The sequence below is a fragment of the Phaethon aethereus genome (assembly GCF_964289735.1).
Source record: "Phaethon aethereus genome assembly, chromosome: 1".
NCBI classification, from domain to species: Eukaryota; Metazoa; Chordata; class Aves; order Phaethontiformes; family Phaethontidae; genus Phaethon; species Phaethon aethereus.
Genome location: NC_138575.1, coordinates 204,418,918 through 204,707,275, shown reverse-complemented (window position 1 = coordinate 204,707,275; position 288,358 = coordinate 204,418,918). Strand labels below are relative to the sequence as shown.

Here is a 288,358-nt window from a genome sequence, read left to right as displayed (position 1 = left end):
TCGGGGCAGCATGACACCAGGACCCTTCACCAGAGGCCGTTCGGATGCGGTTGCCCTGTTTCAAGAGGGAAGGGAGCTTAGCCGTCTGCGTGGCAGGCGGGCCATGCCTCCTGCTCTCGGAGCAGAGGGCTGCTCCGGCCCCTTTTACCTAGTAGCACAGCCACAGCCAGGCAGGGCTAACACCGTGCCAGGCCGGGTAGCCTCGGCGTAGCCTGACCTGCCCCCGCTCCTCTTCCCTGCCCAGCTCCCCAGGCCTCCTCCCCTGGTAGACCCTGCTGGACCTTTATTTGGGTGCTTTCAGGCTGAGATACAGAGCGAGGTGTTAAATTGTGCCCGGGGGAGCAGCAGCAGCTCTGCACGTTGGTGATGCAGGAGAGGAGCAGGGCTGGGGCGGCCGCAGTGGCACAGCGGGGAGCAGGACTCCCGGCAGAGGGGATCCGCGCTGCTCACGGTGTCGCGAAGGAACAGCTATTCCACTTACAGTCCATGAAAGATTTATGAAATGAACTTCTGGAACACGATAAGGACCGTTAGTAGGATGTCACCTTCTGGGATTAATGAAGCACTAGAAGAACCATAAGGTCACAGTCCTGCGGCAAAGAGCGGCTCTGGAGGAAAGCACACCGCTCTCTTCCGCTGCTTTGATTTGTGGTACACAGGCATGTGGTCAAGAAGCCCTTCGTGCCAGTGCTGTTCAGAGAGAGGATTAGCAATGACCACCTGCTCAGACCTGGGGAAGTAGGTGCCGAACCCGACCAGGTCTCACCGCTCACTCTATAGGACAGATGGAGGCTTGTCCTCGCTGGGGAAATCGTTAGGGACTTCAGCGCTCCTGACTTTTGTACATCTGTGCAGGCTACAAGAGCATTCCCTCTCCTAAGCTGGACTGTGGATTTGTCCATCCTCCCATGTTGATGGATGTTTAATATCCACTTCCCAGGGGAGGAAGAGAAAAGACTCATGGTGGGGGCAGCCTGAGCAGCACAAGATGGAGCATGTCACGGCTCTGGCATCCTCCCAGCCAGCGCTGCTGCAGCACGTGACAGGAAAGCAACACCACTGGGCTGAGCACGGAGAGAGGACCGTCGCGCCGACGCCAGCGCTCATGCTACCGACACACCGCCCCAGCAGGGGAAGGTGTCCAGTAATTCCAACGTCGTGGCAATGCCCTTCGGGAGCAGCGTGCAAGTGGGACCCTGGAGAATTGCCCAGTACCCGAGGAGCCTCTGCGATGATTTCATGGTGATGTAAAAGTCAAAACCTAGTTAGGTAAGTTCAGGCAGCCAAACTATGGGAATCTTGTGGCATTTGCCTGCTTGCAATGCAGATACACTAATCAATGCATATACAAGGAGGGAAATCATTCACAGCTCCTCTCCTGATTTCAAGTGTTTATAAAGGGTAGCATGTTACACAGGTGGAAATTTGTGGTAGGAGGCACACAGATTTTGCACCACGGGAATATCCTGGCTTCTGCCACAGAAAGTTGACGCAAGCAGTGATGACCCCTACTTTGTGAACCAAAAAGCCAATTCCCACCAGCCATTCAGCCTACCTAGTACATTACAACCTAAAACCCGCCTGGTGCCAGCAAGGCAGTAAGAGGAGGCAGGTCCATCTGCTTGCATGGCTTTCACCTGGCTATGGTACATCCCAGATTTCCTCATTCTGCATAATCCCAGCTACCAGAAAATGTCAGGAGTATTAAATTGGCTGCACTGGGGCTTGGATGCACCATTTTCCATCGGGAACATTCTCTCCAAACCTTTGGTAAAGACTTTTTTTTTAACACTTTTATTTTGCTAAAAACCGTTTCAGCTAAGAAAGCCCTGGAGAAAATCACCGACACCTTGAGTGAGATTTTAAAATGTCTCTTCTCCTATTTCCCTCTTGGTAGGACTGGGGAGGAATTATTCACAGTTTATTTCTCACTACATTTCATGAGAACTGTTCACTGAGGTGATGAACATTTACATAAATTCATCTGATCTGTAAATACTGTACCGTTTTTTATTTTTACTAGAATATATTAATGGGAAAATGTGAAAATTTCAGTACAGAAGCAGTTAATGTTTGCTGCAAATTGTAGCTGCAGTGTGCTCAGGAAGAAAAAGCACAGCTGGCAAAATAACCTCCCTCCAGGGTCTGATTTAAACCCCAGGAAAGCCAGAGAGATTCTTCCGTGCTTTTTAGTTCAAGCAATACTTTTTCCGACCATCTCTTGGACCTCTTATACTCTTGTAAAAATTAGATGGACCTGCAGGCCAAGACACCGCAAAAAATGGAAAGCATTTTTAGGTCTACTTATTTCATTTGGACAAAAAAATCTTTGAAATAGGGTGTTGGATGTTTTATTGTAAAGAGACAGAAAGAGGAAAGCTTGGGACAATTACTTCTACCCAAAAGAATTATTTTTTTTTTCCATTCAAAAGCCTGTTATTTATTTACTTTATATACAGCAAGTTCTTTTCTTTGAATTTCAAAGCTTCTGAGTGTCACTAAAGACCAAGCTGTATTTTTTCCATTTGATAAAGGGCATCCTGGAAAGCTGTTTGCTATAAATAGTTCATGGGCAATGAAACTGTTGCATTGGCTCTTCTTTATTCCTAGATAATTCCAGAGGAGTGGGGGAAAAAAAGATGAGAAAGACGTATACAGAAAACTGGCGTGATATTTTCTTTGCTCACCTGTCTGTATGACTAAGACTTAGGGGTATACAGCCAAAGCGCATCTTCAGCCTAACAAGGCCAATCTTTCTGAGATCCCCCAGCAGTCAGTGGAGAAAGAAGTCTAACACAGCCCCTTTGGAGACCCCCTCCACGGGGTCTCGGTCGGTGCAGGCCACCACGGACAGGGTGGTGGGCAGAGGGGTGGTGCTAGGGCAGAGGTCCGCTTGGTCCCAACCACCCCTCATTGGGAGGGCCTAACCTGCAGCTCCTCAGAAATGGGGATGGGGTTTCTCGAGTGCACCTCATCGGATCCGGTGCTTGCCCAAGCCCTTCGCAGGGGCACGAGGCTCCCTGCATGCCCGGCACTTTCAAGGAAGGAAGAGTCTTGCTGCAGTTCGGCTCTACACAGGGCTGGGAAAGATTTGGTGAAGTCTGCAGAGGCCAGAAAACCCAAGAAGAAATACCTGAGAGTGCTGAAGGGCTGGGGCAGCTTTTCCTTAATACAGTTTGAGTTCTCCACTTTCACAGGCCATCTGCTTCAGTCTCAGGTGGAGATGAATAGAAAATGGGCAGCGGTGTAGCATGCTTGTATGAGCATAAGACATTCACATTTCTGGCTGCCATAGTCCAAATAGATAGAAAAGTAGCTTTTCTTGCTGCTCTTGGAGATGGAGAAGAACCAGAAGGAATATTTTCATAACTGGACACCATTAAGGACGCCAAAATACCTCTCAGCTGCCTGTTATAAGCATTTTATTCCAATATAAAGTTGCTCCTTGAGCACAGAAAGACCACAGCCATGGAGTAAGATGCTCTCAGCAAGGAGGAAAGGAGGTCTAGATATGAAGCCTGTGACTTCATGCAGGATTCACCACTAACCCTTTTGTTGTGACTGAAACCCCTTTGTTGTGACTGAAATAAATTTGCTTTAAAATTGCAATCCAAAACCAGCAGGCATCAGTCTCACTTGTTAAAGTTATATGTTACAAAATACTTGTATTGTGCATACCCTTTCTGTACTGTAAATATCTTCTGTAACAATCTAATAGAGCTTTTTTAAAAAGTTTATTTCAAAAATTATTTTTTTAAAAAGAAACATATCATCTGCAAATTCCCTGCCCTTGCTCTAGGTAGCAACTTTAATTTCCCTATTGGTACTGTGGCTCTTTTATGATTGTGAATATGAGTCTTTTACCAGAGCTTTGGAGCTTGTCACAGGCTGTGGGTAGATAATCTGATGTTTTCAGAGTGGTAAAGGACAGTCACCAATAATTTATAGAGGGGTGAAAGCTAATCTTCAGAGACGCAGATTCCAGGGAGAGTTTGGCTTTTCAATCATTAGTCCTTGCTAGAGCCGCATCTAAAGTATTCTTTACCACTTGCAGTTATATATATTCACACCAGCCCTGTTCCAAGATAGGCTTGAGGCTTGGGAGGTTTCCCAGGCAGCAGTTGTGCGGTCTCAAACAACCGAGGTACAACGTACAGCCAGAGCCCACTGTTGACAACGTGGCCAGGGCAGCGTCGTGCCACCACTGCCATGGGGTCTGGGGCTTTGAAATTCTCTCCATAGCCACCCGTGGCATGTGCATCCATCGGTGCCACAGGACACCTGTCAGGTCTCGCTTCAAAATCTCATTAAGGACCGGCTGGGCATTATCTGATCCCAGAAGGACTTGTTTGGATCAACTATTTCTACCATGAGAATCCTGCAGTATAATGTTTCAGCTAAAGTTTGGTACCCTTACTCTTCCAGGCATGGAAAGCAAGAGAAAACATCAGGAAGGATTAGGAAGATTAGATGACTCTTCACTGAGAGAACTGGTTAAATAATCCACTGTCATGATCAGGTGAAGAAAGCCCTTGCCTGGCTACCAAGAGGCAATTCCAAAATGGACACAACTGATGAAATTGGACTAAACAACAAAAAATAACACCATAAGTGGTCTGGGCCTGAAAAAATATCTCTTCACATAGAAGCAAAAGTGCTTTAAGACACTTTAAAAGTGCCTTAATTATTCAATGGATGGAATGTGGATGTGCAACTTGCCAGGTGCTTGCAGCCAAGCAGACACTAAGGATTGCATTTAAATGCCTCACAGGAGGGCATTTTCCCTTGTGTGTCTTCTGAGGGCTGCACACCTATTTGAAGTTGGAGGAGCTGGGACAAGAGAAGGAAAGCTCACCAGTGCCAGTGGCTTTTAGATCCTAACCTCTTTTCTGCCTAATGGCAAAAAATAAATAGTAAAATAAATGTACAACTCTGAGGGGGTGGCCGTTCCCTGCATCCTGGCTGGGTGCCGAGCTGCCCAGAGGCGAGGAGCCACGCTGCAGCATCCCATCAAGTGTTTAAGTGCATTTTTAGCTGTACATGAGTCAGCTGTTGATTTCAGAATAGCTCTTCTCACTTAAGAGTTGAATGCACTTGAGGAGCTTTGCTGAATCAGGTCACCGGCAAATTGTCATGTGGACATGTTATATTCAAATAGTGACCTTCTGAATGAAAAGATGGACCTAATCTTATTCTAGCCATTTGAGATCTTGCCACTGACCAATAGAGGGGCTCTCTGTAGTCCAAGAAATGTCAGGGAAATGCAAATACAGCTAAAGTGTAACCAGTTTCAACATTTTAAAAGCTCTTTCCATTTCATTAGCCAGAAGCCACATGTATAGGCACTACATGAAAGGTAATGACGAGTAGGTAACCCTTGCTCTGTGCATAGCAGAGTGACACCATGCAGCGTGGTTCCCAGAGCCAAAGAGAGGGAGCATGACCCTGTGTTTCAGCAGTCTGGTGTCACGTTCTGTCAGATACTTAGCCAAGCCAGGTTAAGGACACTTCATTACTCAGTTACTGTCCTGACCTCCTGCTAGTCCCTACCATCCCATGAGCCTTGAATGCCTGATTTTACAGTGCTGGGTGAAAAATGGCCCCCATAAGCAGTGTTGGGAGATGCAAGTCTGGTCTTCCCTAGGCTGAGGGAACCAAATCCAGATCTTTCATTTCCCAGGGAAATGCTGTAGACATTTCTCATTACACTCCAGGCAGATGGCCACACAGCAGCCACCCATGCCACCACCCAATTTAGCGAGGAACCTGCTCCCAGAAGTGCGGGATACAGGTGCAGAGACCAATGTATGGGTCCCAAAGGAAGCAGGTGGGACCTCTGGACACCTCCAAGTGAGATGCCGTACCAGCCCATGCTCCCTGTTCAGACCCTGGAGCCAAACACGGTGGTGCATGGTGAGCATAGGCAACGTGTAGGCACTTACTCTTCCATGGTTTGGATCATTTGGAGGGACACCTTGGGCCTGTGGTGTCTCAGTTCTGCCTTAGTCCTTCTTCAGATCCCAATGATCATTACGGCAGCTAGCCTGCAAGCTTTAGTTTTGGGATCGCTGACCATTTTCCCACAGGCTTTCAATGTCATTCTTTGTTCAGAGAGTCTTGTTCTGGCAGTGGGTCACTAAAGGAAGCTGTTGTCATTTGGACCACTGCTTTGTCAGTTGTAGCACTGGTACCTGCTGGAAACCTCCAGGAGGATGTCAAAAGTCAAAGAGCTCTCTCTGAGGGCAAAGTGCTCCAGAAAGGCATATAGAGAAAAGGCTCCCAGGAGTCCTCATTGAGCCTCAAAAGTCCTGCAGCCATGCTGGCCTCGCCAGAAGCAGAAGGTTGAACTTGCTACCTAAAAAGTCTGATCATGGTTTCTAGTTGATTTAATCCCTGATAAGTTTTTTGCTGATCTAGTTCTTTGGATTCTGTTTTGGTTTTTACTGCTGTAATGTCTACTTCAGTGTCATGTTCTTTAACACGAAGTTGCATGTTCTTGCAGATGGAGTATTGGTTGTGTTTTTCCATATCAGTGCAGTGTAGCCAAAACAGGGGCCTGACACCTATAGAAGTGCACTAATCAGGGTATCATCAATATTAACTTGCCTTCAACCTGGATGCTAAAGTAGCGTAATTAACAGCATGCAAGTATTTTATAACACTGTGATGGCATAGCCAGGTGCAATTTTTCAAAACTATGTAAGCAAAGTGATCACCAAAGGGGCAAAGACAGCTGTAGTTGCACACTGGAGGCATCCAAGCAGCAAAAGTTGACAGAGAGAGGACAAGAGAAGTGCAGGGGCCCAGGAGTAGGTGGAACAAGAAGGACTGATGGCAAGACAAAAAGAAAATAAGTGGTATCAGGAGCAGAGAAGACCTTCTGCCCCTTTTTGGAGGGGGACAGTGGCATGAAAACTTTAGGCATAAACAAGGAAAATCAGAGAAGAAAGAAGACCACTTGGGCTCTGAGTTCTCTTACTGAGGAACTCTCAGGACCTCAGTGATTACGAAAGACCAAGACCACAGCCAGCAGTGCAAACTATCAGCTCCATGGTATCATGTACTCACAGCTAATTTAGAGTACGACTCTTAGGGACAGAGTTTTCTCTATAAAGTCACAATGCTTAATAACGCGTAAGAATTACCCATTAGCAAGTGTGTTGCTAATGAACTTATTTAGGAGACAATTTAGTTTTAGAGTTTAAAATCAGTATGATTTGCCAGTCTTCCAAACACTCCCATCTGTAGTCTTTAGTAGCCTAGTTGATATAATGAAATATATATTCAGTTACATAGGCAGGACCTTCCCAAGCTGCAACTGTATCTTGTGTCAGCTATATATAAATACAGTTTTATTCCCACATTAAAAGCTGCAGTATAGCCAATGGCTACTTATGAACTTAACAATGATATTATTGCTGCCCTTTGATTTAGGACCTGGAAAGCAGAAAATTCACTTCAAAGGTGAAACACAAATTGCTGGGGTAGGAGGTCATTTGCCTGATGGTTTTGCACCTCAGGAGTCCTATTTTCAAACTCTTCTAAATACAGTAGATGTACATTCGCGTTTCAGTTGGAGTAGTCTTGTCTGCTAAAATGCTTCCAGGTGCTGGAGCTGCAAGGAGGAATTCAAAGATACTGTGAAAATTATTATAAATCACAAGACTTGGCAAGCTTATCCCAATTAAAAACCCAAGTTCTTAAAGATTTAACCTGGCATTTGACCGATAATGGGATCCCAACCATGTCAGTATTTTTTAATCTGTTATAACAAGGGCAAGGAACTAAAACAGTACACTGATTCGGTCGCCGTTTCAAGGAAAGGGCTCAGACTCATGATTAAGACAACCCTCTCTCATTTCATACTCAGCTAAGCCTCAGCCTTTTATGCAGAGAGCTCATGGATCAGAGTCCTCATGTTGCCCTGCCTACCAGGCTTATTTGGAAACCTCCTTTTGGTGTACTCTTTCCTTCTCATCCTCTGCAATGAAGCGCAGAAGTTTTTCTCATGATCAGAATGAGCTCAATGCTGCTAAAGATGTTTTGGTCTCGGTTCCTCCATTAAGGTGGCTGTAAACTGTAGCAGACCTGCCTTTGTAATGAAAAAGAAGGAGAGGAACGTTATTGGAAAAGATACTATGCCTTTTTAAAAGGCCAGCTCGAGCTATAATTAGGCAGTGCTCAACTGGATGGTGAGGAGGTCCCTGAGCTGTAACGTAATACATGTGCAGAATAGAGTAGAAACAAATTTATAATGCCAGCCCCAAAAAAGCAGATAAAATGTGGAATAAAATTGGGCAGTAAAAAAAATGCAGGATTAAAATCTGCACTGGATTTACTACCCCACATTTTACTCCAAACCTTCTTTTTATCCTACAGACAAACCCCCTCCATGATTGAATGTTTCCATCCCAGGAAGGGAGAGAGGCAAGAGCAGAAACAGAGGAGAGACCAGTGGCTGTGAGGAAGCCAGGACCCTGCTGATGTGTCCGGCAGAATCGCAGACGCTGGTGGAGGCACAGCCATCCTCGGTAGGAGGCAGGAGCCTTGCACAGCCCTCTCAGAGAGGCAGCACCCTGTGGGGCCACCTCGGCTGCCTGGCCCCATCCACTTCTGCTGCTCCTCGTCTCTCCTTTCCAGCCAGCAGCGCTACAAAAGCAACCCACTGCTGCTTGGTGTGGTGTCAACCACACATGAGTAGCTCCAAAACTCAAATGGGGGTTCAGAGAAGACCAGGAATGATAATTTCTCTAGGGCACCTTGGGGAAGCCCCACCCCAGGCGCCTCTGCCTCCGGTTGCTGTTGATGCTCCAATCCCCGGGAAGCCCATGGTGCAGCCAGTGAAGAATGTGACCTGAAATCTGTGCTCAGCCAACATGGCCTGGAGGCGGTCACTCCGACCTGCTTCCAGGGCCTGTGGGAAGCTGGTGCTGGCCGGGAACAGGCATGAGCAGAGCTACACTTCCAGGAGTCAGGTACCGGGTGGACTGGCACAACCTGGGCATCCACCTCAGCTCTGGCAGACGAGACGGTAGCACTATGACTGGAGTCACTCCGCTCACACATACGGTGTGTTTTATTAGCAAGCGCTAAGCACTTATCAAGTTGCAACTTCCTTTTTAGTCTCATTAACTATTTAGCTTTACGTCGGGATGTGTAAATAAAAAGGCATCCCTAAACCCTACCACTGCCTTATTTCCGCCAGACCTTCAGGAGGGCTCTGGTACCTCCCCCAGCGGAGAGAAGTCTCCAACCACTGACACAATACGGAGCAAAATGCATTTGGTAAAAATGGAGATGAACCAAAAGAGAGGTATTTGGAGACTAAATCAACCCCAACTGTTTCATCTCTCTGATTCAGCATACTACAAATTTCTGACCTCGTACCAATTTCTGATTTTAGTGGGGATGGTGTTTACACAAACCAATTGTAACTCAACCTACTTACACTTTCTTGGTCTAAGAATAGCGTGTTTGGGCTGCCGCTGCCTGCCAGGACTGGCAGCTGTTTCTGAGATCACTATCAGACATACTTTAAAGGGTGTTTTCCACTTAAGGAGATATACAAGATGCCTTTTGCCTTTTTTAGGCTTCACTTATTGATGGGAAAAAATATTAATTTCAAAGTAATTGTGACCTAAAAACAGCCTTGCAAAAAGCTGCCTGCCCTCTCCCGGCAGCTCTCAGCCCACCATTTCGTGGTGCTCAGGATTCAGCTCTTGCTGTTTCACCACGGGCTGCATCAGGCCCTAATTTTACACCTGTCTTTCTGTTATCGTTTTCCGCGTTTTCCACTTCATCCTAATGTACTTTTTCCAGAGATCAAGTACACTCAAGGGGTTTCTGGTGACAACTAAATATCTTTGATTTTTTTTCCTTTTATTTCTAAACTTCAATTTTTTCCTACCTTTGGGAATATACAGCACCTTCTAGGACAGAGCTGTCAGATTTCTCTCCCTGAGAAACACTTGTGTTTTGCAAAAAACTGAGACTGAAAAATAACTGATTGCAAGAATTGGGAGTTGCGGGGAGGCAGAGAGGACAAAGTATAAGATTTGAATTCATATTTTAAAGAAACCAAAGGAGGAACTGCAGCTCCTTCTTGGTCGAAGGGTGGTGAAGTCGGTGCAAGTGCCTCAGTGCATTTCCCAGGAGGTACAAGGGAGGCCAAAAGCAGCATCCGGCACGCCCCTGGCTCTGTGCCCTGCCACGCCGGGCAGGCTGCGGTGCTGCCCCGGCTTCTGCTGCGACTGCAGCCCCCAGGCTGTGCGGCCGGTTGGACTCCGGCCGAGCCGCCCGGCCTTGGCGTGCCCTCTCCACAGCACCACGGACGCCACGGGCACCTCGGCTCTCCCCATGCACCGCAGGGCTGGCGCTGCCCGGGGAGCTGAGCAGGAATGGCAGCAGCCGGGGCTGCTGGAGACTAATCCCTTGGAAGATTTATCACCAGGGTTTGCAAGGTGCAGACAGCCTGCGTGCAAGTGTTAAGCTGCAGCCGTTTGAGGCAGAGCTACGAGCCCCAGCAAGGGCAAGGTCAGGTATGAGGGTCGCAGCAGTAAGTGGGCAGCAGCCCCTCGGCCATGCGCAGGACTCCCCCAGCGCCCACAGCATCCCCACAGCATCCCACCCAGCGCCAGAGCCACTGCCAAGGGCTGCCCTTTGGTGCTTCTTGAATACCGAGTGCTAGTTATGTTGCACATTCCTCCTCACTGAGAGCAGCTGACGGGTCTGGGGGAGAAGATGTGTACTTCAGTGCTGCTGTTGAAGACCCAGATGGTCTCTTTCCCCAGGGAGCATTGGGGATTAACGGGACTTTCACCCAGCGGGATTTTCACTGGGGCAAGCCTGGGCCCCCAGATAGTCAAATCTTGTTTTGATCGCCATTGGCCAGCTTTTCACCATGGACCGTGGCTCTGAGGCACCCTCTACCTTGCAGTCCCTGAGCTGCATACCAAGCCCTTTCCCTCCTGGCCACCCAAATCACTACCCCACCATGCAACAGTTTACACCAAATGTCTAATGGAAAGCTAGAGCCAACCTCTCCATTCCCCAAACCTTTGGAGACTGAGAATATGGTTTATCCAACCCCATGCAGACATGTCCTGAAGGCAGGAGCTAGATCGTCGGGCTCCACTAGCTTTTTCTTCTTGCTTATACGGCTGTTGTGGAGACTATGGGTGGCCAAGGACACACCTTGGTAGGCCATGGGCAAAAACTGATCCTGACTGAGAGGGAGAAACTAAAATTGTTTAAGATCTATACACTCTCAGTCTTTGAGACAATGGCAAGAAAGACAGACTGTATTTAAAATATGAAAAGCTCCTCAGCAGAATGTGTTATTTATTAATGTGATATTTATTTGCATGAAACCAGAGATATTTATTAATACTTGTCACTTATAATGGACATGTTTTGCAGAAACACATCTTGATCCATCATTCTTTGTCACCTGATTGCTGTTACTAACTGCTGTGGCTTCATGATTTGCTGCTTTTGGATAGCATAGATCACTTGAATCACACATGTTTGTCATCTTCTTGGCTGAGCACTGTAGATTTTATGAACAGGAATCCCCTTATCTCCTCAAGAAGATAAGTTCAAATTTTTAATGACTACCTCTAATTTATAGTCTCTTAACCATTTGGTAAATAAAAGTTCTTCACAACACCCAAAAAAAAAGTTCAGCAAGTGCCCTCCCAAAGACATTATTATCATCATTATATTTTATTACTACAATGGTAGTGTCTAAAGACCAGAATACCACCAGAAAGCACTGAGCAGTTAAATAACAATATCCCTACCTTAAAGAACTTACATCTATGCACAACAGTATAAAAAGGGCTAGTTAAACATAAAGATTTTATTTGCATTTCATGCAAATAAATGCATGAAGAAACACAAGAAGACTAATGATGCTACTGGTTGAGGGAGTGGTGAAAAAATATTTCCACCGACACAATCAAATACATTGTGCTTCATTCAAATTATCCAGCAGAGAAAACTTGCACATTCAAACACGTGGAAAACTGTGACTCACTTGACGTGTACTGCTAATAATAGCCTCCATGTTGTTTTTGTTTGGCTCTATTTACCCAGTCCTCATCTTCAGGACAACTTGCTTCGTCCCACCCCAGCAACAGAGCACTCACCACCCTGCCACAGTGATGCACAAGGAAATCAGGGCTGTGGACTGTAGCTTGTCTGAATTGGCTAGATAATTGTTTCTTTTGACCCAAGGAATTAAACAAAATTGCAAACTGTTTCTATAAGGAAGAAAAATTGAGGGGTATGTTATTTTCCAAGTATGTAAAGCTTTTTTTTTTCCCCTGAGTGTAGTAAGAGACCACCAGGAACACACATTGTCTCTGGCCATGTCTCCTTCCACCCAAATTTTCATGCTTTGTGCTTTTTTTTCTTGTGGTTTCACAGAAATTACCTCTCTGGTTGTCTACAGAGCTGATCCTTGGTGGTTTCCCTCCTTCTCTCACAAATATGCAGCAGTTACCACACCTTTCCTTCCTCTTGAGGTTATTTCCATCAGAGCATTAGGAAACACCTTGGACCCCAGGGTCCAAACTCATCACTTTATCATAGAATCATAGAATGGTTTGGACTGGAAGGGACCTTCAAAGATCTAGTCCAAGCCCCCAACCATGGGTTTGGACATTTTTCAGTAGATCAGGTTGCTCAAAGCCTTGTCCAACCTGACTTTGAACACTTCCAATGATAGGGCATCCCCTGTTCCGGTGTCCCACCACCCTCACCACCTCGTCCACATGCAGTGGTTTTCCACTATGTCTAATCAAGGGGGGCATTCAGTCTTCCCTTGTTCCTCACAAGTGAAGGCAGCTGCCATGGTGTTGTGGCATAACCTGGCAGGCAGCTAAACACCACACAGCTGTGTGCTCACTCCCCCCTCAGTGGGACTGGGGAGAGAATCAGAAAAAAGGTAAAACTCATGGGTTGAGATAAAGACAATTTAATAGGACAGGAAAGGAAGGGAAAATAATAATAATGATAAAAGACTATACAAAACAAGTGATGCACAATGCAGTTGCTCACCACCTGCTGACCAATGCCCAGCCAGTCTCCAAGCAGTGGCTGCCACCTCCCAGTCAATTACCCCCAGTTTTGTTGTTCAGCATGGCACCATATGATAAAGAATATCCCTTTGGCCAGTTTGGGTCAGCTGTCCTGGCTGTGTCCCCTCTCAGCTTCCCATGCACCCCCAGCCTCCCTTCTCAGCATGAGAAGCTGAAAAGTCTTTGACTTAGTGTCAGCACTGCTCAGCAACAGCTAAAACTTCAGTGTGTTATCAACATTATTCTCATCCCAAATCCAAAACACAGCAATACACCAGCTACTAGGAAGAAAATTAACTCTATCCCAGCTGAAACCAGGACACATGGCCAAAAGCTTCTGCATGTTGATACAACTGCTCAACCACCAGGACACCAACAATTTATTCATTCTCCTTCTCTTTGGTGGTGTTTTGAATGCATGAAGTCAAAACACACAGAACAGGCACACATCCAGGCTTTGGGTAAGGCATTGGTCCCTCAGAGCAGACTGTATGGGGGACCAAAAAAATTAAACATTATCTTTATTACTTCTGCCACATCAGTTTTGACCTGGCTGGAAGCTACTTTGGTCCCAGAACAAAACAGAGCCAACTCAGTGTAAGGGAATGGATAACCTGGCCTTTAAGCTTTATATAGGCACTAAATAGCATGGTAACCAGAGGACTATCTCACAGGCTGCACACCCTCTGTGTCCACTCTACAATGACAGAGTCATCTGAGCTATCGATCATCTTTGATAGGATGGAGATCTGCACTGAGGTGTATCTGAATGTAAGCTACCAAATTGTGCTTTGCTTTGAGCTTCTTCCTTCAAAAAGACAGAGGAGTCCCTTAAAATTAAAACTCTTCCTCTATTTTTTATTAGCAATTAATATGGAGCTCACTGAATTAAAACAACATTGGAAAATGAAGAAAATGCTTCATAGAATTACATTATGCAAATTGTTTTAATGGAAAAACATGCTTGCTTTATTACAGCCCATATTGCCGGCTCTGCAGTCATGTTCTTAATCAGACTAATTGCTCTTGTTTCTGCAGTTTAGAGGAAAGGCAGGGATGCACGCAATTGTCAATGTAGATTAAAACTCATTTACAACCTCAAAATCTGCACCATGTTCTGCAGCAGCTCAGCCGAGCCACAGACACCCTCCCCTCCTCCTCTGTCCGAGCTTGACGACATTGAGAGAGGCAAGTTTCTTGCAGGAGTGCTGAAGTGTCGTTGTCCTAATGTTCTTGCTCTCTTTTTAATATAACCAGGCTATCTCTCACAAGATGGCAAGTAAGCACCCCAGGAATTGAGGTGGATGTGCATGGACAACTACTGGGTTCACAGTGGCAATACTGGTCTAAAAACTTGTCCCCTAGATGATAAAGGCCTTTGGAGCAAATTCACACATACAGAAGAATTGCTGTATATATGCACGTTGTGCATTTGACCTTCCTTGTACTTGTCTGTATGGGAAAGGCGATTTTTATTTGGGAATATAGTGATGACACAGAGTACTGCTCTGGATAGCTTATTTGCCTAGAGCAGTAGTAGTCAGTTTGTCATACAGGACAAAAGCACCCAAGAGCTTGCATGCTCTGCCTGAAGGAAAGACTTCCCTAACAATGCCACTCTCCATATAGGTTTTGCACACCTGACAGAAAAGCCTGCTCAACAAGCTTGGATCTTGCCATGCCTCAATATGATACTATACTGACTTTTTATGCAGTAATAATTTAAATGGTACACATTTCTGGTAGCACCAAAACAAGGTATCTGCAAAATGACAAATGATTGCCCTTCCTTCTACTCTCTTGGGCTGAAAACAATGTGAGAAACTTCCCACTTCCTACCTACAAAGTAGATTTATTGCTAGAAGGGCTGGGTTTCAATTTGAAACATGAATAAAACCTTCAGATCCTCAAGTCCAGCTCTCTGATCTTGCAGGATTTTACCTGAAGCAGGGATCCAAGCTCGTTAAATCAACGCACAATTGGATTTGGAGCTTGGCTTTACTTTTCCTCTTGTTCTGGTTTCAGAACACCAAAGGTCAAAGGTGTGCCATTACTGTGAATTATTGCACAAATAGGGAAGACTCAGGTCCCTGTGTGTTGTCAGCACCATGATTACTTTGTGAAGATCCTGTCGAAGTTTTAAGTGGAGAAACAAAGAGTTGGGTTACTACTGCCAGCTTCAAATACCTAAATATCATGAGATTCCCCCAAATCCAAACAAATAATTTTCTTTAAATAGCAGCAGCTAAGGAGCTCTCTTGACTTAAGACATTATTATTCCTTTGGATCACATTTGCTCTGCAAGCACAAGGGCAAGTAACTTACTTTTTATAAAAGACAAGACCCACACCTCATCTCAGATTTCCAGGACCCACAGGTCTAAAACCTCTTCAGGTGACTAAAAAAATCACAGGCATCGTGCTAAATAAACCTGCCTCCAAATGCTGGTTTGGTTTCCAAGCACATTGAATTGGCACCTGGGTAAGCATTGGGTTTCTTTTATTCAGCGCTCTTCTGTTTCACATTCAGGGGAAAAAACAGTGCTTTTTCAGAGGGTGGTGTGATAACATCCTTGCAAGTAGGTCCAGAGTCTCTTTTTCCCCTTTGAAGTGCCTTAGATTATGAGATATTTTCAAAATGAAAAATTGCCAGGGAAGGAAATTTCTTTAGAAGTGTCCTTTGAGTCAAGATAAAAGTGATGCCCAGCAGGTATAGGCTAGCAGTAGTCAAAGAAAAGATGAACTCCCAGCAGAAGCTGTGAAATTCACTCCCTCTAGTTCTGCTACTGTATAAGACTACACCATTCTCTATTCCTAATCTTTTTTTTTTTTTCCTGTCCACTGGCTGTACCAACAGATGTGCAATAAATCTGCCTGTGAATCTGCATTTCTAACCTAATTATCCTGCAGTTTATGATGTTTTCCCTGAGAACGGGGCTTAGACCACCAAACATTTCATGCAGTGACCCAAGCTCCAGCAAGAGGTGACACATCTAGACACATCTGCATCAGGCAGAACACAACCCAGGCCTGTGGGAGCGGGCACCAGCGTGGACCTCAGGAAGGCGATTTTCAACTTCCAGATTTAAGCAATGATCTTCTGATACATCAGCGAGCATTTAACATCTTCTGCCTTGGTAAATCTGAGATCCTGGGAAAGTTCATTGATATTCTGTGGAATTATACATTTGGATGCAATGCTATGAATGCAGGAAATGTTAAGATACTTTTGCAGAAGGGGAGAAGTTAACCTGGAAAGGCAGGGTAAGCATCCAAACCAGGTACCAGGAGAAAGGCTGGTGGTGGGAGGAGTGTTTCTGAAAACAAATGCATTTATGTCCTGCAAATCTGTGTTACCATTTCAGCCCACATTCATTTGCCCTCATGCCAACCATGTTAGTTCTCACTCTAATTTAAACCTGGGGCAAGCCAAGGAGAGAAGCTCAGCCTCAGGTCCATGTCCTCAACTCTCTAACGCCACCTCCAGCTTCCCCAAGAAAGCCAGGTATGCCGAGGACAGTGACCCAGAGCCACCTGTTCTGGTAGGGCAAATTATAACGCCGGATTCATTGGTGCTACAACGTAAAACCAATGTTGCACATTAAAGGGTGCTTTAATGGACATCAGGAAGGAAATGTCATACTTGTCTGGCTAGACAAATTCACTTTTAGAAATTAACTACATGCCTAGCACATCTCTAACTCACAGTCCTTTAAGATTGTTGAGTAGCAGACAACTCATAAGCTACTTCTCATCTCTAACTCCAGAAGCATTTACAAAGGAAGCTGGTGCCTGCCTGTTCCCCGCTAATACCTGGGAAACTTGAGTTTGGAAGATCAAATGACTTTCCCCAGCCACCTAAGCCACCTGAGTCTCCTGGCTCAGCTCCTGAGGTCCCAGCTATCAGCACAGCTGCTCAGACCATGGCAGTTTCATTGTGTTATCTGAGAAACTGTAATAAAATAGCTTATTTCCGTGCTTTCTAAGTAATCTGTACTTCATGCACCCCCATTGTGCCGGTATTGCAGGCAGAAACCCAATAAGCCTGTGCTGACTCCTGCATACCCAAACAGCAACCAAACAATACCGTAACCCCAGTATGCAAAGTGGCTTTAACACACTTCTTCTAAGTTAACTAAATGTTGCTGATGTTCTCTGATAAATAAAAGCCCTATAAACTGTTCCCAGCGGTACAGTACTGATCAGGGAGAAGTGTATCTCAAGGCAACTCCTTTACACTGAAGTTTTATATCAAGAATATGCTGAAGCTTCACCATAAATAATTAAATCTTTCTAAAATATTAATGCAGTTTGTTGATGGCTTCTGTTTTGCTTATGGTGTTTCAAAGATGTTTTCTGTAGGCAAGTGTATCTTATCTCTGATGAAAAATAGCTTTGAAAATAGTCTAACATCTTTGCAGTTGAAAGCCTTTCTCCAGACAGGGATTTTTAACTGAAGTGTGCTGTCTGCAGAGCAGCACTCCTAAGGAGAAAGATCTAAAGATCAAAACAGAGCACAGTAAAGTCACTGCAAACACATCTATGTGGTGTTTGACCAACTAATGTCAGCCACTTACAAATGACAGAAGTTTGACTCCATAAAGCCACTTCCAGAAATATGCTAGTCTAGATAGAGATGGTCTGAAGCGGTAATTGACATTATTTCCAAACTAACTAATACTAAAAGTGGTTGTTCAAGGCACTTCAGTGCTGAGAAATCGGATAACAGACTGTAGTACATCACTTTCCTTATTATAGTTCCCCTCCATTTAGGAAGAGCTTATGGGTATCATGGCTGATGGTATCTAACAAATGAGTACTATCCCAGTTTCTGGAGCCAATCATAATGTTGCAGATAATTAGAACTGCATTTTTAAACTTGGAGAAATGTGACAAAGCTTTTCCAATTATTTTTATGTTGGGAAAGATTTGAGGTTTCCAATCAGCTGATTGAGGGGGCACAGAGAGGAATCTGGAGTACTCCAGTCCGGACCCTCCGCCAAGCAGAAGGCACAAATGCCACAGCTCTGGTGCCAGCTTTATGAGTTAAATACCTGTCTAAGCTCACTGTCCTAAGAATGATCCCACTTGGCCATGAGCAGCTTTCGTTGTGAGCTGCGTGCCCTCTGCTCTCAACAGCTCCAAGCTGATCCATCACTAATGTTTCTTTGCTGTTTGTTGATGATGGCAGCCTGGTAAGAGCAAGTGTCCCAGTGGCTTGTGCTGAACGCTAGGGATTTCACGTCAAGAAAAGAAGGTTTGTATTAAAGGAAACAGAAAATGAAGTACAGAATCAAAAAATCTTCTGCTAGCTTCTAAGTAGAGTCCCAGATGTGGAAAAGCACCCCCACATCTTTGCCTCTGTGGCAACACAGTAAAAGGTTTCTCCAAAACCATTTTCAAAATATCAAAATTAAATCACCTCCTGTTACTGCGGTAAACCCGCAGAAGAGCATTGCTAATCTGTCATGCCGCACGCAGGAAGCTGTTGTTTGTGCTATTATCTGCCGAGCACAGATTCCAGCGCTGCACACAACTGCAGGGCATCGGTACGCTGGTGCTCGCCTGCTCCGCTGTTTGTTAAATGGCTTCACGTAAGTACCAGTGTAAATGGTCAAATTCATTATTCCCTCCTAGGAATGTGCTCTCTCCATTTCAAAATGAGAAGGAAGTGCTTCTGTTGACTCCCGCGGCTTTGTCAGAAACCCAGAGCAAGGTTTGCCTGCAGACCCGTCACTGCAACATGACCTCGAGTCAATTAGGCCATTAAAAAAAAAGAGAATATTGAATGTCACTGGCAGACGGTGAAGCTCTGTGCTAAGTAGATAAAGTACATATACATTTTCGCAGAACATGAATGAAAAGAACCAGCAGATAAAACTGAAATATTGCTAAAGCTTGGAGCAGAAATGCGGTTTTCTGGAGCATGTTCTGCCTCAGCCGCGCAGGGAGAGCAGAGCAAGGAGCAGTGGTGTCAGAGGGGGTGTTCTCCTGCAGCCTGCCCTGAGTTGTGGTCCTGCCCGCACCACTGTGATTCCCAGCAGCCTCCACTCATGACAGAGCCTAAACAGAATAATCAAAGTCTTAAGTGCTTCGTAGCTCAACCCATTGACCTGTATAAAGAAGGACGTGCACGGCTTCCTCCACTCCTCGTACAGCACCCGCAAGCCTTCCTTTCAGTTGTGTCATGTCGGGGCACAGACCTTTTCTGAGTGCCTCGTCTATCTTCCAAAAAGGGCACTTTCAAAACTACCAAAGTACCTTCAAATTGCTTTTGTATAATAATATTGATCTCGATTCTTATCTTAGCAACTTAGCACCAAAATGTCACCGCCTGATCAAAGCGCTGGAATTCACACTGCTTTCCCTCTTTGCTTGAAGAAGTAAAATTATTAACGAGGTTATTAGAATAAAAACTTAACACTGTGTGTATTCACAATATTTTGCTCCCACTAATTAATTGCTGACTGAATATCCTGCCAGAGCACCAGCTTACTACTGAGATAGAGGTCACAGCACACAGAAGCTTAATTGGATGGGAAGAAATCCCAGAAGGACACAACTCCGCTGCATCTCGATGCTGTGCCGGATCAAAAGATGCCGTGGGCCGGGCAAAGCTGGAACCGCATGAGCTTGTGCAAACACAGTTGTGAAGCTTTGCTGGCGGTGGGGCTCTCATTGCAAGTATCAGAGCATGCACAGGAGTCGGGTGCGGAGGGGTTTTAATCAGCTTTGCATCACCGAAGCAGGCAGGACTACACCTCAGCGACATGACCCCAGGGCTGGCTGCTGTCAGTCTTGCTCGGGTGACTCTGAATTGCCCCATCACACCACGGCATCCTCGTAAACAGCCCTTGTCTCTGCTCCCTCTCAGCAGCAGAGAGGGAAGGCAGTGAGGCTGGGGGTGGGCAACATGCCCATGACCCTCATTCCTGGGGCCCACAGGGCCACTCAGGACTGCATCCCACCTGCCAAACCATCCTGCCAGGAGCCACTGCGGAGGGACGTGCCCTTAGCTGGGCAGCACTAACCTTGCTATGGTTGATCACAGAAAGGGGAGACCAACGCATACAAGTTCATTTTAGCCAGCATTAGTCAATCAAAGCAGGAATGTGACCAAAATTCATCCAGCAAAAGCATCCATAGGACAATCCTTTACTGGGAGAAATTGGACTGGCATCTGTTGTCTGCTCTCTCTTTCATTTTTGAAGGGAAGAGCATGAATGATTTAGTCCAGCACCTGTCCATCACTGACCTTCAAGGCCACGACCAGTCTTGGTTTTGGTACGTGGTCATGTTCGGGGAACATGAACGAAAAGAATAAGCAGCTAAAACTAAAATATTGCTAAAGCTTGGAGTAGAAATGCAGTTTTCTGAGGCATGTTATGTCTCAGCCAGCAGGAAGAGCAGAGCAAGGTCCATGTACTTCATGGACATGAATCCATCAGCTTTGTCTGGAGGACGTGGGGCACAATCCTCAGAGGAGCTCTTCCTTGAGGCTAAAGGTTGATCCAGTAATGAGTAACTCAACATGCAGCATCCCCAAATGATAATCAAAACTGAATATTGGATCATTTTAATGAAATTTCTCTGATTCATCACTTCTGCTAACGGAATGGTGGTTAAACGATCTGGGGTAAATTAAGACAGTCCCTGTGGAAAACTTCATATTGGTACCAGCAAATTAAAAGCAAAATGCAGGTCTTCTTTAAAGCACTCTTTATTCAGTTTGTTACAAACTTGACTCTGAGTTTTGTCAGCAGCCTGATAATGCTACTAAAAGACAGTTGTACTCTTTTGCAGAAAGAAAGGGCAGTAGTTCTTCAATTCTCCTCGTTCAATACTGAGATGAAAACTCCTTTTCTTTACAAAAAAGTTGTTAGCTCTCAGTAGACCATAATCTTCACATTGGAGCCTTAACGTAACAGCCTGGGCTGGGACATTTGTCTTTTGAAATGTCTTTCATGCTTGGATAAATCATTCCCTTCTCTCAATACAGTACCTTTTTTCCTAGCAGTCATTCAAAAACCATCAAAACATCTGTGGAGGAACCGTAGATGAGAGACAACAGACACCTCGAAATTACAAGGAGTTTTGAAAACACCTACAGAAAACCCAGATGGGTGTTGGATACGACATCTTATGTTTTATCAGCAACAGTCATAGCAGCTCACTGGAGCCTCTGAAGTGCCTCACTCCTCTGGGTGACTCGTTTCTCCCTCATCCCAAACACTGCAGCCCATCGCGGTGGACAATACTGACGTTGCAGAGCAGCATTAAGGGATGAAGAGTCTGTGCTCTATAAATTCATGGGCTGCCCTGTAACAGAAATAGACCTAGCTGAAGGAAAGCAGATCCCAGGCATGCGCATGGGCTTGACATTTAAGAAACTGTCATCACACCAGCATTAATGAAGTTTGCACTAACGCTTGTCACTGGTTGTTCCTGGGTGAAGTACGTGCAGATTCCTGGCACCCCAACGATTCGTTGCAGAAAGCACGCAGCAAAAGGGAGCAAGGGACGTTATAAATGGAACCTGGAGCGTGAGTGGGGTGGGCTTGGTACATTTACCCCTGCTCAATTTCCTCAAACAGTGTCAAAACAGGATCATGTTGCACATCCAGACCTGGGGACGTGGGAGAATTGCTGGGTCCTCCCCTACTGACATCGCCTGAACTATGCAGCGGTGCAGCTAACTTCTGCCACAGCTTTCACTGGATGAAACATAGAAAATAAAACAAAAGCTGGCAAATCGTAGCCTGTGCTGGCTGGGCTTTCCCAGACAAATTCAGGGAAGATCATCACAGACCAGCAGCTCATCCTGGAAGGCAGATCCATGAAGCCCCAGCTTTAAGGAAGGGAGGGTAGGTGAAAACCCAAAAATAATAACCAACATCTTAGAGCCAGCAGGAATTTCCACAAAGCTGAGGGAAGACGAGGGATGAGTACTATGCTAAGAGGATGCAGCCACTCGCTGTCGGCACAGCCAGCCCGGCGTGGTGTGGCCGTGGATGCCTTCTGCTGTGCCCAAATGGCTGAAGGGCTCACCCAACGCAGTCTCTCCTCCAACTGCTGCAATTCTTGTTCAGGCAGCTGCTTTTCTCAAGCTTTGCTGAACGCCCAGGGTCGTACAGCTGCCCTCGCAGCACCCTGCCTTGGGAAGGCTCTGCTCGAGCAGAGCTCCCCTCCGCACCGCCCCGGGAGACCCGCGCTTAAGCACCAGCCAAATTACATGATGTTTCACAGTTTCTCAGAAAAACAGTTAGTGCAAGTCTGTGGGTGAGGAAGTGCACCTCGGTGGGGGGCTCCTCTTGGTCCTGCTCCCTTCTCCTTTCTGCTAGACCAACCTGCCAAAGAATCTGATTTTTATATTACTGGGGCAAGAAAAGCAGAGAAATATATTTACAGCAAGCAAAACAGAAAAAAAAAAGAGCAAGTACAAGGCAGAGGTTAAATTTGATGTTTTTCTGGTGACTCTCAGAGCCCTCTACATATTAGTTGTGGTGAAGCTGGGAATGCCCTCCTCTTTTGCAGAAGCAAAACCTCAGCTGTGGTTAAAGCTGCAGCCACCACCTGTACCACTGTGCCTTTGGCTTAGGGGCCAGAAAACAGCCTCTTTATTTACTGGTACAGAGGCAGCCGTAAGGTTGTGCCAGTGCCCTGGCTCTGCAAGAACATTTCTCATACAGTGTTTTGCATCCTGAGTCGACGCCTCCCCAACAGAAGCCCGTCTGTCAATCTTACGTAGCCACCCCACACCTTGCATCTGTACAAGGTCCTCACCAGGATGGTGGCTGCAAACCCTGACACCTTTTTTTTCACCCCCTGCTGCAAATACCTTCACCCCGTGGTCACAAGTACAGACCAATGCTGCTGGAGAGCCCATGACAGCCCATTGCCAGGGCGGATGGTCTTCGCAGACCGCAGGACACCTACCTTTGGCAAGGAACCAAGATCCTGAGAAAACCACCCTGGCCAGAGCGCATCCCAGCTGGGGCTGGGGAGCCCGAGGGGCCGAGGACCGGGCTCTGGCAGGGCCTCCCCACTACCCCAGGGGAAGCCCCATGGCAGCTCCTGCAAGGTTTAGGGGTGGGTCAGAGGTGCCCGGCACCCTGCCCTGCCAAATGCTGCCCTTGGACTAAGGAAAACAACCAGAATAAGAGCAAAATCTCTCTGCCAGAGCGCAGCGTGTGTCGCCATCCAGGAGCTGGTGCAACGCAGATATGAGATGGCATCTCACATCTGCATGCATGAAATCCATAGGTAGTCCTCAGATGGTTATCTAGCCAATGCAGACATTTCTCATGTTAGCGTGACTAGACAAACACTGTAGGAAAGAAGGAACAACATTTTTGTGCACGCTGATTCCTATTTGACTGAATTCATAACCTTAGAATCACATTAACACAGCATGTGCATTTATGCTGTAATTGCACTCCAGCTGCCTGAATGTTCTTCTTAATTTACTCATGCTACTTTAGCATTGTTGGGAGTTATAAATCACTCTTGCTCTCAAGAAACAAATTAATTTATAGATGTTACAAGAGATAGGATTACCCAGCAGGATTTTTTTTAACACATGCAATGTATAAACTTTGTTAAATTAAAGTAATTTCTTCAGGGAAGTCCAACAGGCACTTGCACTAGTGGCAGAGGGAGACTGATTACAAAGATTTTTGAGCTTCAAGGAGCATCGCAGTCTCCTCACAACAGATTTGAAGGAGCTCTGCTGTGAACAATACAGCAAAGCAAGAACACCAGTATTATCCTGCACCTGTAGAGGTTTTAAGTACTCACTGATTTTTCCAGGGCACAAATATTATGCACACACACATATTATCAGCAGAGTATGAAGCAGTGGCTTGTTTGAGGTTGGTCACATCTTTCCACTCTGAGCAAGATTTTTCAGTTTGAAGTTTTGTCATGGTTTTCGTTAATTTTTCAAGGAGAGGGTTTTTTAGTGTCTCGGTAGTTTGAGGCTAAAACCTAAAATGTTCTCCACTTTGTTACAAAGATCTGTGTTTGGATGAGCTAAATGGTTTATTAAATAATAATAATAATGAGTTAAAGCAAAAACAACCTTTTCTGGACTACTGGCAAGGAGTCATACTCTTGTGCAGTCCTCCTTTTGCCCCATTTACCGTATTTCCAACCACCCTCTTGGTCATGCATTTACTGAGTTACGTTGTTGTGTTGTGGAAGGTGCACTGTTGCCTATCAGAGCGCTGCTTCTAATTAAAATAATTAGATACGGTGTCAATAGATGGTGCCAAAGAGCAGCAACATCATCCTGGACTGCTGTAGCATCAAGAATGTTCCTAAAGAATTGCAACTGCTGTCACTAGCTGCTATTTACATAAACTTTCAGTGACCTGTATTTCTGGAGATACTGCACTGTTTCCAGCCATCAGTACATAATAAACTTTGGTATTTCTATAAAAACATCTTAACATTCTTAAATAAACATGAAAACTTCATTTTGTGCAATAGTAATACACCTCCATCATTTTTTTAAGCTATCTTCTCTAATGCCTTCTTCGGAAGTTGTCTATGATGTGGTTTCAGTATGTATAGTCTGCTCTTCAGAGTCTGGACACTCTGACACTGCAATTTATAAGAACAAAACACACCTTCCAGCTGTAGTCCCAGTGATCCTTCTGCCTTGCTGGGCAAGCTCTGCTCATGATACTGACGGCTAGGGAGACCGGCTGGAGATGAGCCGGTGAAATAAAGTTTATTTTGCATAGGGTGATGTCATAGGTTTGAGTTTGGTGATACTGACCCGAGGCCATAGATTTAAGATGAAAATATCACAACTGTTCCCAGTTGGCAGCTTAACAAAAATACATCAATCTTGAAGGGCATGGGAACCTGCTCTTGGAGGCTGCTTACTCTCCGAGAGCTCTGAGAACTATAACTTTCTCTTTTCGCTCTTTATATGTCCAAGAGCCGGCTCATGAAAAAAAATAATACTCCTACTTCCAGAAAAGATGAATTTGATATTACTTTGGGAATTTAATATCAAGATTTTAAAGAGATGCTGCAACCTAACTAAAACCTACACATTTGATTCTGAACAATCGGATGCAATATGTTGGCCTGTGTTGTACAAGAAATCAGATTTTTCCTGTTGGTTCTTTTCTATAAAATCTGTAACTTGCAGTCTTGAATGTTCCTATATGACAGAAAAATTAAATTGTATCTGGAGAAGAGTTTAGGATGCACACTTTGGATACCACTGCACACAGATCTTGTTGAACCTGCCATGGGCTTCCCATATCTGCTAAGCAAATCTCTGCACCTCTTTTATCTCTCGCATAAAACTTCCAGCTTAGATAGCCCCTTCCTACAGACACCAATCCCTGTAAGAATGGGGTATTGAGCTTGGCTGGGGCCTCCAGACCTGGCTTGGTTCCACCTCAGTCTAGGCACCCAAAACAAGAAATCTCAATAAATCAATATTGGCATCTCTAAGGGAGAGCTGAACTGCTCCCTCCAAGGACTGCAGGAAGAGCTCAGGAGGGCGAGACTCCAACACCTCGGATGCTGCTTGTTTGATGAATGTGGGTTTAGGTGTAGCCCCAAATTAAAAATTAATGCTATGACATCACACCTCATCAGATTCTCATCAGGTCTAACACTTAAATTGACAAGAGATTTTATAGGCCATATTTTTGTGAAAGACAGTCCCAGGATCCTTCACTCTGAATTTTTAGGAATCTCTGTCTCCATGCTCAAAATTGTTCATGATTGGTCATGTAGCTTGTGCAGCTTCTCCCTGTCAAACTTCCTAAATTGATTGAAATAATAGATATTTACAAGATAGATATGTATAACATGATGAAATACCCCACAATACATAAAGTGTGAGTGAATGGTGCTGACAAGAACCAACAGGCTTGTCCCAGACATCATGTCATATAGAACTGAGTATGTGCGACTTAGGAAAGGTCAAAAATCTTAAAATAGCTGATGTCCAAAAGTTCATCCTCTCCCTCAAACTGTAGAACAGATAATGTCACCACTCCATTACTGCCACACTAGTTTTTTTCTTTTTCCAACACACCATGACAATTTTTCATGTCTTATAACCAAACCTTGGAGAGAGGCTGGATGTCACACATTTTTATTTGGATACTTGGGTTTAATGCAAGTGACAGTTGTATTTTTTCTCCAGCTTATTCCAACATTAAAAAGAAACATGTTAAAGATGCATCCGTGCACCTTGTCTCAGAGGTACCAGATGACCTGGCATATGTGATTCATTAACTGAACATTTGGCTCCCCGGGAGCAATACATGTGTCACTTTTGCTCTGAAGCGATGCATGTTTCTTAAAGAATCTGCACCTACTTCCTTCCAATTTGTGGGACAGACAGCGAGTAGGGGTGATACACCGGTCCCCCATCCCACGCAGAGCAGGTCTGGGGTCCTTGACTTTGCAAGGCCAGGCTTCAGGTACCTCTTCTGTCCAGAGCCTGGACTGCACCGTGGTGCCAGTTTGTGATGCAGAGCCCTTCTGCAAGTCAGCTTTGCCTCCTCTTCGCCCAGGGAGCCGCTCCACAGGTACAGCAGTAGGAATTTAGGATGAATAAGGGTAAGGACACCAGGCATGCACAACCATCGGCATGCAGCTGGCCACCCTCCCGGGCTGCCAGAGGAGCCCCCGACATCTAGTGGGGTCACAAGGAGAGAAACTAGAGCCTTGCATCATGGGGATGGCAAGGGCACGGGGTCATTGACAGAAGGATTGACAAAAAAGATCAACCTTGTCCTTGCTGAAAGCTAAAAAGACCTTCCAGAGCTTCTTTGTGGCATTAATACACACTTAATGTTAGCTACCAACAATGTGGCACGAAAATCTTTTGTATGAAGTTCAATCACAGCGTATGAAGTTAAATCACAGCCTGTACCTGTGAAACAGAGTTTTAAAGTTTTCAGTTCAGAATATAAGCCAGCCAAATCACTAAGCTGTCCCAGTGTAAGTGATGGGGAATCTGAGCTGGCATGCTGCTCCACACTGCTGCCCTCTCCTTGCGGCTCAGCAGAAGTCCTGTCCAGCCCAGTTTGCTTGAAACAAATTACAATCTACTATTATAGTCATATTTTAAAAGCCTTGGAAGAATAAATCCGTAGTTAATGGGCTGTGCTTGTAATCTCACATGTGTTTTACACAATTTTGATCTCAGTGGTCTATATATTGAGATTAGTTACTGCCTGTGCATTCACACCACGCCACAAGATGGTCCTGCGTTTTGAAGAGCAGCCAAAATCTGAGTCAATACACGCTTCTATGTACTTTCAGATAAACATTATATTGCCACTGACTATATTATTAATTATAGGGAATAAAATACCATCCCTCCTCAAAGGGAGCATTCTACATGGGAGGGGACTGAGCATCCCAATTAAAATTAAAATTAATACAGACCTGGATACAATACCATGTTTAGAAACATAACATACTACACTGCCACAAGCATGATCTTTGTCCTGTCGTAGTGACAGCATGGAATAACTACCTAATTAAAAAATTTTTGTGGTTGCACTACAAATATAATGGCACCCAGACTTCAATAATCAAATGTAGGTGTTTCATCTTTGATTCTACTGCAATGGAGAGTTAACAGTCTTCAAGCATAGCCTGTTGATGCTGATGGGTTTAAGAAGCACAAAACTTTCAGTGAACTGTTCACAGAATCATTAAGGTTGGAAAGGACCTTTAAGATCATAAAATCCAACCATCAACCCAACACCACCATGCCCACTAAACCATGTCCTGAAGTGCCACGTCTACACGTTTTTTGAACACTTCCAGTGATGGTGACTCCACCACCTCCCTGGGCAGCCTGTTCCAGTGTTTGACCACTTAGAACAAAAAGATCTGAGAGGTGATCAATTTCCTTTCACGACCCTTCAAAAATGTAACCCCTAAATAATATATCTACAAATTCACAAAAGGTATTGTCAAGGATAGACTATTTCTTAACACGTAACCAAAATCTAATCCTTACTTCAGCTCAGATTTGTATGGTGGGTAACTGCCATTCCTCAAGTCTGAACAGCCGTACCATTTTCTGCCCCAGACAAACAGGTAACAGTTAGTGGTTACCTAATTTAGCAAGATTATTGCCCAATCAAAGCAATCCTGTAGGTTTAAACTAGGCGCGCTTTTATTTTTTGGCACAGAAAAGCTTGCAAGTTCTCCTGATGTTTTCCAATATGTGTTCTACCATTTCATTCATTGCTCATTGGAAGTGAGTGAAGCAACCCCACCACAACTCAGCAATGAGAAAAAGACCAGCAAACTGGGCCAAAGCCATCCCAAATTGGCAAACATGATTTCTACTTCTCATGTGGAAATTTCACTTTAAAATGTTCTTGGGTTAGGTAATCTCTCTGAAGGTAGCTGTAAACCTCCCTGAAGACCTTCCTGTGAGTAGGGCAGGGGCAGGCTCCACTCCAGATGCCTGGGAGTGATGCTCAGGTCCAGGGGAGAGCGGGTATAGGCAGGGGAGGCACGGCCCCACAGTGGGACCTGCCGGGGAACATGGCAGCTGGAAGGGCCCCGGTGGGAAGCAAAGGATCCACCATTTTCAGGACTCGGTGCCTTCTTCATCAATAAACAGGATTTCCCCAAAGCTTCCCACTCACATCAGCAGCTTCTCCTCAAAACAAACTCAGCTCATGGGTAGAAGCCATGGGATGGCCTTTCTTTTTAGCTGTTTCTTTCAGTTGCTCGCTGACTCCAGTCCCTGCCTTCGGCATGGTCCGTTCTGCCCCTTCCAAAAGCCTTTCAGCTGTCACCTCTTCCCTTGTCCAGGCACAGGTCACTCCAGATCCACACCACTGCAGATGCCTCACCCCACTTGGTCCACCCCAAACACACCCTAAGAGCTTGGTACTAATGGAAACCTCCAGGGTTGTCCCTGGGGAAGCTGCCATGTCCCCTCCTGTTCACACCAGCACTAGGGGACACCAGCCAAGCATCATCCTCTGGTGGAGCTGCTACAACATTAGCAAGCTGGTGGGCCAAGTGTCCCTTTATTCCTTGGTTTGGCACAAAGGAAAAACCATCCCCTGCTTTTCTCTCAATGGGAACTATCAGAAGGGATGCTGTGAACTTGGGAGCTAACTTATCTTTACTTTTTCCATTTGCCAAAGTAATGCTTTCACCCGCTGATGCCAGCCTTCGATTGACCACATTTTACATTGTGTTTCTATTATAACTCCAGCTGCTGCCTGGAGCTTTCTCTTCTTTGCACAGCAATTCAGTCGCTCTGCTATTTTTCCTGAGGTGCATAAAATGAGACCGATTTTCATGCTGCACTGCATAGGGGATGTGCAGGCACACCAAAGTGCTTTCTCCACCACTGGACACACACAGCTGTCTTAGCAAACACCACAGAGATGCTGAAATGCCACCCAGCGACCATAGAAAGAACATGCTGCAGGTTGGGCCGTAAGCTTCACTCCGGATTCATCTCGCCCAGTTTTAGCTGTGTAAAGGTTACGCATCTAAAGCAATCACATATGGCCCCGCGCCATCATCAAGGAAGTGTCGAGTGTCTCAACCATAGGCTGCAGTGTCATTTCAGAGATCACGGGGCACCTCATCCGGTCTCCACAATCTGCTCCAGGTCACAGGTCTCCTCTGGATCCTAGGCCCTACCTGCCAGCCTCTGGAGATGCCACAGACTCCACAGGGTGTCTCAGTAGATAATGAGGCAGCTGAATCATGCCCCACAGAGAGGCACTTTAGACAGGACCTGAGCAACTTTTTTGCAGAAAATACGTAACTACCTACATTTAGGAGCCAAATGCCGTTGCGCGCCAATAGCTGCAGAGTTCTAGAACAGTCACCTACAGATCTACAGGTTTTCTTGATGGTTGCTTCATTACTGCATGTAGTTAACTAATCACACAGGTAACAGTGGGTGGGACTTGGCTCCAGTTTGTAGACAACTAAAATTTAGTATGGAGAACTACAACTTCATCCAGATGGCCTCTCAGCTATCTACTGCCACCAGACTTCCTTACCCTGCCTGGTCTCCAGCTGCTTGTTCAGCTTTAGATGTATAGATGCCTACAGATGCACAATTTTAGGCATCTTAATCCATGGCCTGAATCTTACTCCAGTGGTAAAGCAAAAGATAACTGGGCTCAAATGCTTTTCATAAAACATCAGCACCTCTTCACTCTTCTGTGAATGAACTATTAAGTGAAAAGGCAACGTTCACTGCTGTAGTATCTGCTGAACAATTGTTTTGCCATCGCTAAATAAAACCAGGTAAGATTTCTGATGAATTATTTTGCTTGAATAAACTACACCAGAAGTACATAAAACCAGCCTGTGTCGTTTGATCACCAGTATCTTCAGAAAATGTCGTATTTACTTCTTACGGCAAAGCTCAGCCATTAAAAGAATCATTTGGTCAGTAAAATCAATTAATATAATTTTGAGGAATAAAGACATTCTAGCTTAAAAAATAAACAAACCAATAGCCAATTCTTCAACTGCTGAAAACTTTATTCTTATTACTTCACACACCTGAGATATGAAGGCTTGTACAAAAAAATAAAATAAAATCCCAGTATGGTTTTACTGATGTTAAAACTGCAGCCTTGTATTTTTTAATCATTTACTGTAAATATGAAGAGGGGGAGGAAAACTGCCAATGAATCCACTGAAAGCACTTAACCTTTTGGAGATGTCATTATTGTTGCAATGAGGATTGGCTAGGATGCTTCATTTAAGAAATGCCAATTTTATTCCTATCTTTCTGCAGAAATGTGTCCCATTTCAGGGAGAAATTAACTGAGAACTGAACTTCAGTTCAAACCCTTTGCTGCCTCATCCAGAAAAAAAACATTCTGTTCTTACTGAACAGACGAACAGCCTGACTTTGCCTCCTCCACCTAGTGGGAATGGACCAAACAGCCCACTGAGAGAGAAAAAAAAGGGACTATAAAAACACATATTCAACCTTCCCTTAGTAGCAAAATTCAAAATAAAATACTTGCAGCAGTCCCAGCTGCAACAGGGAGTGTAGCAACACGAAGAGATGAATATTTGGGTGGAATGTAAGAAGCAAATCATCCAGCAGAGGAATGAAGTCCGTCAGCACGTGGAAGGTGTATGTATGTAATACGGCTTGCAGAACGAGATCTGTGAGAAGCTGGGTGGTTTTGCAAGATGCTATTTGAAGGTACCTGGCACTGAGGTGTGGAAACCATGAAGCCCCCAGATAGCATCTTGAAGATTTAAGTCCCTAATGCGATATAAAACACACTTGCTCCAGTTAGTGACCTGAGAGCTTGCTTTGGCTTAGTTCTTCCTCCAAGCATTTGCTGTTAAGTTAATTAAGCACTTAAAAATAACAGTCTCACTTTTCAGAGACTACACATAAATACTACTCTCTCTTCTTCTACGGGCCAGATTTTCTGCAAGGGTAAATCAATACAGTTTCACTGATTGAGGATCTGGCCTTAAAAGTCTATCCAGCGCATTAAAACCAGGGCAGCATGACATATGCCTTGGCAGTAGAACAATTCTCCAGATTAATATTTGAGGGAAATTTGGCAGTGAAAAAAAAAAGCTCTATTTTGAAATGTTGCCATTTCTTTAATCAGTGCTGACCACCACAGTTTCTCCTCTTGTGAACTGTACAGTTATGGCCGGAGTTTCACTGTCATTCTCCTCGAGCTTTAGTGCAGCGTTGTCCAAGCCAGTGCTGCCAGGCTGTGGCAAGGCGGTGGGTTCTGCTGTCCGAGTTGGAGTGGAGCAATACAAGATGAAGCCCACCATGATGATAACGAAGGACAGGATATAAAGACCTGAAAACTGGCAGAGGAGAGAAAGAGATACATTAAGTCTTGTCTGATGTAAAAACATGTAAATGCTGCCTTGCTTTAAGAATGTGAAAGCTACCCTTTCTTGTAAAAAATATTTAATGAGAATTATCACCACGATCTGTATTCAGGTCTGAAAATCAAAATTCAACAGCTCCATTCGCTGATAAACTCAAGCTGCTGGCTGGTTTTCTCTGCATCTCGCCTTCAACACTGTTGGATGGGGGCGTTCCTTAGGTCTACATACAAGAATCTTAACAGAACGATCAAATGGCTGTAAATATGGTGATAGTGAAGGATAGTTGTTTACACACGTGAATGCTGAAACCCTGTACTCCCACGAGAATTTTGTTTCAGCACAGCCAAATATTTCAGGTCCTGGCAAGAGATGAATCTCTCCAGCCTACTGCAAGTCACCACAGCAGCTGGTTTATGCACAGCTCTCTACCATCTGCAGGGCTAGATAAATGTTATTACTGGAACAAAACCAGTTTGCTCTCTACACCCAGCAAGTCCTTGTAGAGAGGGAGACTGGGGCTCCTTTTACAAGATCAGCATTTGTGCTCTGTTAAGATTGGTACGAGGTAAGAGTATGAACTGCCGAGATACACCAGGCATTTGATTCACTATTGTTCACTTGCCTGTTAAAAGACCAATTGCCAAGATTCATCCATCTTGATAGAAAAATAAATGCTTACTTTGTAACACCAGATTCAATAATAGAAAGTGTTCGAGTTATCCACAGCCAGGAACACTGTTTCAGCAGGTTTGTTAAAATCCTCTGTATTGCCTTTGCCAAACCACACTGATTAAATGGCGGGATGAAGGACATAGCACATCCTACATCCCACCGTCAATATTCCCCAACCTCCTTAGCTTCCTTAGACGTGCTTGAAAAATATGTTCTAGTTTATCAAGCAGCAGAGCTGGATGAAATGAACGGTAGGACCTGGACAGTGGACTCTGATCCAAAAAAGACTGAGGCGTCTACAATTAAGGCATTGCAATTCCTAGCTGGTAGTCACTTGGCTTGGATGGCACCATGCAAAAGGAAAAGCAGACTGAAATACGCTGGCCTTGTGATACATGCCCGTGTTCATCTTGCTGGCTGTTTGCCTGGAGGAGCTTGGACTCAAGCCTTCACTGTGCACAGGAGGAAGTGCCAAGCTCTCCAGATGTCCTAATGGAGGCGGCAGCAGCGTCCGTGGTTCTACCCATGACTGACCCGTTCCCATCAAATGGGTAGAGCTTGAGTCTGTATCAAGGCAACTGCACACCTTCTCTGGAGTGCAATCTAAGGCCACGAGTGAACATGTGCTTGTATGCTAGGACATGCCGCTGGCCGGCGAGACCGGGCAGTCACGGTAACTGCTGGATCCCCTCCTGTAGTGCGTACAAGGCAGTAGGTGTCTCCGACGCTGCTCAGAACTAATTCTTCTGTGAGTTCACACACACACACACCATGCCAGGGTGCCAAAGCTGTCGCAGCGTTGCTGTGATTCAAGGCCTGCCTATCTGTTTTTAGCTGTTGACACAGGTGAACCTTAATCATATTGCTCCAACAGGCCTCTGTTCTTTTGTTTTTTTCTTTTGATTTTGGAGAGGGCTCAGTGGTCTTTTCTTGGTTTTTTTTTTTCAATTTCAAATATTACAGCATCTTCGTTGCTTCAGATACTGATTTCAGTCGTACCTGCGCAGCTTCTATCTCCCTACTCACTATCAAGCCTAAAGACTACTTTAAATGTTACTGGAGGACTGTAACTCCATCTAGTGTCTGTATTTGCAGTATACTCCCTTCCATAGGGGTTTATACAACAAAAGCATTTGCAGAACTTTTTTAATATCTCTTGAGGGATTACAGGTATCTATATAATGAGCTCACTAGGAACAAGCACAGCAAAGATTCATTATTGAGTAAATGAAAAAAAAAGAGCTCATCAAAACAGGTATGCAAAGTTTGTATTTCACCTTAAACAGACACAGTTGGGGCTGAGAAATTGAGTTCATTAGCAAAACACTGTGCACAAGTCAAAACCTCATAAATTTCTGGGCCCGGTCCCTGCTGCAGCCACTGTTTGGTTGTGCTGCTGCCGTTTCATAGCAGGCTGAGGCCACAGCAATCCAGAGCTCCCCAGGGCTCGCGCCGCCCTGCAGCCCAGCCAAGCCTTCAGTGGCTTGCTGTGTAATATCACAGAACCACCACCAAGGTTGGAAAGGACCTTCAAGATCATCAAGTCCAACCATCAATCCAGCGCCACCATGTCCCCTAAACCATGTCCTGAAGTGCCACATCCACACGTTTTTTGAACACTTCCAGAGATGGCGACTCCACCACCTCCCTGGGCAGTCTGTTCCAATGCTTGACCACTCTCTCGGTGAAGAAATTCTTCCTAATATCCAATCTAAACCTCCCCTGGCGCAACTTGAGGCCATTTCCTCTTGTCCTAGCTCTAGTTACCTGGGAGAAGAGACCAACACCCACGTTGCCATAATCCCCTTTCAGGTAGTTGTAGAGAGCGATAAGGTCTCTCTCAGCCTCCTCTTCTCCAGACTAAACAACCCCAGTTCCCTCAGCCGCTCCTCATAAGACTTGTGCTCCAGACCCCTCACCAGCTTCGTTGCCCTTCTCTGGACACGCTCCAGCACCTCAACATCCTTCTTGTAGTGAGGGGCCCAAAACTGAACACAGTATTCGAGGTGCAGCCTCACCAGTGCAGAGTACAGGGGCACAATCACTTCCCTACTCCTGATGGCCACACTATTCCTGATACAGGCCAGGACGCTGTTGGCCTTCTTGGCCACCTGGGCACACTGCCGGCTCATATTCAGCCGGCTGCCAACCAGCACCCACAGGTCCCTTTCCGCTAGGCAGCTCTCCAGCCACTCCTCCCCAAGCCTGTAGTGTTGCACGGGGTTGTTGTGGCCAAAGTGCAGGACCCGGCACTTGGCCTTATTAAATCTCATACAGTTAACCTCAGACCATCGATCCAGCCTGCCCAGATCCCTCTGCAGAGCCCTCCTACCCTCCAGCAGATCAACGCTCCCACCCAACTTGGTGTCATCTGCAAACTTACTGAGGGAGCACTCGATCCCCTCATCCAGGTCATCAATAAAGACATTGAACAAGACCGGCCATAGAACCGAGCCCTGGGGAACACCGCTTGTGACCGGCCGCCAGCCGGATTTAACGCCATTTACCACAACTCTCTGGGCTCGGCCATCCAGCCAGTTCCTCACCCAGCGAAGAGGACACCTGTCTAGGCCACGAGCCACCAGTTTCTCCAGGAGAATGCTGTGGGAGATGCTGTCAAAGGCTTTACTAAAGTCTGGGTAGACAATGTCCACAGCCTTTCCCTCACCCACTAGGCGGGTCACCTGGTCATAGAAGGCGATCAGGTTGGTCAAGCAGGAGTAATCCATCACCTGGTAATGGGGAATACAGAGCAATTCCTTGCATTTTTGTCTGTAGATTCCTGTGTCCAGGGTGCTTTTTGATCCAGGAAATGTCCTGCCTGGTCTCTTTGCCCCATAGGTAAAGAAGCTATATGGTTAACTTGGCAATAAGATTTTCTACTGCTAAGCATTATGTTAAAAGCCATGTTAAAATGTGGCATTATTATTGCTCCCCTTTTTGCTACTTCATTGTTTCTAACCACAGATGCAAGTTCCTATTTCAATAAATATCAAGTTCTTCTCTAACTCATTTTTCCTTTTTGCTACCAGAATACGCCACAGTTAGTAATTATGGGATGATCTGCTCCCAGAAAAACCTCTTCCCAAAACAGGCTAAAAATTCTCAAGAATAAAAGTTTATTATGTCCCTTCCAAAGTTCTTGCTTACTTCTTCCTCTTTACTATTATGAACATAAATTTATAATCACTTCTTGAGTTAGGCTATGTGGTTGCCAAAATACGTGTTTGGAAGTGACTCAGAAAGGATTTTTTTAATTGTTAGAATGTAAGTATGGTTGGCTTCCTACATTCATTTTTAATGGATGCTTTGTAGCTTGGAGCAAATTTTGGAACCCAAAACAGGGAGAAAAGCTGAGCTAAGACACTCTTGAAAAGGAAATCTAGCTGCTGTCGGACCCTACCATTACCAGACTTGCATGCTGTAAAATAAATTGGCCTTCATTTTCAGAAACATATCTGACCTAAAAGCTTCTGGCCCTCCATAAGGCTGAAGAGAAAGCAACCACATGGCATAATACAAATTAAGTTCTTAACTGAAGTTCACATGCTTCTCACTAAGCCCCTCCAGTCACCGAGAGATTGATTCAATTACTCCAAGTGCTATAACAAGCTAGGTTCCCACAAGTGATTCGGGATGAAAAGCGTAAGGTGGCATGAAATCCTTTTAGCACTGTCATTTAGCTTGAACAGACACTACCAAAAATATTTGAGAGAGCAATAAAAGTAATTGCCTTTTGGAGAGTGTACAGAATAATATATTTATCTGCATTTTTTTCCGTTCCTTTAGTCTCTCCTTAGCAGTAGCACTGACAATGCTTGATTCTTATCCCAAGATGCTGGTAACGAACACATTAAATTTCTAAAAGAAAATATTAATTCCTGGAAACCAAGCCAAACTGCTCCTCTCTCAGACACCAAATGCCTTTCAGGACAGGGAGCTTCAAACCCTCTCTTTGGACACTTGGAGAAATGAACCAAATCTAGCATACAGCTCCCCATAGGGCAAGAACTCTATCATTTGAACACCTTGGGAAATTATTTACTATCTCTTAACATTAACTCTAACATATTCCATCAGGCGTGAAATTGTTTGAAAATCGCTGTCTGCCTAAACGGTGCGATGCCATGTAATTAACTAAGTATGACTCCTCCTGATTGACATCTGCCAACAATGAACGATACAAGCTGCAGAAATGTACAAGTGCAAGCGACTGTTTGGGGGCTTTTAAGAACATTATGCTTTATTTATCATTTTGAAGTAAAAACGCAACTGAAATTATAGTGAAAGAATGAAGGCACTTACCTTATAGAAAAAGAGGAAGAGCCCAAAGAACAGACTGTAGAGATCCGCAGTCAGAATACCCAGGTTGACCGAGGTTGCGCTGGTAACTTTGATCACTACTGGCATGAAGCTATACAGCCCAAACATACACAGGGCAAAGACTATGAACAGTAATGCTGTAAAACAAGATGATAATTTACTCATAAGGCACAGAATAATGATTTTAAATAACACCGATAGTCTTCAGACGCTTTCAAACTACGCATTTTTATCTTTTTGGATAAGGTCTTCTAAAAGATAGGGGGATGTAAATTTAAGAAAAGCATGCCAGAATACTTCTTTTCCAAGACTGCCCTGTATTGCAAAAATTACTCTATCTATGCGAGAAAGTTCTCGTTCTTTCCTAGTTAACTTAAAAGCTCAATGAAGAAATTGAGAGCCACATTTATTAATAACATACAGCTCTGTTGAGGTCAAAATGTGTCAAAAAATCCATTTTCCAGTATTTTATTTAGGAAGGACAACAGAAAAATGTTTTTGTGATGTTCCAACACCAAACATGTCTGTAATTAAACAGGTTTAATTTTTACTTATTTCAATTTATTTTGAAAAATTATTTCATGTTATACGTATAATGCGAAAGCTGAGCTCAAAGGTTAAAACCTGCAAAATGTTCAGTCCTGCAAACCTCAGCAATCTCTTTGCTGAGCTGCAAAGTTTGCAGAAAATAAATTTGTGACAATATAATATGAATTATGCTTAATATCCAGAGAAAGAAAATTAAAACACCAGCATTCAAAGTCTAAATGATTATAGTTTTCCAGTGTTCTGTAAAAATGCACATCGTTTCGTCATACACATACCAATTTTCCAGTTCCATTGAATTCTCATTATCTCCCTATGCTCCACAATGGCTCTAGAGTTAGAGAAAAGATATAATACAGTAAAAGAGAAATAAAAATCATATTCAAATAGAGAATTTAATTACCAAAATGTACAAGAAACATTTTGATTTACCATCCTTTCATTTTTTGTTTGAAATTTTATTGAATGACACTAACTCCAACATCTAACAAGCATGAAAAAAAACTTGAAAATTAAAGTGCCTGAAAGTCAAGAGCACTTCTGTTTAATTCATATGCCTCCTTCCCAGGCTTTTTCATCCTACAGAGATTCACTTTTATTTGATATACCATTTGAGGAAATTACTAACTATAATCATGAGAAATGAGAAACATAAAATTAATTAGACAGACTTAAGTGCATGTTGTCTGTTACTCTAACGTGGTTATTTGTAAGAGTACACATGGCTTCATTTCAAACTGAAGTTTAATATGGAAGACCTCCTGCTAACAATTATCTCCTAAACTTTTCCACAGAGAAAATCCATTAAGAAACACACTCCTGTGAACAGTCCTCAGCATACTGAGTGTCCTCATGAAGAGCAACAAAATCAAAAATACAGCCAAGTATCCTATGTGTTCAGTTGCAGAATTTCAGCTTTAGAATTGCTGTAATAGGAGTACTGCAAATAAAAAGGATATAAAACGGATGCTGATCGGCAACAAAAATAAAATTCAAGTGGAAGGACTCCCATATAGGCCAAAGGCAGACATAACAAAGAATTAATTTAATAACAACAACATCATTTCATGGTAGACAAGCAATCATCTGTAGAATATTCTTAATTAGTTTTAAAATAAATATTAGATCCTTACAGCTGTAGACCGCTGATAATAGTCCCAAACAAGCCCACCATTCCTAGAAACTCCACTCTGCTCAGATTTTTCACAATGTATTCCTCACTCACATTAGAAATGGCATACAAAGAAGCACCAAGAAGCACTAAGACATCTCCAATCACCACGTCACTACCTGTACAGAAATATTAATCCACAATAAGGGTAATGCTGCAAACACTTTTTAACTTTCCTTAAAAAGACAAGCAAATTTATCTCTAACATCTCTATCTTCCTAGCACCTTCCAGGGTAAGGGGAAAGGAAACACCTCCTTGTGTGTCCAGATGAGTGGCAAGGGGTCTGAGCACAGACTCTGCTACCTGCTCACATCACCCTGCCCAGTCTGGAATAATCTGAATAAACCCAGCATTTAAATCTCATCCTGCCCAAGCCACTGCTGTATAGTCTGGTCCAGTCCTACTTCTGCTAACCTTAGGTACTGTAGAGACTTGAGAAAATTCCTGGTTAGAGATGCTCTCTGTCTTTCTGAATATTGCCCCTGCTTTTGCAGTAAGGCCTGATTCAAGTCTGGCCTAAAATCAGTCTATTGATTTCAGTGGGACCTGGACTCAGCTTCAAGTTTATGACGGGTCTTAAGTGGGCACTGCAAGTGGGCGGCATCATGTGTCCTGCTTCGATTTATTTATACTGTGCAAATGGGACTCCCTGTGATACAATTGCTCATCACGTAAATGCCGTTATGCATCAGCTAAATAGCAAGAAGATCGGTGTTGTTTAAATCCTTGAATTGATTTAAAATGTCCTTCCCCGAGTCAGTTGGCAATCACTAAGAAGGTATGTCTGAAATATGAGGGTAAGCAGTAGTAAGGAGACCCAGGTCAGCAAACAAAGCACAATTGTCCTAAAGTCTCAGGGAAAGAAGATTTTTCTCCCTTAGGACTGAGATACTTGGACCACATAGCACTAAAGCTAAACCTCCATTTGTCTTGATGTCTTACCTATAGTAAGGCCCAAAATAATGCCAAACAGGCTTACCCCTTATGCTGCCTGATGAAGGCAACGCCCCACTCCTCACCCCCTGAAATTTACCTTGCCTCATACCCGCTGGCTCTTAAAATTCAAAATTCTTATATGAAATAAGATCACTATGATATGCGTTGATTTAAGCATCTGTCATGGAGAAGATGAGACCTGCCCTCATCTGCGCCCGCCTGGATCCTGGTCCCCAGAGCCCAGCCTCCCTCCCGGAGGTCCCAGGAATCCCGGCACCCTGCCCACGTCTCCTCCCGCTCTCCATCGTAAGCCCCTGCTTTCCCGGCTGTGGCCTGTGGGCCACTTCTGTTGGGTCTGCCAAAGACAGCTCGGAGAAGTCAGCCTGCTCTTAAGTAACTTTTGATTTTCTATTTGTGCTCATCAAAAACTGCAAATCAGAGAAGTCTGGCTGCCAGCAGGCTGATACAGCATAAGCAAGACAAGGTCTGCAGGGAGTGGCAGCATCTTTTATTAGACCATCTCACATGATTAGTAAAAGTGAACAAGCTTTCACGAATGAGGCTTTTCATCAGGTCAGATAAAGAGCAGTGAAATTTAAGCTTAACACAAGTGTTTCTCTTTCAAGGTGGAAGAAATAATCCAAATCTACAAGCAAACAAATTTCACAGCTCCCTATAAAATCAACATCTCCTCAGCCGCTATCTTCTTGGACAAGAAATACAAACAGTAGCGTGTCTTCTCCTGTTCTCTCCTAAAATAAAACTATATCCACTCCCCCTCCATTTGCTCCTCTTCCTCCTTTGCAAGTTAGCCCACCATGGGAATTGTCTCTCCGCTCTTCCCCGCCACGAGAAAGGATTCCTTACCTTCGCTGTCCTGCCTCCCTGCCACAATGTCTGCACCCACCATTGTTCCTACACCCAGCAAACAGACGGCAACAGCAATAAAATGGATCAGCCTGTATCTTGCGCGGAGAATGAACCACGACAAAGCCATCAGCACAGGAATCCCGAAACAGTCCAGCAGCTGTGTGTACAGAGAAATGGTTTGAATTAGAAACCCATCCCAAATCTGGATTGCACTACCCTGAAGACAAATATACAGGACTTTCTTTCCATCGCTATTAGATGGCACCGAAAGCTGCAAAAGAACCCCAGTGGGTTCATTCAAAAGGGAGGTCAGACCCACATTTTACCATGAAAAGCATTTTGCAAGTAAAGGAGGAGCTGGGGCAGGGCATCCACTCTCTCCTGGTAGGAAGGCACTGATCTTGAAACTCTTCTACTCATGGATCTAACCAATCTTTGCAGCTTCACAAATGAATGCTAGGATGTTGCTCTGAAACCACGTTGCTCCCCGTGACACCAATACAAGGAGGTGGTTCACTGACATCTCCTTTTCTCCCCAGCAGATTTTGTCTGGCTCATCATTTCACTCCTCCTCAAACCTGTAACTAGAATTTAGGGCTCCGTATACACAAAGTAAAAATCTGGAACTATTAAAGGACACAAGAGACCTGATTTTACATTGAAGTGAACAGGGCAAGAATCTGCCCCTGCAATTTTGGTTTTGATTTTTTTCCCCCCAACTGGATCCTATTGAAAAAACGAAATGGTAAATGTGCTGGAAGCCATGTGCAAAATTGGTAGAAAGAAGATAGGAAGAGAAGAACAGCTTTCCTAAAGTCACCTTCCCCATCTTCCAGCTTCCCACAAAAGCATGTATGAACCACTGATGCATTTTCATTACTCTGTTAGAGCTCTCAATTAGTCAAAAGCAGGTAAACCACTCTAATTCACCCGTTCTCCAGCAGCAGAGACACACAAGACAGCTGGAGTTTCGAAGCACATCATATGTGTTTGCAGACACTGCCCTGAGCAGACTTAATAGCTAAGGTTCAAGGATGTCTGCACTCCCTGACAAGCAGTGACTTACCTTTCCTTTCTTCATTATCCCCTCTCTGTGTGTTCCTAAAATCCTACATACCTTTGCCTTGCTGTTAGACCCACCCATCCTTTACCTATTCTCCTTTATTACAGGAAATATCGAGTTAGCTGTGTACTTAACACAGACAAATATGCTGCAGCATAAATGGGCATATGTTCTAGAATAACCAAATAATACCAAGAACATTGAGCTAACTGTAATTGGTTTAATATTTAATCCAATAAAATACTTTGTTTCTGAATTTGTCTGGAGGAAAAAAGGGTGTATCTTCCGACCTGCCTCAGCAGTGTCATGAAACTATATAAGGGAACAGCCTACAGCAGAACATATAGTCAAGCCTTCCAAAGATTGCTCACAAATTACTCTTAAATGTCAGCCCTTAAAACCTGGCCTCTTGGAAGTCCCTTTAGGTCCAGGTCAATAGGACTGGGGCACAATCACTACAATCAAGAGCCCTTAGTCCTCAAATGTTCATAGCCGACTTCTGCCTGCCTAAGTGCACCCACCGCAGTCGTCTTCTGTGCTGGCTTCCGTTAGTTCAGCCATCATCCCCAAGAGTTTTAACCAAACTCGTAAGACTTACATGATACATTGGTGGTTGGACTTAATGATCTTAAAGGTCTTTTCCAACCTTAATGATTCTGTCTGGTTTTACTTGTTCATAACTAGACATATTAAAGTCTTACCAGCACAGCATTAAGGGGAGTTATTACAGATTAAATCCTAACTGATGCTCTCTTTCTTCCACCTATTTGTCTTCGCTCCTTGGATTGCCTCCAGCTTGTCCAGTCTGAGGAGTCTTTGCAAAAGCACTTGCCTAGGCTGTATATGAAACATTAGAACCACGTAAGTCCTAACGTGTGCTACTATGTATTTCAATACAACTTTTGCTCCATCAAAGAAGTATCATGCTGTGAGTTTCTATCTAGTCCCAGGCCTTTTTCGCTATCCTACCTTTTGACTAGGTTCAAAAAAACCTTCTAAGACTTCCTCTGAATGTGACTGTTTTGACTAGTATCAAAAAACAAGTATCATTTACCTATTTCTGCAAAACGTGCCATTTAGCTTGTATAACTCTGTTTTTCCACCTTTGATCTGAACCAGTTCTGTCCTGAATATGGAAATGTATTTGATCCCTCTGGTGTGAAGTTGCAATCATAGAAATTAAGAAATAGTACAAAAATTAGAAAGCAAAAATTTTACCCTCCTGGTAGTAGACTTCTATTAATACACAAGCTTTCACTTCCCTGTTTATTGAGATGTTACCATGTAGCTTTCCAACTTCCCAAGCAATTTTTCAACCCAAACAGAAAGAGTGGAACAAAAACCCTTTAAAAAAAACAACCTTCATTAGGATGTAGATAATGAGCCACAAGCTCTTTTAGTAATGCCAGATGGGGAATTGCTGCATCCAGACCAATAACATGCTGTAGGGCTACAGCATCCTGGTTACAGGACTTGCAGACAGGACATACAGGCACCAAATGATGAAGAATACACACTGGTAATCTGTTCCAGGGGACATTTAACCTCAGTTACAGACAGAAGAAATCAGATTTCTAACTACTGGATCTTGCCTTTGCTTAATCTACTACATTACAGTGTCCTTTGGTGGAAAATGCTTTCTTCTGTACAGGATCAAGATCAAAGACCTGCAAAGCAGATGTAGTATCGCACTGAATTGTGTCAATAGAACCATTTAAAAGAATACAGTTTATTTATTCAGGTTTTATGACATTTACAGCAGTACTGTGGTACTGATTGCTCTTGCCATTAGAGTCTCAGTGAACTCTCATTCAATTCTAGCCTATAATTTTACAACGAAAAAAAAAACAGATAACCTGTTGATATGATTAATAATGTTTTCACTCAGGCCAGGCTTTGGCCACACTGTTCATAGGAGGTTTTAAAGATAGGGTGAGTAAATTATTAAAAGATGTTTTAATACATGGTTAATAAATTATCACAGACTGTCAGAGGTCATTGCTTTGCTTATATTTGCCAGCTCTAGACAGCTTTGTGAGCAAGAAAGCTCAACAGCTCATCCTGCTCACTTCCCCACACGGCTTCTTTGGGCAGCCTCCAGCTGAGCTCCAGGGGCTCATCCTCCATTTTCTCCTGCTGAGGTTAACACTCTTCCATCAGCTGATATTCTGTCAACAGTTGCCTATAAAATGCCTCCACTCAAATTACCTATGGAGCAAATGCTAGTTGTGCCTAAAAACACACTGACAACATGAAACCACAGCTACACTGCTTATTTTTTGCTATGAAATAACATGGTCATACAGTAGCACAGCCAAGTCCTGCCACAAGACAGAAGGACACTGGCAGCAAGAAGTCTCACTGGCACTGATGAAGCCACAGCCAAAAAGAAAGAGTGGCAGTTTTGGACCAAAGTATTTGTCTTTATTTACAGAAAAATGAGAGCTGCCATCCTCATGTTATCTGCTTAAAAATCTTCCAACCCCTTCCGTGCAATGCTATTACTTGATAACTAAAGGAAAATCAGTTTTGCTTTTGTGTGCATGTGTGAGAAAATACATGGAAGTTCCTTGCTGAGCTGAGGAAACTTACCTTTGAAGATAAGTTTCATAAGCCTGAGATGAAGCTCCAGCCAGTCAGCATTTTACCAGTGATTGCCCTGTATTCGGGAAGGTGCCGTATACTCCCGCATTGCTCTTACGCTCCCTGGGCATCCACTCACAGCCAGTACCGCAGAGGGGCCATCAGGCTGGGTGCTCTGAACCACAGGTTCTGATGTGACTGCAGAACTGCTTGCTGCTTGTACTGGAGTAAATCACAGGCTTTTTTTGTCCTGCCCTTTTTTTGTCACCTCTGACAGGTGAGAAACTGGTAACTTCTGAGAATGTGCAAGAAACCCCAATGAAACAGGCAGTTACAACAAATTTGCAATTACTGAACTGATGCTGAAAGAAGCATCAGTCTGAAGGTTACGACATGGGAAGAAAGTTCAGCAACTGTTCAAGTTTCGCAACTGGATAGGACAACCTACTCTATCTACTCTTTCTTAATTTCTATGAAAGAAATCATGGGAATAGCTTTACAACTTCTGAGAACTTGGATCAAAGTCCTGGCTCTTTCAGATGTAAAGTATATGATCAAACAGTGTCTTGATTATCAGCTTAACTTGATCTTGAGACTTGAAAGTGTCACTCTTAAAGCTTTGATTTCTTAGGCATTATTTGTAAGGGAATTAAAGGCCTAAGGAGTCATAACACATAAGTATGAAGTGGAAATGTGGCAATAATAAACCATCAGGCTGGTCTTTAAATAGTGCAAGGAAAAGTTACTGCATCTCTAAAAGGAGCCAAGACCACAGTAGTTTATAGCTTTACAGGCTTTTAAATATTAACCCTTGTTACATTGACTCTGTAAACACTGACACCTAACCACTCCTTCCCAACTAACAGCCAATTCTGTACAGTACATTATTTTTTTATTCAGGTAAGTGGGGCCATGACCCCAGCCACAGATCCACAGATCCACCATCGGTAAGAGCGGGCATAGGCTGAAATGGCCCTGGACACACTCACTCCTTGCTTTTGTACCGTCTCCTCCCTTGTTCCAGCAGCAGCAGCAGCTGTGGAGCCCCACAGGGAGCTAACTCGGGGCCTGAAACAGCGTGCCAATAGTCCAGCAAAAGACAGGGTTTACTCTGACTCTGCTCAGTGCCCTGAGACAGTTTGCTCACGAGATTTGGCCATGCAAGCTCAGGAGCATGGAGGAATTAGAGGCAGGAGGAAGGCACTAAGTCTTCCAGCATCTTATGTCTGTGTAGGGTGACAAGGAAACCCTAGCCTTAACCCCCCTGCTCGCAGAGAAGAACACAGGACTTATCCTGGCAAAGCGATGCAGCACCAAGCACTGGTGTTGCAGAGGATGTTACTGTTTAATGGCACTTCACGAGCTTGGCACGCTAACCTCCCTTCCACCTCTTCCAGAAAGGGGCCTGAAGTGCCACAGCCAAAAGCCATAGGGCTGGTCCCTCACTGCACGGTCAGCAACACCAGCTAACTATCAGTATGTCCTCACATGTGGGGTTACATCTCACAACACCTCCCACAGCTTCTAGGACTAAGCAAGAGATCTACCTTGCCCTCATCAGCAAGAACATGCACTGAGTGTTATCCCATCATAAATCTTTATTTTGTGTCAGAAGAAAAACCTGAGTGGCTGTCAGCAAACTCTTAGAAGTGTTTTCTATCAAAATAATTAAAGTTCAACTCAAGAGCTGGCACTGGATAATACCACCCAATTTTCTCTGCGTCCTGGAAATGTTATCCATGATGCAGGATGCTCTTCTCTGTACTGCAGAGAGAAAATAGACACTGGAAAGCTTTTTCAGGCTTAAATAGCTTCCATGTCTATCCTATGAATCTCATTTCAGAAACCATTCCAAAACTGTAACAAAAGCAACAGTTCAAAAAGAGAGATCGGTCCTTACCTGCACGCTTGTGAGGGTGGTGTATTGGTAGGCTTTTACAATCATGTAATTGGCTTCTACATCAGCCAGTCCCAAAAAAATATACTTCCACCACCTCTGTTTCAAAATTTGCCACAGACTGTCACTGCCTGTTTAAAAGAAAGCAGCAATCAATATGTGTTTCTTTCCAACCAAACGTTGCACAGGAATCTTGCTTTTTAGAAGTATAAATAACACTGAGATGTTTGATTTTGGTTGCCCCTGCTTAAGAAGGACACAGTAACAGCAGAATGCAGCCTGGGAGGAGGCAATGAAAATGCTGAAAGGCACAGAATTCTTCCACACGGGGAAAAAACCCACAAAACTAGAGTTGTTTAAAGAGTAAATTAGTAAGAACAGGAGGAAAATTAAATAGCCTCTGGCAAAGAAGTTTGTTACAACAAAGCTTATTTTCTCTAATATAATATAGGATTTGAAACCAAAGAGTACATAATTTTAAACATATATGAAATGAAATCAAGTTAAATGCACGTTTAACCTGTGAAATTCATTTCCATGTGTTATTACAGGGCAGGAATTTCAGCAGGAACTTAAAAAAGTATTAAGTTCTTTAGTTTCAAAATCTGAAAGGAAAACAAAGAAAAAAAAAATTATGAACCAGAATCTCCCATCCATATTTCACATACCAGTCCTAAACGCCAGCATTGTTGTGTAAACTAGAAGAAGAAAAGAATAGTTGATAAAACTTTGAAACATTGGAGTATTCACTTGGTATTGTTCTGCTAGGTACTGGCTTGTAACAGCAGTCCCACAGATAAACAAGGAGAGCATCTGGCCCAGAATTATTGTTTTCAAAATATGCCTGTGAATATAAAAAACAACACAGTAAGCATAGAAGTAAACATTTAAGGGGTTTTTTTTTATTTGCTAGTTACAGGGAAAATGACATTTCTTAGGTTGACACTTTCTTCTTTTTCCAGTCCCTATCAGGGTTGTTCTGATTTACCAGTAAGCAGAGTTTCGTCTACACCGAACACCTAGTCCAATCTCATGACAGCCATATAATAAGCAAGACCAGTTGAAACCACCAGTGATGGTGGAATTTGCAGTGAACTTCAAGCAGCTCACCTGGGCAGGCTCAAACCACTGGCAGGACCTATTTTCATCAAGAAAGGTTTTGATACACACAGCCCGAGTTAAATCCTACATGCTCCACTGAGTCCCGTTCTGACTTTGGTCAACAGGAATCTGCAACATGGCAATAAGGCACAACCGCCTTCAGGCTCTTCCAAGACCCGAGTCTTTAAAAGTGAGCTGAGACCCTACGCTGAGCAGTGCTAAGGAAATACAAAAGCATTAACAACAGAATCGCAGAACAGCCCATGTCAGAAGGACCTTGAAAGAACATCTGGTCCAACCTTTTGTGGGAAAGGGAGCCTGGATGAGATTATCTAGCACCCTGTCCAGTCACGTCTTGAAAACCTCTAGCGATAGGGACTCCACAATATGCCTGGGGAGGCTGTTCCAGTGATGGATTGTTCTCACTGTAAAAAAATTCTTTCTTATAATAAGAATTGTTATAATGAATACTTATTGTGGATTTTTTCTGCTATATTCCATCACATCCTGCTGTAATTGAGGATGGAGTTAAGAGCATATTTTGGCCAGTGATGATGTAGGGTTTACTGCTTCTTTTAAGTCCAACCCCCAACTAGGGAGAAAAAAAAAGCTCATGCTCTTTTAGTAGCAATTCTTCACATAATATGAAGTGAACTATTTCAGATGCTCCTAGGCAAACAGGAATATGCACAGATTGCTGGGTATCTTTTGGCTTGCTGGTTTTCCTGCCAGTGGAGCTATGCAGATTTGTACCACCCCAAACCCTGTCTGCATACGCAAAATATACAGCGAGGAGGGTCAGTGCTGTGATGCCTGTACAGGTCTAAAAAGTTCACATCTAATTTGTTTACTCTGAAGACTACTGATGAGAATTTAACTGTCTGCATAAGTGATTCATTTGTTCCTACTCAAAGTAATCAAGCAAGGGAAAAAGCATCCCTTTAGGATTCTGCGCCTACCCTGTGCCCACCTCTCTCCTTCATGATTTCTGGCAGGGGACCCACGTGCCAGGCACGCCACGTGACTGTAACACCAGTTGTTTTTCCAAGGTGGGTGACTTAAAGGTAGTACATACCAGCTCACCCAGTTATGCTGTGCAATCCAGCTGTCTGGAATGAGAAGGGTGTGTTTAGGGGTGCTAAAGCCAACTACAATCATACAGTCAATCCCTCCTTTGGAAGGAAAATATCTTCTTTGCATGGATTCTAAGTCAGCTGAATGAATCTCATTTTCAGTTCAGCCTGACATCAAAGCCCTCCTGACTTTAAAAATGTTGCCAGGCACATTTTTATCTCCAAGTCCATTTTGATGAGACAGCAAATCTCTGCAAAGTCCAGCCCTGCTGCACCCATTCTGCATCCGAGAGATTTGAGCCGCACGTTTTGCGACAGCTTGCCTTGCCAATCCCAGCAACGGTGCACATCCACATTATAGCATTCATGTATCACGTGACAATCTTGTAAGGTCCTGTCCAGCCTCGTGTGAATAACACCTTCTGGCACATGAAAGAAAGAACATTCACATTTCTAGCATTTTGAACGTTGAAGTAAGCAACAGAGCCCATATTTCAGCAAGAAATTTATCACGGCTACTTTGTAGCACAGCATTGACTGTAAACAGTGCTGTAAAATACATTATCTGTATTTTTAATACATGTATTTGTATGCAAAAAAAAAAAACAACCTTTGAAGCTACCTCACTTCTGTTATATTAAACTTGTTTTTATTCCAGTCAAAGATCTGTTCACCAAATAGTGCAATCAAATCAGCAACAATTGTGACACATTCTGGCTAATCATTCTGTCCGACGCAGAAATGTCTTTTTACATTAATCTAAAGAATTAATTTAATCAGGTGTCATTAAGAAGAATGTAATGTAGGTTAGCTAAAATTTCCAGGATGAGGCTACCTCTTCTCTTGAGCAGGCATGCACGATGGTTCCAGCTCACCCTTTGCCAACCCTGTGAACTCTGGCTTCTTCGCAGGAGGCAAGATGACAGAAGATCCATTGAAATTTCAAGGAAGAAATAATGTGGTGAACACCACACAATAAACATGGTTTCAGGCATTTAAAAAATACACATATATTTTTTATTATTTGAATAAAGACTTTCTTGGTCCAAACTAGTACAAAATACTTCTTTACCCTCAGTGCAGGAGGCACAGAGCAAGCCTTCAGCAATTTATTGGACTAAACTTACCCGGTGCTTGGACTAGCTGGGACAAGAGCATGGAGGTGGGGATCAAACCCGAGCAGGGGTGTGACTGGGCAAAACCCCTGCAATTTTACTGGAGCAAAGCTCTGAAGCCTGCGTAGTCCACAAAATGAATTGCGCTCATCAATACGTAACCAGGAGAGGTTGAAGTTGCCTGGGCTGGTAGAAGCCCTGCTCTCCTGGATGCAAACTTCCCTCCACCCATCTCCTAGGTAGTGCCACAGAGACGGGCAGAAGCACAGGCATTACTACCCCGCAAGCATCTGGTCTGTTTAACGTGGACTTCTGTGGAGCAAGGTTTTAAGCATTTTCCCTCGGGATATGACATGCAAGGGGTAGCTTTGCTTCTCCTGAACCATGGCACCCTCTCTATAGCAGAGGCCGGAACTCTACATGCAGAGTGTTTTAGCAAACTGAACATTTACCACGTTCCAGTGAGAGGGTAAAAGGTGGAAAATCCACTGCCATTCAAACTTGTTAACGCTTGATCGGCTTCAACCATCATCTATTAAAAACAAGAAAGGCTTCGCTGCCCTCTTGCAATGGAGTAACTCCACTAAGCTGATCCTCAGCTTGTTGAATACCTAAGTTTCCCCAGTTTAAAGTACCTAGGGAATTATCTCCTTGCATTTTTGCATATGGGAAGAGACACAGGTCCAGAATCTACAGACTTGTTTGCTTAGTGGTTACTGCACCAGCAATCATTGCTATTTAGTTAATGTATATCTAGGCAGTTCTACAGCATTTACTCCTATGCAAAGGCATCTGACAAAGCAAGCAGTCAGTCTTCATCCTACCTCATTCCCTTCCCTATTTTTCTATATTTTAATTCAGGGGATTTTTTTTTTCCCTTCCCTCTGATGAAGAGACTCAAAATGTTAACATCAAAAAAAGCCAAATAAAGACACTGTTCACTGACAGTGGAAAGTTGCCCTCAAAAATGTCCTCTGTGAATCCCAAAACACTACATTTTTGGCAACTTTCTTAGCTGCGTGTAAAATAACAGCCTCTTGCCCTGACGCCCTGGCCAACACCAGGTGCAAGGCTCAGCAGGAAGCACCAATGATTTCCCTTCACACCATTTGCCAAGGTGTTAAAATGAGTTTCTTCAAATGGCAAAGGCAATGCCATATTCCTAGTGCAATGCGCTGTGCTCAAGGCGGTTTGAACAGAGTATTCCCCTAGCAAATTTTAAAAAGTGCTTGATCCTCTGTAAAACTTGAGAGCAAACTTTGTAACCTATTGGTTTCATTTTGCAAGACAATTTTGCATAAGAAAAATGCTTCGAAGACATGAGTTTCCATTCATTCTGGTATTGACATGAGTATCGATAACCATGATCTTCTTATTAATAATTTATCATAATTTTTGAAATGTATTAATTATTAATTTTTCCATCCCAGAACTTGATTCTCTCTGCTCTTTTTATTTTTTAATGCATTGGTAAGGACGAATTCACTTTCAACTCTCAGATGACACAAGGTAAGTGGTCTGGAACAGTCGTTTTGTAGTTTGGAGGGTTGTGGTGGTGTTCTTTTTTACTGCTTGGTAGTTGGCTACTAAGTAATGCTCTTGCCACTACATCTTAGCTAGCTATATCTACAGCTATGAGCCAAGCTCAGAGTCACTTTGGGATTTTTAGAACATGAAAGTTTGCCACCAATTGGTCTGAAGCTAACAATATGCAGTTCTTGACACCATTAGAAAGTCAGACTGGCTTTCTTCGGCTCCATATGAAACACAAAAGAAAAATAGCCCAAGATATTAAAATATCATCAGTCTATGTCTGAGAAAGTTAAAGAAAAATCTAATAAGCCCACAGTTAACAATTTTATTGGCTGTTTAATAAATCCTATAATTTTAATGTGTTTTTTCATGAAAATAAATACAGCTTTTCCAAAAATAAATATATTTATGACACCAGTTAAACACTAACACGCAAAGCCAGGCAACACTGTCCATGTTGCACTTCAGCATTAACTACTGAAGCCTTCCTGAATGGGGAGGAAGAGTGGCAGAGAGAGCATTTGATTTTAATAATCCCACTCTTAATTTACTAATCTCATTTTAATAATCTCTTTGAATTTATTAATCTCATTTTAAAATATCTTAAATAATTTTTAAAACCTCTAATAATTTTCATGCAAGTAGTTAAAGGAAAGATGCAGGTTCAGACTGAAGCCATATTCCAACACAACTAAGCTCAGGACAACAAAAAGAACTAACATTTTCAGAAGTTAGTGTTTCAGTGTTCTGCTTTGAGACTGAGGGCAATTTAAATTGTAAAAGGTAAGAGAGAAGAAAAATTTTTGTTTCAAGAACCAGAAAGCATACTTTCTACTGGTTTTACTCAAAAAAAAGATCTAGTTTATTACACACAATGATTAAGCCTTCCTATGACTCAGAAAGGCCTCTAAGAAAATTGAAGTGGCTGAGCCTCTGGCCACCTGGGGGAAAAAAAAGGGGGGAAAAAAATCAATTCAGCATCTCAGACAGGACTTTGCAAAAGTCAGTGAGAGCTCTTTATTTTCTTTCAACTACCATCAATAGACTCACGTCGTGCAGCCCTCTGGCGACATTTTGGCAAAACTGCTAGCACAGGTGAGGTTACTGAACAGCAGTCCTCACCAGGAACTCAATAAGGTCCTATCTTGCCTTTTGAGGCATTCCTGACAGGCAGGAGAAATGAAGAAGAGAGAAAGGAAAAAAAACCACAAACTTATAACCAGAAGAGACAGGCAGGCTTTGCCCTCTGGAATAAGGCTCCGCTTGGCCAGCGCATACCTCCACGCAGCCCTGTCGCCAGACTGCAGCTCATGAGTGCGAGGCCGGCAGGAGAGTCAGCACCTATTTGTCAGCCGAGGATCTCTGATGCAATAGTTATTAGAGACCAAACCTAGAGTCCCAAAAAGCCTCTTAAACAGGGATTTTTTTTTTTCGCCCCAAGTGTGAGAGGTAGCTCTTGCAGGCTGGAAGTTGGAGGAGGTAGTTCTGCTCTCTCTAAAAGCAGCGCTTGGCAAGTACCAGCTTTGGGACACCTGCCATGCCTACAAAACCTGGCAATTTTTTTTTTCCTCGAGTTTCCCATGCCTAACCAGTGCTCGCATTTTAAGTGATATACCTGAACCACTCTCCATCTTAACCTGATTCAAGGAAGGAGGGAAAGGTCTTTCTGGAACTGGTCTTTCTGGACTCCACACCTCATCTCAGCTTTTTTGTTCCGTTTACTTCTCTGCCCCCCATGACCTGTTCTTCACAACAGCGTTGATAAAAGAGTACAGAACAGATAAAAGTACAGAAAATAATAAATAGGTAAAAGTACAGGAAAAATAATAAGACAGAAAAATCTTAAATCGGAATTGCTAAAAAAAAAAAAAAATCAAGAACATGTGCTCATACGCAAAATTACACTCAGTTTAATAAAATCACAGAATCACTAGGCTGGAAAGGACCTTCAAGATCATCAAGTCCAACCATTAATCCAGCGCCATCATGTTCCCTAAACCATGTCTTGAAGTGCCACATCCACACGTTTTTTGAACACTTCCAGAGATGGCAACTCCACCACCTCCCTGGGCAGCCTGTTCTAATGCCTGACCACCCTATCAGTGAAGAAATTTTTCCTAATATCCAATCTAAACCTCCCCTGGCGCAACTTGAGGCCATTTCCTCTTGTCCTATCACTAGTTACTTGGGAGAAGAGGCCAACACCCTCGTCGCCACAACCCCCTTTCAGGTAGTTGTAGAGAGCGATAAGGTCTCCCCTCAGCCTCCTCTTCTCCAGACTAAACAACCCCAGTTCCCTCAGCCGCTCCTCATAAGACTTGTGCTCCAGACCCCTCACCAGCTTTGTTGCCCTTCTCTGGACACGCTCCAGCACCTCAACATCCTTCTTGTAGTGAGGGGCCCAAAACTGAACACAGTATTCGAGGTGCAGCCTCACCAATGCAGAGTACAGGGGCACAATCACTTCCCTACTCCTGATGGCCACACTCTTTCTGATATAGGCCAGGACGCTGTTGGCCTTCTTGGCCACCTGGGCACACTGCCGGCTCATGTTCAGCCGGCTGCCAACCAGCACCCACAGGTCCCTTTCCGCCGGGCAGCTCTCCAGCCACTCCTCCCCAAGCCTGTAGCATTACATGGGGCTGTTCTGACCCAAGTGCAGGACCCGGCACTTGGCCTTATTAAACCTCATACAGTTGACCTCAGACCATCGATCCAGCCTGCCCAGAAACCCCTGCAGAGCCCTCCTACCCTCCAGCAGATCAACGCTCCCACCCAACTTGGTGTCATCTGCAAACTTACTGACGGAGCACTCAATTCCCTCATCCAGATCATCTATAAAGCTATTGAACAAGACCGGCCCCAGAACCAAGCCCTGGGGAACACCACTTGTGACTGGCCGCCAGCCGGATTTAACGCCATTCACCACAACTCTCTGGGCTCGGCCATCCAGCCAGCTCCTCACCCAGCAAAGAGTAAACCTGTCTAAGCCACGAGCCGCCAGTTTCTCCAGGAGAACGCTGTGGGAGACGCTGTCAAAGGCTTTACTAAAGTCCAGGTAGACAACGTCCACAGCCTTTCCCTCACCCACTAGGCGGGTCACCTGGTCATAGAAGGAGATCAGGTTGGTCAAGCAGGACCTGCCTTTCATGAACCCATGCTGGCTGGGCCTGATCCCTTGGTTGTCCTGCAGATGCCCTGTGAGCACTCTCAAGACCAACTGCTCCATAATCTTGCCCAGTACAGAGGTCAGGCTGACAGGCCTGTAGTTCCCGGGATCCTCCTTCCGTCCTTTCTTGTAGACGGGTGTCACATTGGCAAGCCTCCAGTCTTGTGGGACCTCCCCTGTTAACCACGATTGCTCTGATAAATGATGCTCATGAGCAAGAATCCTTTTGCCCCTTGGAGTCAGTTGCACTCCATCTGCTGCGAGGAGGCCCGGTGCCGTGTAAACCGCCCCGTGGTCAAAAAACCCAAAATTCTGACGACGGCACCAGCCCTTGAGCCAATTCGACGCTCGTCTGGGCCGAAGGGGCTCTTCGCCTCGCACAGCAGCAGGCGCGGGCTGCGGCTCGGCGGTGCTCCCGCGGCGGCCCCGGTGTGAAACGCCCCGTCCGCCCAGCCCTCCATCAGCGGGAGCCACAGCCCTCCCGGCTGCCGGTGTCCCCCCTGCCGGGGCGAGGGCCGCCCGGAGCTGGGGCCGCCCCGCGGGGACGCAGGCCCGCACGTCCCCCCGCGGCGGCGCCGGCTCCGGGCCAGGCACGGCGCGCCTTCTCCCGGCGGCTCAGATAAGCCACCGCATCCCGACCGCGTTTATCGGCCAACGCGCCAAGCGCAGAAAGGTTTTATTTCCCCCTTCCCTCCCTCCAGCGGTCCGGGGGCAGCGACCCGGTCCGGGCAAGCCAGCTCGGGTACACCCCCCCGGCCGCGGGCGAGCAGGGAGGCCGGCGCTGCCCGGCTCCACGTGGAGGCCGTAGCGGGCCGTAGCCGCGGACTCACCAGGTGCAGAGCTTAGCCCCGAGCAGCGCCAGCAGCCGGCGCAGAGGGCGGGCGGCGGTGGTCCCAGCCGGTGTCTCGGCCCCGTGCGCGGCGGCCGCCGCAGCACCGGGCGGCGGCGCCCCGGCAGCCGCTGCCTCCATGGCGCGGCGCTGCCCCGACCCCGCACCCGCCGAGAGGAAGGCGGGCAGGCGGAGAGTGCTGCGGAGGCGGTGCTCCGCGGGAGGGAGAGAAGGAGGAGTGGCGGCACCAGGACGGCGCAACAGAGCTCCGCTACCGGCGGATGAGCCGAGCTTTGTGCTCGCCGAGGGGCCGCCCCCAGGAGGGGCACGGCTCGTCCTGGGGCGTAGGGACGGGGCTACGCGGCGGGATGTTCGTCGTTCGTCCTTCCCCCTAGTGAGCCGCAGCCCCGCGCCACCGGCGTCCTTCCACCCGTGGGGCGCAGGCGAGAGCGGAGCAGAGGAGCAGCCCTGCTCCAGAAGCGCCAACGCGAAGTTCCTGTTCCTTCTCTCCGGCTCAAGGGCTCCCGGCAGCCGCCCCGGCACGCTGCCCTGCTGCCGGGCCTGGCAGGACCACCCTGGGCCCAGCCTCGCTGCAGGCTTCGACCCCCAGGATGCACAGAGGCCCAACTGCGGCTGGCCCCGCGTCCAGGCCGCTCCGGTCTCACCTGGCTTCCAGTTACATGAGTCAAAGTTACTCTAAAGCCTTACATTTTATTTCTCCCAGCTTATGTGCACAGCCTTGAGCCTCTCCATTCCTTAGGCCTCAACTCCCACCTTTCCACTGGCAGTTCCCATGCCTAACAATTTATCTCATCCTGTTTGTCTTCGCCCACCTCTCAGCCAAACTGACCTGGAGAACCTGGTGTTTTTTTCTCAATGACTCTTGCGTGTAATGATGCTCCATATGTGTTGCAGGGGATGGAATCAAACCCCAGAGCTGCCTTCAGGAAGAGCAATCTCCTGCCCTCGTTGGAGCAAATGTCTGCTGCTGTCCTGGCCGTGCCAGCATCTTTTCGGCCACAAGACACTGCTTCGCTCTGCCCTCACCTATTCCCTGCAGAGCACCATGGTTCGATCCTTGTCCCCCTCAACACCACAGGCCTTTTTTCAGACATGTTTTCCCCTATCACAGTTCTCTCATTCAAGCTGTGTTTATCTCCTTTTGCAACTGCCCAGATCATCATCCTACAAGGTGATTTACGAGTGTAAAAGAAGCATTCCTCTGCCATTTTCAGGTCATCTTTATAACTTCATGTGCCTGCCAGTCCCTTTTCAGCAGAAAAGTGAATTTTGGTCTCCCACTTCCCAAGAGCCAGGCCCTAACCACTAAGGTATTAGTTACATGGGAGAGGATTGGTCCTCAAATCCCCTGATCATGTAATATTAAAGCTGTGGGTCAATATGAGAGAAAAGCTGTATAATTACATGTCTTAAAAGAACATTCATAAATATACTGCTATATTCATATATTTACATACCCATCTCTATATTATATTGAGATTTTATGTATTTTTCCTTCACTTGTATAACAGAATAGTTTATGGATTTTTCAATTTTGAATTCCTAATCCAATAAAAATCCTACTGTGATCAAACATCAGTCTGTCAAGATTAGTTTCAGTGTTATGATAGTTATGAGTCAGGTCATGCTGGTCACAAATTTCCATAATCTACAATAAAAACAAGATTTTTTAAAAAAAGGAGAACTGTCAGACCTTGCACATTTCATCGTATCTGAGCTCCACAACTGTGGTACTATTATCTTCACCTTTAATTTTATTCATCCTATACCTGCAATCTGCTGCTGATTCTCCAATGTGTCTTTGGTGCTTTTTGTCTCCACTTAAGCTCAGCTCTTGGAATTCCTTGCTACAGGTAGGCTGCAAGCAGCCTCACACCTGAAAACCACTGCTAGGCTGGGGCTTTACACCGGAGCTGCTCAGCTGCAGAAGGATTGCAGTCCCAGAGGGGCATCTATGTACTGCTAAAATAGGAAACAATGGAATAAGTTTAAACAGGCAGCCTAAACCTCTTTTTAATTTAATTTATTGAACAAAAAAAATTAAAGATAAAAAAAGCAAAAATTATTTTAAAAGGTGATGATATCTTTGCTAAACTTTGGGGACTAAGTTCAATTCTGAGTACGATAAACTTTGCTATCTTGGGAAATTTTTATGGCTTGTGGACAACCATGGCCATGAATGCAGAGATATCTGAGACATCTAAACATGACCTTGTGTTCAGCTACTCCTACTCCAGACTTCTGCTTTTACTACGCTCAGGATTCACCTCAAGCGTGACCATGGCTCTGTGTTTCTAGATTTTTGTCAGCCCCTGAGTTTGCCTTGTGCCACAGTGAAGTGACATGGCTGCCTGGCTCTGGAGACGCACTCTATTCAGCCCAGAACTGGTGTCACCGCTCCCCTGTGCCATCTCACCAGTGGAAATTTGGGAGTGCAGGCATCTAAGGCTGTGCATCCTCTTTCAGACATAGAAACCCTGTTGGTGGTGCTCTACAAAAGTAACTAGTTTCACTGTAACATGGTTTACTGTGTCTTTCCCAGGGTGAGTGAAGTCCTTGGGAGTGGCTGTAAGTTTATCCGCATGCAGGATGTATTTGCATGCTTAACAGGCCTCTAGACTAGCAGACATACATCTCTTTTTTTGACTTAGAAAAACTGTTGAGAAAGAACTATTAGCAATACATTTCTAGAATTCTTTAAAAATTAAACCTTTCTACTCAAAACTTGCATCTAAATTTCAAACTGTTTTGAAGTGTGGTTGAAAGGAAACAAGAATCTAAGTATTTCTTATAGATAAAAATCTAAATATTTCTTATTTCTTATAGAACAAATAAAAAAATTAGCATAGCCATAACAAATGAGACAGACATAGCTCTCATATCTTCATCTGATTTCAACTCCTTTTTGTTAAACAGTTTTATTTCAGTGTGTCCTGTCCGGCTGTTCCTCCTGCTAAGAAAATCGTAAGTCTGAGTAGGTGATAACATAAGGTAAAAATTATAACAAGTAAAAACACAGAACATAATTTTCAAATGACCGCATCTGCTTTAAGTTTCAGGGAACTTAAAGTGCAATGCCATTGTTTGCCTAGATACTTTACTGTATATTACTATAACAAAATTACATTTTCTGCATTTACGTTATTGACAAAAGGAAGGACAAAAAAAATCATACAAATTGAACTTAGAATCAGAAACTGCAGAAGTGATTCCTTGCAAAATGATGAGCAAGCATAATTTTAGGCTTTTTTTAAGTGGAGGTATTTATGCCACTAGAGGTCCTTCATGGTCAGATTATGATTTCCTCCGCAGTGGTTTGGTTTTTTTTCCTATTTCTTTATCCATGCTACATACAACAATTACTGTCTCTACAGAAATGTATTTTGGTTAATGTAATACATTCTTAGAATAATAGAGTGATTTTTTCCTTGATTAAGCTTTTTCTGGGAAAATATCAATATGAGGATTTTTCAAATAGAATTTATTTAATAAAAGCTCCTGTTTTATTATGAAATAAAATGTTATTTATTTTTTAATTGAACAATTGCACATTTTCACATTTCCAATTTTTCATCATCTTACACTCCTCTGCAACATAACCATTTTTCTTTTAGAAAAATAAAGAAGGAAGCAAAAGTCAAACTAATGAGCAAAATTAGGATAAACAACTGGAACAATAAAACAATATGTAAGGTAGTTTTTCTCTCCTGCTTCATTATTTTATTATTTTTCATGGTTAGAAACTGATTAAAAATGTTTGAAAACTATTTGGAAGAACTGTGCATCCTCGGGAACTTGAATGATAGGACCGAGATTAAATTTACCACTACAGAACACAATGTCATTTATTGTGAAACTAGTAACAAAGATTTGTAGCATAAGCTCATCCTTTGGAAATGATTAGGAACTAAGTCAAAGAAATATTTGCTGTTCCCAGGCTGGCCATTAGCTGAAAAGGCCTAACAGCTGCACAAAGGGCAAATGTCATCCTAGGATGCATCAGCTGGACTCAAGACGGAGATGTGTTAGACTATACAAAGTCCTGGGGAGACTTCTTCTGAAATATGGTGTATGCGCTGGTTACTCCTCTTCAAGAAAAATGTGCAGAAAGATGCAGAACAATCTGCAGGAGACCACAGGAGCTTGGCTTGCTAGTCTAGCAAAGGACACTGAGATGGGATGGGACCACTGTCAAAAACGTACTGAGAAAAAGAAAGAAACTTCTCCAAATTAAAGACAATGTTAGCACAAGAACAAACACGTACATGTGAAATATTATTAGGTTTAATCTGAAAATACAGAAGAAGACAGTTCCTTACGAATATTTGCGATACAGCTGTCTCTAAAACCATCAGGGCCTGGAACAGATTTTCCATAGGAGTAGCAGAAACAAGAAAATAACTACCTGGCAGCACGGCATTAGACGTGGTAGCCAAGATATTCCTTCCCATTCTGTATGTGTAGAAAAAAAGGATTTGCACATGAAGGAAATCACAATTTTAATATTAAAATATACTAATATTCTCTAAAATTAGCCATAAAGGAATTAATCTGAGCAATATCACAAAAAGCTACTCAGTGCAAAAACACACCTTATGGCTATACTGACATACGGTGTGGTGCAGTGGTGCGTCTGCTGACTCTACCAATATGAAGCAGAATGCATTTCCACATCACAATGTCAAAAAAGGTATTAACTAAGCAAAAGCAACTGAAGAAAGAAGGGTGTGAATTTCAATGTATGGAGAGTTTTACTTAAGATAAAAATTCAAGAATGGAATTTAGGTACTCTGTTGTTGAAAATCACCAGAGCCCACAGAAATGGTAAGACAGAGGGTGGGATTAGGGCAGTGGTTAATATGAAGTCACACGAGTCTTTATGCATCACTAATTCTGGTCTCACACACCATCCTCCCTTCCCGTTCATGTGAGATGTGACCTCCTGCTTGGAACTGTACCCAAGAAAACAACTGTGGTTTTGTTGCAAATGTAGTGCCCCTGAGGCCTAAGTAAACTGATTTCAGTAATAACTAGTAAAATCTCAAAGGACCCTGGCTTCACACCCAGTCCAAACACAGTTCCTTCAAATCTTTAGTCTTCCAGTGCTGACACCAACATAAATTATATTGAAAGAGCTAATGGGAAAACTGGAGATTACAGCTTCAAACCATGAGCTATGACTCAGAAAGGCAGACATAATAAAGCCCAAGGACCATCAAAATTTGAATCTACTTAGCACGCGTTGATAGCATGATTCTTTTTTTCCAGACTGTGTCCCTGAAATGAAGGAAATTGTTCTTCAACTCTCTGACAGATTTTTTTCTCTTAAGAGAATTGTATTCTCCTGGTGGTTTCATAGAATAGCATGTAACACCCCTGACTGTACAGCCACAGCCTACAATAAGACCTCTTCAACAGGCATCTTCTGTTCTTTGGACTAAACAGAATAGTTTTGATTTTTTTTTAGTTGATCACTCTGATGATTATGAAAATAATATTTGAAAAGACACAGCAAATTGCCTACAGAATCTTTTAGGTTGGAAGGGATCTTTGGAGGCCATCTGGCCCAATCCCCTGCTCAAAGCAGGGTCAGCTAGAGCAGGTGGTTCAGGGCCATGTCCGGTTAAGCTTGAATATCTCCGAGGTTGGAGATTCCACAATGCTCTAGGTCCCTGTTCAGGGTTTAAGTACTCTCGTTGTAAAAAAAATCTTTCTATCTAGTCAGAAATTCCTTTGTGGCAAATTGAGATTGTCGTCCTTTGTCCTTTTGCTGCATGCCTCCAAGAAAAGTCAGGCTGTCTTCTCTATGTCCTCCCATCAGGAAGATGAAGACTGCACAATGATGCCCCTTCTCCTTCTCTTCTCCAGGTTCCCTCGGCTTTTCCTTGGATGTCATATGCTGCAGACCCCGACCACCTTGGTGGTCTCCGCTGGACAGCCTCCTATATGCTGTTTTCTTTCTTGTACTGGAGAGCCCAAACCCAAACAAAGTAATGCTTATTAAGGTGATCTTGCAGGGTAGTTTCAGTAGTTTTTAACAGAAGCACGGTTTCTTCCAGTTCCTTTCTGAAGTCTTACATTGTCTTACCTATTTTTTCTTCGTTCTTTTTGCTGTTTGTATCTCTATTCAAAGAAGTGTTACTTATTCTTAGGAAGAACATTATTCTTAAAATCAAAACATGCCTTCTGACATTTTAAACCATACTTGGAGGAAAAGCACTCTGTGGAAGCATATTAGGTGTTACACAAGAAAAAACAGAAATTGAGCATCAACTTCAATGTGGAACTGAGGTCAAATTATTTTTTCTTCATTTTAGCTTTTGTCAATATCAACAAAACATGGGTAACACCAGACATTTGAATGGTGTAAAACAGAACTATTCTACATATAAAAAGATACTGTAGAAAACAGATACTGTAAGGTTATACAAATAATGCAGAAGTAAACAGCTTTAAATTCTTTTTGCTAAAATTCCTACATATACAAAAGCCATTTCATTAAAATTTCCTGCTTGAAGAAATTTTAGTTAAATAACACGCACATGTTTCATATCAATTCTTCCTTAGAAAAATAACTACCTTTTCTCAAGAACATTCTATTTCAGTATTAAGTATTTACAGATTTTTTTTAAATATGCCCCTTCTTTTATCAATGTTGGAGTTTAGGTCTTGGTATTTTTACTCTGAATAGTTCCTGAACACCTTCTTTAAGTTAGGAGAGAGAGGAAAATGTTTTGTAAAAGTAGAATAAAAGTTAAGGAGGTTAGGTGTCAACCAGACCTGTGGAACAGCATTCCTCTCTCTGTTTTAATCCTGGCAAGACAGACCACTAATAAGTAAATGATGCAAGCTGCGCCTTTAACATATGTCGTGGTTCAGCCCCAGCCGGCAACTAAGCACCACCCAGCCGCTCACTCACTCCCCCTCCCGCAGTGGGACGGGGGAGAGAATTAGGAAAAACCAGCACAAGAAGCTGGACTGTCCTTGACGGCTCAGCAACAACCCAAAACATCAGCACATTTTCAACAGTTCCTCATCCCAAATCCAAAACACAGTCTCACACTAGCTTCTGTGAAGAAAACCAGCTCTATCCTGGCTGAAACCAGGACAACATAGCATTACGTTAGTTGAACTTTCACCACGTGGGAAGATATTGGAAGACATTTTGAACCTGCAGTTTAATAGACATTCAAAGGGAAATTGTTTAGTTGTTCTCATAAATGAATACAAAATAAGCAATGTTAATTCACCTTTTTTTGGTCAATATGAGTGTCAGAAAATATTAGTCTTCCAGACACTTGCAGAGCTTAGTCACCAGGTTAGGAAAATGTTAAGTACCCACTTAACTTCATGTGTTGAAATGTTTTCCTAAACAATTTCACTAAGAAATATAACCACATAGTTTTAGCTATTCCTATTCCTATTCCTATTATGACACCATTAGGACTAAGATTGATCACAGAATTCTCTTTATCTGACAGCCTTAATATGTATGGAACCTCAGTAAAATCAATGGTATGTTGAAAAATAAGTTAATGATAGAGGAATTAGTCTTGGAGTTTTGTTGGGGAAGGGTTTACAAAAATAAAACATATGAAATCTTAGCTGTTTCATGGTCAAGTGTTCTCTACATTTCAGAATTTTATCTCATTTGTAACAGTGTAAGGTAGCAATAAGTCTATGAAATTTGCTGGTCTTATCCAAAGATATGCAACTTATAACGCTGACCAGAATTTAATTTGGTTTTTTTCTTACAACTTTTACTTACCTGGCCTTCAGTTCTAGAAACTACAAGTTAGGTCCTTCCACAGGAAATACACAGGCAAAGAGTTGGTATCCAAGACTGAATGACCGTGTAGGAGAGTACTGTGATTATTGCTTTGTCATTCTGTTTGGGCATGATAATTGTAATATCCCATGTTAGAAAACTACTTACTGTTACATCTGTGAAAGAAGAAAAAGAGTGGTTAGACTGATCTACAGAAATCACTTGCATGATTTTATTACAAAGTCACTGTTTTAAGAAAACTGTAATTTTTGTCATGTGTCCTGTTTCTTTTGTTTACATTTTCTTTCTGTATGACACAAATTTTTCAGGTACCCCCCCACAACAACCACTTGATCCACCAATATCCTGTAGTCCACTACCACTCAGCCCAGGTATACCACCAAGCCCCTTGCCACCATTACCCAGCCCACCAAACCAGACAGTGATATCAGCCACAAATTCAGCAGTCACATCATGAACACCTTAGTGTTACGATGATCACTTCCAAGACACCTTCCATTTCTATAAGCGGCATGTAGAAATCAATGGTTGTTCAATTCTCTCAGCATGCTAAGGTATGCTCTCTTGTTATCTGCAACAGTGAGTTAAAACTTTTTCAAAGAGCTCTAATTACTTTTGCATTATGAAAAGACCACTATGCTTCCTGGATTTGTACACAGTACAATATATTAGACAATGCATATTAGAGAAAAAGAACACTCTTAAAAGCACTTGGGTAATTGCCTTCCAAACTCTTTTATAGTCTCATATGGACAACTGCTTGTACTAAAAAACATTCATTGTGGTGTTTGGTAGGGCAGTAAGCATTCTGCTGTCATGGAGGAGTCTTCAGAGAAGACAGTGGGGGAAACACATCTTAACCTCAGAAACTGGACTTTATTTCTGGAAAAAGTGTCTTTTATAAAAACGGTCCATCTAATAAACCTGGCTGTGTGTCTGATCCTGAAAACCACTGAGAATCCCCTCAGCACCAAGGCTTTTCCACATTGGCTTCAGCAAAAAATACTTGTCACAGTATTAAAATGCCATTAAGTCACAAACAGACAGACAGGTCTCCAGCACAGCACACCACTAGCACAACACCTCATCGCAATTTCTTACCAAGTTTAATTATTGCTAATGCAGCCACATAAACCTACTGTGTTCCGCAAGACAAAATGGGCTAAACATAACATGCGTTTAAGGCAAGATACAGATTTTGGCAGGTGAAATATGGACTTTTTCTATAATTCCATGTTAAAATCTTTATTTTTAAAAAGCTGTACTTGAACTTTATTACGGGTTTCCAGAGCTCCAGCTCCTATTCCTCCACCTAGGCCCTCTGCTATCAACGGCGGAAGCTGCGAGCTCCCCTCACCACAGCGACAGGCGCCACCTCGCGCTAAGATGGCGCCTCTGCCGGCTGAGGGCGGGGCGAGAGCGCGCGGACGCAGCCCGCCCTTCGCGCTCGGCTGGCCGCGAGAGGTGGGCGCATGCGCGCTCCTCGCGCCGGTTGAATCGTAGTGCCGCCCCGCTTGCACCGCCCCGCCGGGGCTATGGGCGGGAGGAGCGCGTGCGCGGCCGTTGGGTGCGGGGCGGGGGGGCCTTAGCGCCGGCAGCCTGCTCGTCTGGGCTGTGCGGGCAGGAGGCGTACCCCTGCGGCTGTAGGCCCGACCTCAGCTGGGCTCTCTGGGGCCTATTGTCCTCTGTGTCCGTGTCTGAGGAGGGCTTGGTTCAGTGGGCAGCCTGGGGTGCTGCTCTGTCCTGTTGGGGTACCCCTGCATAGGGTGACACAGAGGTTGCCCAGAGAGGTAGTAGATGCCCCATCCCTGGAAACATTCAGGGTCAGGTTGGACGGGGCTCTGAGCAACCTGCTGTAGTTGAAGATGTCCCTGCACATTGCAGGGGGATTGGACTAGATGACCTTAAAAGGTCCCTTCCAACCCAAACTATTCTGTGATTCTATAAACTTCAAAACTTTCTTCAATTAATATTTTTAATACATTCTACACTAATGGTTAGTTCTTTTTAGGTATCGGTATACTATGTTGTAAAACTGTTACTGTATTGTAAGCATGGATGACTGCAGTCATTGATGGTCTTGGTCACCAAGGAGGAAGCAATTAGGTTCAAGAGCTCTCTAATGAGAAATGCTGAAACCAAAGTGGGCTTCATCTTCTCACCTCCTAGCAAATTTGGGATCACGTACTTTTATAAGATTGAACTTCTAGACAGTGCCACATTTCTCTGCTTTGGCTACACTAGCAGCCCTATTGGACTGTGGTATGTGTAGAGAAAGGCCACTCAGATTCAAAGGGAAAAAGGAAAAACATTGGGTATTTTAACTGCTTGTGGTTTGAATTCTTTTTCTCTGGCAATAAGACAACTTTAAGCCAGCAGTGAAATAAGCACTGACCCAACTATGAATTGCAAAGGTCCTTAAGAGTTTCAAAGAAACCACCTTTCCTCCCAAGCAAGAAAGATGATAAGCATGGCAACTTAAGTGATAATTAAGAAGATAAAAGCCCAAAAGTTCCTATAACAATCATTATGAAAACAGAGAAGGGGAAAAAAATACAAGCAAATGCTCTTCTGTTAAAAAGCTCTCTATATAGTTCTGATATTCTGTCTAAATAATGATAAATACTAACTATTTCATTTGAATGTTTGATTTTTTTAAAGAGTAAAGAGCAATTTCCTCAGTATATATCATGCTTGTTTAGCATGCCAGGTCATAACATATGTTTTGAGGAAGGAAAAGTAGTTTCATTGTTTGCTTATCCAGGAAAATCTTTAACATTCATTGTCATACTCTAAATGTTAAAATGTGAATTCTGCCAAATCAATAATACACACACACAGAAGGCGCACACGGAAACATTACAGGTACACAGATGTTATTGTTTTATGTATATATAAAAATATATATATTTTAAGAACTGTGAGGATGTTGGACATACTCCAAAGATCTTTCTTTAATTTCTGAAGTTAGCTAAAATTACAGCTTCTGTCCCTGCACTTCGACACTACAAATAAATGTTGCGAGTTGAAGTTTCGGCACTATTCTGCTGCACTGCATTCATAGTGACCTTTTGTTGGTGGATTAAGTGCCTATTGCACATGCAATCCGGCCAAATACTCATCTGAATAGAAGCTTGGGTGCACCCAATTCTAGCACTGATACTCGTGAAACTTTGCATGGCTTGCTTCCAATGCTGCCTATTTTATCCCTCTCTCTGCCTTCCTACATTCCTCTCTTCAGACTCGCACTGTACTTTTCATATGGCTGAGAAGGGAACTCGGAGATCTGCCTAGTCAGTCCTAGCTCACGTGTGGTCTGTGCTGTTTCCCCACTGGGGCAAGCAGCTCCTCACCCCCTTTTAGACTTGGCAGGGGAACAGGTTTTGCAGAGAACACAATAGTGCTGCTGTTGTCCACTGCAGCCTCTCTGGGGCTTGGAAATGAAAATGTGCTTTTCTTCCACTCTTGTTCTTCCTCAGGCTTTGTAGAGCAAGCTCCCACCAACAGCCAGGCAGGCCAGAAACCAGAGTCAGGTCACCCAGCAATGACCCAAGGCTGCTGTTGTGAACTTAAATAAAACTGGCAGTAGCAAACAGAAGCACTGTAGAGAAGTACACTTTGGAATCATCTGCCCACCTTGTGGTCTTAAATCATTAAGATAAACAGTCCCCTGCATCTCTCCCGTCCCCATAGAGATGTAGTTCTAATGCATTACAGGAACAGCCTGTTCTCTACCAGCACAGCATCCCTGCCTCAGCCAAGGGCTCGTCCAGCCTTCTTCTGGACTGGCAATGCATTATAATCCAACTTGTTCACTGCACTGGCCCAGTGGTAATGCAGGTGGCCCACTGCCCAGAACTGGTTGCTGTTTTCTTGCCCATTTGACTTTTTGATTCCCCATGTTTCAGGGAGAAGTGTTCTTTGATGACCTCTGATTATTGTAAGTAGTTGATAGGTTTGGCCAGTGGTCGCAGAGAACCTGAGCTCCTGCTGCCTGCCACACAATGAGATGCTCATCTGCCTTCTGTAACAGATGCGTCAAATCCTAGGCAGGAATGGTCATGTCTTCCCTGTTTTACTGGGCAGCATATCACCTGGGAAAGCTTGAAGACCTCTGTTGGGCTTGGAGGTTTTGGGAAGGGTGTGGTGTGAATGGTGTACTTTGTGCAGAGTCACTCATCTGCAAATGCTGGAGCTTCTTTCTATGACAGAAACTCATTGGCTTGAAGTTTGCCAAATCTGGTAGCCCAACAGAGGCAAGGCTGCCACAGCTCCATGTTGCCAGATGCAGTCAGTAGTGAGGCGGCCTATTGCACATATTCCCAACAGATCCACAGATGCTGTATGCTGTATATATACACATGCACACACATATGTGTATGTGGCTTTGGCACATGGTGGGTTGGTGTTGTCCATTGACAAGACAGCTGGAACTGGCTGTGACTGAAGGGCAGTCCATGACCTTCTCCTACACAGGTCACCCATGTAGCCCCACTGCTACTAAAACTCTGCCAGTTATGCCCAGTGTACCATTTTCTTTCAGTCTTGGGAATTCGGGATCTTTCCAATTAGGTGCCATGTTTAGGCAGAAGCATTTTCCAGTCTTGCTCAGATTTCCCCAGCCTTTCACTGCCCTCCGGTGGACAGTGCTGCTTGGCAGCTTCGTCTAGCATGGCACATAAGGCAGCTTTAAGGAGCTTCCTTTCCTTCAATGCTGTATCCATCAGCAGATAAAAAAGAGAACAACATACCCACTAGCATCAATATATTGATTCAAATGAGTTGTAGCATGTGAGTAGCAGCATTCCAGGATTTGAACATTGACAATCCCTAAACATCTTTGATTCCTACAAAACCAGGGAGCTTTCCTTTTGAACCCAGACACATTCCGGGGTGTAAGAGCTGAAGAGCTGAAAGCAAAGATGCTCAAATGGACTTTGAGAAATCTCAGACAGGTGTTAGGGTGGGGGTTTGACCTGTTGATAATTGTTTTTTCATTCCTGGGGTCGTTCAGAAGAACTGCTGAGTTCTGTTTCAATTCTAAGTATGTTTTAGCTGGGATCAGGAACAAGACTTCACCGGTGGAAGGCTTGTCTGTATTTCTTTCTAAACCAGAACAGTCTAGTTTGGAGGGACAGTAATATCCCTGACAGTAACACAGAATGACTCAGAAGGGCTAGTGGAAGTGAAACCTTCTTGGGAGGGAGTTTAGAGAGCTGGTTCTTTAATGTAGTGCAAACAAACGCTCATAAAAAACACTGCTTCTTCCGTCTGCATGCCTCTCCCCCCTCTTTCTGTTCTCCTGTCTCCTTGCCACCGATACACTCAGTCCCTTTGGTGAGGCAATGGCCAGTGCAAGAGATTGGGATCTGCGTGGTGGTTCCTCCATCAGTAGCTGTCCCTTTAGAGTCACGCCTCGCGGGCCCTGCTCGGGCGGCTCTGTGGCTCTGGCCCCTGCTCAGGCATGTTTTTCTCTTTCCTCCTCCTCCAACTTCATCATTTTTTCTTTTGTACTGGTGCTTTCTGTCCTTTCTTAAAGGAATCTTTTTTTCAGAGGTGCTACAAACCCACCTGATTGTCTGAGAGGTACCACCAGTTTGGCTGATGTGCTCAGCTGTGGCCTGCGCTGGATCAGGTAGAGCTGTTGTGAACCGGTTGTGTCCAGTGTGGCTGTGACCTTCCCACAGAGCTCACCCCTACAGCCCCCTCCCAACCTGCCAATTGTACTTAATACACAGATATATGAAATTTTACAAATTACATGACTTCCCTGTGCCGTGGGAGAGATGGTGCCGTGAGGGAGAGAAGTTGGGTAGGCTGGTGTTGTGGTTTCTTTCACAAGCTCCTCATTCTGCGGGAGAAATGGTGCAATCTTGGAGGAAGGTTGGGTGGGTCAGTGTGGTGGTTCCTGCCATGCTTTTGAGGTGAAAGACCATGGGACCTACTTCCAGTTACAAAGCCTAAGACAAGCCTTTGCACCAGAAGTAGGGGTGCAGGGAAGCTGTCACTTTTTTGGAATGAAAGTTGTCTCTAATCTACACCATGCATCCCATGGTCATGGGGAGATTGGGTGGTGTGATACTGTACTCGGTGATACACAGTCTCATATTTATTTGCCTGAGAGGATGGGTAAGTGGATAATGATTCCTGTTCTGCAAACACATCACACACAGATCACAGCTTCAGCCCCACCAGTCTAGTTTAGACCAGTCCTATACCAGTAACCCCATAGGAATAGGTCACTCATTCTGACTGGTTGACATACTGGATGTATGGGTGACAGCTTAGTTTCTATGTGTTACAGTTCTTGGGCTTAAGCTTCCATGTGGTGGGTGCCGCCAAAGAGCTATCATTTTAACTATTTATTGACTTTTATATTAGATCATTGATATAAGCTGGCAATGGCTCTGCTAATCACGTGGCCTGAGGCCAAATCTCTTTGAAGTCCTCCATCCCTGAGGCCAATTAGTAGTTGCCACCACAGTTTCTAGAACACTCCAGCCTCCCACCCAAGTAATTCACAAGAAAAGAAACATTACCTGTGTTACCAGCTCATACTGTATTAAGGTAGTCAGTTCAAGCTTGGCAGATATAATCACAGCTTATTTGTCTGGGAAATTCTTCCAGGCGGGCTAAACTCGGTGGCATCTGCTATACATGGAAGTTCTTAATTTAATTTTTGAAAACAGTGCAGGGAGATTTATCTGCCCATCCTGAATTAGCTCAGCAATTACATTTATGTATCAGTGTCTTCTTTTTGAGGCCTGCAACGGTATAAAGCATGAGGAGAGTTGCAGGCACTGGATAGGACAGAGACAGTAGGAAGACCATTAGAAATAATACTCCTCTTAAGAAATTATCAGAGAATGTGTCTGGAGCAAAGTGGGAATCTGGGAAATACAGATGAGCATGATGGCGGGCAATGAATTGTAGGGTTCCTTCAGAGCACAAAGCTCAAAGAGCGTTCTTTATTAGTGGAAATCTATATCATTTCACGCATTTCCCAAACAGAAAAGAAATGCAGGAGATGGATTTCATCAGAGCAAAGAATACACAGAATCCTAGAAGGAGTCATTCCAAATGACAAATGGAAGAGTGAGGTGTAAGACTGATAAACAACAAAAAGGAAGGCATGAGAACACATACTGCACTTTTTTTACAGAGTAGAATAAATTGCCATTTGGGGTTTGGTTCTTAATTTCACCTAAAGGCAATCTTAATCCCACCTAAAGACAGATTCTTATGTAGTTTAGGCATTAACTCTGAAATGTCAATGTTCATGAATTCAGTTCAGTATTTTAGTGGAGCAGGTTGCATGTTCCTGTATTTTCCTGACACTTTACTGAGTCAGATGTGCTTCTGTAACTGTGGCTATCTAAGATGCCATCTTTGATGTTTAAGGCAGCAAGTTTTGCAGAGATAGATACCATCTATTACATTTGGAGTAAATTGATGTTTGGAAGGGAAATACAATTCTTGTTGTACGTCTGATCTAGACATAGCAAACATCAAGCTGGGAGTGATTGCTCTGAATATAACATAACATTACTTAACATTTTGAGGGAGGAAATAGTTGGCAAAGAGGAGCGAGAGAATGATGTGCTTGTAGATCAGATAGATACTGTTTACTTGTGTGGAACAGGGACAGCTTAACAGTTGGTGAGATGTGAGGAAAAGTATAAAAATATTTAATGGTTATAAAACATTTATTGAGTAAATACTCAGTCCTTGGTTTTTAATATTGTGAAAAATTATGACTTTTACTTCCCAGGCTTGTCTTTGAAGTTATGTTATAGGTTCCTCTGGAAGATCAGGTCTGAGGAGTTAGGAGAAGTTTTCCTTGTCCCGCTGGGTGTTTCTGTTCTTCACTGACTGCCTCTGTGAGTTCATTCTGCTGTGGAGTAGTTTCACTTGCATCATCTCCACAGAGACATTTTAACATCTCATGAACAAAGTGGATCTGCATGTAGATATTTAGTTAGTTAGTTAGTTAGTTAGTTAGTTAGCTATCTATAAGTCCATCCATGGATTCTGATTGACCCAGTTGTGCAGCTTTTTTTTTCCCCCAATGTTTATACTGATGCTTTACCATGCACATAACTATCTCAACAACATAAGGAACACCCTCATCAAACAAGGGCATCCTCTAAGAGGTCAAAGCGACCACATTACCACACAGAGACTTAGAACACTATAAGTATACCCTTACCAACCATTTATTTGTTGAAATCTATACAGGAAATCATTAATAATACTATAAACTGAAAGAGGCTTACAACCCCTAACCATGTTTTCCTAGAATATTCCTTTCTCCTTCACCTGTGAAGAGCTCCAGTTGTTCCAGACACAGTATCAGAAATAAACTTCCAGCGACAAGTAACAAATGCAAAAAGGTGATGCTAAGCAATAAACACAAAACTTGTCAACACATTTCCCTTTACTCAGGGTTTTTTTCAGCATCTTGCCAGGTGACTATTCTCCCTGCACTTCTTTGCTATCCCATCTGGCATAGTGAGATGAGCCCCAGCATAACGTGGAGCTGTTAACCACAGTGAGCACAGAGGTGAACCCTAGCACCTGGGTGTGAGATCAAGAAGTTGAACCAGGGCAGATGGAACACCCCATTGCTCCTGTTGGTACTGGCGAGGATTTCTGTGGACCACAAGGTTAGCAGGCCTGTTGTCCTGCAGGTTTCCTGTCCTACCCAATTGCCTTTGGTGTTTGAGGAGATATGAGCACTCTTGGAAACTTTCAGAAGGGAAGGCTGACACCAGGAGTGGTGTTAAAATCTTGGCCTCAACCTGCCGTTCCTGCTGCCCCTGCTTCGGCTCTCCCAGCCAGCAGTGGGAACATTAGCTTCAGCAAGAGTTGGAGTGACTCACTAATTAACACCACAGGAGGAAGTGTAAAACCCATCAAATACTATGAACTGCAAAAAGTAAGAAGGACAGTAGATTTGTTCTCATACCACTTACAAGATTTTAGGGCAGACTGATCATTTCAACGGAGTGCTGTTCTACTACTTGGATACTAAATTTATACACATGCATCAAAGAAGTCTGTGGAAGAAACATTACCAGAATGTTGTGGTGTAAGAAATATCCTTTCCACCATCAGGTGAAACCTCCCTGGCTTGATGACATCTTAAAGGAAGGAGAGTCATTGCTCATTAGTAGGGCATATCCCACCTCCAGTACTGCTCTATCAAAAGAAGAGATAGCTGGCAGCATCTTCCAACGGCTCATCTATTGAAAGTATCTCTGTGATAAAATGAGCAGCTGTATCAGTCTCCAGATCAATAGCCTAGGCAATTAAAACAGGCATGGATGGCATTTTGCTTCCAGACTGGTCCCTTTTAGGTTCTTAGACAGCAGAAAGCATAGTTTCTAAGTCTCAGGTTGACTTGGATTAAAAATCAATTACTTTTGTCCGTGCTTCTTTAAACTTCCATGTAATCATGTGTTCACATTCTTCAGGAGCACTGTGATCTATGTAACCCCTGATGATCTACCCACTTACCAAAGGTTGAGAAAAATCCAAGCCAAGTCAAAAATGTGAAAAGAAATGAGGAATTTTTAGATTGCAAAGTCTTGGGTTTATGGCTTAGTGCAGTCATCTAGATAATAATGCAGTAGATTTGGAGATTTAGGTTTGTTTGGGGTTTTTATTATTTCCCAGAATTTAGGTTTAATTCACCCTTCCTGAGAAGAGCAGATTCAAGCTGCCAATGCCCAGGTGGTGGAAACTGTTTGAAGGAAAGTCAGGTTCATGTTGCTGCTTTAACCTTCTGTTTTAACCATTCCAGCTCCTCAAAGCATACTCATTTTTGATCGCTTTTTCTGACTTCTGGTCAGATATCTTTGTGATGGACTGCGTGCTGTCAGGACCTCTGTACTCACTGGTAAACTAACAAAAACTGAATGACTTGGAGATAAAATTCACCCACCTTGTGCACTCCACAGCAGATATGAGAAATTCAGGTTCCCTAGGTAGCATTTCACATATGACGCTCAAAAGTTCCAAATGAAGGTGTGAGGTTGTGCTTTGGATATATGTGAATTTATATACCATTGTCTTTCTACAATGACAAGCTTAGCTAGATAGACCAGACTCTGGAAGCCTGAAAATATTTGCAAACATATTTAGCTCAACTGTAAACGCTGTAGGCAAATTGACTTCGCTCACCTGTTAGGAATGGAATGAGCTGTCTAACTCATTAGTGTGAGGTTCTTCCAGCCCAGATATGCAAAGGACAGGAATCTGCTGGGCATCTAAGTTAGAAAGCACATACCTGAGGCTTTGAAGACCTATGTTGTTAGCCAGGGTGGTGATCCATACAGGATCTAGCTCTTATATAATGAGTAAAGTCCACTTAAAATTTTGTCCTATTCACATTTGACAAGTATCAGAGCTACCAATACCACATACCTCATATCTCTGTTTCACATGCAAATACTTCTTGTATGTAAGTGCCACATTTGTCGGGACACTTAGAAAAGATCCCTAGGAATCACCTGTAATCATGTCCCATGTAGAACTGCAGGAACTGGACTGATTTTACTCTTCTGAAGGTTCATTTCTCTGAGCTAACATTGTTTTATTTTAATTGTTACTCAAAGGAGCAAAAAGTACAAGCTATGTTCAATTTATTTTTTACAAGAATAGCTGGTGAAAGTACAGGGGAGAAATGTGCAGGGTTCAGGGGGAAAAACACTTGAAGTCACACAGAAACACACAATCACTAGGTTCTGGGGACTGACTGGCCAGCCAAAAAGGTCCTGGAAGAGTCTGGGTTCTTAGAGCTGGTGGCACCCTGCAGCTTCAGCTTGGCATGCACAGCCAGATAGATCCCTCTGGCAGTTCTGGCTGTGCCTTTATTACAGATTCTGGGCTGCTCAGGCCAAGCCTCTGCTGGAAGCTTCTGCGGTTACTCGGCTGAGTGTCCCAGGGCCAGCCAAGCTTGCACAACCCAGCCAGACTCATTTTGGGGTTGGAGGACATGATCTCCCAAGCGGTGCATGCAAACCCCTCTTCTGACTTCACCCTGCCCTTGGTCAGATGAAGGGCCGAGATGTCCTCAGTCTCACTCATCCACGCTGTGGAGCTGCAAGATCTACCTAAGCCTATGAGGGGAGACATACTTGTCTAACACTGGTGGCCATGTAACACATCAGAATGACAAAAAGAGACTCAGGCAATGAGAATACTCATCATAACAAACTGCCCCCCAGAGTTACAAAAGAAATGTAGTTTCACGTATGCCCCCAACCAGCCACAGGCAGTTATGGTTTAGCTGCATCTGTGCCTGACATTAACAGAGGAAAACAGCAGGCTGTGTAAAAAAAAAAATGTCGCTCGTCTCCTCTCCCTGTCCTTTTCACTGTTGAAGTGCTTATTCATAGGAGTATCCACTTGCTGCTGACCTTCTGCCAGCAGCAACCTACTTCCCAGCTCACCCAGCCTACTCCACTCAGTCCTTGGGCTCTCTGCACCCAGCTCCCTCACCCCAGCCCAAGCTGCAGAAGCAGCTGCTGCAAACCTCTTTACCAGAAGCCCTAGGACTTCTGCTTATTTGTTTCGAATGCCCTTACCAGCCATCTGAGGCCTGTTAGTGTTTGTTATCCCATGTGGTTCTGAGACTTTAAAAGAAACCTGAGGAATCAATTGCTCAGCAGATTTATCATAACATGATACTTAGCTGAAGATCCCAGGGGGGCAAGGAAATCTCTCCAGCAGGCATCTCTGCTGACAGAATTTTCTATTGCCATAGGTAAGGGGACTTTCACAAAGGCCCAATACATGCAGTTTGTTCCACCGGGAAATTAAGAGTGTATTTCCCTGCCATTTCCAGTATTATGCCTTTTCTCAAGACAGTTTGCATGGTCTCTCTGGGAATATCCAGACCACTAACTCTCCTTTTCCCTTTCACCACTTGCCCAGCCCATGTTTACCACTTGGCACTTGTTCCTCTGCGTGTTCTGTCTCCGTTCCCGCTCACACTCCCCGGCCAGCCCCTGCCCAGCTCCCACGCCGCTGGACGCCTTTCAGCTCCCTGACCCCTTTTCACCTCCTGACCTGCTTCCTCCGCTCCTTCCCCGGCATTTCCTTTCTGCTCCCGCTTTTCTTTGCAAACCTCACGCTCTAACAGCCAGTCTCTCTCTCTCAGATGATTTTCCAGGCCGGCCTGGTTACACGTCCCCCGAGCCTCCCCCCTCTCCCGGCCCACCCCTCCGCTTGTTGCCCACGGAAGAGGCTGCTGTGCTGGGGGAGCCGGGCTCTGGGCACAGGCAGAGTCTCCGCCACCGCCCCCCTCCGCGGAGCCGCCGTGGCGCGGGCCCGCCCTGCCCGCTGCGGGGGAGGGCCCGACTCGCCGCGCACACGACGAGGAGCGGGCAGGGGAGGAGGGCCTCAGCGCGCACCCGCGGCGGGAGGGCCCGGGGCCGCCGGGGCGGGGGCGCGCAGCCGGGGTCCGAGGGCCGGCGGCGGGCGCAGCGCGGTGCTGAAGGGACAGCGCCCGCGGGCACCGCCCGCCCCGCCCCGCCCCGCCCGGGCAGCCCCGGGAGCCCAGCGCGGCGCCCCGGGAACGGGGCGGGGGGACCCGGCCGCCGCCCTGCCCGGCGCGGCCGGCACGGGCGCCCCGTCCTGCACCCGCGGGAGCGGCTCCCCGGGCTCCGCGCACCCCCCGCCGCCGCCCGCCTGCTGCGCCGATGCCGGGCGTTGGGGCGGTGGGAGCGCGGTGCAGGCACCGGCCGCGCAGGAGCCCCAGGAAGAGCCCCAAGGCGGAGCCGGGCCAGGCCGGGGCCGCCATGGACGCGGCCATCTGGATCTACCAGTTCCGGCTGATCGTGCTGGGCGATTCCACCGTGGGCAAGTCCTGCCTCCTGCACCGCTTCACCGAGGGCCGCTTCCCGGGGCCGCTGCACTCCGACCCCACCGTGGGGGTGGACTTCTTCTCCCGGCTGGTGGAGATCGAGCCCGGCAAGAGGGTCAAGCTGCAGCTCTGGGACACGGCGGGGCAGGAGCGGTTCAGGTACAGGACCCGGGGTTTGCCCCCGTACCCCTCCCCTCCGCCCCCCCAGACCTGCCGGCCCCCCAGCACAGGCAGCCCTGGCCCCCGCCGCCCTCCCGCACCGTACCCTCACCGTCCGACACGTCTCCTGCCCCAGGGACTTTGCCCTGCCCCCCGGCACGTCTCTGCACCCACCTGCCTGCTCTGCCCCACACAGCCTGCCACCCCACTGCCGTCCCGCCTCAGCACCGTCGCCTCTCCGTGCCCCCCACCCCGTTGCCCACTGTCCCTCTCACCCCACCGCCCTCCAGTTCCCCCTCAGGAGCCTCCTCCTTCCCCACCCTTTCCCTGAACGCTCACCGGGGAACGGCTCCCCTTCCCCTCCCGGCTCTCACCAGGGGTAACAAGTGGCCTTGCCGTGTTTCTCCTTTCCTCCCCATCTTTGCCCAGAAGCCCTGGACCTAGGGTAGCAATCCCTCCTCCACGGTTTTTTCCTTCTTTGCAGCAGGAGGCCCCTGCTTCACTCTGCATTTCTTACTTTGTCATCACCTCAGAACTCATCCACCTCTGCAGTATTTTCCTCTGCCATAACTCTCCCTCCCGTGCAATCTGGAGAGACCAGGCCACCTCCCTGCTCTTCCTCCTTCCAGCATGGCAGCACTGCGAGCACCGGTGCAGCCTTGGCAGCGTGGAAGCCATCGGGCAGCCAGCTACTGTCCCTTTCTGGTGCTTTATCTGCCTCCTGCACCTGCTCTGCACTGATGGTTGCCAGGAGCCTTCACTAATACTACTATCATTTGTACTGCAGCTAAACTAGCTCAAATCCCGCACTATTACATCCTCTCTGTTCTCTCTGTCACAAACAGGTAGCAAAAGCACCCCCTTTTCCTGCCCTGAAAGAGTCAGGGTCATTCCCCAACGTACAAACTGGTACTATCATTCACTCTTGTGGCTCTGTTGTGTCTGTAGTGCTTGCCACTTCAGGCAAGTTGTGTAGGGATTTTAGTTTGGACTTGGGGTTCAGTAGGTATGAACTCAGGTGGGTGGCTAATGCCCATCCACGTGGTACCTGACCCACATACTGGTTGTTACTGGGATACTAGCAGTAGGGTTGAAATGAGTCACCTCACTGGCCAGAATCAATTCTTTTATGTTCCCTGTCTTCTGCTGCAACAGTTGTGCAGATTCTCACACGCAGCTGGAGAGGTGGGATTTCACTGACTTCCCAGGGGACATCAATCCCTTTTTTCAATAACATGCATTACAGTGAAATAACAAAAAAACTTTCCTGGGCTTGCATGAGTCATGACTTTACATGTCTTTTTGCAGGCAGGCCTCTGAGGGGTTAGCAAAGAAATTAACAGTGATAATAGCAAGCTCTTAGCATTTTTCATCTTCCTTGTGCTTTCCAGCAAAGAACATGAAATACTTGTAAACAAGTGACTAAGAATGTATAATCTCTCTATTTTGAATTTGCTGACAAATAGGCAGGATGCCCAATGACAAGGCACTTGACTGAAAGGAATGCAAATGCAGAGAGTTTTTGCATACATTTTAAATCAAATGATAGCCATCCTTTAACCTGGGAATGCTCAGGGGATATACAATGATGAGTCATGCAGTCAAGTTGCTTTTAAATTTACAACTAGTATACATCTGTGTTTTTTCTAATACCCAGAAGATAAAAACTGAAGGAAGTAGTTTTAAACATTTGTGGGGTTTTTTCTGCTATGAGTTTCTTGTCAGTTGGTGTAGCAAACATCATAGAGTTTATTGTATAGTCTGTTTTACACTTACTCAAGTAAATTACAAATATTTTACTAAGTCATACGCTACAGGTTAAAATCTTGCACATCTTGCTCTCTGCTAATGGAGAAGACTACAGATGACAGGCAAAGATGGTCTTGGGGAAGAACTAATTATCCCAATAAGTAATCTAATTTTGTGGAATGCCAAGCAGTTTGCAGTTCTGATTCCCAATTCTGCTCTGGTTCACTTGCACTGAGACTTTAGAGGAGGTAAAACCTGGCTTTAAAGCTCCCTGGGGAGTTCCCTACGTGCAGGGCAAACTACTGGCTGCATAATAACCCCCTTCTTTTGGTCCCAGGCATTAGGGACATTCCCAGGGGAAAAGTAAGGTGTGACACACCTGCCATCATGCTCGCTTGAAAGACAGCTCTTATTTGCTTGCTGAAATTGTTTTGGAAAAATTCTTGCATGTGTCTAGTTCATTGATGCTGCTGTATTTGAACTGGATTTCATGCATGGTCTTAGAAATCATCTTTAATATGCAGTGTTTGCATTACTTCTCAAATAAAGGAATTCTCACCACTTCCACAAGAAGGGTGAGCAAGCTGCAAACAAACACTGCTGCTGGACCGTTTACTTATTTTGAGCTCAGGCAGGGCAGTTACTGACTATATTTTCTTTGACATCAGTAAGGCTTCACAAAGCAGAATCTCCCATGGTGCTAGGTGCCATACGGACAACAACAACAACATAATCAATAACTTTAACACCTTACTAGAACAAGAACCTATAGACTTGCCTAGTATAGACTCAGTAATGCAGATAAAGGTGAATGAGGGGGACACCCTAGGTCTCTCTCTGTCTTGAGATTAGTTGCCATTTAGAGCAATCTGCTGCTTTGGCTGTGTTTCATATCATCTACTTTGCTGTGCTGTGATTTTTTTGTTTGTTTAATCTTCTTGTATTTAAATCCAACAATATATTTAAAACATGAAAGTGCCAAGGCTATAAAGTGCTCGGCAGTGGTGCTAAGACTCAGAATTCATTTTAAGAACGTAGGGGCAAAATATTGTGGGGATGCCTGAATTACATTATCCCACTTTTTAGTAGACTATGATGTTATATGCATTCTGTTTCTAACACATGGCTTGAAAATAAAACACTATCCTTATTCTTCTTTTCGAGTAAGCTATACATGTTTTCAAAATTAATACCATTAAAATGTAGTCTTAAATCATAGTACAAAAATAAGTCTTCAAAATTAGATAAAGCTTTTAGTGAAAGTTTGGTTCATCTAGTAAAGATCAGTAAGATCATAACAAGAAAGAAACACTGTGACTGATTTAAAGTCACTGTAAAGCCATAGTCTAATGTGATGAATACATCTTCTGATTCATTTTCAGAAACAATTATTTGGTGGCCATCATCTTACCAAGGCTTTTCTTGAGAGTATTAATTAGGGTCTTACATCTTGAACCCAATATTTAGATTAAGCTAAGAGAACGACTTCTGTTTCTAGACAGTGTTTTCCCCTTCCATAATGGTAGTTTAGGCAGAATTAATTAGTGGAACTAACAGATACTCTACATGGGAAGTCATAATTTACAAAAGAATTTAGGATCTGCATTTAACAAATATTCTCAATTAAAACTAAAGACTTCAAAGTTATCCTTTGGAAAAACATCCTAATGTATCATTATAGTACATCACAACATACAACTTCTTGAGGAGCAGTCTCACCTCCAGCAATTTCAAATACAGAACCACCTGGAGGAACATTGCAGCATTCAATATCAGTGTTGTGGTTCCCTCAATACTTAGTGCAGCCGTACCTTTTTAGCATGTTCTAATAGGGAAAAACTTATTTTCTCCAACTCTTTATCTGTATTTACCTTTCTTTTATTATGAATGCCAAGCATTATATGAAATGAGAAAAAATACTATTCATACAAGTATTCTTGCTTAAAATAAAAACTTAGGATGGTCTTGAGAATGCTAGTACGGTCCATATTTAACAACAGCATAGATAAGGAGCTTTGTAGTCTCTGTTTTATTTATATGGAGTGGGGGAGAAAACAAGAATTACCTTTTCAATAATGCTTACATCATTTTTTGTAAGTCTGAGGCAAAGATGGCATTTATTGGCATATGTAGTGTGGAATGAGCGGAGGCTGTAGCACGCCCATCATGAGTGGCTGGCATGACATGCACACTCCAGCCTGAAATAGGAGGAGCTGCATAGCCACGCAGGCCTCCGGTCACCAAGGGGTTACAGTCACCTCTATTAAGTAGGAGGATTTTTTCCTTTCATTTAGTGTAGCCAAAGGAAGCAGGAAGACTCCCTCCTGAAATATCAGCTTGCACCTTGAACAAAGACCCAGGCAGGCACATTGGTTTGGGCACTTCCATTAGCTAGCGCTTTGAGAAGGGTTCAGAGTCTTCTGTGAAAGAGAAGCTGAGAGAGGAGGCAGCAAGGAAGCACTGGCACAAAGGGATAGAAGCAAAACAAAGTCTTTTAGGTAGAGAGATAAGACAGGTGAAGAAAGACAGATGCAGGGATGGATTTAAGGGTTCAGTCCCCTTTCATTCAGAGTCACAGGCACATGTTCCAGATTCGAAATCTGAATGAAGTTCTGCTTCCCGGTTCCAACCAGAACATCCTCTGAATGGTTTCCTGGAAGGAGATGGCAGGCTTCATTGCTGTCTCCCCAATTTTAGAAGAAAGGCTGCCCTTTGACCATAACTTTTTCACCCTAATCCCACCCTGTCCCTAATGTAAGGCTTTCCCTCTACCAACGGAAGTGCTCCCCTCTCCCTCCTTCCCCGCAGAAAATTAATTATGGTGCTGCAAGTAACACATTCCTTTCCATAATGCTAGATTAATGACATTAATTAGCTGAACCAAAGTTTACAGAAGAAGCCATCATTTGAACAAGAATTTAGGATCTGCATGGGGATAATTTGAGAAATGGAAATTTGAACATCCTTTATGAATAAGTTGGACTACATCAGACCTGACCTGTCACCAGTTCATCATCCTGACTTGAAAAGCTTGCAGGACCCTAGGGGTTTTTTCCTTCTGTTCAAAAAGTGACAATAAGGTAGTTAAAAATGTCATTTTGCTTTTAGAGTCTGATCTTGCAGCACTTACCAAAGTGTGTATAATCATGTAAGTGGATTCCCTGCTTGTGAAAGAACACAAGAAAGGCCAGTCTGATTTTGTCTATGGTCCATACTCAGATACCTTGTCTCTGATAGAGTCTTTGAATTCTGCTGAGTACTCTGCTATCCTCTACTTTCAACTTGAGGTACTTCTGCAGACTGGCATGGTTTGTCTATTTGCTAAAGCTCACTCAGTCTCTTGCTCAGGACTTGTTCCATCTTCCATGGAATACAGATAAACTCTTTGCATTCATAACATCTTTCCCAAGTCTACAAGCTGTTGCACGAGAGCCTTTTACTGTCAGCCCTCCTTACCTTTTGTTGGCTACCATGTACTCTCATCATCAAGCTTTTTCTGTGAAGACATATGCAGTACATTGTCATGGCTTGCAAAGTCTATAAAGCTATACATCTTCTGAGCAAAACCTCTCGAGAGGCTTCTGTACCATGGGCTCTGTGAACACTGACCTGTGCCTTGTGAAGTAGCACACGAGGAATCTGTGTGAAAAAGATAGGCACCTCCACTGTGCTAAAAGAAAGTTCCTCTGCATCTTCTGAGGAGCTTGAACCCCTCTGAGGGCGTTAACGTGCATGTTGATGTGCCCTTGGGAAGCCCTCCCAAGGAGAGCCCTTCCAGGCACTCACCTGGAGCAATGGTTTGTTTCCAGCCCAGAGGGAGGGCAAGGCTGTCCCCGCTGAGCGGCTCGCTGCCTGCGCAGAGGCAGGGCGCTTGGCTCCCCGGGGAACCGTGGTTAGATATGCAGCTGAGTGCAGCACAACCTTAGATGTTGGTGTTGCAGTTCTGCCTATGCCTTGCTGAAGGCACTTAGAAGTCCTATAATCTTTAGAGGTAATATTAATGAGAGGCAAAAATTGCCCTTGCACTTAGCTTTACAGAGAAAAAAACAAGCCAAAAAAAAAGCATGTGTCTAATACTTAATCTACTCTGTCATATTTAAGTCAAATACTTTGCATCTGTAAGATGTTTCAGAACCTGTTGAACAACCTACCACACTCACATGCCCAGGCATTTTTCCCAGTTGATAGCCTAAACCTTCTGCTTCAAAATTTTGTTTTATTTGTCAGGAATACTTTCTTTTGAAACATAACTGCAAATAATAACTCACCTTAATAGTAAAACTATTAAAATATCCGTCAACCATATTTTAACAAACATCATCCTTTTCTCAGATGTTAGACAATCACATAACATGATATCATATGTATCATATGTATCTTTAAAACATTTTATATTACTTTTTTTCTTTTGTTACTGTTTTCTAAAGCCTCTCTAATATATCAACCTTTTTTTGGTAATGAGAAAACTAATTTCAAATTATACATACCAAAAATATAGAAAAAATGACTGCTGTCTCTCCCATATATTTACCTAGTTTTGCTTAAGAAAACGTGAAACAGATCTTTATGGCACCTTTATTTAATACTTCACAAAATGTGACACCCCTCATTTATGGTCTTAAATAATTTTGCAAAACCGTGTCTCATTTTTCATATCGAGGCTACTTGAATTAACCTGAGGGTAAGATCCTGTTGTCTTCTCATACAAACTGTTCAGAGAGACACTCCATGGACTGTATTACTGGGAACATAGAAAAGATCTTTCTAAACATTAGGGCAAACAATCCCTCCCTGTTATCTAAATAAAACCATTTCAAATGCCATTTGCTGTGGCTAAATGAATTTAGATATGCCAAGAAATCTAAGCCTTATCTAGCTGTGCACTTACCTATCTGTGATATGACTGCTGCTGCTAGGTCATTATACCTCTAGGTTCAGATTGTTATAAAACACTATAAAAAATGGCATGAACTGAAAATCAGAGGGAGCTAATGTTATGGAAAGACATGTTACTCTGTACAATTCATCCTGATTCCAAAAGTTTTGAGGCTGCATCCTCTTCATAATCATAAGATAAAATGGAATTAATCCTTGGCTAAATTATGATTTCAAATAATGACTGTTAATAGAGATTGCGCATCTCTTTTCAGTTGGAGAATAGGTATATATACACTAGCTATATATTTATGCTTCGTAATAAGCGCTTGCAGACACTCCTTGGTAGGCTGTCACTTCCTTTAAAATGTCTCTTCCACCTTCTCCATCCTCCCCTATTGCTCATGATTAGAGACTTTAAATAATTTTTTAGTCCCTATATCCTTCTCTCTATATACATTCTAACACACATTGTTATTTATTCTAGAGCGTATTAAAAATCGTTTCAACCAGAGGAAGGGTTTCCTTCTTCCAAAATTCCTTCCAGTGGATGTTCTGGAACGTAGAGGGCTCAAAAGTAGAAAATATCTGTTGCCAGTCTGGGAAGTCTCATGCCAAAACAGAGTAAACGCAATAATAAAGAGCTTTTGAACCTTTGTGTGAGAGAGATGCTGGAGGTAGAAGTGTTCTTGCCAAGGCTGTAACAAGTGTGTGTTTGCTCAGCTCAGTTACTTTTGGACAGTTTTGTTTAGGGAGTTCCTTTTCTTAGTCTGTTACCTGTTGACTTCTGCAAGCACAGAGAATTATGATTATCTGTACAAACTTTTCTATCAAAGAATTTTTCTGCAAGGAATGCAAAAGGATACGCTTGTACATTGGCAAGCTTAGGCTCCAGGTATCTTGACATCTGCCTACATCTTTCAGTTTGAAATAATTGAGTAGAACAAAGTGAAGTGCGTGTTTGTGTAAAACTGAAGGACTCGGACTTTAACATCAAGAAGTATTTGAGAGAGAGATATATATTTTATGCTGTGGACATGTGCCACAGTTTCCTAATAAAGAGTAGTTTGCAGAATAACTCAGCATTCAAAATTCACACTAGAAATGTTGGCTTCAAGAAAGTTTAGAAAGTGACTTTTGAATGTAAGAAAAAAACAGACTGTAAAGAAAAAAACATTTTTGTGTGTAGAAGGTAAATTAGTAAACTCCAATTTGTTTTAAAAAAGATATTTCATAACACTTACAGTAGATAAAAACACATCGCCACATGGAGAAGTAATCAATTTACAAATAAAGTGAAAATGTATTTTAATTTTCCTTTTTCTTTTGTTTTCCTTCACAGATCAATAACACGCTCTTATTATCGCAATTCTGTGGGTGGCTTACTGGTGTTTGACATCACAAATCGACGATCTTTTGAACATGTGAAAGACTGGCTAGAAGAAGCAAAAATGCATGTGCAGCCCTTTCAGATTGTGTTCCTGTTAGTAGGACATAAATGTGACTTAGTGTCACAGCGTGAGGTTACAAGAGAAGAAGCTGAAAAACTGTCATCGGACTGTGGTATGAAATATATAGAAACTTCAGCAAAAGATGCCACGAATGTTGAAGAGTCCTTTACAATTCTTACACGAGACATCTATGAACTTGTAAAAAAAGGAGAAATCTCAATACAGGATGGATGGGAAGGTGTCAAAAGCGGCTTTGTTCCAAATGTTGTACATTCATCAGAAGAAGCTGTGAAGCCCAGAAGACAGTGCATCTGCTGAATTTCTAGCATGCCAAAGAACACATCGGGTGTTCAGAAGATGATGCCAACTAAATAACAGAATAATAATTTTGAAACAATATTAGATCATGACATAGCTGAACAGCTGAAATGGTAATTTGGTTTTGTATGCTTCTGTCTAGGTCATAACTTCATAAAACTTTAAGTGCTTTTTTTCTTCTCCAAGTACAATAACTTTGTGTGGTCTTCAGGAAAAGAAATTACATATTGCTAAAGGAAAAACTAATCCTATAGCAAGACATTCAGAAAGCGCAATAATCATCGTGACAACATCCTCTCTTGGGCTTTGTATTTTGAATACTGTTTAAAATCAAGGCTGGCTAGGTGAGGATCAGATGAGCTCATTCCTTTTGTTCATCCTGCCTTAGTTTTGGATGAGAAAATATTATACCTTATACTTTTTTAATGTGATTCTTTAGTCAAGTGCAGGGTTGCTAATGACCATTAAAGTTTAGAATGCTGTAGAATTTAATAATAAAGATAACTCTAAAAGAAAGCAAGCTGAAAGATTGCTCCAATAGCAAACACTTTTGATATGACTATGAATACAAGCCTTACTAAAGAAAAAGAATGTTTTAGAAAAGATGATTTATTTGTATACGAAAATAGGGAATAGAAGCAATGATATTTATTATTAAATATTTTCTGAATTGCCAATGAAACTAAATGTAACATCACATATGATCCAGCTTTTATTTGACTTGTATACAGAACAGATTTCCCAGCCACTGGAGTTACATTTCTGTGGGCAGATCCTCTGCTGGCTAATTACCATAGCCACACAGATGCCTAGGGAATTATGTTAATTTACACAAACAAATTCCATATTAGCTTTAAAAAATAAATCTACTTCTAACTAGAAGTAAAAATAAGTTGAAAAGTGCTGCAACCCATGGGGACCCAGGCCTTAAATTTGAATAGATAGATCAAGGATTGTTTTATTCTCAGCCAGCAAATGTTAAACTGTTGTCTAAAAAATGAAGGTTTTAAACCAAAAACTATTATTAATAGAGTGTTTGTAGAGGGGAGAATTTCTAAAATAATGCTTGGCTACAGAGAGCAAAGTTGGAGAACCCCTATTCTAAGAAAGCAACACATAATAGCTTTTAATAACAATAATAATAATAGGAGAAATCTGTGATCATGTAGCATTTTACTGAGCTTGAGGTCATCTTCCTACTCCTCTGAATATGACAGTAGCTTTATGCAAACTATGCCCTATAAGTCTAGCACTTAAATACCAAATAAGTCTATTTCTCTTTTACTATAGCAGTATAACAAGATGACTTGATCTCCAGAGTTGATAAGCATTTACAATTTACCTGGGCATACTCATAACCACTGAACATCAAGCCAGTTACCTTCATGTAAAGGTGTGTTATCTTGTTACAATCCTCCATTTTCAAAACTAGGCAGCAAGTCTATCTATCTCTCTCATCTATTTTTTTTTCTTCAACAAACATATAATTGGTTTTTCCTCAGGTTACTTCTAGGTCCTTTTACAATCTTTTTGTAATGATTCCATAGTATGGAGACAGGTTGTTTGGTTCCAGTTATTTTATTCATTTAGGGGCACTAAAATTATTGACTTCAAAGGGAACTGAAAGATTTATTTTTTCAATAGCCTGAGGCTCACTTGCACTGAGGCACAGTTACACTGTCATAGAAGGATACAGAGGCCTTAAGAGAAACAGGAATCAGCCTTAATTCATTAGCAATTAAAACAGTTAGTTAATTCTAGACTCAGCATGCCACAAAGTAATTGCTGTGCACCTGATTCTCTATTAAACTAAATATAGTAGGCGTCTACATCAAATCAATTTTGATTTGAGGGCATTTTAGGCCCTCTGTACAAGGTAAATGTGACTACACACGCCGAAAGGTCGTGCAGAATCAGGCTGTGTGCATTGGACGCTGATTCCCCTCTGATACTAGGCCCATGTTGTGTATCTCAGAAGATCTTCTCTTAGTTGTTCTAAGAGGACAGAGTGGGCCAACGAATAAATCGGTGGCTGGGGAGTCAACAGACCAAAAGTCTACCACTGGTTCACTGTGTGTTTCTGAGCAAGGCATTTATTTTTTCTGTGCCTCACCTTCTGTATCTCAGAAATAGAGATGATTGTTCTTCCTTGAATTCACAAAGACTGCTGAGACCCAGTCTGACTGTATGATCTTCAGTCTGGACTCTTTTCTCTGTGTGCTACCTGTTGTAGAGTGTTTAACACCATGGGATGTGGATACTGGTTTCTTCTGCCGTACCAAAAAAAAAAAAAAATTAAAAATATGAAAACAGCTTTAAAGTACCAGGTATTGCCATTACTATGACTCTACATTTCATTACATATTTCATTACTTTTAGGTTAAAATCTTTTATCTTAAACTTTTCTTCCTGAATACTCTGGAGCCAATAAGCTTTTCATTCTGTATGAAAAAAATAGGGTGTGTTGGGGGGGGAAGGGGTGGGGAATGGAGGGGAGGTATGCACAGAGAAATAAACAATCATCAGAACAGAGCCTTAATGATCTCTGTTGTCAATGTTGTACCTGTAGTGTCACATTTATTACACTGGGAATAGAGCTTTTAACCAGATTCAACTGTGTAAGGAACTGGTATTGTCAATGCAACTAGAAGACAAGTTCACTGCATTTTAAAGTACTGTGCACATAGTTGTCTTATTTGTATTTCCTAAAAATGTAGATTAACATGTACATTCAAACATTGTCTATCTTGATGATATATTAAACCAGTACTTGTACCTTCTCACTACACACTTGCAGTTAATAGAAATTTCTGATAAATAGATGATTTGCTGAAATACATCATTTTGTTTTCAGGTGCTTTGCAGTACAGTCTATAAGTAACAGCTTGAGCAGGCTGTAAAATGGATTATAGGTCAGTGCATGTTTATTCTTTTTTTCCCCCCCAAGGAAGGGCAAATATTGATACCAGAATGAAATTTCCAGAAATTACAGAAATTAGAGAAATCTCATTTGGCAGACAAATGAATAAGAAATTATTTATTAAGAAAACATCACAGCTTTGCAAATTAAAGTTTGGTAAATCCCAGTTAGGAAAAGGAAAAACCTGTTGAAAAAGTAAACAGTTCGTATTTGGATTCATTGGCCTGTCAAATGAATGGATAGAAAGTATTGGTTTGGACTCCTAAAATGTTTAAACTTCCATTGCTTTTATTTTAAGTTTGATAAAGAAGAATAAATATCTTCTTCTACTCATTTAAATATTTTACACATGAATTCTTCAGATATTTTGGCTTGCTTATAATTGCAGCTGGCCCGTGTAAGAAGCAGAACCTAGCTGCACACCTAAGGAAAAAATTTTGAGGTAGCATATGTTCATATTATTCATTTATGCCTTTGGTATGGACTAGACTTATTTAGCCATCCAACTGCAAGCCGGTGACTGTCCTGTGGTCACAGAAAATAACACAGGCTTGACCGAGCACCCAAGTACACTGCCACTGCTCTGTGCTGGGATCCCTTCCGCCACAGCCAAACTGCTACTGGTGACCAAGCTGCCTAACTTAAACCAAAGACAGATGGATGCACAGTGCTCACAGATATTTCAGTCTCAGTGTTTCAGGTCCTCTATAGAATACATGCTTCATTGCCCTCTTTCTACATAATTAACATCCCGGCAGAGCGCTCTCCCCCAGCTGCAGACCCCAGCACATGATATCAGCTCCACCAAGACCTCCCTTTGCCTTTCACCCAGAGCTGGCACAGCAATCTCAGCAGCCTCTCTTCAGCCTTGGAGAGAAAGAAGGAGGGCTGAGGGTTTATTCTCTACATGGGCATGGAACCACACCCTAAACATGCTGGACTTCTTAAGAAATTAAATATAAAAACACAGTTGTCAATAGCAAACATTTGCATTGCTCATTTCTCAGAGTCCAAAGACAATCTTTTAAATAAGTGAGTGAAATGAAAATGCTAAAAGAGGAATTGGTACAATATAAATATCTAAAAAGCCTAATGGATAGGATTGCACAACAAACTAAACAGACTCTAAAAAAAAATGAAGTCCAAGCATTCAGGTCCTTTGCTCTAGTCCTTAACTGTATGCGGTAGCACCTACGATGCCTAGGAGTCTTAAGGATGGTAATGGTATCAATGAATGTGTTTAAAACTAGAAGAATTCAAGCAAAAATTCATCTGCCTGATCCTCAGAGAAAAAAAATGACAGTATCTCATGAATGCATATGTACTTACTTCCCAGCTCACTTCTAGTACTAATTCAGTGTGTAGATTTAGTGCTACATTCCATGAGGCCATCCTCTGAAAGCTGACTACCTACATATGCTGTCATTTTACTTAGCAACATTTTCTCCTCTGTGAAGTGAAAACAGCTGTGGAAAAGCTGAATTTTACTTTCGAGCATGGAAGAATTGTTTATCGCATTTCAATGAATGTGTAAATCTAAAGAAAATAATGCGATTGAAGACATGCCAGTTGAGCATAATATAAAAACAATGAGGTTGTACAGGTTCCTGAAGACAATTTGCCTTGCATAATACTTAATTAGAGGGAGTGTAGCATACGTGTGAAGAAAAATAAGTTGGTTCTGCGAACCCAAAAATATTTTGCTAAGCAGCCCTCTCTAGCGTGGAAGAGCCAGCTCTAGAGGCGCAGGACTCCACAGAGCAATCGTTTTTCTTCACGGAGTTGCTTCTCCCACAAGCAGCCAGTGGAACAGCAAACACACGGCTAAAACACATCCAGGAAAAGAACTTGATAGCACAAATCCCCCAAAATATAATATACACACGGTGGGCTTTTTACCCCGGGAGAGACAGGGAACAGTTGTTTGGCAGCAAACTCCACCACAGCACTTGCATGGCATCTCCTCCCATGACGGCCCATCGCCCACAGAGGCCAGACAGGAATGGGGCGTAGCAGGCTCTTTATGTAGGGGTGGGTAAATCTTCACTTAAACTGAAAATCCAAAATCCCAATCCCGAGGTGCTAGAACGGATCACTATCTTTGGACGTATTTCATTCACTCATTTCTCGGAGAAAGTCACATTTTAGGCTAGGCCTGAGCTGCTCGGGGTTGGACACTCAGTGTGTAATCTGCTGAGAGACCACTACTCCATGGGAGCAGTGCTGTGAACCGGCTGACACCAACCTTCAGCAGCCTCACGGGCTACAAGGGCAAAGTAAGAATAACCCTGATTACCTTCACTGGCTACTAAAGGCCCACCTTGCAGCTAAAGAGCTTCTACAGAAACATAAGAGTAGAAGTAACAAAAAAATTCCATGCATCATAAATAAAATCAGTGCTTAGGTAACCAAGCTGAAGTTCCAGCTATAGTTCAATTACGGCGATTCCTCGGTGCCGTGGCTTCAAATCTGCTTGTGTGGGGATTGATTTTTCCTGCTCCGTGAAAACTGTGGAGGGACAAACTGAGCCTCCTGTAGCAATCAACTCAGTCACCAGGGAAATGAGTGCACAAGACAAGGATGGAAAGGAAGACGCAGATCATTTCTTCTGTCCCTGCACAGCCCCGGTGGAGCAGCGAGACTAAGCACTGCCAGAGCCCGTAAGACCCTACAGAAATTTCCATCACTGTTATGGGACTTGTTGGGATGAAGGAAAGCACCAAGGACCCGGAGTCAGCACGGAGAGGCTATCGATTCCCAACTCCAGCGGCCCCCTAAGGATCGGTTAATTCTGTGGGACAGCTGCAGGAGAGGAACGGTTGGGTATAACTCTACGCCGGCGCTACACCTACGTTGCAGGCTGCTTCCCCTTTCACCATCTCCCCTGCGTGGTTTCTTTGCAGGAAGGGACTGCCAGAAGGCATATTTGGCACCAAGGTCTGACAGTGAGTTGGGTGATAATTTAAAATGTTAGTGGTAGTTGCTAAGTACTAAGCTACTAAAACTGAGGCGAGGAATTCTGGAAAATATTTCAGTCATAATCTTAGTAATAAAAACCTTGCAGGGCTGGCACTGATCTGTAGCACTTTTGAGAATTGTCTGTTTTGGTTAAGTTTTCAATGCCAAGCAAATAGTTTAGCTATTTAGTCATAATTTATATTAATTTGCTATTTTAAAATCATTACTGCTTATTATTCGGGGAAAAAAGCCTCCTCTGTACAGATCATTTTTCTCATTTCCCTGACATATAGCCGGTGTTATACGCAATAAAAGAGCAAGCTATGCCAGGACATGAGTTTAGAAGATATAAGTCTCAATTCTGGCCAGTCTGACCATTGAAATTCACAGTAACACTGTTCATTTTATTGTGATTATTCTGTGCCCAGTTCTCTGCGGAAAACAGTGTGATTCTCAGAGAAACTTTTAAAACAAAAGAGAGACAAAGCTTGCTGAGCACCGGAAAAGAGCTGTGTATGTGAACACGTGTCAGAAAAGCAGCACGTGAAATTATAATTTTTGATGTATCCTCTTTCACTCTACCATGCTTCGCAGACCAACTATAACTCCCTGAGTACATAGAGCAAACGAAACAGTAAATTTCTAGCTGTCCGAAAAAGGCCAGGAGAGGAAAAATTAGATCAGATGTAATTCCCCACAGCGGTTTTCTGCAACTCTGCCTGGGCATGGAACAATGGCCACATTTTGCCTAATGCATGCCACGCACTTTTCCATGTCCCAGGAAGAATTCGGCTTCATCAAAAAAGGTTCTGCCTGCAAACAGTTGCTCTGCACCATCCCATGTCATCCTCAGCGTAACTTAGGGCAAAAAGTGCAAAGTTTTCCAGCAAGGAAACTGCGAGGGAATAGCACTGTTATCTAAAAATACTTCAGAGAAGAATAAACACCAGGGAGAGAGAACGTGTTTAAGCTAAAGGATGTTGGCGTAAGAACAAACAGGTCATCCCGAGATGCACAGGATAGGTGGTTCTGGTGATGCTAAGATACCAAAATCTTAAACAACTTTAAGTGAAAGCAACAGTAACCTTTCCTGTCACACACCGGCAGTTTCTCCAGAATACTATTGTTATTAACTGAAAGGGTGATGTAAAGTCCAGATAGTAAACACGGAAATAAAAGTGCTTGATTTCTTTTTGGAATAGAAACAAACATAGAAGAAGTTGTTTCATGTCAAAAGTTTGGTCACTGACAGTGCTTCTTTTTTCAGCTACAGATACGTGTCCATGTGTTCTTGCCCTTTTAAAAGGATTGTCTTCAGAGACTCTCATGGCACTGTGCACAGGGTCATCATGACTGTCCACAGCAGTGATAAACGAGGCTTTCCCACTGAAGGAAAAAACATAAGTTTTAGTATCCCTACTGAATATATTTAGTTTGACTGTAGAGGAGTCTAAAACTGACTAATGAACCATCAAATGCTTTTTTCCATCATGGACTAAGTGAAGACTAGAAGAAACTATGTACGTCTTATTTGTACCATGTGTTTCAGGCACTAAAAGAGAACATAGCAGCGCATATTTCTCTCTGCTGCAACTCATTCAAAGCCAACAGACTGGTGCCTGGAATCAATTCATGCTGGGACATCTAGGATAATTTCACTGACCATCTAAATCTTAATAAGCTGTTGCTTGCAAATCACTTTGAACCCAAGGACAGCTCTGCGATTAAGTCTCATTCATGCTGTCTTTTATAATCCAGGCAAAGGATGTAAAACTGTAAGCCAATGTAGCACCATATACTAATCAATAATTAATATCTTCATTACCATCATAATTTAGTAGTATTCCATTTGCAGTAGAATTAAAGCAAGTAAAACCAGATTATGTAACATGGTGTACTTTCAAAGCACCCTGAAGCGGTACTAAAATACCACAAAACCTGGAGGCTCATAGATGTCTTTACTTCTCAGAAAATTAATGCACAGATCATTAAAAAATTACGGTCATTATGTAAGCCATGCAAAATGAGATGCATATTATTTTTAATATCAGTAAAAAGTACCACTGTTTCCTTGTCTCACTGCTTCTCAGTTGTTCAAGTTCTCTTTATTCCTTGCCTAGCACTCATAACCACTCATAACTACTGCACAAGAGCATATTTGGGCAGGATGCAAGAACTCTTAGGCTCAGTACTTTCATTGCTGAGCCTTTCGGGCCAACCCCATAAATGTTACAGCAATGGCTGTTGGGTCCCTAAGGATGCTTAGAACAGACAAGACCATGAAAGGAACTCGGATACTGCTGCGCCCTGCGTACTCTTACATTTTTGTGGCAACATTTGGTAGGTTTGCATGAAAAGTGCAAATATAGAGAAATCCATCATTTCAAAACACAGCCCAACTTCATTTAGCTTAAAATGCTGGCTAAGCAAAATTTGCAATTATAAGACCTTACTGATTTGCATTGTGAGTTTGTACTCTAAGCTTTGCATCAAAGGGAACTGAGATGAAGTTCTTTATAGTTAGTTTATTTTCTGGCTGAATTATGTCTACATTATTTCTCAAAAGCAGTTTAAAAACATCACTGAATTGTGTCATTAATAGCAAGCATGTATTAAAAAAATTAATAGATGCAATGGAAATTGAAAAGAACAAAAAATCTCAAGTAATTGGAAATAATCACATTTTAACAGGGTTTGGGGAAAAGAGGATAAATCAGTTTGAGTAGTGGCTCCCAGAAATGACTGACTCCGTATCATAGTCTACAGAATATTTGCCTGTATCTCAGCTTCTCTGGTACTTACATACCTGTAACCTAATACGCAGACTGTGGAGTGGCTGATGCACAAGTATACAATGCACACATTTTTCTAACCCTGCTGGAGGCCTCATAATTTCAGCGCTGTTGTAGAATGTAATATATGCAATGGACAGTGTGTGACACAATTGGATCTATATTGCATAATTATATACTATACATACAACCTGAGCAACCTGCTCTGGTTGAAGATGTCCCTCCTCATTGCAGGGGTGTTAGACTAGATGAGCTTTAAAGGTCCCTTCCAATCCAAACTATTCTATGATTCTATGATTCTATACAATGAGATAACTGCATGCATGTTATGTGCTTCATGTGCACATGTATGTGCTTATGATAACTGTATGTGCAATGAATACTGCATACTTTAATATTTATAGTATACACAATATATAGTAATAGCAAAGAAAAGAATTAAAGACTAAGTGAAGCATTCAGAAGCTGGAAACGTTGTTAAACCAGGACATTATACAGCACCTCCTTCTCAATTCTCACTTAAGAGAAGGCCTTAACATGGCTATCTTAATTTATTCCATTAATAAGGCTGCAGGCCATATTTAGTCAGCATTATCAAAACTTCCAATAGTGTGCAGATTTGTTGACTATTTTATTACAGCTTTTCTAACACTTCAAGGTCACAATGCTCTATAACAGAAATTTATCTCCAAACAACGTCCCGTGCCGTAGGCCCCGGCAGAGGCAGCACTGTCATCCCCAGCGCTGGCAGCGTGGCCGTCCACGCAGGCGACGTGCAGCAGGCCAGGCTGAACGGACCGCATCAGCTCGCCCATTTCCCAACCTGTAAGAAAGGCTCTCTGAAATTTTCAAGATACATTTTAGATGAAGGCTAAGCGTTTCAATAGGAAAGTAGAATTCTACTTTCTGCAAATAAAACCTGAAAGTTTCCAAATCCCTCCTAAAAGGTACCTAAGCATAAACTTTTCTTACTAAATAGAAAACTCGTGAAGTGAAAAAGAGTTCGGCAGCGAGATCGGAGCTCAGGGAAGCGGCCTGGCTTGGCGAAATACGCGTTTGTGCCGGTAGCGGAGCGGCGCTTTCTGCCGTGAGCGCTCCCGCAGCCGGGCCGACGGGCCGGGCTGAGGGCCGGCGCTCGCCAACCTCCGCCGAGTAAGAAACGGATTTATTTCTATGCGTATCAACCCCGGTGTTCAGCCGTCTTGAATTTGCTCCGTCGTTTACGTGGCTCAGCCTCACGGCGGGGTTTGCCAGGGCGAAGGTGTGGGGGATCGGCAAGGAGAGGGAGGGGTTTGGGCGGGGGGTGGCTCTGAGGCGGGGAGGGCAGCGGGGCCGCGAGGGAGAGCCGCCGCGCACCACCGCCGCCCGCTGGCTTCCCGGGAACTGCCCAGCGGCCGTCCCTGCCGAGGGGGCTTCCTGCCCGGGTCCGTCCCCGCGGGGCCGTGCAGGCGAAGGCCTCCCCGCGGCGAGCGGCGGCGGGGCAGAGCTCGGCAGCCCGCGGCAGCGCGGGGCGGGGCGGCGGGGGCTCCCCGCGCGGCGCAGCGGCGGCGGCGGGTCGCCAGGGGGCGCTGCAGGCGGAGCCCGCAGCCTCGAGCGCCCGCGCTTGGTGGCGGGGCCGGCTTCTCACCGCCGCATCATGTGGGCCGGCCCCTTCCATGGAGCCGGGGCTGCTGCCGAGCGCCTCCTGGGCGGACGCCGCCATGAGGCTCTGAGGGGCGGCTGCGTGCGGAGGACCCAGCCGGTCGCGCTGCGGAGCGCCCCGAGCCTGGCGCCGGCCTCGCCCCCGGGCAGGGGAGCCCAGCGCTGCGGCCGCTGCTACTGCCGCCGCCGCGGGTCCGGCTGGGCGGGCGGGCGGCCCGGGGCCATGTAAAGCGGCAGCGGCCGGGGGGAGCCGAGACGAGCTCGGGGAGAGGAGCCGCCGCTGCCGCCGGCCGGGGAGGTCCCGCGGGGGGGATCATGGCGACGTCTAATCTCTTAAAGGTGAGAGCGGGGCCTGGCCGGGCCTTGCGTGAGGAGAGAGGTGGCGGGGGCAGGGCGGCCCGGGCTGCCCCGCCGCCGGCTGGGCCCTGCGGGTGGCTGGGGCGGCCGGGCCGGGTCGGGCGGCCGGCAGGGCAGGCCGCGGGCGCCGCTCCTCGAAGTCGCCGTTCCCCAGGCGCGGGGGCCGGGCGGCCCTCCCTCAGGTGAACGGCCTTGGCGCCGCGCCCGCGTTGGGTGTCCTCTGGGCTGCCAGCACCCCCCTCCCCCGGCTCTCCCGTCCCGAACGCCCGTCGTTGGCAAACAGCGTTGCGTCGTGCTGTTGGTCAGGGCCCGGTGTCGTCCCTTTGTTTATTTAAGAAGACCTAGGTGTACGGAAAACGAGTTTTAAGTTGAACAAAGAGTTGAAAAATGCCTTCGCCGTGGGCAGGTGTCACGACTTGGGTTGCCACCATATTCTAGCTTTTTTGTTAACTATGGTTTTTCTGCAAAGAAGAACTCGTGGAGGTCTTTCGCAGCTTTGCTTTTTAAGCAGCTTTGGTTTTGTAGTTGGATGTTTTCAAGCACCTTCCCGGCATTTGATGACAGCTGTCAGTCACCCCAAGCTGCTGCAGATTCGAACAGAAGTTTTCAGTATGACAGTCCAGTATTTGAGCTCAGGACTGTCTGTCCTGATATTTGCGGCATGTGTGTGGAGAAGACTGTATGTGGCCTTTGAGGCCATGCCAGCACATGGAAGATGGGCCTACTTTAAACAACTGTTACTAATGCCTCCAGTAAGTGTTTCTACAACATCAGTGTAGTTAGGGTGAAAGGCCTTGGGAAGGCTGTCTGCTTAATTTTATCAGTAAGCAATTTAAAATATATGTAAATACAGAAGTAGACATGTGTTCAGCACCATGTATTGTAGTTAAATGTGCTTCTGAAGAAGTGCTGCTTATGTTTTAGCCATCTGACCTATTTTGGATGTATAGATTTGGCCTGAAACTGCTGGTTGTATTACTCTGAGACACTCAGTGTGAAGAAAAGGGAAATAATCGATAGCCTTGTTTGTTCTTGGTATCCAAAAAAGGGTTTTAGTATTTAAAAAGATAACAAAAAAAATTATTGAAATGCCAATGTAATTGAAATGAATTTTAATTCATTTCTCTATATTTTTTATGCCTGAGTGTGTGGTTAGATTTTTAAGCAGATAAGACTTAAAAATCTAAAAATGCAGAATCTGAGAACATCTGTGAAAAAAATAATGTCTCATAAGAAGAAGTGTGGAAGAACATGGTTTTAGAGCAGGGCTCAGACAGTTTATCTACTTGTTAATGTTGTAGTCCATCTCTTTGCTGTATGTTTAAGGATCTCTGGAAAGACTGATGTGTGATTTGATGAGACACATGGTTGTATAGCCCATAGTAAGTAGAAGAAACATGCGCCTATGAGATTTGTCAGCATTCCACTTCAGCTGTTTTGAAAGAATAATAGTTGTACGGTAAGTGAAAATAGAGTCAAAGGCCTTGATTCTGCAAGATGACTCTTGCCGAGCCTTTGTGTTGGCTAGTCATGTTTTTGCAACTGGCCTTTGAATCATTAATGCTTCATGTTGACAACAGGATATATATACACGGTGTGTTTTAGGAAAAATGCTACAGAGATACCTATTCTAAAATAGGCCTTTCTGGTGATTTGGAGTGTTTTTAAGCACTATAACTTACTAATTAGTGAGTTTTCTAAAGACAATAAAATGAGTCCTGCATTACAAAAGGAAAGATTATCCAGTGATTTGACTTTGTTTATAATGATGCAATAAACCAATGCAAGAATGAGAACTAGATAAGGTATTTCATTCCCCAGTTCTGTTCATCAGAGTGCTCTCAGAGAAGCAAACTGTTGATTCCAGGTTAATATTGATTGGCAGTGTCTCGTGCCATTTGAGGCAGTGAAATTTACTTCTGCTTTAATGTTTAGGGGAGAAAAAAGCAATGTCTCGGCACAGTAAAAATCCCTGGGTAAGAAAGGAGAGGTGTTAAAATCTGTATGTTTTCCATATCTTTTCCAAAGCCTGCATAATCAAAGCTAAGTTGGGTTTAGACAGATCTTGTTTTTGCTAGGAGAAAGAGGAACTAAGAGTTTTCTCTGGTTTTCCCCATCCTCGTTCAACTTTCTACATACTGAGAAAATAAAGTGAAGTATTCTTTTCTTATTCTAGTAACAGATACTAGCTGAATCCAAATACGATAGGTTGACATAATTTTCAAGGGCCTTGTTTAAACTCCACTAGTGTGTAATTTTCCTAGTTGTAATTTTTTTTTTTTTCTGAGAAGCATATTCTCAGAGAGCCTTTAAATTAGCCCGCAAAATTAGAATGACCGATCCTAGTTTCCGATCCTATGTTGAATCCTGGTGAGATACAATAAATTGTAACGTGATGAAAATATTGAAGTACTTCATAAGAGCTAGCCATTACACGGTAAGCCTGTGCGTGCCCTACCTGTAGCAGAACTGCTCTCCCACTTTGAGGCCGTGGCTTTCCTGTAGGTGACTGAGCCATTAGTGAGTGAGTCCCCTGGAGTGTTTTCTCTCAACATATGTGTGACTCTGGCAGTTCTAAAGTGGGGTGCGTTGTTTCAGGGGGTGTGTTGGACTTGTAACCTGTTCCCTTTGCAGTGACAAGGTAGTCTAAACCAATTCACTCACACAACATGAAGATACATGAGTTTTTCTGCAGTTTCTGGAACAGAAAGCCCCTCGGTTTATTGCAGCACAAAGACGACCTGTTGCTGTGTTCATGCTAGCAGATCTTGACACTTACGTAGAGCTTTACTGGAGCTGCCAGCAAATGCAAGAGTCTGTCCTTGCAAGATGAACTGCAGCTTGAGCCTGATGTTAGGAGGGAAGAGGCAAAGCAAGCAGCAGATTTTCCATAGACTTAAGTGAAATGAGAACCATTATTTACCTTTGCATGGTTTTGGCTGGTTTTTTTGATCTCACACCTCTGTTGCTGACAACTGGAAACATACCTGAAGTTTTTGAATTCTTCGAATTAAAGTACATATTTCCACATCTGTATTTTAGGTTCGTCTGTTTCTTCCTGGTTATTTCCAATTAGGAATATTGGAAATATTAAGAGTATCAGGAATGTTGCACACCAATTAGTTACATAGCAAAGCTTTCCCTGTGGCTAACTTTTCTGCTTTGTGTAGTAACTTCTCTACAATTGTTGCACTGATTTTTTAGAGCAGTAGATTGGTCTTTGTTAGCAGAGATTAATCAGACAATGAATTTTAATCTGCAATTCAAAAATTAGTAAAACCAACTTCCTCAAAGGTTTTTTTGGAGTGAAATTCCAGAGTAGAACCCATAAGTTTTCTGGAAGAGGTAAAAAGCTTGTTCTGCAATTTTGGAGAAGTGCAATTCAGCCCTTTGCTGAAAACAGCTGAAGATAGAAACTGAATGCTCTATCTTTGTGAATAAGACTAGTTTCACCGTAAAACATGGTGCTTATTTCAGTCTAGAACTTCATATTTCCTATTTCATCCCTCTGTGAACTAGCCTTAGTATCTATAGTGTCTGAAAACAGTGAAGTAGTAAAGGTGAAGATGTTACTCATATGTAGATGACATGTACAGTAAGATGTAGAGGATGTTGCTTTTTTACAATACTGGCTAGAGCATGTGACGGAGATCAGGGCTGAATTTGCATGTGGCCTGAAATACAGAGAGTACTCAGTAGAGAGAGCTGAATGTCCAAATAGATGTTTCAAGGTTCACAGAGACAGTAGCGTGGAGGTCTTGTTATATTGCCTTGCCTTGTTATACCATACCATGTGCCTGCTTCTGCTGCGCTACTCTTAAACTTGCTTACAGTTAAGGAGAGGAACTTTGTGTTATGTGATAATATCCAAATCAGGAAAACTGGTTAGTGGAACAATTCCACTTGCACCATTGTACTAATTCTATGTAATATCCACCAACATCATCTGGGAGGTTTTTTACCTGCTATCCTAAAATAGTATGTTTAGGTGCTTATGCACAGAAGTGAAGAACAGGAAAAAGTGAGTTTGAAGAGTAAGGTTATAATATATATTTCAATATAGTGTGTGAAGTAGTGTATATTTCAAGTAAAGTTTAGTGTTAAAATGGAACTTTAAATCTCTGTGAATAAATTTACTGAAGTGACTTTTGAAACATAAAATACTTCAGAAGTAGAGTTATATTTCAAAGCCTTAAATTTTAAACGCCTGGAATGGTTACTTAGCCAGGGTATGGCTATCAATTGTAATCCATGTTTTCAGAGAAGATTTGGTAAGAGGAGAAATTTTATTTTGTCAAAGGCCTGACTTGCCTTCCTGCTTACCTTCCCTTGGGAACAGTGGTTTGAAGCAACAAGCTGAGAAAGAAAAGTTACCCAGGAAATACTGCTCAGAAATTGCATAGGTTTGTGGGTGGCTCAACAAAGTTGGAAATGGGTTCCTTGTGTTGTCTGGGTCACTGCTGGATGTGTGACTTTGGTAACAACTAAGAATGACCACTGTTTGACCTCCTCTTCTATTATAAAATTTGGTTTTCTTGTGCACTAATAGGAATAGAATTAATGAATGTGAATGACACACAAGTAGGTGGTGTTATGTGCCTTCTTGTAATTTCAGTACAAGAGTTTAAGATTAATGGTAATGGAAGCCCAAATCTATCTATAAGATGTCGAATTGTTTATTGAAATTAAAGAATAGTTCAGTTGAGTGGGATTTTTAATCCATTGATTTTATTTCCTTTTCTGCTTAGTTTAGGAATAAAGGAGGAACTGGAAAAAAAAAAAAAAAAGTTTTACTTCTGTGTATAGCAGACAAAGTTCTAAACTTCCCTAATGGCATTTTCTGCCAAGCTTTATTTGTGGAATTCTTTTTTAGTAGGTACATGTTCGTTACAAGTGGACATGCAGTTTTTACAACTGAAATGGAGTTTTCTGTGTTCTGCTTAGCATGAACTAGGTAATCACAATCTAAATCATATAAACTCTGGTGTTTGCAGTTCCTCCACCACCGTGTTCTACAGTGAAACTAGTCTTATTCACAAAGATAGAGCACTTAGTTTTTATCTTCAGCTGTTTTCAGCAAAGGGCTGAATTGCACTTCTCCAGAATTACAGAACAGGCTTTTTACCTCTTCCAGAAAACTTATGGGTTCTACTCTGAAGTTTCACTCCAGAGGAAAACTTTTACTTATTTTGTAATGCCTTTTCTGGAACTTCGAACTGTTCAGCAGCTGGTCTTTCAAGTTCATTATCCTGCAAAGAGGGACTGGGAGCAGAAGTATCTGGAGATAGAAAGTAGTCATTTTCACAGGAATAGGAAAGATTAGAGCAACTCATCAAAGTTTAGGGAATAATTGTAAAGCTAGCTGTATGTAGGGGAAGCATGTAGTTGATGGTTTTCAAAGGTGATGCATTCAAATTTTTTTTTTTTTTTTTTTTTTTTACAGTGGAAGAGAACAGGCAAAACTTTCTCTCTGAATTGGAAAGGAATTTCTATTTTTTTTAACATTGAAAGAATGCTAAACTTTATTGAACAGGGGCTGCTTCTGTGGGACTCACATTTGGTACCTACCACCATGGTTTGATAATACTGTGAGGACTCCAGGTGCTGTTGCTGTAAAAATAGTTACTGTGATGCCTGTTGCGTCTTTATAACTTGAAGATGAGACATCTTTGCACTTAAGAGCAGCAGGGGATACAGTTTCCAAACCGTTCTTATTCTGAATATTAAATAACAGATTTAGTTGCAAATTTCCATGTAGAAATTAATCAGAAGGAGACGGCTGAGAGAACATGGTGTGCTGCTTGTGCTTCTTTATCTGGAGAGATGTTAGTGGCAGAACAGTGCACTTGTCAGAATTTCAAGTAGTTAGACTGTATTATTTGCTGTATTTGAAGTGAATTGTGTCAAATGTATTATTAATAGATGAGAAAATGGTCAGTTTAAAAGTTAGCAGTGCATTGGAAGATAATGCTGCAGCTAATTCAGCCAGTAGTATTTTGCCACAGAACGCTCAAAACAACATTTCTTTTAGTTACAGATTTTTCTTTAAAAGGTGGAGCTCTAACCAAATAGGATTACAGCATATGCAATAGCACTATTGTTTTTCTCTTTAAGGTTTGTTGTTTTTTTTTTTTTTAAATAATGGAAGTCAGCCTGTATACTACAGTGAGATTTTTCAGAATAATCAGAATGATATGGGAGCACGTAGTTTCTTCAGCTTTTCTCTTAATTTGTATCATAAATTTGAAAAAAATCACCTTGGATTAGGTTTTTCAGCATGGTGTAAGTAATTTTTATCTGCACCAACTGTAGTCTTGGCTGTCAAACTGCCTATGGCCAGTTAACCCACAGGAAGAGAGTGTGATACAACAGCTCCTACGTTATTCTGCTTCCTTCCTCCCTATTTGCTGCTGATGCCAAATGCACAGTGGAGAAAAAAGGGTACATGGCAGCATCCACAGGTTTTACTTGTGATTCCTGGCTGCCATTTTGGTAATGGTAATTTATTCCAGATGGGTTTGCAACTCTGCCTCATGACTTTCGTTGCATGTATCTTGTCTGGGGCAATGAAGCTGATCGAGTATCCTTCATGTTGTCCATGTACAACTCCATTAACAAGTGAGGAACACTTGCTAGAACTTGTTGCATTGTAGCTAACACAGTGAATAAAAGAAGTTGTCAATCTGCTTCTCTAAGAAACAAATAATGGCTTGGTCACTTTTTAAAATAATACTGTGAAAAGTGTTGTTCAGCTGTGGTGGTGTATCTCAAATTCTAGCCTATGAGAGACACCTCTGAGAAGAAGATATTTTTACATTAACCACAGAAACTGCAATCCTTAAAGATAACTTTAAATAAGAAACTGTTTTATTAACAGTAATTTTTTTGTTCCTTTTAGAATAAAGGTTCACTTCAGTTTGAAGACAAATGGGATTTCATGCGCCCTATTGTTCTGAAACTTCTTCGTCAGGAGTCTGTCACAAAACAGCAATGGTTTGATCTCTTTTCGTAAGTAGTTTTTTGGTACCTTACATCCTTCTACATAATGGGAATACAGTTATGGTTCTACTTCCAATACAGAAGTCATGTATGATATGGACTGTGTGGGAACACACAGAACAACAGTAGTAGTTTAAGTTTTATTAAGTGGTAAGTGTGCCTTCATCACTGTAAATATGCAAAAGTAGAGTTTTGCTGAGATTCAGGTCTTTGCAGATAGGATGGAGAAAGAACAGCAGAGCTTTTGATTTCACCTGATCATAGGAAACAAGTTTTGTACCTGCCCACAAAGCTTTTCTTAGGAACTTGAGAAAGAAAATCTTGTTTACTTGCTTTGGCAGTAAGTTCATTTAAAAGCAGTTTGCTGAATGCTACGTTGTTCTGATTTGAATGGCTTTCTTCTAAAATAACTTAAGAATGCTACTGAAGTAATGGGGTAATGCAGTCTAACTGGTATAATTTGAATATTTTTATACCCTAAGAATAATATATATATACTATTTTTCAGACAGTGTTTGCATTATTGTACTTTCTAAAAACCCTGCCATTTTCCTCCTTCCAAAAAAACAGAAGTTGCTTCATGTTAGGTGATGATTTTTTTCTTAAAATACATTGTGTGACCTTTGCCAACATAATATCGAAAGTATATCTAAAATAATCTTTGTCTCAACATAGTTATTTTCCCTCAAATACAGTTGTAGCTTAAATCTGCAGTCTCTCTTGCTGTTTTTTAAAATCTGTCACAAAAGTTTTTTATTTAAACGCAGTCTTGTTGCAGTGTATATCTTTATTGCTCTTTTTGATGAGGATGATGCAGTGATTCTTTTTACACCCATCTTACTGCACCTGTCACACTTTTCTGCCAACCATAAGGAAAGGTAGTTTATCATGTAATGAGTTTTAATATCTTATGAGGTCACAGCTATAGTAGTTGCCAGAAATGGGGTATAGTTAGGGTACAAATTCAGTTCTGAGTCATTGCTTTCATTTTTAATAACTAGTTCAGTAATTCTGTACTGGTATTGACATTTTCCGTTTATTATTTTTCTTGTAGCTGAATTATTGAATAGAACTTGAGTAACTTTATGGCTAAGTTAAGGATATTGAGGGAAAGGATCTTCTCTTTGTTAAGCTCTTTAATATAATTTCAAAATCTGTAGGTATCTTCTACCTGCCCAGTTATCCAGTATTGCTTTTTTTCACTGCTGTCGGGAAACGGTGGCATTTTAGATGCAGTAACACCTTTTCTGCATGTGAAAGTTGCATAAGTCTCACAAGTTAGGTAGACCTCTGTAAATCCTGGGCCAGCACATTTGATCTGTGTCAAAAGAACTTTTTACCTTGTAAGTTTAGTCTTTTCAGTTCAACTAAAAAAGATGCTTTTGGATTGAAATAACTGTATTGATTTAATAGCAACAAAGTCATACCTTTAGATTATATAGCTACTTTCCTGTAAAGATGTGGCCTTATTTTAGAAAGGAGGAAGAAGAACCAGGGGAAGGTAATGAGTCAAAAAAAGGCTTGCTAGGCCACATTATATACGATGTATGGTTAGGAGCTTAACTTGCTTTATTTAGTCTCTAGTATGGAAAGAAAATAAAAATTCAGTCACACTAGCTGGGCTGTCAGCTAGGAAAAACAGGAATTTATTTGAACGTTGATTAAAACTCAAATAGAATTTTGCTTTGCGATGCTGTTCAGTAGCTTTTCTGCAGTAGGGTTTCACTTCAGAATGCTGCCACTGTCATGAAACGTTTAAGTGATCTTATTAAACTAATTAAAATATCTTTTAGATTACTTGATGCCCCTGAGTTCAAATTTCTCACAAGGAAGGTCTGTTTTCTTTGTAGTACAAGGATGTTGTAGCACTTGGGTTCTGCAACTGAGAGTGAAGGCTGCATGTTAATGAGGGTATTTTAAAATAATATGGGTTGAGTAGTAATGTTTCTACTGGCAAGCGATTTCTGTCTTTGACAAAAAAAAGCTTTAAAAATTGTCCTTAATGCAATAAGGATTCTTGAATAGATACTGAAAACAGAATTAGCTTCTACATTTCCTTCTTGACCATAGCCTTTTCCTAGCTAGGTTGCTGTTACTTGCTTCCAAGAGTTTCTAAGAGAATCATAGAATCTTGGGTTGGAAGGGACCTTTAAACGTCATCTAGTCCAACCCTCCTGCAGTGAGCAGGGACATCTTCAACTAGAGTAGGTTGCTCAGAGCCACGTCCAGCCTGACCTTGAATGTTTCCAGGGATGGGGCATCTACCACCTCTCTGGGCAGCCCATGCCAGTGTTTCACCACCCTCATTGTGAAAAATTTCTTCATTATGTCTAGTTTAAATCTGCCCTTGTTTAGTTTAAAACCATTGCTCCTTGTCCTGTTGCAACAGGCCCTGCTATAAAGTCTGTCCCCATCATACTTACAAGGCCCCTTTAAGTACTGGAAGGCTGCAATAAGGTCTCCCCGGAGCCTTCTCCGGGCTCAACAATCCCAGCGCTCTCAGCCTGTCCTCAGAGGAGAGGTGTTCCATCCCTCTGAGCATTTTTGTGGCCCTCCTCTGGACCCGCTCCAACAGGTCCATGTCTTTCCTGTGCTGAGGGCTCCAGAGCTGAATGCAGCACTGCAGGTGGGGTCTCCCCAGAGTGGAGTAGAGGGGCACAGTCACCTCCCTCGACCTGCTGGCCACGCTGCTTTGGATGCAGCCCAGGATACAGTTGGCTTGCTGGACTGTGAGCACACATTGCCAGCTCACATCCATCTTTTTATGCACCAGTACACCCAAGTCCTTCTCAGCAGGGCTGCTCTGGATGCCTTCATCCCCCTACCTATATTGATACTGGGGGTTGCCCCGACCCAGGTGCAGGACCCTGCCCTTGGCCTTGTAGAACCTCATGAAGTTCACACACACCCATTCCTCGAGCTTGTCCAGGTCCCTCTGGATGGCATCCCATCCCTTAGGCATGTCAACTGCACCATTCAGCTTGGTGTTTTCTGCAGACTTGGTGCCCTTGATCCCACTGTCTATGTCACGTATGAAGATATTGAACAGTACTGGTCCCTGTATGGACCACTGAGGGACACTGCTCATCGCCGATCTCCATCTGGTCATTGAGCCGTTGACCACTACCCTGTGGATGCGACCATCCAACCAATTCCTCATCCACCCAACAGTCCACCCATGAAATGCCTATCTCCAGTTTAGAGAGAAGGATGTTGTGGGGGACCGTGTCGAAGGCCTTACACAAGTCCAGATAGATGACATCCTTTTCTCTTCCCTTGTCCACTGTTGTAGGCACTCCATCATAGAAGGCCACTAGGTTGGTCAGGCAGGACTTGCCCTTGGTGAAGCCATGCTGGCTGTCTCGAATCACCTCCCTGTCCTGCATGTGCCTTAGCATAGCTTCTAGGAGGATCTGCTCCATGATCTTCCCAGGCATAGCAGTGAGGCTGACAGGTCGGTAGTTCCCAGGATCCTCCTTTCAACCCTTTTTTAAAATGGGTGCGATGTTTCACTTTTTGCAGTCTCCAGGCCCTTAGCCTGACTGTCAGGACTTTTCAAATCTCATGAAGAGTGGCTTGGCAACTGCATCAGGCCATCCCTCAGGACTCTGGGATGCATCTCATCAGGTCCCATAGACTTGTGCATGTTTAGGTTCCTCACGTGGTCTTGAACCTGATCTCTTCTTACAGTGGGAGGAACTTTGCTCCTCCAGTCCTCTTGCAGTTCATCCACTCGAGAGGTGTGGGAAGAGAGACCGCTAGTGAAGACTGAGGCAGAGAAGTTGCTGAGTACCTCGGCCTTCTCTTTTGTTGTTACTGATTAGCCAGCCTTGCTCACTGTGGGGGGTACACTTTTTGATCTTCCTTTTCTGGATGACATACCTGCAGAAGCCCTTCTAATTATTCTCTGCATCCCTTGCCAAGTCCAGCTCCAGCCATGCCTTGGCCTTCCTGATCCCATCCCTACAGAACTCTTCCCAGGATACCTGTCCCTGCTTCCACTGCCTGTGCCTTTCCTTCTTACTCTTTAGTTTGCCTGGGAGCTCTCAACTCAGCCATGCTGGCCTCTTGCCTTCCTTTCCTGATTTCTTACATCTGGAGATAGAGAGCTCTTGTGCTCTTACGGAAAGTGTCCTTGAAGATCTGCCAGCTCAGTCTCTTCTCCAAACATGTTTTGCTGCATGTGTCACTGTGATCTAACTGTGAATTGTTTGACAATGATAGATAAAAAGTGTATTGATTTCTTAGACATACTTAAATTACGACTGTTTAAGCTTCATAGATTACAGCATTAAAATTTGAGTAGCTGTTACTAAGAAGTTGATGAATTAATGTTTTTCTAGAGATGTACATGCAGTTTGCTTGTGGGATGATAAAGGTCCAGCAAAAATCCATCAGGCTCTGAAGGAAGACATCCTTGATTTTATTAAACAGGCACAAGCAGTAAGTTCTTAACGTTTCATAACTTCTATTCATATCGTTAGAAGAATAACAAAATAGTTCTTTCATTGAATCTAAATGCATTGGTTTTTTGTTTGAAATTCTGTGATGTTCTGGAGATGATAATTACCCTGCGAACCTCTATTGACAAAAAGAGAACTTAGCCTTGAGCGTTTGACTTGCCTCATTGTTTTCCCACAGTCCTGAAACTGGGGTGGGCAATGATTTTTGTGTTACAGTAAAAAAAAACCCAAAACACAGCATTATTTTTCTTTATCCAACAGTACTTATGGAATCTTTTTCCACTTGAAAACGTCTTGAGGCAAAATTTTCTATAAGAAATTACCAATTACTGTTTGGAAAAAAAAAAAATTGTCTAGCTTCAGTGCTATGCTGAGGTGTTTATGGATGGCTTTAAAATAAGCCATATGTATGGTGTACTACAAATATCTGTGCTATCGACTCAGCAAGCTTAGCTGTCCTGTTTTATGGGATTTCCCCAAAATGATTGAAATCATCAGTAGATTCAAAGGAAATTTTTGTGTTTGTAAAATGTATAGCAAAATATGTTTTCTGTAATAAGGGATTTAAAGGAGGAGGTTGCTGTGAGATTAAAAAAAAAATTAAAAATCCCATGACAAAGGTTTGGAAAGGAGAATATGAAAGTCTATAAAATCTTTCTTTATTGAAGAGATTTATATGACTCAGACTTTGCTTAAAGAAAAATAGTTTCTTTTATAGGCTTTCATATAACTAGGCATATCAGTGTTGATTAACTTCCATCAGCTTGCTCACTTACATGCATAAATGCTGTACTGAACTGGGGCCTTTGATATGGTCTGCATTGGCTGTTGTTTGAAGGGCATCTTTTCAGGCACTATGATAGCCATTGTATGATGTAGTTGTAGTTGCCAGGCATTGATAAAATATACATGTTAACTAGCTGTCTGGGTCTAATGAACGTTAGTTCTGCCATTGAATTAAACTTCTCACTGTGTAGAATATAACATAGTCTGTATGGGTTTGTTTATTATTTTTTTTAGATATGGTTCTACCAGTACATGCTTTTGATCTTTTTGACTTGCAGGTGGCTTAAAAGAAAGAAAAAAAAAAATTATTTGGAAAACGTAAACTTACTGACTACTTGTTTGCTGTTACCTTTCTTTTCGCTTTAGAAATGGTCCATATGCTATGGGTTGATAACTACTGCCCTAAATGAAATGGCACTTAAATATGTAGACTTTCGTATTCTGATATATCTGTATGTTTGAATTATTTGGGTTATTTTTAGTATAAGCAAAGGCAATCCATATTTTGTGCAGAAAATTGTTTATGAATTACCTCTTCTTCTCTGCCCTCCCCCTCCAGAGAGTCCTGAGTCATCAAGATGATACAGCTTTACTAAAAGCGTATATAGTGGAGTGGCGCAAGTTCTTCACACAGTGTGATATTTTGCCCAAGCCATTTTGTCAATTAGAGATTACTTTAATGGGCAAGCAGGGCAGCAACAAGAAGTCTAATGTAGAAGACAGTATTGTTCGAAAGGTAAGTGATAGGTATTACGAGTTTCGTTGCACGCTGTTCTGCCTACAGTAATAGTACAGAAGCTGAAGGTGAAATTGCACCGATCATGTAATAAGATGCATCACTTTCCTTCAGTGTGAGAGTCAGAACAACCCTGCAACTTTTTTTTCTCTCCACAATAATTTCACTCTGTTTCTCCAGTTGGCTATTAGAAGTTTTGTTCAGGTGATGAAAACACTTCTTTGTTGGGCTTTGGGTTGGTTTGGGTTTTTGGGGTGGTTTTGTGTCTTTAATTATGACGAATGCTGGGGTCGGAGGCAGTTGTAAATTCACCTACTGTTTCTGCACTTGTGAGTAGAAGGTGTACTTAAGTGAGTAGTTTTTCTACTCCTAGTTTATTTCCCTAGCCCAAGATACTAACTGGGGCACATCTCTGCATTTTATAAACGACCAATTAAGTACTATCATCTCAAGATAAATATGGCTATTGATCTCCTAATTTTCCAGTTTTCCTCCAAACTGTCAGTCATATCAATGAAAACATTGGACATGTAGAATCTTGTGAATATGATCTTTTTTACTATTTCATGTCAAACACCTAAAGGAAATCTAGGGTTTTGAGTATGGAGTGCTCAGTGTTCTGAGTCCCATGAATAATGGTCCTTGAAATTGCTTTAGTTTTTTATTACAAGAAAAACTGAGCATATCAGTTGTAAAGTGTTAAGTCCTTTAGTTTAACGTCATTCATTATCCCTTTTCATTGCAGAAAATATCTGTAGGGAAATGAAATTTCTTTAGCGTTTGTTACTGAAGATGGTTTTAACTGTCCTCCTATCTCCAGGATGGGAAGAATGAAATAGTTCGAATGCATTACTTTGGGCAAGGTGTTGGTTTTTTTTTTCCTCACCCTCCTATTTTGAGGTCTGATCCTCTATACCTCTTGAAGAAAAGGAAGAGAGAACAGGAGGAAAGAAAGGAAGCACCACCTCAAGCTACTTTTTTTGTTTTCATTGTTTGTTGGAGAAAGCATGTGATCTTACTAGGCTCTCCAAGATCGGGCAAACTTGAACTCTTAACTCTGCTGTATGCAGAAGGCAGGAGAACTAAGAAATTAAATTGAAAACAAGGTGGAGTGGAGAAAGTAGTGAGGAGAAACTGGGAGAAAGAACTGGTGTCTAACAATTCAGATTTTGTTCAGGACTGAAACTGATGGAGGTCTGTCTTCTCTCTCATATGCAGTCCAGTTAGGACCATCTCATGATTGGAACATCAAAGTCCAGAGTCCGCAACCTATCTTATTTCATAGTTGCTGCTGAAGGTTACTTCCTGTTTCTGGCATAATTTTCTGTCGTTCTCTAAAAAGTGCCTTGTGAGAACTTTTCCCATGCTCGAGAAGTTCTTCATATAGTCACCCAAAATGATATGTGTGTTTTCCTTCAAATATCTCCATAAAACTTCCTTATCCACAATAAGGATATCTTATCCACAATGTCTGAAAGGAGTTTGACCATGACAAAGCTGTTAATGTGCCTGCCAGGTTGCTTGCCTTATCTCACTGTTTTCTTCTCCTTTTTTTTCACTCGTTTCAGCGCTTGTAAACCAATTCTATGATTGTACAGTGCAACCATAATGTGCATATCAGTAATGTTAAAATAATGAAAAAAGTAATTGAGGAAGTGTAGTCAAATAAAGCTTTGCTTCTAAGAATGTTGCAATGTTTTGAACAATAGTTCCCTTCCAACACATATGACTTCAGTGTCAAAAATGAAAATTTAGCTGTAATTGAGACACAGTTATGGAGAAATTAAGAATAAAGGATGGTAAACTTAACTGTCTGGAAAGGATATCTGACTTTTTTTTAGGTGCTTGCTGTATTAAAATCTAAAACTTACAAAGCAAGAATAGAATAAGACCATCTAATCTTTACTATTAACTTTGCCATACAACTGTGTCAAGTCATCCTGAGCTCACTTTTAGTAAGCTTATTCACAATCATGAGGTAGAGTTTGAATCGGTAAATTTTATGATTCCAGCCTGCTTTCCACTGGCAGTGTAGACTGACAATTGTCATCTTTAAATTACAATCATAGCAGTTACTGTCAAATTTGAAGATACCGTGAGTTTGAGATTTCTTCTAAAGCAATGAAATGGCATGAGTTGTACAGAAAAAAATAAAAGTTATCTTTTAAGCTTTGGCATAATGAAATTAGGTATTCAGTGTCATATAGAAAGAGCCAGATCCAGTGTCAAAAGGCAAAAAAAAAAAATGACCACAGTAACTTGAATTCTAAAGCAAATTTAACATTTTTAACAAACATGTAGTGTGCTTTGAGTATTTACTACTGAACAGGTGATGGAGCTTAGGTGGGCATAAGTATGGCCTGGCCTACCAGTGAGCTTTTCGTGTAGCTCAGCTGCAGCACGTTGGGACTGGTGATCAGGTGTAATGCAATACATTTGCAGGAGTGTCAGTAGCAATCACAAAAAACCCCCTAATAAAAATCACACAATTATGAAGGGACCTTTTGAGTGATGAGGATTTTGTTAGGAGCCTCCATAGGTTTTTCTTTAAATTTTAAAACTTTTCAGTGCTTAGATGAGGTTTGGACTCCTTTATAAATTATATGTGCATTACTTGCATGTTAAGTGTATTGGATAAATCCAAAACCATCAGGTTTTTTCTCTACATAATTGTGGTGTTAATTGAGTTTTTGGGTTTGTTCAAGACTGAGCTTGCCAAGTAGTGAACTATATTTGGATGTTTGGCTCAAGAGTACCACCTGAAATTGCAACTCCTGACACATTGCATTGCTGGAAAAGTTATTTGGCTGATTACTGAGAACTGTAGTAATAATACAGAATTATGGAATTAATATATGAATCAAATACTGCTTCCCCTAGCTGTCCAGTTCCATAAAGTAAGCTTAGAATGTAAGCTGAATATTACTTCTATAGCAAGTTCAGCGCAAGATGAAGTTCTAAGGTAGTTGAATGGCTGTATATAACCTGAAAATTACATTGTAAATTGTTTGATTTCTGTTTCTGATATCTTTTCTTTTGCACAAACTTAGGTCTGAGTGTATCTGTCTGACAGGATTTTTTTTTCTTCCTGATACACAGCTCATGCTAGATACGTGGAATGAATCCATATTTTCAAACATAAAAAATAGACTTCAGGACAGTGCAATGAAGCTAGTTCATGCTGAAAGACTAGGAGAAGCTTTCGACTCTCAGCTTGTTATTGGAGTTCGAGAATCATATGGTATGTCTTGCACAGACTTCCGTTGCCTCCTCACTTTAGTAAATGGATTTCCGTTATACAAAGTTGACAATCGTGGTGGTAGGGTTGCAGTGATTATCTCAGCATTTTGTACTGGTTTTTTTGTTGTTGTTGATATGTGATACCAATTAAATTCTGTTTAAAATCTTTAACTTCTAAGTGATTTAGCTATGTATTAGTTACTGCAAAATCAGCGTTTTCAAAGAGCAAACTACTTTTTGACCTTTTAGGGTTGCAGATACAACCTTATGTCTGTGCTTCTTTCTGTACCATTTCTGATTCTTTGAATAGTTTGAAGAAGAAATGGTAAACAGGCTGCATGTAAGACTCCCAGTCTTTTTCTTTGCAAAACAGATCTGTGTATCTGAAGCTGCTATGACATTTCACCATTGCCTGCCTTTTCTTCAAAGCTCTGCAGCCTGTTGAATTATTTGGGATAATATTCTCTCAGATGGCTTTATAGATGTCCAATTCTAAATTTTTTTAAAGTGTATTCCATTTAAGGAATTTATTTATGTATTTCACTGTAACAGTGGAAGATGGAAACTTTTTTCCAAATAGTGCAAAGCACTGCTGAGTTGCAGTAAGCTCACTGTCTCCATTCTTGTAAAACAGAAAAAAAAAATGCAAAAAAAGTGTCTAAAATGAAGACATTGGGGTTCTAAGAACAGTGTCTATGAAAAGCTGTTTTCTCAGTCAGGTGGACAAGTTTTCAATTTATTAGGCATTATGCTGAGCTTTTTGTTTGTGAGGTTTTTTTTTTCTTTTCTCTTCTTTCCAATTTTGCAATTGTATGTGTATTTCTGTTTACCATGTTTGAATGTCTAAAATGCTGGAGATAGGTATGCAGTTCCTTCCAGTTCCCTATAGTTAATTTAAATGTTTTTGGAGCAAAGACTGGAAAATTTTGGTTACCTTTAGGGATCAGAGTGAATTTATAGGATACTTCAAATTGTTCAATGCAATCTTTTAATACAAGACTCACTTTATGAGAGAGATCTGCGTATTATTAGCCACTTAAGTTTCCAAGACTTGAGAGTAAGTTTGGACTTTCTCTTTGCAGTTAACCTTTGTTCTAATCCTGAAGATAAACTTCAGATATATCGGGATAACTTTGAAAAGGCATATTTGGATTCAACAGAGAGATTTTATAGAACACAGGCTCCTTCTTATTTACAACAAAATGGTGTACAGAATTATATGAAATATGTAAGTAAATACTCTGTTGTTACTTTTTTCTGAAAGTGTTAGTACTTAAAATGATTGCTGTTCTACTTTTGCACAGGCAGATGCTAAACTAAAAGAAGAAGAGAAAAGAGCACTACGGTATTTAGAAACAAGGCGTGAATGTAACTCTGTAGAAGCAGTAAGTATAATGTTTAGAAAATTTGATATATTTTGTATTTATATTATTACATTGCAGTTTCTATTTTTGTGTGTGTTACAGTATTATTTGGTAGCAATAGATTCATACGAAACTGCTGATTTTATGTTGTTTAATCATTCATTATATTTTTTTCTTGCAAAAATACGTATTCCTTTCCAATCTGGCAATTTATAATTTCTACAGATGTTTTAATAGTAAATGTAGATCAAAGTTCAGATTGAAGGGCAGGCTTTTATTCAAGTTGATTTTTATTCTTTCATTTTGAGTCAGGTGTGGGTTTGTTTTTTTTTTTTCTATGCTTAACAGTGGATGAGAATGATGTTGGAAAGTAAGCTGGCCAATCTAGTAGGTAGAGGGTTTCTCAGTGCTCATTTAGAATATCTGAAATAGTTATTGTTCATTGCAATTAAAGGGAGCAATAGAAATTTCATTAAAACTGTTCTAGATTTTCTCTTAGGCTGAAATATGGCCATGTGATGTAAAAGATGTTTTTTCTTTTTTCCCTACCTGTCTCCCTCCACCCCACCCCCTGCCCCCTTGAGCAATAGTTTACACAGTTCAGGTTCTGGAGAAAGATTTAACTGCAATGAATAGTTCATAGTTGTCTCTGTTGAAATTAGTTCAGAAAACAGGTTATTAAAAAAAAAATACCGTTTAAATCTGAATTTTCTGTAGTGGATCAAAATGTATTTTATGTCTTTTGTTAAGTTGTAAATCATTCATTTTGCACAGCTATAAATTGTGACCCATATAAAAGAGAGATGGTCCTGTCATGTACAAGCAGTTTCTGTTCTAGATCTAGCCATAGTGTCTTGTTTAAGCCAACCAGCCTGGTCCAAATAGGGTATGCTGGAATGAGAACTATTCTTAGCTCTTGGATGTATACTTGGTAACTAAGTAGGGTAGTTGATGTTCCAAAAGTGATGGCTCCCTTGAGAGTAAAGAGGCGACAGAAATATTAAGCTTATTACTGGTTTGGAAGAGAGTTTACCACATTTACTAACCTACACATTTTGAAGAAATACGGTTTCCTGTATAGATTTTAACCAAACTACACATACTTTTATGAATCAATGAATGAATTAATTATTTTATAGAGCATAGTTGTTGAGAACAGGCTAGATTTTGTGTCACAGCAAACTTGAGACAGACGAAACTTTGGTGTTCAGATGGCTAAATGAGCTAATTCTGTGTTTAATATATTTCAGCTAATGGAGTGCTGCGTCAATGCCCTGGTGACATCTTTTAAAGAGACTATTTTAGCTGAATGCCAAGGCATGATCAAACGAAATGAAACAGAAAGTAAGTGAAGCTTCAAGAACAGTGCAGGATGAACTCAGCATCAACTGCATAAAAATAGATCTGTTTGTAGATATATCAAATTACTGTTTTTAATAGATGGTGGTAGTGTTTCATACATAAAATATTGCTGCATGTGGGCAATTTTATTTGACAAAAAAATGACCATGATTGTTTTTTTTTATGTCGCTTCTGAAATCTGTATGTACAATACCTTAATTTGAATAACCGGATAGCTCTCATCTTACATAAAAGAAAAGAACATTTTGTGCTCTGTTCTCTTTATTTTTCTACAACCTATTTTCCTTATGTTGAGCGACTCTGGTAAACGTTACATGTGTCTTATTTTCTATTTGAACAGTTCAGATACAAACACCCCCCTTCATTCCACCCCCAGTACCCTCTTCCCCCTGGAAAAAAAGTTAAGCATCTCTTTACAAAGCTGTTTTTCTGAAAAGCAGGGAGAAATTTTTCTCATTCTGATTGTTGGTGCAGGACCAATTGGTCAATGAATAAAATCTCTGCAAGTTTTTCAGCAGGTTTTATAGCCAGTATCTCACTGTGAGTATTGAAAGTTAGCTCTGCATGCCTTTTTAAAGTTTTCAAAAGTTTTGTTTTTAACTCTGCTGCCATAAATTGAGAGGTTAGTGTGATTCAAAAGTCTTGTATTGGTCCTGTATTATAAACCAAATTAGGTATGTCATTAAAATGTTATACTTCAAGTGGCAAAATTGAAAAAAAATAAAAGCTAAAATCACAAGTTAATTTTTTGAAGTTTCAGTGTCCTGCAGCCAGGGAATATTTACTAATGTCTATATGAAATTTTCATTTCTATGCAAATGTGAAAACTGATTTATGACTTAGAACAGTGTAGAAAATACTCACTTCTAAAGCTAGCATTTCAGAAAATATTTGACCTCAAAACTATGTCATACTGATCTGTTCATCTAGCAGCATGATTTCTGGCAGTAGTCCAGAGCTAAATCTAGAAAGCCACCAAACTTTTTATGAGTATATGTTACAGCCTGTGGGAGAATACAGAAGGCTTATTTAAATGCAGAGCTTCAGAAGGGTTCATCTATAGCATCCAAAGCTTCTTTCTTTAGAAACTTGTTGAAGTATTCACACAGTCCTCTCTTTCGTTGTGGCTATATCTGCCCCGTGATACCGCTTGATTGCAAAATACTTCTGTTTAGTATATAAGAACTCAAGCATCTCTTTCAATTTTTTTTTCCCCGTAGACCTGCCTGTGCTGTTTAAAATGTTTAATGAAGGATGCAGGTGCAGATGATTAAAAAATTATTTAAAGACTATATAAATAGCTGTACATAGTAATATATACACTTGATAGTATCCTCTGCTGTACTTCATTTATGCACAGGTCTTTCTGCTGTTATTTGCCCCAAAGGATTTCATGATGGTTTCTTTATTAAACAGCATCTGACAAAAAGGGGCCGGATTTTTTGGTTATGAGCTGGGCACTACTGTAAAATACTCTGTTACGTTAAGAACTTAAATGCATATTTACATGCCATGCAAAAGAAGGCAGGCACGTTTTCCAACTAAGAACTATCACAGATGTCATAACTTGCAAACACTCCAGAATTGTTTTAGTGTCTTTTTGTTTGCTTATATTATTGGGGATGGAAGGCCTAAATTTTATTCTTGAAGTACTTCATAACAGAAATAAAAAGCAAAGTTGGCTTTTGTGAATACAAAATGAAAACAGAACTAGTTTAAGTGCCCCAGCAACTACAATGTGGTTTTATTTACCTTTCAGTGTCATAATGTATTCTGATAGAAATTCCAGTGAAATGTTTCTTTTGGTTTTGTTACTTTGAAATCTGTCTTTGAAGAATTTGGTTTTTTTCAGGTTCCTACGGTTTTAGGGATGCAGCTGAAGTCTTCCTTTGCCACCATTTATTAGGAGAAACCACTGAATTTTTTTCTTGAATTATTCATGCCACCAGAAGTTCCCAGAAACAGATGCAGAACCCTTTTATATATTTTTTTGTTTCCCTTTTTCTGCCATCTCTTTGTCTCACCTTTTTTTTTTTTTAAAGTACAGATGAAAAGATCCAGTAAAAGTTGAGTGAGCTTTTTGGACTTACCCTAAGTGCATGCTGCCATCACTTAGAGTAAGTCTAAATTGCACTGAGAATACCTCTGACTTTTTTTGTTTTGTTTTTTGGGTTTTTTTTGTTCCTGAAATCCCATTGTCTAGCCCATTTTGACTTGTCTCTAGTAGCATTGAAAGTTGTTGGTAGTTTCCATTCTTTAATTTGAATTGTTACGTTCTAAAAGGATTTCTTGCTTCTCTGTGCATTGCTTTTCTATTTGGTTCTGCGATGGTTGTTGGGATACAGAAGTTGAAACATATATTTCATCTTCAGTGACGGATCTTACAGATGTCTGATAAAAGTATTGCAGAGGAGAAAACAAAGACAGGGCCTCCAGCTTTTTTCCCCTTTCACAGTAGATGTGAGGAACTAAGCAAATCTATCAATGTTTTTTCTATCAAAAAAAGAACCAGAGTTCATGATCAATTTGTTCTGCTTCATTAAGCAGAGTCCTTTGCTGTGTTTATTTCAAATCTCTGTTGTCTCTGAAACAATCTGGTGGCCTTAATCCAGCAGTGTTGAGATACCAGTTCAAAAACGTTTTTTGAAGGTAACTTTCAGAAGAACTAAATAAACTCTTTGGGAGAACAGAAAGGAAAAAATGCTGTTTACATTAGTCAGTTTTGGTTACTTTATAATCTGGCATGCTTTGAATTAAAACAAAACTTTGTAGATAGTATTGGAAGAAACACAGAGACAGCTCTGTTTGGCTTTATTTTAAAAAAAAATTTTGAATCCATACAATTTCCTTTATAAACTCCTGTAGGCTTCCAACTGAGAGAGACACATTTTTTGCTAGGGATTTTAAGGCAGTTATACTGAGAACCTAGACTTAATCCAAATTGCCATTGACTTTAGGGGGTTTTATTCAAGCTTGTGATATATGTATAAGCAAGTATTACGTTGCAATAAATATCTCTTTATGCCTTCAGAAGAATCTCCTTGTGGGACCAGAATTAGAGCAGTATTCAAAACATTTTTCCTTTTAAGGGATGAATTGGATTACCTGTTCGTTACATATTCAGTGTTCCACTTGAGATATCCCTAGCAGAAATGCAGTATATTTGGGCTTTATTCATGTCTTTGACTGGTGGCTTTATCAGTGTTTGTATCTTTCAGAGTTGCATTTAATGTTTTCACTGATGGATAAAGTCCCAAATGGCATAGAGCCTATGCTAAAAGACTTGGAAGAACATATTGTTAGTGCTGGACTCGCAGATATGGTAGCAGCTGCTGAAACTATTACTACTGTAAGTGTATTGTTTTTTAATAAAATAACAATGAAAAAACAACTTTACAGAAGTTAAATACTCTCTAATTGTGGGACATACATGTGAATAGAAATCATTTTTGAAAATCTTATGTTTAAATATTAAATTTTGATCCACTGAAAGTTTTAATTGTCTTTAGAGTAATTTTTTTATTTCTTACATTTTCATTTGTAACTTTAAAACATGAACCCAATTTGCAGTAAAGATGGTAAATTAAGTGCATGGGATGCTTACATGGTAGGATTGTGTTAGCATCTTAATGAAAAAGGCATAATCAGTTTTTTCAAAATTCTGACTTCCTCATTTGAAATTTGAAATTTGCTTTCAATCTAAGAGTGGTTGTTCAGTTTTTTAACTTTTTTTTTTAAGTTTTAAAAAAGTTTTTTTAAGTTTTTTTCCTGCTGTTCTTTTTCAGCTTTTTATCATCTTTTTCCCTGGGTCTAGGAGGCCTGAGTATGTGTAGCAATTAGGATGTGCCTTTTATTGGTCCTTGAAAACTTTTTTATTTAGAAGTTACTATACAGTAGTTGAAAGTTACATATTTTTTTATATATATATATGCGTGTATACTGGAAATACTATCCTGAAAGTCTGTGTTGAGGCATACATGCAGTAGAGCTCTTCAGTACAGAGAATAAAGATAAAATGCTCATTCATAGTATGCAGGCTTGAGGATATTATTACAGATTAGGGAATTACATGTAAGTTCACACTGAATTCTGTGGAGCCTCATTTTTTTTATTTGAATTTTGCCTCTCTAGGATTCTGAGAAATACGTAGAGCAATTGCTTACGTTATTTAATCGTTTTAGTAAATTAGTTAAAGAAGCTTTTCAAGATGATCCAAGATTTCTTACTGCAAGAGATAAGGTATGTGTTTCTGTGGATCATTTGTTTTCAGGTGAAGAATTGTTGTAATTCATATTATTATGTTTCTGAAATCCTTGTGCCCATTCACTGTTAAATCTAGAAGCTGCTCTTACTCTGGTAAATATGCAGACTAAAATGTTGATGAAACTTACTATCAACTGATTAGCTTTTTATTTGAGTTGTAGTCATGCATAAGGTTGCATTTGTTCAGCTCTATAAAGTTGTAGAGCACATCAGTAGATGATCTTTGTGTTGAGCACCTTAATGTCTGATTCAGCAATATATTTATGTTTAAAGTTTACTACATATTTGGGTGTAGTCTCATGACTTCAGATGTGCAACCGCTCCACGCAATTCCTTCTGAATTTGTTGCTTGAAGGAGGGTAGCATGTTAATGAAAAAGAGGAAAATGCAAGATATCAGTTAATGGGAAATTGAGTCATTGGATTTCAACCCTGATGTTGAAATCAAATTTGCTAACTTTGGGCTAATAAAAAAAAATGGATTAATTACATGTTACAGTACTCTAAAAAAAGAGATAAAACCTTTGTGAGTCATATGTTAAAGAGAGAAACTGAGTGAGGCACTAATAATCTGTAATTATTTTTCAGGCATACAAAGCAGTTGTGAATGATGCTACAATATTTAAACTTGAATTGCCATTGAAGCAAAAGGGGTAAGCCATATAAACTTTATGTGAATTAAGATTTTTAAATTATTAAAGATTGAGCTTCTCTTCTAAAAATCTCTTCAAAAAGTAACACTGTTTAAAAGTGCTTTGTTTTCTTTGAATTACGGAATTTCAGATTGCTTATCAATCTCTGGCGAGACACTCTGCGCATTGCAGTGGATCAGTGAATAGCAGCCTGTTTAAACTCAAATTTATTTGTGGAGTTGGGGATCTATTTTATTAAAGTAATAAGTCAATTTGTTAGCTGAATTTAATAACACCTTCCTGGGTTATTAATTCAAAAAACCTGAGCTGTATAACTCTGCTGCAACTTAAGTAAAAGTCCTGGGGAAAACTAAGGCAGTAATCTTTATGGGAATAACTGTGGCTGATCAAGGTGTAACCATCTACAAGCTGTTTACCACCTTCTTTTGTGCCAGCTGTGAGTGTGACCTGTCTGGGTGTTACATTTTTGTTTCAGTGCAAGAATAACCAGGTTAGTCTAAACGACTCCCAATAGATTAAGCAGACCTGTGTGACTCAAGAAGAAAAACCATGCTTACAGTAGCCGCTCTGCTAACTCAGTCAAGAGAAGGTAGCAGTCAGATAATTGATTAACATTTAACATGTGATGTGCCACTTGAGTAGGAATCTGTATATATTTAGGTGGTTGGGATTGCTTATATATAGTTTGTAATCTTATTTACTATGGAAACAAAACTTACATAGCTGGGCTGCCAGCTTCCCTTTCCCATTATTTCTTGTTAGAGGTGGATGGGTATAAATATCTGTTTAGCATTCTGGTTCTTACTCTGCATTTGGTTTTGGACTAATGATAAGCCTGGACAGGGATTAGCCTTGCTGTTTTTATGTTATTGGAGGAACACCTTCACAAAAGACTGGATCTGTGCTTTGTATACTTTGTACAGATGTAGGCAAGGTAGAGGAGTTTTTTAGATCTCTGCTAATGTTTTCATTTCCCCTGGAAGCACCCAAATCAATACCGCATTCAAACTGTGTTTCACTCCTAAAACTAAACCTGCCTAAATGATTTCTTAGAAACCACCATGATGGCAATGGTCTTCAGCATTCTTCTTCCTAAGCTCTCTCAAGTTGTCTACATACACAGCCTGGTTTAAGTAAAATGGAACTTCATCCTGCTTAACTTGTGCCCTTAAGTTCAGCATAAGAATATGGAATTTGGTAATTTTTCATTGCTGTCACGATATTGAAGACTCTTGTTCACAAATATCTGGGAACACATTGATTAAGTAAGGGTTCTGTCTTGTAATAACCAAAAGACTAGCGATCTGCTTTTACTTCAAATGGCTTTTAGGATGGCAGAAGACGCTAGCCTGCAAGCTGCTTCATGAGTTAAAAAGGGCAAGTTGTCTGAAGAGTTTTAGCACTGTCTACACTAGTTGATGAGAGCGTGAGAGAATGAGCAAGAACACTGGATTCCTGAGCATCCCTCCAGCTTCTTACCTGCTATCTTACTCACTGCCTTTGTTTTCAGCCCTTGAGACTAGAAATCAAGTTGGTGCCGTCTGACTTTAGAAATAGGGTTTGGTCCTTGGCACTATTTTATTCACCAGTCTAGGCACAGGTTCAGAATGTATCCTTGTGCTTGCATGCCTTTTGAAGAACCACAATCTCTCTACTGTAGCATCTTCTTCTTCAACTTTCATCTGCTTTAATCTCCAAGCTGTTAGTTTACTGTTTATACCTGTTATAATTTTATCCTGTTACTCTGCAATAGATGTGTTGGGTTTTGTAGTCTGTGAAATGCAGGACAGGAGGCTGTTCTTGAGACTTTCATTAGAGCATACTGACCAGATGAGTGAAACATTTCACTGCAGTATTTGTTAATTCTTTACTGGAATACTTATTGCCATGCAATATTTAGTTCTTTCAAACTGTAGTTTGAATGTAATCCTTCATTGCTAGAGTTCTAAAATTAAAAGCAGTTGGAATGATCAAGCTGTAGAAGCTGTCTGAAAATGTTTGGTGGTATTTATTCTTTCAAGAAGAAAAGGGAGTTATCCCTAATTTTTCATTAGTTTAACAAGATATGAATTCATTGCCAGGATCCTTGCTGAGGGGATGAGGAAAAAGTGGTCCGTCTTGTTAACAGTGTGACTACGCCAGAATTGCAGGATTCTATATGGTTTGAAGATGTGTTGTTCTTCTTTTGTTTAGCGTTGGATTGAAAACACAGCCTGAATCCAAATGCCCTGAGCTTCTTGCTAATTACTGTGACATGTTGCTAAGAAAAACACCACTAAGCAAAAAACTAACCTCTGAAGAAATTGAAGCAAAGCTTAAAGAAGTGGTATGTTTTTGATTTCTACTTCTCGATTGTTCTGAAGAATTAATTTGTTTTATTTCCTTATGTGGGTCGAGGCCTTGATCTTCAAAACAGTTATGCAAGGTGTAATAGGGAAAAGAGTTTATTATGTCATCAAGTGTGTGTGTTTAAATCTTGTAAACCATGCAGTGTTTCATGTCTTTTGTGTCAGTTCACAAAATCAGTATGCTAAATTAATGCTTGTATCAGACTAATGTATTACAGCAACTAATACTAGTCTAGAAAATAATACAGGATATTTTTACATACCGGTGTCAATGCCTTTTCTGATTTAAGAGAAAGTTCTTGATGGTTGACAAATTAAGAAACTGGAGGTGTGATACTATGAAAGATTCATAGCTGATGCTTGTGATAGTAATAACACAATTGCTCTTAAGGCAATGTCAAGTAGCCTTTTTCTACTTCATAGTCTGCAGTAGCTTTAGGTCAGCATTCAAAGACTTGTCTGATTGACAGTGCAAATAAATATATTAAAATCTATTTTTTTGACAGCTTTTGGTACTTAAATATGTACAGAATAAAGATGTTTTCATGCGATATCACAAAGCTCACTTAACAAGACGCCTGATATTAGATATATCAGCTGATAGTGAAATTGAGGAGAATATGGTGGAATGGCTCAGAGTAAGTAGCCTGACATCTTTCTTTCTTTGGTTGTGCCTCTTGCTTGTGGTATTAATTCCCACCCTTGAACTTAGCTAGCCTTCTTGTTTAAGTGAGTTCTATCTTAAATTGCAGGCTGCTCAGGACTTCCGTTTTATTGCAATGCTTTGTGCAAGTAGAGCAGTTTAGCTCTTTTTCTAAGAGGAATGTTGATCCTAATAGTGGTAGCGATAGATTTTAAAATACTTCACATATGATTATCTGAAGGCTTCGTATATTCCATATGCAAATGAGCAAATGCAGTGTACTTGTTTAGGTATGTAAATAATTTGAGATGTGTTCTAATTGTGAAATTTTATGTACATTAGAATATTATTTGCATGCCTTAAATATTCCTTCAAATCTCAAAATTCATTGATTCCTTAATGTATGCATATGTTCTTCAGCACTTGGATTTCTTTAAAAGAATCATCATGTGCCGTTAAAGGGTAGCTACTTATGATCCATGCAAAAAAACTTTATATTACATTGCAGAGTAGCTATTATTGTAAAGTGATCATACTTGTGTACTTTAATGCTCTTCATTTTTTTGAGTTTATTATTTTAAAAATTAAGCTTTTTGTTCATAGTTGTCTATGTCATAGTTTAGTGTTCTGTTTGTTTATACAGGAAGTAGGAATGCCAGCAGACTATGTAAACAAGCTGGCTAGAATGTTCCAGGATATCAAAGTGTCTGAAGACTTGAACCAGGCCTTCAAAGAAATGCACAAAAATAATAAACTTGCTTTACCAGGTATTGTTTTCAAATGACTTGCTATTTTTAATTTCTTGTAGTGAAAAATAATTCTGTTGAATCTTGAGTTAAAAATTCGATCAACTGCAGGTTGAACATAGTCTTCAGGGCATTGTTACCCCTAGATTGGAAGTGTCTGTAGCTTCTGCTTTCTCTTACAGTTGACACTGGAGCTATATCATTCTGTAAGTTATTGTGGTTTTTCATAATGAGCAGTCTTGTTAATGCAGTTTCCCTAGTCTTGTAGCTAAATTCCAAGTAGGGGCTTGAATTGGTTATCAACCAGGTGAATGCCTGAACTACCCCTTCTTTTATGCCCTCAGCATTCTTGATGAGTGCTTCAGGCTGTCCTCCTTTACCTGCCAGTAGGAGAGCTGGATGCATGCTATTAAGAGCTTAAATCACATTTCTGAGATGAAATTTCACTGATGAGGGAGGCTGAGGAACATCCAGTTTTGGACCTGCTACTGCTGAAAACCCTTTAGTGCTTGCAAGCTTTATAACTGATACTTGTATCAGAGTTTAAGGAGCTCTGCAGAGACAAGCCAAAAAACCCAGAGATTTCAATCAGTGTTGCTGGCAGAAAGCCAGTGCTGCATAGAGTACCTCAGTGTTCAAGTAGGTAGACACCCTGCTACTTTCTGAAAATTCAGTCCTCCATGATTGTATTTAGAGTAGGGAAAAAAATACATTTTGTTTATCTATCTGTTATACCTGGAGTTTCATATAATACAATATTATCTTACAGCTGACTCTGTGAATATTAAAATTTTAAATGCTGGCGCCTGGTCCCGAAGTTCTGAAAAAGTGTTTGTCTCACTGCCCACGGAATTAGAAGATCTCATCCCAGAAGTTGAAGAATTTTATAAAAAGAATCACAGTGGTAGAAAACTGCACTGGCACCACCTCATGTCCAATGGAATTGTAAGCGTATAGTTTTCAGTGTATCAATCTCAGTGACTGTACTTTCTGTGTATTTATAGTAGTAAGAAAACTTGTGATCCAGAAAGGCTTGTAAGTAAAATTGTCATTCTATTCACAGATAACATTTAAGAACGAGGTTGGCCAGTATGACTTGGAGGTAACAACATTTCAGCTAGCTGTGCTGTTTGCGTGGAACCAAAGACCCAGAGAGAAGATCAGCTTTGAAAATCTTAAACTGGCAACTGAACTCCCTGATGCAGAACTTAGGAGGACTTTATGGGTATTTCCCTTTCTCTTGAAACAGATATCTTCTTGGGTTTTGTACTCTGAAATACTGGATTAGTATTTTTAAAGTGCTGTCAGATAACACTTTGAAACTGAAATGTGAATGCCTTTCTTACTAATTAATCAGTCATAAATCTGGCTCCTTGCACTACTGTTAAGCACACACAGCCTTTGCATTAACACGTTCTCTCTACCCAATATTATCTAACTTAAGCTTTGGAAACAGCAAGATCTTTTTGACTATATGCTGCCTAAAGCACACAGTTATGATTGTGGTTTGTGGAGTGGGACTGGTCTAATTCTAAGAAATCAGTGGCACCTGATAAATACATGTTGCTTAAAAATAACTTCAGTGTTTGCTCTATCAGACTCTTAGTTATTTAGCTCAAGAATAAAATCACGTAAATCAGACTTAACACCGCTTCTGTAGCTGTGAATTCGTGCATTTTACTTCTCTGTATGATTTTACTTACACTAACCCGGAGATTTGGTAAACTGTCCCCCTTTCTCTGGTTTTAATAGTATCTTTGTGTTGCCCTTTAGCAGCTCCAAACAAGGCTACGTGGTTCCCTCGCTACAGTCTGCACAGTGGTGAACTATGTTCTTAAAAAGTAATTGTTTCCATGTAGAAAGTCTGGTGTTTTATTTTCATTCTTTCTCCCCCCCTTTTCTCCATAGTCTCTTGTAGCATTTCCAAAGCTGAAACGTCAGGTTTTATTGTATGAACCTCAAGTCAATTCACCCAAAGACTTTACAGAAGGAACCCTCTTCTCGGTGAACCAGGAGTTCAGTTTAATGTAAGATGATGTTTGAAAAGTAAAATAACCATGTACTATTTTATAACTAAAGTAATTCACTTTAACTTAACCTTCATCCTTGAAAGTTTTCAAGATTCAGCTAGACACATGCTTAGCTGCCCTATCCTCGCTTAGTTTTGGTGATAGTCATGCTACCAGTAGGTGGTTGGACTATACAACCTCCAGCAGCCCCTTCAGACAAATGTTTCTATGATTCTGATTTCTGTGAAATTAAATTTCTGAAACACCTAGGGATGAGGTGCAAAATTGGAGGCTTTGCTATCTTCCTCTTACTAATGAGCCCATGAAATATCATATAGGAAGTACAGCATGTAAGCAGAGTGCTAGTGTTTTATTGATTATTAAACACACATGGAGTTTCAAAAGCAGAGTGATAAGTTAAAAAAGGAAGTGAAACTGCTTATTAATACGGTATCCTGTCAACAGATGGGATTTTTGGCGCGGCTTTCACCAGAGAGGAGTGTCTTTACTTCAGTGAGAATTGCAGCGCTCTTTCACTGGTGCTTTGAAATCCTTCAGAGCATAAGATACTATCAAGAGAGAATATCTAAATGGTATATACCACATTCAGCATGTTTTCGTTTTGGTTTTTGCCACTCTCTTAACAATTACTATGATTAGAATTGGCTCTTTGCTAGTAACCTCAGATTCTGGGCCTCATTCTCAGTAGCAGCTGGACATCTGGATCTGTAGAGAGAGAGGGAGGTGACAAATCTGCTTTCCGGGGGCTTAGTTTCTTGCCCAGGGCCATGATGTTTGTTCCTGTTGTCAGGATCATGAGCTTTGGGAAGTGATGAGAGGGCATGACAGAAGAGACAGGCTGTACAGAAAGTTTGTGGGTGACCACTGATGAATGCCATCAACTTTCTTTTATTTGTCCTTTTTTCTGCTAGACAGACATTTCTTTCAATGGAAAATGAACTAGTCCAATTTCCTGAACTTTGTTGTAAAAACTTCTTCTAAAGAACCCTAGTTTTATATCATCAAACTGAAATATATTTCTCTGAAATTTTATTCTTTAAAATAGTACTGGTAACTTTCCAACTTTGCACACTGTCAGTTTCAGATGATGGATTTTTCTTTTTTGTAATGCTAGTATATTCAGGTTTTATTGTGCGGAGACATTGGCATTGAGTTTCGATTTGTCAGCCACCTATCTCACCACTGCAATGCTACTAGCCTATAAATATCTGATATGTGATGGTACTCCTTGCTGCTGTAATTTAAGTTTAACAGGAATTCCTTAATTGGAAATGTATTTTTTGCTTATTTTCATACAATACAACTTTTTCAGAAAAAATGCTAAAGTTCAGAAAAGGGGCAAGATAAATTTGATTGGTCGGTTGCAACTTACTACGGAGAGAATGCGGGAAGAGGAAAATGAAGGAATAGTCCAGCTAAGAATATTACGAACCCAGGCAAGTAAACTGCCAGAGGAATATAAAGTTACCCTATTACTTTTGTTGTATTATCACTACTGCATGCTGTCCACATTTGGATGTTGATGTATAAAATGGATGCTTTTGAAACCCATTGGAACTACATTTGCTATTTGGCTTAAAATGTTTGCATGTGTGTTTGTGCACTTGCAGTTATCGACCTCCTGTTCTGATGTACCAGGCCATCACTTTTAAAGAGGATATTAAGCAAGCAGTGAAGGTATAACTGTGTAGTGATGGGTGGCAGCAGATGGTAAAGTTGATTGACTTGAGCCACCAAAATGAAAAAACAGTATTGTTGATCTTGAGGTCTCTTTGACTGCTCCGTATGGAGGGAGTAGAGTAACCTAAGTGATGGGATCATGCCATATTATAATAGCAGTATGACTTTTTGAGAGGCCTTATCTTTAGAGGGGAAGTTTATAAGGACATCTTAGATGTACAAACTGCAGCTTGTGCTTTGGTTGTCCTTCAGTCAGGTACTCATGTCAAATCTTTTGAGCTGACAGTCCTAAAAAAATCTGATTTTTTTCAGGCATTGGAGATCATTACCTACAATGGAGTCTCAAAAATCCCATCTTACCTTCAAATTGCAGGTGTCTTCTATCAGTCAGGTTAGATTCAAGGCCATGCACATTGGCCATACTTCCAGCAGAAGGATTAATGCCTGGTTGCGTTTATGAAATGAGGACTCCTTGTGAGTTCCAATTTGACATTAAGTTTGCATTTCATGAGGTATTCACAAGGTATATCACAAGTCACCCTGGAAATGGTGACTTCTGCTCAGAGAGCTTGTGAACTTCAGGTTTTAGTGAGTAATTCATGCTCTAGATACAAGATTTAACTGCAGATTCTCCTTTGACTGGACTTGTCTTCTATCTCTTGCATCTTGCCAACTCTTCATTCTTTTCCATTATCAACTTCTTTGTAAGAGCAATTTAGTATCTACTTAGGCTAAGAAATGCAGCATATATCTGATTTTTGAAGAAAAATACAGATTTCCATGCTATCTTGCCTTACCAGGAGCTCCCTATTAATGCTGTATTCACTTTGTCACTTCACCCAGGCATTTCAGAAAAATTAATTTTTCTTTCTCTTGTCCCCTACCAGGAGGCTATCATCCAAATAATGAAAATGCGGAAGAAAATTACGAATGCCCAGCTTCAGACTGAACTGGTAGAAATATTGAAAAACATGTTCTTGCCACAAAAGAAAATGATAAAAGAGCAAATTGAATGGCTTATAGAGCACAAATATATCAGAAGAGATGAGTCGGATATCAACACCTTCATATACATGGCATAATTCAAGGACTCTGCAGGATGCTGAGCACATAAATGGAAGGGTGCTTGGACAGCTGCAACAGTTTGTGCTGCAGAAGGACTTGTTTTGACTTTCGTTACGTATTAAAATCCCTGCCTTACCTTACAGAGGACTATATTTTGCCAATCTTATTCAGCTAGCATGATGGCATTCCCTTCATGTTGCACACTTTTAACAGCATGCTGTTTTGTGGGAAACTTGCATTCATGAAGAGCCCATTGTGAACTTTTTAAAGTAGATTTGATTTACACCCACCAGGAAGAATACAGGTTTGGGTTTTTAGATGACCAGTACTTGCACAAGGAAAAAATACTCAAATATTCATGCACTGAGGAACTGCTATTAGTTTTGTTTTGGGTTTGGTTTGGGGTTTTTTTGGTTGTTTTTTTTTTTAAATGCAATTAGGACTAGAAGTAGCACTTTCACTTTTGTGTTTTGGATCAGCAGAGTAATGTACTGTCCACCTTTGATCCTTTTTATGTAATAACATTTGAGAGACACAAACACATGCATCACAACTGATATGTATTTGTTACAGTTAAAACCTGTTGGCTAGAGCAGTGCTTCAATCTAGTAACTGGATTTTAATAATTGACAAGTGACATAAAAGTAATTCCAAGTCATGGGTGATATTTTTCCTTAAGCAAGAGATCATTGTTTTAAAATTGTTTGCTCTAAGCAAGTGGATATACATTATTTGTTACCTTATTCAGACGGACGATTTGCTACAATCCTTTTTGAGAAGGTAAAGCTTTCTTGAATGATACTTCACTCTAAAAGCAGTTTTCATGGGTGGGTCTGTTATACCAAGCAGAAATATTAAGTGTATTTCCTTGTACATTTAATATTTGTATTCCAAATATTTAAGTATGACCATATATATCTGAATGCATTAAAAAGTAATTAATGTACAACTCCCCCAGAAAGAAAATAACACTTGAAGATCCCTGTAGTAATTCCTCATTGGTAACTTTATATATACAAGCAAGGTTAATCCAATCAGACTGGTTTGTTGCTTAGAAGTCAACATCTCTATATGAAAAACAAATGCTCTGCTTTTTATTTTGAAACTGGCAGGGTAGGAAATACAATTCTAACTAAGATGGTAAAAAGCTAAAGAAAAATACTTTGTTTAGTGTATGCAGAGAGAGTGCCAAATACACATCAGGAATTTCAACTTTTCAGTGTTACCTCTTCTGTTTTCAATCATCTTAAGTAGTCATTTGGCACTGCCTGCCTCTCTGCTGCTCTGAAATGTCCCAGCATGTGCTGGACTGATAACAGCAATCACTGGAGCAGAGTGCCTGTTGCGGGACAAAAGGTAAGTTATGCTTTACTCAGTTCTGTATGAATATTCTTCTATAAATCACAAGTGTGAATTTTATTTTTTTAATTAACCAGTTCAAGTACCACATCTAAAGGTCTCATCTTCTTTGAGGATTGAAAGGGGGAAGAGGATACAATTAACTTTAGTCAAAAAGAAAAACTTTCCAGTAAGAGGAGGAGTTTTGCTTTCACATGGTTGCAGTAAAGTATAAAGAGTGGTTTAAAAGCAAACTCTACAAGAATGGCTGCTTGCACCCTTAAACAGGCTGCATGTTCTATTACTAACGTAAATGCCAGTTCGACTGCCTGAGGACAGTGTGTACTTGGACATCTGAGTAAGAAATCTTTGGTAGTGAGAGTTTCATGAACAAGAGAGAGAAATGTAACCTGGCCGATTACAATTGATTGAAATCCCACAGCTTATGTTATATGCTTTTACTGATACTCAAAAGCAGATGCTGTTCAAAAATATTGCATCTTTTATGTTGGCCCTGTGGTGTTGCGATTCAGAATCAAAAGCAAGTGGTGCTCTGTGTAGTTAACCAGTAAAACTATTTGAACATTAGAAAAAAAAATTCTAATAAAAAGTTTTGTGCTGCCAGACTTTCAGTCTTTGTAACTTAAAAGTAATAAATGCTCACTTGGGATAATTGGGGGAAAACATGACAGTCTGAGCACACTCTTTTCAACATAAAAAATTCCAGCCCTTAACCAGAGAAGAACAGTCATGAAATTGCCACGCAGAAATTGCTGCAAAGGGAGTAATGCTGATTTTGAAACCATTGATTCAGATTTGAGAGAAGTTTAAGAGACTGCATCTCAGATACAGCTGTTTAGGAAGCTGGAGTGTATGCAGAAAGCAACAGGTTGCTAAAAGCTTAGGAGCCGCATGTTCCCTCAACTAATAGATGTAATATAATACAACCTAAATGTCATCTATATATTTCTCAACACCTGGGATGCAGAAATATAATTGGTAATGTGCCTATGACATGGTTGTTTTTCTTTAAATATATACCGGAAGTGGATGTCGGGGTTTTTTATTAAATCTGAGGCTCACACCAGCAAATTTGTTCAAGATGCAGAATCACATTTAGCATCCTTCATCAGGTCACTTTCACCAATATGCACTTAAAACTAGTATCACCTGAGGCACAGGGAGATACCTGGGGTAAACTATTCTTTTGGGGAGGGTAGAGTTCAGATCTAAATGAAAATGAACTATTCTTCACTTGCAATATGGCAACGACGCACTTTTAAGGCTGCAATTTTTAGCTATGAATATACATGTCCAAAGACCTAGCTTAAAGAGGTGCTGCATCTGAAAAACATGTTGCCACACACACTGCCACGGTGAATAGCTACAGAATAAAATCTGATGTAGAGGGGGGGGATCATTCTTAATGAGTTTAATTAAGAAATACTGTTAAATCTTTCTCTGTCCCAACAACTTGATGAGGATCTTTGTTTCAATTCTGAAGTCTTCCATTTTCCTCTTTCCACAGTTGATGTCCCTAGCTTCTATTTTTACGCCTCTGTCTTTCATTTGTTATGACTGTAATGCAATTACATTTCCAAAAAGAAAATGTGACTTTCTCATTTTCACCTTTTTAAACTTAATAGAAATGTTCTGAATGTTCACATGTGGCATTTATTTGCATTGGGATGCCATTGTCCTGTAAAGTGCAAATTTTAAAAATACAATTGGCAAAAAGATTTGATAGTTTTACAGAAAGATTTGCTATCTTAAACTCAAACTGTTTTCTATTTTCATCAAAATGACTGGGATGCTATCTTTGTAATTCTTTGAGGTCATATTTGTGAAATAAACAATACATGAAAGCTTTCCTGTCATACACACTATATGTAGTCTGGAGTGTTGAGCAAACTTGAGTTCCTGAGTTGTAATATCTGTCTACGTATGGTATTTACAATTTTGAATGTGTGCCACTACCAAGATAATAATGCTGTACAATTTTGAATGGTGGTAGTTTCTGTATGGCAGTCCAGCTGAACTATTTTGATGTACTGCTTAATTTTTGAATTTTATTTTTTAAGTTGTATAATTTATTTTCTTGCAAAATAAAAATGTAATATAAAAGACTACTCATTTAGCAAGGTATCTTGGTGTCTTCCCCTGCAAAATTTTTAAGTTGAATTCAGGTGCTGCTCCTGAAAAATACCACTGTATGAAATTTGCCTGGTTCCAAGTCCCAAAGTCTCTTACGATCAGAATACATAAAAAAAAAAAAGACTTCCAGTTCTTCTTTTGTTATGATTTTTCAAGTACTAAAGGTTATCTGTAGAGCTGTTTAGTCTTAAAAATTCTATTTAAAGATGAGCTGTAGTCATTCAATTTAAATTTATCAAAGCCTGCTATGCCAAGAGTGGCTGGGGGTGCCTGACTTTCTGTTTATGGCATTTTTAAAAAGGGTTACATCTCTGTGTAACTTACTGGGAGGTACTTGGATTGCTGAATGTTTTGGTTGAGTTGTCTCTGCAATTACTTGTAATGAGTGTCACTGAAAATTAACTGGTGGTGTCACCGGATTGTGGGGACCTTCAGGTAGCTGATCCTGCAGTAAAGAAGCAGTGGTGTGGGAACAGTCAATTGCCCGAAGGAGTGCTGTTACTGTAATGGCTTTTCTTCTCTTGTCCTTGCCTTTTAATGTGAATCTGTTTTTACATTTCAACTGCTTTTTTTCTTTAAGTGGACCCAGCGAACATCAGTGGTTACTGCTTTCTGGTACATGCAAAGGCTAGAAACTATTTGTATGGAATAAATAGCTATTTTTGAGTGACTATTCTGAGTGACTATTCAGTGCGCATGGCAGTTTTTCAAACTGGCAGTTCTTACAGGCAGAACCTCAATAGCATGCCGTCATTATTTCCAAACTTTTTTTCCTGTTAGGGCAAGGTGTAGTTTTTCACAGCAATGGTTTCCCAGGTGGAATTGTTCTCTAGAAATAATACAGTTATCACAGGAGCTGCTTAGCTGAATCAAGTCCTACCAGTTTTTAAATTGATCACAGTTCAGGTAGAATCACTGACCTAAATATGAAAGGCTCTAAACCTGCTTCCTTCTTCTGATAAACTAAGAACTTGGCTCCCTCCCTTCCCTCTCCTCGTAAGCATCTCTAGGGGTAGGCATGGTGCCTGCATTTCATCCTTATTTATTCTAGTGATGGAGCTCCACTATGTAGCTTCGGTCGGATACTGTGCTCCAAGTCCTGCATGCGACCCAAAACACCGGAGAGAGAGAACAGCTGGGGACATGTAGGCTGCTGCTTCAGGCTGCTGCTCTGGGACACGGTCAAAGCAAATCTCGTCTCCTGAGCTAAGGAAGAGCAACACAGCATGGTGGTTTTTAATAGTCTAAAAGACTGAACAGCGAAAAATAGTGACTTTGAAATTAGTGCATTATGGCTGTTCTTGGTGAGAAGAGATGCTGAAAGAATTAAAGAAGGGAATGCACTATGGTTTTCTTTCTGCATGCTTTTGTCTTTTGAAGAACACGGTCTAATACTAGGTATGTCCAGCTCGGGATTTGCCATCTATTGCAGTCAGTGATTTCTACTACTGAAGACGTTAAGGAAATTACCACACCTCCTGCATTTTTAGTAATAGGCATTTGGAATTTCTCTCAAGTTGAGCGAAGTATGCAGGAGTTATTGCACCAAACAGATACTTTAGATGTCGGTAAGCCCCCTGGCCCAGGTGACGTTTGGCCATTGCTTCTGAAGGAATGGCAGTGTGAAACGGAACTGCTGGCTAAGGTGTCACCGAGCGCTGCGACCAGCCTCGCTGCCCGGGGACTGGTGGGTTGCCAGCGGCTTTTGACAAGGTTCCATGCCAAATGCTATGATGGAAACCAGATTGCCGTGGAGCTGGGGAAGCTATGGCTTCAGCCGGGTGAGGAGAACTCAAACGTGGATGTGACTGAGCTTTACAAAAGCAGAAAGGCAAGAGAGCAAGGCAGAACTATTTTTGCAGAATCCTGTAACATCAGCACTAGAGGCTACTTGATAAAACCAGCAGAAGATTGGTTTAAAATGCTAAAAGAGGACTGGTTTCCGAGTGATGCTGGGGATGCAGATCACAGGTATCAGCAGGTTCAAAGAGGGTTAGACAAATTCATCTGACATTGCTAACAATGAAGGTGGATGCTGGGGGATCCCGGAGAAAGCACCTTGGCTCTTCTCAGCCTCAAGCAGTGGCTGTATGCTGCTCTCCTACAGTCCCTGTTGAACTCTTGACTTCTAAATATGAATATCCTGAAAAATCTTAAAGCCCTCCTAGAGGAAAAGGGCTAAAGAGAGATGGGGGAAAAAAAAATAAAAGCAACTAATTGACTAGGGGCAGCAACAGATGGAGGGGGGAGGAGGAAGATGTATGAAGATCACTAGACCAAGGATGTAAAATGCAGGGGAGCAACCAGCAGAGCACCCTTCTCGGTGCCCACCATCTCCTGAGAGTGTCCAGGCAGCCCCTCGTGGGGAGGGATGCAGATCCCACAAGCCAAAGGTTTTCTTCCCTCCTCCTCCTCCAGCTTCCTCCTGCCAGGGCTGTGAATACTCTTTGGCCAGGGCTAGGAGGTGGCTGGTGAGAGCATCCCACCACCCGGCGTGGGTCAAGACAAGGAGGCTGTAAAGTAGCAGATGTGGGGGAAAGTGCAGCCCAAACTGTGGGGAGAGGGACTGCACCATAGGGTGTCCCAAGGCCCTCACGTGTGCATGAAGAAACGCCAGCTGCCGTGGATTTTTGGATTACCTTTTAAAGGAGTTCTTTCTGTAATTTTGTGATGCTGCATTAGAAGGTTTTTATCCTGAAATACATTTATTAACTCTGGGAAAGGGTTATTTCTTTTTTCTTCACTTAGCTTCTCTGTGCACTGGAGTTCTTAACGCAGCTGAAGACTAACTTATAAGCTTGGGTTATTTCAAGGATATCTGTCATCCTCAAGGGGGGCAGCAGAGGGGGAGGTGCTGATCTCTCCCTGGTGACTGGAGACAGGACACATGGAAAGGAATGAAGCTGTGTCAGGGGAGGTTCAGACTGGACATGAGGAAAAGGTTCTTCACTGAGAAGGTGGTCAGTCACTGGAACAGGCTCTCCAGGGAAGTGGTCATGGCCCTAAGCCTGTCAGAGTTCAAGGAGCATCTGGACAACACTCTTAGTCATATGAGTTTAGTTTTAAGTAGTCCTGCGAGGAGCAGGGGCTTGGACTCTATGATCCATGGATCCCTTCCAACTTGAGGTACTGTATTCTGTGACCTTGTGGGAGATCTGAAGTTGCAGAACAAGTAAGTAATTTTACTATAGTGCTATGTTGTATCTTCTGAATTTCCATAGAGTTAATACATTGCTGAAAGCTGGTAAATTACCTGGTAACCTTGCTTACCCTTTAGGCCCAGGAGATGATGCTCTGTATGTTACAATAGTCATATTTCAGCAATGTCCCAACCAGAAGCCCATCTTATGTCACGGATGGAATGACCCACATACCAGTTAACCTGAGAAGGCGCAGGTTGCGTTACAGCACAGGCTATGCTGTGCTATGGCGCAGGTGCAGCTTGGCCTTCTGGCCTCTCCTGTGCTGCAGGTATCCCCCAGCCACAGGAAGTACTTGGCCAGCTAATTGTAAAGAAGGAACCTATAGGAGCTCCCTCCTGGCATTGGCAAACAACCTGCATGTTGTCTTTATGTTAAAGTGAAGCAGCGTGTTCTCATGTGAACATCTTTTTCTTTGACAGCAGGAATGATGACCAGAATTGTTTTCTCCTCAGAACATCCTACAAGAGCTCTAAAGACTGAAACGTTGGGGAACCTCTCCACAGTCGGGAATTGCATCACAGGCCATATCCCGACTGGAAGTGTGTCCGATGCTGCACAGCTCAGGGTTCCCAGAGTCTGAAGGGAGGTGAGATTATCTGCACTGTCCTCTTTTTCCTTCTCGTGTGAGCTCCAGTAAAGAGCCTATTAATCAATATGTCTGAGAGTCCAAGTGCCTGGACTGGGATGATATGAACGCTAGTCCTGGTGCATTAGCAGGCATACTGCATGAGTAAAGGCTAAGTTAAGTAAGAGCTTTCCCTTTTTTCTTTTCTATATGTTTTTTGGCATTATGCATTCTGAAAAATATCCTCATCCAACCACGCTGGATGTTTTTGCTGTATGGTAAATATATATTTTCAGAGTAAAATCTTCAGTTCTTCCTGAGTCAATATTCATCAGTTCCTGTGTTATCTCTGGTTTGTACCTGAAAACTTTGGCTCTAAATCAAAGGTCTAGACTAGATTGGTCAAACTCTCAAAATATCTGCTACTGACAGTCAAGGAAGCCAAAGAGTACAAATGCTTCCCTCATCTGTGCCAGTCCCAGTCAGCCTCTTACCATGTATCTGGAGAAAAAAAAGTATTTTACTTTTGAGAGCAGAAAGAGAGAAAAGTGAACTCCTCTCTCAAAGGGAAATGAATGAGATGTAGCACAGAAAATGAACTGAAGCAGTTTTTATGAATGTTAGTTTTACAATGTGAAGAGAAAATAATAAAAAAATCAGTCAAGGTAGCAAGTGGATGGTAAAGTTGTGGAGATACTCTTGCTTTCCAGATGCTTCTTGGCATTTATTCTAGATCCAAAGGGAAGGGGAGGTGCAAGTAAATGCTGCTTTACCTGGCTTGTAGACATCAGCTCCAGGGAAGGCAGCAGGCAGCCGTGGATTACTGTAACAGACGCTATGCTAACTCCTGCAGGAATTGAAAAAATGGCTGAGGAGAAGGTAAGCAAAACTGATCAGAAACAAATACAGAACTGCTTGTCCTAGGCAGTGTGCAGCAGCGTGCTTCACAGAGAATGTCACCTTGTCTTTCGGGCCTGTTCTTTTGAGATGTAGAGCTCAAGACCAGGAAGGACTAGGCTTTTCGTGGCCTAGCTCCGTGCATGTTGGGTAGACGGCGTGGAGAGAGCGCTGTCAGGCAGGCAGCTGTAGAGGTTTAATACCGGCCTTCACCTGGACATCCAGACTGAGAGGCCGAGAGCATGAGGGGGCAAAGGGAAGCGCAGGGAGGGCTGTGGAACCGGCACGGGCACCCCGAGGCAAGGCTGAAGGAGGCGGGTGAGGGGCTGGGCCAGGGCTGCGCGCGGCCTCAGCGCCGTTTTCCCGTGCCGGTGGGAGAGAGGAGACAACGGGGGAGCTGGTTCACGCCCCGCAGGGAGCTGCCGCGTCGCCTCCATACCGTTCGTCACGCATTATTTTCCCGCTCGGCATGGAAAGCAAGGCTGCGCGCGCGGACCTCTCCCCTCGCGGCCGCCTCCCTCTCCTCAGGGCGGGCTGCGGCGCCACGGCCCCGCCCGGTCCCCAAGCGGCGGCACCAGCGACGAAAGAAACGCGCCCGTCACTGCAGAAAGGGCTCCCAGACACGGCGGAGGTTCCGCGGCGCCGGCAGCAGCTGCCGTGCACCCGCCCCGCGGCGCTGGGCTGCCGAGCCGCCCCAGGGGGCGGGCACAAGAGGGCGGGCACCGCCCTCTTCCGCCCCAGCCCCGCGGGCACTACGCCCCGCCTCCCAGTCCAGCCAATGACAGGGAGGGTTTGGCACCGCCCTCTGTCCTAGGGCCAATGGGAGCTGCGAGGGGGGCGGGCGTCGCCGCCTATAGGCCGAGGTGGGGGCAGCGGTGAAGGTGACGGGGGGCGGCCGGCGGGAGCATGGCGGCGGCGGCGATGTTGCGCTGGCGGCGCCCGGCCGCGGAGCTGCTGAGGGTGAGGCGGGCGGCGCGCGTGGCGGGCACCAGCCCTTCCCCTCTCCCTCCTTTTGCAGCCCTGGGCCCGTCGCGGAGCTTGGCGGGACTCGGCCAAGGTCACACCCGCGTTCGGGAAGGCGGCGCCTCTCTCGCCTCACCCCTGCGGCTCTGCGCGGCGGGAGGGAGCCACCGGCCCGCGAGGGAGCGGGTCCTGCGCTGGCTGTTGCCGCGGGGCCCTCGGCCGGGGGAGCGGGGCCGGGCGGGCCGTGCCGCCCGGAGCCGCCGGGGGGGTGAAGGGCGGCTCCCCCCGCCCCCGCGCCGGGTACCGCGTTAGGCCCGGCGGGACCTTTCGCCGCGATCTTGAGAGCCACTTTTTTCCAGCGCTTCGTAACCGCCCGCCAGCGCCGGGAGCGCAGCGGGCTGGCCCGGGCCCCACCCAGCTCCTCGGCTCGGTCCTTCGGCACTCCTTGCCCTACCGAGCCCCTGCGGCCGTCTGTGAGCCGCCGCGGCTCTGCAGCAGCTGCCGGGGGCTTCCCCGAGCCAGGACCGGCAGGGGAGTCGGGTAGGCAAGTGCCTTGGTGTGCCTGAGGCAGGCTCAGCAGCACAGCTGGGAGAGGAGATCCTGGGTGCTCCTGCCCAAAAAGCCTCTGTGCATGCCTGCCTTGAGGCGCTGCTGACTTCGTTGGTGGGGTGCCTGGCTTGCCTGGGGCGCTGGCGCTCCTGGCACGGGTATGGAGAGCAGTCCTAGGAAGAAATGGGCAGGTGAAGCATCTGCATCGCGCTGGATCACATCCATATTGCCATGTGCCAAGCTGAAGGTTGTGTTTTACCAGCTGTAAAAGTGTTTGGTTTTTGGTTTTTTAGTTGTTTTTTTTTTTAAGTCTGTAACTGACACAGACCATGAACACTACTAGCACGTGCCGGTAACACTTAGAAGACTATTGTCTGGTTTGTCCAGTTTACTACAAAGGTCAACTTCAGGTGTTGTCCACTAAGGGCATGTTACTTTCCCAGGGTGGTTTGTTTTTTTTTTTTTACACTAATGCTTGAAAGCCGTGTTATTAAAGCCCCACAGGGACATAATTCATATTCAGGAAGAAGTTCTAAATTAAACGTTTTTGTGGTGTCCTTAACTAGCTATTTTTAATTAGTATTTATTTAGCAGCTATTCAGTAATGACCAGAAGTCTCCAGTGTGCTGAAATGTTGTCTAAGGAAACAGCTGAGAAAATAGCTGAAACCACTAATTGAAAGATCATCCTGTTAATATAGGAAACAATACCTACAGATGTATTTTTGTATGTTTACACTGCTTAATTAGATGAAGCTAGTAGCTGGTGAATTAACCTGCTCGGGTGATACCATCTTCTTTTTCTTGGTTTTGTTTTATTATCATTTTTTGTTGTAGCATTCTGAATTCATCATCCTCTCTTTTTATTCATGGAATGCCAGTGAAACGAAGCTGTAGACACAAACTGACACTGTTTAAAAAGCATTGAAGTTAATGACAGGAATGAATGAACGAACTGAAGTCCAGAGAAGCAGGCAGAGTGACTAGTGAACTTTTTCAAGATAGCACCACTCGCTCCCTGGTTTAAGACATATGGTACATAACAGACTTGACTAAAATGAATTGGCTTTTTCTTTAAAGGAGTATCTGTTTATTTTTCAGAAAATACATTATCACAGGTGTTATGGTGAGACTGTGTACTAGACTACACCTTTTTTAAAAAGGCATGTTACGATTTTTAATTTAGTATTTTTTCCAGTGTTCTGTAGATATTATTTTTTTAAATAATGACTTCTACGAGAATGATACATTACTGAAGTGTCATGGCATTGGCTTTCTTGATACGAAATTCTGAGGACTTTCTTATTTTCAGGCTTTGAAGTATAGAAGCCGGGGCTATGCGTCACAGCGTACTTTAAATGTAAGTATAAAGCGCCATCTGACTGCAATAAATCACTGTTTTAAATTTGTTTCTTAATCATTGAAGTTTTTAAAGAAGCTATCGCAAAAAATCTGTGTTGGAGACAACGTGAGTTGTGCCCAAGTCATGCTTTACTACAAAATCTGGAATAAAAGTCAGATTTTCATTTTTATTTTGGTTTGCGAATTCTTAGGTAGTGTGGGGCAAAATTGGTTAGAAGTGCGTTAGCTAACTTAAGCTTAATGCAACTATCTACCTGTTACTGGCAAATACAGCTGATGCCAGCTAATCCCTTGGAGGTTACCTGTATGTTATCCTGCAACTCGCTGTTACAATGTAAAAGATGAGGGCAAGTATGTTGCTATCACTGAAGTCAATCATGATGAAGAAGGGGTTACAGAAAGAGACAGAGCTTAATTTTAAGCTTCAAACAAGTATAATTTGTCTTTTTTGTTGTTGTTGTTCAATTTTTCCCTAGTATTTTCTTTCTTTGCTTGTCTCTCTAAATAAAGAACTTGTGGTGAGACTCTATAGAGCTTTGTGTCTAACCTACAACTGTGCTGGTTTCAGTGGAAGTATTCGTTGCTTCTTCTCAATAGCTATCTGGGGCAGCCAGAGGTCTGAAATGTGCATCTCTCTGGTTCCAGGTCCTCATGCTGCTCTCACAGGGTTAGCAGCTAGATGTGTTGCTGTAGCACTAAAGCTAAGAGGCAAAATAAGAGTAAATCTGTTTTGAAGGGCTACTAGGTATAAAGCTGAATGTCATACCATGTCTTAAACCACCGTTTATGCATTATGCTGGGACCTGGGCTTTTGAATATCTCCAGGGATGGAGACTCCACAACCTCTCTGGGCATCCTGTTCCAGTGTTCAGTCACACTCAGAGTGAAAAAGTGTTTCCTGATGTTCAGAGGGAACCTCCTGTGTGTCAGTTTGTGCCCATTGTCTCTCATCCTGCCACTGGGCACCAATGAAAAGAGCCTGGCTCCATCCTCTTTGCACCTTCCCTTCAGATACTAACTCACATGGATGAGGTGCCCCTGAGCCTTCTCTTCAGGCTGTGAACAGTCCCAGCTCTCTCAGCCTTTCCTTGTATGTCAGATGCTCCAGTCCCTTAACCATCTTCGTGGCCCTTTGTTGGACTCTATCCAGTAGGTCCATGTCTCTCTTGTACTTGAGAGAGTGCTGTCCCAGAACTGGACACAGCACTCTAGATGTGGCCTCACCAAGGCAGAGTAGAGGGGAAGGATTGCCTCCCTTGACTAGCTGGTAATACTTTGTCTAATGCAGCCCAGGATACCATAAGCTGCCTTTGCTGCAAGGGGCCATTGCTGGCTTATGTTCAACCTGGTGTCCACCCGGGCCACCAGGTCCTTTTCTTCCAAGCTGCTTTCCAGCTGGGTGGCCACCTGCATGTACTGGTGCTTGGGGTTGTTCCTTCCCAGGTGCAGTACTTCGCACTGTTCCTTGATGAACTTCATGAGGTTCCTGCCAGCTCATTTCTCCAGCCTGTTGAGGTCCCTCTGGATGGCAGCATGACCCTCTGGTGTATTGGCCACTCTTCCCAGTTTAGTGTCACCAGCAAACCTGCTGAGGGTACCCTGTCCCATCATCCAGATCATTAATGAAGATATTAAACAAGATTAGACCCAGTAGTGATGCCTGGGGAACACGAGTAGTTACTGGCCTCCAGCTGGACTTTGTGCCGCTGATCACCACCCCCTGGGCCTGGCTGTTCAAGCCAGTTTTAAATCTACCTCACTGTCTGCCTATCCAGCCCATACCTCACTAGCTTCTGTATGAGGATCTTGCAGGAGATAGTGTTGAAAGCCTTACTGTAGTCTAGGCAGATAATGTCCGCTGCTCTCCCCTCATCTCCCAAACAGTCATTTCACTGTAGAAGTTTATCAGGTTGTTTGAGCATGACTTCCCCTTATAGAATTGTAGAACCATTAAGGTTGGAAAAGACCTTTAAGATCATCAAGTCCAACCATCAGCCCAACACCACCATGCCCATTAAACCATGTCCTGAAGTGCCATGTCTATGTGTTTTTTGAACACCTCCAGGAATGGTGACTCCACCACTTCCCTGGGCAGCCTGTTGCAATGTTTGACCACTCTCTTAGTAAAGAAACTTTTCCTAATATCCAATCTAAACCTACCCTGGTGCAACTTGAGGCCCTTGGTGAATCCATGCTGATGACTCCTGATGATTTTCTTGTTCCTGGAAATGGTTTCATCACCTTCCCAGGGATTGAGATGAGGCTGACTGGCCTGGAGTTCCCTGGGTCCTCCTTCTTGCCCTTCTTGAAGATAGGAGTGATGCTTGCTTTTTTCCAGGCCTTGGGCACCTCTCACAGTTGCTGTGACCATTCCATTATTGAGAGTGACCTTACAAAGACATCAGCCAGCTCCTTCAGCACTCGTGGGTGCATCTGAGCAGGGCCTATGGATTTATGTATGTTCAGTTTGCTTAGGTATTCCCTGATCTGATCCTCTTCCACCAAGGGTGCCTCTTCCCTGCTCTAGTCTTCTCCCTGGTCTTTGGGGCCTGAGATTCCTGAAGGCTGGTTTTACTAGTGAAGACTGAGGTGAAGGCAGCATTCAGTACCTCAGCCTTTTCCATGTCCTGTGGCACCAGGTCCCCTACCCCATTCAGCAGCAGGCCCACCTTTTCCCTAGGCTTCCTTTTGCTTCGTAGGTGCTTATGGAAGCCCTTCTTGTTGCCTTTGACATCCCTTGCCTGATTCAATTCCAGCTGGGCTTTGGCTTTTGTAACCTCGTCCCTGCATACTTGGACAGTGTCTGCCAGGTTCCCTGTCTCCACTTCCACCTCCTATGCTTCCTTTTTTTTTTTTTCCTTTTTGTATATGAGTTTTGGTCATCTATGCAGATCTAGTATTTTTACTTGACTTACTGCTTGTTGGAATGAACTGCTCTTGACCTTGGAGAGGGTAATCCTTAAACCAGCTTTCTTCAACCCCCGCTTTGCTCCAGGACCTTTGAGACTCTTGCCAGCATCATCCATCCCAAGGCTGAGCTCAATGCACTCCAGCTTTTCTGTCACATAAAGGGCACCCCCCTCCCCACTTTGTCTGCTTCGCTTGTCCTTCCTAAAGAGCCTATATCCCTACATGGCAGCACTCCAGCCATGGGAGCCATCCCGCCATGGCTTCATGATCCCAAGATTGTAGTCCTGCAGCTGCACACTCATCTCCATTGTGTTTATTCCCCATGCTGCATGCATTAATGAAGATTATTTTGGTGCTCTGAAACACTTGGGGGATAAAAGGGAAGCTGTGACATCGATGAAAGAGTAAAAGTGAATAAATTTTAAAAATACTGGTATATGTGTGCATATGTGAGAGAGACTGTGACTTTTACTCCATGTTTGTCCTCTTAGGAGGTGGTGATAGCAAGTGCTGTAAGGACACCGATTGGATCTTTCCAAGGATCTCTTTCGTCATTGCCAGCCACTAAACTTGGTTCCATTGCGATTAAGGGAGCAATTGATAGAGCAGGTATATGTAAATATTTTTTTCTGTGACAAAGAAAACCTCAAGTGGCTCAGAACAATATCAGTCTGTGTCTTTTAAATTGCTTGGTAAACAGAAGGTCCTGGGTTTTTTGCTCCTGTGGCACTCTCAAGTTTTTATCCATAAATGGTATTTAAGTAAAGCTGATTGTTGGGCTTTGTTTCAACCTGAATTAAGTGCTGCTTCTAGGAGCAGAATATTACTTAGGGATATCTGTGCTAATCCAACTCTGATTGAACATGCTAAATTGTTTTTCTGGGGTGGGATTTTATGGCACACCTGAGCTGATGCAAAAGCTACTTGTTGCTGAAACTAGTGGCCCTTCCTTTCCCTGTCCATTTTTTACAGGGGCACTTAGGCTTGTAGGACACCCTTGTAAGTCTATTGATGGATTCGAAGTAGCAAAAAGTATTTTTTGGGGGAAGAGGAGGGTTAATTTTCTATAAATTTGGCTTCTTGAAACACCATATTACAAGAACTTGAATACAAGGGCTGTTGCAAGAGATGCAGCGGGAGAGCAGGCCTCCTGTGCCTGCAGCTAGCTGTGGCCTTGGCTCACCCCTGTTAAACAAAACTGTTTCTTTGGATGTAATTGTGGCAGGTAAAAAGTTTGGTATATTTAACCAAACATTTTTAATAGAAGTTGGGCTTCTCAGGTGACTAGTGAGACTTGGAAACATTTGCTTTGGTTAGCTAACTGTAGCTTGTTCTGCAAGGTAACAAGGGAATTCTTTTCTGTGGAGGTCACAAGTTCACTGTGTTCCGTGAATATGAGGGTGGAGATCTGGGATGCACCCAACAGGGCCTGTGTGCTATTAGCACGCAGGTTGGACATGGCCCGTTTCATCAGTAAACTTCAATGGGAAGGTTTGTAAAAGGGAGTTACATCTTCCGTGCAAAGAATCCTGAATTGAAACAATTCTGTTTTATAGGTATTCCTGTAGAAGAAGTGAAAGAAGCGTATATGGGTAATGTCTTGCAGGCTGGACAAGGACAAGCTCCGGCAAGACAAGCAGTCTTGGGTGCAGGTATTCATTCTTCTGATACTGGAGTTAAAGATTTTCTGTCTTTATGCAGACAGTATAGATTACTGAGCTGAGTTAAAGCTGAGTGGTGCCCAGCCTTTTATAAAGATGTTCTGTGTGTACTTTTTTCCCCATGATGGGTGGAGGGTGTATGTTGTACTCATGTAAGTGGACCTAATTGTGCGTCCTCAGGAATCAATTTTCACATGCCCAGTGGATGTTACTGCCTATGGTGTTTGCAGAACCTGGAGAAGATGATATTGGAGACCAGGCTGCTACTTCCATAACACTTCCACAGCACTTCCAGAGCTGCTACATCCACACCAATGGTGGATGCTGTCCTTTGAATCTTTCATGAAACAGACTTTTTTTCTTCAGTGTATCATTACGCTTAAGCCTTATTGGATAAGGGGTCAGTGCGTTTCTTTGAACTGCAGATAAGAGTATGTAATTACACTCATCTTCCCGTGGAGTCTGGAGCTGTCACTGGAAGGATTCACTCTGTAATGTTACCTGTAGCACGAATGTTACTGGGGTGCAGGAATTATTTTCTTCTCCCTTTTGCTGTAGGGATGGGATTCCATACCTTAGCATGACGCTAGGAAAGTCTGTGGGTCAGGGAAGAACTGGATACTTTCTTGGCTCTGTTCCTGTATTTCTTTGAAAAAGAAGCAACTGCTTCCATGTGAGGCAAAGGGATGAATATGGCTCTTTCCTTTCCCCTGGCTAGTTTCCCCATCTCACTGCTGGTATGGAGGTGATGTGCTGGTAGCAGAGCCATCATACCAAAGAGCAAGCCCAGGGTAGAGGCAGCGATGCAATAGTCTTAAGCCAGGCTGCACACCGCAGAGCCCAAAGCTAGTGTAATGAATGCTCACTAACAATAACAACTCAGTAACACCCTGTGAGTGACACTGACGCCTAGCACTTTTGGTCTTGTATGGCATCTGTTTAGAGTCCCTATACTTCTAGGGTCTGTCTTGCTGCTAGTTGCTAAATTCTACAGCTTGTTTATGCCTTTTCACTTTTGAATGTGTCTTAGAGGCAGGGATTGGGGTGTCAGGAGGAGGAATAGTTCTGGAGTTGCTTCCTTGATCTCTGTTTCTTCTATCTCTCTGACTCTTCACTTGCTTGCTCCCTTATCACGAGTCTGTTGTTGGAAGGGGAGAAACAAAAGAGTCTCCAGGAAGGCCCGTAGCTAGGGGTGAGGGTAGATCCTTTCTGGGGTTGTTTAGTCTGGAGAAGAGGAGGCTGAGGGGAGACCTTATCGCTCTCTACAACTACCTGAAAGGGGGTTGTGGCGACGAGGGTGTTGGCCTCTTCTCCCAAGTAACTAGTGATAGGACAAGAGGAAATGGCCTCAAGTTGCGCCAGGGGAGGTTTAGATTGGATATTAGGAAAAATTTCTTCACTGAGAGGGTGGTCAGGCATTAGAACAGGCTGCCCAGGGAGGTGGTGGAGTCGCCATCTCTGGAAGTGTTCAAAAAACGCGTGGATGTGGCACTTCAGGACATGGTTTAGGGAACATGGTGGCGCTGGATTAGTGGTTGGACTTGATGATCTTAAAGGTCCTTTCCAACCTTAGTGATTCTGTGATAAATTGCCCTGGCAGGCTAAATACTGCAAGCTGGACACCCTAGGCTTAGATAAAAATTGGTCTCATATGAAGTATTGCTGAAACACCAATAAAGTGTTAGTCTACCCTTTCAATAATACAGTTGTTTGTACAACTTCTTTGACTCAGGTCTGCCAATCAGCACTCCTACTACAACTGTTAATAAAGTCTGTGCTTCGGGAATGAAATCGATCATGATGGCAGCGCAAAGCCTGATGTGTGGGAGTCAGGTATGTGAATTTTATTGCTGTTTTATGGAAAAAATACACAACTAATGTTGTAGATCCTGTCCTACTAATGACTGTGCTCTTTGATTTGGGACTGTGTTTTGACTTGGGATCATAAGGCTAATATGCGAGGTTTTGTTTTGCTTATGCAAGCTTGATGTTGTAGTCACTTAAGTGTGTTTTCGTTTAAAATGGAAAAAAATTGTAAGTATAGTTAGGAAATTGCCAGGTGTATTTTTAGAGCTGAGCAAATAAGGTGGATTTTTTTTTCTTTTTTGGTATTTACATCCTTTCCCCACTGCTCTTCCCCCACCTCCTGCCCCACACCCAAAAAATAATTAAGGGAATTTTCAAGCTTTCTGGTTTAAAAAATGGAAGAATCATAGGATCATAGAATCTTTGGGATTTTTTATAAACTTAGTTTTTGATCAAAAGCATTTGATCTTGACTTTCAGACACTTTAAACACTTACATGAATTAAATATACATATTAAAGCAGTGTTATTTCTAAGTACATTAAAGACGTTTCAGGCTTTTTTTATTGTTTTAGAAGAAGTGGAATCTATTGTTGCTGAGTCAGTGCTTTCATTGAAGAACTTGATGGAGGGGAATTGCTCATCTCTGTCAACTGTGTTCTAAGATTCTCTATACAATAGGGAAAAATAGTATCACTTAATGGGAGGGTGGGAGAATATATCGTCTTCAGCAAGCTGTTAACTGCTGTGCAGCAAAGAATATGGGAAAAGTGTGAATGCGAAGACAAACATTTCGGTTTTGTTTTTAATTCCATACTCAAAGCATTTTGGTAACATCTCCCCTTCTCTGAAGTGAAAGTATAGTCCAACATATATTTTTTCATTTACAATGTAAGTGGCTCATTAGTGAGAAATGTACTTACTCTCCTTTTTTGTTTGTTTGTTTAGAACAAAAGCAAAACATTTAAGTTTTGTTGTCCCTTCTGTGAAAATAACAGTATAGATGAGTTAACTTCTTATTGCTTTGGCCTTGCTCTGCAGAGAACGGCACTTTGTCCAGTGCCTACTGAAGTCGGTGTAAGTCTTGTCACTGGACTTTGAACCAGGCCCAGCATGTCTGTGTAAACAGCTACATTTGGATTTAATAATTTACATCCAATGACTTCCTGAGAGTGGTTGCGCATTTGGTTGGTTTGACAGATGCAGGCCATGAGCTCTGAAGAGAACTGGAGTTTTCATCTGAGCTAATCATACATGCTGTGCTGCCAGTCTCAGCAAAAGCAGAGACTCAGACAGTTACTAGTCTCCTAGAGCTATACATTATGGGGTTTTTTGCATTTGTTTGTTTTTCCTGGCTGCGGACTGTGAAGTATCTGTGATTTGAAAGTCAGTAATGGTTCCCAGTGGCTTGAGTCAGTGTACATCATTGTACAAACAATTGTATTAACTCTGTCTCCAAGTCTTTCACTTTATGGAATTGAAATGTCAGGGACTCCTGTTCCTCTGATCTACTGCTGCTTCCATATTTCGGCTGCCTTTCCAATTTATCTGCCTTTCCAGTTTGTCTCCAGCTTTCTTTATTGATGAATGTCAGTGTTCCTGGATCTAGTTTATAATCTATTCTGAACCAAACCATTATTTCTCTGAATCTTAATTTAAAGAAACCAAAAAAAGTTTTCATCTTTGTCTTATTGCTGGTTTGATGTGAAATCTTTTTGCATTTATATTAACAGTGCTATTGGACTCTCAAAGGCTCACACTGCTGTGTTTGTATTTTTCTTATATTTATCCATACTTCAAATACGCCGTTAAACACAGCTGTGTCTGTTCTTCACATCCTGAGATCCTAGGGATTTTGGGGGTATAGCCTGATGAACAGTAGGTATGCATATGGTCCTTATAGCTTTGCTGTTTGTAGGTTTTCTGTTTGTTTGCTTTGTCTCAGCTTGGAAAGTATACTGATTTATAAATGCCCATAATGATTCAGCTGAATTCAAGTTCGGTAATCATTAACATCTTTTTTTGATGGCCTTTTCAGATGATAAAACCATATTATAAGTCATCTCTTTTTATATAGTAAGATGAAACAATATTATGTAAAACTGCAGGTACTTGTAAGTCTCTGTCTCTTATTTGTCTTTAACATTCTGACTGTTGCTTGTTCCATAGGGATATGGAGCTGCTAATGAAGAACAGAAATGAGAAATTTACAGAAAAAGCAACTGTTTAAAGGAAAATTTATAATTTGATCTTGGAAGCTTCTGAAGTAAAAGTGCAAGAAACTGACATGGCTCTTGCAGCTTTCTAAAGTTACATATGAGACAAAAGTCCAGTTGTTCTGTCAGGGTGGATTAACTGTCTTCAGCTGTTGTTCCTGCAGTTTGCTTTTTAAATGCATAAACATTTTTCCCCCTTTCTCTGAGACTCCGCAGAAATACAAAGCGTTCACACTTAAGCTTTTGCTAATATTTGTTCCTACAAGAAGTCGTAGAGAACACCCTGCATTATTAGTAATTTTTACTTGTTTCCTTTGAGCAGGATGTAATGGTTGCTGGCGGAATGGAGAGCATGTCTAATGTTCCCTATACAATGAGCAGAGGATCAACACCTTACGGAGGAGTAAAGCTGGAAGACCTGATAGTAAAAGATGGGCTTACAGATGCTTATAACCATATCCATATGGTAAATATTCCTGCACAGTACTAAAGTATCAACCATAGACCTGGTGCAGCTTTGAAGAGCTTGCTTCTAATTACTATGAGTCTGCTTCATCTAGCAAACCTAGAAATGAGGTATAACATCAACGGAGGAGGAAAAAGTCTTCCATTTCCAGGCTTCCTGTAATAACTGTAATGGAGGGGCTAGACAGAGGGCCAAAACAGAATAGCAAATTCTGTGTTAATATTTATGTCTCTCTGAAGTCTGAATAGCCTAGAGCAGGGATTTAAAAAAAAAAAATTCTGCCACTGACAGATTGCTGTTGCTCTCTCTGTGGCAGAGAACAGTCAAGCTACCTGGTGTGTTTGGGGGTACCTGCCCTGTACGGTTCAGTAGGCTATCATGTTTCTATTCCCTCCCCCAATGTACATATCTCATATCTTCTGTTGGAAGGCTTGAGTCAGCTGATATGCTTACTTATCAGCAAGGTAACTTAAATTGGGCAAACAACTGCAAACTTAGGATGGTTTTGGAAAACAACTGATAGGAAGGTAGTGAAGAACAAGGATCAGGGAAGAAGAGTTTGAAAAGAGAATGACTATGTTCAGTTTATGAATATTTCTGGCCTTTGCCTATAGTAGTTCACAATTGTAGGACATTATTGATTGATCAGTTAGTGTTCTTGCTGTTGTACAGGAAAACATGTCATGAAGAATATTCTACTGTCATCCAAATATTTGATACAGCCCTCACTGCTTCTGTGTGTGATTTATTCTTTTTGCAGTGTAGCGCACTCTGCTTAGGCTGTTGATTGAAATCCACTCCCACATTTCAGCTAAAATGGATTTTGATTGTGAGGATTTTAATAGGAGTGTAAGTAGTGGCTTTGCTAGTGTATGTGGGAAAAGCTCCAGCAGCTGGTTATAATACATGAAGTCTTAATAGTTTGGGACAAAATTTCAGAACCTTTTGTCTTTATTATAGCAACTGTAGGTTGCTTGCAAAACCTTAACAGTCTGTGTGAGAATATAGGAGGGCCCATCCGATGGCTTTAGGAACTCTTGCTCTTGTCTATGTTTTGGCAACAGACTAAGTTGCTGGTGCTATGAAGACTAAATTTTACACAGAAGTCAGCTTGCGTGTTTGAAGAACTGGAGGAACATGGTACTAAGGGGTTTTGTGGCAATTCGTTGAGTTTTCTACAGAAATGAGAGGTGTTACAAAACCTGTTTAAGAACAAATTTTTCAGGCTGACAAGATGACTATCCTTTTGAGGTTTTTTAATTTAATCACCGGGTATTTAGAAAGTGTTGGTAATGAATTATGATTGTATAATTATGGTGATGATTGACCTATATATAAAATTATTTGATTGGTTTATTCTACTTATTCCAGTTATTAGACAAAGGGCATACGTACTTTTATTTGAACAGTTTTTAGAGTATCAGATCCTGAAGGCTAAGTAAGTGTGTTACCTGTTCTTGTAACCTTATAGACAAGCTAATAATGGAATGAAAACACTAGTAAGTTGATGTGAACAGGCTGTTCTGTGGCGGAACAATGACCTTCAGTCTCTGAAGACATCCCCAAGCACTTTAAAACTTACTTTTGCATACTGTTAACTTAGTGAAGCGCCTTGTAATGAATGGCTTTAATAATCTGGATCCATAAAACGCTGGCTAAATCTAAAGTTCATATTCCAAAAAGACAAGTTAAGTTACTGTTTGATCATGACTGTGTAAATTAGAAATGGACACCAAATATTAGTCACACTCAGTTCTGGAAATATGCTGGTTGAGTTTTTTCAGCTACATTTCTAGTTCACATCTCCATAAATGCCAAGCCTAACGTGCCTGATTTTCTTCAAGGGCAACTGTGCTGAGAATACTGCGAAGAAGTTTACTATTTCACGAGAGGAACAAGACACTTACGCCATAGGCTCTTACACTAAGAGCAAAACAGCCTGGGATTCGGGACTATTGAAAAATGAAATAGTTCCTGTCACTATTTCAAAAAAAGGTATTATGGAAAGGTGTGATAAAATGAATTGTGTTTCTCATTGAAAGCTGTAACATTGTCTGTGTTTAGTGCAAATTGTGTTGTTTAAACATGCAGATCTCAGGAACACTAATTTTAGATCAGTGAAGAATTTTCTGTTTGCAGACTTTCTGGTGAACAGCAGTCGGTGACCTGTGAAGTGTTTTGGGATTTTTTTAAATTTTTCTTTAATGGTATATACTGTATCTTCTTCCTTTTTAATGTACATGGAAGACTAGCTATTGAATTTAGCTAGTATGGCTTGAAGACATCTGTGTTTTAATTTCCCTATTAATTACCTTAAAGGTATGTTCTTTGTCCCTTTCATTCAGCTACCAGGAAGTATAAATGGATTTTCTGTGAATAAATTGGATTTAGGAATAATTTTTTTTCAATTTTCATAAGCACATTTCTTGACCTCTATTTTACATGTGTTTACATTTTTTTACTGAAATAAGTTGTTTAAATAAGGCAGCATTTAATTAAACGTGTTAGACTGTCTTAAGAATGGACTGTTCTATGAAATGCTAAACCAAATCTGAATTTCAGGAAAGCCGGATACAGAAGTGAAAGAAGATGAAGAATACAAACGTGTTGATTTTAGTAAAGTTCCGAAGCTGAAAGCTGTTTTCCAAAAAGAAAATGGTAAATCTTGTTAAATCAGCTACTTAATTTTCTACTGCATGCAGGAATATTTTGTTATAGTGAAGAGTAGTGTTCACAGGAGCTTGAATACCTAACAGCAGCCCATGAACTGTTAAATACCTGATAAGGTAAAGAAACAAGCCTTGCAACAGCATGAACTGGCTTGGATTACAAGATGGTCTAAGAACCTTAAAACCAGTGAAAACCTCTGTCTAGGACATTTACTTTAAAAAGACTGAATCAGATTGGCTTCGATAGCCTTTGATATTGCCTTGGTCTCCAGCAAGCTTGGTCTCAAGCTCTTGTTTCGGTGGGAGCTGGTGTGCCTTTACATGGTTACCTGTTACTTCCCTGAACCTGTAATTGATAAATCTCTCTGGCTAAATCAAAGTGGCCACTCATTTGCAACCCTTTTTGAGCTGGAATGCTGCATTAATGCCAGCAACACATCCGACATGGAAGGCGTGATCTAAACTGCCACTGAGATAAAGATACGAATACATGTGATTGTACTTGATGAAATGGATTTGAAAAAACAAAGTAATTTTTAGTTCACTCAGTGCAACAGATATCACCATGTTGTTGAGACTCTGTGTTCATGGGCCTAGGGTAAAAAAAAAAAAGCATTAACGTGGTATACCTGAGCTATATCACACTTTTCCCCACTGTTTAAAGGATGCTTTACCTTTTCTAGGAACAGTTACAGCTGCTAATGCCAGTACTCTGAATGATGGAGCAGCTGCTTTGGTGCTGATGACTACAGAGGCAGCCAAGAGACTGAAAGTCAAACCCTTGGCACGGATAGTAGGTAAGATTTTTCTTTTCTTGAGTACAGTCTGGTAAAATACTCCTGCAGTATGCAGAGTCCTGTTTGGCCAGTTATCTGACATTCATGGGACAGAAAAGGTGAGCCCTTAAGCACTACGGCTGCATGTTCTCAATGTGGTCCTCGAAATTTTGTGTTGTACTAGCAGGCTTTTGATCACAACCAGGGTTTTCTATATGGAATAATACTAAAAATATGAAAACATTATGATGTGGCTCACTTAAGGTACTAAACTTTAGATGTATCTATTTCCTGGACTGTTACAGTTAGAATTTTTCTATCCTGCTGGGTTTACTGCTTGCACACAAAAAAATCACATACGGTAAAAACAAAAGGTCTTTAAACAGCTTTTGTGATTTTTACAGCTTTTGCAGATGCTGCTGTTGATCCCATCGACTTCCCAATTGCACCTGCACATGCTGTTCCCAAGGTAGGAATAAAACTGAGCGTTTTTTGAAAAACGCCAAACTTCCCTAGCGCTGGATTGTTGGTTCATCCTGTAATTACGATCGACATGATAACTGTGTCATAAATAGAAAGTTTTTCAGAGGATCAAGGCTAGAAGGCAGATTTTCAGAGTAACAAATTTCTCACACCTATTTTGAAAGAGTATTGTTTTATACTGCTTTCACCAACATCAGGCTTGTTTACACTTTTGAAGCTTTGCAGCTAGTGTGGCTAAAGGGCTAAATAAATATGGTTGTGCAAGTATAGACTAGTTCAAAAGGAACTGAAGACAAGTGTATGGCATGAGACAATACCCTATCTGTTTAAATGTACTTACTGTAGCAGCAGTCTTTGTATAAGTGTGATGAAAACGTATGCTTGGCATAGGGTACTCTCCATTTCTTCTTTTATGGAACTCAACTTTGTGCTTCAGTACCTCAATTTTGCTTTTTACCATCTGACAAAGAGGTTCTGAAATGCAAACTTGAATCGCGAGTATGGGCAGCTTGAGTCACTGACTTAAAAATAGACCTAACTATTTCTAGAATTAGTTTCCTAATTTTTTCATAGTAGTAACTATTTTTGCTATTATTTTATTTCTAGATTCTAAGTGAGACAGGCGTGAAAAAAGAAGATATTGCAATGTGGGAAATCAACGAAGCGTTCAGTGTTGTGGTGCTGGCCAATATTAAAATGCTGGGTATTGATCCCCAGAAAGTAAATATTAACGGAGGTGCTGTCTCTCTTGGACATCCAATAGGGTAAGTAAAATAAGCACTGGTTTTTGTTCTGCATTGTTTTCTAGACACACTGCTAACACATTTACCTTTATTCGCAAATTTAATGCCAGTAGGAAGGGTAATAGAAGTTTGCTATCAAGCACGCGGTGACTTGAGGTGTTAAATTTCAGGGTATCCCATTTTTCTCTTCACAGTTATCACCTGCTTTTATAAAGAGCTTGCTTGTTACCATAGCTATATGGATTTATGAAGTATTAAAACCAAATCGTTATTAACATGACAGAGTAAACAATAATAATTAATCAAGTAGTTAAGCTAGTAAAATTTAGAGGTAAACTTTGCAAAATAGCAAAGGATATGGTACAGGGACTTTTTATTTTTCTTACACCAGAAAGTGAAATTCCAGGTCTTGTCAAAGCATTTTTGGCAGGGAACCCCAGTGTCTCCATGCCCCTAATGCAGCAGACTGGGATAGTCTGTGGGATGTTGGTGGGTCTTTCGTCTAAAGTTCTGTCATCTGGTTAGAGGAGTGAGGTCAGCTGCTGTGTTCCCCAGCAGCTGTCACTTAACGCATGACTGAAGTATATCCTGTTAATCCTCCCTAAGAGTTACCATGCTGTGTGGTCCAGGCCTCAGGGGAAAAACCCACTTCAAAACCTCTGAGTAAATACAGATGTGAAGTAACCATGCTGTGCATCAGGAACAAGTAGGAGTACTTCATGGTTCATAAAAAGCTCTAATCAAGGTGTAATCCCACGAGACATGCTGACATCTGTCTTGCAATATCAGCTGCTTCTGATAAGGGAATATAATTTTCTGGGGTCTTTTAAAAGTTAATTTTGACAGTTTAAGGACAGAATTTAAATGGCTGATTTTGCACATTAGGTGAATCAAAGCAGTGTATCAAGTGGTAAGCACATAAGAAACTGTTTGAAATTAATTGTTACTATCGATTTGGTTTGTGTGGTAGATTTGTTACCTTTGAAAGAGCTTTGCCACCTGTAGTGGTACTTTGTAATACACAGGCTGACTTCAAGGCAATTTCCCTTTCCAGAAGAAACTTTAGATAAACATGGTCTTTTTGTTTGTGTATGTATAAGAATCCTTCTGTTTGCTAAGTACTGTAGTGAGAGAAAAATAACCTGTATTGCATCCAAATGTAGATGAAAGGGTTTTTTTGTTTTTTTTGTTGATGGCTTTTTCCCCTCCAGTGAATCAGGACTATATTCTGCCAATTATCCTGTGTGGGTCAAACAAATTAAGCATTTCCTTTAAACTAAGCTATATACCCTTTTTTCTTTTATTTAGAATGTCTGGAGCAAGAATTGTTGTTCACATGGCCCATGCGTTGAAACAAGGACAATATGGTCTTGCAGGAATTTGCAATGGAGGAGGAGGGGCATCTGCAATACTGATAGAGAAGCTGTAGGCCCAAACAGCGCTGGAAACAAAGCCTTAAACAATCTCTGATCAAAATGATGTGTGGTACCTGTTACATCTTATTTATCATGAAGCAGATGAATTCCTTAACTGCTACTCTGAAATTTCTTAAAGCTTCATTGATTATTGATATAGACAACTGGGCTTTTATTACTTTGACTCAGTGCAAGTTTTTATACAGTACAAATAAAAAGTGTCAAATTATGATAGTGTCTTAAGACTTGACAATAAAGAATGTTTGTTAACTGTGGCTCCTCTGTCACTCACATATGCCACTGAAAACTAATTCTCTTGGTAACTCGCATTGCAAGAAACTGGCTGCTTCTAGCAGCAGCGCTGTTTTGTGGCTTAATTTTCCTAAATGCTCAGTGATTTTCACAGAAAAAAATAACTCTACTCAGAAGTTGGTTTTCTACTGTAGTGTACCTTGAAGCCAGGTACCCCACCTGGCCTGGGGTGTATCACAGAATCATTAAGGTTGGAAAAGACCTTTAAGATGACAAAGTCCAGCCACCACCCCAACACCACCATGCCCAGTAAACCATGTCCTGAAGCAAGTGCCATGTCCACATGTTTTCTGAACGCTTCCAGTGATGGTGACTCCACCACCTCCCTGGGCAGCCTGTTCCAATACTTGACCACTCTCTCCATAAAGACATTTTTCCTAGTACTTACAAAGACCTACTTTTAGTACTTACATACTAAAACAGCCCCAAAATGCTACTGCTCCTTTTTTTGTTCATTTAAACCTCTGCGACAATACTTTCAGTATTGACAAATCCTTTGTCAATACGCTTTTAAGTAGACGCAGATTCAGGACTGAGAGAGCACAATTACCCTTCCTGCTTCTGCCCTAGGAGAACATCTGGCTGCGCTCTGGAATCCACAGTTAAGTCCGCAGGGCTAAGCATTCCTCCTGCAGGTAGGGAGAGACAGGAAGATACTTTCCTGGAATGAATCTTGTTCAAGACTTCAGTGAGAAGCTTAATGCAGTTTCTTGGGCAGGCTTTTTACCAGGGGGCAAAGATTGGCTGTTTCACCAGCATAAAGCCTTCACCAGCCCTTTTCAGAAGGGATAAAACATCAAACACTTCAAGTTTCTTAGCTAGGATTTAGGACAACTGCTTTCTTCTTGACATTAATTTCAACAAGAAGTCATTTTTACCCACTGATTGTCCTTACGTTTTCCTCCATAAAGTAGGGGCAATAAATACTTCGACTGGGATGGAGTAGGATCTGTTTTTGCTGGGAAGGAATGTACTTGTCACAAGTGAACAGGGGGGTTTAGATGCTACATACAAAGAAAATCAACCTTCATTCATGCTCTGACACCTGTTCTTCTCAGAATTATTTGCCATATGACAGCAGCTTGGAATTTAGATGCTTCTTCCTTTGAAAATGTAAAGTAAGTGAAGTGATAATTCACATTTTTAGTGTTACCAGACCACCTGAATTGAAATTGGCTGCCCCATGAAAGAGCTACACTATGTTTCAAATAAATAGCAAACCTGTTTAAAAATATCACATCAACTTTCAGAATACTGTTAAGCATAAAATGCCACCATGTCACAAAGAAACAACTGTTTTTGCCAGTCTGACAATTGCTGCTGTTAAAACTTAGGTGTTTAACACTAAACTCTTCATCTTAAAAAAAAAGACTGATCGACGTGACATTTCTACACAGTATCTGCAAAGCTGCTTAGTGGACTTACAAAATATTAAGCAAGACAACCTTTTATTAAAACAAAAATATTTATTCAAGCTGTAAATGCTATGCAGTATTTAGTTATTGGATGGGTTTAATATAAACATCTACTGCATAATATTGGTTCCTTAGGAATCCTTGTATACTATCTGAAACATTGCCCTGTTGCTGTACAGATCTCTTACAAGAAAACTTGCATTTTTTTAAGACCTCAACAATTTGAGAACAAAGGAGGAAATACCAGTAGAGAAAATGCTGCAGTATTAGAGCAAGGCTTAGTGCGATAATTTTCACCCATGCTAATTATTACCAAGACATAGGCTGAGCTTCTCCTGTTTTAAAGACAGTTTGTAGCTACAAACAGCTACGACAGCTATATTAAACAGAAAGATTAGATGCAAATTTTACCTTGTCTGGCTGAAAGCATATGTGATATTAACAAACTCTTTCTCAACAGTACAAATGACAGTTAAAAGAATTGAGTTTTGCAGTAGAATGTGCTAACATTCTTGTCTGGCTACTGCTACAGTTTAAGTATTCCTTGTTTGAAAACAGCTTTTGCATTCAGCCAACATCCCATGCAGCAAGTACTGTAAACAGATGAGGTTTATCCAAATTAAAGTTCTTATCAGAATGACTGGTTGGGAAAAGCTTCACTAGATCAGAAATACTTTTGGAGGTTTTACTGACCTTATGTTTAGTTACTGGTATTTTTGTTAGCTCATTCAAAGCCTTACAACATGGGTTTGACAGTTATGAGAGAAGAGAGTTACATCTGAAGATTAAGTCCCTTTCGGATTCAACAAGACAATGGGAAGTGGCCAAGTTAGCTGCCCATGTCAGAGAACAGAGAGCTTACAAACACCGCCGTCAAATTCACAACCTTTTCACAAATTGGCTAAGCAGTTCAGATGGGTGAGTAGAGAATGCAGCAGAACACAGACAACGTGGTGTAACAGGAAACATACAACTTTTCTTACATTACATTTATACAAATTTACAATTTTTCAAATTAAATGGCTCTATAATTATGCAAGTGCTTTTTAAAAAATAAACATATACCAACTCAATGATATTTACACTTAGCAACCTGCTTCAGAAACGGCATGATTTTGCTATAAAGTGAAACTTCAGTGCACTGAAAGTGCAACTCACCCTTTAGAATTAACTTCTCTTCCCATGCAAAACCTCAGCATAAAAACAACTGGCTTTAGACAGTCACAGTTCAACTTCTTTTTTCTCATTCATCATAATGCAAAGACAACAAGAACTTGTCCACATCCATTCCTGCTGGAAATGAATTTGGTAGCTTCTTTTTCTGTAGGAGAGGAAAAGAATGGTGGTGTTGAATACCAAGAACCTGGGGATACTGAAGAGTCTGTAAGCATTCCTTTCTTCCTCAGCCTTCCATCTACCTTGTAGACACAACTGCACATCAGACACTGGAATGCATTTACACCTGGGTGTACCTCCCAGGGTACAACTGGCTTGAGAGGGGCAGGAGCAGCTGAGCTCTGGGCCCCAGCAGCAGCCCAGCCAAGCACAGCCTGGCTGCTCTTGTCACATCGGCCCTACAAGCGAGCGAGCATTTTTCAGTTACAGTACTTCGGGAGTAGGCTACTAAGTATGATGAATTACAAAATTACACGACGTCTCCTTTTTGATTATTTACATACATCCCCTTTTCACCTCTCACACCTTTGCTCTTTGCAGTTAAATCCTCACATCAAAGGCATGGTGCTGTAGACTACAGCAACTGGGAATACACAGTGTGGATTCCTAGTCCTGGTGGTAAACAAGGATGCAAGAACAGCTTGAATTCTAGCAAGGCCTAGTTTGAGTTTGGCCTAATTCCTACATACTACCTAGAAACTTAGTCTGAAGCTAGAATTTAGAAACTCGTTCATGTTTTAAGAGAAATAATTTGATTTTCATAGGTATGTGCAGAGAGTCAGCAGGAGTTACTTGTGTGTATCTGAAGACTATACTAATCTTAAGAAAACTGTTAGTTCAGAGTAGGCTCAAGAGGCAAAGTTGGTAAAACTGACAAACAGGATGTCAGGGATTTGGACTAGCACCTCTGAACCATCCCACTGTAATTTTTTTTATACATATATATATGTCTAATATATATTTAGAATTTTAAACTAAGTAAATGCCTGTACTTGCCTTTATTTTCTTCTTTTTTGATGGTGTTGGAGAGCTTTGAAGGTCTTTTCTATTTGCAGAACGAGAATTTCTCTCACCCTCGTTCAAGTCCTCTAGTTTCCTTTTCTTTACTGTACTCCTCAAAGATCTGAACTGTTGAGTATTGTCCTTCAGGGGGGTTGCAGTGCTAGTCCTTGCAATAGCCGCCCGTGACAGTATCATCAGCGTGTGAGCAGCCATACTGACGCTATTTTCACTACCTGTTTCACTAGCCGGGCTGCAGGCAGGCAAGTCTGGCGTAGCAGGGGGTACCATTATTCTAGGGGTTGTGCTATCCTCATTGAAGCGCCGACAGGTCGGTGTCCGTACGCTATCTGTAGTATCATCTGTATGCCTGTCCCCAACTCCAGATGGCGTACGGGGTACTGGCAATTCTCCATTTTCAACTGTTTTACTGGTCGGGCTATGCCACTGGATGTCTTGCAACATTTCCACACATTGTTTAGTGAACGGACTTGACAGGCAAAGGCCTTGGTTGGAAACTTTAGCTGGTTCTCGCTTTGGCTCCTTCGAAGACAAAGAAACGGACACTGAAGATTTGCCATTCCCATTCGACAGTGACCCTTGCTTTTTGTTCAGCTCTTGCACTGAAGCAACCGTCTTCTCATTCCATAAGCTAACACTTTGTTGGCCATTTGAGAGTTTGGCACTGTCCTGGTTCTTCTGTTTTTCATCAGTATCCCTTCGTAATTCATTTTCTTTATTTGCTGTAGTCTTGTGGAAGGGATCTAATGGAAGCCCTGCAGCTGCCACCTTCCGCTCAGGCTGTGGCTCTTTTGCAGACGTGCTTCTGTTGCTACCAACTTCTGGCTTACACAGAATTCTAGGCAACGTTTTATCCTTCTCTCTCTTTGCTACCTGTGCCTTAGCAGAGGATGATGCGGAGTCAGCAGCAAATAAGGTATTTTCATTTCTTTCTTTTTGGGATAAACTCTTAGTAGTCTGAATTTGGGCATTACCCCCTGGAGCAGGTAGGACATTATCAAAGCAAAGCACTCTCCTGTGGCTTTCACTTTGTCTTGAGTTTGAGCTTGTGCTCTCTACTGGTGCAACAGGTAAGTTCTCCTCCACTTTCCTTCCTAGTTCTGCAGTGATAAGCTTGTCTGAATTTCCAGTCCTGAAAATGAGATGAGAACACTTCAGCAACATACTTGTTCTTACTAGGCAAGTCATTTCAGCTGTGGCTGGAAGCCCCCACCTCCCCCTCAAAAACCTGTTTAAAGCTCTCTCCATTCTCTAAATGCAAGTATTTTATCAACACACAGAGACCAGGAGTAAGGGATAACAACTGCAGAAAGCTCAGAGAGGGCCAAAAAGGATGACAAAAAGGTATGAAACACAGCCTGGACAAAGAACAATTAGGTAGACTGGGGCTCTTCAGCCTGGAAAGAGAGATGACTGAGAGGAAATGCAACAGAGCTCTGGGGAAAAAAGCCAACAAAAAGGAAGCTATTTGTATATCATCCAGCAGAAGAACTAGGGGCATCAAGTCAAACTAGTATCAGGTGCAAAACAAAACAAGAGGTTTGGACACTGCATGTAATCAAGCCTGGGAACTTTTTTTACCCTGGCATATTTGTGCATGCTAGTAGTTTACTTGAGTTCAAAAAGAAACTGAGCACATTCACGACAGGATAGTCCATCCCAGAATACTGGTTCTGGCTCTAGAAGTCCTTGGAGATGAAACTGCTAAGAGGCTGCCAGAAAATGCTGGGCGATATCATCACGTGCATGCCTTGTACTCGCCCCTGTGCGTTTGCTGTAGGTGATGGGACACTGAGCAAGAGAAAAAGCTTTCAGTGGGTGTCTGCTCAAGAACACAGAAACTCTCTAGGGCGTGGTCTCCACCTGACAACTAGCCACATTAATTTGAAAAAGCCACCACTGCACTGTAGCGATATCAAAAGAAAAATGCTTCTGCTCTGTCAGCTCATACCACTGTTAGTCTGTGCTCTTCTTCCTGGCTTTATGCTGCATTTCCAAGAGTGGTTTCTGCATATTCACTATGCTAGTAAGACTCTCCACCTGCAGATAAGCCTTTAGGGTTTGTAAGAGGAAAAGTCAAATTAATTTTGGGAATGTAAAGGAGGTATGGGTGGTAGCAGTTTGTTTCATTTCCATGAAATTTGAGATGAGACAGAGGGTAGAGAGTAGAAATGAGAAATTACATTTCTTTACAGGGAACATTTTGCTCTCTTTGCTATGCAAAACATGTATCTGGAGATCGATTAAAATTAACAGAGTGCTGAATTATCAGAGTGATATTATCCAAAATCTTGCCTCTGTGGCATCTTAAAAATCACTAATTTTTGCATGCGTGTATACTGTATACCTTGGTATATGTTGGTTTGTTTTTTTTTTTTTAATAAGTTGACTTTATTGTTCCTGTTTTCCTCCACTTTAACTGAGTTCTGAATAGATTATTTTTTTGAAGTATGTTTTATTTCTACAATAAAAGAGTGTTTTACCTCTAATATTTAAACTGAACTTATCTCCTCCTACACTATTCTGCTCATTCCAACACCCTTTTGTTTCTTAAGTCCATTAAGGATAAGGAGACTTACTACTGAAGCCTTACTTTCTTCTCTCTCACTTGCCCAATAGAAAACTAGTACCTATCCCAATTAGCAATTAAGTTATCCTCCTCTATATAAAGTTAGCATGCTGTTCTCCTCACCACCTTTCCTTTGACTTTTCGCTTTATAAATGACCAAGCAGTGTTCTACAGCTGAAACACACATGCAGAACCCAATCTAACAAGCTCTACTGGATTTGGGCCAGAGAGTGGTAAAGGCAATGAGGCTATACTACAAAACCATGGGTAACACCCACCTGAAATGAAAAAAAAAAAACGGGGGGGGGAGGGGGGAAGGTGGTTAGTCAGTAAAATCTCCCAGTAAATATAACAGGCAATTTCTCTTAGCTTGGACTCTGCTCAAACAATTTTTATTTGACAATTGAGACAGGAGAAAATAAACAGAAAGCCATACAAACTTCACGCAGGAACAGTAACAGCAAAATTCTAGCCCAGGCTGCACCAGTACTAGCACACATCTGTATCAATAGTCCTAGCAGACAGACAGGAGGAAATAAAGAAGAGTACTGCTTCTGCCATTGTTAAAAAAAAAAAAAGCTGCTCTCCTCTCCACCAATATTGTGCAAAGTAATTCATGGCAGGAAAAAGAAAGCAAGTTTGAATACCTAGCACGACTGACCTTTGTGTTCGAGGATTTGTATGGTTCAAAGGCTCAGCTACACTTGGTACCAATTTTCCTGGAACAACAGATAAAAGTATTAATAAACTACAATATTCCAAGTAAATAATCTCACAGTTAGTACAATGACATTTCACCTGACAGAGAATCAATAAAGAAACACCCTGCAACAAAACTCTGCAGTTTTTTCCTTATTTTAAAGTTTACAGATTAATAGATTAGCAAAGGTCACCAACTAAGTATAAACAAGAAGCTGGCTGTCTACACTTAAATAGTATGTAGACCTGGCAAGACAAAACCAACTATGCTGGACTTAGAAACACACAGCAGGGATTTCCAAGTAGAAGGGAAATAACCACAGGGAACTCTCAGTTATCCATCAGCAAAGCAGAATGCAGACTAACTATACAATCCTACCTTTTTCCTTAATTTGCAACTTCATTCTGTTTGCATTTTTATGAGTAAGCCTACCCTTTTTAAAAAAGGTAGATGGACTAAAGCACAAGTTGTCCTTATAACTCGATTTATTTCTAGTCTCAAATCTTTTTCTTTACCCCCTCCCAACACTGACAAATCAATGTAACTCTAGTCTTCTTCCAATTTACTATTTAAAGAAGCAAGGTCTCAATGAAATGAACATACAAAAGCATATACCTGAAATGGCAAAGAGAAAACAGACAGGACAGTGCATTTTCTGGTATAAATATGCAACACTTCTATTAAATATTAAATATAAATTGTTGACTCTTCTAATAACTTCTTTGTCACCACGTGGCTTTGTTTCAATGGGAGCAGTAAACTGTACTTACAACCAACAAGATGAAAAATAATCAGAAACAGAAAGAGAAGTAAACCTTTAAAATTGCATTAGAGTCTTGAAATATTAAATTTTGTAAATAAGCTTGATCCCAAATCTGGAATTATTTTATACACTGGGAGTTCTTCTCTGTAAACTGAGCAAAGACAGTTACTAACAGCAGGTACAGGTCTCTCTCAAAGCCATCCCAGCAGTTATCTGGCAGAGGAGAACTGGTATTTATAAAACTTCATTACTCAGAACTGACATGTCTTTAGAAGCCCCTGCTTTTCTTCTGCCCTTCTCAAGAATGCAAGGCAGGCACCTGTATTATTCTTGTTCCTTGCTCCAGGAATCTTTTGTGATTTGGGAGGGATGGGAAGTTTTGGGACGCTTCTGTTGCACACTGGATTAGCCACAGGCATATGTAGAACCTTGAAAGAATCAAAATATTCCATTAGAATTTACCAAAATACTCCTTATCACTTCAGCTTTGATTCTGAAGAGCTTCATTTGTGATGTACTACCTGGCGGGCTGGTGCTGAGAATGTATTTCCGTTTTGTCCTACTACTGAGAGAGGTATCATTCCCACCATTCCTTGCAAGACAGGTTGCACTGGAGATGCAATTATAATGGCAGAACCTAGAAAATATCAAAGTGTTAAAGTTGTACATGAACTAAAAATAATTCAGTGAAAAGAAAAGCTTCAAAACAGGATTTCTTAAAATTATGCATGGTCAAACCGGTGGGAAGAAAAGCTCTGGCTTTTAGAAAAACTTCACTGTCCTTACTATACATCACCTCTAGAAAATTGTGTAAGTACCAGTGTCATTTTTAGTTTATATTGAATTCTTTAGTTAAAGTTCGTTTTCCTTTTTAAGAAATGGTTCAAAATTAAGCTTGAAGTATGACAAACCTATGTTAAGGCTTGAACTTTAATTCAAAGTGATATATAAAACCCAGTAAAAGTAACATTGCTCATTTTGCTGCTTAGTAAAAACGAACTGTTATTTGCATCCTATTCTCCACAATTAGCATGCTCAAAAGTCATTAGCAGAATTATTTTTTTTTCTTAGAGTGCACCCATAACACCTTCCACTCACAAGCACACAAGCTGGGAAAGGCTATCTTTGTATGTATGTAGATATCTAATGTATATTCCTGGCTGGTAGGAGGTGTTAAGCGGAGTACACAAAGAGTCTAGTTAATTACTGGGTTTGAGATTAATTATTTTAAAAAAAAAATAGCACAATACGACTAATTTGGAATATTTGAGTTGAGTTGAGTATAAACTATTTAAATAATTGTTAAAACAGTTGTTTTAAAACAGTTATTCTAACAGGTCATAAGAGCGTCCAGCTGCCTGTCCTGGTTTCGGCTGGGACAGAGTTACTTTTTCTCCTGATAGCTGGTATAGTGCTGTGGTTTGGATTTGGGATGAAAAGAATGTTGATAACGCACTGATGTTTTTTACTTGTTGCTGAGCAGCCAAGGACTGTCCAGCTTCCCGTGCTCTGGCCTGGCAGCAAGCAGGCAGGAGGTGCACGGGGAGCTGGGAGGGGGCACAGCCAGGACAGCTGACCCAAGCTGGCCAAAGGGATATTCCATACCATACAGCATCATGCTCAGTATATAAAGCTGGGGGAGTTGGCCGGGGAGTGGCCGTGGCTCAGGAACTCACTGGGCATCGGTCAGCGGCTGGTGAGCAATTATGCTGTGCCTCACTTCTTTGGTGTATCCTTTTATCATTCTTATTATCATTAGGATTATTCTCTTCTTCCCTGTCCTATTAAATTGTCTTTATCCAACCCACGAGTTCTACTTTTCCCCCTGATTCTCTCCTCCATCCCATGGAGGGGGGACTGTGAGTGAAGGGCTGTGTGGTTCTTTTAGCTACCTGCCGGGTTAAACCACACTGCCAGACATACAGGAATTATAAAATAGGGAAACTATTACAGCACGTTAATTGAAAAGTGGAAGAAAAATTTCAAAGGTGAAAGAAAAATTTATTCCACACAGTTCTTCAGTTACATGAGCACTACCAGGAAAAAAATCAAATCAAGAAGAATGGGTAAACTTCTATTTCTCTCTCTGTTAAGAAAAAACCCACAAAACCACACAGTTGCATAAAGAAATCCTAACGATAGGAAAGGCCAGAGCTCTCAAATCTTGCACATACTGCTGCACTGGCCTCTGACCACAACAAAATGAATACACACAGAAATTCAAGGATAACTGCAATAAGTTTTAAGTTTTGGAAAGAAATCTAAATGTGTTCATTACAGCTAGTTTATGGTTAGGTTGAACATTTCAAAAAGCACTTAATTTTTTTTATTGCTACTGCAATAAAAATGCTTGTACCAGGAGAGATTTTATATTATGGAAAGAAATAATGTTATACTTTTACATTTGTCTAAGTGTACTTCTAGTGTAAAATTACATTTTTGGAAAATGAAACAGAACAAGACAAGTAAGTACTTTTGGAAGGGCTATCTACATCCAGCCAGTTACATAAACTAAATATGGATACCTGTAACACATAGCATTCTATTTATAACAGGAAACTTATTAAAACAAAAACCCTGCCTTATTTAGCCAAAACAATGGAACCTTTTCTAGTGTAAGCCAAAATATGCTTCCTAAATTTATCACTGCTAAAAATACATAATTTAACCTTCTGAAATATCAGGCTTCTTTTTTTTAAAGCAGCCTGGTCAATGACTCTTCATAGTTTTTATTTCATTTTTAGTAGCAACTACTATACTCAAAAATACATAATTCCTGGCTAGTTTCAAGGGGCAGACAGAGCAGTGCTTAAAAACTGTTTACTTTTAATGCACACACAAAAAAAGAATACAAATGCTACATAAACACCACATTTTCAACCATTTTCGAATAATGAAATTACCTTGTGGGAAGTTTGGGGAGACAGTCTGGTTTGCTGCAAATGTATTGCTGGATCTAGGAGGAGTCCGTAACTGTTGTACAGCTGGAGCTTGGGCAGCAAGCGGCATAGCATTGCTGGGCAATACAACTACATTTGATGGTGTTACAGCTGTGCCCAAGGTAGCTGGATCAGTCACACAGGTGGCTATATAAAGGTTGTTTGAATTCCCAAAAGCTGTGCTTGTTGCCGGCATCAACTGTATAAATCCCCCTTCCTTGGAAAGATTAGTTGCACCTGCAACTGAAAAAACAGTGCAGTCTTCATTCTGAGTGTTAACTGAGGTGACCACAGGATCCTTAGGTCTAAGCATGAGAAGATTCTGCTCTGCCAAAGCTGAATCCACATTTTTTTCTGTGTCTTCTGAAGTTAGACATTTGGACATGCCTGCAGTTTTGGCTGGGGATTTGGCTGGAGAAGACAATATTATAGTTGGCAAATTTTCTCCTGTGATGCTGGAAACAGCATTATTTAACTCTGTGTCTGAGGAAATAAATGGATCATCGCTGATGATGATCTTGAGGGACATTATGTTGGAAGGATCAACATCCATTGGTTGACTGCTAGAAGATACACCACTTATACTTTTGGCCTCATCTGTTGAGGATGCAGTTTCTGCGAGAGGAGAGTGGCATATTTCGGACGCAGTAAGATTATTTTCAGTGGATACTACAGAAATTTCTGTACATGCATCATCACCAGAAGAGAAATATGTATTATCAGCATCTACTTTAGTAGAAGATGAAGGTTCTTGCATTTCCCCTCGTGTTCCCTCTGAGTTTGGCAGTCCTGAAGGGAGGTTAAAATCTTTCTCACAAGGCTTATCAAGTGTATGCTGATCATTTGAATAAGTTTTGTTAGAAGTATCAACAACTTCAAGCTGCAACTCTGTTTTGTCAAGATCTGAAATCTTCACTGCAGATCCGGCAGCACAGTCTGACTGCGTACTCTGTTCCTGATGGTTAGAGCAGTGGCTAGAGTCCTCCTGTAAAATACCAGGTAAGGTAGCTGTATTGTTTGTTACAGCATGTTCTCTTCCTGCATCTGCTGATGGGCTAGAAATTGATGAATTGTTTTTTCTCAGCAGTACACTGTGGCCAGGGCTCCCATCAGAAGGGGTTTCAGTAAGTGTTTTTTCAGATAGTGATGTATCTGGTGATAAGTGACATCTACTTCCAGAATGTGTTTCGTTTCCACTAGTACCTTCTGCCAAAGAAATCTGCAAACTACCAGAATGAACATATTCTAAATTAGGACTACTTTGAGTACTATGACTTAGTGGGCCTTTTTCAATTTCCATAGCTCTTTTGGATACTAATGCAGATGACTCTTTTTTATCATAAGAATCTCCACAGTGTTCATTACATTCACTATCAGAACTCTGTCTCTTGTTAGGTTCAGTCAAACCAGGCACAGAGTCAAAAGCAATTTCAAGCTCTCCAATATGTTCAGGGGTAACAGTTTTAAGCACTTCAGTTTGCTTCCTTGGTCTACAATTTCCATGCAACTGTTCGTTGGTTGTATTTTTCTTACTCATATCATCATCATTAATGCTGGTCTTCAAGGCACATGATGCTTCTCCTAACTGAAAACCTTTACAGGATAATGATTCTCTAGAATTATCACCTGTAAAGCAGAGAATAAATTAGTTCCATAATTATTAGAGCAGATGATCTTTTTACAGTGTTTTAGAAGCAACTTATCAGTTCAATGCAAAACTTTCACATGAAAGTGGGAATAATGCTAATAAGGTTGGATAAGGCTCTGAGCAACCTGATCTGCTAGATGATGTCCCTCCTCACTGAAGCAGGGTTGGACTAGATGACCTTTTAAGGTCCCTTCTAACCCAAAGATTCTATGATTCTACTCATCCTTACTTTCAAGCTGAGTGGAAGTTATATGAAACGTATGGTTATATACATTAGTCAATCTCACAAATCAGTCTGTACATAAATAAGTATACACATAACAAGCAAACAGCTCAAGTCACCAAATCAGATTTCCAGAAGCACAAAAAACTTCTCAGGATAAAGACTTCTTGGCTCTATTTTTCATATACTTTCACTAAATATCTGCTACTGACAACTATTGTTAAGAATGGGCTAGACAGACTAAACATACCTTTTGTCCAGCATAAGATTCTTTTTGTCTATTAATTAACCAATACATTACAGAATACAGAGAAAAGATTAATAGGGTTAGATGTAAAATATTATCTTTACATTTTCCACAATGAATATTGCAAAGTATCTCTGCTTTGAACAAGATAACAGATTTGCAGATATTCTGGTTACATTTAGGAGCTTATGAAGCACAGCCTGTAAGTACACTGAGGGACTACTGTTAACTTTAATAGACTGAAACTTTCTAACAGACTAGGTGTATCCGCACGTTCAGGCAATGTAAATGTCAGATTGGGTATTACTACTGAAAAGAGAGACATCTTGAAATGTACAAATTGTTTGGAAATCTTTTCATAATTAAAAGTGAACAGACCAGAAGAGATCTTCAAGAAAAAGAAAAAAAACCCCAACACCTACATCTGCTAGTTTCTTCTGTTCCTAAAGAACTTTCCAGTGTTTCCAGGTTATCCTCATCCACGAGAATTGCATTTTCTACTCCACTCTGACCAGAAATACCAGCAGGTAAGTTCTTGTTTACCTTGCTCTTTCCTATTTTCAAAATAAAGCAAGAAGAATGATTGAATATGTCATTTTACACACAAATGTGATTATTACATTTTAAATGAAGCATGGAGGTTTCAAATTCAAGAAATGCCATTCTAAACTCAAAGAACTATTTGTCTGTATTCATTACAAATTCAGAAATACCATAAAAATATCCTTATATTTTATGTGAGGATATCCATGATCAGACAAATAGAAAAATTTTACACCAGCATAGAAAAACAAGAGTCTAAAATAACAGCAATGAAACAATCACCGAGCCAGCACAAAACCAGAATTTCAGCCACAAGAAAATGTTGTACTTTATAGTCGTGTATAAATGTATATAAAAATCTAGTTCTGAATTGAGGGACACAGATGCTATAAAGTCCATTTCTCTTGCAAAAAAGGCCTGCTGAGTTATCTTTGCTTCTTCAAGCAACCCTTAGGAAAAATCATCATTCATGATGCTTTATAGTAATGGGACAACTGAGTAAAATATACCCTACCATAATCAAATAAGTCAAAGAGTGCCTGAAAAGCTGGATCTGATTCTGTCTGTTCTAGAATGTCCTGTATAGCCTCTTCTGACATATGAATTTCACCCTGAGAAAAGACAAGATACACAGAACTGTTAGACAGTTATTTTAATAACTGAAAAGAAAAACAGACAAGAACTGTTTTCTTTACAGATTGTTTTCAGTTCTATTACTTCTGCTCAGCACAGAAACATAAAGACTAATGCTGGAAACATTTCTGCCACAAATTTAATTCTGTTAAAAAATATTACTGATTAAATTTTAAGAAATAAAGTCCTCCAATACTCAAATGTCTTTGTCAGACAGTACACCCTGCACATGTGTATTGGAGTATTCTCCACATAATGACCAGCATTAGTTAAGAACCGTATCTCAGGCTACCCTGCAAGATTATGCAAATGGTATGAAGGCCATGAGCCTGCACTAGTCAACCACTGGTAAAAAAAAAAAAATAAAAATCCCCAAATTAACCCTATTTTCTTGGTTTTGCATCTATCTAGAAGACAATGCTAGGCAAAGAGAAGTTTTATTTCATTTACTCATTACATGTTCTATAATAGAATCATAGAATAGTTTGGGTTGGAATGGACCTTTAAAGGCCATCTAGTCCAACCCCCTGCAGTGAGCAGGGACACCTTCAACTAGAGCAGGTTGCTCAGAGCTCCATCCAACCTGACCTTGAATGTTGCCAGGGATGGGGCATCTACCACCTCTCTGGGCAACCCCTGCCAGTGGTTCACCACCCTCATTGGGAAAAATTTCTTCCTTATGTCTAGACTGAATCTACCCGCTTTTAGTTTAAAACCATTACCCCTTGTCTGGCTCTGCTAAAAAGTCTGCCCACATCTTTCCTCTGTTCCCCCTTTAAGTACTGGAAGGCTGCAAGAAGGTGTCCCTGGAGCCTTCTTTTCTCCAGGATGAACAATCCCAACTCTCCCAGCCTGTCCTCAGAGGAGAGGTGTTCCAGCCCTCTGATCATTTTTGTGGCCCTCCTCTGAACCCGCTCCAACAGGTCCATGTCTTCCCCTGTGCCGAGGGCTCCAGAGCTAGACGCAGGACTCCAGGTGGGGTCTCACTAGAGTGGAGTAGAGGGGCAGAATCACTTCACTCGACATGCTGGCCACGCTGCTTTGGATGCAGCCCAGGATACGGTTGGTCTTCTGGGCTGTGAGCGCACATTGCTGGCTCATGTCCAGCTTTTCATCCACCAGTATCCCCGAGTCCTTCTCAGCAGGGCTGCTCTCAACCCCTTCATCCCCCAGCTTGTACTGATACTGGGGGTTGCCCTGATCCAGGTCCAGGACACTGCCCTTAGCCTTGTTGATCAGGAGGTTCACATGGGCTCATTCCTCGAGGTTGTCCAGGTCCCTCTGGATGGCATCCTGTCCCTCAGGTGAGTTAACCACACCACTCAGCTCAGCATCATCTGCAAACATGCTGAGGGTGCCATTGATCCCACTATGTCATTGATGAAGTTACTGAAGAGTACAGGTCCGAGTACGGACCCCTGAGGGACACCACTCATCACTGATCTCCATCTGGACATTGAGCCGTTGTCCCCTACCCTCTGGATGTGATCATCCAACCAATTCCTCATCCACTCAACAGTCCACCCATCAAATCCCTATCCCTCCAATTTAGAGAGAAGGATGTTGTGGGGAACTGTGTGAAAGGCCTTACAGAAGCCCAGACAGATGACATCCATAGCTCTTCCCCTGTCCACTGATGTAGTCACTCCATCACAGAAGGCCACTAGGTTGGTCAGGTAGGACTTGCCCTTGGTAAAGCCATTCTGGCTGTCTCAAGTCACCTCCCTGTCCTCCATGTGCATAGCTTCTAGAAGGATCTGCTACTTTTCTGTGGAAGGCAGCTGGAAGGCACAGCTACATAGGACACTGCTCTAAGGTTCCTGTTTCAAGTTGACTTGTTTGGTAGCCACCCAGGACAAAAATGAGTAGTGCACTCAGTACATTGTCAAGCATTCAAATACACAATTTCTCCTGACTTCCTAGAGATCCTCTAAGAACTCTACAGATTTTGATATGCTGGTTGTAAGGGTGGATATCCCATGTGATTGTTTTGTCTCAGCTACTCCAACTAAACCAAGAAGCTGCTCTGATTTTGTTCTGCTCAGAAAAACAGAATATTTTGACAAAAATTGACCTAAAAATCACCAAGTGACAGAAGAATAGCTATACCTCTACTCTGTAAACAGGCAATGCCTCTACTCTCCTGTCCTTGTCATGAGGGCTGTGAAGATTTTAATTCCCTCATTAAATCGTTTGTAACTCTGTGATTTCCAGCTCGAGTGCTGCAGGAGAATGAAGCAAGAACACTAGGAATTTAGTTTGTAGAAGTTGAAATGTACATTTCCTCCAAAAGCAAAAAAATATTAAATTTTAAGAAAAAACATTCTTATTTAGGCTCCAAAGACAATTTCTCCTGCTATACTAGACAATCCATGTTTATCTTACAGCAAATCAGAAAATCAGACCAGACTAAACATGTTTGGAGACCACAAGATATTTTAAATTCCTTTTTCTTCTACAAGGTTATTGATCAGATCCTCAGTCAGAAGCTGGTACCAAAGATCCAGTGACAAGCAGGCAGCTGGTGACTGTGGGACAGTGTACTTAGATCTCAGTCTGCAGGGTAACGTTACCAGCTAACTGCTGCTAGAAGAGGTCCTACTCCCTTGGCTTTTGACTCTGCTGCATGCTTATGCTGCCTTGTAAAGACACTGCGAATGAATTCAGAGTGCTAAACTGGCTCACGATTATACCCAGCAAAGTACCCTGTCAGTTCAGGTCCTTGAAACTGTCCACCACCATACAACAAGGTAAGAGTTAATGCCTATGCAAGGGAAGCTGTGGAACTGCCCCTGGGGCAGAAGCTAGCCATTAGATAGCCTTAGCTGTGTTGTAAAACAAACCAACAAATAAAAAGGAGCAATCTCGCATATCAAGACAGTTGACAGAGGTTCAGCATAGTTCCCGTAACTGATCATTCTCATGTGCCTGGTGTTCAAAAAATGTAAACAGGGCAATCCACACCTACCTGAAGTCCAAGAATTTCATCAATTGAAGTCTCCTGTTCTGTGGGGCCACTGTCTGTCTGTTTAGGGGCCTGAGCAACATTGCCATCACTGGAACACATTAGTCATTAGTTCAGAACTCAAAAATAAATCAAAATACTATGTATGAGGTTTAGAGGTTCCTTTTATTACCTGCCCAGGATTTTGTTAATGTTCTCAGCAAGCTTCTCCTGAAGAGATTTGTTGCTCAAGATTTTTTCTCTGGCATTTTCAATAACCAGTTGCTGGAAAACACAGTTTTAAAGGGGTCAGGTTTCTATTTTTATCATCACTAGAAAAGAAGCATGAATTTCTTGTTTTAAAAAAAAAAAAAAAAAATCAATTCAACACAGAGAACACTCTTCGTAAAAGAGAGGCAGCCAATCTGTGACTGCATGACATTGCTAGGAAAATTGTCCCAAGACATTCCTGTACTTCTACTCTCCTAAAGTACAGCAAGGCTTATTGTGCTTTCTGGTTTCCATTCTCTACAAAATTACTGTATTCTGACAGCTTACAGGTATCTTAGCAAAGCCAATAAGTCAAGGAAAAAAAACCTCTACATAGCTATGCCATCCTCACTAGTTTAGTACACAGAAGAGCTAGTTCAAATACAAAACAATAAATCTATCTTCTGAAGTTAATTTCTATAATACCCAAGACAAACAACATGTAAAAGACTAGTTCTCCTTAGTCTGAATTAATTTCTTAAATGTAAATACCTTCCACAAGTATATACTCACTGGGAAGTTACCATCTATGAATTCTTCAAGTGGCTCACTTTCTTTTTCTATTATTACTTCATCAGAGTCTTGAGAACTTCTAGTTGCTGAAAGAGGTACAGATGTTGCAATGCTTTTCCTCTTCTGAGATTCACTGAAACATTGCAGGAAATGTGATGTACTTTGTGAGAACATAGCAAACAATAGACCTAATGGTCAGTAAATCAAGTGCTTCTCTTCCTTCTTAGCAAATGAAGGATTTTAATCGACAGCAAATTAACTACATTTTTCACAATGAGGGTGGTGAACCACTGGCAGGGATTGCCCAGAGAGGTGGTAGATGCCCCATCCCTGGCAACATTCAAGGTCAGGTTGGATGGGGCGTGCTGAGCAACCTGCTGTAGTTGAAGATGTCCTGCTCATTGCAGGGGGGATTGGACTAGATGTACTTTAAAGGTGCCTTCCTACCACAACTATTCTATGATTCTATGACACATACCGGAAATACAAAAAAAGCCAATATCTGTTTCATTATGTTGAATGCATATATTGTGTCTGACTTCATAGAAGTTACAAATACATGGACTGTGGGTTAACAGCACAACAGCAAATTGAATTCCATGCCCACTATTCAGTATTTTTCCCCCTCCAGTACACATTACTGTAACTGGTGGTACAGGTTCCAATTAACTGTCATTCAAGAAGAAGACTTGGGCATCACCAATGAAAATAAAGATCTCTGCAGGAGCAGCTGTTGTTAAAGACTCAAACAAATGTTAGGTTTCATAAGAATTTAGATTATGAATAGGAAATGCAATGCTTTTATATGAAGTCATGGTGTAGGCTCTTCTGAAACTATCAATCAACAGTGGCTCTAAAGTCACTTATAAACAAAAAAATCATGCAGGAATAGAGAGGACTTGGAAATGTTATAAACGAGTAACAATCTGGAATAATGGTAAGCAAACCCATAGATTGGGATTTAGTCAGAGATAAAGACAACAAATGGAACACAAAGACACCAGCCAACTCATTAAAGGACACTGGAATCCAAGAACAAAAAATGCAAATCTAGCATAAGAACAGTTTTTCACACCACTTTTAGTGCAAATATGAAAATATTTGCTGACAAAATTTATTGAAGCCAATCATTTTGCCACATTAAAACCACACAAAATATATATCGATATAACCACACAAAAATTTACATCGATACTGAGAATTTTCAAAATGTATATGGATATTTTAGAAGACATACTAAATCTCAGGCACCAAGATTATCTGTCTATGTCTAATACCGGAATAATGTAAAGACCGTCTATATGCAATAAAAAAATCACCTCCTATCAGTCTAATGTTAAGTTCTTTGACTTTCCTTTCCTTTGTGAAACATCACACACCGGCCACTTTCAGTGAGTCTTAACCGTGAAACATTCCACCACCTAAGAAAATTTTCACTAGAGGTTAGAACACCGCATAATCTCTAATGGTTCTTAAGAAAACTCCCATGTCTACCTTTTTCTTCGTCCTGGAGAAAGCAAGTTTGAATGAAGCTTTCGTTCTTGTGATGATGGAACAGGAATGTGTATGAAATCTCCTGCTTTATAAAGGAAAAAGAAAGATCATGATGCCAGTACCTTTTCCAGTGACATTGTTAAAGCACTACGGAAATCTATACATTACTTAATATGTTCCAATCAATTCCTGGGAATTTATATAAAATAATGTTGTTATTATCATGAAAATGAGAACCTATTCTTTTAAATATATACTGAGAAAAACATCCACTTGATGTGGATCATCCCTATCTGCTAAAACAAGTGTTTTGGGCGAGGGTGAGAACACTGGATAGAATAATGACAAATTAATGCACTTCTGAGCTCTGAACTCACATTAGCATGCAAGAGCCTCTTTTAGGCACTCCTTTTATTTTAATCACCTGAACCAGTCTGGAGAGCTAGGGGAACAAAGCATGAATTTTCTGAAACTTTTTTGGTGGAAGATGGTTAGCCCTGATGTTAGAAACCTTCCATTTATATCGAAAGATTCTTCCCCCCAAAAAAAGGTTTAAAAAAAAGTGTGCAACTTACTGCTGATCTTGTTGTCTTGGGTTTGTGACTGGTGCACAAACAACGTATTCAGTCTTGCCTGTGACATGCTTTGATTTATTGTTGGCCTGTGAATAACTTGAGGAGATACAATAGAAGAGGAATTCTGTGGCCCTGACTGATGGGCTACAGACAACAATCCCGAGTTTGCAGGAGCTGATTGCTGAAGCATTCTCTGTCTTTTCATTTCTACAATTCCACTTCTTGTACGTGCTGGAGATAATAAAGGCAGGATGAAAAAATATGATAAAGGAATTGTAAAAAGTTGCCGATTTTCCAAGACCTAATTAAGGATGCTCCATTGAAACCTTTTTGTGCTTCAACAACTAATTCATGAAACTCAAAAAGTAAGCAACACCTATCTTTGTCTTCTGTGTTATAGGTTTGAGACAAAATAATTTTAGTACAGGCAACTTACATAGACATTGTAACCATGCTTGTATGTCTGCTGAAATATTTACAGGAATAAATCATACCAAAATGATATTTCGTACATAATACACCACTCATATAATTGACCTGCGCTGAAATAGTTAAACCAATGTAAGTTTGCATTTATTTATCAGACTAAATCTGACAAATTTAAACAACAGAACACCACCCAGCTCAGTGAATCTCAGCTCCAAGAATAATCACTACCTGTATTTCGTGTTCTCTTTTCTCACACAGGTTACTTAGTAGATGTACTACAGAGAGAAAAAATTTTTTTAAGTAAAGTAACTTTTCTTTTTTGAGAGTTCATCTGGCAGTTTTTGTAATGAAAGAAACAATTCTAGATAGGAAAAGATACTTGTTCTATTTTTCTTAGACATATGTTTGTATGCATAAAAAATAATTGTTTCAAGATTGTAACACATTTTTATATTCCCCTTCAACAGAAATGAAACTGAATCATAATTTGAGTGGTTATGTTTTCAGTTCCTCTATGAACCACAAATTAAGTCAACAGCTTCAGGATTGAAGCAGCAGTTTTTAAACCTTTTAACTGTATAAACTTCTAAAAAGTTTTCAGCAGAGAAGAAAATGCTATATAGAGAATTAAAGCCCCTTGCAAAAAGCTCAGCTTTTCTTATTTTCCTTTCTTGATCATTACAGTAATCCACAGACTGCACTGAAGACAACAGACATGCTGAAAAAAACACTGCAAAAGAGATTTGACAACATTTTAAGAGTATGGATGCATTACCGATTGCTGCAGCATTTCCCCATTTTTTGTCAAAACAAATAATTTGATCATAAAGCCTATTGATTCCATGGAATTGGCTCAGTTACTTACTCCTTTGATTAGCAGAAAATCCTGTGGAATTCTGCATGCTCCTAAAAAAAAACAAAACAGGTGACATAAATAAAAGGAGCACAATGGAAACACTCAGTTATACAGTGCGACATCATCTGTCATATGGTTAATGTCAGTCTGGTCCCAACCACACATTACTTCAGAAAGCTTTGATCTACTGCTTGTTATTTTTATTCTTTCAAACAATGGTCACAGATCCTTCAAATGTAGCTTACTGCTATATTTTTGATCAAGTAACCACAATGGTATCAGATTCTAAATGAGTCAGAGTATATTGTTTTATTACAGGAAGACCACATACACTAATGCCCTCCTTATCTGCTAGTCCTGCCTTAAAATCTTGACACGTCTACTCAGCTATTAAATCTCACATACCTATCTTCTTCACCATCTCTCAGAGGCAACAGAGAGCAAAACCATTCTCATACAATGGTAAGAGAAGCTGATCAACATAGGGACTCACTCAGAGTATTTTACTTTCTGAATTTCAAAACTGTATTACCTGATCTGAGAAAGTGTATAGTCTAATTTTTTCCACAGAGATGACATCATTGCTGGAACTTCACTTGTTGTTTCTAAAATAAACATAAAAAAACATTTTAGATACCTAAAACAGGTACATATTGAGAAAAAGTAAAGTCACAAGCAAAATTATTATTACGAGTGTTTCAGACATCATCTAACTTTAGGTGTCTAGTCACCTTCTTAATATTCTGTTAATTAGAGAGCCCTAACTCCTAATTTAAGAATTTTGATTGATACGAACACACTTTCATCATGGGTACAGTTCTCAGTTTTAGAAGCTGAAATGAAACTGAGGAAAAGACATTCATGATGGCAATTCTCAACGTAATCTGCACATGGTGTTGACTCCTGGGCAAACACATGCTAACCTAACTCACTTCTGGGAATGGTATTCATATTCTGAAGTCACTTTTGTGCTTTTGAAAATTGTAACCTGGCAGACAGGCCTTTAAAAGCAATGGTTTATTTTAAGATGCCATCCAAACAGGTAAAAACACTTGGTATTTTTGAAGTACAGAACGTTAAAGTATAAATGGAAAGACGTAAGCCAATCAATTACAAAGTTTTTCAAGTTACAAAGTATTTTAAAGAAAGTATGTTTGAGTCTTAGTTACCATTCCTATTAAACCTAGTGTGAAAGGAAAAAAACATTCAGAAATGTTCCAAACATGGTATGTCTTAAATTGCAAGTCTTAGAACCAAGCACCAGTAAAATCTGATCATACAACATGTGTCAAAAAATAGTAAGACTTGGCAACATTCAGAAGCTCAACAACTGTTTTTAAAAACAGGAAACTCTCTAACTCTGTCTCTAACACTCACACAAAATATTAAGTTATTGAGATTATTTTAATTACTTTTAAAAACAAGACAAGAAACATTTCACACCATAGGACTCTTCCAGGTTATTTCAAAGAATCACAGAATACCTCAAGTTGGAAGGGATCCATAAGGATCACAAAGTCCAAATCCCTGTTCCTCACAGGACCACCTAAAACTAAACCCATATGACTAAGAGTGTTCTCCAGACTCTCCTTGAACTCTGGCAGGCTTGATGCCATGACCAGTTCCCTGGGGAGCCTGTTCCAGTGACTGACCACCTTCTCAGTGAAGAACCTTTTCCTCATGTCCAATCTGAACCTCTCCTGATACAGCTTCATTTAATTGCCACGTGTCCTATCACCGGTCACCAGAGAGACGAGATGAGCACATCCCCCTCCTATTTATAGTATAAATAATAAACATTGCAATTTTACAAGCATAAACCCACACATTTTGCATATTTTATTATATCTTTGTGCTTTATTACACTAGAAGTTCTGCCCAAATTTAAGGGAAAATATATGCTGGCAAATCCAAACTAAGATCTTCTGATTTTGCTCACAAGACGCTGATCTAACTGGCCATTGTCTGCATAACATGGAAACCTTCAACTTCGGGCGTAGATGGAGGATTGCTCTAAGTCCATATATAGGTAGAGATATTACCTCTTCTTCAAGGAGTTCACAACAGATAAGTAAGAAAAAGAACATAAAAATCTCATTCTGAAGGCTTACCTTTTGTTTTCATGGCTACATATTCATTAAGAATAGTTGTCAAGTTTTTTCCACACAGGGACTGGAAAAAAAATACCGATCTTAGAATCTTCACTAATAACTTATATTTCACCTGCTGTATCACATTGTATTTATGCAGTTCTTTAGAAGACTACACCACGCTGACTCTCAACAGAAAGAACTGTACTTTATGCTGCTGGTGCTCAGCTTTCTCAAACTAGGTAGAGAGTAATCTATGGAACAAAATGCCATTATGAACACAAAATCTGAAGTTCTTGATTTCATTGCACAACACTGGTAAGGCAGTTAGAGCTGCATGACCTCCACTCACCTTTGTTATTATGGACTAGAAATACAAAAAGAAGATGATGAACAGCTCTAACAGAGTAATGAGTATGTAGCATCCTGGAATGCAAAACGTGTTAAGATGCAAACGTGAAGAGAACTTCTGTCTGGAGTGAAATTCTTAACAGTCTCACAGGATTAACTTTCATATCACATTTCCTTGTTCTATTATTTTAGGTGAAATAAAAAGAATTAAGATTTTAAGGCTATCACTATCATTTGTTGTACCTTCTTGCCTTGTTTGCTAGCAGAAACTCTACAGGGTATGACAAATACAGCCCTTACTGCAAGTATTTTGAGCTGCAGTGGGACACTATCATATCATCACTTTTCTATGAAATCAGGAAAAATATTTCTACTGAGAAAAGGAAGATAATTAAAAGCTTTAAGAATCTGGATAATCTCTTCACATTTGGGTTTTCTAATTTTTGCCAGCCATAGCTTGGTTCTCAATACCCTATCCACAAAGTACAAATGACTGAACACGAAATAAGTTCAATGGTCTGTTTTGAATAGATGCATCAAGACCTTGGACCTCAGAAAAGATTTCCACAAATTTTGAATACTGTGGACAAAATCCCAGACAATATAATTAACTGATATATTAAAAGAATGAAACGTAAACCAGGAAAAAGATACACATATAAACATTAAAACATTGATACATCTAAATGCTGTAATTTGCATACTATATTAAAAATCCCATTTTGTGTATGTTAAAAATGCAAAGCGTCTAAATATCCTGTAGCTATATGCACATTATCTACATATGTAGCTGTTGTGGTTTAACCCCAGCCAGCAACTAAGCACCAGGCAGCTGCTTGCTCACTCCCCTTGGGTGGGATAGGGGAGAAAATCAGAACAGTAAAAGTGAGAAAACTCGTGGGTTGAGATAAAGACAGTTTAATAGGGAAAGCAAAAGCCACGCACGCAAGCAGAGCAAACCAAGGAATTCATTCACTACTTTCCATGGGCACGCAGGTGTTCGACCATCTCCAGGAAAGCAGGACTCCATCATGCTAACGGTTACTTGGGAGGCCAAATACCGTAACTCCAAACATCCCCTACCTCCTTCTTCTTCCCCCAGCTTTATATACTGGGCCTGACATCATATGGTATGGAATATCCCTTTGGCCAGTTTGAGTCAGATGTCCTGGCTGTCCCCCCTCCCAGCTTTCCATGCACCCCTAAACGTCTTGCCAGCAGGCCAGCATGAGAAGCTGGACAGTCCTTGACTGCTTAGCAAAACTGAAAACATCAGCATGTTATCAACATTATTTTCATCCCAAATCCAAAACATAGCCTCATACTAGCTTCTGTGAAGAAAATTAATTCTATCCCAGCTGAAACCAGGACAGTAGCTACACGCTGTATTTATGCACACCCAAAGTTCCACATTTCACCTGGGACAAAGCAGATGATACTCATCAAAGAGGAAGCCAAACCGAAACACAGCTTTTGTCAACAAAATTTGGTAGCCTGAGATAAAGCTGGCCTTACCTAAATATTTAATATGTACTTGAAATGGAACATTACCAGCTGCCATGCCTAGCATAGGAAAGCGACTGTCAATAAATTAGAAGAGCAGCCCTGAAACCAGTAAAACCCTTTCGACACCCTTTCATATATCAACCACAAAGGTATAAAGCAGACTAAATGTAATATGCTGAAAGCAATTTGCGTATTTTACACTTAAATGTTTCTTAGTAAGATTAAATATTAGAAACCAAATAACCACTAATACCACAGGATGCAAAAAAAAAAAAAAAAAAAAACCCACAACACCCCAAAACCAGAGGGGATGATCTAACTAAACGTTCTAAGCAGCATTTGAGAAGTAATTGTTACACTGAGAAATCTCGATTTTCTTCTCCACAGATGCAAGACAATTTAGTTTTCTGGTTTGCAAATACAAACTCACCAACAAGCAGGCTGGAATAAACCCATCCTCTGTACAGTGCTCTGCATATTCTTTCAAATCTGAGCTTTCCAAAATAAATTCACGGCAGGTAGCTAGAAGTTTTTCCTGTTGTAAATACCCTGAAACAAATCAGATGGAAAATTTTGCTATTTCATTCATTACTTGTGCTCAATAGCTATCAAACCATTAACATAAGCAGCTGCATACAATGTTGAAATAATGAGGTGAAGATTTGGGTGTTAGACAAGTGAAGTTATTTTGAAAGACCATGTATCTTGCAAATTATTTCTTTAATAAAGCCAGAAAGAGCACAAAATATTACTGATATTACACTATAGTTACAAACTATTCCAGATTGGAAGTGAGACAATATGAACAATTTCTGACTGATCTTTACTACAGACAGTACTGTACAGACAAGAAAAGTAAAGTTCTTGGTTCGGGAGGCTGACAAACTAACTCACGTGGGCTGAACAACCCAATTTGATAATTAAATGGAATTCTACAGTAGTTTGTTAATAAAATGCATTGCTATGTAACAATAACTCTCCACGCATCCTCCTGTTTCAAAACAGGTAAAATCTGTGCAGCTGTTAGAACAGTGTATAAGATTTATTAAAAAAAATTGGCATTGTACAAAAATTTATAATAGAAGAAGGTTTTCCCCCCTCACTCACTGTAATTTTCATTTTGAATAGATGCACTAGCTGCAACTTGTGTCCTGTATACACCCCAAGAGTCAGCAGTTAACCTTAACAGGAAATATACTGGAAAAGTTTATTTTTCCAAAATTTCATTCCTCAGCAAATATGTTCTGCTTTAATCAAACTTTTTAGGCCCTGCTTTAATCTTCAAATACTTTAAACATTAAAAGATAGAAATAGACCAATCTGAATGAAGGATTCTAGAACAAAGAACCACAAAAGAAAACGTCTCGTTTTTCTTGCTTGTAGCAGAACTGAACATGCAACGTTTTAAAGAAAGGATAAAATATGTGCCTAATTATACAATGCAGGATATATATACATTAGCATATCTATTTCAATGGATGCCCAAAATGGTCCACCTCAGTTCAGGAATGCCTACAGAAAAATGCAGCCTTTAAGTTAGCGTGAAGACAAGTATCTTTCAGCAGATCTGAGTATAGCTGGAAAAAACAGATTGTATTTCAGACACATAAGCCCTTGTTCTGGTCTTCAACAAATAAGCAAACTTGAAAGTTAAACACAATTGGGGAATAACCACTGTGAGTTTAATCACAGTGTATGAGGTGGCCTATCTGACAGGTTATTAGTGGTTAATTACCACAACATTAGTGGTACCTGTAGAAAGGGCTGTCCTATTTAATTTTTCAAACACATTTTGCTAGAAAACTCTCAAGCCACTAACTGCTGGAAGCTGAAAGTGTATTTTAGGGAAACACCATTACACACCAGTCTTATTCCTATCCACTATACCATCTAGTGTTGGCCAGGATGGAGGATGGGCTATTAGGGGAGGTGGAGCTTTGACCTGTGCTGGTATGGCTGTTCTTACAACCAAACTCATTTGGACATTTACATAAAAAGTTGCAATTTTTCTTTCTTGAACCCGCTACTACAGTATTGCAAGGGATGACCGAATGCTTGCATACAGGCACATTTGGCACATACACCAATTTCCTGCAAAATAAGGCATTCCAAAGTTTAAAAATGCCTGAATTAAGATCTTCTGTGCAACTGAACTGAACTGCTTGTGCACACCCTGTGTAATGACATAACAGTACACAATCTTTAATATTGCCAAAACCAAATGAAAGGGACATAAAGGTACATACAGTACCTTCTAAGTAGGAATGATTCAGTATTTCGTTCTATTTTAAGAAATGTAAAGACACACACCTAACTCATAGTACACATTCACTCTTACATTAATTAGAAAAACAGAAATTTTCTTATGCATTTTTCTATGGGTGAGCTTATCTTATCATTTTAGTTTTGCTGCTTGAATCCATGTTCATCAACCTTCACAGCACCAAAAAGACTTATCTACATAGGAAACAAAAAGATGGAAGAAGAGCTGCACTGGGAAGCCTGTTTATCCGCCCAAATTCAGAGATGCCTCATGGAAGAGGAATCTCTATTTGAAGGTAGAAATAGCTACAAGGAATATCCTGTTCTACAACCTTAGTTTGCTCAGAAGTTTTCTAGACATGATACATACACCATGCCACAACACACAAGATAGGATGGATCATCCTTAGGACACATGACGTTGACAGGATTGTGTACTACATCTGCAAGCCTCTGGTAAGCGCAGAAGATAAGCTTTCTACCCAGAAACTTGTAATTTAACCATTTTTTTAATAGAAAATTACAGCGAGAGCTCTCTCATGCCTGATTTTAAATCTCTTTTACAATGCACAGAGTTTCTAAAAATGTTCTATTGCTTCACAATAAAAAAACCACTGCATCTCTTTCTAGCCTTGTTTCTCAAGACAGTAGCAAGAAAAATTGTGCTGGAGGAACACTGAAGGAAAGATTCAGTCTTAATGGCTTTGGATTCAAAAAAATTGCGGACAACTGAAAGCTGAGTCTCACAATGCAAGCTGCCAGGAAATCGTGGCAACCTATGCCAACAGGTGCTTACATGTGGGACTTAAATATGTGAGTCATATTTTTGATTACGATCCACTTGTTCTTATCTGTAGCAGTACCTAAATAATCCAAAGCATAAAGTCTTTTAAAAAACTCACCGCCTGCTGCTGACGTCCTGAACGCACTTACTCTGCGCTTTCAACAGACACTCAGCAAACCCAAACACCCAATGCAGCCTCCCAAGTGACAGAAACAGGGAGGGAAAGGAAAACCAGCTGAACCCTAACCTAGCCTCCTCTGGTATTTCAGCTCACCCTTGCGCTCCTCCTGTGATCAGATACTTTGCTAAAGCCCAGTCACCAGGCATCTGTCCGTAGGTGGACACCAGGGACCACCACGTTTTCTTGAACCCGCGGAGAACCCGGCTTCAAGCACAGCCCGGCAGCAGCGCAGCCCGGCCCGCACGGCCTGTTGAGCTCCCCTGCGCGTGCGGCGGCTCCAGAGACCCGAAAGTCCCTTAAGATCGAGCTGCGCTTTGTATCCCGCTACTGAGCGGGCCGGGGGGAGGCGAGGGGACAGCCCGGAGACGGCCGGGCCCAGGGCTGCACCTCGGCGGCAGAGGCAGCGACAACTCCGGCCCCGGGGGGGGACGAGTGCGACGCGGTCGAGGGTCAAGGCCGTGGCTGCTTCATTCTCCTGCCGCGCCGAGGGCGCAACCGGCGTCTGACAAGCCCGGGCGCGGCCGCGGCCGGCTCCCCGTCCCGGGCGTCCCCGCCGCGCCTCAGGGGCGAACGGCGACCCCGCCCCGCCCTCGCTGGCTAACTTACCCAGCACCAGCCGGGCCACGTCGGACGGCAGCAGCATGGCCCGAGGCGGCGGGGGTAATGAGGCGGGAAGGCAGCGGGACAGAGCTCCCGGAGGCACAGCGCAGCCGCCCCGCCACCCAGGCGAAGGCGCGGAAACTCCGCCAGCCAGCGCCGCGCCCAGCCCCTTCCGCTGGAACCCGCCCGCTGCCGCGCATCCGCTTCCGGGTATCCGCTTCCGGGTCCGCCCGCCGCCGCCGCCGCAGCCGCCGCCGCACGTGCGTGCCGTGCCGCCCCGCGCCACCGGGAGGAGCGGGGCGCGCGTACCGCAGCCGGTTCCCGCCGCTCGCCACGCCGCTCGGAGGTGGGCCCGCTCCCGCCCTCCCCCCCCCCCCGCCCCGCCCCGCCCCGCGCCACGGTGGCGACGCGGCCTCTCCCCCGCCCGAGGCTCCGTGGCCCTGAGGGGCTGCTCGTCCTTCCCCTCCCTTCCCCGGCCCGGGCTCCAGGCCTGGCGGCAGGGTGGTGAGCCCGGCCGTTCGCCCCGTCGCCCGTGGCGGGGCGGGCGTACGGCGGCCCTGGCTGCAGCCCCCTGAGGAGCTTCACGCGTGCTGTGGGGCGCCAGCGCGGGGGCGGCCTCGTGGGGGTGTCGGAGAGCCGGAGCTGGTCGTGTGGAGCGGCTGGATGGCGGCCGTTAGTTGTCATTGCCCCACGCGCCGGTGCCTGGGCACCTCTGCAGCTCTTCAGTCAACGCCTCTCCGTGATTTTGCTTTTATTTGGTGTGTTCCTTCCTTGCCCTGCATACTTTTATAGGGGATGGACGTGGTCATAGTATGGTAGTTGGAAAACTAGGTAACTAGTAAGAGAAACCATCGGAGGATTTGGTCTTTGGAGTTTTTCACTGCTGTTATGGCTGTTGAAATACTATTAACTGCAAACGGGAGGACTGACTTCCTCCACCTACTCCCTACAACATACAACCCGTGTTGACACAGTTCTCGGTCAACCATTTTTCAGCCCATCAGCATTTTAGAAGACATTAGTATTTTAAAAAGTTACTTCTTCTTTTCTGTTTCTTTTTCAGCAAAAGCTGCAAATTGGTAAAGGAACACCTCATCATTTAAATGAGTTAGGTTTACAGTACAGCCAGCCTTCATGCTTACAACATTTTCCTTTTTGTACACACCTGTCAGTCACCATATCTCTGATCACTTAGTCCCAGCCTGATCTTGATTGAAGCCAAAGGAAATAAATATGCTCTAGGACAGTAGATATTTAAAGTTTCACTTGTCTAAATGGATATTTTTATGTTCTCACTTAAGTGCTCAGGATGCAGTGCTATGCATCATGAATGCCCGTTCTTAGTTACTTATTGCAGTCTCAGCAGCATGTGCTTGGACTTACTTCCAACCAGTCCTATCTGTCTTTTTCAGACAGAGTTTCTCTTGGGTCTGCTTTAAAGGCATAAAAGGAGAAGCATGGAAGTTGTATACTATGCCGTTGTCATGACCTGCATCAGCAGAACTTTGTGTGAAATAGAAATGCAAGGTCTAGCTAATTCCAACCTCTCTTGAAGAGATGAGGCATAATTTTAAGTGGTCACAGAAAGAAAAAGTTGTTTCCTCTTGTGATTGATATTCAGGCATGTTGAGTCCTGAGGGATTTGTCAGTATGATAGTGCATACCTATGAAAATGTAGGATGTGAGAGAGGAAGAGAGTTTTAAAAGTGCTCGCTTCTCTTGGCAGCATCAGGTTAAGACAGCTACTGGTAACAGCTGCCTACTCAAAGTTAGTGCTGTTTGCCTGAATGTTTTCACCATTGTGTCATTTCAGTCTTACAACTTTGCTCCATATTTTCTGACCATTAACTCTACTCTGTTATCCCTCATAAAAAGGGAGGAAGTCAAAGTCATGTGAAGTGGTTTTCTGCTGTTATTCTTTACAACTGTTGCCTGTGGGAATAGATTATGTTCTTGATGTGAGGCTTTGCTTCAGTCTTGTGACCAATAAGACTAACCCAGACATGAATGAGCTTTTCAGTGAAATAACACTGTGGTTGTGTTTGATACTGGATTTTCAATGTATTGCATTCCCAATTTTTGACTGGGTGATTTGGCTCTGTTAAATAAAATGATTACTGTTTTCTCCTTTTTTTCTGTTTGCAGATATAAATGACTCTTCTGTTAAACTGAACCATGAGTCTTGCATTACATGATCTGCTCATTTGTTGTCGTCGCCTTGAAAATGAGAAAGCTGTGGAACGAAGGGTAACAAGTTTTCTTTCGGTGTGTATGTACCTCAATTAGCAATGAAGGGAATAATTAATAATTCTTATTCTTGGAATATATTTTCAGAAGGAAGTTGAGAATTTCAAACGACTTCTCCGTGATTCTGAAACAGTTCTTCAGCTGGACCGGAATTCTGATTCGAAACAAGGAAAGCAACTCAACTGGGATGCTGTATTTACGTAGGTTTTTTTTTTTTTCCTTTGTGAATGGTCACAATATTCTTCCATGGGACAACATACGTTTGTTTACCGGCCCTATTTTAATGCTTATCTTTCTACAGATTGATTTAGACTTCTTGTCAGCTTGTAAACAAGAAATGACTTATATTAGTCATATTAGGAAGTAAATTTAAAATAGCCAAAAGTGCAACACTTACCACATGCAGAAAACTTAACTGCTAGGGAACTGATCATTAATTGGGTCATCGTTTTTCCTTGCAAAAGTAGTAGTTACTTTCTTTTATTGAAAACTATCCTCTGCATCTGATTTTCAACATATAGTTCATATGTGGATTATAGATAGCTCATTAGAATTTTTTGTGTTACTGAGTTCTTCAAGACACAATAGAAGGACTGTGGCTTGTGAATTAAAGAAGCTGTGCTGAGGTTTGTAGAGGCACATCTTTGATACAGTCTGCTTTAGGTGTACTACAAGATTGAGTGTGAGTGTGATAAGTTCTTAGAGCAGGTGGGACCAGCGTTAAATTTCATGTTAAAAGTGCATCTGAAGTATTAGTTTTCATAGGCTGGAGTCTGGTCAGCTTTCCATTATGTTTATTAATTGGACAGCATTGGAATAGTTCTTGTTTCATAGCTGTTTCCAAAATATCATAAGAAGTATTTGATAAGTTTTGTATGTTGCTTTTGAGATGGCCAATAATGTATTAGAGATACATAGGAGGAGTAAAAAAATGGAGACTCTAAATTGAATACAAATAGTAGGCCAGAAGATCTACAGTAATTGCCAGAGACAAAGCCAGGGAAAAGTTGAATCTATTCTTAGATCTAACACCTAATCTATACGCTAATTTTAAATGATGGCAAAATAGGACTTGAAGGCTTTCACCAATAAAAACAATGAAGAGTACATATTATTTTTCTGTGTAGTGTTGCAGCATAAATAAAATGACTTAGCATTGCTTTTTTTCCTAATTATAGATTGTATGTTTATCATTATGCAAATTTTAAAGGAAAGTTTTGTTCCTATTCAAGTTGCATCTGGATTATCTTTAAAATTTACAGCTCCTTTTATGGAATATTTCCATCAACCTTAGACTAATATATTTCAGTTGTTTATAGTCTTGGATAATCAGAATTGTGAAAAGAACAAGCACTGATATTCTAGGCTAAAAAAATATTTACCTGTTTTACTTTAGTCATAAATGTGCAGATCCTTGATTAAATCTCTTTTATTCTTGAAGTGTCTTGCAGAAATCTTTCCAGAAAGAGCTGAAAAACCTGCAGCTGACAAAACCAAATGCATCTGCTTCAACCCAAACTACCAGACAGAAAAAGATACAAGAAGTTGGAAGTTTGGTCAAATATTTCATCAGATGTGCTAATAAAAGTCAGTAATATATATTTATATTGAACTACTGTTTTGTTTTGTTGCTATGTTTTCAGCTTTCAATTTTTACTCTGAAGTAACATAGCAAGGTAGGCTTCATCTTGCTCACTCCCAGGTGTTTACAATTTAAATATCTTCATGTGAATCAATCATTTGTGCTCCTTCTCTGTCCTTGTTGATGTTCACAGTGCCTTTTCCTAATTATGTAATGTGTATATAACTGATGTATGCTCTCATAAGTAATTTCATTCTTGGAAATGGTTTGTTTAAGAAGATGATTTCTAACAACTGTTTCTGAACTGTAAGTGTGTTTTTATTTTTAAGTAAACATTTACAAACTATTAATTCCAGATTTATTTGGCACACTTTGGGTTAATTACAGTCTGATGCTGTTTATTCATGTAGGAGGACCCAGACTGAAATGTCAGGAACTTCTGATTTACGTCATGGAAATTATAAGAGATGCAACAAGTTGTGCTGCTTATGGATCTGACTGTAGTAGTATACTTCTAAAAGATATCCTCTCAGTAAGGAAATACTGGTGTGAGATATCCCAGCAGCAGTGGTCAGGTAACATTTCTAAGCCTACTTACAAACATCTTTTCCTATTATAGAAGCATGGTGTATTTTAATATAGGTGCATTTTAATTTGTTTGATGCCCTGTTGTGTGAGGTGCTACACAAAACATGAAGTAAAATAGTGTCAACCTTGAAGGCTTACAGTTGAAATAAAGCAGCAAAGATTACGAATTTATTTTTTTCTTCATGCTGTTTGTCTATTGCTTGCTGAAACGTATGTATTTATATATAATCGGGTTACATATGCATGGTCTCCACAGGGTTCAACATGTACAACATCCATGGAATGTGTGCGCTGGAAATAGTTGGAGTGTAGTTGTTAGCAAGTTATTAGGTATTGGTTGGTATAGTCTTGATATAGTTAATGTATTACTATTAGATTTTACTATCTGGGCTTTGTTGGCTTATGAAAGTCCTAAAAAAACATTGAGTCACTGTTTTTATATGCACATACTGCATATAAAGAAAAAACTAGGAATCTTAAGATTTAAATAGACAGAAACAGATTAATAAGTTGGGTAATGATACAGCATGCAACCTGAACAGAGTGGAAATGCAAACATGATTTTAAAGAGGATTGGATTTGACTCCAAGACAGTTAACTTACTTAGCATAGAGAAGAACGTTTATGTATTTTGAATCATCTGACATGTAATAAGCTCTCAACTCCTCTGTTTCCATTTGCTGATGTAGTAGAACAGTAATTTGGAAAAAAGGTTGTTGGAAGTTTTACAGTCTAGTTTATTGAATGTTGCATGGGCAATTACGGAGAAAGTGTAGAAATACTATCTTTATTTGCATAGTGTAGTGCTTTGAAGTCAGAGTTTTGATTTCTGAAAAGCATTTTATGAGAAAATACTCTGTAGCTTGAAGAGATTTTCTTAACTACAGAATGGAAATAAACCCGCAAAGAACTCAGAAGAGGGTCTGGTGATACTGGGAGTGAAAGGGGAGGCAAAAATACCTGCCGAAGGCTGGCAAAGCAAAGTGGCTAAAATGGAACCATTCAGGATGGGAGATGTGATTGGGTAATTAGAGAGCCTGAGATTTCAGACGTTAAAAAACTTGGTGCCATTTGGCCATGAAGATAGAACTGAAAGTTGAAGATTGACGAGAAAGCTGGAACTGTATGGGAAAGCTGCCTGAGATTAGGAGCCAGCGAGGGGGGTAGAAGTCAAAGGGCTGTCAGCCTGCACGTTGGAGCAGAATGTGAAGGCAGGGTCTGATCAGATAGGGAGGCTGGAAGCTGGAATTCAAGCAATACACAGGAAAGGCAACTAAGAACTGGGTACTTGGGTAGAACTGAGGGCAGGTGGGTAGGGAGTGGGACAAGAAGCCAGGGAGGTTGAAGACAGATATGAAAGAAGGCAGAGAAGGGAAACTGAGGCTGAGTGTCACTGGAAGGGTACGTATAGGTTGCATGAGGAGCCTATGGAAATTGCTGTGTGGCAGTTAGGTAGTTTAAGAACGTGGAAGTTAGCCAAGTCTGTTTGAGTATGGATGGAAGCTGGAAGTGTGACAGAAGAAATTTTGACATTAGATCATAAGGGGTACAGTAGAATTTAATTACTGAAGTGAGACAGGACTGAAGGCCATAAATCTAGAGGAAATCAGACTTAAATCCGTTAAATAAAACAAGTTGCTTTTATTAAAGAAGGGATATATGAGCTATGTAAAGGTTATCATAACCTTTTTTAGCGATTCCACCTTAATGCTTGTTTATAATTCTTGGAGTACAATGAAGAAATCTGATTTCTATTTACAAAATGAGTGATGTAGTGCAAGAGTTGAAAGTAGGAACACGGATTCCAGCAGTTGCCCCAAAGCAGTTAGATTTGAAAAGCAAATGCCAACTTCACAAGGCATACTTATCTGCCAGAAGTTCTGAGCTACTGAATGTTGATAGTTGTACTCTTAAAAATTATGAGGAGCTGTCATATTGGTATATACCAGCTGCTGAGTTCTTTACTCAGTGTGCTCTTCGCTGGGTAAAGAACTGGCTGGATGGCTGAGCTCAGAGAGTCGTGGTGAATGGAGTTAAATCCAGTTGGTGGCTGGTCACAAGTGGTGTTCCCCAGGGCTCGGTTCTGGGGCCAGTCTTCAATATCTTTATTGATGATCTGGATGAGGGGATCGAGTGCTCCCTCAGCAAGTTTGCAGACGACACCAAATTGTGTGGGAGTATTGATCTGCTGGAGGGTGGGAGGGCTCTGCAGAGGGATCTGGACAGGCTGGATCAATGGTCCAAGATCAACTGTATGAGGTTTAATAAGGCCAAGTGCCGGGTCCTGCACTTCAGCCACAACAACCCCATGCAATGCTACAGGCTTGGGGAAGAGTGGCTGGAGAGCTGCCCAGCAGAAGAGGACCTGGGGCTGCTGGTTGACAGCCAGCTGAACATGAGCTAGCAGTGTGCCCAGGCCTGTAGGGCCAACAGCATCCTGGCCTGTATCAGAAACAGTGTGGCCAGCAGGAGTAGGAAAGTGATTGTGCCCCTGTACTCAGCACTAGTGAGGCCACACCTTGAATACTGTGTTCAGTTTTGGGCCCTTCACTACAAGAAGGATGTTGAGGTGCTAGCATGTGTCCAGAGAAGGGCAACGAAACTGGTGAGGGGTCTGGAGCACAAGTCTTACAAGGAGCAGCTGAGGGAGCTGGGGTTGTTCAGTCCGGAGAAGAGGAGGCTGAGGGGAGACCTTATTGCTCTCTACAACTACCTGAAAGGGGGTTGTGGCGACAAGGGTGTTGGTCTCTTCTCCCAAGTAACTAGTGACAGGACGAGAGGAAATGGCCTCAAGTTGCACCAGGGGAGGTTTAGACTAGATATTAGGAAAAATTTCTTTACGGAAAGAGTGGTCAGGCATTGGAACAGGCTGCCCAGGGAGGTGGTGGAGTCACCATCTCTGGAAGTGTTCAAAAAACATGTGGATGTGGCACTTCAGGACATGGTTTAGGGGGCATGGTGGTGTTGGGTTGATGGTTGGACTTGGTAATCTTAAAGGTCTTTTCCAACCTTAATGATTCTGTGATCATCAGAGGAGTCACGTGAGGCCAGTGGAAGCTGTATGTAGTAGAAGCTGAACTAAGTCTTACTAAAGGAAACTGGAAGCCCTGTGAATTGATGGTGAGACCATATGCCTCTTGTATCTTTGACATTGGCTTTTTAATGAATAGATATTTTAGGGACCTGTGAGGACATTAGTGGGCATTTGGTATTGCCACTATAGTAACAAATGAGGACACCTCTTTACTCAACTGCCTGATCCTCTCAGAAGGAGGAGGAGTCAGGGCTGCAGCAGACTTCACCTCGGTTGGTGCTGGTTGCAACTCAGTGCGCTGGTGGCAGCTGGACCGACAGAAATTTACTCAGTCCTGTGCATGGTCTTATCACAGGACTGGAAAGTTCAGGGGTAGTTGCTCAAACCCATTCACTGTTTGACAATGCCATCAGGCTCATGTGAAAATCTAATGGGGATTGGAGATTAATCAGAGGTAATTGATATCTGAATGAGGTAAGATCACCCTTGAACACTGCAGTACCAGGTATATTGGAAGTACAGTTGGAACTCAAAGCAAAGAGTGCTGCCCATATGACCACTGACACAGCTGATGCATTTTTTCTGGCCCCTGGCCCCTGAGTGTAAACCACAGTTTGTCTTTACCTGGAGAGGAGCACAGTATGTCTATAACCTTCTGCCAAAAGGATGGAAGCATAGCCCATCTGTCATGGACATTGTACAAAAAGTTTTGGAAGAGGGCAGTGCCCAGACCACTTACAGTATATTGATGACATTGTAGTATGGGGAAACACTGCCCATGAGGTGTATAACAAAAGCGAAGAGATTTTACTAAATGCAAGATTTGCACTCAAAAAAGAGAAGGTGAAAAGACTTGTGCAAGATATAGTTTCTTGGTGTCAAATGGCAAGATGGGTGCTGTTGCATTCCTGCTGACGTGATTTACAGCATCACAACAATGGCACCACAGATAAATAAAAAGTAAGCACAAGTTTTTCTTGGGACTTTGGCACATGCACATCCTGGATACAGTCCGCTCACGAACCCGCTGTACCAAGCCACCAGGAAAATGGCCTCACTTGAGTGACAACCTGAGCAACTATAAGATACAACTATAGACTACCAATTATCCCTGTCAGAGGAAGAAATATTGGCCATCTATGAAGGAATTTGGGCAGCATTTGAAGTAGTGGCAATGGAATCAGAAATGCTGCTGGCTTCTCACTTGCTGATACTTCACTGATTGCTGAAAGGAGAAACGGCTTTGACTTTCCACACAGCACGTGTGACCTGGAATAAATGGACTCATAAGGGGAAAGAGGGATGCTCTGGCCTACTGGAGGAGTTGATGGATTGGTCCAAACATTGTGGCTTTTGGGGTGGCACTCCAAGATATTACCACATGCTCAAGAAGCCCTGCAATATGACAGGCTTTCAAAAAATTAGTAATATGCCCCATTCTCTAATGGTTCTTGCCTAATTGTTGGCCATTGGCAAAGATGGAAAGCTGTCATATGGAATCCTGACCAACAGGTGATAGAAGTTGATGAAGGTGAAGGACAGCCAAGTCAATATACAGAAGTCCAAGACTGGACATTAATGCAGCATTACAGAGGAAACAGTGCAGATTTTACTGACCAGCCCTCTGAGACTGGCTTACACAATGGAAACGGGAATTGGCAGAGGTAAGAGAGGCCTATTTGGATAGGTGCCTTGTGGAAAAACATCACACAGGATTTGAAAAAATCCTCAGTGTATGGGTGTGACACGTCATTAGCTACATCCCAAAAGGAAGAGCGAGCCACCAAAGAACAAATCAACAACTATAAATCAGACCAAACTACTCGAGTTGTTACAGTCAGCAAAGTCCTGGGCTGGGCATGTAGAGTGGACCTGTTTAAAACTTGATGGATTCATGAAACATCTAAGATGACATTCTACCTATCTCTGGGCAAGAGGCTGAGGAGGGATTTGTCTAAAGATGCTATTCTACAAGGAATAAAGGTATTTTAATTTGTTCATTAGTGAAAAAAGCTAAACCACAAAAGGTATTGAAAGTGTGAAAGCTGTCATTTACACTACCAGACTGGAAATGTGTGGTAAGTAGACTACATTGGACCTTTGTGTAGGCTAGTAGGGGGTATCAGTATGTCTTCGCTATTTTAAAGAAATGACTGCGAGCTGGCTGGAGGCTTGCCCAGTAGCATATGCCGCTGCTAAAAGCACTGTAGTAGATCTCAAAAAAAATATTTTGTGGAGATGCGGTACACCATAAATAATTGAGTCTGGTAATGGATTTCACTTCAGAAACAAAATTATGAAACTGTGGACAGATGAACATGGGTTTGACTGGATGTGCTGTATCTTCTATTATCACCAAGCCTTGAGTCTGGAGACTGTTGCAAAGGATGTAATTTATGATGCCAGTATGCTCCCACTATGTACCATTAAATGAGCGAGTGTTAGGGAGGTGTAGAGCATGGGGCAGAAAGTGCCATGGCCTGCTGAGCTGGTATAACTTGAGTAATGAGGTGAATGTTGGAGAGTCCACACTTTGACCTTAGATGTGCTGCTGTGCAGGTGTAGGGATGTAACTTTTGCCAGATAAAGCACAGTTAGGCAGGTGTTGGAGGGAAAAAATGATGTAAATGGAGGACAGCATGAAAGCTGTGTTTGAGAGGATCACGAGGCTTTTTAAGCAGGACTGATAGCAGGTCTTGGCTCACTTAGATGACACTTGACAGAGGCTTGGGAACATGAAGCGCTGGAGGGGTGGCAACAGTAGCAGTTCCAGCATGAAAATATACTAGGGCATGCTCTTAAGTAGTGACTGGTGTGCAGGCAGTTGGACTTACAGAAAAAAGAGGAAGCTCAGTCAAGCAGGGAAGGGATTTTCAACTCTTCCAACAACTTGTGCCTGGTCCACAAAGTCTCTATTCAGGTGTCTAAATGGAGCATAGAGGATAAGGCAAGACAGCAGGGTTTGGAGACCATTATGACTTCTGGGGCCTTTATTTCTCCATGGGAGAAAAGAAGCGTTGTGTCTGCTCTTTTAGTTCAGCCGGGTCAACCAGGTGTTAGTTTCCAGTAGACCCTGTTGGCCGTCAGGAGAAGGATCATATTGCTGGATGCTATACTTTTCCTATGTTCAGACCCTAGTTTGAAAAAATCATATGAAATATTTCCCTTGTTCCCTGTTCATCTCTGTATATATTATAGTTGTATTGGCTCTCTCAGGAAATTGGAGAATAATTCATATTGGAAAGAATCTTAGGAGATTTCTAGTCCAGTCCCCTGCTTGAGCCTATGAGAAGAGATCAACTGGTGTGGGATCAAGTTTTCTTATTTTTTGAATGCTTTTTGTTCGTGTGCTTGTTCTACTGCAGGTTTTGCTCTCATTCAGATTCTAGGCTTTGTGTAAAGCCATGTGCTTTTCTTGCAGGTGTATTTTTTGAGGGGAGGTCAGCAAAGAGCATGGAGAGTAGGTGTGAAAAGAGTTCATCCAGTAAGTGCTGTGCAGGTGTGAGCAGGAGTGGTTTCCCAACCTGGGGAGGTCCCAGTATAAGAATCCCCTGCAGGGATAGGGAGCAGTGGCTGTAGGCTGTTGTGGCCCTGGGCTGCAGTGCATTTGCAGTTGTGTAGGGCCCACTGTTCTGAGGGTTTTGGGAGGTCACTGATGCACATTCCACTTCCAGTCTTTCTGCAAAAGGGACACAGTTAAACCAGGCTTGGGCACTTTTGGCACCAGGTTAAAGCTTTGTGACTCAGTAATATGTTTCTGATGCCCATGATTCAGGGAGTCACCGGAGTTCTGCAAGTGACCCTATGCCTGCTTGGAAAGAAGGTGCTGGTATCTCTATTGAATCTGAGGCCAGAGTTATGAAAGACTTGGTGAAGGTGGCATTATGAGTCCGGCTGGAGTCTAAGATGTCCATAAATCTACACAGGCCCACACAATAATGAAGCAGCAGCATTGCAATTTATTCATTTACGGTTGTCCCAAGCTGTCTTTTCCACAATACAGGAATCCAGAGCTCAAGGGCCTGGGTGATGCCATCAATGTCACACATGCAGAGTATTTGAAGGAAGCAATTCTGAGAGAGTGCCTCAGAGGCCTTAATCCTGACTGACTGTGGAGAGGTTACTCACCTCAAACTAATGAGCTACTGACCAGTAGAATTGAGGGTTGTCAGACTAGGTCATAGTCACTCTACAGAGTAAAAGTACAGTAACTGGTCGTTCTGCATCCCAAGGACTATATGATACAGCTGCTCTGAGCTCATGTCTGGTTGACTGTGAGCAAAGTAGTCATAGTGGTTGGGATTCCCAGCAGATCATTCTACCTATATTTTTCCTTAGAGAAAAGGAGGCCTGAGGCGTAGATGTCCATTCATTCAAAGCGTTGTCCCAGAATAGCTGCCAAGGTCATAGGACTGAATCAGTATTTCTTCCTGCTGTGATTCTTTGTCTTTGTTCTTTGGATATTGTCCACTGGTGGAGTGAGGGACAGTATCACGTCACTTGTAGGTGGCATAAATGAAATAGCAGCAAGGCTTTTGTATGTGTTGTATTAAACTGATGGTGATGGTTGGATCAATAATGTGCTACCATGGTTCGTATGAGGCTGATGAAAGGACAATGTGATGATTCCTAAATGCACCTTGAGATAAGAATGCAAAAATCTGAGAAAGGGGCCTTCCCTTCAGAAAACTTGTAAATGAGTGCAAAGCATGGATGTGTTGGTCTGTGAACTGTAGTGAACTAGCTGAACTGTATGTAACTGAAATACGGGAAGCCTCAGTAACACCTTTCTGATCTGTTTACCTGTTCCTGCTGCACCAAATTCTTTAACGTATGTGAGGCTGTGACTTGTTTCTAAGTATTTTTATTGCGTACTCTGCAACAAATGGAGCCCACTGTGCTGAGCAGGCAATGTAGAGTACAAGTTGAGTGTGGAAGAAGTTGTGAAAGTTGTTCATGTGGCCGTAGCCACTTTCTCAGTGTAACACAAAGCAGATTGAGCTCAGAGTGAATATAACTTTCCTTCCAGTGTAGACAAGACCACATGTTTTATTCTTTTTCCCCGGTTAACTTTTGCGAATAATGACATGCAGCTGAATTCAGAATCGTGGTTCTGTATATTTAATGCAATATTTTGCTTCATGCATTTTTATGTATTTCTCTGTAATATGTACATTTATATATTTATATTTAAAACATATATACACTATATGATACCTACTTATTTTTTAATATGTTTGCAGAGTTGCTGATCCTGTACAGCCAATTATACCTCAGACCTTCTGGGAAGATTAATAGAGTCTTGGTGGCTAGGATAATTCACACACTTACAAGGGGGTACTGCTTCCAAACTGATGGATTGAGTTCTGATATGTTTATCTTCTTTTCAAAAGCAATGCAGTGTGCGAGGTATGTTGCAAGTGCTCTTTTTGTATGCTAATACCTACTTATAGAGAGTAACTCATTTTAAGTATGTGGGATTAGACTGGAGTCATAGCAGGTGATACTTCTTTAGACATATTTTGTTCTGTCTTTAAACACCAATTTATTAAATTCTTTAAAATGCTAATAACCCCTGCAGTTGTTAGGCAAATAATATTCTGACTATACTTACTTGCTAGTATTTACATTTAAACAATTCCTGTAAAAAGAAATAAAATTATTTCTGCTGGAAGTTTGAGTGTTTGGTTTATGTTACAGGCAGGAGAGGAATACTGCAGGCCTGGATCATATTGTTGGAGCAATGAATATCTTCTGCAATAAGTTTGCTGTCAACTGTCGCATACGGATTTGTAAAATAGGGGAAGAAATTTTGCCTACAGTGCTTTATATATGGACTCAGTATAGACCAAAGGATTCCCTGAAGGAATCAATAATCGAGTTATTTCGTCTCCAAGTTCATATTCACCATCCAAAGGGTGCAAAAACTCAGGGAAAAGGTACAATAAAAAGCTCCCTTTTGTTTTTGCTATGACTGTATGTGTTTCTTCGAGTTACTGTGCCAAGTTCCTGAATTTTGATACTGAGTCTTGGAAGCATTAATGGGAGTGATAGTTACTTGTCAGTAGTTTTATGCTATAGGTTAATATTGAGTGAAAGTGAAAATGAGTTTTCAAATTGTATGCACTAAGAGAATATTAGTTGTATTAAGTCCTGTAAAGGTTGATTGTTTTTTCTAACCAGAAGATGATTTTAATTACTAAATCAAAACACAAAGTCTTTGGGGAAGGGAAATAATAGTTTAGATTGCCACATGTATTCATATCTTACCAGGTTTATTTACGTCCAGAAATTGCTACTATGGTCTAAGTCTGACTTACTGTATAGAACTGGTCAGAGAACATCACTCGGTAATTGTGTTTGTCTGTCATGGCCTATTTCAGTTATAGCATCTTTTTTTTAAACAAATTTTTTTTTAACTTCGTCTACAAATGGCAAAGAGTTTATAATTAGTCCAAATTTATCCATTGCATTTCATTGTAGTCCTTCCAGTTAGATAACAAATTGTTTATTAGAAACGTCTTTCCAACCCTAATTACTTCTGTACGCTGATTAAATTCTCTCTTAACTTTTTTCACTTTTTGACTTCATTCATTCTCCATTATAAGCCTGGTTTTGCAGGCCTGCATTTGTTAAGCTTTGTATGTTTTACTCTGATTCTGGCTGTATTTTCAGTTGTCTAGGTAAGTTTATATATAATATCCAGTGGGTGATACATGTTATCTTTTAATTGTTTTTGCATGCACAGGTGCATATGACTCAACAAAATGGCAAAGTATCTTACATAACCTATATGATCTGCTGGTGAATGAAATAAATCTCATTGGTAGTAGAGGAAAGTATTCTTCAGGGTCACGTAATATTGCTGTAAAGGAAAATTTGATTGAGTTAATGGCTGATATTTGTCATCAGGTAACATTTTTATTTGAATATAAAATTGACTTCATATTTACTCTGTTTCATGTTTTGCTTTTTAGAGTAATATGGCTTTAAGATTTCCTCAAAATCATTTACTGAAGTATTAATACCTTTTGTCTGTGTTCTGTTGTGTTTAGTTGTTAATTTTTGTGCAGTTTAGAAATGTGTGAACTCCTAAATTATACTAGATTTCACTAGCATTGCTTATTAGACTATAAGCACAGGTTCTGTTATAGTAAAGAATAATAAGTAATAATTCTGGCTGCCTCAAGAGGCTTTATACACAGTAAAAAACCGAATCAGTTTAGTTTGACATTTCAGTTTTCCTGTAAATAATATTTTTTTTTAATTTGTGTACTTTTTAATTTCTCTTTGTAAAAGGTTTTTACAGAGGATACCAAAGTTCTGGAAATTACCCAGTCATATGCCATTTCACAAAGAGAGTCCAGTGATGAAACAGTACCAAGCAAGCGCAGGAGGATTGAACTAGGCTGGGAGGTAATTCGAGACAACCTGCAAAGATCCCAGAAGGATTTTGATGTCATACCTTGGTAATAACATCTTTACATGAAACAAATATCACTACAGACATCTTTTTACATTTAAATGTTCTGCTGAATATGTTTTGATTTCAAACTAAGTGTCTGCACATCCTGTAATTATATATCTAAGCACTAAGCTTAGATTCTCACAGCATTTGGAAAGTAGTGAGTAGTGTTCTTGGCAGACTTTGTATCTTTTGTTTCCTAGAAATAACAAAGGAGGTCTGGTAAACTGTGTTGTAGTGTATAAGATATTACTGCCTCTGATTTTTTTACCTGTCTTTTGTGCTAGATGTTACTGGTCTTTATGTAAGTGTTGTGTGTGTGATCCAGCTTATGAGTATAGGGAAATTAATATGAGATTTACTGCTGTCTTAAGCTGGCTCTGTCATAGGACAGCAATCATTAACAGTTGGCTGTATTGGACTAGTGCACACAGTTTGCCATAATACCTGGCCTGAAAACTGTTAATGTGCAATGGCTGGCATCTTAGCTTGGACCTTGATTGAGGGGTATTTTGTTTGACATGAGGGACTTCTGAACTGGAGGTATAGCTACATGTCATCTTCCACTGACTACCACAGGAGAAGGACTCTGCAGCAGAAAGCATAGCAGGGAGTCAAGTTGTTGTTAAAAGACCACAGCTAGACTTTTCCAGAACTTACCAGTGGTAGCCCTAAACCCAAGAATGTTAACTTTTTAGCTAAAATAGGTTACACTGGATGTCTTTTGCTGTTAGTGTTCCTCTCTGTCTTTCTGACGTTTCTTGGAAACTGCTGTAGAAGATACCAGAACGGTGTAGCTGCTTGTAAACTGGGTCCTGAGCTGGGGTGGCGGCAGGTTTGTGGGTGTGTATGTATCTATGTTTATTGCTCACAATATTGAGGCAAAGTGGCTGTTAAGATCCAGCTGAGAAGTTAAATTGCCATTCTGTGTGGAGGTGGCAGTCTCCAAGAAATACTGAGTGCTGTAATTTACTAATTTGAGTAGAGTTGCAACCATTGCTATGAGCAAAAATCCTTCCAATTTACCATCCCCAGCTTAACATTTTGTTCATTTGGTAAATTCTATTTTTCTTCTCTGCAGAGATGTTGTTGTAATGTTTCCTGTTTATGTAATTTCACCCTTGAGGTCACTGCCTGGGTCAGAGTGTATAACAGGCTAGTCTAGAAGAAGGAGAAAAATAATATTTTGCCTGAAATTTTCTTCTCTTGTGGTCAGAAATCAGTGAGGTCAGCTTGTAAGAAATTATTAATGATAGTGAGACTAGATGAGCAAACTTTACAAGTAAAAGCAGTAGCAATACTGACTCTTAAACCTTTGATAGTAAACAGATAAGCTCAATACTGGAAAGTATAAATGTGAAATGACAATTGAGGAACACTTTGTTCATTTACTTTTGAAAATGCAAATTTATGTGTGTTTGATATTGTTTTGTGTTTTCAAGGTTACAGATTACAGCTCAATTAATATCAAAGTATCCCATGAGTCTTCCTAACAGTGAGCTACCTCCCTTACTCAGTGTACTTCACCAGTTACTGCCTCAGCAGCGCCGAGGAGAAAGGACGCCATACGTGCTGAAGTGTCTTACAGAGGTAGCTTTGTGTCAAAACCAGAAAACTGATTTGAAAAGCAGCCACAAGTTGGAGCTCCAGAGAACCTGGGCAAAGATTTGGTCTCTTACCATTCGTAGCGTAAGTTTCCAGCAAATTGAAGTGGAGAGCTTTGGGCTACTTGGAACTATGATTCAAGGAAACCTTGTTGTAACGGATAAAGAACTCTGGAAGATATTTTCAGGACCTGCATGCAAGCCTTCAAGGTAAAATGGGAAGCAAGGATAATATTTTGTGTCTGATTCACATTGCTCCTTACTGTGCAACCAAACCCATTGTATTATTCAAAATAATATTACTGTTGTGGCTGTATTTCTAGTTAAGAACTGCTCACATTTGTGTTCCAAGTATTTGAAGTCGACATAAATACATACATAAGTCTGAAAGCAGAGGCAGAAGAGGAAAGGCAAGCATCTTCAAACTTAAAATTGACTAAAAATGTAAAATGGACTAAAAATTTAATAACTGACTGAAAGAGAAGTTGTTCTTTTTTAGTTAAAAAGTATGTTTTCTTCTAAATATATTTTGATTCTGAAATGAGTGTTTTGAAACAGGCTTTAAAATAGGCAGGAAAGGTCTGTAATAGCCAAAATATGGCTTTTGAAAAGGCAAAGATTCTAATGAAGGAGTTTTCCAGTATGTGTGCTTATTAACTTGCTTATGTACTTGATGCTCCCTGAGCGTACAGAAATACTGACTTTGCTTTAGACTGCTGATCAACAAATACCATGTTTTTTCTCACAAATGCCCTGTGTTCCATTTTTGTTACAGTTCTGCTGTGTGTTGTTTATCATTAGTGATGTCTGCCTATTCAGTGCCAGAAAATTTGGACGTAGGAATGGAACAGAATAATTGTGAAAGAAATCTGGATTCTGTGTTAAAGGAGGCAATAATGAAATGGGTACTGTCCTGCTATTTGGAGGAAGAAATGGAAGACTGTGCAGAGTTGCCTCCTGTGCTGTGCAGGTAAAGTCTTTGTGGCATAATTTTTTATGTAAGCTCACCCTATAACACAGAAAATTGCACAGGGAAAAGTGGATTTGCAGCATTGTATTATGTTAACGCTTTGGTAGAGTTTAAGCCCTAGGGTTAGCCCTAGGGTTTTTAAGCTTACTGTAGAATATCATTCTGGGAACATAATTTAGTTATCTGTTCATAGCATAGCAGATACATGAACTATGTGTTAGAAATCTTAAGTGAAAAGTTTCTTTGAAGATACAGTGTTAATCTGGTTAATGTTTGGGTGAGCTTCAGGAATCTCAACAGATTGCAAGAAAATGCAAAACAATTTTCTTTTTTTACAGTGATTTTCCTCATCTTATAGTACAGAAAATTCTTGTGAGCCTTACAATGAAGAACTGTAGAGCTGCCATGATTTTTTTCCAAAATGATGCTAAATGGTATGTTTTTAAAACAATCATTATAGATATGTATGCTTCTTATATCTGTCATTTTAGCAAGCAGAGGTAATGAAATGCATAATTCCTCAAGCTCTTTTGCATATTTCTGTACATCTTTCAGACCCCATAAAAATAATGGTGTTTTTGCAGTTTAAGATGCTTCAAGCAGATGTTAAAATAGTCTGTTGCTGACAGTCAAAGTTTCAGGTACTGAACCAAATACGTTATGAGGAATGTGTGTATCGTCTCTCTTCAGCGATACAGCTAAATATTTGGCTCTTTATCCATAAGTACCTTAGGTATTTTTAACTCATTGCAATTACATTTTTTGAATAATTTGTAACTTTATACAAATATGTAGTTAGGCTTTTTAACATTACCTTCCATTCTAAAAGAAGCATAAATCCTAAGGGTTTTCTTGAAGATAGATGCTAAGTATAAAGTTGGCTAGTTGCTTACTGTCTGTAAGTTGCTTACTGTCACTTCATCTATATTTGTGGCCTCAGCCATATGTTACTTGAGTCTGTTGGAGTCACGCTATGAATGCTGTTGCATCTTTCACTGATGTATATGTTCAAGCTCTTGGACTGTATCCAGTTTGCTCTTAATGAAACTGAAATGTGTATGATTTGTTCTGATGGAAGATAAGATTTTCCTACTAGAAGCTAAAAATACTAGTTTCAGGGGTTTTTTAAATTTCTGCTCCAATTGTGTAAAGTAGGTTGAGGTCAGCCATCTTAACACAAAACAGATGCAGCTGTATGAACTATAGTAGAATGTATGATCTGTGTACAGGCTTCATTTTTCATTGCAGTTTTTTCATACAGAGATAAAATGGTAATCCATTCCACAGTGAAAGTCACCTCAGAAATTAAAGATCAACCAGAGTTTGGAAGCACAAAAAAATAAAATATTTTATTTTGCTTCTGTTTATTTTTGTATTTAAGTAATAGTTTTAAAGACTTGTAAGTCATATACTGGCTGCTAAAGTAAAAATGGTGTTTCTTCTTCAAGTGTGCAACACTTGCAAGGGAAAGAAGAAAACAGTTTTTCTGGTGTGGAAGAGCTGTATCTGCAGACAACATTTGATGAAATGGATATTTTCACTAACTTTGCAGTAAATGTTGCAGATAAAAATGTGACTGGTTCAAGACTTGCCATCAACCAAAATCTTAGGGAAACACTGGAGTACTGTCTTTTAGCAATGTCAGAAAAGCTTTTAAGCAGCTATGGGTCTAAGGTAAGTTAGAAATTACTGTTACATCCTTGTATTTGTACTCTCAAACAATATCTTTTCAAGGCAAAGTATATAGATTTTCATTCCTTTTGCCACTAAGAATGAACCACAAGTATTTAAAAAACTATATCTAATAATAAGAGGTAGAGAAGTCTGTATTTCTTTACATCATTGGCAAAATATCCATAGTTTTCCTAAGTATGTGGGGATACATAGAAGCTGCATAGAAGTGGAAGTGTGTGCAAAGTTGCCACATAAACCACTGTTATCCTGCTTTTTGTGATACTGGTTTCAACGCCTCTGCCCTCGTAATGCTTTAAGCTCTTGCCAGTTTTCAGCCAAGATAGCCTGAGACATAGAGGTCTCAGTCAGGTTTTGTAGAGAGAGGCAGCTGTGTAAAGGGGTAATTTTGTAAAGAAAGTTGCAAATACGAGCTGTATTAACACGAGCACAGCCAATGCTCAGGGAACTGGTTACCCGCCTCTACTCAGTGCCTTTAGATGGCATCAGAAAAACTGCATCCAGTTTTGGGCCTCCCAGTACAAGACAGCCATTTAGTGCATTCAGCGGAAGCCACTGAGATGGTGGGGGCTCCAGCACTTGACCTGTGAGGAGACACAGAGGAAACTGGTCTTGTTCAACCTGGAGCTGAGGTGGGGCAGTGGCACAAGTTGCCCTGCCTGAGAGGTTGTACAGTCTTCATCCTTGGAGATTTTCAAGCCCTGACTGGATCAGACCTTGAGTAACTTGTTCTGACCTCAGAGCTGACCCTGCTGTGAGCAGGATTTTGGACCAGAGACCTGCTGAGGTCCTTCCAGCCTAAAATACCCTGTGATCCTATTTGTATCTTTCACTTGTTGAAACACCACAGAATCTCTCTTTTGGAGAACAGTCTGGACCAGTAGAGGAAGAGCCACTACATAATGGTAAAAAGTTTGTGAAAAGAAAAGCAGTAGGCTTTTTAAACTTCCAGTTCCTTTGCCAGGCTAGCTTTGGTTTTAATCTAGCGGTGTGCCTTCCTTGCAATTCACTGGTAAGGTCCTGTAATATCTGGTGAGCCAAAAGAGGCAGTACCAAAGTTTGAAAGAAGGTACGAGCAATTAGGAGCTATAAAACTTATCCCTGGTTTTGCATCTGCAAAAATGGCATGTATGCAATAGTTTTCCCATCTTTTTTTATAGATACCTACTTTTCAAGAATGTGATATTAATTCTTTTTGGTTTCCCTTCCTGAGAAAGCAAGACAAATAATTATTTGTCTGCTCTTTCTCCTCTTTGATCCAAATAACTTAGGTAAAAAGGTATCGCTAAAATGCTCCTGCAGTAAGCTTGTGTGCATTTACAACCATCTGTGCCATTTGTTCGTTGACACAGTAGGTGCTAAGAAGCCATTTATGAATTTACTAAGATCAGAAGAGGCAGCAGTAGGAATGTGATACAGTTCCTGACTAGCTCATACTGTCTCTTGTCCTAGCAGGAGGTAAAATAGATAAACGGAGCACATGGGAAGAGCTGGAAGTATTGCTATGATGGAATCTAAAGGAGAGGGAGAATTTAAAGTATTGTCAAGGAAGGAGGTGTAAGGGCCGTGGGACGTACAGAGAATGCTATAACATGGAGAACCAAAAGGACTTGTAGGGAGCTGAGGCAACTGCAATGCAAAACACTAGGATGCAAATATTTGCTAATTTTGGTGAAATCTGTACATAAAAGTGTTTAAAAAAGACTTGAAAGAATTCTGTATTTTGATGAAAAAGTTTAATGATAAACCACTGGTATTTATATTGTGTATTTGATTTAGTCTAAGGTTGTTGCTGCAGAACACCTTGTCCGATGTGTCAGGCTCTTGATTGGTGTTCTTAGTTGCTATTGCTACACTGGTATATTTAAAGAAGAGGATGCCTGTAGATCAGTGTTGTTCCAGAAAGCTACGGTAAGCAGCAATGCATTTGGGAGCTATTAAAAATTAAATAAACCATTACATGTAAAATAATCTTAAAAATTCTGTTCATATTGATACATTTTCAGACCATGAATATTTCCACTAGTTTCTGCTTTTAAAAAGGCAGTTGAGAGAGGTTTAAATATGTTATGGCTCCTGAAAGAGAGGAGTCACTGAAATTCTGTCAGTACACCATTGCACCAGTTTTGCAGTGGAGAGTATTCTAAATACTGATACATTTCAGTCACTCCTTTTTTTTAAAATAAAATAATCCTGGACATGTGGACAAAAGACTACTTAGAGGATAACAAGACCTTTCATTTATAGATCTTTTATGTGGGCATTTGTTAATAACATTGGGTGGTTTAAACCAATATGAAGACAGCTACTGTTATTATTACTGCTGCTAGTACTAATTGAGGTGGTTTCTTGCTTAAATATGGAAACACAAAACTTACACATTAAGGAGAGATGCTATATTTTTCTTTTGTGATGAAAATACCAATGTTTCAGGCAAGTCTAGGCCATCTTTTTGTCACTTCTGGACCAGAATGAGTGGAATAAAAATCAAAGAAAAAAGTCCAAATTCATTGATCCACACTATAAATATCAAAGTTGTATGAATGAGAATCATGTTGTTTTGTCTCTGTGTGTGTGCTGTGTATGTACCAATGTATAAAGCAATTTAACTGAATTTAACAAATTTAATTTGTTAAAAAACAAATTTTATTTGTGTTGTCTTTTTATTAGTCTCTCATTCATTATGCTGGAGAAAGCATTTCTCAGTCTAAAAACAAACTAAATCAAGATGCCCAGATCAACTCACTGAGGACTTTGATAACGCAGTGTACAAAATGTTTATGCAATTGTACCAAGGTAAAGTTTATAAAGGCATTTATATTTATTTCTTCATTAGTGAGATCTCAAAGTTGAATATCATTCATATGGTACTTGAAAAAATGAAATAACCTATCTGTACATCTTGCTTTCTTACAGAACAGTGCTAATAAGATGCTGTCTAATATATTCCTGCGTTTGTTAACATCAAAATTTATGAATGATCTCGTAGATATTTGCAAAAATCTGGTAAGTATGTTCTGTCTCTAAATGCAGTGCTCTTCTATGAAGGGATTGTTTTTACAGTATAATAATTTGTGGGCGAACCAAATGAGGTACTTAATACTGAAAAAACAAATCAAAATACATTGAGTTTATAGAGAATTCCTAACTGGAAACATTTCTGGCTAGCACAGGCATAGGGGAAAAATGAGAGCAGATGGATAATGTTTGATCAAGGCTAGCATGCCAGCTCACATAAAAAAAACAAATTATCTTATTTTTGGAATTTTTTTAATACCATATTAGAGTAAAAGTGTATATAGATTTTATGCCACAGAAAGAATTTCTGTAGCACATGACATTTAACTTTAATGCACTTGTAAAGTTTTAAAAGCTTCTTTTTATTTTGTAGTGGGATGGACTTACGTGCCTTAAAACACTTCAAAGGTGTTTATTATATGCGTATTAAGTCTTCTAACTGTAAATGACTCTCTCACTGAGAACAGTAATAGGGTGGCAGATCACTGTGTTTAGCACAACTCTTAAAACTTATCTTTTTGGCACATTGTTCTGTAGTCAGGTCTAGGTAGGCAAAATCCTTGTTTTTCCAGGTGAGGAGAAGATGAGTGTTACCTGCTGTTAACTTGTCATCTGATATGGAAAGTAGTAATTAGTGTGCCCTCTAAAAGTTCATATGCCTTTCTTTCATTTCTTTGTAATTATGAAGTATAGTGAGAAGCTTGTGAGTCTTGTGGAGAGAACAGTTTTTCAAATACTAACAATGTCCTTGGCGCCGTCTAAAACACAGAGACTAGTAAATGTCTTAGGAAACTTGTACCCTAAAGAGAATAGGTTCAAACTGAAAAAAAGAATAACGAGAATAGTTCTAACAATCCATGTATGTAGAAGACAGATCTATCACAAAGGATGAAATTCACCAATTCAATGTAGCCCTTATTGTCTTTCACTGGGAAACTAGTGTCTTTCCTTGTGTTATGCTATGGTATTTCTCCTGTCCTTAAAAGCCAACTTTAAAAGCACGTGGTGTTTTTGTCAGATGACATTTACTGGAAAACCAAGTGAACTGGGAGAAGTGGATCTAATGAGGAGTGATCCTGAGGAGAGTATAACGGAAGTAGATAACCAGGTATCTGATGATCTGTTTGATGATCATTCAGTGACTGACATCAGTGATACCAATGAATCTGGTGAGATGCAAAATCTAACAGGTAAGTCTTCTCTGTGTCCAAAATTATTTGCAAAAGCTTGTTTTTACAGATTGCTCTTTGGTTGAAAGACAATGAGATACAAAATTGCGCTGCTTTATTAATGGTTGAAGCAGGCACTTTCTAAACAATAATAATTCTTTTGTACCTCATTAGTGTTTTAAAGTTGTTAATGAAGCTTTCCAGCTCATTTGGAAAGGAGAAGTTTATTTTTTATTTTATAAATAGTAAAATGCAAGCAGAGAAGCCAGCTAACTTGTTCAAAGTCAGGCAGTGTTTTGGCAAAGAAGAGACTAGAAAGGGTGTCTGTAGGATACCTGTCTCTGTCATTAGACTGTACTTCATTTTCTTAAAAGTCATCCTATTTAACTTTCTACTTTTCCTGACCTGTAATTCTTGACAAGGTCAGCTTTCTTATATCTCTGGACCTGCAGAGGGACAGGAACATGAATCTGTCTGTTTATTCCTGTTAGGAGCTAGAAATACTGATGTGCGATTTTATTTTAAATTCTTCCTTAAACGGTGTGTATCTTAGTTTTTAATCAGGACTATGTCTTCTGTTTATTATTGAATGAGAAGGAAATCAGATTATTGTAGCAACTGAATCATTGTGGCAAAATGAATGCCACAAACAGCAACTGGTCTGTTTTCCCCATCACATTGAATAAGTGTCTTTAGAAGTATCTTCTCCAACCATCTGATAAATAATTCTAATAAATAAAGTTTGCAATTGCAGAAAGTTACAAGAGTTCTAAATGTGTCAGGAAAATAGCATTTGTAACTATTTCGTTTAGGTTATAATTGAAATTTCCGTGAGGATATTAACATAATAGTAATTGTTGTCAGTTCAGTTTTGGGGAAGCTTTGAATCTGTAGTTTTAAATATATCCTAAGTGATGGTTAACAACACAAAAGAACACAGCTGCAGATGGTTCTGCTGTGTTCATTGTAACCTTGATGGAGAAATCAGCTGTATGTATGGGCACATAAAATGAAAACCCTCTGTTTTAGAGAGGGCCTTTGTAGAAGTGGGAATCGCACTCAAGAAGCTGTTACTGATACAGTAACTACTCAATAACAAATAAACTTAAAGGTTGCTAGTATCCTATGCTGAGAACTTAAATTAGTTTTGTAAAGAAGTAAAATGTTACCAACTTTTTTATTGTCCTTGAAGAAGCATTTCTTACATGAAAATCTTATTTTCAGGTGCTTTGAGCCCATTAGCTGAAGAACAGTTGACAAAGCAGGATTTACTTCTCCTTGAAATTCTGAGGTTCTTATGTATTTGTGTAACTACAGTCCAAATTCAGACAGTGAGCTTCCGAGCCTCTGATATACGGAGGAAGCTGTTAATGCTTACTGATGGCAGTGTCTTTGATAGTGCTAAGCCATTGCATCTGCATGTGGTGAGTGTGAGCTTTTTTTAACATCAGACCCACCTCTGTATTTGTACTGTTTTTAAATTTGTACATTCTTGTCAACTGTATATTCTTGTCTTTTGTCATCAGTCCCCTGAAGAAGACATTAAAATGGCTACTTTTAGTGTTTTCGAGTGTGCTGTGGTCCAGGAAAGAGCAGTTAGAATTTGTAAGCCAGAAAATAGAGTTGGGAAGCATTGAGTAGCTAGAAATGGGGTCTGTAGTAGAATGGGATCTGTGTTTTAGTTTACAAAGGAAATATTTTTGACTGCTAAAACTAAAAAAATACTGTGACAGTCTTTGCATGAAAAGATGGTTAGTCAACATGTAAGAGCTGACAATAGATATCCTTGCTGCATGATTTCATGTAAGTTCCTGGAAATGTTTTATAGTTTTTTCTTGTTGTCTACTTATTTTCTTAAGTATTCTTTTCCATTTTGGTTCTTTTTTTTTTTTTATTCCCCAGTACTTGGTCCTTTTGAAGGAGCTTCCAATTGAAGAACAACTCTTGCCTGAAGATGATGTTCTTATGCTTCTTAAGCCTCTTTCGTAAGAGAGAAACTATTCAGCATGTATTAGAGCTATTTTAGTTCAACAATTAGAGGATTTGGGAGCTGTTTAGTGTTTCAAGATATTTTTTCTTTCTTTCTTTCACAGTGCTGTGTGTTCTTTGTACCGTCGAGATCAAGAAGTTTGTAAAGTAATTCTAAATAATTTGCTTCCTATAGCAGTAGGGTTGGCCCAGCCCAGTGCACATGCTGAAGGACATGCCCAAGGACAGTTTCTGACAGTTGTTGGAGCCTTTTGGTATGTTTTATCTACTCAATGCAGAAGTCTGTTGGGCATAAAATTTTAAACTTTGCTATCAATGTGAAGACTGTAGTGCTGTTGTGTGTTGCTGTGGTATCCTAAGGTATCTTTATCCAGCATCTAACTTTCCAGATTTTCTGTATAATATTTGTCGCAAAGAATCATATCGTCTTTAAGATAGTATTAGAATAATAAATGCTACACTGTAGTATTTATAAGTTTATATATAAGCATATACTTGTGTATTAACAAAGACTGATTGTACTCTGAATTGCATCAGTAATTATCACGTGATAACTTCAGCAACCAAAAATGAATATTGTTTATAATTGTAGATTATCAATAAAAACGTCAAATCCTCCCAAACATGCCTCTTGAGCACAAAATAATGAACTGTGAGCAGCAGAAACTAACTTGTTAGACTTTTTCTCAGAATTGTTGGCAACTTTTTCATTTGTTCAAATCTCCCTTATTTTAGGCATCTAGCACAAGGAGGGAAATGCACAGCACCAGTAAGAGTGGCCCTTTTAAACTGCATGAAAGCCCTGCTTGAGGTATTCCCAGATTTTCTGACATTCATTAGCATGTTAAGTATATACTTAAGGTGTACTTAAAAATAGTATCTAAAGTTGTTTTGCATACATCAGCGTATATTCCATTGTAGGTCGTCTGTGTATTTTAAAGCACAATATTAATTTTCTTCAGGCTGATCCTCATTGCAAGTGGGCGATCCTTAATGTGATAAATGAAGATTTACCTGTGAGTGATGCTTTCCCACATTTTCTCGCAGATAGTCACCATCAAGTACGCATTCTTGCTGCAAAGTCAATTATCAGGTGATAATGCAGATATTTTTTCTTTTTATAAGAATAATGCTTAATTTCACTTAACTGGCTGTTACTTCTGCTACTGTATAGCTGCTCTTTTCAGTACTTCTGGGGGTTTAATCTTGATGGAATGTAAAAGCCTACCTAGTTACTTTGGTTAAGGTGTTCAAACTTTGTCTACATTTCAATTATGTTGTGACGAGAGAGTTATATATTTATAGAGAATGAGAAACTATATATATATATAAAAAAAACTGTATATGATTTTTCACTAAATTTATTATGCGAAACTTGAATAGGAAATAGTGTTTTATCCTCTAGAAATAGATCAGGTACATTGTGTAGCATAAAAACTTTTTCAAAGGATATTGTGTTTTGAATACTGTGTATATTTCTTTCTCTATACATCAAAAAGGATGTAATTGAACTGGAATAGGAGTAGAGGAGGCATGTTCAAAAGTATGAAACACTTTATGCACAGCTATTGGTTGCATAAACTGGAGCCCTTCAGCACAAAAAGAGTTGAATTGCAGGAGGTACAACATAACTCTACAAAATCTGGGGTGGAACAAAGTGAAGACTGGCAGACTGTTCCAGTTTAAAGACATGGGGACATCAAGTGAAGCTAACAGGTTCAAGATTCTAGTAAAATATGGTTTAGTTCTTCGTACAACATTCAGTTATCCTGAATGTTACCCTGCTACCTTCAACTGTCTGGCTATTTACAGGTCTTCAAAAAGCAACAAATTCATGAAAGAGGAAATAATTGAAGGATACTAAGTACAGTCACTGCTTCTACATCATGATCCACCTGGGTCACCTGTGATCAAATGTTATATTCAAGGAATTATTATGCATACAAGGCAAACATATGGTGATGTTTCTCAGGTGTCTGCTAATAGTCACTTAGAACATTTCGTCCAATCCAAAGAGCAAAGTGGGTTGGGCCTTTCTCTACAAAAAATCAATTCTTTGAGAAAATCTTTTTACATATGCATCTCTTCAGTAATATATTCCCGAAGTACTTCATGACATGAAATGTTCCATTGTGATGAACAACTGAAGTTTGGCTTCCTGTGCTGGCAGAGACTGGGAAACATATATATATATATATATATATATATATATATATATATATATATATATATGTTTTCAGGCTATTCTCTGCCATTTTGCCCCAGCAGATGTTCTTAGTGTTATTGATAATGTTTTGAGGGAGAGGAAGGAAAGACTGCTGTACGAGAAAGTTAGGAAGAAAATAATGATACTCAGAAAATCAGAATCTTACTATTTTGTAAGCATAATATGCAGTAATTCTGTAGAGTAATGTTATGCTAATAATTATTGTTCTTTTTTTGAAGTTTGTTTCAAGATGTGAAACAGAGAGATTCTTCTGGAATGTCAAAACCTCTTCCCTTGAAGCTCCAGCAAAAGGCTTTTGAGAATGCGTATCTCAGAGTTCAGGAAGGAATGAGAAATCTGGTACCAACATCTAGTCATTAGTTTTGCCTGGTTTTCATCTTATGAATAAGATTACTTTTAAAATGATTGTGTTTAGTTTTCCAAGAACATTAATTCTTCTGGACTTCGGATAATCTGAGGTGGTGAAACAAGGTGGTAGTCAGGAAATTCCTTACACATCCAGTCAGTCACTGCTTTGCCCACATTAGAAGTCTGTAAACTTTTTCACTGTATGTTCCAGACTGCTCTTCTGCATCATACTATTTGTTGTTGCAGGTTTCAGTACTGCAACGCTGAGGAATCAAAGAAAATATTCTCAATATTCTAGACAACATATAGATAGTGAATAAGAGGCAATGTAAATTCAAATTATGTGTTTGCATAATATAAAAACAGATTTGTATATTTCAGTAAGGTCATGCTTCCAGTGATATTAGAGCAGTGGTTTTCACAAAATCAAAATTTGCTTAAGAAATTAAACTATTCAGAAGAAACCTCAAGTGAAGAAAAAGTTTTACTTCAGTGCAGTGACTAGAAATGCAGTGGTATATATTACTGTGGAATTTCTTTAACTATGAATTTTTCTGTTAGTGGCTTTCACTTCTCATGCTTCCTTGCTACCATGCTAAGTCATCTACATCATCTGCATTTTCCGTTTTTTTTCTATCACGCTGTCATCTATCTGCATGTCATATCTTTGCCGCATTTTCTCTCTGTTCCCTTTGCCTGCTGTCTTGTAGCTTCGGCTTGGTGCTGAGGCCTCATCTGTCTCTGATCTCATGTCATGAACCACTTAGACACACACAAGTCTATGGGGCCAAATGGGATCCGCCCAAGAGTACTGAGGGACCTGACAGAAGCGTTCACCAAGCCACTTTCAATCATTTATCAGCAGTCCTGGGTAACAGGGGAGGCATGTATAGGACAACCAGGTGATCAGGCCCAGTCAGCATGGGTTTATGAAGGGCAGGTCCTGCTTGACCAACCTGATCTCCTTCTATGACAAGGTGACCCACTTAGTGGATGAGGGAAGGGCTGTGGATATTGTCTACCTAGTAAAGGCTTTGACACCATTTCCCACAGCATTCTCCTGGAGAAACTGGTTTCTCACGGCTTGGACAGGCATACTCTTTGCTGGGTGAAAAACTGTCTGGATGGCTGGGCCCAAAGAGTTGTGGTGAATGGAGTTAAATCCAGTTGGTGGCCAGTCATAAGTGGTGTTCCTCAGGGCTCAGTTTCGGGGCGAGTCTTGTTTAATATCTTTATCAATGATCTGGATGAAGGGATCAAGAACACCCTCAGGAAGTTTGTGGGCAGCACCAAGTTGGGTAGGAGTGTTGATCTGCTTGAGGACTGGAAGGCTCTGCAGAGGGATCTGGACAGGCTGGATTGATGGGCTGAGATCAACTGTATGAGGTTCAACAAGGCCAAGTGCCAGGTCCTGCACTTGGGTCACAACAACCCCATGCAACATTACAGGCTTGGGGAGGAGTGGCTGGAGAGCTCCCTGGCAGAAAAGGACCTGGGGGTGCTGGTTGACAGCCGGCTGAACATGAGCCGGCAGTGTGCCCAGGTGGCCAAGAAGGCCAACAGCATCCTGGCCTGTATCAGAAATAGTGTGGCTAGCAGGAGGAGGGAAGTGATCGTGCCCCTGTACTCAGTACTGGTGAGGCTGCACCTCGAATATTGTGTTCAGTGTTGGGCCCCTCACTACAAGAAGGACACTGAGTTGCTGGAGCGTGTCCAGAGAAGGGAAACGAAGCTGGTGAGGGGTCTGGAGCACAAGTCTTAGGAGGAGCATCTGAGGGAACTGGAGTTGTTTAGCCTGGAGAATAGGAGGCTGAGGAGAGACCTTCTCGCTCTCTACAGCAACCTGAGAGGGGGTTGTAGTGAGGTGGGTGTTGGACTCTCCTCCCAAGTGACAAGCAATAAGACAAGAGGGAATGGCCTGGAGTTGTGCCAGGGGAGGTTTAGATTGGATATTGGGAAAAATTTCTTCACCAAAAGAGTTGTCAAGCATTGGAACAGGCTGCCCAGGGAGGTGGTGGAGTCACCATTGCTGGAGGTATTTAAACGACGTGTAGATGTGGTGCTTAGGGACATGGCTTAGTGATGGACTTGGCAGTGCTATGTTAAAGGTTGGACTTGATGATCTTAAAGGTCTTTTCCAACCTAAATGATTCTATGGTTCATCTCTCTGTACTGTTGCCTCCAGCTTTTTGTCATCTTGTCTCCTTTCTCTTTTGCCTTGGCTCCCTGTCCTGTCACTTCAGCTTGCTGTTGTCTGTTAGCTTCTACCCTTTCATTGCAGTTTCTTGTTACCTTTTTTCAATTTTCATCACTTGTCAACACTGTGCCTTAATAGGGGAAGAACTGCATTTGAATTATTAGGCAGTCCTTCCCTATATGCATCAGGGAGGAGCAAAAAGGAGACTTGTCTTTGTCAATGCCTCCATGATTTCTCAGTTAAGTGCCTTGCCTATGCTTATTTGCTGATACTATAACATGAACTGGAGTGCATGAGTTATTGGCATGTGTGCTGGCGTACTGGAGGCAGTAACTTCTAGTTTAGGAGTGGAGCAGACATCCGGGGGAAGTAATTTTTAAGCAACCAAAGCAAGATTTTCAGCAGTATTTATGTCAGTGCCCTTAATTTGAAATTATTTATTAATTAGGAGATTGCTTTAACAGAATATTTGTATGAGTTCTTCATTCTTTCTTATCGAAGGTCAGGGGTGATGCAAGTCCTGAAGATCTTTTGGACAAACAATGTAATGGAAAAGCGGTTTTGCTGATGCTTATAGCCCTGGTTCTGTGCTGCAGTCCGGTCTGTGAAAAGCAAGCTTTGTTTGCTATTTGTCAGTCTGTGAAAGAGAATGGATTAGAACCTCACCTTGTGAAAAAGGCAAGTATAAAATTTTATTTTACATTTAGGTTATAAATTAAGGTTAGGTTATAATTGGAAGGATACAAAATACTTTTGTCAGTATTAGAAGTTGTTAAATTTTATAAAAACATGACTAACTTTCATATTTGAATGAATTTGTCATTATATTTAATGACCTACATAGAAATAATGACTTCATAAAAGACAATTTTAATGGTAAATCTTGTATGTTAAAAGCACAGATCTGAAATACACATAGATTTTTCTACATTGGAGATTGAAGATCTCATTTAAAAAAACCCCTTTCTACCTGGTGGAAGTAAAGTGAGTTTTCCAATGTGGAAAATACGTAAAATAAATGCAAGGTATTGGAAGATGGTATGTGTCTTGTGGACTTCTATTTTGAAGTTCACAAGGGCATACTGAAACAATTGCTGTTTATACTGCAGCCTTTCGTGCCAGTCATTTTTTCAGTGCACATGTTTTCTCCTTTTAATCCTCTCTTTATGTTTGTTGCCTCTTGTTTTTACACAGTCTCTAACCCACAGAATGTGTACTGGCTGTCCTATCTTGGCATACCACTTCATACAGGGTAGTTGTAGTTCCTTCATTGCACTCTTTTGAGATGTGACAATACAAATAATAAAAAAATTGCTTATGCTAAATAGGAGCTGGGTTATACAAATGTTCATTGAAAGGCTGAGTGGGGAACATGGAGGTGTAGTACTGTCAGTTTGCCATAGTATCATGTACTCTGCATACTATTTCTGCAATCTTATTTCATGCACAGGTTTTGAAAAAAGTATCTGACATTTTTGGCTATAAAAGTATAGAAGACTTCATGACATCACATTTAGACTATTTGGTGATTGAATGGCTTAAAATAAATGACAGTGGATATAGCCTGTCTGCTTTTCCTTATGTTCTTCTGAACTATACTAGCCTTGAGGAATTCTACAGGTAAGTTTGCTATGTGAAAGCAGTTTATTTAGATTCATTGGCAATTATGCCACAGGGTTTAAATTTGTAAATGTAGTAATGCATCACAATTTTATTGTCAGATAACATATTGAGAACTTTTTAAAAGTATTCCAGGTATAGTGTCTGTTTTATTTATGCTGGTAAGGTTTTTTTGTATAGCAGCAGCTAAACAATAATTAGAAGTTTAGTTATACAGTAGAGGAATGGTATTTGCTATATTATGCTTGAGATTTTTTAAAAAATCAAATTCAAGGACGTTCTGAAAATGTTTTTACTATGTGTAGGTCTTGTTATAAAGTTTTGGTTCCACACCTGGTGATTAGAAGTCAATTTGAAGATGTGAAATCACTTGCCGACAAGATTGAAAAAGACTGGAGGCAGGTTCTAGCAGACTGCTTTCCAAAGATACTTGTGAATATCCTCCCATATTTTGCCTATCAAAGCCATGGAAAGGGTGAAGTAGCAGAGCAAAGAGATACGGCTTCTAAAGTCTACGATGTGCTTAAGGGTGAAAACTGCTTAGGAAAACAGGTACCTGTTTTAAATGTGTAAATTGAGTTCTGTGTCATTTAACGGACCTGAAAGAATCTTTTATCTATTCTGTAAAACTGTAAATAGTTCAAGTTTGTAGATAGAAAGTTCTTATTTTAATAAAGCCAAACTAGCCAAATTTTTATCCCAAAGTTTTCAAGTAGGTATTCATAGAATCATAGAATAGTTTGGGTTGGAAGGGACCTTTTAAGGTCATCTAGTCTAACACCCCTGCAATGAGCAGGGACATCTTCAACTAGATCAGGTTGCTCAGAGCCTCATCCAGCCTGACCTTGAATACCTACTGAATAGAAACTTTTATGCAGACGGTTGACTTGAAATAAAATTTTTTTCAGAATATAATAAAATATTTTTACCACTGATTACAAAACCCAGAGTTTCTCTGTCATTTATATGTTTAAGTAAGTCATGTTTTCCTCTTAAAATATTTTGTTAATGCTTTATTGAGGAGCCATCTTCCCCAGAGGCAGACTCTATATTCAGAACTAGTAGTAAAACTAAATTTTTTTTTTTCCAGATGCCATAGCAAAGTAAATTGTTCTACCTATGACTGCCATAGATAAGATGTAACCAGACCTGATTTCTGAGTGAATTGTATGTCATGGATAATTGAACAAATAGAGAATCCAGACAGGAAAAAATGGGTTTTCTCACAAGGAAATGAAATGTTAAATAATTTCAGCTAAAATATTATTTTCTTATTAAAATGGTTAAGAAATTAGAATTTCTTATTTCTTCTTCTAGCAAATCGACAATTTATCTCATAATAACTTACCAGAGATTGTGGTTGAACTGTTGATGACCTTACATGAACCACCTGATACCACAGTAGAAGGAGCTCATCTAAGTAAATATATAAGGCATGTTTTTGTAGATTTTCGAACTGATGAGTGGGTTTGTATAACATTGTGCATTAAAACGTGCCCTTCAGTAATAAGAAGAGGTGGCCTTGAAGTTGAGCATTAAGGGATTTTATTGTCATTAGTAACGATGTATCATAGGCATGCTTTCTTACATAGTTATTCCCCTGTATAAGTAAGGAGAGCCACTATAATACTTCAATTAACAGAAAGAATCAATGGGTGGGCAAGAGAATGCCATTGTATGTTAGTGAGCTGGACTATGGCAACGCCAATTTAGATTAGTTCAAATTTGGATGGACTGCCTTTTTTGGTAAAATTGGTCAGGTTTTAATGCCTCAATTAAAGTGATTCTTTTAAAGGCCTTTAAATATTTAGAAGTCACTGAGAAGTGAAGGGAACCATTTCTTAACAGTTCTTGTAGTGGCACCTCTTGCCTTTGGTAAGATTGCTTAAGCAATGCCAAATAAACAAATTCCTAATTAATAGAAATATTCTAATGCCATAAATATCTTATTTTTTATGAGCTTTTCAATCTCTGTTGTTGTTCTAAAAATATCACTATTTGCATAGTTATCTCTGGAAATAATTTTCCAGATTTTTGTGTTTAGATACAAACTATTTGGAAAAACATTACACTTTCTAAAGTTATTGAAGAAGTTTTTTTATTGTAGAAATATAAAGCTAAAAGAAATGAAAGCATTTCTGTGAAAATCTGCTAAAAGTTAAATGGCTGAGGATTTCAGAACTGTATAGAAGAAATTTGTTTTAGTGAGATTATTAACAGGCTGTGGAGTTTGCTTGTAACCAAAGTTTTTCTTACTAGGAAGGGGTTGGTAAGAATAAGAATGATGAAACTTAGAATTTGCTGCTTTGTTACTATCATAGTGCATTTCTTTTCTTTTTGAGAAGTTAACTACCTTATTTTATAATGGGGAGATTCGTGATTACTTTTTTCCAACCAAATTGTTCCTATAATTACCAAATGCAGAAGCTTGACTTGCAGTTAAATTTTCCTATGAAGTACCTTAGATGAGACAAATGTGTGGGTTTTTAGCAATATGATCTTTCAAGAAATAACAGAATGTTAAGAAAGTACGGCTTAACTGCCATAGAGGGACAACAGACAGCTAAAAATAAGATAGATACTTTTGGTGCATCTTACTTACTGAAAGCAGAAAAGATTTCCTAGTAGTTACGTGTTTATTCAGAGAGACTTACTTTATTTAATACATGGGGTTTGATTTTTGGGAAGAAAAAAACCCCACCTCTTCTTTTATTCATTTAGGGACCTGGATCCTGCTCCTAATCCTCCTCATTTTCCATCTTATGTGATTAAGGCAACCTTGGACTATATTAGCAGCTGTCATAAAAGCAAGTTAAAAAGTCTTGTAGCAGTTCTTTCTAAAAGCCCTGTAAGTATGTCATGATTATTTTCTTTTTCTGTAGAAATATATAGATTATATATATTAGATATATATATTTAGGTATATATATAAATACAGTATTTCTTTTTATGGGTACATTTCGGTTGAATTGACATTTTCATCATGTATATATGAGGAAAAAATGCAACCTTAGAAACCTTTCTTTTTTTTTTTTTTTTTTTTTTTTTTTCCCCTTCTGTAATGGAAGTCCCAAGTTCAGTGACACAGTAGCTTTACAAAAATGACATGCTTGAACTATTACATGCATTATATAATACATATGAAATAATGTATAAATAGAGGGGATTATTTTAAAGATTGGGAAAATCTGTGTGTACCAGACCCAATTTAGATGCAATTTATGTCTTTGGCATATGTCTGAAGAACATTCTAAAATAATTACATTTGGACAACTTTATCTAAATACTATCTACAATTAAGATATTAAGGTTTCCTTCCCTTACTGACAGTGTGAAATTTTATAGTCTGTGATATTTTTAGACATTTGATTTCCAGTTTTTAAAGGCAAATACAAAGGCATATAAAATCATGCAGTCCTTGCAAGAAATTATAAACATATTACTGTCTTGTAACATCGTTCCTTGGAAACTTGTCTTTTCAAAGTTTATGCTATTTTATTGCGTATGTTGTTAACAACTTACTTTGCCTATCCGTAAACAATCTAAAAATCAGAAAAAAACTTTTTCTGGACCATATTTGTGTAAATCTTTTGAGTGTAAAAGTTAATATTGCCAGCCAGTGGAATAAATTATTTAAAACATAACACAACCTGCCTAGTACTTTAAGACAGTTACTTTTGTTTTTAAGTTTGCAGTTTTAACAGTTACAATCTCTATTGATACTATTTCTATTCTATGAAATAATGCATTTTGTACATATGAACATTATGTTTGCAAGATTATAGACGAAAGCACTACCCATTGATTTAATGGTTTTTATTTGATGTAGGTGAGAACTGCCATAACTGTTTGTTTTTCTGAAAAAAATGCAAAATATGTTTTTTTTCCTGTGGGGTTAAAAAAAATGAAAAAAGAAAATTAGGAGGTATGATGCTGATAGTTCTGCTTGGAGAATTTGTTTCTATGTAGGTCTTTTGTTTGTTTAAAAACAATAAAGCCTTTTTGTCCATGTCCTTTAAAAAAAAAAAAAAAAATTGCTTTAAGTTTTTGCTTGATAGAAATTGTATCTGTATTGGCATTATGAATTATTTTTTTACTCACAGTTTATTCATTTTTAGGATTCATTCCAGAAAATCCTTCTAGCCCTTTGTAAGCATGCATCAGATACAAACAACATTTACAAGAAACATAGAGCTCTTCTAATTTATCACTTGTTTGTTAGTCTGGTACTTAAAGAGATAAAAGATGGTTTAGGAGGAGCATGGGCTTTTGTCCTCCGAGATGTAATTTACACCCTGATTCACCATATCAATAGCAGGTAAATATGGTAAATACATCTTGTTCTTCCTGTCTGTGCTGCCTTGTTCTTGTAACCTTACATTTATTTCAGTATCACTAGTAGATGTTAATTCATTTGTAGAAATAATTGAAATTTGCTGAAAGAAAAAATTAAATTGCCTTTCTTTGATAATTTTGAAATTTAAATTTAGAACTCTTACTAAATGTGGAATGTTTTGTGCTATCCTTGTATGTATATGTTCATTATACTGCAGAATTTTGTATCTATAATAGGCTATCCAGTCGTAGAAATCAGAAGTGTTGGGAGATTTTGGTGACAGAAAAAGTGTCTGGGAATATGGGAGAAAAATTCAAATTGTGGTCTTAAATGCAAAGTAAGCACATATAAATAAAATGTGCTTATTGAGTTAGTAAAGAGTATTGACATTTATATTCTCACCAATAAGTAGCTAACAAAATGAGTGAGAATCGGTACATGTTATCTTAGCTTGTCTTCAGATTGAGAAAACTGGTACTTCCTCAGGTTTAAGATTTAAGTAGAGATTCTTGTCTATCATAAGGACTGGAGGTATTTTCTTACTTAAGGTTTAGCTTTGGATTTCCCAGACAGTTACTCACCTAAATGTCATTGATTTTAAGTGCAAGTTGATTACTTGTTGGAAGCATTTCATACCCTGAAATACTGGAGAGAGGTGTGGATTTTATGGTAAATGCCATTATTATGAGACTTCTTATTGCAATCAACACTGAACTGGGACAGGGGCAGTTGATGCACTGGAGGGAGAGGCTGCCATTCAGAGGGCCTTCATCTCGCTGTAGGAGTGGGACAACAGGTACATTGTGAAGTTGAGCAAAGAACCCCTAGGACTTTCACCTGGGATGGAATAACCCCACGCATGAGTGCAGGCTTGGGAGCTGACTGGCTAGAAAGTAGCCTTGCAGAAGAGGACCCAGGAGTCTTGGAGGACAAGCTGGATGAGTCAGCAGTGTGCCTTCCATCACTGAACGCTGTGTACTGAACTGCTGGCAAGAGTGTAGCTAGCATCTTAGGGAAGTAGTCATCATTCCCCTCTGAGTCTTCCGAAGCTGCAATAGGAGCACTGTGTCCAGTGTGGGGCTGCTTCAGCCAGGACATGAGAGATAATGACAAAGTGGGATGGGTTGAGTGGAAGACCCCCAAGGGGATAAATGGAGTTGATGTAATTTCTGTTCTCCAGTTTCTGGAGGGGAAGATACCTTGTAGAGAAGGTAGAGCCAGATTTTTCCTAGGAGTGCACAGCAAAAGGACAAGAGGTAGCATGCACCAAGTTGCAACCTGGGAAATTCTGGTTGGACGTAAGGGAAAAGATTTTTACAGTGAGAATAGTCACATACTGAAGCAGGTTGCTTAAGAGAGGCTGTTGATTCTCCATTCAAGGAATGCATCAGAATTCAGCTCAACAAAACCTTGAGAACCTGATCTGACTTTGAAGTGGACCCTGCTTCAGGCAGGAAGCTGGACTAGATAATCCACAGGTGGCCTCTGTGACCTAAATCTTTTCTTTTTTCTTTTTTTATTTAAACAAATGGTTATATGAGAGAGGAGGGCTCAGGGTGCATATTTTTCACTTTGTTCTGTTTCTGTCAACATTATTCTGGCAAATAATAATCTAAAAGCCTTTTAGGATAGGTTTTGGGTTTTTTTCCTATTTGGAATATATTTTTCTTGGAGTTTTTTTACTCCATTTTTTAAAGTGATCCCTCAAATTCTGGTGTTGTAGTTCCCCTGTGTCTCCTGAGCTAAATCCTTAGAGCAGATTGAGTTGATAAATTTTAAAGTTTAGAATGAGTTCCTCCTGTAAAGTTTATTTGTATTTCTCCTTTTCCTCTATTCTTCCCTGTTGTATAATAGGTTAATACATGAGACAATGACAATTTGTATTTCTTCAATTTCACTTTTTTGTTTCCCCTGACAGACCTGTTATTATCAGAGACATAACTATGCGCAGCTTTTCACTCTGCTGTGACCTTCTTCATCATGTTTGCCACACAGCAGTTACGTGTTGCAATGATGCTCTAGAGAGCCACCTTCATGTTATTGTAGCAACCCTAATACCTCTCGCTGTGGACCAGCCTGAGATTCAGGAACAGGTACTTTTGAGTTGCTGCTGATTCCTTATCTGTTAGCTTTTTAGCTCATGTTCGCTGTTGTTAAAGCTATATCTATACTCATGTTCAATTTTAATTCTTTTTTCCTATGCTTTGTAGATTTATACAAAAAATATTACTTGGGATGTAACACTATACCTTTAATTTTTTAAATAAAAGTGTTTTACTTGTACTTCTATTTTGACAAATACCATGTTCCATATTTAATTTCTAAATAAAATATTTCCATATTTAATTCCTATAGCTTTAAACAGTGATTGAGATGTATTTGTCTCATAATTGCTGAGATTACTGTATCACTTTCTAATTCTCTATTTACTTAGTCTACTAAAAAATCAGATTTCTTAAAGAGCTTTAATGCTGTTGTAATGTCTTTTACATCGGCTTTGAATCTGTGCACCTTTCTCAGCCAAATCTGAAAGAGGTTTAAAACTTTCAGGGTAAGTTTCAGAAAAATTGTTACCTTAGTTGAGTAGGGACACCAAATCAGTGGTACCGCTAAGGAAAAGACAGAGAGAACATTGGCATTGCTAAACTACTGGTGATGGCAGGCTAATCAATACAAGCACATCGAGTAGCCAAGCAGTTACCTACAAAGCTCTGTGGATGATTTCACAGAAAATACGATGAAGACCTTTGGAAGGGAAAGGTGTCTAGAGTACAAAGAGGAAATACTTGCAGGGAACAGATTTCAGCTGTTTATTTAACAAATTATCATAAAAAACAAATGTAGCACATAGGCCTTAAAGGGGAAATGAAGCAGTTTCAGTTGTGTGACAAGCCTTGTTTTCCTTTCCATCATGATTTGTATGTCCTTTCTGCTAGAGGTGGAAATATGCTTAGATTCAGAGACTTATAATTAGTTGCTGAAGGTGAGAAGAGTATACCTGTTGCACTTCAGTCCTTATGGTTGCCTTCTGCCTTAATCTAATCCCATGGTACCATATGCACCTGCATGGTTGCAGTGTAGCCCTACGTTGTCCTCCTCCTACTAGCTGGAGGGCTATGCTGATCCAGCTGAAAATAACCTGGCAATCTTTTTGCCAGCTTAATGATCATGATCACGTTTATAATATGTCTTTTCAAACGGTTGTATATGCACAACTGCAAAGGCAAGATGTCAGGCCATCCCTGGGCAGAAACAAAGTGGGGAGGGCAGAAATTTCTCTAAATTGGAACGGATATCAAATATGAAACCTTCTCATCTCCATACTCTTGCAGGGATGTCCTTCTTCTAATGATCAGTTTTCAGTTTCTTCACTTTTCTTCTAGCATTGAATGGAGGCTAGTTAATAATTTTCAGGTAAATACAAGTCTCCAAATAAAAACCTCATCATTTAGATTGTAGACTCCTCAAAGCTGCCTGGATTGATGTCCAATTGCATCGATTTGTAAGTAAAGCATCAAAGCAGCATTTTTGCAACGAAAGTATGGTACCCCTTTAGCAAGTGTTTATTCAAGTTGTAGATCTGTTCGAAAACAAATTCTGCCAAAGTTTAGTGATTTGGGCAGTAAATTATGATATTTATGCATTTGTCCAGATTTCAAGTTACCAGCACTTTAGTTAGTAAGAATAATAAGGTCCCAATCATATCAGACGGATGACTCCTTGGGTGCAGTGTGTTGCTAAATCATCGCCGATATTGTAATCACAGAATCACAGAATCACTAGATTGGAAAGGACCTTCAAGATCATCAAGTCCAACCATTAATCCAGCGCCACCATGTCCCCTAAACCATGTCCTGAAGCGCCACATCCACACGTTTTTTGAACACTTCCAGAGATGGCGACTCCACCACCTCCCTGGGCAGCCTGTTCCAATGCTTGACCACCCTCTCAGTGAAGAAATTTTTCCTAATATCCAATCTAAACCTCCCCTGGTGCAACTTGAGGCCGTTTCCTCTTGTCCTATCACTAGTTACTTGGGAGAAGAGACCAACACCCTTGTCGCCACAACCCCCTTTCAGGTAGTTGTAGAGAGCGATAAGGTCTCCTCTCAGCCTCCTCTTCTTCAGACTAAACAGCCCCAGTTCCCTCAGCCGCTCCTCATAAGACTTGTGCTTGTAATGATTGTATTTGCCAATATTTGAAATCAGCTTCGTCAAAAGACAGGATAAAACTGCAGGCTCTGATAATAAAAAGCTTGTCTGAGAGGGAGAGTAGCAAAAAATGCCTCACCATTTTAGAATATATCTGTGATTTCCCCAAGCCTCTAAACATCTTACAATTTTTAACAGTGTAAATAAATTATCTTGCCATTTTTTGTAGAGTTCTCAGTTTAATGGAACTTGGAGAAATACAAACTTTATAACCTGAATAAGAAATGTGGCTCAAAAATGTTTCTCTGTCTTTTTTGGTTTTAATTGACTTTTTCTGTTCAGGTCCTAGGCTTGTTGAAGTATCTGGTGATAGATAATAAGGATAATGAAAATCTGTACCAAGCAATCAAATGCTTAGATCCTTTTCCTGAATATCCTGCTTTTAAAGATTTACGAGCAACTCAACAGAAAATAAAATACAGTAAAGGACCATATTCTCTTTTGGAGGTAATTACATTTTAAATTATATCTCATGGTATAGTGTTTTTTTGTAATGCAAACTTTCAAAAGAAGGACAATTTTCTAGCTATAGATATAGTTGAGATTGACATGTGGATTCTTTTTATTGCCAGTTTCAGAAACTGAGATATTTGTAGGTCTCCGTTCTTATTTTGCATCTATTAATATCTGCATTGTGGACTGCTGAGAGCCACTTTACTCTTGAAGCCTTTATTTGTATGCTATCTGTGCTTAATACAAAACGTTGTTTTGCAGGAAATTAATCACTTTCTCTCAGTTGGTGTTTGTGATTCTCTGCCCTTAACACGACTTGAAGGACTGTATGATTTACGCAAACAATTGGAACAATATAAAGATCAGATGAAGGATCTCCTGAAAAATTTCCAGGGTACTGACATCTGATTATGTATTTCATTTCTTTTGTATCTGGTTTTAGGTGTGTAGCGATGTAACCCTATTCTAATTTGACATTGAATGTTTTATTTTGTGTCATGGTTTTTGTATGTTTAGCGATGTATCCTTACAATAATTCCACATGCAGAATAGAATGGCATTTATTATTCATGCAAAATCTGAAGTATCCTTAGCAGAGTGTATTATAAATACTATATGAGGTGATATATGGCAGAGAGGATAAAATGCCTTTCTGACTTTTGGCATGGGGCACTTATGATTGTGAATGACCAGGATAACATATAATATGAGTATATTACTTTATGGCTGCTTCATGAGTTTTCTGGTATGTGAATTACTCTTTTTAATGTAATGAAGCTAGATTTTATTAAAGACATAGTATGTTAGAAAGTAAAGTTCACAGAAGTTCTAAAATGGTAGGATTTAGTTTAGTTGAACCTTGCCACATCCCAGCATTCTGTCAGCCCTCAGTCCAGACCCAGTTCCCTCCTATTTTGGTTTTCAGATGTTTATGCCAAACTATTTCACTTTGCCTCTTTACATCAAGTCTTCATCAGCTTGTGTGCATGACAGGCAGATAAAAAGAGCTGATGCAATTCATTGTAAATAAGTGCAAAGTAAAGTTTGGGGAAGAACAGTAGTCTGTCATAAGGCTGTGGTTTAAGTGCATTATGTCCCTACATCGTGAATATCATTTACAATTTTAGTCTCAAAATTCTTCTTGAAAAGAGTAAGTAAAAGGGCAACAAGCTTTTGGGCAACAGTTTTCATCAGGGGAGAGCCTTGTGAGCCTGGAAAAGAGGTTGAATAGGAATACAGAGAGATGTATGAACTGGTGAATGGTACGATGAAGCTGAGTAGGGAGAACTTAACACTTTTGTCACAGTAAAAGAACAGATAAATTATCTCGCAGCAGTTATACAAGAAAAACCACATATTTTTTCCAAACAAAATATATACAGTATGGAACTTACTGCTACTTACTGTGGAGGTCAGAAGCATAATGGACCTTAAATGGAGTTAGACATATGTCGCAGAGATTATTAGGTATGAAGATTTGCTCAGAAATCACCAATCTGCTGACTGGCAAAACCTGAGAAGAAATACTTTTGCGCTGTTGGAGGCAGGCTAGCAGGCTTGATAGGCCTGTTGCCTTGATTTTGCCTTATACTAAAAATCTATTAAGCACTTAAAAATAACTTTATTATTACTATTACTTTAGGTGTTAAAGAGAAGTAAAAAACAGTTATTGATAAAGGCTATAAAACTGTATGCTGAAAGATAACATTTAAGAAATAACTACTGCAGTTTGGCCACATGTGTATTCATTTTTATAAAAATGTCAACAAGGATAAAACCCGATTCCAGATTTCCATTCCAATCAGCAGGGCAGCAGGATTTAAAGAATAAAAATAGTGCTTTTATTTTTTTTACATTGGCAAATCATCATGCTTTTTCCTAGACCTTGTTCCTGGAAACAGCAAAACAATTTTATTTGGAATGTTTATTTTTAAAACAGACCTCAGGCGGGCAGCAAATATGTAAGGAAGTAGCCATCTCAAGAGTTTATAATTTCGCAAAGTTAATTAGGCAACTGAAAGCCAGTCTAATTCTGTGAAATTCCTAGCATAAAGCCTTGTTTTGGGATATTCCTTGGATTCAGATTAAGAACAGAATGATGATATTAGCTTAAGTGTTGTCAGTGGAGTCACATAGTATGACTTTACTGTTTCAAATAACATTCTTACATTAACTTATGTTAGTATTTCATGTATTTAATTATCATTTCTACATCAAAACACTGAAAATAATAGCATTTGTGTACATGGGTGTATTCTTCGCTTGTGTAAAAAACTGGCTGGATGGCCGGGCCCAAAGAGTTGTGGTGAACGGAGTTAAATCCAGTTGGCGGCCAGTCATAAGTGGTGTTCCTCAGGGCTCAGGGTTGGGGCCATTTCTGTTTAATATCTTTATCAATGATCTGGATGAGGGGATTGAGAGCACCCTCAGGAAGTTTGCAGGGGACACAGAGTTGGCTGGGAGTGTTGATCTGCTTGAGGACTGGAAGGCTCTGCAGAGGGATCTGGACAGGCTGGATTGATGGGCTGAGATCAACTGTACGAGGTTCAACAAGGCCAAGTGCCGGGTCCTGCACTTGGGTCACAACAACCCCATGCAACATTACAGGCTTGGGGAGGAGTGGCTGGAGAGCTCCCTGGCAGAAAAGGACCTGGGGGTGTTGGTCGACAGCCGGGTCAATATGAGCCGGCAGTGTGCCCAGGTGGCCAAGAAGGCCAACAGCATCCTGGCCTGTATCAGAAATAGTGTGGCTAGCAGGAGGAGGGAAGTGATCGTGCCCCTGTACTCAGTACTGGTGAGGCTGCACCTCGAATATTGTGTTCAGTGTTGGGCCCCTCAGTACAAGAAGGACACTGAGTTGCTGGAGTGTGTCCAGAGAAGGGAAACGAAGCTGGTGAGGGGTCTGGAGCACAAGTCTTATGAGGAGCATCTGAGGGAACTGGGATTGTTCAGCCTGAAGAAAAGGAGGCTGAGGGGAGACCTTTTCGCTCTCTACAACTACCTGAAAGGAGCTTGTAATGAGGTGGGTGCTGGTGGGTGCTGGTCTCTTCTCCCAAGTGACAAGTGATAGGACAAGTGGAAATGGCCTGGAGTTGTGCCAGGGGAGGTTTAGATTGGATATTAGGAAAAATTTCTTCACCAAAAGAGTTGTCAAGCATTGGAACAGGCTGCCCAGGGAGGTGATGGAGTCACCATCGCTGGAGGTATTTAAACGACGTGTAGATGTGGTGCTTAGGGACATGGCTTAGTGATGGACTTGGCAGTGCTATGTTAAAGGTTGGACTTGATGATCTTAAAGGTCTTTTCCAACCTAAATGATTCTATGATTCTAGTTTTGGGGATTCTTTGTCATATTCAAATGCATAGAAATTTTTTCAAGACATGATAGATAAGAAAAATGAGTAATTTTTTAATGTATTGTTTAATACTAACTTGCTTCAACAATAATGCATGTTGACGTGTATATAAAAGATACTAAAGCAGTGTTTTCTTCTAATATGTTCACATTACAAATACACAATAACATTTTTGGTGTTTATTTTTCTTTCTGAATGATAGAAAAGCCAGAAGATTCTGTGGTAGTGAAATTGGTGGTGAGCTTACTGCAGCTGTCCAAGATGGCAGTTAACCATACAGGTGAAAAAGCAGTGCTGGGTAAGTTAAGTAGTGCCACAGGCACCCTAGGGCTGTTACTGCAAACCCCAGGTTGAAGCTGTGGCTGTTCGCAGTGTTACTTCCCACTCTTATTTTGCATTTGCTACCAGAGGCAACCATCAGGTATGCTAAAATGGGTGATATGCCTTCTTTTCTGTCACTGTATTTTACATCTTTGACTAATAACTTAAATTGTTGTCAGTTTAGACCCTGGTCTCTTCTACACTCAAGGTGTCATCTGCTGTTACATGTGTCAGTTTATTAGGTTGAAAAATAGTAAGAAAAATTGAAGAGAACTTATCTGAAAATTTGAAGGACATGTTCTCCATCTTAAAGCCTCTTCTGTATTATTAAAATTATTCTCACCATTTACACTGAGCACCTGATTAATGTTTGATCCAAAGCTAAAATGCAACTCCCCTCTTCCCCAAGTGAGGATTACCTCCATCAAGGTGATGTTTACTGAAATGAGTTGTCTAAACTAGACAGAAACACAAGGTATGAGAACATTTGCTGTAATATATTTTTTTGTCTAAAAGACTAAAATTACAAATGCTGAGCAATTCAAGCTCACATTGACTTCAGCGTGATGCATTATTCCGCACCTCTGCAAGCTGTAAGTTTCAGCCGTTTCTGCATTGTGTTTCCTTAGATGATTTGTTAAATTTAGTTCAAAACACAGCCTGTGTATCTTCAGTCTGTTGTTTATGTGCTCTGGTGGTTAAAGCAATGTTGTAGAAAATAGAAAAGTTTTCAAGACACATGCCGAGTATGAAGGAAAGAGCAGGGAAATAGATTTTGGTTTCTTTCTGACAAACATTAACATCCCTTTTTAAAAATTATTTTCAAGGTCAATTTTGTTTTGTTTTTTTCTTGTATGTAGTCACGTGTTTTTATAAAATACTTTGTTTGGAAAGCAAATGAGGAACATGTTGATACATCATCTTATATAAAATGTAGGTTAATTCTGATTGAGCTTACAGGCTACTGTTTGTAGGCTAGTGTTTGTATTTATCATACCCTTAGGGAGTGAAAATGAGTGTCTTTTAGTGTCTGTGATTCTGACCTTTTGCACTTAACCTGTTTCTGACGCAAGCAAAAATAAAAACCATATCTGATTTAAACTGCAAAACCCAGAGCTATAGGCAGTCCTAGACAACTGAGTTAGAAAGTATAACTATTATTTATGAGTCTTAAGCTGCAAAATTTTTATACATGTAGTTTTAATGATAAAGCTCCTCGAGTGATTATTTATAAATGTTTACAGCTTTTTACCCCATAACAATCTGAGTTCTAAAAGCAGTTTATATTAATTGCAACTTTTTAGGGTGAGACCTTGTTTTAGTGTGCATGAGACTGTAAAATTACCTGCATTTGCAGAGGCTGTTGGAAGTTGCTTAGGAGAAATAGGTCCCATGGATTTCTCCACCATAGCTCTTCAGCGTGCTGAAAATGCCCAGGATTCTAAAGCAGTGGACTTACTTGAAGATAGAAAACTTCAGTGGGTCTTCATAATGTTAACTCAAATAAATATTGCTTTAACAGATAATTGGTGAGTATACTTATTTATTTAAATTGGTTAGTTCAGAGCTTGATAGGAGCCATTAAGTTATACATTGTTCAAATGACATCAGAGTAATACTCTGAAAGTGTTATTAACACCTATTAGTGTCCAAACATGTGCTTCTTCAAGGCTCAGATTACTTATCCAGTCAAGCTTAGATGTTTCCTAGAAATTCTTTTGTCAGACTTGAGCCGGAGAGTCTCTTCTGTGCTCTAGAGAACAGCAGTGGTGTGGAGTAAATACTGAGGCTTTGCTTTACAAGAAAATACGCAATGGCATATCCTAGTCCAAAATTTTCTGATTTCATGCACATGTTGTTAGATTGTGGAATTATTTGTCTTGTGTGTTTATAAAGGTGATTTTGAAAAGGAAATATCTGAATGAAATTAATAATATAATGACGTTGTCTATGTTACACTTTCAGTATTGATGTTAGAGCTGCTGCCGTTTCATGTTTGAAAAACATATTAGCCACCAAGTCTGGAAGTGAATTTTGGGAAGTTTATAAAAATAAAGCTGATCCCATGTTAATCTATCTACAGCCCTTCAGAATGTCTAGGAAAAAGGTACTTCTGATATACCTTATTTATATGGCATATGGGTAAGATAAAACATAAAAGTATATATTTTTAAGAAAAGTAAATTTGAAATTTTTTTTTGAGATAGGCTTTGATGAATGTGAAATTTGGACTTCTTATCGGTCTGATTGCAAATGTGACTGCTTTTGTACATCTGTTTCTCCTTCCTGTTTCAGCATTTGTGGCTGCTACACATAGTAAATTACCAATTTGACATTATAAAGCTGTGTATTTTCATTATTAGAAAGGCGATTTTTTATTATCTACTCGGTTATCTAATACATTCTTTCTCAGGATTTCGTTATCATTTGATGCAAAAACTTAGTCAAAAATAGGTCAGCAAAAAGGGTGCATGATTAACCATAAATCAGGTATTTCCCAATTTTCAAACTTCTGATTTGTAACCTGAGTGTGATGTCTAATGTGGCCTTGTTAATGTTATCAGTAAAATTTTATTTTTAATACTTTCAGATTTCCTTGGAAAACTTTACATTTACATGAACAAAATTGATATTGCCAATTAGTTAAAGCACAGTTAATATTTAATGTTTTAATCTGTGCAGATTGCAGTATATTTTTTTTAAATGCTGTAGGATTTGTTTATATTTGCAATGTATATATTTTCCTTCTAGTTTTTTGTAGTACCTGCTAATGATATGGAAGCTCCTTTAGAAACTTTGGGTGACACAAACCTGTGGATTCCTCTGGGAGAAAGTCACGAGACCTGGATCAAGCGGCTAACTAGTTCAATACTGGACAGTGGAGGTGTGCAAAATGAAGTTCTACAGTTAATGAAGCCGCTATGTGAGGTAAGCTGAATTATATGTAAATTATATGTGTACATATATATGTATGTGCGCTGTGATGCGTATAGGACAATAGGAAATCTGCGATAGGATGAGAGGAAATGGCCTCAAGTTGTGCAAGGGGAGGTTTAGACTAGATACTAGGAAAAATTTCTTTACTGAGAGAGTGGTCAAACAATGGAACAGGCTGCCCAGGGAGGTGGTGGAGTCACCATCACTGAAGTGTTCAAAAAAACATGTAGATGTGGCACTTCAGGACATAGTTTAGTGGGCATGGTGGTGTTGGGTTGATGGTTGGACTTGATCTTAAAGGTCTTTTCCAACCTTAATGATTCTGTGATTCTGTGATGCACAAAAATACATTATTATCTTTAACAGTAATTCAGATCTTTTGTAGTCAGATATTGCACATACCCATAAAATACACTCTTGAAATACATGATTTGAGAGATAGTTATAAACACGGATGAACTTCTATGACTACTTTGACTGAATGCCAGCATAGCCCTGTTAAGTGGTTTACATTTTTTATATTACATGTTCTCTCTCAAGCATTACATGTTTTCTTAGAGTAGTTGTCAGTTTGGTTATAACCTGAGAAAGAAAGGCTTTTGGTTGTTTCTTTTACCAGCTGCTGTGCATGATTGTTTTCTAGGTAAAAACGGACTTGTGTCAAACTTTGCTTCCATACCTGATTCATGATATCCTTCTTCATGACTCAGATGAATCTTGGAGAAATCTTTTGTCAGTTCATATCCAGAAGTTTTTTACAGCCTGTTGCAGATTTGCCTCATCTAGTAGATCTACTACACCTCCAAATTCTGATTCAGGTAATGTCATAATATTTTTGTTTCAGCTGAAAGAGGGATTCTGGTTGTGAAGAAACTACCTTCTGACATCAAATGTATGATGTGCACTTGTAGGCAGACAGAATTTTAGAAATTTCTGTCCAACTGTTTGTCCTTTTTCAGTGGAGATACCGATAATTTTGAAGCTGTTCATTAGAGCACCCAAGTTGTTTCTTCTGTGTAGCTTCTGTCCTTGTTCAGAACTGGATAATGTTTATTACTTGCTGAATTTAGGTGTGATCCAATGTTGTGTGCTGCAAGACTGAGTCTTGGACTGTCTCTTAAAATTACGAATTGGCAGTTAAATTCTTCTCTTACTCAAACAAGAGCGATTTCAAAACTGCAAAGACAGTTTTCACCTAGATTTTACCCATGGAAAAAAGACTAATCCTTTCTGTGGCTTCTGCTTAATATTGATAATGGTGTCCCTATACATTCTGTTCTGTTCCAGCAGGATGAAAGGAAATTGTAACCAAAAGAACTGCAGCTAAGCATAAGTAATGCAGTAAGTTCCATTAAAAATAAAGCACCTTCTAATGAAGCTGACTGGTGTCCTTTCCAATTAGATTGTGGTTGAAGTTAGCAGAAATCTGTGTAAAAAAAATAAGATCTTTGTGATTAGACTATGGGAATGGTACATGCACTTATTTTCAGGAGCTGAAATAATGTATTTCTTTTATTTGTGTATGTCCCTTACTTAACACAAATACAGTAACTTCAGGTTAATATTTTTTGTGCAGTAGCTATATCCACTATATCTTCCAACTCCCTTCTTCAGTGACAAATTACTAAAGGAATGAGACTACAATGTCTTGCAGTCTTTTTACAGGCAAGTCATACAAGCTTTGGGTTGCCAGAGAGGTAAAGGAACCCTTAGGATTGCAGTTTGTACTAGTATTGCAGTGGTGTAAATAAGCTTAATGACACTAGGTGTATTTTAAGTTACTTTTTATAGATGCTGACTAGCCTGGGCAAAAAACTAGAGCTGTATTCTTTCACATTTTTTAAGTCAGGTAACAAGCTGTTCCCACAATCCAGATATTTTTATTATTGTCCCACTTTGTAAGACAGAAAAGGATTAACGATTTCCTATTTCCTTCCTGTAAGCAGCCAGGGAAACTACTGCACAAATTTATGCCTAGATGTACAGAGTCACCCTAAATGTTCTATGAAAAATAAGAAGGGATTTTTCTAAGTTTTAAAAACTTGCAGTTAGTTCAGTGACACAAATGAGCAAATGATAGATGCCTCTTCAAACATTGTGATTCTGTGCAAGGGATCTTACTGAGGCAGTAAGAATGAAATAAAGGACATGTAAAAGCTTTAAATGGAGTTCTTCATATGAAAAACTATCCTGGTACTGAAAAAAAACCCCATGAAGTAGCACACAGCTTGTTGTCTATGTAGTTGTTTACAGATAAACTGGAGATGCACTAACCAACAGTGCAAAGGTATGTTAATTCCAAAGTTGGAATGATAGAACATCAGCAGTATTCAAAAGAAAAAATTTAAATATCTGATGACTACCGGTTTCTTCAAGGAGAAACTCTTACCCAATCAAGGAGAAAAATCTTCCTAGGAAACCTAGAAAAATTTCAGTCCAATCTGTCAGGATCCCAACTGTGGCAAAGACCAAGCAGTTAGACATGAAAGAGTTAAGTGCTTCTGAACAAGAGTCTTCCTGTTGATTCATTTTGACATGCAAGTTCTAGGAATTCTAGGCTGTTAATCTTGGCAATTTAAAGCATAAATAGTGTGAACATCATGCCAATCACTGCTCTGCCTGAGAAACCAAACCTAATCTTAAATTGTCAACTGCTTGACAAGAGTCAGACCCACCAAACTAAAAATGAATAATACTTTGGATTTAGTGCATGTCAGTCTCGCCAGAATCATGTCTAGTTGAATCTGTTATTTTGCAGAAGAGATGTAATTTTTTTTGTTGAATGAATCTTTCAAAATACATGTTCAGTTAGTTCTCCTTAGAATTTAGAATTTCTGTGTGATGCCATGAAAAAACACAGACTATTTTCATTTTCAGTCTGTAAGCTTCTTGCTGGCAAGTGAGTATGAACACAATGCTGACAGCTTATAGTTACCATTATAGTCATTTGGTCTGCTGTTCAACAAATCCTGAAGAATAACTTTTTTCTTCCAGTTTTCTTGGCCAGTGCCTGTTCCTTCCACTGACTTGTTAATACTTTCTGGTACCCAAATATAATTAATTCAGAAATTTTCAGTTATTCATCTGATCAAGTTATGAAAGAGGAAGTAGCAGTCTCTTCGGGGCATTGACTGTACAGTGCTAACAGCATGGACCATGCCTATGAGACGCTATGTCTACATTTGCAAGTAGTGCAGCGCCTGGGGATGGATCTGGAGAGCAAAATGTCATGGTGCGTTAGGAACTGAGAGTAACATGTCCCCACGGCATGTCTTTTGAAAGTGAAGCATGTGGAAGATGACTTACAAAGAAGGAGTTGCTGTTCCTTCTGTAAGGTCTTTGGTAGCAGTGGAAAGTAAGCGCTGTTCATTTCTGTTTGTTGGAACACATGAAATGGCCAGATACTGCTGTTGTTACATGGCTTTATCTTTCTTTAGGGGAGGTTTCTAGTTCTGCATCTTACTGTAGTGTAGTAGTAATCAAACCTTTGCTTATGCATTCCCTGTTTCTTTGTACTTGTAATTTATAAATTAAAAATGTCCAGAAAAATGAAAAAACTGTTAACCAAATGAGCAGAACACAACCTATAGCCATCTGATTTATTTTTTAATCCAGAAGCAAGGCATGGAAATATAAATTCTTTAAAAGTATGTGTCTGTGTGTGGGAGATAGTGTTTTTTGAACAAGCATACACACTCTGTAAAATCTACAATAAAGCTACTAATAAGTATTTGTGTGGCTTTGGAATAACTTTATATGGCTCAAGCCTAAGGGAAGAGATCTGTTGTGGAGCTTTGTGCAATGATGTTGGATCAGCTCTGAATTCTATAAGACAAAATAGAATGCACAAATTATTAATGCAAAGATAAATTGATAAAGAAAATTGAGGTATAAACTACCGTAATGCCACTAACATCATATAAGGAGGGGAAATACTTTTTGTGACAGACTATTACTTTAATTTTGGAAATGTTCTCCAAGGAAGTTTTTAGTTATTTTCTTGAGTACAAAACACACCTTTTTGTTTTGTAAATGGATATGTTATGACAAAAGTTCATCATATTCTTTCTTTTGAAATGTATTACATCCCAGACCAAGAAACCCATAATTTTAGAAGTTTGGATAAAGTATCTCGACGAGCCATGCTTGCTGTTGTTGATTACTTAAGAAGACAAAAGAGGTGAATTATCGCTTTCCAAAATGTTGCTTTAATTTCATTATGACTGTTATAAGATCTGTTGACGCTCTAGATTAAGGCAGAAGAATGTGGTAGACAACATGTCAGTTAAAAGAATGAAGATGTAGTACTGATTCTGCATTTATTACCAAAGTGGTATGACTAGACTTAGAGGGTTCTAACTATGCTGAAGGAGTTTTCTAAATACTTTTTGTCTCATAAACTTTTTGTGATATGGGTTTGGGGGGGGCTAAGATAAAATTAGCCTATGGTAGGCTTCATAGTTAGATTGGATTTCTTTTGTTTAATGTTAGAAGGAAGGGTCTATTACAGCAATAGTAAAGTCTTTATTTAATCAGATCTGTTTCAGGTACAGTTTTTGATGACAGCTTCTGGCTAGATCTGAATTATCTTGAGGTTGCTATAGCAGCACAGTCTTGTGCTGCTCACTTTACAGCCTTGCTCTACGCAGAAATCTACGCAGACAAGATAAATATAGACAAACAGCAAGAAAGGTACAAGGTTTGAGGAATGCAGTGTCTTGACATTTCTGGTAAAATGCATCATGTTTTGTGTGTTCCAGTAGTGTTTTGTTACATGAAAAGTCAAGGAAACTTTAAAAAAATTCCTTAGGTGCATGTATGGACCTGGAAAATATTTCTACCAGTCCTTGAATGTGATCTCAACCTTGCTAGTTTGTTAGCTGTGACAAATTCAAAATAGTGTAATTTTGCTTCTAACCAGAAAGTTTTCTTAGTGTGTATTCTGGAGAATACTTGTGAATACTAAAATGTATTGAATCTCACCTTCTAAATTGAACACTTTTCAGATTCTGTTTCTCATAGTTAATAGTTTGCTAGTGGTTAAGTTACTGCCAGAAGTGAATCAAGTAGAGAAAGGAACCACAGAATGATGACCAGAATTGCGTGGGTATAGTTGAATGATCCTTGTAGAAGGAGTTTTATTCCATAATGGACAAAATATGGAACTATTTTACTAGCTTCATTTTGGCGACAAATAACTCTAAGGCAGTGAATGTATAACAAAAGTATGGTTGTAAGCATATATATTATGTAGTTGCTTTCACTTTTTCCCAGAACAGAAAAACAACTCCATCCCAGCTGAAACCAGGACAGAGAATTCTTGCTTAGGCATTCACAAAAGGAATTTGATTTAATAAAATATGAGACATTACAGGTGGAGGTTTTTCCCTCTGAAAAAAACACCTTGATATTGAAATCCCTTGATGTTGATATTCTCAGTTCAGCTGGTCACTTTGCCATTCTAGTGGAGAGCCATTTTGAATAACCTGGGATTATGACAGGCCTGATTTTGCATTTAGTTTTTGTGCCCCTTGTTTCTTAAGTGTTGTTTCAGAATTTCTTTAGTTCTTTGTGTGAAATTTCATTTAATTTTACCAGTTGAAACATTTCCTTTAGGTCATCTTTTAAAGCAGCTAAGAGTTTGACATTTGAAGAAGAAAGTCAAAGAACAACTATTACTATTTTGAATGAAAAAAGTAAAGAAGAAACTGGCATAAGTTTACAGGTACATGTTTGTGCTTCATAATCTGAAAGGAAACCTTCTCATATAATTAACAGTAGGTTTCATCTGAGCTGAAGGGCAGATCTAGTTGAACTTCAAAAACTGTATTTGAAAGTTCTCCCCATGCTCTAATTCAAAGTGAACTCAGTGGCCTTGCCAGACAAGTTAAATTGATTATTTGTTTACCTGAAACACTAATTAATTGGCAAATTTTAAATTGCGGCAAAGCAGACTTCGATCCCTGAAACAACTGACCTCATGGTGCTAACCAGCCAAGTATTTTTCAGTTTGTTTTGTCAGAGAGATGTGTTCATTAAAAATCAGCAAGTGTTGTAGAAGTTGTAATAATCAAAACCAAAGTAGTAGTATCTCCCACAGGTTTATCTGATACATAAAATCTGATTCAGTGTAAGTTCCTCCTTTCATAGTTCATTACTCCAGAGCTGTGCTTGCATATCTTTAAAATGTATTGCTTAGCTGGTATGTCTGATGCTCATTCAGCACTACTGCCTTTTGCTTTTCAACCAGTGCACCTAAGGCCCAGCACTGTTTTTTTAATAACTTAGCAGAGAAGTTGGGTAGTCCTGAAGAGTTTTGCTAGACTACAAAACTTCCCTTCCTGTGATGATAGCAGGAATACTATAGATAGTGCATAAAGGAGAATTAAGCAATGATAACAATATGTTACATGGAAGAACTTGTATTTATAAACTTATATGATATGTATAAAACTCACTTGAACTGGTTCCAAAAGAGGTAATTCTTTGTTTTATGGCGCATGTTCTAGGATCTTCTCATGGACATATACAGAAGCATTGGAGAACCTGACAGTCTCTATGGCTGTGGTGGAGGAAGAATGTTACAGCCACTAGCACGGTATAATTTATTAATGTTCATATGTTCTTTAAAGTCATTGCTTTCATTTATTAGTAAGGAAATAAAATTGAAAACTTGTTGTTGACTTACAACAGGATAAGAACATACGAGCATGAAGCAGTATGGGAGAAAGCCCTTGTAACATATGACCTTGAGGCAAGCCTCTCTCCATCTACTCGCCAGGCAGGAATAATAGAGGTAATTTTATTTTATAATAGGAAATGAATGTAGGAATTGATATCCATCATACTGAGAGTCATTTGTAGTAAATGCAAAATTGTTTTAGAACTAAAAGAGATCTCTTTGGTCGTCAAGTCCAATCCATAGTCATAGGCATCCAAACTGTATAGTGTAAGACAACTTTTGTCCTGAAAACATTAAGGCTTCTAGTCTCCTTGTCACTCACCCATAATCCTTATCTTGGGTAATGAATTTTGTGAAATATTTCAAAATAAATATATTTGATACAGAATTTGGCCAGGTCCTAAAGTGACAGCATATAAAAAGTAATGTAATTGGTTATTTTTGCCATCTCATTCTTTAAACCTCTCCATTATGGCAACTATCTTACTGAAACTGTGTTATTTCTGATACAATAAATAAATATAATTGATGTTGTCTTATTTTGATCCTTTAAAAATGTGTTGCTTTTTTACTAAAAATGTTTACAGCAGTTCTGTAGCACAGGTATATCTCTATTTCCCCTAATTTCATTTTGCTATGGTACTTGTCCTACCCCAAATTACTTACTATCTTTGTTAAAATTCCATTGTGTTTCTACTTCATAATGGCTGCACACATAACCTGGATAAGTGGTCACAATTATAAAGTCATTATGGTCTTCAAACAGTTAGGGATTTAAGAGTTGTAGGAAACTTTTTCAAATCCCCATCAGGAAAAACAGTTCATTAAGAAGTAAAACCAGTTTTGGCTTACTACCCAGGAATTCTGGAATGTAGAAATGTGAGCAGGTAGTTCATTTGAAACACAACATGGAAATTTATTTCAAAGAATGACAGCTACAGTAATAATATAACAGTTTTTCTGGGGTTGCAGGTATCAGTAGGGTGATTAGTAGTCTTATTAAGAAGTTTTCATGTTATATAGTGCTGAGTTTAGAAATACTTATGGTTCTGCCTTACCTGCAAAGGCTTCTTCGTTTCCAAAGTTAAACCGAAACCTTTTAAAAAAACAATTCAGTTTATTAAAGGAGGAAAACTGACTTTCAGTAATTTTTTGAATTCCAGGCTTTGCAGAATTTTGGGCTTTGCCACACACTTTCCATGTATTTAAAAGGACTGGAACATGAAAACACTGAGTGGTGTGCGGAACTACAGGAAATACGCTACCAGGCGGCATGGAGGAGTATGCAATGGGGCCACATCTCTTCTATCAAGTAAACCATCTTACTTTTTCACTAGTTCTTTAAGTGAAAGGCAATGGTTTCAGTTCCAAGCAAAAAGACAACACCAGAATATAATTTCTGTGAAGCAGGTCACCTAATTTGTCTTAATCATTGAATTGAAAAGCAGTCTTTTTCACTTAGACCTGTCTGTTTTGTATGCACATCACTTTTCATTTTCCTGGGAAACGGTATGCAGTTGATTCTTCTTTTTGACTGTTCATAACTATAAACAGAAATTTTCAATTTTTGACTCAGACTGTAGATGTATCTTAAGTACGTATGAGGGATAGATGTTTTTTAATGTTTTATTTATAAGCAAATGGGGAAAATATTAGTCAGTAAGCCACAAGAGGTTATCAAGACCTGGAAAAGCAAGCACCAGTGTTGATTCATGGCTACTTCCTCATAATTGGTAATCTCCTCCCTTGTGTAATGTTGGATACCTGGCATTAGTTATTTCATATGACTGGCCAGTATATGTATATATATACTGGCCCTTCCTAGTACAACTACCATCGCACATTTTAGGAGGAATACAGAATAGAATCACTATATTTTGGCAAAAGCAAAAGTTACATGATGGGGTCTTCAGTAACTCCTTCTACATTAACTTTTAGTACTCAGGAGAATGGAGGATTTTTCTCCTAAGACCCTTAGAGAGAGATGAGTCTGGGGTACATACTCTTGGTCTGCGCGTTCTCTTCTCCTGCACTGTCTTACGATCATTGTTCAGAAGCATCTGGAGGTCTTCACAGACACACACTGTTGAAGGACATATGTCATGCCACAATCAGAACAAAATTCATGTAGGTGGGCTCTCTTTGTCCCTGCATTAGGGTCTGTGTAAACTTCTTTGGTTATAACCCTCTTAGGCAAATAGAATATTCAGCTTTAATACAGGAGCAGAAAAACAACATGTAAGATAAAAAGAGAGAGAATGAGATGGCAGAAAAGAGGAGGGTCGAGCAGAAGAAAGAAAAGTGAAGAGGGCAGAAAAGAGGAGGGTCGAGCAGAAGAAAGAAAAGTGAAGAGGGCAGAAAAGAGGAGGGTCAAGCAGAAGAAAGAAAAGTGAAGAGGGCAGAAAAGAGGAGGGTCGAGCAGAAGAAAGAAAAGTGAAGAGGGCAAAGAAGAGAAAATTAAATTGAACTCTATGGTTTTTTTGAGCCTTCCAGGTTTTTTAAATTTTTTCCTTTGTCAAAGTATTTCTGAAGTTAAATGTAAAAAATTGTTCATTCTGAACTGAAGTTGCATGCATACTGTAATATATATCTTTCAGCAAAATACTGTGAGAAATGTGTTATGGTTAAGTTTTTATTGTTCAGTTGGTTTTGTGTCATATTTTTGATACAACCTTGAAGATGTTCTTCATATTGCAAACATTTTGACAATTACTATTTTTTCTTTGTTTGCCTGAATTTATAAAAAACTAAATTAATGTAAAATTTAAAGAGTTTCAGTATTTTTTTTTATCATGCAAAACAGCAGTCCATCCAGCTGCAGAAAATGTACTACAAAAAATTTTTGTCATAAAGATAAAATTGACTTCTTTGTAGAGGAATATAATTTTCCTTTTACATTACTTTTGTTTTCTTTTTAAGAGATGAGACAGGAAGACTAGGGTACCATGAAGCATTGTATGATGCTCTTCAGTCTTTACGAGATAAGGAATTCTCTGCTTTCTATGACAGTCTTAAAGATGCCAGGTAACTGTATGCAAATATTCTGCTGTTAGAGAGAGAGAGACAGAGAGTGTGTGTGTGTTTGTAGTCACATGTTATTATAAAAGACTATTATGGGATTTTATGGGCTTAAATAAAGACTGGTGCATAAAATAAAATTAATACTTCTGGACTGCAGCTTCATTTCTAAGTTTTTTAACTTAAATTTGTCTTTTGTGCATATACAATTTGTGTGCTAATTACAGATAAATTTCCTGTAGTATACATCCCTTCCTTTACAGTCTTCTGAAATGGATTTGAGTGCTGACTACTTTTCTTTAGCTGAGCTATCACATAGGCTTTGGTGTTCATATATGTTTACCGTGTTTTCATTTATTGACAAACTTAATTTTTTGAACTTTAATGGTAATACATAATCATTCTGAACAAAATAGTTTAGCTGTTTAAATTCTGTTCACTGTATGGAAATTATGTTACAGATATTTGTAATTACTTATTGATATTAAAAAATAATAATTTACGATTTCTCTGTTAAATCCATAGAGTGAATGAAGTAGAAGAGCTTTGCAAAGGCAGTCTTGAGTCTGTTTATTCTTTATATCCAACTCTTTGCAGACTACAACTAATTGGAGAGTTGGAAAATATAGGTCTGCTGTTTTCCAGGTATTTTTTTTAAGCTTGTTTCATATTTCTCTCTCAGTTTGCAGGAATTTTGGTAATCAAGTCTAATGAATAAAATTTGTTGAGGTCTTTTTATGAAATCCCAAACTTCATCTTAAAAATTATATGGATTTTAGCTTTAGTATGTGAAGACAAATCTGGCTTCTCTCTATTTCCAGACTGGATTTATTCATGGTCTAGTTTTAATTATTTGATATTATGCCAATAGTGTATTTTATATAATTGTTTTCTTTCCTTTGTTTTGAGTTCCCTGGTATACCCCAAGGTAGCAGTCATATCTCCTAGCGTTTGGTTTACTAAGGTAACTGAGTTATCCTCTTCTAAAGATGTTTTCCCTTGCGTTGATGATACCCGTATATCTGTTGAAAGTTGTCTCGGTTTGAATCACTTTCTTCATGGACTACGATTACCATCAGTATTCTACCTGAATTCTTAACATTGCTTTTTTAATCATAGGAAGATATTTATCCCTATAGTCCTATTAAGATTGGATTTTTTTCTCCTATAGTTGCATTAGTTTGGTAGCTTATAGTCATCCTACAGTTATTTAGCGCCTTCAGGACCTTATGAGCCATTGCTATTTGCAGTTAATCACCTAAAAAAATAATACCTATAATGACAACCTACACAGCTACAATGTCAGAGTTTGGAATTTATTCTTATATTAATCCTTATACAACCTGTATAATAAAGTAGGAATCTTGGTCTCTAATCTTTTAAGTAGCCCTGTGTTTGACTGTGATTCCCTTTGCTGGTGGACCTTTAACACAACAGGTTTTGATGCATAATCAAGAATGTTTATAGTGGAGTTGTTCACCTTACTAATGTTGATCCCCTTATCTTCATGTTTGTTAAAAGTGGAAGCCTGCCAATTTATTCTGCATATTAACCCTAATGTTGTAGGGTTTTATGGTCAGCATCTTGGTTTTGAACTGAAGGTTGTGAATTACCTTGGTAGTTTAGTTTTATTACTTATCTGACATTTCACTAATATTTAGCAAGAATTAATAACAGGTCTTTTTTCTTTTTGTAACAATTGCAGATCTGTTACTACTCAACAACTGAATGATATTTATTTGAAATGGCAGAGACAGTCACAGCTTCTCAAGGACAGTGACTTCCGTTTCCAGGAACCTATCATGGCTCTGCGCACTGTAATTTTGGAGATCTTGCTTGAAAAGGAGAATGAAAATACAAAAAGAGAATGTATTAAAGACATCCTGACAAAACATCTGGTGGAGCTCTCTAGATTGGCAAGAACTGCTAAAAATACACAGGTAACAAATTCCAGGAAAGATCAGTGACAGATGTGTAATTTTTAGTTTATAAAAGAACTTCATTTTTTAACAGTACTAAAGATTAACTGTATTCTAAGTTTATTCAATGAATCAATTAGTTGGAGACTTAAACTATGTAGAACTTATTCATAAATTGTATTTATAGGCATGTTTTATGAGTTTTATTCATAACTGTAAGCTACACTATGAGGTAGATAATATAAAAATGAAATTTTTACTGAAGAATGCTCTTTCAGCTCTGTTACTTTATCTTAGTGCAGTTTTATATATCCAGCTTTCACTTGCATCATACTGTTGTAGTGTTCCAGAGTAAAGCTGCAGAAAGAACTCCATTGCATCTGTATGTTTATTGTTGTTTTTAAGGTTTTATACCCTGAAACCATTGCACTGTGGGAAATACCTCCCTGTGAATGACTTAGTAGGATTTGCAGTATCAGTGGTTTCTACAGCTGCTAATGCATTTAAGGTCTAGAGTCAGCCTTGGCTTGTTGTAGGTAGTGCATCTGGAGGAGTAACTCAATAAGAATTTATAGAGCAACAATATCATCCAAGAACCTCTGCAGAGTATAGTTCCAGTTAGATATATAACCTGGAAAGATGTTTAACACTTCACATATGTGAAACTGTATTAAACTTTGATTTCAGGAAGGTTCTAACTCTTTTTGTGAATAATGATTATATAAGTAGAACAGCTGTCTTTGCTTTCATAGATTTGCAAGGTTTACTCAGTGCCTCCAGAATTGTTTGGGAAAATTACTTCTTCAGAATTTTTTTTATCTCATGCCTGCCCAGTCACTAACACTGTGGTGATGAGTGTCCCGTGAGAGCCTCAACAGAAGTGAATTTTTTTTCACTTTGATTTTTAGTTACAGAATAAGATTAAAATTGGGGTGCCCTATTTTGGAGAATTTGGAGGAGAAGGTTCTGAAAGATGGAGTCAGTGTGTTTCTGAAAACACTGTTCTTCCAGCCTCTTCAGTGTTGTAGGTCATGCAGTACTTCGGAGCATACTTCTGGGTGTTCTCAGTCTTTCAAACCATGGGTTGATAACCCTTTCTTATAGGCACACTTGTAGTTGACAACACTAAGTGTCCAGATGTAGGAAAGTTTTTGAGGAAGCACTCTTTGCAACTAATGGCTTTTCTTCCTCTTTGGTGCCACTACCATCCGTCAGGAGAAGGAAGAGAGTGCCATACAGCATCATCACACTGACCCCTAATTGGAGTACCCAATTGTACATTGTCATTTACAGGCATTCTTATATTTTAATTGTTTACCTTACTTATTTAAAAGTTTGATTGATTTGGTTATTGGTTGGACAACTTGTGAAAATACACTTTAGTCTTGATCTTTGACATTGTTAAAAAGATAGTTTGCTCTTTGTACTAGCATAGTGATACTAGATTACTAAATAATGGCGATTTTATTTCACCAGTGATATGAGTGAAGAGGTAGGCACACAAAAGAATTAGTTCATGGTGGTGCCATTTTTCTTACTATTTTTTGTGTGATCTCTTAGGATGTAATAATAATCACTAAGCTAAAATTATAAATCTATTATTTCAGTAGGTAGTGACTGTAGAATTTCTATACTTTATACCTCCAAGTAATTTAAAATGTTAAACACTGATACTTTATTTTGGGGGTTGTAAGCCTATTATGAAGTTTCCATAGTCTATTTTTGTTGCAGATCGGGATTTTCTGCAAGTATATAGAAAAATAACTTCATCTCTCTGCTGCAAAGTTTAAAAACAAAACTTGCTGTGAGATACATGTATTGGGCTTAAAGAATTGTTTATAATCTTTTTTCAATTTCAGCTTCCAGAAAGAGCTATGTTTCAAATCAAACAGTACAATCCAATGGGATATGAAGTTTCTGAATGGCAACTAGAAGAAGCTCAAGTTTTCTGGGCTAAAAAGGAAGAGAGTCTTGCACTGAATATTCTTAAAAGGATGATAAAAAAATTAGATGCAGATTGGTTTCAGGTATGTGTTGTCTAATGTGTAGACTTATAGGAATTAAATTATCTAAGATACTATTTCCACTTTCTGAAGTTTTCCTTTGGAAGAAAATTAAAAGGCTGTCTGCAGTATTACTAAACCTGTTTTGTACTCTCAAAATGTCTGAAAGCAAAAAAATCTGTATTAGCAAATCTTATCAGGGTTTTTCAAAGTGAGTCTGTAAGAGTGGCAAACATTAGAATTTATTATTCATTATTTTGCCTCTAGTGCCACCACTGTGATATATATAGCTTTTTAAAATCAGAGATGATTTCCCTTGATAAAAAATGAACTTGTTTTAAGCAAAACTGTTACATAGAGGTGTATCATCTTGTTCTGTGACAATGGTTAAAGAAACTAATGGCCAAGCAGGATTGTTTAGGCCTAGACTCATAGAATCATTGCTTTGGAAAAGACCTTTAAGATCATCAAGTCCAACCATTAACCTAGCACTGCCAAGTCCACCACTAAACCATGTCCCTAAGTGCCACGTCTACATGTCTTTTAAATACCTCCAAGGATGGAGGTATTTAAACCACTCCTCAACCACCTCCCTGGGCAGCCTGTTCCAATGCCTGACAACCCTTTTGGTGAAGAAATTTTTCCTAATATCCAATGTAAGGGGAGACCTTATCGCTCTCTACAACTACCTGAAAGGGGGTTGTGGCGATGAGGGTGTTGGTCTCTTCTCCCAAGTAACTAGTGATAGGACAAGAGGAAATGGCCTCAAGTTGCGCCAGGGGAGGTTTAGATTGGATATTAGGAAAAATTTCTTCACTGAGAGGGTGGTCAGGCATTAGAACAGGCTGCCCAGGGAGGTGGTGGAGTCGCCATCTCCGGAAGTGTTCAAAAAACGTGTGGATGTGGCACTTCAGGACATGGTTTAGGGGACATGGTGGTGCTGGATTAATGGTTGGACTTGATGATCTTAAAGGTCCTTTCCAACCTAGTGATTCTGTGATTCTGTAAACCTCCCCTGGCACAACTTGAGGCCATTTCCTCTTGTCCTATCGCTTGTCACTTGGGAGAAGACATCAACACCCGCCTCACTATAGCCTTCTTTCAGGTTGCTGTAGAGAGCGATAAGGTCTCTCCTCAGCCTCCGTTTCTCCAGACTAAACAACCCCAGCTCCCTCAGTGACTTCTCATAAGACTTGTTCTCTAGACCCTTTCACCAGCTTCGTTGTCCTTCTCTGGACACACTCCAGCAACTCAGTGTCCTTGTAGTGAGGGGCCCAAAACTCAACACAGTATTTGAGGTGCAGCCTTGCCAGTACAGGGGGACAATCACTTCCCTCCTCCTGCTGGCCACACTATTTCTGATACATATTATGCTGGGAACTGTGAAAGTGTAAATGTTTTTGTTAGAAAAATAACAATAACAAAGATTTTATTTATGGTCCTTATTGTTTAAAATAGCCTAGTAGAGGAAGACCCTAATCTATTTTATGCTGAAGCAGCATACCTCTGTTGCAGGCATTTCCCTGATGTCTGTAGGGAATCCTTGTGTAAAGCTGGGAGCATGAGTTGAGGCTTGTATTTCAGTGGGGCTAAAGCTGTATCACAAAGCATACAGAAATTCCAAGCAAGTTTTTGACTGATAGGCATTCACTACTGTGCCTCAGACTTCTTTGTCATAATTCATTATCAAGGAACACAGATATGATTTAGGGTGCTCTCTCATATCTTTGAATCCTTCCCTATCTACAGGCACACTGAGATATAAGTTTTATGTTGTACTTCTGAAAATGGAATTTTACCTCAAAGAGGGGAATATTTTCTCATCAAATTTGACTTTTAGCAAGTGCCTCTGCATCTTAGTTATCTTAAAGCTTTTTGTAAGCTTTCTGAAAAATTATGTCACTTGATGTGAAGCAAGTACTATATTCCCACCTCCAATTCAGAATACAAGAACTGAAACAGAAATCCCTCTCTCCTATCTCAGTAATGGGCAATATGAAGTTCCTAAGAAAAAGTGTAAAGAATAGTTGGCCAGTACAACCAGAGTACTCCCCCGGACTGATTTGTAGCACAAGAACTTCCTGAACCAGAGGTAGTTTCTCTGTAGGTAATTCCTTCCAAATTTTTTTATATCATAAATTTCTCCAGTCACTTTTTGAGTCTGTGGAAGCTTTTAATATCCAAGAAGACCCTGCAACAAGGAGTTTCACAGCTTAATTCCCACTGTTTTAAGAGCCACTTCCTTTTGTTCGTTTTGAACCCCCTGTCTTCATTTGAGGTTAATTCCAATCTTGGAAAAAAACACTTAATGTGTTCCCTGTCTCCATTTTCCATAGTGAGGTAACATTTTATAGTTACCTCACTATAATATAGCTACTATATTTCCAAACAGGACTAACGGTTTCACAGTCCATCGTTGTATACAGGAAGTCTTTTTCCCCTCTCATGCATTGCTTAACATTTATTTTTTTGCTTGTAATTTCATCAGGGTATTTTTAATTCCATTTATTGTCCTGTATTTGTCTGTAGTTCCTCAGTCTGTCCTTGTTTTTATCACCTTGCATGACTCAATATAATCACCAGATTTTGTGTTCACTGCTTATCACCTTCTCAAGATTAATACCTTTTGAGCAGCACAGATGACTGGATCTTTGGAGGCTTTTCACTGGTGACCTAACCCCACTGTAAAAAAGTGGCCCATTTATTTATCTTTCTGTTGCCTGTCTTAGTTCTTTATCCCTCCAAGAATCATGCATTTCATTTCTTGCAACTTAGTTTCTTCAAGAGCCTTTTGGTGAAGAGCCATGTCACATGACTGTTGCAGTCATAAAATCATTAAGGTTGGAAAAGACCTTTAAGATCATCAAGTCCAATTGTCAGCCCAACACCACCATATCCCCTAAACCATGTCTTGAAGCGCCACATCTACACGTTTTTTGAACACTTCCAGTGATGGTGACTCCACCACCTCCCGGGGCAGCCTGTTCCAATGCCTGACCACTCTCTCCGTAAAGAAATTTTTCCTAGTATCTAGTCTAAACCTCCCCTGGCGCAACTTGAGGCCATTTCCTCTTGTCCTATCACTAGTTACTTGGGAGAAGAGACCAACACCTACCTCACTACAACCTCCTTTCAGGTAGTTGTAGAGAGTGATAAGGTTTCCCCTCAGCCTCTTCTTCTCCAGAGTGAACAACCGCAGTTCCCTCAGCCGCTCCTCATATGGTTTGTTCTCCAGGCCCCTCACCAGCTTCGTTGCTCTTCTCTGGACACGCTCCAGCACCTCAATGTCCTTCTTGTACTGAGGGGCCCAAAACACAGTATTTATAGACACAGTATTCGAGATGCAACCTCAACAGGGGCATAATCATTTCCTTACTCCTAGCCACGCTATTTCTGATACAGGCCAGGATGCTGTGGGCCTTCTTGGCCACCTGGGCACACTGCCGGCTCATGTTCAGCCAGCTGTCAACCAGCACCCCCAGGTCCTTTTCTGCCGGGCAGCTCTCCAGCCACTCCTCCCCAAGCCTGTAGCGTTGCATGGGGTTGTTGTGACCCAAGTGCAGGACCTGGTACTTGGCCTTGTTAAACTTCATACAGTTGACCTTGGCCCATCAATCCAGCCTGTCCAGATCCCTCTGCAGAGCATTCCTGGCCTCAAGCAGATGAATCTGTCGGAGTAGGCTGAATCAGACAGATCTTCCTTTGCTTGTTGAGTTCTTCAAGAAGTTCAGTTGAGCTGGGAAATGGGATACATCTGAGGATGCTAAGGGAGTTGGCTGACATCATGTCAAAACCAGTTTTGTATCATCTCTGAAAGGTTGTGGAGATCGGGGAAGTGCTGATGACTGGAAGAGGACAATCATACCCATCTACAAAAAGGGCAAAAAGCAAGGTCAGAAACTACAGAGCAGTCAGACTCATCCCTAGGAAAGTTACAGAATGGGTCTTTAGGGAAGCTATTGCCATGCACTTGAAAGAAAAGATCATTGGGAAAAGCCAACAGAAATACTCTATCATGCTTGACCAACCTGATTGTCCTCTGTGATGAAACAGTTTTCCCAGTAGACCTGGGACAAGCTGTGGATGTCATCTACCTTGATTTTAGCAAGGCATTTGACAGTCTCCCGCAATATCCTTCCTCACAAGCTGGTAAGATACAGACTGGATAGATTAGACCACAAGATAGGTGGAAAACTGGCTAAGTGGCTGAGCTCACAGGGTAGTTGTTGATGAGTCAAAGGCAGCCTGGTAGCCAGTCAGAAGTAGGGTTCCTTAGGGTTGTTGTGGGGTCTGATACTATTTTTATGACTGAGATCTGTAGGGCAGGACTGAATTTCCTTGGCAAATTTGCAGATAACAACAAACTGGAAGGAGATGTTCTATCATGTCCTTTTACAAAAGCTATTCTGGCTTTTCTTCATATTAATCCATCTGTTCTCTTTGTGGGGTTTTTTTGCTAGTTTGTCCGCTTCTGGTAAGAGTGTTACTGACCTGTGCTTCCCTGAAACTTGTTAAAATAGTGGTGCCACGTTTGCCACCCGCCACTCCTCTTATATTAAGGCAGTTTTAAGCAAAAGCTGTTACACCTCTTTTGGTAGTTCACTTAGTTCATCTGTGAAATGCTGTAGACCTTTTGGAAAAGTACGTGCTGATCCTGGTGAGTTGATGTTTTCATGTTGTCACTTCAATAGCAGACAGACCTTTGAATCCCTCATAAAGAAAGGCTTTGCAGTGGGACTCTTCAAACTCCTCCGCAGTGAACACAAATGCAAATAATTTAATTTTTTTCTGCTTTATCTTCTCAGAGCGCTATTTGTTTTATCACTGTTATCTTTTTATCAAGTGGACTGTCTGGTGGCTAGCTGCTCCTGATATGTTTAAAAAATGCTCTTATATTATTTATTGAGTCTCCTTCAAGTTGTTTGGGTTTTTTGGACAGCCTGATGGTGGGCTTTTGGCTTTTATGATTCTTTTTAATATATTTTCTTTTTCACTTGGGCAAAACTTCATTTTGTGTAGTGATGTGGTAAAAATTTCTTCATCATCCGTACCTTTGTGTTTAGCTGTGATTGCTTTCTTTGGGTATTTTTTGGAGGGTGATAAACATTTGCTTTGAATCCATATACATTAATAAGGAATATCACACTTCAGAAAAGCTGGAGAATTTTGGGCCAAGTTCTCCATACATATCAGGCCAAAATCAAGAGTTGCTGCTCCTGTTTTGTTTTTTATGCTTGCTCCATGAATCAGTTGATGAGGGCTTCCAATAATTTAATCCTTCTCTCACCTTCCAGTGTTAACGTTTACCCTGTCCACATAAGGTTTTGTGTTTTCGCAGCCTATGATATGCTTCAATATTTCACAGTCAGCATTGCCATCTTGATCAGGTGGTATACGTACTCTATACTAAAAGTATGTTGGAAACTTTTCCTACTATACAGTTAAAGCTGAGCTTCCAATCTGGAGGCAAGTCCGTTGGAAACCTGCTCCATCATCTTCTCAGAGCGCTTTTAACCAAGTTTCTGTGTAGAGGTCAGTCTGAAAAATCTAATGATCACACATAGTTATCACAATTCCTGAATGTTTCCTACAGAGTGTACTATGGTACTTAAGACTAAATGGAGGTATTAGAAAATACAATTCTGGAAACATGCTGTGAATTTATTTAATTTTTATTACATTTTGTCATTGTTTATTCTGGTTTTCATTGTTCAAACTGTCAGGTATTTAAAAATATGTGCTGTCCTTCAGTAAAACATAAAATGTGACTGTGATTTAAGGTTATTGACTGCTGCAGGTGTTCATGGTAAATGACTCTGTAGATACATTACGTATGTATCTACATACAAGCCTGAGTGATTGAGTTATAGTCAGGGTTTAAAAGCTTTATAAATTGCCTCCCTCATATGTAAAAAGTATTTTTATTTGATGGCTCTCTCTTTTTTCTTTTTTTCCCCAAAACTTGCTTTCTCAAAGGTTGAGAATGATCCTCATCTGAAATTGATATTTACAGAGTGTCTGAGGCTATGCGGAACCTGGTTAGCAGAAACATGCTTGGAAAACCCGACAGTCATCATGCAGAAATACTTAGAAAAGGTGCATACAGTCTTTGAAACATTTGAGATAATGCTGTGCTAAAATATGTTGTTAAAATGTCAAGTAAATTTTACCATGCAGCCTTTATTTTTCTGGATTGCAAAATATGGATACTTATAAAAATACTATACTTTCACATAGTATTGTGTAACACTGAAGTCTTATAAAATATTCAGAATATGGCTTTACAGAATTCATAGTGAACTTTCTGTGTAATATTGGGTTAAAGGTTCAGTGATAATGACTGCTAGTCCTCTTTCCCTCTCCTGTTCTGCCCCATCCATTCCTTCTTGGGACATAGCATTCACTTAACATGTCTTCAGTATGGGGATTGTATTCACAACAATCTCTTTCCAGGTGCTAGAAAGTTTTGTACTAGTGTTTCAAAGGACTGTAATTTTTTTAAAACTCTTAGTAATAGAAACATTTTTATTAACATTTGCCTACTCTGCATTTCTTTATTTAATGCTAATTTGTGAAACTCTAAATAGTTGCATTTCTCTGTTACGGTCTACATGGTTTCTTCACTCTGATGATTGAACTTTCACATATAATTTCCTTGTCTTTTTGGCAGTTTTTGGCCTGTCTTCTATTTTTTTTCCTCACCATCTTATGATACAAGGTTGTAAAACTATTGTAAAACTTCATGCTTAATTACTCTATAAAGACAGATAGCTGTAGGAGACTCCTGTATGGTTATTAAAGCTGTTTCATACAGGACAATCTTTTTGACTGTTTGCACTGAAACACTCCTCAAAGATTAAGTTCACTTAGGAGAATAATATTCAGCCTGGTAGGTTTTATTTTGTATGCATATATATTCCATCATAGCCAACATTAAATAACCTGTTTGAGCAGATGACCCTGCGTGAGCAGGAGAGTTGCACAAGATGACCTCCAGTGGCCCCTTCCAACCTCAACCATTCTGGTTTTAATAGAGTTTAATCAAGTATTATGCAGCACTATTAATATGATTATCAGTTTTATCATTATTGTAACTTCCCTTTTAGGCTGTGGAAATTGCTGCAAGCCACAGTGGAGACAGCAGTGATGAGCTGAAGAAAGGAAAGATGAAGGCTTTCCTGTCTTTGGCTCGTTTCTCAGATAATCAGTACCAACGAATTGAGAATTACATGAAATCCTCAGAGTTTGAAAATAAGCAGGCATTACTGAAGAAGGCTAAGGAGGAGGTTGGCCTCCTAAGGGAGCGCAGAGTTCAGACAAATAGGTGAGCATGCCAGTGGAGAGGTGGTTACTATGGAGCCTTCAAAGGCTCCATCTTTAGTAATTCTCTGTCCCCCTGGGCAAGTCGTACAGCATGGGTCACATGTCTACAGCTGAATTTTTCCTTCTCTTCACAAAATAGTGGCCAGATCTGTAGTTCTTGTTGCAAAGAAGCATGCTAGGCCAAGAGGTGTTACAACAGTTAAACAGTGGATGATCATGGCCCTGAGTTCACATTTTATTCCCTGGATCTGTTTAGTTTATTTGATAGAGAAAACGTTATAGAGTAAAAAATAGATGTTTGGTATCTTTCTCCATCACACGTTTGTTGACAGTGTAGAATTCATCTTAATACAGAACTCTTAAAGATTTAGTAAGAGCAATTGAAAGTGAGCAGAAAAATTTGAACTTCAGCCATTAGAAACTAAAGTCCTTATACAATGATCTGTGCTGGATATTCAAATTTACACCAGTATTGAGATTAAATCATTAAAAAAACGAAAAAAGACACTGACCGAAAATTTAGAGTGATGGGTCTGTGTGGACTTAACGCCAAAGAAATAGCTCCCACAATTTGTTTTCTCAGTTGTTTAATTTACTCTGCTTGTACATACAAAACAAGTAAAAAATGTTAAATTAGTAAGCAAGAGAAGTAGGGACAGCCTTGCTTGTAAGTTCATTAAAAGATAATTTGTTGTTCAAAAATGTCTGTTAACATAGATACACAGTGAAGGTTCAGCGAGAACTTGAACTGGATGAATGTGCCATACATGCCCTAACTGAGGATCGTAAACGTTTCTTGTGTAAAGCAGTGGAGAACTACATCAGCTGTTTACTAAGTGGAGAAGAACATGATATGTGGATCTTCCGGCTTTGTTCCTTGTGGCTTGAAAATTCTGGAGTGGATAGAGTCAATGAAATTATGAAGGTATATGTCTGCTCTTGCTTTTCCTTATTACCCTTTGACATTAAATTATCCATCTTTCTTCTCCTTCTCTGTTTCTAGAAGATGAATTATAGTGCTGTGCAGTATGGTTTTCTATGTATCTCCTTAACTTTTCCTTCAAAATTCACTTTTTTCACTCGTTGCTCATCAATTAGTTTTTCATCAGTGAGAGCTGTAATTCTCAATACATTTTAAATAACTTCATTTACTTTAGCATTTTAATTTGACAAGTCTGTACGATTAAGCATAACTCATGCTCTTTCACTGTAGTCACCTGGTTCTTTACATACCTTGGATACTACCCATCATCAACATCCTTTAGTACATTGTTCTAGTTTATATTGTATATACTTTTAGGTGAAAGGATGTGCTTTTAGATTGTCTCTGTAACACAGTAGCCAGAGACCAGTAAAGTTCTCATTCTTAGGCTGCTTCTATCATTTCTAGGATCGTGGAGGAAATCTGTTAATTCTTACCTGTATGATCTGTTTATAGCAGAGATCAGTATAATTTAATTCTTCGCTTTGTGTTACAATAAACTTTGAAAAATAGAAAGTGTTCCTTTATTCATATTTTTAACACACAATTGTTTCTTGTCTTAAGCTAGATTTTTTTTTTTTTAATTAGGATTGTCTCTTGCCACAAAGAATCTAGATATGAATTCTGAAGCAATATATCTAAGCTCTGCTCTAATAGAATAGAAAATAGTAGTTTTCTTATGAAGGATTTGTAGCATTCAGGAGACATGGGCCAAGATGATGTTTGAACTCACTGGATTGCCATTTGATCACACAGGAATGATTACTCTCAGTTTCAAAAAAAAAAAAAAAAGCAAAACCAAAATTGCTAGCCCTTACCTGCTATTTTATGATTATAATTTTTTTTGTTGTTCAGTACAGCTTTCTGAATTTTCTCTACTACAGAAAAATGCAAAGAAGATCCCTTCATACAAGTTTTTACCTCTGATGTACCAGTTAGCTGCTCGGATGGGAACCAAGATGATGGGTGGTTTAGGATTTCATGAAGTTCTGAATAATGTAATTTACGCTTTTCATATCTGGAGATATCTTGATTGGCTTAGTAGTGCATACTTCTAAACAATATGTATCTTCCTTTGTGCAGTTATAGCTAAATGAGTGATGTAGGTGATAAAGGTGTATGAAAAATGAGTGATGCAAAATCAGTGTAGTGGGGGAAGAGGGGGAGAGGATTGGGGACTTTTTTCCTTGCTTGCTACTTGATTGATTTTGTATAAGAATAGTCTTATGCAGATATAGCAATATACTTTAAATGTGTTTTAGTTGTGGAAATAACATCTAAGTATTACTTTTTATTTCTTATTAGGAAACTTAGAAGTTCAAAAGAATTAATAATGTTAATTAAGTAATTTATTTCTTCTGTACAGTTTTCAAAAATGGAATCTTTTTGTTTTTCTTGACAGCTAATGTCTAGAATTTCACTGGATCATCCACATCATACTTTGTTTATAATACTAGCTTTGGCAAATGCTAACAAAGATGAACTCCTCGCAAAACCAGATGCAATAAGAAGAAATAAGTTAATTAAAAATGCACCGAAAGAAATCTCCCAGCTTGATGTGGTGACTACAAAGAATTCTATTCTATTAATCACATTCAGTCCTTTAATTTTGTTAAATGAAAAAAAAAATTATGTCAAGGAGTATTTTAGTGTAGCGCTCGTCAGCTGACTTCTGTTAAGAAAGGAGGAAAAAAGTACTTTTAATAATAAAAAACCCTCCTATTGTGCATACATTGGTAATTATTATTGAAAGAAGTAATTATGGGGTTAAACAAAACATGGTTAATATTTCCTGCAACAGGTAGCCCCAATTATTGTGAAGAGTCTTGTGATAAATGTCCATGGTGTGTGATTCTGTAAAAGGCATTTTAGGTGCAACAAAGACTTGAGTGGGTTTATTGTTAAAAGTACATACTGAATCAAGTATTTTTTTCTGCTTTGAGTGATAACATCTGTTCTATCTAAGTATTTAGCCTTGTGCAGTGTATCTTTTGTTACTTTATATGGCCTTTATATGTTAAAATGTGGTGATGGGTAATACTCAACTGTGGCTTTATTTTAATGTTGTTGCTTAATTGTTGTTGGAACCTGTCTTTGGAATCATCTCATATCTAGATTAATGTCCCTTCTTTCCCCCATCACTGTAAGCCTGGCGTGTTCAGTTGTCATTACCCTCTTACCCAGCACACTGATACAATTTTTCACCGCATTTTTATGTGGCTTTTTTTGACCTTTCTTTAAGATTTGTAGTTCTTTTGTGGTCTCACCCTTAGAAGTAGGATTATGCTAAACTCAACTAAGCCTCTCAGAGTTAGGCACAGAAAGGACACATGGTCAGGTTTTTGCCTTTTGCATACAGACTTTTTCTTCAGTTGATATGAAATAATGGAAGCAGGAAAGTGGTGGAAGAACATCCAAAACTGCCTGTCCTCTTTTCTGAAGAATCTTTGCAGGTTTTTTGCGCTTTGCCTGGACGGATTTGTTCTCCCTCCATCCCCAATAATATTTTACTCTACGTATTATCTCAGATTAGACAACACAGAACTGTTCTTCAGATTATTTCTGTTCATATCAAAGGGCTGTCCATTACTGCAATTTTCTCTGTTTTCATAGGATGTAGCTCAATTGTACTTACTTGACTGCACATTGTGATGCATCTTTAATCTTACAAAGTGTAGTTTGCAAGATCTGATATTTGTATTCTGTTGGTTTGGGGTTTTTTTAGGACAGAATGGAGGCTGCTAGCAATATAATCAATATCGTAAGAAAAAGGAGAGCTCATATGGTTAGAGACATTGAAGCACTTTGTGATGCTTACATCACATTAGCAAATGTAGATGCTACTCCATGGAAAACTCAAAGAAGTAAGTTTTGGAAAAATTATTTTTAATAGTGAAAATATATTTTATTTTCTTGGACTAAATAGTATATTTCTAAATATTGATATTTAGTTAAAGGAGATACTGGGCTAGCACTCTGTCCTATTTTTGACAAATGTAGAACTTAGTCTGGGTTAAAAGTCAGTAATTACTTGCAATCTAAGGTTCAGACTTTCTGAGTATGAAACTCCAGAAAACTTCAGTTGTCCTGTGGTCATCTTCATCAGCTCAACAGAAGCATGCAGTGAGGTTTTGGCTCCCAAAAGCAATGTAAGCTGTTCTTTGTGACCTTTGATGTATGTTTATAGTTCTGAATTTAGAAATATGAATTTGTTTTATTACAGAAGGAATAAGTATTCCAGCTGACCAGCCAATTATTAAACTGAAGAACTTGGAGGATGTTGTTGTTCCTACCATGGAAATTAAGGTGACTGAAGTTGAAATAAATATACACTATAATGTCCAATCTTAGCATTGACTTCAAATTTTTATAAGGGCAGTCAGGGCATATATCTTCATCAAATTCCCGTGTTCTTTACAGGTCAGCCTGCCAGGGGTGCTTTCCTGTCAGATGAGAGATGCAGCATGAGACACTTTCCTTAGGCTTTGGAAGACCTTGACCCCAAGTCTTACATTTGCTGGATAGTGGCTTATTGTATGAAGATGGCTTTGTCACTGCCATTGCTACCACTGACTAGTCTTTCATTATCAAAGGGGGTGATAAGCTACCTAAATCACAGAGAGGATCTTATTTTGCAGGTGCTAGCTCAGAGTTTCAGGGAGGCACTTAATGTCCAGAAAGTTGTGAGAATTAGTAGATATGCCTCTGCGGCTGTTCTTAAATGGCCAGCTTATGCTTTTAGTATTCAGTAATGGTGAATGATCCATTCCCATTCGCGTAAGTGGTTGATTGCATGGGTGCATGGGCACTCATTCTTAGATGCCACATGCTCTACCAAGGAAGCTTAACACTTGTAGGAGTGTAGAGTTGTTTTTTGGGCCGGCCACCTAAAATTTACATGTTATGAAGCCAAACTTCCGTATGTTGAAGTCCCTCAGGCTGTGTCTATAAAGCTAAATAAAGCAAGCCAAGGGACACCAGAAGTTGCCACCCATGCTGAATAGCAATTTTTTGTAGGGCTCCTGTTGGCCCCAGGTGTAGTTCCTTTGCACGACTCTGTTGTCCTTTTCTATGTCGTCTTCTCCAGTAGAACCTATCTGAACTAGTTGGAGGTCAGTGATGTAAACAGCTGGAGTGATATTTCCTTACAGCTGAGCAGGGCTGCTTTGTGGCATGGGGATATGGAGGATGGCTGAAGATACAGATCCTGTAGATTGCAACAGTTTTAGGATTGTCGATTGGGTCCATTTGTAGCCTAATGTAAGCCTAATCCCCCCAGCTGTACGTGAACATTTGCTTGAGAGGATGCTACTTGGAACAAGCTGAAATTGTGTCAGACTTTGTTTACTGGAAGTTTGCAGCACCGGGCCCCTCTACCAATGAGGTGAACAAGGAGGAATCAAACTCTCTCATTTGCCTAGCATATTTTTGTAGCCTTTGTGGGTATTATCCTAGTAGATGATGGAATGCTCATATTAATATTTAGCGTATGCTGCTAACAAGGTTTGCAAACAACTCATTACCACTTTCTCTGAGAGAAACGGAGGTAATATTTATATTAATTTTAAAGTAATTTATAATTTCAGGTGGATCCCACAGGACAATATGAAAATTTGGTGACAATAAGGTCTTTTAAGCCAGAATTTCGATTAGCAGGAGGCCTGAATCTGCCTAAAATAATAGATTGTGTAGGATCAGATGGTAAAGAAAGAAGGCAGCTGGTTAAGGTAGGTTCTGTCAGTTGTAGTGACATCTCAGAGACTTGGCATGTTGGAAATTTTTTAAGTTCTCATGTCTTTTCTTATGTTACAGTTACTTCTGTACCATGAGCAGACTTTTCACAGTTCAGTGTCAGTTTTCTCAGTTCAAGAGTGCTTTAATAAAGGAAATTACAAAGTAATAATAAGTAATATAATAATACAATAATATAAATAATAACATAATTAGTAATTATGTTAAATATTTTGATAATTATTTTTCAACAATGCATATAATATACTGTAGCTTACCTGACAACTACCAGACCTGCCACTTGTGTGGTCATGTCTCAGCTAGTGACCTGGAGTGTACAGCAAATAAAAGCCATCAGCATTTTGTGTTAAATACCTCCTTTTTTTCTTTCTTCCCCATATAAAAAGAATTACAATTCAGAGACAATCACAAACACGCACACAGAAACACAAATCTCTCAAAAAAACTTCATTTCTCTTTAAACTCGGTTGATTTCATTCTGTCTGTCTTTGAATGTGAACATTCAGCAGCTGCTGGGAGAATTCTGTTTTGCTGTTAAGTATGAGGTAGTTTTGAAAGTTTTGCAGAGAAGCATGAATCGCTAGATCTGCATCCACTAATCAGAACTGCAGTACCAATGGATGCGGCTTCAGCTGTGTGCTGGATTGCTAAATATAGTGAATGAAACATCCGATTTTTAAAAGGATACCATAAGGCATGTAGGTTGATTGAAACCTTAGTCAAATAATATTTGTCAAAAAAAAAAAAAGGTGATGATTTAAGTTAATGATGGCTCTGCTTAAGCAGCTGAGCACTATTAGAAAACCAAGTACAGAGAGAAAATGATTGTTAATTGCATTTTATTACCTGTGATTATTGTGGAAAAGTAACTTGTGTTTTCTGGAATTTTTTGAAATTTTTTTTTTAAGTTGCTGAACAAAGAAGTTGGATGCTGAAAATGTTCTTTAACTGCCTTTTTCTGTTTATGCTAAAGGGGCGTGATGACCTAAGACAAGATGCGGTCATGCAACAGGTTTTCCAGATGTGCAATACATTGCTCCAGCAAAACACTGAAACACGAAAGAGAAAATTAACAATCCGAAGATACAAGGTAACCCTGAACAGCTGCTGCAGCAGTGGAATGAATGCTACTGATAAAGCGTATTTCCCCATTCTCCTTTTTTTTAACCCAAGACAATATAAAAGTATATTTATTTATGCGTTATTAAAATAGTCACTGCTCCTTAAGGTAGAGAATAAGCAATTATTACAATTTAATTACTACAATTAGAACAATTATTACGATTTAATTTTTTCCAAATCGTTAAAAAAAATTCTGAGGCCAAATATGTTTAAATAATCTTCAAAGCTTTCTTTATATGAACTTATAATTGAAAAGAAATTTTCATACACTGTCCTTGAATTGGAAGTTGCTAGTCATTAAACTTGAGCCTACGAGTTTATGAATTCTCTTGCGATATTCCTTAATTATTTAATAATTAATTTTAGTCGTGCAGTATTCCTTGCAATTGAATCCAGAAGTCCCATCTAGGGTCTGTTCATGCAGAATTTGAATTGCAGAACTGGTTTTCTTGGAATTGAGAATATGGGCATAAATTCTTATTGTGAATGCAGAAAATGTATTTGAACTTTCCCCTCTTCCTACCTTTCTATGTGCTTGGGGTTACAATAATAGCTATGAAGGCGACCTCTGAATAAGTACTAAAAGTTCTTACGTTTGACAAATGAGAAATGTGCACTCCAGAATCTCTGAAGAGCTTATCTGAATTGCTAGTGTAGTTTTAAGAAATCACAGGTGGAGTTAGAGTCACATTTTTTGAAAAATTTTCAATGAAGACTCAGGTTTTTATGTGTGTAAAAATTAGTGAAAGGAGGGCAAAAGAGGATGGGAGTTGCATTATGAGATAAAGAGACTTTCATAAGAAAAGAAAATTGAAGGAAACGGGCAGTAGCTATTTCTCTGAGGACCGGAGATTGTTCATTCTGGCCAGTTCTGTCTCCTACAGCAGTTGAGGTAATTATTACAGGCAGTTAGTGAGAAACTGTTCCCTAGGGTGGGAAGCAGAAGACGACAAGCCTAATCTGTTCACACAGCTTCCATGTGTTTGTTCCAGATTTTACTTTTTATGTGCAGTTTGCACAATGCTTGTATTATCCCATTCAGGCATAGCAAGCTGTTGGCAATTGCAGGTCACCCAGAAAACCGATGCAAACGTGCAAATTGTGTATAATCGTTAAGTTGTACTGAGTACCTTGTGGAAGGTTCTCTGGGCTAAGAAGAAATTTGCAAGTATTTGATAAAAAAACCTTGAATGTGTTTTATATATGTATATTTATGTGTATTTAGAACATACATTGTGCTCAGTTGTATAGTTTGGTCTTTTTTCTTTTTAAACAGACACAAATACGCACCCATGCTCTGCAGCATGCGTGTTAGTAGTTGTGTGTGTATAACCCCCCCCATGCAGCCATGGTTTTGCTTTACAGGTGGTTCCCCTTTCCCAGAGAAGCGGTGTGCTTGAGTGGTGCTCGGGAACAACTCCCATCGGGGAATTTCTTGTGAATGTCGAAGAGGGAGCTCACAAGAGATACAGGCCAAAAGACTACACCAGTTACCAGTGTCAGAAAATAATGATGGTGAGTCAGAATAATTAAAGAAAAATATCTGGCTTACATTCTTTTACACAGAGACTTGGGGTTTTTTACGTATATACAGAGAATTATATACTATACTTTTAGTATATAATAGCGAATATGACCGGTGGCATGGAAGTAATAGTTCGTCAGACTAATCTGAATGTAGCCTGGTAAGAGTCTTTGCAAAATCAAAAATTGCTACATGAATGACTGTTGCAAGAAAGATTTGAATACAGCTGAATGTCCAATAAGTCTGTGAACTCTTCTAGAATATAAATGTATTGGAATTCTAAAACAATCATTACAGAGACCCAACAGAACCAGTATAAAGTTATCTTACGGATTTAATTGATATTTGTCGTATTTCTCATTGCATTGAAAAATCATTTTATTTTCATGAATAAACCAAATTCTAAATACTAGTCCTTGAAAGTAAAAATATGGGTTTGGAATGCAGCTGAGATTAATGTAATGTCTTAATTGCCGTTAGACAGTGTGAAGGGGTCTGGCTTCTCCACCGTGACAGCCATGTACCCTCTGTCCCCCGACAGCGAGCCAGTTCAGGGAGCTAAGCCAAAAGAAAACTGACCTTATGTAAACTGGCAGAAAAATACCTGGTTCAGTAGATACAAGTAGGGGAAGGTTCTTTCTTCTGATGGTAGGTAGAGCTGCTAGATGGATTCAGCTGGTTTAGTTTAGTTCCACAAACCACCTCACCATACATTTTGAAAATTGCAAATTTTACTTTATATCACCATGATGGTGCAAGAAATTATTTTCTTTTTAAATCTGTATAGGACTAACAGGATGAAAATACATTTAAGGTTGGCTTTGTGCAGCTTTTGCATGTGAATGAGTGAGAATGACTTTCTCACAGTGACATGAGCCTTCAGATAAGCAAAGGCAGTAGAACAGAGTGCAAGGGGAAGTATCTCCCAGCAAGATGCATTTACCTGTACATGCATATAAAAAGATACACTTGCTGTGCCAAAGAAATGGGACTGTGTGTTTTACATGTAGCCCATGACTTGTGTATGAAAATATAATTGTTTAGTAAAACCGATAGATAGGTACAGTAATGATTGCTGACATTAATTCATGGCTCAGAGAGAGAAAGGAGCGAGAACAGCATTTGATGGAGGGGAGGGGGGTAGAAAGCAGGTATGTATTTCATTCGAGGGAAGAGGTAATTTCCTTTCAAAGCAGTCAGTCATGGGGAAAACATCTCTTATTTGTTGAAAGGATGCACAAAAGAAACACTCTGAAGAGAAATATAACATCTTCATGAAAGTCTGCGAGAACTTTCAGCCTGTGTTTCGTTATTTCTGCATGGAAAAGTTCCTGGATCCAGCTGTGTGGTTTGAAAAACGATTGGCGTACACTCGCAGCGTGGCTACATCTTCTATAGGTATTATATTAGATTATTAACATTGAGGTTTTAGATTATGTAAACAAAGAGTTTATACGGTTTCAGAGGTAACAGCTATTCTGCTTTTGTCACATGTCAGAAAAGGGTGAGTAGGGGGCAAAAAATGACGGCAAGAACACTAGCATTATTTTTGTAATTAAGATTTCTGGGTCATTCCCCCTGCACACTGCTTTCTGCAGTAGAAAGACAGAATGAAAGTCTGTGTTTCTTTGTTTTATATAGTGGTTTGTATTTTTAGGTTCTGGTAGGTTTTTTTAAAGTTTCTACCTGAGTAATTCTCTTGGTTTGATTTAACATATATTCATTTCTTCTGTAGCATCAAATGTTTTAACTGAGTTGAAAAGCTTAATCTTTTACTTTCTTTGTACTAGCATCACTAGCCATGGCTGAAAACTTTGGGGGTTTTTTTAAGTTTTGGCATTTTTTTCCTTTGATTTTTCCGTCTTAATAAGGAAATAAATGTACTTGGATTATTGATTTCCTTTGGATGACTCAGTTCTGTATTGAGTCTCTGGAAGACATTTGATGGTAAATTGTATACATTGCGGTAGATTCTATTTTACATGTTAGCATGTCGCTTATACACCCCCCTGTTTTTTGCTGAAAAAAAAAATTAAGTAAATCTACAGTTCAGCAGAATTCACATGAAAGATTTTTGTAGGAATGATAGAATCTTTGGGTTGGAAGCGACCTTCAAAGGTCATCTAGTCCAGCCCCCCTGCAGTGAGCAGGGACATCTTCAACTAGAGCAGGTCTCCCCAGAGCCCCGTCCAACCTGACCTGGAATGTTGCCAGGGATGGGGCATCTACCACCTCTCTGGGCAACCTGTGCCAGTGGTTCACCACCCTCACTGGGAAAAATTTCTCCCTTATATCTAGTCTGAATCTGCCCTCTTTTAAAACCATTACCCCTTGTCCTGTCGCTACAGGCCCTGCTAAAAAGTCTGTCCCCATCTTTCTTAGCCGCCCCCTTTCAGTACTGGAAGGCTGCAATAAGGTCTCCCCAGAGCCTGCTCTTCTCCAGGCTGAACAACCCTCATTCTCTCAGTCTGTCTTTATATGAGAGGCGTTCCATTCCTCTGATCATTTTGGTGGCCCTCCTCTGGACCATTTGGGACACAGTACTGCAGGTGGAGTCTCATCAGAGTGGAGTAGAGGGGCAGAATCACCTCCCTCGACCTGCTGGCCACACTGCTTTGGAAGACGGTTGGCCTTCTGGGCTGTGCATGCACATTGCCAGCTCATGTCCAGCTTTTCATCCACCAGTACCCCCAAGTCCTTCTCAGCAGGACTACTGGGTTTGCCCCGACCCATGTGCTGGACCCTGCCCTTGGCCTTGTTGAACCTCATGAGGTTCACAAAGGCCCATTCCTCAAGCTTGTCCAGGTCCCTCTGGACGGCATCCCATCCCTCAGGCGTGTCAACCACACCACTCAGCTTGGTGTTGTCTGCAAACTTGCTGAGGGTGCACTCAGTCTGACTGCCTATGTCACTGATGACATAGGAAACACTACTGCTATCCATGTCCATCAGCTAATAGAAAAACAGTAACAGGCAGCAAGGGAGATTTAATGTGGAGGCTTTCTACTTTTAAGGACAGTAAAGCACTCAAATAGGCTTATCTGAAAGATCTTGTAATTTGTGTCACCAAAGGGTTTTAAAACTGACTTAGACAAGAATCAGTCAGGAACTATTTACGTATAGTTAGTTGAGCTGCCCCAACTGAATTATGGACTGAATTATGTCCAGTCCTGTTTTCTGGATGATATGATACTGTGAGTTAAAAGGTTTTCTTAAAAATAGTAATAATAACAAACCCTAATTTTATTGTGCATTTGCCTTTTTTTTTTTTTTTTTCCTTGAAAGCTGTGAAATTGTTGGGTTAACCTATCTACAGAGAGAAACGGGCAAGAAGTCTGTGGAGTAGATAAAACAATACACATCTGTATGAGAAGAACCTTTTTGCAATTGCATTTAGTTAACCTTTTCTTTTTGGATTTGTGGAATGGCATTTGCTCTTTACTGGAGTAATGTGTATACATGGGGGAAGAAATAGTCTTGCTTTTGTTCGCACGTGTTACGCTGATTCTAATAACCTTCTCTTTGTTAAATTTTCCCTGGTTTTTATGGCTTGTAAATGTGGTTTCAGCACCTACATTTTTCTTTTAGTTGGCTACATTCTTGGACTTGGAGACAGACATGTTCAGAATATCTTGATAGATGAACAAACAGCAGAACTAGTGCATATAGATCTGGGTAAGTGGGACGGGTAAGAGAACCTTAGTTTTTCTTTCCTTTAACATTTTTAAAAACATTTATTATCCTTTCATTTAGGGGTTGCTTTTGAGCAAGGTAAAATCCTTCCCACACCAGAGACTGTTCCATTTAGATTAACCAGGGACATTGTGGACGGAATGGGTATTACTGGCGTGGAAGGAGTGTTCAGAAGGTAAGTGCCCCTATATCGCACAGGGATAAGGAGGCAGCAGAGCACTTTCAGCATCATGATTGTTACATGTTAAATAGTTTCGATGCTTGAGAGGAGACTCAGATCTTTCTGCTGGTAATGCCCAAACCTAAATGCTGTCCTCTAATGCATGTGCTCTTATTTATGTAATCAACTACAAGTTCATTATTGTTGCTCAGTTTTTCATATTCTTCACTAACTAATGGGCTATTGTCACCCTCTGGTGGAATTCAGGGATGGTTCAGTGCTTCCAAAGGCTCCCCAGCTAAATTGTACCCCTTGATTTAAACTGCTGGATTTTTTTCATTCAGAACTATGTATTTCTTTCATAGCTATACTATATATTTGGAGCTATTAAGTTTCTTTGAACCATTTTTTTTCTCTCTGTTATATCTGCTCAATTTTATGTAAGTAATTTGCAGTCCTTTTCCACTTTTGGGTCATGTATTTGATAGCACTTTGCAAGTGCAAAATATAAATCCCACAGATCTGAGCTGTAAAGCAGAAGAATTCCAGAAGGGCTGAGTTTCTGTCAGCCTCCATCCTATCTCCTGTGAATGACCCAAGAGAGCCCGACAAAGCACGACGTTTCACTTAAGACTTTAATGATGTTCATAGTACTTGCAAACCTCATATGTCATGTCTTTAAAAAAGTACATAGTGTAAGTGCTGTCTTTGTAAGGTAGCAATTAATGTTTATAAGTCATTCCTAATATACCTTTGTCCTGCAAAGGAACAGTCACTGCCACTTCTATTCTAAACATGATGCTGTCAAATTCAGAGTTTCGTGTTACTTCTGAAACTTTTGTCCCATGATACAGAAAAACATGAACTGTTTGGCTCCAGCTGAAGTAAATACGGTATAAAAGGTACTGGTGCAGATGCAGTTTCTGCCTCAGCCACACTGACTTGTAATGAACAGTATAAATGTAAGTGTATAAACAAGTCATCTCAGGATTGGGTGTGAACATAGTTAACTTTGTTGTGTGTGTTCTTATCCTGAAGTAGGCAGGAGGCCTAATCCCTCTTTCACTGGAGTACCTGTCCCATAAGGAGAGTTTCGTATTCCTTCCACAGCTTAGTTTGCTTGGGAGTGAACGTAGGTAACCACTTCTGTACCTAAACTCACTGTAGAGATTTCAGAAATAGCTTAATGTCTGGCTACTGGATCTGCTCATGTCGTATAAAGGAACCCTACCAAGATTCTCCAACGTGTTGCAGAGCACCTCTGGCGTACACGTTTCCATCCAGCCAAGCAATTCTGCCATCGTGGCATTCCTCAGAGATCAGTCTTAACTCAGTGGCTAATTCTGCATATAGAAACGTTTCAGACAGTGAACCAGGTAATCTCTTTCGCACAGGGAATATAATCAGTGAACTGCGCAGTCTCCTTCTGGTCTTTCTAAATGTCTCTGTTGTTGTTTGTTTGTTTGTTTTCCTAAAATGGAAATACACCAGAGAGGTTACTCATATGTTAAAAATTAGCCTTTAAGAAGGGTACAAATATCCATTATTTAAATTATGAAAATACCATTCCATTTTACCAAAAAGAATCTAAAAATACAGTAAAATATTTTCTAGATGCTGTGAGAAAACAATGGCTGTTATGAGGAATTCTCAAGAAGCTCTGCTGACTATTGTAGAGGTAAGCATTTTTTCATTCTTTCTGGTAGTAACCTGCCAGAACTACTTCAGTTTCTTGTCTTTGTTTTCATATGCATTACTATAACAAATATTCATGTAGGAGGTTTTTTTGTTGAATTTGAATGTAGTAGTGTTGGCCAGATTTGCTAATTCATGTAATCTTCAATAAAATTATGACCAGTTTGCATTTTCTATGGGAACTATTTGTTTCAGGCATATGCAGTTTTTTCTCTTCAGTATCTAAACACTTTTAGCCATAGTGCAACATTCCTAGCATGAGTAGTGCCGATTGAATGAAATCCTCTTTGTGTAAGTGACAAACAAGAGAATTAAAGTAATTTTTTAAAGCACTTTAAAGTGTGTTTTGAAAAATGTGCTTTAAAAAATAATGATGATATTTAGTGCCTAGAAGAGTATTAAAAAAATGACCTCTTCATTGCTGAGATGGAACAATGCAAATACCTGCCAGTGATCAGATGCCATTTTATTGCTGGATTGTCTACTAAGCAATTTAGCACAGTTCTATTGGATTTAAAAAAAAAACAAAATCCAAACCTCCTAATATTGTGGTAGGCGTGAGCATTACCAACTGTTTCTCTTCCTGCTAGGGCACTGAACTAGCCGTAATTAACAGTTTAAATTAAATAGGTATTTATTGACTGCGCAGGTGCTGCTCTATGACCCTCTTTTCGACTGGACCATGAACCCCTTGAAAGCTTTGTATTTGCAGCAGCGGCCGGAGGATGAGGCTGACATGAGCTCTACACTCAATACTGATCCACAAGAATGTAAAAGAAAAGCCAGGTGCAAGATTTTTTTCTCAGCCTCTGCCTACTACTCTGTTGCCTTGCTTTATGGTTTTCTTACTGAATGTTCCTCGTGCTGTTCAGGAGCCATATCTAGTGTAGCTGTTGTTCTGTTTTTCATCCTGCCAGCAGTGATGACCAGAGTTTTAACAAAGTGGCTGAGCGTGTCCTGATGAGACTTCAGGAGAAGCTGAAAGGTGTTGAGGAAGGAACAGTGCTCAGTGTGGGAGGGCAGGTGAACCTCCTCATACAGCAGGCCATGGACCCTAAAAATCTGAGCCGACTCTTTCCTGGGTGGAGACCGTGGGTGTGACTTGGAAGGATCCAGCACGTTTTGAGAAGAAACCTATTTCTATGCAGCAAGTGTCTTAACATTTCACATCAGTATTTCACAATTAAAACTTAGATCAGGAGCAACTGTGAAGGCTTATATGTATTAGTATTTGGTGGATGTCTTGGGGTTTGTTTTTTTTTTTCAATAACCTGTTACCAAGAAAACATTTCCTTGTCCACTTATGTTCACCATACAGTATAAAACACCAACCAGTGCTCCGATGTTCCTTGTCACCTGCAAGGACTTCGCTTGGGCATACTGGATGTGTTGTATTCTTAAAGCCTGAGATTCATCACTTTGGTGTATATGTTAAAGAGCTGGGGTCTTGTATATAATAATTCTGTATGGTAACATGACTGCATAGAATGGATGATCTAAAAACCAGGAGTCATGAAATAACTAGCTAAAGTGTATTTCAAAAGGGGCGTTATACTTTAAAGATAATGCTACAGTGAATGTAAAAGAAAACCAGAGAACCTCATGTTTAATGAACTGAAGGTTCTTGGGGTTGTTTTTTTGGTTTGTTTTTTTTTTTTAGCTTAGTTAAATGGATACTTCTTTATATAGATATGGACTTTGAGCCAAGTATAATACAGCTGCTTTTTTTCCTGTTGTAAATGAAATTATGTTGGTACTTTATTTTTATAACATTACTTTAATAGTATAAAACAATAAAAAATATTTAGCTTTTGTAGCTCAGACTTCCTTGATGAAATAGACTGATTATGCAATGAAGCTTAGCATACCGGATACGTGTCTAAAGCAAACAGTCATTCTGTATCTGGAATAAACTCACTATACTCAAATACCAGTCTCACTGGTATGTTTACTAAATCTTCCCAAATCATCTTTGTATTTAAAAATATGAAGAAAATTCGGCATACTCTCACATTATCTTAGTTTACACTTTATGCATTTTTACAGCAGTGTAACTGAAGAATTTCTGTTCTAATTAGCATTTCACTGATTTTTGTTTGTACAGTGTTCCCACAATTTTTATACTATATCTTTGTTTTATAAGTTAGTGTCAATGTAGCAAGATGAGTCTTTCATGTTATGTCTTCCTGAAGCTAACATAAATTTCTGTTGATCCTTGGAACCAAAAGTGCATCCTGGCTTTTTTGTGGGGAAGAACTCTCACCCCAGGGATACAGTAATTTGTTCTCCGAAAATGAAACTTACCTGACAGAGCACCCACTCTGCATGGGGAATTTTAAATGACACTTAGGAAAGGGAGAAAAGTCCTACCAAGCAATTACAGAATGGCAGGTAGGAAAGGACTAAACAAAAAGCACTTAAAGAATTTTTAAGCACAGACTTAAAAAATTCTGGTAATATTTCTGGAAAATTTTCTCATGCTTCTTATAGAGGAGTTTCTTCAGGTATTTTTTTGGCTATTTAATACTAGAAATCCAGCTATCATATAAATTAATATTGCATAAAAGCACTTGGCAGATCCTGTCCTTCCATCATGAGTTACTGATGCTCTACTTGAAAAGGAATATTGTCATCACACTGGGCTGCAATTTAGGTTTTTTTACTCACAGCAAACAGTGAAACATGAATATTAATACGATTGTGTCAGGAAAGTCTAACTTCAGAGGAAATAATTTAATTATTCCTCTGCATTGCTGTTAACTTGGTGTTTCATGCCTAGGTTTTAAATATCTATACATTTTCATCATTCAAGCTGAATGAAACACCAATAAAAATGCACATAAATACTGTAAATGTCACTGAAACCTGCTTACGCTATTTGTAAGCTCCTGTAGCAGTGAAACAGCAGTTAGCTGACAAAGATGTGAAAACAGTTTGAATTATTAACAAACCTTAGAGTCTCCAAAACATTGTCAAAATCAGTGTGACACAATCCTGTTACTGCGAGATCTGAGTTCACCTGATCTAACATTCTTGAGATAATTGTCATCTGTTCAATGCCTCATTTAGCTAAATAGTAACCATCAAAGACTGTGCTTTCTTTTTGTTCCAGTAATGCCTTAATTTTTAAAAATGAAAATTAGAAAGTGGTTTGCAAAAATCTATCATCTATAGCTATACACTTTCCTTGTATAAGAATAGAAAAATAAAACCTGGATGGAAATGCTTGATTCTGAACAAGGGTTTTGTCACAAATGCTACTACTGATGGTAAGGTGGATTGGTGCTTGAGAGCCTCAAGTACCTCTATTATATTAGTAAGCTAGAAATATGTGAGACAAGTCAAGTTACCTCTTTAGCATTAATTATTTTCTTGGAATGCATCTTTGTACTTTTAAACATTTACATTTAGAAAAGATAATTTCTAAGAAAAATGAGCCTGTGATCTAGCATGAAGGGGGAGAGTTTTTAAACAGCAACATATTTATTTGAAATGAGCTTTTCCTGGTGAAACATCTGTTGGAGAATGCTGGAGTATAAACTGTAAAAAAGGTACATGTTAGCAGGTAAACCGATATGAATTATATACCTTGACTGAACTTCTCCATCAGCAAGGAACTCTGTCCCATGAATAGGAATCAGATTAAACTGGCCACCTGGTGAGGTACATCCAATTGAAATAAAACAAGGATGTCAGTCTTCATCAGTGCAGATTTGAAAACTTCTATTGCTCTTACAGGTAAAACCACCCAAAAATAATTTTCTCAGTAACTATGAATTAATTAGGTCACTATTCTATGTTACTATGAAACTCCTGAGTTTATAAAACTACTATTAGATATTTTTGAATGCACTAAAATATTAGGCTTCATATTTCCAGGGGATAATGCACTCATCATACATTGTTACTAATTGTACTCCTCATGACTATTGTTATTGCATACCTGCACAAAGTTGTGATACTTCAATGACAAAGCGTCAATAAAGACACCTTCGTAAACAGGCAATTCCAAAATCTGCCTGGGGAATTTGGTTGTGTGACTGGTAAGCGATGACACTGTATATTTCTATTGCTGCTTTCACCCCTGTGAATTTAAAGCTTAAGTAAGGCAGTAGTGTTGTCTTGTGGAACCTGCGACAGCTCTCGGGAAGAGATGACCTAATACTAGCACTTAATGACGACACTTAAATATTAGCATTAAGTAATTTCAGCAGGTAGTTTGAAGTGAGAAGGCTGGGAATTGGGCAAGGGAGGACTTAGGTTCTCTTCCCCCCACATTTCAAAGTCTTACCTGTATTCCTGATGGTACGAGAAGACTAATGTGTTGTTCACATAACGCATGTTCCCATCATCTGTCCTGCACATTAACCCTCTAAGTACACCTACACTGTCAGAGCTGTGTAGTGAATGATGTCAGTAATGTCTCTAAGCGCATACAGAGCTCCGGCTCTGCCCAATCCCTCATTCTTTCCTCACTACTGTATTTATGTCCACAAAAAATTTGGTGCAAAGTGACCACCCCCTTGCCTGCTCTGGGGAGTTCCCGCTGCAGCAGGCCCTCTCCTCTCTCCACACCTGTTTTGCCAAACAACATACAACAGATGTGAGCTTACTCGGTGTCCTGGTTTCAGCCAAAGTAGAGTTAATTTTCTTCACAGAAGCTAGTGTGAAGCTGTGTTTTGGATCTGGGATGAGAAAATGTTGATAACCTGCTGATGTTTTGAGTTGTTGCTAAGCAGTCAAGGACAGCCCAGCTTCTCGTGCTGCCCTGCCAGCAAGAAGGCTGGGGGTGCCCGGGAAGCTGGGAGGGGACACAGCCAGGACAGCTGACCCAGGCTGGCCAAAGAGATATTCCATACTATATGATGTCATGCTCAGTATATAAAGCTGGGATGAAGAAGGAGGAAGGGGTGGAGGGATGTTTGGAGTGATGGCGTCTGCCTTCCCAAGAAACCATTACACATGATGGAGCCCTGCTTCCCTGGAGATGGCCGAACCCCTGCCTGCCCATGGGGAGTGGTGAATGGATTCCTTGTTTTGCTTTGTTTGTGTGCGCAGCTTTTGCTTTATCTATTAAACTGTCTATCTCAACCCATGAGTTTCCTCACTTTTACTCTTCCAATTCTCTCCCCCATCCCACCGTGGGGGAGTGAGTGAGCAGCTGCGTGGTGCTTAGTTGCTGGCTGGCGCTAAACCACGACACTCGGTTGCCTCAGTTGCTGTATACCGCCTATGGATGCAAAGCGAAAGGATTATGAGAAAATGCAGCTACCTATAGAAGATCCTCCTTTTGAAGGAACTTCTTTTCTTGGATTGAGTTGCGAAGCAGTCCTTCACTCTCTTAAAAATTCCTTGGCCACATTGCACCAAGTCTTGCCTGCAGCTTCTAGGATGAAGCAGTGTTACAACACGGATGCTCAGTGCTTCTAGAAGATTGTCTGTTCACTAGCAGCATTTGACCAAGCACTATTTTTCTTCACAGACACGGGTTTTTTTCTGTGCTTAAAGTGGAACTGAAATGGTGCTGGGCGTACTCCTCATATGCTCACACATCAAGAATGGGAGAACGGGAGAAGGAAGGGGTCGGGGGAGAGAAGGAGAGGAGACCGCCTGCTTTCCTACCTACTGCAAAATAAAGTTTTCAAGTCTCCAACCAGAGGTCATATGCTGTTTGACTGTGCCTCTGGGTTATAACTAGCATCCTTAATGCTAGTTATTGCTAAGTCACCCTGCTGTCCCAGAGTACTGTTCTACAAGTGCAGGAAAATCTGGCCACGGAGAACACATACGTGACTTGCAGGAATTTTTTAGTATCTTGATCTATTCACTCAAAGCCGCTGTTTTGCACCCACACATGCCATGCTTGCTTTCACTAAAGTAGAGAAAATTGAGCTTATAGATTGGCAATTTTGTTTTTGGAAATGAAAAAAGTGGCATAGCAGGAATGCGGCCATTTCCTAACATATTCTCTGCTGCATCACAGCTAGAACTTCTTTTATAGGAAGCTGGACAGCTACCACACATACAAAGTTCTTCAGCCTGTGATGCCTTAATCAGCATTATGGAACAGATTTTTCTGATGGGCGGGATTAATTTCTTAGTCTTTGGAAAAATTCCTTTATGCTGTGTGAGATGTCAGTACCTAAAGTGCCAAAATGGCAGTTCCTTAAGCTGAGTCAAGTCCATACAATTTTGGTGCATCATCTAACAATGGAAGGTTAAGTAGTTTTTTCACATCCATTATATAAGCATATATATATATTATTAAAGTATCTGCTTAAAATACTTCCGTCTGAAAAAAGAAATATCTAATTCCACAAATGAACTTTAATCTTTTCAGTTTTTACCAGTCCCTCATATGAACACATCGCATTATGCTTCCCACTTTTTATTAATGATTATAGTATTTTTGTACAATATATAACCTCAGTAAAGGAGTGTAGATTCCTGCTTTTATGTGATTTTTTTTTTCCATCTAGATAAGGATCTGTTAAATTCTCACCAAAGGTCTTAAGGCTTCTATAATGAAACTCAGCTTTGCTTCCACATACACTTTCCCTGAACTACCTGCATCTGTGATACAGAGTTCTTCAGATTTCCCACAGAGAGAGGTTTTTATTTCCAGAAGACAAAACATTTAGTTGTAGGTGTTTCTCAGGTCTCTATGGCCGCTGCAGAGCAAATGATGGTTTTGGAAACACTATCCAGAGTGCTCCATACAGAGCTCCCACTATAGTAAACAATTAAGGGAGTTGTACTTCATCTCTCATGACTTTCCCGGAATTTCCAGAAACCTTCCAGTCACTGTACCCCTGAGCTTACCTTTGAGCACTACTGTTGGATTTTGGTCCATCAATAATTAAATATGCATACAGTCACACAGAATCACGGAATCATTAGGTTGGAAGGGATCTTCAAGATCAAGTCCAACCATTAACCCAACACCACCATGCCCACTAAACCACATCCCGAAGCACCACATCCACACGTTTTTTTGAATACTTCCAGTGATGGTGACTCCACCACCTCCTTGGGCAGCCTGTTCCAATGCCTGACCACTCTCTCCGTAAAGAAATTTTTCCTAATATCCAGTCTAAACTTCCCTGGCACAACTTGAGGCCATTTCCTCTCATCCTATCGCTAGTTATTTGGGAGAAGAGACCAACACCCGCCTCGCCACAACCCCCTTTCAGGTAGTTGTAGAGAGCGAGGAGGTCTTCCCTCAGCCTCCTCTTCTCCAGAGTGAACAACCCCAGCTCCCTCAGCCACTCCTCATAAGACTTGTGCTCCAGACCCCTCACCAGCTTCGTTGCCTTTCTCTGGACACGCTCCAGCACCTCAACATCCTTCTTGTAGTGAGGGGCCCAACACTGAACACAGTATTCAAGGTGCGGCCTCACCAGTGCCGAGTACAGAGGCACAATCACTTCCCTTCTCCTGCTGGCCACACTATTTCTGATACAGGCAAGGATGCTGTTGGCCTTCTTGGCCACCTGGGCACACTGACGGCTCATGTTCAGCCGGCTGTCAACCAGCACCCCCAGGTCCTTTTCCGCTGGGCAGCTCTCCAGCCACTCCTCCCCAAGCCTGTAGCGTTGCATGGGGTTGTTGTGCAGGACCCGGCACTTGGCCTTATTAAACCTCATACAGTTGACCTCAGCCAATCACTCCAGCCTGTCCAGATCCCTCTGCAGAGCCCTACGACCCTCCAGCAGATCTGTCAGTCAGCCAAAGGACAATCTAAAATTAAAGTTGTACAATAGCTGAAACTTGCGGTATGCACGTTCCACAATGTATCTTCCACTCTCACCATCCTGTTCTTTAAGGGAATTTAACTTCTTACCAGCAAGATTGTGCACCATAAATTTTATCAGCACAATCATTGTTCAATAGAGAGTTACAGTTTCAGTCCTCAAGTCTCCAGCCCTGCTTCCAGCCCCCTAATATGCCATGGAAGTTGTAGATAACACTTGTCAACAGGAGAGTCTTCGCTCAAATGAGTACTTCCCGTGGGCAGTGTCCAAACCAAATCCTTTTGTGGAGGAGAGACTCTTGGAGTGCTTCTGACCCAAGTTCAAGTGGTTGGCACTTCAGGACTAGGCCAGCACTCCTCTTTTAAGATTTTCATTCCACGAAGTTTGCCAAGATATCTGAAATAACTCTTACATTATGCAAATCTTTAATTTTAAAGTCACATCAGGTTATTCAATCAAAATTTTAAAATTAATTACTCTAATCAGACATAAAAAAATGAAGCAATATAGCTAACCAACTTCCTTAGTATGTCTCACTCTGCTTGTCTTCACATTGGTTTCTAGCAGACTATCTGACTGTGCCCACAGACCAAGTCCAAGGATGAATCCCTGTCTCGAGCTCTTTGGGTACCACATACATCTATTGCCTTAGGAGGAGATTTTTGGTCAGTGTCTGAAATACGTCTCTGTTGCAGACCAGTCTGCAGTTGTTGTTTTAGGATGACGCTGAATCCTGTGCTGCATGAATGGGATGCAACATGAGGTTATCTGGGAGTGTTCGAGGATATAAAGCCTGTTGGGCCAGTGTGTAGTTGGGAGGAGCCAAACCTGGTGCAGTGCTATCCATTGTCCCTTTTGGACCCTGTTCTGGAATGAACTGTCTGACAAACTAAAGCTGACTATTGCTCAGAAAGAGCCAGCTGGTGCTGTTCAAAGCAGAGCCCAGAAATGAGACAATTATTAAGCAGTGTGGAGAATCAGGGATCCAGCTTTCTTGACCCCTGGCCCTCGAGCATGCGTCCTAGCCCTTTCTTATTTAGTAGTATAGACAGAGATCTTAGTTAAGCAAAATCCAGGATGAATTACATGGTTCTTCAGGGCTTAGCACTAATGCTTCAGGCAGGCCTTGTGGTTAGGCTTCATCTTCCCTAAAAGTGATACTGACTGCAACAAAATACTCCCTTCTAAACAGCCTTTCCTGAGCAGTGCTTCCATGGTCAGTCAGCTGTGAGAAGTAAAGCAAATGGCCTTGGACAGAGAGATAGAATAATCACAGTTTACAGGTGGACTGCAAAAGGTATTTAAGTAAATGTTTTTGAAACAGGTTAAAGATTAAAATTCCTGGTCATAAGTGATAAAAATAAGTATCACACTTGTGGTATCACTTTGTAATAACTTTTTCAGCTTTCAGTATAAAGTTTGTCCGTTAATTCAGCAATCCACTGTGCAGAAGCCTTATGCTGTGCTCTGAAAAAATGCATTCTGAAAAAGGAAATTATTGCAAATGTGATTCAGAGCAGAGCTGGATTACATTGCCATTTGTGTTTATAAACAGCAGAGTCCACTATAAAGCAACTGACATTTACTTTTTCAGTCAGGCAGTGCTTGTTTAGTCAGCTTCTATTGCTGAAATTTCAACTCCACATCACAATGGAGTAGAGCAAAATATAAACAAATATTAGCAAAATTACCTTTTAGGATTTGTATTCGTTGGAAAAATACCTTCTTCAGAGAAAATGTGAACTTGCTGGTGTTACATCTGGTCCTGATAGGAAGTCTGCTTCTGTTACAGGAAAGGGAATAAAAGTTTCTGTTCTTTCCAAGTTATGGTGTGGAATCTGAGATGATTCATATGGATCGTGCTGTGACTTAAGGAACTGGAAGTCTAAACAAAACAGGGGAAATGCAAGTAAAGATATAATTTAGATCTTCAAAATTATGCTATCTTTACCTATACCTGCTACAAATCCTTAAACAATAACTTAAAACTAAAAAAAAAAAATTAAAAAATCAAAGCTAGACGCAGTTCTATTTGTGCTATAGAAATGGAGATAGAAGAGAACTAACTTTACCTAAGACTGCACATCTAACAAGCTAGTTTCTGTAACTATGAGACATAATCTGATATCAATGCTCTGTTTTTCTACTTAATAATTTCTACTTAATATTGCTCTATTGTTAAAAAAATTTTATTTCTCACAAAATCAGTTTGTTGGCCAATTGCTCCAGACAGCAGTGTAAGTCCTAAATTACATCACACAATTTCAATTCTATAAGTGTAAATTAGAAGAGAATCTGGTGCTTTAGATTATTTTGTTTTGTTTTTTCGACTTGCCTCACTACCTTAATCAGTTGATAATGTATGTTAACACACCTATACATTGCATAATACGTAAGTAGATCATACACACTAAAAGCCCCTGGGCTATGTCAAAACACAGAAACTGAGGCCTAACTGATTCCCTATCAGCGTGCAGCAGTCCTACCGGTGTAATTAAAACCAGTTTTAAATCAATTTATTTAGGTCTGTGAAAACCACTGTGGAGTGCAAACCTCCACGTGACACACATCTGTTTATAATTATCTCTTATCTGTTTATCTTAATTCTGTCATTACACACAAGGTCTCATAAAGCAATGACAATACATGAGGTATTCTGTTAAGGTAGATATTATATAAGGAAAGATAAACACAGACTTTTGAGACTGTGGTTCTCCTCAGGATATACAATGATTACTTAAAGCAAAAGTGTTCTGTTGTCATTCAGTTCCAAATTACCAGCTTTATGTAAAGCACAGAAGTAAGCTTGTGGGCTCCCTGTTTGCATTGTTCCCACTGTCGTTCTCAACCACTTTCTTTCTCACTCCTACACTATTTTTTGAGTCTTGGTTCTAATGGTTTTGAAGTATCTTTTTTTTTTGTGTGTGTGTTCCAAAAGCCCTTACTGGATGCTGCTTTCAGCCTGTCTCTCCCGTCTCCGCTCATTGTTTTCTGTTTTCATTATAGCATCTGCATTACAGATGTAGCTGAGGGGTCTTTTTAGAGTTTGCTGCTGTGAAAGAACTACTCATCACTTAATTATAGGCATGCTTGAAGCTTTTAAGGTTAAATAATGCTTTAAGAAATTGCATGTCTGTAAAATCATTTTAATAAATTAATCTAATAGTATAAAAAGAAAAATTCTTTTTACATTTCTATCCTATTGCATTGTCCAATTACTCTTTATTAGAAATATGAATGTCTCAGTAAGCAAGTGATCCAACTGACTATACACCAAGGAGTCTAATGGATTTCTTAGCTGGAGGAGGAGGCTGTTACAACACGTTCCGTATATAAAAAAAGTAATTTACTTTAAATGCTGGCTGTCACAATGCATTTAACATACCAAATTTATGAATAACTCATTATTTTGATATTGGTCTTCCATGTCTCTCCATGAACTAATTAGAATTTACTGAAAAATGCTTATTTATCATCCACGAAGAAGAAAATCAGAGCTTCCTTTTGTAACGCGCTCAATTTTTTTATGGTCTGAGAGTAATTTATCCTTGTAGAATAATACCAACCAGCTGTTTTTCCTGAAAGATTCATGAGTTCACTCCCACATATTGATATCTGTCCTTTGTGACATTTTTTTTTTATGTGCAAGAAGACACACACTTCCTAATACTGGAAGTGCTAAATGTAGACAGAAAGAAAGTGACACAAAGAACCGCACTTGTCTTTATGAGATTGTCTGTTTCTCTTGAAAAAGTATAGTCAAGAAAAAAATAAGGATTTTTTTTCGATTAACAAGACTATATGCCAACAATAAAAGACAATAAAGGTAGTTAGTCCTTAAAGTAATTCAAAAGTATAGATGAAGTATACAGAAATCCTGATGACTGCAACAGCTGCATATTTGAAACCATGCTTTAATGGACCGTTAAGGCTTTAGGATTCAGCTGACTGACTGCCTGGCTACATACTGCTATACAGGAGGGTTCATGGCAGTAATTGCGTATCATACTTCACTGTGGAAAGACAGTTTTCTTAAATTGTGTCAACCTGCATGATAAGAGGGACTAGTATTTGCTTATTTTCTCAAAGATGAACACCACCTGTGTCTGGAGCAATGACCACTGAACTTTAGAAGTAAATGGTGAATGATGACTGGCAATGACAAGTCCAACACGAAACGTTTGCCTTTCATAAGCACTTTCCTCTGGAGTTCTAACTCACTGCACAGACAGTACATGTATTTTTTTTCTCTAGAAAGTTATGAAATGGTTCTGTAATTCCTACCTACATATTCTTTCCTTACTTCATGCTAACTCTTACTGAAAGGGATCATATTTTTAAATATAAATTAACTTTTCACCCTGGCCTCTACACTACAACTTGATCAGAACTCTAAGTAGTGTCTAATGCTTCATTAGCCTCATGTATAATTAGTGTGACATACACTAATGATGTTTTGTTCATAAGGCAAAGTTAAGTAAGGAGGACAAGGTTTGGAACAGAAACCAAATATTTATGGAAGAAAAGCAGAAATTTAGTAAAAATGTCAGACAGATGGGCAGTAATTTTGGCAATACTTTAGCTCCTTCCAGCAATTTCAGGTGTTGTAGCCATAAATCTTAGTTCTTAATTAAATACCTTAAAAGCATCAGAACTATGATATTTCAAATATCAAAAATCAAGAGGCAACTATTTTATGCCTAAATCAAAGCAGATGCATGTACCAAGACATTGCAAGTAAAAGAATATTTAAGCATTTCATACCAGTTTTCAAATCTCACTGTAGTACCTAAGTCAGAAGCCTGTGCACCACAGGCTCACTCTAGCTACCAGAGCTGGAAGGTACTTCCCCAGAGCAATTTTAGAACAGCTAAGATATTAATTGCCATACAGAGATAACAATTTCTTCCTGTTGACTACACAGGGACCTTGAACAACTACGGTCCTTGTTGAGGTATCTCTGCTAAGTGACTAAAGACAGGTGGAATAAATCTGGCCACTAAAAGTCTGCCATAAAAAAAAAGTTCAACTGAAATCAACAGAAAAACTAAGATTGAGGTAAAAAAAAAGCTGTGCTCTTAGTAGGAGCAGACCACCCACAAAGCTCCAAGTCAATAAGTCTGACAAGTGCTTAGGACTGCAGAGACTGTGGATTTAGGAATCTAGTTTTATACTCCTTAACTTGCTTAGTTGAACACATTTAATGTATGCAAATATAGTTAATACTTTCATGCAGTGGCAATTTTGTGCATCCAGAATGAATACCACAGTGAATATCTCATACCCTAAAATGATACTTACTGCACCTAGTCTGAATTTGATGAAAGTGCCTGCTGCAACACCTAGCAACTGTGCCTGCAAATAGAAAAACAATAATCTACAATGCTTGCATCCTACCTAGAAATTAAGTCAGAAACAGTATATTCCTGTGAATACTCTGTTTCAATTACTTGGTAGTACTTGCAGAAACAGGCTCTTAGTCAGGTTTAGGTCCTTTACTAGAAAAACTAGAAAACATGCAAAACATAACAAGGTTTCTAGCAAGCAGACAAAGCTGTTTAAAGAATACACTGTCTACAGTTTCCCAGGAATAAGCAAAGGAAGTTAACTTGGCCTATAAATATTTTTATAATTATCAAACAGCTTTCAAGTGGCTTGTAAGAAATGAGTTCCAGTCCATTATAATTAATTCTAAAAGACAGCTGCCTTCTGTGTGCTCTTCCTTTCTCTCTTCACTTCTGTTTTGTTTGTCTTTACTTTGATGTTCAGCTTTGTTTTCCCTTGGATCATAGTTTCAGTTGGTTTCAGCCTCACAGTGCATCTGTAACTGTGGGACCTAGAAAAGACCGGGGGCAATCAAAAATACTGTTTGATTTATATTACTGTAATGAGCCTTGTTTTACAACACTATGCCACAAATAGAAAACAGTGACACAAGCCTCTGGTAGAACATAACAAGCCACTAGTACAACATAAGTCTCTGACTTTGTACTGTACTGTGTAACTTGCACAGCCCTTATCTCCTGAGGTAAGTAAATGAGAGTAAATGCTCTTCACTAGAAGAGGAGGATCTGCTTCTCTAATACTTGTAAATTCTTTGTTGTATTGAAATATATGCACATCTTGCAGAGAAGTGTAAATACACCAAAAAAGCCATAGTCTTTGTATTTCACAATTTTGAAAAAAAGCTGTGAACACATTTTCCCATGTCCAACCTTCCAGAATTTAAGAATCACAGTCTTTGACATGGTCTAATAAATTGTATTAATGTAAGAGAAATTGAACACATTGTTAGAAGAAATAGTTTGATGTTAGAACAAGCCAATAGTGAAAGAGCTTTTAGAGAGAAATACATATCGGTATAAACTACAATCCCACATTCATTACTTAGAAAGGATGTTGCAATAGAACACCTAGATCCCTCAATGTATCTGCCCTGAAAAAAATCACTGAGTAAAACTCAGCTCTTCTTCTTCAGCCTTAGATTTACAGAGCTACTCCTGAAAATAAAAAAAAAACCCTCTTTTTTTTTTTTTATAAAATCGGGTGATCATGTCCAGACCCTTCCTTGAATTCTTTTCTAGCCATCCGTAACTACTTGTGACTCCTGAAGAACACTTTCCTTCAGCAATATAGCACTGTCCTCCTGATGAGGGCTGTCTCTCTGTACCTGAAGTCTCCATTATGGGTCCTTCACCACATGCTGCGGACTACAACAAAAAGCAGGGTATGTAACATCATAAACCCCACTGATCCATGGGTTGATCTCTGTCTACCAGTAGAAGAGCTGGGATGCTCTGAAACACTGCAGTACAGCATGTTAGGGTAACTGACTTGAGCTTCCAGATTATTTTCTTCTCCTCCTTGATGCTTGTCAGTGAGTTCTTAGCAATGCATATAATGCCAAAAATCAATGGTATTTTGTAATTCTGTAAGGACCTTGAGATCTGCCATGGAGGGAAAGTTAGATTAAAAGCTGACGTTAAGCTCAAAGACACTAAGTTAAAGGTAGCATAGATGATTCCAGTTTTCAGTAGGACATCTGCTCCGTGTATTCTGTCTCACAACAACCAATAATCCAAAGACAACAAAGTGAGATTGACACTGCAGACAGAGAATGCAGCTTTCTAAGTCATAACAGAGGACACGTATAACTGATGTATTACAGTCATCTGTTGGACAAGCAAGCACGTAGGACAGATCCAAACTTATGGAAGAATGACCTCTGTAAGTACATGACCCTGAAGAAAAAAAAAAGGATACACACCAGGAGTGCATGGAAGGAAACAAGCAGAGATAATGGAAGGCAAAGCAGGAGGGAGAAGGTCTGTGAGCAGCCTCTCACTAGAGCTGATGCAGAAAATAGACTTCGGTATCATTAGACAGCAGAAAGGCGACAAGAGGTGGACCTGAGGCTGAACAGGACACCAGTGGAAGTCAGAAATAATTCTGTGATCATCCTATGGTTGGGATACACATGATTTCTTATCCAATGTTAATTCAACCTATTTTACCTGTATTTCATGACATGGTCTTTAAGTACGTATTACAGACCTTTTTTCTTTATTTCCATGTGAACCCCTTGTCATCTATAAATGTACCACATATTTATGTTGTTCTAATGCCTCCTACACTTGTAACTGTTAGAAGGTGATACAAGGTGAGAGAAAAGACCTAATTTTTAAAGGTTATTTGTAACTTCAAGCAGATCATTCACATGGTCACTCGGTATGACTACATGTACAATTACACTAGTTTGGCTGTGCACATCACTTGCAGTTGTGTTTTTGCAAACCACTCCTATGAACCTTTTTTTCAGAGCTCAAGCTGGCATTGAAGAATCCAGCAAGGAAAATAACATAGCTAAAGGAATACAAAATCTAATCACACATTTTCACCAAATCTGACTTGGGACAAACAGAGCTGGACATCGTGCTGTTCCTGCCTGTGGCCATGTTTGGTGACTGAGGCTTGTATCACACAAACTAATCAGAGCAGGAGTGCATTTTTCCAAAAAGTAGCAGAAAGGATTTAAACTGACAGAAAGATTTGCAGAATAAAATCTTGATTTCTTGAAAAGACAAATGAGATACACATTTCTTAGTACAGGGAGTAAAGTAATTACTTAAGACAAATAAAAATTAATCCTAAAGCCAGAAATAAAGCTAGGAAGCAACAACAAAAACTGCTTAAACTGAAAATCAAGAATAGTTCCCGGAAGACTTAAGCACCAGACTGGGAAAAGTATCTAGTAATGAACAAATCTGTATTATCAGTGGCACAAAAAGCATGAGCTAAAGGGACTTTTAGATGTCTAAATGCTATGATTCTGATCCTCATAAAATAGAACGTATTATCTCTGGAGCAACACAAAAGATACACCCTCTGGTTAAAAGAAAAAGCTATCAATGTTTCTGCTTCAGCAGGATTAATCACAGGCAGTCACTGAATTACTAATGATCTTTTTCTCTTTTTGATGCATAAACACAATTTCCATTATTGCTAATGAGATTACACATTTTCAGCGAGCGGCAAACAGCTCTGTTAGTGATGATATCTACAAAAACCTCATCATCAGAGGGAGAAAAAGAGAACAAGGGCTTATGTGGGAAAAGACACAAGATTTTCTACTATGTGTAAACATCTCTGCAGCAAAACATCAGAAAATTAAATGTAGAAAATTATCCAAAATGCTGATGAGATGGTGTGCATGCTGAATCAGTATTTCTTGTTGCTAATTACTGATGCTTAGACCTTCTGGCTAAAGACGTTGCCTGTCACCACCCACCCAAGTATCAGGGAATATTTCTAGTCAACAAATTTATTTTACCTTTATACTAATTTTTCTTCTTTCTTCATTAAAACGTGATCGGAACTCTACCATATATAAAAATAAAACCAGCTCATCTATAAAACAGCTTACTTTCCAAAACACATTGCTTTAAGAAAGCCCTAAAAGGAAAACTGATTATTTAAGATCCACAGCTCCCATCTCTCCTTTCGGTCTGTAGTTTTGAGTATACAGAAGGTGGTGCTTTTAAAAATGTTTGAACTGTATTAGAAGCTCGAAAATTACTGAGAAACCCCAGGGCTGTCCACTCACTCACCCTTGTTTATTAAACATACTACTTCCCTCAAAATTCTTAACAGCTTTCATGAAAGGCTGCAGAAAGCGATCCCAATGCCCGAACGATGAAACCACCTCTATTTTACGTTTCTGGAGTCGTTTATCGTCCCACGGCGTTCACTTGCTCTCTCGCTCTGACGGACAGGTATTTTCACCAGCTGACACGACGTGTCGCTACACGACAAACGCGCGTCCCACCAGCTGGGGCGGCGGGGGGCTCCGGAGGCCGCTGCCCGCCTCAGGCGCCTCAGCGCGGCCGGCGCGGCCTGGAGCCCTCGCCTCACGGGGAGCACGGCCGGCCGGGCCGGGCCTCCTCCTGCGGCGGGGAAGCGCTCCCGGAGAGCCCGCCGCTGGGGGGCTGGCTGGCTCTCGGGAACCGCGGCGGCTGGTGAGAGGAAGGCTGACAGCTTCTCCGGGAAAGGGGTGATTTTACTTAGTGTTCAAACCCACGGTAGACACGGCGTGTTCGTGTCGCGACCCCCGCTCTCCCGCCCCTGCCGGGCAGCCTGTAGCAACAGCGGTTTGCAGCAGAGGAGGTCAGAGCTTTGTGAGTCTGCTCCAAATGTAGGGTCGGTAAGGGAGCACCGGTGAGAGTGGCGTCCCACGGAGCCATGCGCAGGGCATGAGAGGAGGAATCTTCCTTCTTCCTCTGGCGCTCCCACAGCGAACCCAGCCTGCTCCAGGCCGGGAAGGACTTAATGGCTGCCGGAGTGAGGGACTCGGCGGGGAGCGGGGGGTTTGCAGCGGGGACAGTGTCCTGCAGCAACACGCTCCCTGACTGGGGCTGCCGGAGTTGCTGCAGAGAGCTCGGCCCCGCCAGGCTGCAGCGACCTGAGATCAAGGCCACAACAGACTCCTCAAGAGGAGCAAAATTAAGAGAGACTCGAGAAATTTCTTCGCCAGAGAGACCTACGAGGGAGTAAAGACAACTATTTCAGAAAATGAATCGCTGTGAAATGCAACCACTGTGTGTTTACAGCCCTTGAAAAGGCAGGCTACAAGGAAGTCAGCGTACTGCTGAGCACTACTGGGGCAAAACAAAGCCCCCCTCCCTTGTAAGGTTGCAAGCCTGTACCAAAGTGAGATTACAGTATTTAAGGCTTTTGACTTCTGTCAACAGAAGGAGTAAAAAGGTGGTGGGTGGTTGAGGGTTTTTTTAATTTTATATGTTTAGTATGATTCTTCTATTACTGAATAGTTTAAGTGTTTAAATTCTCATTGAATTATGACCATTCAGGAAGGAAAACATTGGTGAGTAACCTCCCTTACAGAGTATCTCATTTCTTAAAGAACAATATAAGAAGGAAATAATACCCACTGTCAACAAGGTAAGTTTTTGTCACTGATTTCAATGACAATTGAAGACATGAAATTGAATCCCTTGATCAATCCCTTTTTAAATGGGTATATACACCCATTTGTATTATTATGCAATGTAGATCACTTTGGTAAGTGGAATCTCTGTTTCTGAAATTAGAGATTACTAGATAACCAAATCAATCCCTTTATTTCTCAATAGCCTAAATTGTCCTGTGATCAGTTAGATATCATAGCAGCATGTATACTACTTTGGCTTTTGTATTGGGTTTACGTGGCCAGGTTTTGGTAGCAGTGGGGGCTGCAGGGGAGGCTTCTGCGAAAAGCTGCTGCAAGCTTCCCCTGTGTCCAACAGAGCCCGTGCCAGCCAGCTACAAGATGGACCCACCACTGGCCAAGGCTGAGCCCATCAGCGACGGTGGCAGCACCTCTGGGGGAACAGAGTTAAGAAGGGGGGAAGAAACTGGCAACAGCAATTGCAGCCGGAGAGAGGAGTGAGAACGTGTGAGAGGAACAGCCCTGCAGACACCAAGGCCAGAGCAGCAGGAGGGGCAGGAGGGGCTCCAGGCGCCGGAGCAGAGGGTCCCCGGCAGCCCCTGGGGAAGCCCCTGGTGAGGCCGGCTGTGCCCCTGCAGCCATGGAGCTCCATGGGGGAGCAGATCTGCACCCACACCCGGGGAGGGCCCCACGCCGGAGCAGGGAGATGCCGGAAGGAGGCCGTGACCCCGTGGGAGGCCCACGCTGGAGCCGGCTCCTGGCAGGGCCTGTGGCCCCATGGAGAGAGGAGCCCAGGCTGGAGCAGGTTTGCTGGCAGGACTTGTGACTCTGTGGGGGCCCAGGCTGGAGCAGCCTGTTCCTGAAGGACAGCACCCATGGGGGGACCCAGGCTGGAGCAGTGCGTGAAGAACTGCAGCCCGTGGGAAGGACTCACGTTGGAGAAGTTCATGGAGGACTGTCTCCCATGGGAGGGACCCCAGGCTGGAGCAGGGGCAGAGTGTGAGGAGTCCTGCCCCTGAGGAGGAAGGAGCAGGAGAGACAACGTGTGATGAACTGACCACAACCCCCATTCCCCATCCTCCTGCGTCTCTCAGGGGGTGGAGGTAGAGAAAATCAGGATTGAAGTTGACCCCAAGAAGAGGCAGGGGTGAGGGGAAGGTGTTTTAAGATTTGCTTTTATTTCTCATTATTCTACTCTGATTTTGATTGGCAATAAAACTAATTTCCCCAAGTTGAGTCTGTTTTGCCCATAACAGTAATTGGTGAGTGATCTCTTCCTACCCTTATCTCGTCCCACAAGCTTCTCATTATATTTTCTCTCCCGTGTGCAGCTGAGGAGGAGAGTGACAGAGTGGCTTTGGTGGGCACCTGGCATCCAGCCAGGGTCAGCCCACCACCCTCTTTGTCAATAATGTGAAGACCTGATAGATGACTTTCATATTCACACTGTAGATCCAGTCCAAGGTAATGGGAATTTTTAAATTAATCAGAGAAAGAAGATACATTATTTCATTTTGATTTATGAATCCTTCTTATGTAGCATATTATCCTGTAGTATTTATTTATGAAGTGCAAAAAACCTAAAATATTTTGAAATAAATCTTTTAAATACGGTTAATGCTGTTAGATCAGCTAGATAGATAAAATCAGTTAGATAAAAAAGAAGGAAAGAATGCCTGTACTGATTCAGCCAGGAGATACTGTTTCATCAGATCTTTTGCCTTGTGTGTAACAATGAGATTCAAAATCCTTGAATGAAGAAGAGGACATAAAGCACAAGAAGAAACCCACCTTGATTTACCGATGACATTGCAACTTGGTTTTAAAGACAAAGACTTTGAAACAGCGATCAAAAAGCTGTGTAAGTAATATGAATTCTGTTTGAAAGTAGGCCTAACTATGCAAACTCACAAGATAGCTTTTGAAAGGTGCTCAGGCCAGTTTTAAGAGCCAGATCTTGCCAGAGGCCTTTGTCTTCATCAGTACTCCAAATTAAAATTTATTATAGAAAGTAATTACATGTAATTTTGTATTAAATTAGAATGCAAAGCTAAATCCAGACAAGTACTAGTTTGACAATATAGAAAGAATACAAATGTATGTACATTATTACATAAATAGGTAGCTATAAAGATAAATACATGAAATTGTTCATTGGAAGAACGGGGAGGACCCTATAATAAGTGCTAACCTAACTGAAAATGCCGGGGCTAGTTTCTGTACTGAGGGAATTCTGCTTGGTAATGGGAAATGCCAGGAGACATGTCATGGCTCTCAGATCTTGCGACTTTAACCGAGGGAGTATCTGCCAGCTCCATGTCAGGAGCAAGTGTTCCTTTGAAGTCGGAGCGCTAATTTTGCCACTGCGATTGGTTTTCTTTGTTTGTCTTCCTCTTTTCCCAGAGGAAACTCCATCTCAGCAGTCAATGAACAATTGGTTCTTCATGAACTGATTTTTCAAGAAGGGAAAGAGGAGAAAGTTTTTAGGTTTTAATTCAATCCAATATACAATATTTCTTGTGTGAAAGAGAGCCTTAGCTTAGTTCTCTGTCTTCTTTTTCAGGCCACCCATTTAAGTCTTTTGGCACTATCAGAATATATTTATTTAATCAGAAAATATTTATTTCCCATGAAATTGCTGAGTTACAGGAAAGGGATTTTAACCATTTATTAACTTGGGACAATGTAGCATAGTGACCAACTTCAAAAAGTCCAAAATTAATAAAATGGTCAACTAACACAGTTTTGCCAAACCACTTTAAGTGAGAAGCCCCAGAAAATGTCCAGATTTATTCACTTACTTATTAAATTGGGTGACTTAAGTGACCAGTATCATCACATATTTTCTCTTTTTCTATAGAACTGAGAATTCCTTAGGAACAGATCATTTTGTTCTCAGAAACATGTAGGAGACTACAATCTGCTACGATGTAATTTTCAAGTGCCAATTTTATGAGTTTGGTGTGAATTGATGTTGCTCCTGTTGGCCTGAAAGTTACATAGTTTACCAGCCACATTCATTAGGCTTGTCATATCTGGGCTTAACTTGTTAAAATTGTACTTGATGGTGTAACAATAAGAAATAAACCTAACTGGCAAGGAAGAAGGTTTATTTTCCATAACTTTGCCAGTTTTGCATTTCATTTCTTGATAGTCTTGACAAATGATGGGGTGACTCAAGGGAATTGATTTAGGGGACAACTTGTCAAGGTATTAAGTCCCTAGAAATAGGACACTGCCTAGCTAGGCTTAGAAGATGTCCTGTGTCTCAACCCCAAAGTTATTCAAGCTAATTTTTCATTTGCCTATGAACAGTAGGTGCTTTTCCCTCACTTTTATATTGGATCAGGTAACCTTCTAGACCTTGTTTTTTATTACAAATATGAATGCATTCAGCAAAGATCTTATGCCATTTACTCTAATGAGAACAGAATTTGGCCTTTCTATGTGAATATCATTTGTATTCTCCATCAGAAGTGATTTTATAATGGCTTCCTTAATAAGATAATCCATCAAGGAACTGATGACAACTGCACCTAGTAACCTACTTAACAGATCCAGTTTGACAACTATTACACATTAGTGCATGTCATCAAAGCAGGGTGTAATTTAATATTAAATTAATATAGCAAACATATTTGATAGTGGACCATAGTTGCTTGAGAAAGTTGAAGTTGATAACTTATGAGCAGAAGAATTGTTTGGCTTTGGAGTAATACTGTCTTGTGACTGGAAGGGAGAAGACACCTACTGCTTGTGAGGGTAGTTCGGTCACCAGATTCAAGTAAATGCTTGAATTTGTTTGCTGATGGTATATAGAGCTGTGTGGTCATGAAGGACTTTACTTACCCAAGGTTTCATTTCATTTGGTTCATGAACAGGCATATGACAGTAACTGTCCCTAGAGGAGACCTCATTGAAATTGGCATCTTCCAGTGCACAGATTGCCTGTTTTGAGTCGAGGTTTTACAGGGAAAAGCCAATTTCCTTGTGTTTCTGTTAATTTTGAAATAAAAGATCCAATTGGTAGTGTGTGTTTCTGTGACTGGAATGGAGCTCTGATGAGTGAAGTGTATTACCTTGCAAAAGAGTAAATGGCAATAGTCATGGTCTTAATTCCAGTGGGCAATTCACTATACATATAGTATTATTAATAGCCAGGAAGAAGTTGCAGTTTTTCTGAATCCTTGGGAATATTTGTTATTTGCTACAACATTTCACCACAGGAAAATTTCTTTTCCTGCAGGCAATCAGAATTTAGAAACTACTTCATAAAAATGCTCAAAATTATTCTGCATCTTTATATGTACTACTTGCATTTAAGTATTGCCAGATATGTATGATATGTTATGAATTCGTATCTACGTGATCTGTCCCACGTTTAAATGCCTGGTTTTTTTTAAAGAGTGAGAAGATAACTATCATTAAGTACAAATCAGGTATTTCAAATTTACACCTACTTTTCAGGTTCAGTTACAGAAAGTTTTGGATCAGTGTGACTGTTCATTACCCTACAGACACAAGTGGATCTTTCAGGGAATAGAGGACATGCCAAAGTCTAAATAACATGAAATAGTTGTAGGGTGAAAGGCATCCTGGAGTTGTTCAGTGGGGTTAGTCCACATTAAAGTAGCTTTGTTCATAGGGCAGAAGAAAGCAGAATTTCTTGGCAGAGATGCAGCTTCTATCAGCAACATACGTTCCTGCCATTTTTTAAATAACTCGCCTTACCAAAGAGCATAAGTAAACTACCTTAAGGACACCTGCCAGAATGAGTGGAATCTCTGTATAGGATTTTGCTTGAGTGGCTATGTCAGAGATATGATGTTTTCTTGATTCTTCTCTATCTTGTATTTTAGCAGATAAATTCTTACTGTATAACCCTGACTTTTGCTTTCACAATTGTGGATTATCTAATCTTGGAGTTCACGATTAGTGTGCAGTAATAGACTATTCCTTTAAACTTTTTTTACTCATAAAGTTCACTTCATGCTTTGCCTTCACTACAAAGAATATACCAAAGTATCTGTAACAGCCACCTTGCAAAGAAAGAGTAACAACTTTTACCAGCAGAATGTTTTTTGGTCTGGTTTGGGATATTATTGTTTGTTTGTTTGTTTTTAATTCATTAAATAAAATTAACTGTACTGACAAAATTACCTTCTTCCTGAGGTAACAGCTGATGGTTTTGAGCATAGGAGCAAACACATTGTCACTTGGAAGCAAACCCAATTTTCACTCTCAACCATTTTCACTCTGTCAGCAGAATTACACGTCAAATTGATAACATACTCAAATCTCTTTCTGCTGCAGCAGTGAAAAATTTGGTTAGAGTAACATGCAAGGTGAATGTTGGACCTGCAGGATATGAACTTGGTAGCAACCATTTTGGTTTATCCTGGCTATCAGTTGTAAGGTGGCATATCTCTACAGTTGGAGTGGTATAACATGGCTGGACATTTTGGGAGAAAAAGAGTAGCTGGAAGTATGGTTACTGTTGATCCAAAGGTAAGCAACAACAATCTCACTGAGTCACATAAGCTACAGCGGAAATTATGGTTTTGCAAGTACAGCTTGAATTGATCAGCTTTTAGACA

At 40.4% G+C, this 288,358-nt stretch overlaps 6 protein-coding genes across 7 annotated transcripts; 4 read left to right on the top strand and 2 right to left on the bottom strand.

The window, feature by feature from the left end:
* Positions 1–31,705: 31,705 nt before the first annotated feature.
* Positions 31,706–55,540, bottom strand: SLC35F2 (solute carrier family 35 member F2; the record flags this gene model as incomplete). The annotated part of the gene is made up of 8 exons (XM_082004274.1): positions 54,835–55,540; positions 46,678–46,857; positions 46,017–46,140; positions 40,468–40,627; positions 38,626–38,782; positions 37,771–37,823; positions 36,929–37,083; positions 31,706–31,924 (listed from the first exon to the last, which is right to left on the bottom strand). The coding sequence occupies exons 1-8, from the start codon at positions 54,972–54,974 to the stop codon at positions 31,706–31,708; spliced, it is 1,188 nt and encodes a 395-aa protein (XP_081860400.1). The 5' UTR covers positions 54,975–55,540.
* Positions 55,541–75,350: 19,810 nt separating this feature from the next.
* Positions 75,351–84,066, top strand: RAB39A (RAB39A, member RAS oncogene family; the record flags this gene model as incomplete). The annotated part of the gene is made up of 2 exons (XM_082005784.1): positions 75,351–75,673; positions 83,640–84,066. 2 exons carry the CDS (start codon positions 75,351–75,353, stop codon positions 84,064–84,066), a joined length of 750 nt encoding a protein of 249 aa, XP_081861910.1.
* Positions 84,067–94,692: 10,626 nt separating this feature from the next.
* Positions 94,693–128,223, top strand: CUL5 (cullin 5; the record flags this gene model as incomplete). The annotated part of the gene is made up of 19 exons (XM_082014105.1): positions 94,693–94,716; positions 101,633–101,742; positions 106,077–106,176; positions 107,542–107,718; positions 110,818–110,959; positions 112,041–112,186; positions 112,263–112,343; positions 113,573–113,666; positions 116,903–117,033; positions 117,816–117,923; positions 118,535–118,599; positions 120,793–120,925; positions 121,454–121,585; positions 122,234–122,357; positions 123,106–123,281; positions 123,400–123,561; positions 124,245–124,363; positions 125,679–125,802; positions 126,934–128,223. The coding sequence occupies 19 exons, from the start codon at positions 94,693–94,695 to the stop codon at positions 127,126–127,128; spliced, it is 2,343 nt and encodes a 780-aa protein (XP_081870231.1). The 3' UTR covers positions 127,129–128,223.
* Positions 128,224–136,174: 7,951 nt separating this feature from the next.
* ACAT1 (acetyl-CoA acetyltransferase 1) lies at positions 136,175–153,444 on the top strand (the record flags this gene model as incomplete). 2 transcript variants are annotated; one of them, XM_081998196.1, is made up of 12 exons in its annotated part: positions 136,175–136,228; positions 138,092–138,139; positions 141,543–141,660; positions 142,608–142,703; positions 144,445–144,545; positions 147,056–147,199; positions 149,044–149,194; positions 149,762–149,857; positions 150,552–150,665; positions 151,049–151,113; positions 151,734–151,891; positions 153,179–153,444. In XM_081998196.1, 12 exons carry the CDS (start codon positions 136,175–136,177, stop codon positions 153,297–153,299), a joined length of 1,266 nt encoding a protein of 421 aa, XP_081854322.1. In that variant the 3' UTR covers positions 153,300–153,444. The 2 variants fall into 2 exon arrangements, with proteins under 2 accessions (XP_081854322.1, XP_081854323.1); XM_081998197.1 differs by lacking the exons at positions 136,175–136,228; positions 138,092–138,139; positions 141,543–141,660 and having other exon boundaries at positions 142,625–142,703; positions 153,152–153,444.
* A 2,721-nt stretch (positions 153,445–156,165) lies between these two features.
* NPAT (nuclear protein, coactivator of histone transcription) lies at positions 156,166–182,371 on the bottom strand (the record flags this gene model as incomplete). Its single annotated transcript, XM_082004262.1, has 18 exons — positions 156,166–156,333; positions 157,185–158,340; positions 160,439–160,496; positions 161,560–161,668; positions 161,762–161,877; positions 164,144–165,805; positions 166,720–166,851; positions 167,355–167,451; positions 170,442–170,529; positions 170,611–170,702; positions 171,201–171,333; positions 172,695–172,779; positions 173,270–173,500; positions 174,564–174,604; positions 175,087–175,159; positions 176,666–176,726; positions 178,932–179,050; positions 182,335–182,371. 18 exons carry the CDS (start codon positions 182,369–182,371, stop codon positions 156,256–156,258), a joined length of 4,368 nt encoding a protein of 1,455 aa, XP_081860388.1. The 3' UTR covers positions 156,166–156,255.
* Positions 182,372–184,271: 1,900 nt separating this feature from the next.
* Positions 184,272–266,468, top strand: ATM (ATM serine/threonine kinase). Its single transcript, XM_082004907.1, has 62 exons — positions 184,272–184,575; positions 184,663–184,775; positions 186,017–186,162; positions 186,568–186,732; positions 195,023–195,188; positions 195,480–195,718; positions 196,528–196,691; positions 197,079–197,248; positions 198,687–199,058; positions 199,624–199,818; positions 200,157–200,252; positions 201,267–201,492; positions 203,290–203,421; positions 204,181–204,306; positions 204,427–204,516; positions 205,547–205,718; positions 206,922–207,121; positions 207,600–207,682; positions 207,791–207,940; positions 208,422–208,497; positions 208,649–208,779; positions 210,132–210,252; positions 212,960–213,136; positions 213,909–214,078; positions 214,384–214,630; positions 215,396–215,511; positions 216,800–216,926; positions 218,197–218,396; positions 220,333–220,507; positions 222,908–223,072; positions 223,340–223,472; positions 226,637–226,732; positions 228,113–228,284; positions 228,721–228,862; positions 229,507–229,683; positions 230,336–230,510; positions 233,785–233,872; positions 234,229–234,384; positions 235,309–235,417; positions 236,202–236,290; positions 236,386–236,488; positions 237,538–237,686; positions 239,294–239,398; positions 239,918–240,037; positions 241,098–241,332; positions 243,171–243,338; positions 249,291–249,410; positions 250,421–250,638; positions 251,355–251,562; positions 252,504–252,617; positions 253,022–253,180; positions 254,345–254,483; positions 254,843–254,925; positions 256,206–256,346; positions 257,345–257,461; positions 258,859–259,008; positions 260,251–260,416; positions 262,607–262,693; positions 262,772–262,886; positions 264,486–264,549; positions 265,216–265,352; positions 265,484–266,468. The coding sequence occupies exons 1-62, from the start codon at positions 184,504–184,506 to the stop codon at positions 265,665–265,667; spliced, it is 9,201 nt and encodes a 3,066-aa protein (XP_081861033.1). The 5' UTR covers positions 184,272–184,503; the 3' UTR covers positions 265,668–266,468.
* The last annotated feature ends 21,890 nt before the right edge of the window (positions 266,469–288,358 follow it).

Bases quoted from the DNA above. Each gene is read 5' to 3' on its own strand.
- ATM (XM_082004907.1), top strand. From the start codon at position 184,504: ATGAGTCTTGCATTACATGATCTGCTCATTTGTTGTCGTCGCCTTGAA. The intron at 223,073-223,339 runs GTAATTACATTT...GTTGTTTTGCAG, and splicing joins GACCATATTCTCTTTTGGAG to GAAATTAATCACTTTCTCTC. The intron at 251,563-252,503 runs GTATATGTCTGC...TCTCTACTACAG, and splicing joins GAGTCAATGAAATTATGAAG to AAAAATGCAAAGAAGATCCC.